Genomic DNA, 288358 nt, shown 5'->3' on the forward strand with positions numbered 1-288358 from the left:
TTACAATTTTATTGCTGAAAAGAGTGATGTGAATGATAATTTATATAATTGCATAAAGATTAACTTAATATTTTGTCTACAAATAGTTATATATAACGGAACACTCTATATGTTACATTTGCTAAATATTACCTCTTAACCTAAAAAATTTTAAACCTAATCTTATTACTCCTCTTGGCCCAAAAGAATGTTATTCTATAAAATATTTTTATTGTAACAAATGATTGTGAACCACTATGAATAGACAAAATTCTTACATAATTTGCTTACTGTTTTTCCTTTTCCCTTCGACGTGATAAATTGGTTAGAATGAACGAGTATAATCTTTTTTTAGTGTCAACTTCTAAAAAAAAAGAATTTATTTAATCCGCCATTATACCTAAGACAATGTAATCGTATTGAAAAGTTATAACTATTACATTCAGAGTTATATCAAGACTAGTCAAAACTATAAGTATGTTTGTTTATTGACTGACCGTTAGTGAAGCTTATCCCTCGATGGATTGAAAATATTTTATTTATGTCTGTGTGTCTATTTGTCACCTAAATTTCTATTGTCCTCTAAACTGAGTAATTGAACTTAATTACATGTAATTTTAAATATATAGTAAGTTATACACTTAAATTTTAATTACGGTATACGAGTACACTTTACTGGTTTATTTGTAATATATATTACTTTTATGTGTTATATTTGCATGTTTCTAATAACGTTATAGCCCAAATCTGTATTTTCTGGCAAAGAAACAGTAATCCTCTACTAGGGTAGAGACAGACCACACAAAACACCGCTTTCTGACAATAAAACTGAGCTACGGAATGTCATATTACATCAGAACATTTCTGCGTCGAGAATGAATGTCACATGGAGAGAGTATTACTCAGAATTTGTCGTAGTTGCTCCTGAACAGGTTTGAAGTATTGGACATTTTACATGTACACATGTTTCTACTCTTACCCAAACCTATTATTTTTTATGTCAACATACCAGCTATTTAGTTCTTATTCAAAATTAGGCAAAACTAATGGTACTATTTAATTATAAAACAATGGAACCAAAGTATGCCTTCAACCACATTGAATTTTGTCCTACCTAATTCTGTAAAACGGGATTAAAATTAGTTACATTGTTTTTGTCATAAACCACTAATGTGAGTTACCGAAATAACATTTTTCGTATTTTCTCAAATATTTTAACATTATTAATTGGCTGAGCGTTTAGCGAAGCCTCTCAATCGAGAACGTAGGTTACAGATCTATAAACTTGAAAATGTGCATGAAGCAGGTATGAAGCAATGGGGCTCGTTACTCCATGGGATTTGGCTAAGCGTTAGCGAAGATTTTTACATTGGTCACATTTATGTAAAATAAGAAAATTGCAAACAGAACATTTTACAAACAAACTGACTACGATGATATGACATTTCAACATCTGACTTAGTAACAAATGTAGCTTAATAAAATATTTGAAACTTTGCAAGCAACCTCAGTGAAGTCTTACGCGACAATTGGCGTTACGTGTTCCTACCACGTTTTAACGTTGTCATACCTGCACTGTATCAGAAAAATACTATATAAATCAAAGTCGCCGGACCTGTTCTCACTCCCGTCAATTCTGATACTAGTTATTTGAGTATCATTCGAGACAAGAAATACTATACTCGGTTGACCTTTCACATTCTGGTTTTGTTTTTACAAAAGTGGTGGAATAAAACTTCTGAAGACCTAAACATGAGTGAATATGACCGTAAATATTATATAAAAATGAAAAAACATCTCCATAATAGTGTAAATATTGACGCAAAATTAATTTAGAATTGCAATACTGATTGATGTCATTTAATTGTAACTTAGGTTTAAAAACAGATTATACTACGTTATGTATATAACTGTGCAAACTAGAGATTATAATTAATAAATTAAAATAAATTCAGTAATTTGTTATATGACATACGAAACACTTGGTTGTTAAAGTTGTATGTCCTTACAAGAAATATTTTTAAGAATGTAAACACCTGACATATTTATTTACTCACAATTTAATTAATTTGGTTGATATATACCAATGCACAACCTGAAACTTCTCACCCCACGAGTAATGTTATGGTATCGATTACAAGTACTGATTACAAGTACTAATGAAGCAATACGAACATAAGCTCACAGATACATAACCCTTCAATAAGCTGATAATTATTTAGTGTGAAACACAGCCTCCATTATTAAGGTCTATTCCCCATCAGGCGTCCCTTGTTTCGCCTCAACCAGTGCTTATCTTTGTAATTCAAGTGAAATGTAGAATAAATCTCATGCTCTAATTATTAAAGTTTAGTTCAGTAAACTATTAATAGATAAATAAGTATGCCAATTATATAACCCATGTGTAACATTCAAAACCAGGTATCTACTACTATTTAACCAATAAACAATACTTTTCTTTTAACGTAACCTATAGTTTTGTTACTACCTCAAAGTCTCGTTTCCGATTCACCCCCTTCCCGAGAAGGTACAAACTTAAATTTTACCCAGGGTTTTTTACTTGGTATAAATAGAAAATATTGAAGCAATTTTATTTTAAAACAATCATCATTGTATGTTATTGTAATAACACCTGTAATGTTTCCACTGGGTTAAGAAATCTTTATAAATATCTCAAAGCCAAAAAACGGCATTACATTTTGTACGCATATAATTAACGGTCTGTAATTTGCAGAGAAAAATAAATATTTCCAAAGTTTGTATTTAGTTGTTTAGGAGAAGACCAATTTCGAATCTAGATACCGCCACCATCTTAAGACTCTAATAGACTTTCTCCTCTCAAGAATGGATTTTCATTCTACGATTTCCGAGAGTAAATATGTTGGAGTCCTTTTACAGGAAAGGCAAAACCCTCAGTCGTCATTTTTATAATTCTCGCATTTTTTTATAATTTAGATGGTTGTATTTATGCATGCAGGTAACTTTTATTTTGTATAGGAAAAAATATAATTTACGATTTCTGTACATTTTTTTACTTAAAGGATGATTTTTAAGGAACCTACTTAGAATCTTGCATAATTATTTATTGGGTAAATAAGTATAAACAATTTTAAGACTAAATGTTTTATTTTACATGAAACTTCATATCAAGGTACAAACATGTATGGAAAATTCCTGTCCTGTTATCAGACTCAAAACATAGTATGGAATTGATATGGATACTTATTAATAATATATACGCAATTTTACATAGATGTTTGGATGTTTCATACTTAGAGTATACAACAAGATTTGGCATGTACGAGTATACACATAAAAGATAAATTTGATAGATAGATATACATCTTTTATTGCGAAGTAATACTTTTAAGTTATCTGAAAATTAGCTCTTGAAACAGTTCCTGAACTGGAAACAAGGTTGAAATATTTTATATTTATTTATCCGAACTATTCAAATGTTGGCAGCACAGAAATTATAAAAATACAGAAGTCTCACTAGAAAACTACTCAAAGTGCATTCCGATGGATAGACCTAGAAACTACCATTTACTTGATGCATTGTACCACTAGCGCATGCTGCTGACTGGTCTTAATACTACATCGGACACTACGACATAACTGAAATGAACCACTCGTTCTGTTACATGAAACAATGACAAGCGGAGAGAGCACACAACTATTCCAAATGGAATCAAAATCCAATGTACTAAACATAAAGTGTAATTTTTCAGGTCCAAGAAAACCATCGAGGGTGTGTGTAATGGTTTGGTTTTGCAATGATGGGTATACGATACTAATGATGTAAATTAAGGTTTTTACAATTCTTAGATCCACTAAGCCAATGTAATGATAAATAGTGAATACAGTTTGTAAAGTAAAGACACACACAGTATTGTAATTCTATCGGGATTACAGACAATCATACTTTCCAATAAGGAATGCCAATGGTACAAACAGTCAACGAATCGTATGGCCTACGAGCACTATACGAGTAATATGCTGTTTGCACAAATGAAATTGATCGTCAGTACTATAATTTGACATTTTGAATCATTGTGTTTCTATCTCGTAAAATCTAGTAAGTACCGTTATGTGAAATTTTGTATGAAATCTGAAATAATTATAGCCTACCTCAATATGTCTATTTTTGACCTGTATCTTACGCGTGATCTATATTTACGGTTTTACTTATATAAGAGTACAATGTAAAAATAATGAGATTACATCCCCCACGCTTTGCACGCAATTTCCAGCTCAATAACAGTGCCATTATTGACACATCCATTATAAGTGAAATATAGACCACTCCTGAGATACAGGCCAAAAATACGCAAATCTGGACAATCAAGACTTAGAGCTGTGTATTCTACGTTGACAAATAATCTTCCCGCATAAATTAAAATTGTGATTTTTAACTCTTAATTTAGTTAACTTGCTTATTAGCCTCCATGTAAACCATCAACAAGTAGAATTAATGACTGTTTCTTTCTGTACTTAATTATTCCCGCCACAGAGTTTAGATTAATGGGATTGCTAATTAATGACTCCGCCGTTCGTTGGTTTGAGTCAAAGTTAAAGCTATCAAAGAGTTCTCTTCGCAGAGTGGATGATTTCGTCTTCTTGGGTACTTAGCACGTTGTGCTTATTATGTTCTTTAATTAAGAATAACTTCTATAATTTGTAAAGAGCGTTGGGAATCAATCCTGGTTGACCCTTTTAATCGGGCGTTTTAACTAAATATAGAGCCACGACATGGGCAAGTTATGGATCTTCCAGCTTAATATAAAACAAATGACAAATCCGAATCTATTTAAGTTCAAAAAATAGTTAAGTAAGTATCTTATTAGTAGCATAAGCAGGATAAGTAATCTATAGGGCGGGGGCGGATTTGCATGGTATAGTCTAAGAACATAAATTAATTTTTTCATGAAATCCATATAGAAATGTTTCTTTAGAGAGAAATCGATCGCCAGCCGCGCTAGTTTGTTCAGTAGTGGAAAGGTGAAAATATTGAAAGGGATTAAAGTTTAAATGATAACATTATTTTCAAATTTTACGAGCAGAATTGTTTTAGATCATATATTTTTTAGCATTGTATATTTAAAAACCAAATATCTCTCAGGTTTCTCGATAAAAACAAAAGCAAAGTTGAAGTATTTTACGACATTATTACAAAAATAACTATTGAATTTAATGCATTTAGTTTTATTAATAATAAATTAACACTAACGATTGTTTTTTTTTTAATAAACAATATTAGGCCAGGATGTCAAAGAGTATTAGAGTGGAGATAAAAATAAAAAGTTACAGAATTTCAAATATCAGGCTCTGGGCATTTCCCAGCTTTATTGGCTATCAATGATTTGTATAGAAATTAAAATATTTACGTTTATAAATACTGATGACCACCAATTTTTATTTAATTGCTAGGATAACAAAATAGGATGCTTGTTTTTTTTTTAATATTATATAGCCCTCCTGACCAAACATTTTGTTCAAGAATATTTTTTTTATTTTTTGGAAATTTGGATGTACTATTTAAAGGTTAAACCCCTTTTTTCTCTCTTCGTTTTTCTTTCTTTTCTATTTTATTTCATGAATTAATTACATCCTCTCCAGCAAAGAGGAAAGATTTTGTAATATACAGAGCGTCCCGTAACTCCCTGGAAAAAGGTATACCACGTTATTACATAGGTAAAAACAAACATATTTCACCATATGAACATGGGTCTACGATGCTTAGTTTCCCATCTGTCTCCCTGAATGAATTTTTTATAAAAAAATGTATACCTTAAAAAGTAATAAATTAAATTATACCCAATTTGGCTTAAATGTTTATATTAAAAAGGCCAATTGCTGAAAAAAATATAATTAAATTATCTTTATTATTTTCAAAATTGGTGCCATTAAACTTCAAAACTTTGAATATCTCAAAAACTACCATTTTTTATATTGTAAGAATAATAGTTTTACAGGATTTTATCACGAATCTAATGATACCAAAATTATTTAAATTGAATAATAAATATCTGATTTAGAGCATAGTTGCTGTGACAAGACATCGCATTGCCCACATTGTGAACTGCCGTTTATTCAGTGTTTGTAATGTTGACTATTCGCTGAGACCTCAATGTGGGTCAGGTCTTGTCACAGTAAATCTGCTCGAGAAGCAGCTAGTTTATAATTAATTAAAAGTATACATGCCTCAATTTTTGTATGTTTAAGTTCCAGTTTTTGGTACTGTGTTACTTAAATCATCACTTTTACAAGAGAGTAAAATAAAGAGATTTTGACAAAGAAAAAGTCTAATTGTTAACGAAACATCCTGAGGATTTTCTTTGGACAAAGCAACAGGTGGAAACATGGTGCAAACTTGACTTGCTTCCAACAAGCTAGAGTTAACCAAGCATTCAGATAACTGAAAGCTACACACAAAAAAGCTGCTAGCTTATAAAAGCTTCAAGTATGTTTTGAGTGTGCAAAATTACTTAATATTTTATGGTATATTTTATCGTATCAAGTTAAATTGGAATGGTCTCATACAAGAAATTTTCAAAACGTATTTCAAAATGTTTATATCTGTTATTTTAAATAAGGAAAATTCTTCATAAAGAATATTTACTAATTTGCGAGAGACATTCAGTGCAGTTACTGTCTCCTAATAACCAATAAGAAGTAAAAAGTAACATGGTAAAACCAATCATTGGTATTCCTACTGGGCTTCGGTCAGGTAAAACAAAATCTAACAAACGCTATGTTTTCATGGTTTTTGATGTTTTTTTTATTCTTATAAGAACTAGTTTTAAGATTGGGTGTCATAAGTTCTCAAAATAACGAATGAGTGAATGATTTAATCTGCCTTGGAATAGCTTTAAATATAACTTAAAATGTGTGGGTTGAAGAACGTAGTCAGGAAAACATTTTGAGGGGTGGGGTCAAGACCAGTGGTTAATTTCAGTGGGAACGCAAGGGAACGGCGTTCCCTTACCTCCCAAGAGTGCCGGAACGCAAGGGAACGCTTTTAAAACTACGAGTACAAGTTTTAGTTAAAAAAAATTGTAGGTAGGATCAATATTATGCTATGCTTTGTTTGCGAGTGACTCGTAAGCAGATAGTAAGCGCCCGTACAAGCAGTTGTGAGCTGTGCTGTGATGAGTCTTGCACGGAATCAGGCAGGAGGAAGGTGACGGGCGAGTCATCCTAGTTCGCGCATGCGCGGCTGCGCCTCTCAATAACAAAGCAATACCCACCCCACCCCCTTCCTTTCCCCCTCCATTCCTTCACCGCGCCACCGCCCCAGTGATCACAAGTGTGTTGACTAGTTGACTTGACCTTGGTGTGTTTCGCGTTTAAGTTACAAGTTGCATCGCATCCCACCACGCTTAAGTTCGTTTTTGAGGTGCAGGTCGTTGATTGTGTTCGTGTTTATGCTTATTAGTGCTGGTGCAGCTAAATAGTTTCCTAATTGTCTATGACTACCAGAAAAATTGTTGATTTCTTTAAACCTAACCCTAAGAAACAAAAAGGTTATGCGAATAATGAGAACTGCAGTTCGGAAGCATTGACTACAACTTCAATTGTTGATCAAGATAAAAAAGAAGACGCAATCGGGATCAATGAGGATAATTGCGATTACCATTCCCCTTCGACTTCCTCGTCGGTCAAAATAGTATCCAGGTTGGTGGGTTTGGGATCTGATGCAGACGAAGCTAAGGTTAGTAATGAAAATAATGATTTTGTTAATAGGGGTGAACAGCCAGTTTGTTGGTCTGAAGAACAAATTGTTGAATTTAAAGCTAAAAATCCATGGTTAATTGTGAACAGAGAACTAGGTTGCAACGTTTGCCGTAGTGTGAGTACTCTAGGTGCAGAGAAAACGAAGGGCCTAAAGATTAGCGAAGAGTGGGTTTTAGGAACTGTTACCGCTTATGGAAACAATAAAAAAAGACCAGCAATCCTCTCTTAGGAAAAAGATATTTTTACACCGTGGGTCTCGAGCTCATTCTTTAGCTGAAAAAATACTCATTGAAGCTAAGAAAGATACAATGAAAAAAGCTGTTGCTTCTATGCATAAAGAGCAGCAGATTGTAACTGAGCGCATTTTCCGCACGGCTTATAAGCAAGCTAAACTAAATAGGCCATTTTTTGAGTTTGAAACTGAAATTTATCTTCAAATAATGAATGGCTTAGATATGGGGCGAATCCTACATTCAAATGTTGCTTGCTCCAATATAATTCATCATATTTCTGATGAAATGAAATCAGACTTGATAAATGGCCTAATCAAGTCAGACTCTAAATTTTCCCTGCTTTTGGATGAAGCCACTTCAGTTTCAAACAAAAATGCTTTTGTGGTTTATATCAGAACTGTTCTAAAGGGAATGCAAAACCCTATGACAGTGTTCTTAACACTTTTTGAGCTAAATAGCACAACATCAGCTGGTATATTACAAGAACTTTTAAATCAGTTACAAGCATTAGGTCTAAGCTTTGAATTCATGAAAGACCATATGATTGCTCTAACTTGTGATGGTGCTTCAGTGCTACTAGGCAAGAAATCTGGCCTTGCTATACAGCTTACTGAAACGTTCCCCAACTTGTTCATTTGGCACTGTTTGAACCATCGTTTAGAGCTTGCCGTGCACGATTCCATAGAAGAAGTAGCTGGAATCAATCATTTTAAGATATTCATGGATAAAATTAGAAACATGTTTAGTTGTTCACCGAAAAACAGCAGGGAGTTGGTAGAAGTTGCTAAAGGACTAGAGGAGCAAATGTTGAAAATCGGCCGTGTTTTAGATACTCGTTGGGTAGCCTCCAGCTTAATGGCGGTGAAAGCAGTTTGGACAGATTTTAAAGCTTTGTACAATCATTTCATTGAAGCATCTGAAGACAAACAAAGGGACTCGAAGCAACGTTCAACTTACAAAGGGCTTTGTAGTACATTATCTTCTACAACTTTTGTACACAACCTGGCATTGATGTTCGATGCTCTAGAAGAGTTATCGGATTTGTCCTTACAGCTTCAAAAATCAAGCCTCAACCTTATCCAAGCCCACAGTGATGTAACACTGTTAATCAAAGTGTTTGAAAACCGAGTTGAAAACATGGGTAGACGTTCAGTGGAAGCTAAAATTGCTATTGACGATTTGATGTTTCAAGATGTTAAACTTTGTGTAAGATCCAAGATACCCAGTATTCCAGAAAAACAGTTCTATCGGAGCCTCGCTAACAACTTGACTTCAAGGTTGCTATCATCATCTTCAAATGCGGCTGAACACTACACCAAAATCATGAATGACATCAAAGTGATCTACCCCATGTATTGGCCAAAAGACTTATCCATCACCTACGGAGAATGTGAGATCCAGCGAATCTGCGATAGATTTAAGATTAGCAGCTCTCAGGATATAATTAGAGACTTCAGACACTTCAAGCAGGGACTGAAGCCTATGTTAAGTGGAGAGAAACCTACTATTCTAGAGCAACCGCCGTCGTTTAAGAAACTGATTTCCATCATAAATAGTATTGCAGTGTCTAGTGCTGAATGTGAACGTGGGTTTTCTGCAATGAATCTAATTATGTCTCCTCTTAGATCTTCACTCTACATTAGCACTGTTTGCGATTTATTGCGGATCAGGCTCCTAGGACCTCCTGTGGCTAGATACAATCCCGAGCGACAAGTCAAAACCTGGCTGGCGAAGGGACACCATTCTGCACTTGACACCAAGTCAAAACAACGAGGGCAGAAAACTTACCATGAAGACAGCATTGCATTGTGGGAACTTTTTTCCTAAATCTGTTTTTTAAATATCTTTTAGAATTTCAGAACATTAAGTTTTCATTAAAATAACTAGCCTATGCCTAACTTATAGTTGTGTTCTGAACTCAAGTTTCTGAGTTCTTTTTTGTACTTACAGTTAGTTTTGTGTATTGTTGTTTTGTTTCTTTTGTAGTTTTCACTTTAAAATATTAACAAACAACTAAAACTAAGTTTACCAGCAGTCTTGGCATTGCCTTACAATATTATACTACAAATTCGTACATATTTGTTATAATAACTAATAAGCAAATAAAATAATCAACCTTAACTTTTTAAAACTACACTAAATTTTAAAAAATGAAACCGTGTTACTCCACTCTGTGTGTCATTTATTTTGTGTGTAATTAAACGCTTCCTTTTCCTTTCCAAGAAGTTGGTTTATTTTGAATGTATTAATATTGTTTTGTACCCATAAGGTATGCAATTTTTTTGTAAAATATGCAAACTTGTAAAAAAGCTGTTATATTAACAAACATCCATTTACATATTAATATGTATTATTATTACTACCTGTACTGTGAATGTGTATAAATAAAACTGTGAATAAGGCTCAATTTGTTTTTATTTTACCATTCATTAAAAAATTAATATTGGCGAGCTTCATTGATTCAAACAAAATGGTCAATGAAATCAAACCAAATATTTCTGGGAAATTTAAAGTAGGCAACAAGGTGTTAATGGAGTAGAGTAGAGTAGAGAGTAAACTCAATAATTTAAATTCATGTTTTTATTTTCTTACATCCTAATCAAGCACCATAAAGAAAATAAACAGCATTAAAATATCACTTGGTATTTTATAAAAATGAATGTATTATTATGTCTGGGTGGCCTAAAAACAAAGGTTTACAGTTATAATTTTCAAAAGTTTTCCTGGGTGAGGGCCCCCCTCCTTCCTGGGGTGTATTCCATACCCACCGGTCTGAGCTTCCCGCTTTAAGAGTTCCCACACCTAAAATTTTAGAAATTAAGCACTGGTCAAGACAACTGATATTTTCTCGAAGTGGATGGAAAATAAGGCCCCATTTTGTTCCTTAAACATTTCTTGGCCCATATTTGTGTTAAAAATTATCTTTCAGCAGTACATGTCAGTAATACTGAATTATTTGAATAATAATAATCATTTACCAAAAATATTGAAACAGTTGATAATTTTGGGGGTCCGGACTCCTTGGACCTCTCAATGGCTATGTCCTTGAGTGGGTTTTATAAAAATATTTTAACCCTTCGCGCGCTGTTGACAAATATAACCGCCAATATTTACTTTGCTCAAAACGCTGTTGACAAATATATTCGCTTTTAAACATTGAGGTTATTATTCGGAGTAAGTAGTTCCCAGTTTTGCCGGTGGAGTGCAGCAACTGCTGGAGCATATATCTCTCAATAGAAAAGCACAGTTATAGTTGTCCCCGCCTCCCGGTTTTTCTCCAAGCTGCAAAATGGCGGCGCACTACCCATGCCACTGCCTGTTTTCCCAGACACAAGCGCTACTGACGAACTAACTCGCCGGTTTAGTTCGTTCGCGGACTGCGAGTGGAACTGTTGTGTTTACGTTGTCAAATTGGTTTTTGACATATTGGGAAGATGTGTTGTGTGTACACGCAACGGTGTACGCAAGGAGACCATTTACGTGTGCGAGACATGCACCGCCCGGCCGAACCTGCACCCGGATACGTGTTTCAAGACGTACCACACGTTGACGTTATCTTGAACACCGTGATGGCTAATTTTAGATCTTTTTATACCCATTAATGTTTTATTTTAATTGTATAATATACATACTATACATATAATATACTATAATATAATATTATACACGATAGCAAAATTTCGTTCAACATTTCGTTAAATTTGGTGTATTTATATTGTTTTATAATTTAGATAAACGTATTAAAAATTATACTTTTTTCGTTCCCAAAAGTCTTTTTATATGGTAACAATCTCAAATACAACATTAGCGTTGACTTTATGGAGAAAAAAAAATTTTGAGGTATATGTAGCGTTTAGGTATGGTGCGTCCCAAATTGCCGAAGCGCGGGAAGGGTTAATTTTAATTAGCCACTAAATTTGATAGAGTAAAATTAGAGACCTCTATTTTGTGTCATCCTTCTTTTTATAAAATCTTTAAGATGAGGTATTACTTGCTAGGAGTTCTTATTTTAAAATGTTTATTTTGGCTGTCAAAAATTTCATATATAAAAACTCCTCAATTGGTCATATAAACATCCCCTAAAGTAAATCACTTTATCTCTATAAATAAGAAAGTTAATTGGTGGGGGGAGAGGGGTTACTTTTAAGACACCCGGTATACAACTTTTTCATCTTTCGAATTAACCACCTGTAACTGAAAGAAAATCGATTAGTAATTGTTTCTTGGATGAATTACTGTAAACCTAATTGTTTACAAAGAACTATAATGCATCTGTTGGTGTTTATTATGTATACAATAATTTTAATATTCGTTTGGACATTACTGCTCCTAATTAACCAAAATTGAAGACGTGTCTTAAAGAATAATTTATTTATGTGTATCTGTAGCATTTCAAAAGAACCTACAAGTTAAAGTGTAAAATGTTTTTAAATTGTCTACTTTTTTATAACATTTACATGATAGTTAAAAAATAATGTTAACTGGTGAAATATTTTATCTTAAGATTGATCATTGACTTAAGAAATAAACATAGTTATGTATTTTAATTTGAAAACTTGTTTAGTTTAACCAAACACTCTTTTTTAGCACTCCAGTTACATAACATGTGTTATTTTCAAAATATGTAGAGGTCCTCACCGCTATTTCTTACTCTCGTCAGTGATTGAGTTCCAAATTCTTATTTGGGTCTCTATAACTTTTGGTTTTCACCAAAAGACAATTGAACGTCTACCAAATTGATTACAGATTTAATTAGAGAGTTTAATAACAAAAAGTTATACATTGGTACAGTACATTGGTACATTGGTTAAGTATTGTTGGTACATTGTAAAAAAAGTTATAATTTAACATAAAACAGAATTATTTGCTGATTTAGGTTTCCAAATGGGCAATGAAGGATTAAAATTTGTACAATTTAAAAGGTGTACCGATATCTGTGTTCGAATATTGATTGCCACTTTAAATTTTCAGTTACCCCTCACCTATATTTTTAGAAATAAGGCATAATAAAAACTATTAAATTTATATAATTATCATGTTATATCGTATTGGTCTCTGTTTAGAACGTTGCGATCTCTGATCACTTCATAAAGTCATTTATTCATCATTCAACAATTTACAAAATTGTAATATATTTTGTCAGAACAGTACATACAGTTATCACTCAGGCCTATTTAACTTATGTTAAAATTACATGAAAGGTACTCATTTAAATTATAAAATGGGTTTTTGAGTAACAAGCGTCTTAAATTGGTAACAAATTTTGCAAATGGCATTCCCCTTCATGACACAGGTAACTTATTAAAAATTGTAATGCCAAGTTCGCGCAGGAGCTTGTGGTCTCTGGAAAATAAAAGTGAGTGATTGGTGGAACAACAGGTAATGTTGGTACCTAGATGTTTAAATGGTTAAAACTTTTTCAAAGTGTAAAATACAATCAAGACCTCTTACCAAATTCAAGATTGAGTCACTGTTAAAGTTTTGAATAATCAATATTTGTTTTTTAAGACAAATAATTTTGGTTTATCTCTTGTTTCAAATGTTAACCAAAAACTAACCTATCACTCATAATTTCTAATAAAATATTTTAAACAAATACTGGTTTTTACCACTTTTATAAGAACTCTATAGCAAGAACATTTTCAAAGTTGTTATCACAGCTGATTTTGACATAATCATTCTTATCAATTAGAGTAAAATAACACCAGTGAGAACAAGTAATACTGCAAGACAAAAACAGTGACTGATATGAAGTGTAGCTCAATACTGGCCTTTAGCTCCTCTTATCAGTTCAAAAGATAGCTCAGTGGTATAGCAGTGTACTTTAAATCTCAAGTGTCCAGGATCAAATCCAACACAGGGTATAACTTTTTGCTTTCTTGACTATTCATAAAATAAATTAAACAAGCGATTGTTGTGTGAAATTGGTTTGTTTATTGTTTAATGTATTTTTTTTTTCTTTTCTCTCTCTCTCTCTTTATGTGATTAAAAATGACTGGACATTCTAAATTATTATGTATTTAGTTTTTTCACAACTAACAAGAAACAGTGTTTGTTAAAGTAAAAAGTACGCTTAAGAAATATATATATATATATATGTATAAACAACTCTACATTAATATGCTTATGATTATGACCAAAACAACTTCAAAAAAAATAAAAATAATAAATAACTAAAAACTACCTGATAAATTGAGAATTTCTAGAAAGTTACTTATCACTAAAAATGGACACTGAAAAATTGACAGTAAAATACCTAAAGACTGGATAAGAGAAGAGATAGGCAGGAAAAATGGTGTAAATATTTAAATAAATACATATACATATATATATATATATATATATATATATATATATATATAAGTTGTAGATAGACTGGATTGTATACAATATTATTAATGATGGAACCCCAAGTCTTAACAAAATCAAAGAAAACATATTAAACGAGGCTGATCTAATACAAAAACGCTCTATCATGGCTTATATAATAAAAAACAATGTCATAATTGAAAACAGGACACTTTGGTCAATTATTTTTAAAGTTTATGAACATGTGAAACCATCAGTACCTCCTACTGCTCATCCCAGTTCACACAAAGCATTAATACATTCAACACAGGAGAAACTGAATCAACAGACTGAAGGTAGTGTTTTAAATAACAACGAGTGGACTCAAGTTAAACATAGTAAAACCACGCCTAGAAGTAAACATATCTATGATAAATACACTATTCAGAGAGAGGTTGGCACGTCAAACAAATATCATATTTTGGGTCAAAGTAATAACATTCCAAAATATTTTAAGGATGAAAATAAAACTGCAAGCAAGATCAATAATGGAAAAGATAACAAATTAAATAACAAAACATCAAGAAATAGGAATATTTATACTAATAAAAGTGAATAAACTCAAGAACAGAATAAATGCAGAATTATACTCAGATAGTCAAAGAAGAGGTATAATCAAAATAATTAATATTTCTAGTAAAGGAAAAATAAACTTGGATGGATTAGTTACTCCAGGAGCCACTATCAAAACTGTTCTGAATAATGCTGCAAAATCTTATTGTAAGCCACTTATAATAATAGCAGGATCCAATGACATGTTGCAGAAATCTACTACAACATTCTACAACAAACTAGAAAATGAACTATGCATTCTTAGTAAGATGAGAGCCGTCTACATCACAACGATCCCTCAGTGCTACGATGCACACAAGAATAACCCTATACATGATGACATAGCCTTGGTAAACAATTATATAAGAGAAATAACAATACGAATGAAGAATGTACACCTTACTGATTTGGACGTGTTGAGACAATGTCATTTCACATCGCATGGACTGCATTTAAATTATCGAGGGAAGAAAAAGCTGTCCTATATGATTATTGATGCACTCGAGAATATTAATGAGAGCACTTGTCACTTGGAATCCGATGATACAACTACTCAACCTATTTCAAAACCTGCTGATCACCTTCCCAACTACACTTCAGTTCAATCTCAGACAGCTAACTCTTCGGAGGGAAATATACAAATTATCGAAGACAATTTTAAAAATGTGGTACCACAGTTCTTGTATAATGAGCAGGCTGCTTTTGCTCACTGCATTTCAGCGGATCTTGACAGTAAGAAGAATATGAGTGCAGGTGTGGCAACGATTTTTAAGGAACAGTTTGGAAAGCCTATGTGCTGCCTTTCCCATCACTTATCACGTCAACAGTTACAAAATGGTGCTACAGTATATGGACTGATCACTAAACCTAAGTATTACAATAAATCTACTATAGAAGACTATAGTTCAGCATTTCAACATCTGACAGAAGACTTCATCAGAAGAGGATTGAAATACTTTATATGCCCACCTATGGGTTGTACTAGAGACAAAATTTCACCAAGTGTTTTTGCTACAAACACAATAAAATTTCAACAACTTACTGGAGCTTCTATTCAAATAATCACATTTAATGAACATTCTAAACAAGAACTATGAAACGGACTTCCATACCTTGACTTTGTGAAGACTCTGAATAATTTCATTCCTCACAACTTACAGAGTAAGACACCTGCCGGCATTGTTGACCAGCCAGCCAACTTCTCATCCATAATGGAGTTTCCACCCTTACTTCCCTTGAAGGAAATGTCTACCAGCTACAACTATATAGAGTGTGGAATCAAGTTTCAGTGAGAGTGTCAATGTGAGTGAGGTGGTTAATCAGAGCCAGAGTGAAGTTGTGCCTCATTTTTTATTCCAAACCCCTCCGCAAAGGAATTATGTATAGACTTAACAACAACCCAAGAATTGTTTCCAGAGAGCATTTTGCACAATGCTACTTGTTGTAATAACCTAAACAATGTTACTGTTACTGAGATCAGTGTTAAGAGTACTCCTATTGCCTTAAAATTATTCCACCAAAACATAAATTGTTTATCCGCAAAAATTGACCCGTTGGAAGTTACTCTAGATGATATAAAACCCGACATACTAATCATTACAGAACATAAAATGAAAAAAGATGAAATTACCAGGATTAATATTCTAAATAATAACACTCACTCCTACTATGGTGCAGTATGAATGGTGGAGGTGTAATTATTTTGGCCAAAAACACCATTAAAATTAAAGAAATAATGTAACCTGCAATAAAAAATTTATTATGTGATCAAATTTTTGAGCTGTTTGGTTGAGGTTTATTGGGGTAATTTAAAAATATTATTAGGCGGTATCTACAGGTCTCCAATCAATGTCAATGTGAATATATTCCTGGAAAATCTGAATTCGGTTTTTATCATTCTAACTAATAGGTACAGGTATATAGTGATATGTGGAGATATTAACATCAACACCTTGACAAATAATTCTTATGTGAAAAATCTAAAGCACCTATTAAAACAATACAATACGAAATACTTAATAGACTTCCCCACTAGGTCAACCAGCACTACTCAGTCAGCAATAGACAATATTATAACCAATCTCAAACAATCACAGATTCAAGTTGAGTGTGTGAATGCAATGTTGTCAGATCATGATGGCCAGTTAGTTACAATACTCGATTATGTATCTAACTCAGTGCAACAACAAAATTATTCATTCAAGTATTCCAGGGTATTTTCTGATGAAAATATTAGAGATTTAAATCTAGCATTAAGTTTAGAAACATGGACACAGCTTTATAAAGCTCCAGATCATTTAAAAAATTACACCTTCAGCCATATCTTTTTATATTACTTTAATACTTATTTTCCAATCAGAAATTACTTAGATAAAAAAACCTTGGGTTAACGAAGATCTAAAAATAGAAAAAAGAAACTAATTACTGAAAGTAATGCTGCCTTAAGAACAAAATCGCAAAGAGACATTGACAACGTAAAACTTAAATATAATACTTTTAAAAATAAAATTATTCAAGAAAATTAAAACTACTATACTAATTTTTATTAGTATAGTTATTAGTATCTGTTAATTTTTTAACAGATCTAAAAATTGTCAAAGAGACACTTGGAAAATCACTAACTATGAAACAGGTATTACTAAACCAAATACGAAAAATATACATCAGGCACAATAATAAAATAGTATCAGATCCTAGTAAAGTTAGTGACATTTTTAATAATTACTATATAATTTCAATTAAGGACAAAGCAAAATTTAACACATTTCATAAAATCTTAGTTTTAATGCTTTTCAAAATTTTTTAGATATTAATTTTTAATGCAAACTAATTGATTGAGATGATATTATTAGAATCATCAGAAGTCTAAAAAGTAGTTATAGCACTGGATATGATGACATACTAGTGCCAATATTAAAATATGCTATGGAATTTTTAACTGACCCACTGCTTCATATAGTTAATTCATTATTTCTCTCTGGGCTATTCCCTGAAAAACTAAAAATTACAAAAATAAAACCTCTATTTAAAAAAAATATCCAAAATCTATGAATATATATATCCAAAATCTATATCCAAATATCTCAGTTATATCCAAAATATATGAACGTGCAATGTCTAACCAGCTGGTTGATTATTTAGAAAGAAACAAATTACTTTATTGTTTTCCACTGATTTCATTGAGTCAGTGATTGATACTGTGGATAGAGGGAAAAAGGTAATAGGAGTATTTATGGATCTCCACAAAGCATTTGACAGTGTTAGTCATGCTAAGTTAGGTACTAACTATAATCTGAATAACATGAATAATTTAACTAGTAAATATAATTCTATTTTAAAACAAACTTCTTATGGGGTTCCTCAAGGATCCATTTTGGGGCCACTTCTATTCCTCTGCTACCTAAAAGGAATTCCAGAGCTAGATAAACTATGCTTATACGCTGATGATGCCACTCTAAGAATTAGTGCTTCATCTAAAGAGGAAATAGAGGAGTTTGCTTTTCTCAGTGTATCAAAAATAAATAAGTTTTTCAAAGAAAACTACTTAATTTTAAATCCAACAAAAACAAGCTGTATGGAATTTTGTACTAACCAAAGCAGAAATAAAATGAATCCTCATATAGAAATAGATGAATTGGCTATAGTTAAGGAAGAAGAAGTAAAGTTTTTGGGTTTAACGTTAGACAGTTCGCTGACATGGAATAAACATTCAGAAAAAATAGTTTCAAAAATTAACTCTGGTTTATATGCTCTTCGCAGAATGTCAAATTATGCTCACAAGAAACTCTAAAAATGATTTATTTTTCACATATCCACTCACATATTATATTTGGTACCTCATTATATGGATCCACATCAATAAAAAATTTAAATTCAATTTTAGTGATACAAAAAAAGCAATTTTATTCGTGTCATTTTAAAACTTAAATGGAATGAAAGTCTGAAGGATCACTTTCCTCAACTGGGTATCATGACGGTTTACAGTGCATATATATATATATGAAACTATATTGTCAGTGATGACTCGTGCTCATAGCTTAGGCAAAAGTGGTGAGAACCATTGTTATAATACAAGAAATAGAAATAATATGGCAGTAGCTCAACATAACTTACGTTTTTTCTGTAAAAAACCAATATACATAGGAGCTAAATTTTTTAATTTGCTGCCAAGCAATATAAAATTAATAGAAAATGATAAATTATTTAAAAATAAACTGAAAAGCTACCTGACTGACCTGCCGTTGTACTCCTTTTCTGATTTTGATACAATTCACAATAGTTTTTACAATCATTAAAAGTACATTGTATTATATTTCGTTAGATACTAATGTAAAGCATATTTAGTAAACTTAACCATTTACTTTCTTAATCATGTGACGTCATTCATGTACACCATGTGTAACAATCGAATAAAGATTTTTCTGATTCTAATATTCCCTCGAAAACGAAAAAGGCACATTCAGCATTAAGAGAGACGTCCGACCCCAAAATGTTAAACTTTTAAAAAAAAAGTCTCCAGAAGAAATCCTGGAATTTTTAAAATAATTTTGACTGTCCGGATAATACGAGCACAACATTCGATAAATGTTTAAATTTTCATTTGAATATGTTTTGCCCATTGAAAAAAATCAAAACAATTGGGAAACATGACAAAAAACCCTGGATCACAAAAGGCATTATTGTGTCAAGGGATAAACCTAAATTGTTTCACTCCATTGTTATTACGTCAGAAAAAGAGAATTTTAAAACTTTTTATCAGAAATTTTACTTTTTAAGAAAATTTACAGAGTCATACGAGTGGCCAAATCCTATGAAATTAATAAATAAATGTTTGCAAAACTCTGATAACGTATCAAAAGCAGCTTGGGAAATTATAAATGGCTACTCTAAATCTATTAAATAATTAGCTCTAAAAACATTTAAATAGAAATTAATCAAACAATCCTTGAAAATCCTTCTGAAATAGCAAATAAATTCAATACTTTTTTCCCAAACGTGGCCGTTTTTGATCCAGCTTTACCAGTGCCTCATCTTCGTGCTCACAACCTGCAGGGACCGATGTCATCCTTTGACTCCTGTGATGGAGGGGGAAGTGGTTCGTGTCATTCAGAGACTGAATTCCAAAAAGTCCTGCGACATCAACTGAGTTTCAATGTGGATGTTAAAGCATTGCTTCAGGCATTTACTAACACCACTAACAAAATTAATCAACTGTTCATTTCAAACCGGAATCTTTCCTTCAAAATTGAAAACTGCAAAAGTCATTCCGATTTTCAAAAAAGATGATCCTTTACAAACCAACAACTACCGTCCAATTTCTATTCTGCCCGTGCTGAGCAAAATTGTTGAGAAACTTTTCCTGGAACAACTCAACAGTTTCCTCGAAAGTTTTGATATTCTCAGTATGAGCCAATTAGGATTCAGAGAAAAAAGGAGTACAGTAGACACTATAACTAACCTCATGGAACATGTTGCCGATGGACTGGAGAGGCGTGAACATGTGTTCAGCGTATTTCTTGACCTCTCCAAAGCATTTCACTGTGTGCATCATGAAACACTTTTGCACAAGTTAGAAAGGAGTAGTATACGGGTTCTGCCTCTAAAATGGCTTGGTTCATATCTTAGTGACCGAGAGCAGTGTGTGCTGATCTCGGGTACCTTATCCTCAAAAGTAAAGATCACCTATGGAGTCCCACAGGGATCTATCCTTGGGCCAGTTCTTTTTCTTCTTTACGTATATTTATCTTCTTTTCTATCTTTACTTCTTTACGATCTGAACCCATCGATCCAGAAGGAAAGGTGGTTCAGTATGTTGACGACACGACTCTCTGTGTTAAAGCCAAAACTCTTCAAAATTTGGAAATAATTCCTTTTTTTGAGTTTACTTCCTGCATTCAATTCTTTTCTGAAATCAACCTGAAAACAAATCAAAATAAAATTTCATGAAATTTTCACTAAGCAAACGAGAATCTGAAACAAAACCTTCAGTGTTTGTGGATGATCTCCCGCTCGATGAAACGGAATTTACAAAATTCCTAGGAATGTTCCTAGATCGAGGACTAACCTGGGACGTTCACGTTGATCATGTCTGTGCCAAGGTTGTATCGGGCATCTTTGCCCTTCGCAAATTGGCCAAGCATTGCCCAATTACGGTATTGAAAATAGCCTATTACGGCTTAATTTATCCCCACTTGGGATATGGAATCAGACTTTGGGGCAGTTGTGCACAGCACAAGCTGGAGCGAGTCTTCAGGCCCCAAAAAAAAGCCGTAAGGGTAATTCTGAATTTAAAAACTAGAGTCGTGTAGAAACGCGTTCAGGGAGCTGGGATTTCTGACTCTGCCCTATCTCTATATTCTAGAGGTAATCCTCTACTCCGTGTTGAGGTGTGCTTTGGTTCGGGGAGGGGATGTTCAACAACACGGGACGAGAGGCAGGGACAACTTTCGTGTCCAACAGCACAGGACAAATGCATTCAGAAACTTACCATCCCAAGTTGGTGTCAGATTGATCAATAGTCTCCCTGAACACATCAAACAACAAAATGGAAATCAATTCAAAATTCAGTTGAAAACCCTTCTGATTTCGAAAGCATTTTACTCAGTCGGCGAGTTTATGATGGATCGCTGGGATGATTAAAACCAAACATTCGCAAAGACCATCAACATAACTAAATTTGCCGGGCCTCTAAATTGTGTGAAAGAGGTGTGAGTGATATAATGTGTGTCTGAATGGTCTATTGTCGGAACGAATGATTACAATGTGTGCATTGTCTGTTCGCATTAAAGTTTATTATTATTATTATTATATAAATGACATTCATGGTTATTTCATTTCACACAGTGTAATCTTCAAACAAGATTGCCAAGTACTTTGTTGGACATAATGTGATATAATGTAGAATATTTATTTGTCATCCACCATAAAAATTATAAAAATAAGTTATCTTTCAGGTTGCTTTGTTGCCATTATAATATGAAATTTTATGTAGGCATTAATATTATTATTTATGTTTCTAAAATTAAATTTAGGTAAGAATTATTACTGGAATTGTTTAACCGAGAAAAATACATTTCTTCTTAATCATAATATAATGAAATAATGTAAAATACACTGGATGGATTAGGAGAGGAAAAAACAGCACACATATTTAGGAAGAAATAGTTTGTAGCTTTATTATCTCAATTATTAAATAGTACTAGAATAATAGTGCATAAAGATGAAATATCTATACAGCAGAAAGCACTTTGTTACCCTCCCTGACCTACCCTACATTTTGGAAAGTAATTAGAAATAAAATACCAGTTTGAGCATACTAAAGGACTTATAAAATCGACACAGGGTACACCGATTCCAAAATTGTATTTTCGTTGTATCTCATAAAATTAACAGAAAAGGACAAACAATTGTGTTTAGCAAGAAAACATAGACAAAGAGCCAAGATGCTACAAAATTGCTAGACTAAACCATTCTACATTGTCGCACTGATATGTCTTAGAACCCACATATATTCAAAGCGCACTTTGTTTTGAATACTGCAAAACTCAACTTAAAATTCTAAAACACTTTGCTGAAAGTAAGAGAACAAGCGAGCAGAGCGACTCTTGGCATTCCCTCATAAAAGTCAGGAGATGATGTCACATAAAGCAACAATAACAAAGCAATGAAATAAAAGGTCCTCATTTGAAAATATACTGTAGCTCTGTTAAATCATGTTACTTTTTCTGATACAGCACACTTGCGTGCATAACAAATATAAGACTTCTGTTTCAGCCCACCAATTGTATGGATTGTTAGTAACACCAAACCTACTTTACTTTTTGAGTTCTAAGAAGAATTAAGTTGTTTGTCAATAGTTTTTTTTTGTTATTTAAACATATCTACTACGTTAATACACCTCTAAAGTGTGTGTGTGTACTGTAAGAGCATTTTATCCATACAATTCAAATCTAGTCAGTATGGCCTTTTGTGTTTGATAACCATTTTGATTGGAATAATAAAATAACATCATGTGAAAGAATGTTAGTGATTGTCTTACTAGTTAGGACTTTTTGTTAGTAAGCCCCTAAAAATGGGCATTTTATCTTGAATTTTTCAACCCAATTAAACAAACGCCTTCGGTAACAACTTATGAGATTTCAACATATAGCCTGATATAACAAAAGTTATCCTTGAAATGAATGGATTACACACCATTTACTGCACTTTTAATACAATATCCATTTTTTTGAAGTCATTATTTCAATATTGAACAGAAGATGTGGTCCAATTCAAAAATTTACAGATAGTATACTCTTAGGGTGTAATTGATTTTGATACAGTCAATCAATCCTAAGATAAATTAGAAAAATGTACCATCCCATTAATTATTCAATGTTTATGTATGTAACTGAGTGGAGAGCAAGAAGGAAACTTAATTATCTGCAAGGATCAGAGATAAAATTGAGGGATCCTAATACAATCTTGTTAGGACTGTGTTGGGAGTCATTAACCACTTGCATTCAGTGTTTATTGCGAACGTATCTGCTTGTATTTCTTTCGTATCTGCTTGTATTTCTTTCGCAGTCATATTGTTTATTCGCATTTGTCACTTAGATGAATCACTTTATGAAAATAATCTGATTCAATCAGGCTTTTTTAAAATATCTGTTTATCTGCTTCTTAGGTGAAAAATTAATTACTTCTCATCTGGATTTTAATTCAGTTTTGGATTTTGTAATCATTAAATTTCATGAATCCAAACAATACAGTACACAGAATTACTGAAAAAAATTGAAATGTGTAACAGCAGCATGTAAATCAGCTGAAACATACCAAACAGATCAAATATGTAAATTTTAAATCAATCGGATGAATAACCCAACAGAGTCCTTTCTCAGTAAAACTATTTTTTTTTCTAACTATCACGTGTATGCTATTGACATTAAACCCAACACATCCTAGTGAAAGCCCTATAGGTTAAGCTTGTTTGTTTGAAATTTTTCAAACGGTTAATTAATTTTTATTGTTAAAATGAAAGGGAGGGGGTCAACACAACTTTATTAAACTCAAAATTGATTTTTCACAAAGTTAGCTTAAATATTACTTTTATTTATCTTTGAAACTCTGTAAAGCCGCTCCGAAGCAAATATTTTTAAGCCCTGGTAAAAATGTATTACTTTAAATTCATCTATATTTAATCATATTAAATTTATTTTGAAACATATGTGTATCATTTAGTTAAAAACACCCTTATTAAAATGCTGAAATGATAAAATTCTAAATGTACTAGCAACAGTAGACTATTAATTTTTAACCAATAGTTCTTGGAGCAAGCGTGAGTGCATGTTTTACCTGAATGTTAACACTCATGCACAAGACAATATTTCATTCCGAAAAATGGATAATCCCAACAACCTATGGACATGAATTGGCCTGTTCAACGGCTTTTGCCAAATGCTGACATAAGTTCAAAAGAAAAATAACAACCCACAATCGCTGGAATATTTTAATTTTTTAGATGCCTAAGCAGTTTTACATAAAATGCCATATTTATTTTTAAATATTTTTTGTGAAAATAACATTTTATATGTAACTGAACACGGACTTTAAATACATGGTGTAATCTTTCATCCAGACCTTTTAGAGATTTTGCAGTATTCATTGTAATTGAAAGCTATATTTACTCTCTATAATTCCTAATTACTAATAATACGAAATGGAAACCTAAATACGAATTTATTACTATACTGACAAGTGATATAAAAATCTAGAAAACATCAGAGTACTATTCACATAAGTACTAAGCTATGACTGGCTAACTTTTAATGTACATCGTACACAAATATGTAAACTTTTACTTAAATAATAAAAATTGAAAAATTTACAAACAATGCTTTAGTTTTTTGTTACTACAGAAAGGAATTTTGAAACTGATATGACAAATAAACCATTTTACATTATGTAAACTGCACTGTAAAATTAAAGATCTAACAAACTCAAACACAGAAATGATATGCAGAACTCAAAAAGAAATATTGCTAACATCAAATGAAAGATTACTATTTTTATGTTTTAAACTATTTTGTAATTTATTAATTCCTGATTACAATTTTATTACTAATTCACACTCATGTGTATAATTGTAACTACATTAATAACTAGAAAAATTAGAATGATCATACTGTTAAACTTATATCCTTTTAAATTCAGAAAGGAGTAAATATTTGATTGTTGAGAAAATTGGTGTTTTTACATTTAGCATTAAAGTTTATATGGAAGAATAGTTGTAAGTCTGCCTTATTGTTCTTGCCATAGAAAGACTTCAACAATAACCTTTACAATTTCCATTAGCTATTATATTACTAATGAAATATTTGAAATCAATGTACTCTGTCTCTTAACAAACAAAGAAGTTTCAATACATAAGCACGTACTCATGTCTAGCACAACTAGTTAAACATATAAATGTAAAATCATTATTTTAATCCTTCTTAAACATATAACTAATATATTCTAGATGTTAAGAATGTAAAATTTCTAATATGCACAGTTTATTCAGATCCGAATCCGCAAAATTATAACGTTCGTTAGACTACTGACTATAAAACACTTACAAAGAAATTCGAATTTCCAATATTTATAGATATTTACAGAACGAGTAAAAACGAAACTGCTATTATAAAAACTCTTTCCTACAAAATAAGTACCAATATGTCTAATAACAATAACGTAACATACAAGACCACCGGTAACAATCAGTGGCATCCTCTTATAGCAACACCTCACAGTGTACAATAGCTTAATCTCTACGCCAAACTTGCATGTGCTGTCAATACTTAATTAGAATTAACTTTATTTACACTTATCAACCATTTAACTAATCATATTATGAGCATCACATCAATGTGCATTTTAGGTACCCTGTTTATTAAATCATATTAAATCATCCATGAGTCCATGGATGAACCAACAATATATTATAAAATCTGCTCAGTAATGCTTTTTTTATCATGAAAAATACTCTTGAAATCACAAAAAAATTTGTTCTGGATTAAAATTTGTATACAATTTAAATATGAACCCAAATGAGAAAATATTAAAAGCGTTTTAAGAACTATTTGGGTTTAAAGAGGTTACAAAATTTATTAATGATTGGAAGAATTCACAAATCTTCATTTAAGTAAATAAATTTGTAATCATACCTTTAAAAATAAATAATATAATATTTTTAACCACAATTTAGTTCTTTTTGAACTAAATATGAATGCAAGTTTTCCACCCTTTTCTCTTAATATTTAAAGAAGTAAAAATTGGGAGAAATATATAAAAATTAACTATTTAAAATGACAATTTCATATCGTGGTATAAATTTTCATTTTATTACATCTGATAAACATGTTTAAGTTGATTTTTTTACTGGTTTTTTACTTTAATGGTTTATAATAGAATAGGTATTTCTGTATAAAGAAATATCAAAAGGAAGGTTATACGAATCAAGTTCTTTCATGGAAACAAGGCTGTTCACCTTTTTAGACTTATCTATAATCACATGGACTATAGCGATTACATTGATCTTGATGAACAGAATCGTACAGTGCAATGTGGAAAATACTTATAAAATGTGCTACGGTCAAGGCAGAAATAGCAACATTCTACTTAAAACAATAAAAGAAAATGAAAGACGTTGAGAAAATCAACGTTCAAATAGAAAATGCACATTAGAAATTACTAAAATGTTGGTAACTTAACTAGCACAGTCTAAGACAGCACATGGTAACTACCTATCCACACGCTTTCTTCTCAATCACTCTAACTTACAACTATATTGCTATCAAGGATATCCTTAAATACAAGTTTCAAGAGCTACCATAAGTTTGTACAAGTTTGACAGGACAATAATGAACAAGCTAGAAGCGAATTAAGTCACAATATGTGAATTGCTCCCGTAGTTCCAAACTGACCCAAATGTGATACAACTTCACTTGAGCGTCTCAGGACGAAGTATCTTTTCCCTATCTTGTAGCCAACACATAAAACCAACATTAAAATATGTGTTCAAAATAACTATTAATTTTCATGTGTTCAATTATCATTTATAGGGCTGAGTATCATTTTGCCAATTCTTAAGATTATAAAATAGAGTTATTGATATTTTTAAATTCTTTTTTTTCATGATTTTGTTTTACACAGTAAACTGTTTGTGCTCCTACATAACCATCATTGTTTGCACAATCGTTTAGATTAAATTATATTATGAAGTATCACTATCCCCGACCTTCCCAGATATAACAAAAATTTAGGAATTTACATGATCGTTATTACAACTAACTACTAGTGATTGTGTAGTTAAAGCACAACCCACTCAAATATTAACATGAATACCAACCAAAATAAGCAATAGTACTGAGGGAATACATCCCTAAAAATTTTTAAAATCCTGATTTGACTTATCTATATCTATAATCTAGATTACAAAAAATATATAAACTAGATGACTTTTAAATGTGTCTCCTTTCTTTATTTTTATAATTAGAGGAAATTAATTTTTACAGTAATGAATTATCCATAATAACTTTTGACATGAATTTCATTATAAGTTTTCATGCTGAATTAATTAGTACACAAATTATTAAAATCTGCTCTTGTTTGAAAATTACAGTTGATTTAGGAGATGTAAAGTGATTTTGAATAAATCGCTCAAATTCAAATTCCATTATATTTTACAAATAAGTAAACCATTGTAATGGGACCAGGATTATTGCAGTTATATAAGTTTTCATAAGTATACGTCATAAACTTGGTATTTTTTATTTTCATCAGTCTTATACTGATTTGAAAAAACTATTTCTGAAACTATCATTTTAAATTTTATTTTTCTTAAACAAATTGTAAAATTGAAACCACAATCACTAACAAAATTACTAAATTATTTGTTGCTGCATGATAAAAAGACCTACTTTGCCAAATATACTGAACAATTTCCAAATATCACGCATTGTTTTATATATATACACCAGTTACTGAGTCCAGTTACAACTGAATCACGACCAATCATTGTTAGTTGGTAAATACTCTACTTTAACACAGTTGATATTTTTGGAACTGATCTGTTGGAACTAACATTTTTAATGTAAGTATGGTATGGAGACATGATTCTGGGCTACTTTTTATATTGAACACATTTGCCACAAACCATTTTTGTTTACCTTTCTTTTCTCAAATACTTGAAAAACAATTACATATACCACCTTGGGTGTTTATTTTGTCATCTATGTGCACTGGAAGAAATTTTCACTCCTATAAACATTCTAACACCAGACCCATATGCTCAAGACCTCTGCAGAGGCACTTTACCAGGATGGTGAGATCTCTTCAGAACAAGAGTGGTGAGGATGATGGTGATCTCTGAGAGATGATGTGACCTCCATATGACATCCCACCTCTCTGCACCAGATATAAGGTTCATGGCTACAACAATGACACAATAGCTACATTCTCCCTAATATATCTTCAAGGATTAATGTCCTTTTACAACAGAAATTTTCACCTTCAGGCTTAATCCACCCTCCCTGGTCCAATGAAAATATTGGTTGTGTTTAATGTGAAACATGAAGTCTAGATAGAGGAGGTGACAGTCTACCCCTCTTATGGCTCAATCTATGTAGACTGCTCCACAGTCTAAGCGTCACAGAATAATACAACCCACTTCACTAGAAGAATACACTATGTTTGGTATGGACTGTACTACGTGCTCCCATATGAAGTGGAGAGGGTGGGGTGGCTTGTGCACATGCTAACCACAGTTCAAGCTAGGTGGATCGGTCCATAGCACAAGTTAATTTATTGGCACCAAAACCCAAATTGCCTAATATAGCTTTAATTTCTCACTCTCAGCATCTATGTCCATGCTGTTGTTGAGGGTGATTAAAAGAGAAATGTTTATAGCGTGAGTGCTGCGTGTAATGATAAGTGGAGTGTGGATTACTTTGTAATTGATAACAACACCACCACTTTCTCTTTGATTTGTAATGAAAAAATGATTTGAGTTGAAATAGTGTTATACTCATGGACATGAAACAAAATGTTTTAAAGGCAAATATACTTAGTCTACATTAACGTCAATCTGAAGCAGAAAATGTAATCTTTTAAAAATGTATGCAATCCAAATGTAACATGTTTACAAACAGTAAACACCAGTACAAAGTCTGCTTTTCGAGCAAGTTTCTAAATAAGTTACACCTGGAAGCATTTTTCTGAAGGTTTTATATAAAAAGAAAAAAATCTTGTCTCTATTGCAACCATGTCAATCAAAAACATTTTTATCTTTATTTTCTATTGAGTAAGAACTACAACTGAAATTCCAAACAATTTCAGTATAACTGCATCTCACAACTCTATTGCAAACTCTTAGAATGTAAAAATTTATTGCGTGGTTGTTGATAATTTATTACTTGTACATAGTGTATTAACAATTCTTTTCTTATTTTCATGTTTCATAAAACAAGTTTTGAGCTAAATAAAGAATACATGGACTTTATGTACTAAATAAAATAATAAAATATAAATATATCAAACTAATCGCTGCTGTTTATTCCAGCCCGTATACAAATTTCTAACACATGGTTTTTATGTTTATGCATTGTTATAATTATTACTCTTATTTGTGACAAATTAAAAAAAATATTTTATTGAAGAAGTATAGGTTTATAATACTAACACAAATGCTATTAAAATAACCATTATTTTTCAAACAAGAGCAGGTATTTAAAATCAAATTTTTAATCTGAATTCATCTTTAAATAAGTATATAAATACTGCACTAAAGGTTGAGGTTTACATATAAAAAATGGAGTGAAATAGCAGTGGTCAGAATTAATCATTATATTGATTTAGTTTCAAAAACAGTTGGAAGTATGTGTAAAAATTTAAATTCCTCAAAAGAAAGAAGAAAATACAGGCAAGAGAGAGAATTTCAAAACATACCTATCATATTCAGAAACTGGCTGAAAGGACACAATCTAAAATTGACTGTTGAGGCCAAACTAAAATCATTTAGAACTCATTAAACTAAACTCCTAAAAATTTGTTATTCAATTTGGTTTTTTGTGGACAGCAAGATCACAGAAATTTTAGGTTACGTGACAGACACATCAAGAATCAGTTACAGGACAGTCTTATTTAACAAGCAAAGTGTAATATATTACAAATTCTCATCACTTAGTCATAATCTGATATTACTCATATGGAACAAGTTTTCATAATTCACTTAAAATAATATTGCTTTTTAATACTCATATTAATTTATTGTCTGAAAGAATAAATCAAATTATTTGTTTTAGTGTTTTGTTGTATACTAACATTGAATTTTGTTACTTTCTTATATTTCATTCATGTTTTAATTCTTCTAATCCTATTATTCCAGGCATCTCTGAAACTTAAGATAAATAAGTACTTCAGTTTTATTGCCAAATCTACAAAAGCAATAAAGTAAAAACATGAAATGAGATCGTTAAATCACAGATAAATAGATCACGTGAACATAAACTAGTTAAACTAGAAGTATAACATATTTAGGTAACAAAAACTTATCATTAAAATTAACAGTTAAATATATGAGGTAACAAACATTTTGCTTAGCAAACAATTAGTAATTCTAAAATTAATTACAAACGTGTTAAACTTATAACAAAACATGTTTTATATTAAAACTGTGATCAAGCTTTATCTAATTTGGTTTTGTAAGTATAATGATATTAAACATGATTTCCAATTACGATAAATATTTTCATGTACATTTCCCTGGCTTAGGATTAATAACAGATACTATAACAAGGGCTGCAACTAATTTATTAGTATATGTGTTTTGATTTTACCTTACAAACAGAAATAAAAAATTACACGAATCATACAGCATAATATGAACAAACAACACTGCCAGATATATTATTTTATCAGCAAAAAATAAATAAACACAAATTGTAATACTACAAACTATGAAACAAATACTGTTATAATATTTACTGGGAAAAACTTGTGTTGGTTGTGACCCAGGGTAGTTAGTGCTTTCTTTTCTCCTTTAGTAAAGAAGTTTTAGACTCTCATGACCTTGAGTCTGTAATATCCTAATATGGTAAGACACTATTTTGGGTTGATCAAGTAATTTCCAATGTGTTTAACAATACTTGGGGTAGATTACTGATTTACTTATTATTATTAACCACAGAGCTTTAAAAAATAAACCCATTAGAAGCCTGCGACTTATCGTTAAGAGATCTTTGACTTTATTTTACTTTCCAAAAGTTGCCATTCTGATTGTTTTCACAGCCATCATTTAGTTATCAACATAGTTTTTCCACAAAAAGTGTTAAAAAGTGTTCCAAAAAAGTGGTAAAGAAAATAATTTGTACTCTGTGAGATTTATTTTGTCTCAATAACATGTGTATACTTTGTTTAAATATTGTTTTAACTTATAAAACATTTTTATAGATTTTTAAATACCAGTACAACATTTTTGTGTTCATAACACAATCAGGTTATTTTGGATCTACTGTAAACCTAACACTTCAATAACATATAGATATGTTCTATTTTACTGCATATGACAGACGTCACATTTTAATTTGATATTCTGTATCAGGAGCACAATATAAAGATTTTGACAAAAATTTAAAACCAATTAAGAGATTGAATACTCTGTCCTTAATTAAAATTACCAAATCAATGAATGATTCTTGAACCAACAGGGAACAAAATTCAACAGTACATATAATCTTTTTTGTCACAATCATTACTGTTACATGAACATCGATTGCTATTAGTGGTTCCTACTTCCGTTGAAATCCTGTGTGAAGATTATGGTTCCTTTGAATTTATGAATTAATTTAATTACATTTTTATTTTTAAATTTAATAGAGTCTGATGGTACTCCCCAAAAAGAATGCAAATGAAAGCCAATATTTGAAAATCCAGCACTGAGCTGGATGATCCACAACTACTAAGTAACTTGACGTTTTTCTATTAAACGAAAGGAATCTGAGAACCACCTGTGGCTTTTCCTGTTAAGGCTGGAATGTGGACAGTATCAGCTGTTTGATACTGACGAAAAACAATGTAAGCCCAATATGGTCTGTAAAACAGATTACCTATTTCTATGAATACTCAAGTGTTAAATGGGGTGCCTTGTTGAAAAGTTTATATACTGCAAGCTCCTGAGGTAGGCAAATATCGGGACACTTAGAGCTCTGTCTCAAAAATATAATGTTACAGAGATTGGAGTTCTTTTAATGTCAAGAGTTATTAAATCTTGGCTACTTAGAAAAATCATATCCATGGTTATCTGAAGCAGTAACATGAACTTTACTAAGGGAACCTGTGTGACCACCAGAACTATGAGGGTTGTTAGGACGCGTCAGATTGTGGTTTTTAGATGAATTAAAAGAAGATTAATTAATTCTATGTGGGTACAACATTTTTGACAACATTCATTTACCCTCCTATTTATATCCTTTCACACTTTTTCCCCATATTTGTGTTACAGTCAATGGGTATCAAAATAAAGTATGACAGTTACCTGACCTTGTATTGAATAATATTGAAAACCTTGTGATAGGCTACCATAGGGAAATTCCTTTCCAGTCTTTGAAAAAAATCATCAAAGGTGGCTCCACTTTGAACCTTTCTTTCTTTGGAATGGTAAATAAAGACAATTTTCTCTCTTAATACCCAACAATATATCTGACTGTATCAAATAGTTGTTTATTACCAAAATTTCTGGGGTTGTTTGATCTTCTGCAAGTCCAATGATAGTGCCAGAGGGCACAACCAACACAACTCCATACATTAATAACTGGTTTTCTGGATTTGATAACTCCTTGAGATAAAAGAACTGAAATTCTTTCTATTAATCATACATAACAAGAGGGTTAACTGCCTGTTTCATATATTTAATATCATCCATTTATGAGATAAATCATTGAACCAGTGAACTATTGATAATGGAGAAGCATGGATCATTCTCATACTTTTGAATCTGTTTAACTCCCAAAACTCCACCCACTTACTTTATAACAGTTCAAATCTTTTTTCTTTCAATTATCTCATATGAATATAAGTATTTGCAATTTACTAATATAGGCCTGTAGGGCTGGCTTAGCTAAAATATGTTGGAAACACACAGGTGGCCAAACTACTTTTGAATACCTACAAGAATATTATAATGATAACTTTTTATCAATGTATAATTTTAACACAAAACACCACCTGTTTCTATAACTTTTCTTTCACAGTTATTTCAAAGGAAGATGACAGAAAATAACCTTAATTTCCACTGTGAATAGAGGCACAACAGTATAATGAAACAAGCCACCCAACACTAGACACGGTACTGCTGAGCCAGCCTTACAGGCAAATCAAGAAGTACTTGAAACAAAAAATGATCAACAGTTAAAGTGAGTTATAATGCTTAAAAACTGTATCATTTACATTGCTGTGGCCTTCATTTCATGACATTCCACCTCCTAACTCCAACGTAACAGTCTAATCCAGGCTAGCATGCATGCACCATTTCAGTATGTGGTATATTGCCCTTATAATAATTTATTCTAGTTATGGTACACTCTATAGTTAACCCTAAAGTAAAAAATTGACTCAATAATTCATTTTTCTATGTCTTAAGCAATTGCTGAAGTCCAAATTCCAAAATAAATTTATCAGACATAAAAGCATAAAAGCTACAATAAAAACACCATGTGGTCATTTCAGCTAAGATAACTGAAATATTAATAAAACAAAATGTATAAATTTAACAACCTTGTTATAACCGGACGGCCTTCCTTTTAAGGTTGGTGAAGAATTGAAATGTTGTATTTTATTATAGTATAATAAGCAACTTTTAAATTCATATTGTATCCTCCCCTATCACACTCAAAACTCCTTTTATCCTGCCCTCTTTGTACTGTATTTCTAACAAAACATCAAATAACATTTAGTAGTTATCTTTATACAAAATTATGTACAATACATAACAAAAGTTATAAACTTTAAAACAGCACAGTAAACTTGTAAGTTTTTATTACAATATCTAGATTAGGAAAGCAATGAGGTTTTTTATTAACATTGTATTATTCGTACAGGATTTGTTTAATGATTCTCTGATAGCATAATCCCTTACCAATCATGAATTGTTAACAATTTATCTAACAGTTTTTGGATTTATGTTCATATATAGCGTTCTAAAACTATTTTCAGATATGAATTTATATTGTTTTTCTTAAGTATGATTTGGGACATGCATTAATTGACCACATAAGATTTTAGAAGTTATTAACATCATCTGATGAATGAACTACATGATATAGTATATATCTAGAAAACATTAAAAAACCACACTAAAACCGCTGAATGATATAATTGCTTTTTGGCCTTCCACAGTGACTGGGTTTAACTCTAGATTTTTATCTTACAATTTATTATCTTTGATATCTGGGGAAAGTCACATTAGTGTTCTGAATACTATTCAATAATGACCTAAACCAATTTCTGATCATTATTTCATAAAAAGTTGGGTCCAAATAAGATAATATCCCACTAATACAGTTAAAACTCATTAGTTCTGGAACTGTCTCAAAATTTAAAAGAAAGTGGTTTCATTGACAGAGACCTAACATAACTCAAACAAACCAAGGCCACCAATGCATTACAGTTTATAGAGAAAAATACTTAAAAAAATAACAACAAATCACTTTTTTGTCAACACTAATTTATTCACTTTATATTTAATCTTTTATAGACCTAATTGGATTTTACAGCTGAATTGACGTATTTTTTTTTATTTTTAACAAAGTCAGATTGACATCTGAAATAGGTAATGACTCCGAAAACAGCTAGTTAGATATTATTTAATGTTTTCATGCTGTTTATCTAGGCTTATATAAGGACATACCAACCATTTATTTAAAGCCTCTTGATAGTTGGCAGCTTACAAACCATCATAAATAAATTTTTAATAAAGATAAATATGCCCACTTACACATTTTACATAATCTTCATTTAAAGTGACTTAGAGTAACATTTCCAAATGATGTTAATAAGAATTATATAAGAAAAACTTAAGCAAATATTACAACATATAGGTTTACCTGTATTTATGTACTGCAAAGCGTAAATTAAAAAATTAAATGCACATGGTGTTTTCGTTACCATTGAAATTAAAAACAGCAATAAATAACATTATTTAAAGTAACTTAGAGCTAATGCTATAGAAATTCTCTGGGTCTTCTCGGATAAGGCCTCTTAACAGTGTCTTCATCAATTCTACCGGGGGCAGAATGGGAGGTGGGGGGTGGTTGAGGTGGAGGTGATGAGGGGGCAGGCTCCGGTTCAGGATCAGAAGTCCTAGTCACAGGGGCAGCAGGGGCTGCTGCTTTTGTCCTTGATTTTGATCGTCTTTTCCTCAAAATAACACTACCGGTTTCACCCGAACTTTGTGGACGGGATGACTTAGCACCTCCTTCAGGACCCGACTCAGGACCTTGTGACGCCGATGATGGACTCGTGGATCCCAGCCGTGAAAGGACTTCAGTCAACATCTCCTCCATCCGAGTGATTTTTTGATTCAGTCGCTGGACTTCAAGTTTAACGTCCACTTTGAAGTCCATAATGTTCGAAATAATTTCTTTGTACTCTGCAGGAGTACCAGCTGGTGGGGGCTGAAAATTTTCATTCAGTTTCTGATTACTACTTCTAATAATACCACTGTCATACGAATCAAACTTACGGAGATTCGTTGATCTATTCTGTCTGTCCTCAAGCTCCACTATTTCTTCTATAGTGTCCTGTCGCACCACTTGAGGAGGAGCAAGGCCACCGGCAGCCGTTACCTTTTGTAACTTCGGGAACACTTTATTGCCAGACCCTCCAGACGAACCGTTTCCGTTTCCGGAACCCGATGACTTCGCAGGAGAGTCCCGACCAGAAGCAGGTCGGGAACTGACAGCTGTTGTTTCACTTCCAGAATCTAAGCTAGATCCAAGCAGCCGTCCCCACTTGCTGGCTCGAATGGTCGTTGGTCTCGCAGTCTTCTGTACAGGCACCAAGGCTGAGGAGCTGCTTCCACTGTCAGCTTCTGCCACGCTTGTCAGCTTTGCTCCGCAGATGGAATGTCTTTTCTCTAGAAGCCCTCCATCACTTGCAGTGTCGCTCTTCTCTCCTTTCTCTACGTCCTGGCCAACGGGACTCTGGGACTGTGACGCTTGTGCTTGCAAAGCTCGGTCTCTTCTAAACTTTGAAAATATTTTACGTACCAGATGATCTTGGTTTTGATCTAGTTGTGGCTCATTCTTTCGTCTCTCAGCTAATTCTTTTTCTCGTCTTACATCAGCTACTTTTCTGAATATCAGCTAGAACAAAAATTAAACATAATCAAATACTATTATAGTAAAAGTAGACAAACTACAACTAAAATTCAAGATAATTACAGAGTAATGGCTTTAAAATAAATCAAAGTATTATAGTCAAAATATTGACGATATAATGCAGTAGGATCGTGATAACATTAATTTCAAGGAATTTAGCTTAGTGATACATACATTTATGTTATAGAAGTACACATTAACACAGTATAGTGGGGACTGTATCAGCTATTGAATTGAACTGAAATATCTTTATTCATGTTAATGCATAAAAAGTACATGAATGTTGTCAATCATTTACAATAAAATAACAATGATATATATTATAAGGATTATACTATAATTGTGTATTGATTAATATGTTCTTACCCTAAACAATGCATCAAAAATAATCCAATAAAACCCTATTTTACAATAATTAACCCTTTGAGTGCCAACGTCCGATTTTACCGGACGACAAAAGTTGGCCGAAAAGTGCCAACATCCGATTTTACCAGACGACAAAAGTTGGCCAAAAAGTGCCGACGTCCGATTTTACCGGACGTTCGGGAAAAAGTCACTAAAAATTGTAACCTTTAATATTTTTGAATAATATCATATTGAAATGTTTGTGAAGAATCGTTCTTTTCAAAATAAATTGTTATAGTACACTTCCAATCAAACTTTAAATTATGAAACTCACATATAAACATTTTTGGTTGCCATAGCTACCAGAAACAATGTGACAATAGTTTCTTAAAAGTTGTATAACTTACTCATTATTGAAGATAATAATATAAATTTTTCAAGATTTACAGACAATTGCATACACTTTCCAGTGATATGGACTAAGAAAAGGATATGAATTTTTTTGGTCATAATAATTTGGTTGAAAAATGAAATTAAAAAATATTTTTTAATTTTGTTTAGGTAAGTCCATTTTTGGTATTCCTAAATTTAGTGTTATGGTAACTTTGTTATTTTATGTTAATTAAACAGAGTTTTCAGAGAAAAATAAAAAAGAATCATGTTGATAGCTTATTAAATAATCGAACTGTGAATTTTTTACTAAAACCTTGCAAAATGCCCGAAAAAGGGCTGGCACTTTTAGGTACACCCACTAGAAAAATACCTGGCACTTTTCAGTATACCCACTCAAAAAATACTTGGCACTCAAAGGGTTAAAATCTCATAAACAATGCACAGCTATACTTCGAACTCTTCAAAATAATATAAAGTTTGGTTAATAAAGTAATCTTTTAGATAATATTTGAATTTTTTAAACACTTTTCATTTTTTACATATGTTGGAAGATTGGTTTAATTAAATATATTGCAGCAATGTAAGTTGTTTTCTTTATAAAAAGTTCCAATTTATGGGATTCAATTGCTATATTGCCCTTTTATCTAGTATTATAACAGTGATTTCTTCCTAATAAAGGTAGTTTGTTAGCTTTCATTGATTAGTGTAGAGAATAGCTTGGTACTGATGGAGAGATTTCATACGGGCCCTGGCCTTGCGATGCGCAGTGGTCTACTTGTCATTTAGAAGAGTGGGGGTAACGCTTCCTCAGTCTGTATTGCGGAGCTGTGTAGTGCGGACCTCGCGCTTGCTTGTTCAACACTCTTCTTACCTCTGTGTTATAACGTTTAAATTCAGATAGAAATATTTTAATTGTTACTATTGGAAGTATGTTAACTATACTGCCAATGTTAAATTTGTCTAACATGTGTTTAAATAATCGTACGCAGCACGCAGAGCCAGCTCACTGACAATAGTGACAGTGGCAAGCTTTGTGGCGCGGCGGCAGTCAGCCCCTCCCCTCTTTTGACGGCTTCTCCCACTCCGTACCACACCACTCCCCCCCTGTAGCGCTTCTCAGGGCCCGTATGGAATCTCTCGATGTATACATGTAATGACTGTCATGATACCCAACTAGAACATTTATTTTTGACTGTATCATTCCAGTCAAGGTCCGAAATAATATGAATACATCTTTGATGTAGTCTTAGTATCCTATTTAAATTAAATTTTGATGTAGCTCCATAAATGCATAAGTCAAATGCAATTGCAAAGAATACATAAGCAAAATAAAGGAGTCTTAAAGTATCAATTGAGCAAATTTTTGAAATTTTATAAATTACAAATAAACTGGAGGTAGTTTTTTAACAACTTAACTAATATGCAAATCCTAATTTACATGTTGATCAAGAACTAAACCCAAACATTTTGTTGACTTTAATTCATTTAACAATGTGTCTTTAAATGGTATTATTGTCTTACTAATTAATTTAGTGTATTTAGAGGAGAGTACAGTAAAATTAGTTTTACTTTCATCAATCAATAGTTCATGATCATTTAGAGCAGAATTTACATTATCAAGTACTGCAAAAGATGTTAATTCCAGGCTAGAAAATGTTTTTCAATATCAATAGAGTTTAGTTTATGTAATAGTGAATTATGACTTACAATATCAAAATCACTGCTAAGATCTAAAAAGATCCATAAAACCTCCTGTACTCTATCCACAGAATTAATTATAGATTCTATAAAATCAATTCTTGCCATGAAAACTGATCTACCTTTTCTGAAAATTGAATCTTTGTAGATATAACTATCCATACGGTACTTGCATGTATTTATGGAAGGAGTTTGGCTGTATACTATGTATTTCAATTGTTCATTTAAATGACTTGTGCATTAAAGCTCACTAGCTAAGTATTTAGGTATAGCAAGGCTTGACTGTAAAACTTTTTACTTGTATTAAGGTTTGTCAACAAAGTCTACTTGGTCTTACCTTAACCTTAGCACGGCGTAGACGGAATAATCCGCGATGTTATTAGGTCTTATAACGCCAAAGACAAAATAATCCGCCGATCGATAAAAATATATTTTATTACTGTTTTTTAAGTTTATAAGCTCAATATATAAGCCACAATACTAAGTAATGTACTGGTTTGACCAAATAATTCAGTTGCAGCTGTCAGCTGGCCGCAGTAGGTAAACAATAAATTATTTTGTTCCTAGCAGCTGTTCTCCCACTCCCGTTTGTACGCCGATGACGATACTATCCGCCATTACCGACTATCATTGGAGCACGCATTGTGCCTTTGGGAAGTGTTCTTGCGTTATCATTCCTTATACAAACAGTTGTAAAAAGTTATTGTTACCATGTTTTAGGTGTTATAATCAAGTTTTCATTGTTTCTTTTCTGTTGTGTAATTATGGCTGCAAGTCATGTCTCGAGACCCCATGGCTTCATCCCGATTTGTGTTTTGAAGTTTACCATAAAACTGCCTATATCTATTATCAGAACTTATAAACTAATCAAGATCAGCATATTACACTTTGTTTTCTTATCCTTGTACATAGTTTTCATATTTTTCATCACATGTATTTGATTACTCTGTAACCTGAATTTGATTTTGATTGAAATATTCCATTATTATGAAAAAATTTGATTATTTTAATGCAATTATTACATTGTTGTAAAATTTTTTTGTGGCTATTAGTCATTAGGAATGAATAAAAAATAGCTTTAAGGAATTTTCATTTTTATTTTTTCATCTTAAATGAGCGTATTCTAAAAAAATACTAAATTTATATCGGCGTTCAAAGGGTTAATTGTACTATATCAGTACTCAATCATCAAGCGATATATTCACGTTGATATTCATTAAATTTATTTTTTTAAGTCATTATAAGACGTGAAACAATATATAATTGTATTATAAACTTGTATCTACATAGCAATAAATATATAACTGAGGATTGGAAAAATATTACAATACAAGGTGTTGATGATATTACACTTGTTTGTACAATTGCTTTTTTCTGGATTAGTATTTCATAATACCTTCCTATTTCTAGTATTTTATGTAAATAATTTTCCATATGCCTGATATACATAATTGTTGTCAAAAATTTTAATGCAGTAGCAGTAGTTATCCCATTTTATTAATGTCTGTTTTTATCAAAGTTTTTGAAAAATTCGTAAAAAATTCATTATATATACTTTTTAACAAACATAACATCTAAAATGGAAACTTTCAGAAAGGTATTATATCAACAGAGTTTATTCTATTTACATCTAGGGAAAGTACTTTTAAACTGACTAATAATGAAGTAAAATGTTCTGCTCTTTTCATTGATTTCTGTAATACATTTAATGAGGTTTATTATCATTTACTGCTATACAAATTGTGGACAGCAGATATAAAAGGGCTCCTAGAAAAATGGAATTTTAGCTATCTCTTGGGAAGGAAAAACAATTTAACCCATTGGGTTGTACACATGCTGGTTACACTAAACTGATTGCTTAGTTCACTGTCTTTCCACTAGATACTGTTGGGATTTTCCTTACAAATATTTTATATGCAACAACTAACCAATTATATTATTTTCATGAGTATGGCTAGCCTGTTTTTGTAGATGTTTATTTTTTTTCATTTATCATCAGTTGGCAGTTCAACTGTACACTTTATTGGCTGACAGCTTATCTATATTACGTAAAAATTTATTTTTACAACAATATTATTATTATTATTATTATTATTATTATTATTATTGTTTATTTTGTAAACAATTTATTTTTATGTGGATCATAAAAATTGGCATGGTTCTGCAGTCGATAGTGTTATGTAAAGTAACTGTAAATATAATTCAAGTGACGGTAATGGATTTTATTTGAACAATTCTGCACTGTTTGTTGTTGAAAATTGTTTATACTCTATGCTTTGGTAAATTACTGGATAAAGAACCATGACTAGCACTATTGTGTTGAGAAGTATGAATCTTGCCAGAGAACAAAACAGTAACTTACTTTTCCATGTGTATTTAAAGTGATTTTGTTTTGTTCTCGGTTAGTATTATTAGTTACTGTATGTATTTAATTACTTTTCTCTAAGTATTATCGACATACTTAAAATTTCCTATTTAAAAAATTTTTTAAGTACACAACACTAATTGATTATTGAAATTTTGAAGGACAATATATAAATATTATTTTAAATAATGTTCCAAATATCATGACTCCACAGTAAAAAAACAAAAACTTTCTTTCACTAAAGCAAAACTTTTACATTTTCACCAAAATGAATTGGTGCACCAGGTCTGGAGAAGCTTAAATAACTATTACCTCTATGGGTTAATGACTGCAAACACTGGTAATGACACTGGAATTAATTTTAAAAGCTTAATTTTTAAAATGTGGCTTCCTAAAATATTAAAAAATATATGGCATAAAGTTTTAGTTATTACATTATAGTTAAAAAATTGAATAGAGAGATTTCATTTGATTTACATTTTCAATTTTGAATGAAGAGAGGTGATGCATTTTTTTAAACCAAATACAAAACAATATCCACTGTTATTATGTGACAGCACTAATTTGTGAGCCATAACAATCAGCTGTTTTAATTTTAGTTGTGTAATGAGCTGATTATAACCTTATATTGTTGAGCTGTAACCATAATTTCCTTTACCTTTTGTAGGATTTAGGCTTTATTTTATTAAAACATAAGAATTTTTTTTTATAATACAATTCTAATGAATAGAACTTTTAGTGAATTTGCAAAGGTTTTTATATTACGACAGAGCACAACATAACTTTTAATTAAAAGAGCAATTTCTGCTACTGGCTGAACAGTTTCAGTCCAATACTCAACAAATGTTGTTCAATATTTCTACTTAAATCAAGGACTGACCCAAACAATAAACAAAACAGAGTAAGAGTGACAACATGTTTTGCTTTGCATATGAATTGTACAATGATTTCAATGTTAAGGGTAGTTAAAACAGAATAAACAGGTTACACTTACCCTATGCCTCAGGTTGTAGGTAAGGATCAGATTTCTTGCAAAGCTATTGGCAAATGCCTGGTAGAAGTCAAGAACTTCCAGAAGTTTATCTCGCTTGATTGTGTGCAAGTCGCAGTATGTCAGAGCACGGACATTGGCTGCTGACTGACCAACCGCCGAGTCTTTCCAGAATGAGTCACCAAAAACATCACCCTTTCCTGGAAAAATTAAAGCACACTGGTTAAGTTTCAACCAACTATAAAGTTAGAATAAATTGTTTAAACTAGCAATCCCCATTCCAGATGACTGTATGGCATGTATATAGAGAATCGCCACGCTCATATACTAAAATCAAGATCATTATACCAGGTCATAAATTAAGGAAGGAAGGAAACAAATATGAAGCAATATGAAATATTACTTCAAATGTATAGAAGAACTTGAAGAGAACATATAGTTATAGAAGATCGCTTTACTAATTTCTATACCAGTGCTCCGGCAAGAGCATTGAATAATAATAACCAACTAAATAGCACTGACCAAAATAGTTATATCCAAAGAAATTAGTGAGAAATAAAATAGTGATTAGGTGTCTTGCAGGACTGAACTATCAGTATAGTTGTTTAGAACATTAAACAAAATTAAAAATACTAACTGTAGTGGCACTAAACATAAAAAAGTCGTCTTGCTTGTTGTTAGGACTAACCAAGACAGAGGGATGTTACAACAGCATAACGATAGAAACACAACCAATTTTGTAATGCCAACTTATCATTCAAGTTTTTATGAAAAAAAAAACTAACTATAAATGAGCTATGTTTTATAACACTATGCCTCACCACATCAAGAACTAAAATGGACAGCTATAAAATAAAAAACTGACAACATGGCTGGAAGACAGACATACATGGAGAAAGAATTCTTGGAGAGAGCCCTTGAGTAAACAAGACATGAAGTATAGTATACAAACACAATTACACTTTTCCTGTAACAAACACATAATTTGACATTTTTCTTTTCTCCATGAATGTGTAAAATAAAAAATCTTAATGCAAATCTGAAATTTCCGTAACCTTAGCTGATTTATAGTTATGACAGTGGTATATGGATATGAAGTGTGGTTTTATAAAATCTGAGCTTGCTAAAAAAAACTCCTCTTTTCAAGTAGTTCATACATTTGGCTGCCACAGTGTTAAATTGGGCTCTTGATCCTAAACTTCAAACACTTTTACAGCCTTATTTTTATACATAGAATTATGGCTGTCTCGTTTTAAAGATATAAAATGTTAAAATTTTTTATTAATTAACCTATTACAAGTTGGGATATAGCTAAAAAATATTTAGACTTGTATTAAATGTATTATTTTTCAAATGAGACACCTCCCTTAATTCTACGACCGTAAAGGAAGATGTGAAAGTGAAGTTTAGCATTGATTTTGTATTTTGAGGCTAATATCAAGACAACCAATCAACAATGGAATTTCACACACAACTGCCTCATCAGCTGAATAGAAAAAAATTCTTTTCATGAATATTAATCAACCACACTTAAAAGTTGGAATGGGTTTGCAATGCTTAGAAGGATTACATTTTAGTTTTTCCAACTTCCCATTGTCCTGCAACAATGGAATTTGACACACACTTGCCTCATGACTTATATATATATTAGGAAGTAATTAGGTCTAAACTGACACATTGTAAAGATGAAAATTAAAATACATTTCATAAATATCAAAAGTCCACAGAGGTCAAATTGGGGTTGCAACTCCTAGGAGTGCTATATATTTTTGTTTTACAACTTTCTAATGTCCTACAATGATTTAATTTTACACATGTCTATTTTGCAGATGTGTTATGAAGATCAGCCACCCATAGGGGTTCAAAGCAAAAATATAGTATTGTAGGGGTTCAAATGGAGATTTTTCAACTTCCCAACATCCTATAAAAATTAAATTTGACACATATGTGCCTCTAGACAATGAAAATCAAAGAAAATTTCATAAAAATCAAACATACACAAGGATTGGTGGTACCCATTGGGTACCAAGAACTATATTTTTTGTTTTTACAGCTACCCAATGACTTAGAAATATGAAATTTGACACATGTGTATTATGCCCTCAATGGACTATTTACACCAGAAATAACTTAAACCTCCAAGTAGCGGTACTTTTTTCTCCAAGTGGCGGGACATTTTTACTGATTTTGTATGTTCACAAAACAAAATTTATATAAAATTCTGTAAATTATATAAGTATATTATATAACATATTAAATTAAACTACATAACACAGAACATACATTGGAAATAATATAAAACACTTACCTTGGATAAGTATGAAAAATTAATGGGTCGAATTCCAAAAATAAAGTTTCAAATTTTTTTTGTTTTTATGTTAGCCTCAGTAAATGTTACTGAATTTTATTTTTTAACGCAAATCCAAAATAGCTATTTTTTAACATTTAATTCTGAACAAAAATATATATAGTTTATATGTATTATTCCTAAAAATAACACACTAATTGCTGATCGAATCTTTTATGTACAAATGTTTTTTACTGCATTTTAGTCAGCATCAGACCCAACCTCATTCTTCCTCTTTCTTCCTGGTTTGAGAGGCCTCCAGTAATGTTCCAAGTAAGGTAAAATACTCCCTATGAACCCCACAATTACAAGCTGGGTACCAGAAGTGACTTTTGCCCCTTTTTTGGTGTGTCGACACACTACACAAAGTCTTTCACTACGGCCTAGTAAATGAGCAATCCGGTGAGGAAGATCTCCACTTGGTCCAGGAGGTGATACAGTAAGTGGATGAACATGTTGTAAGAGTTCCACTAGTGCCAGTATATGTAAATACTATATCAAATTAAAGTTTGGAATCTGGTCTTTCTAAGCATACCTAATATATAGAGTTTTAGTCTGTGCATAACATCGGAAATACCGGAACAAAAGAGGCTTGTGTTAATAAGCGCTAGAGTGCCTATGCCACTGGTGAACGAGATTAAATAGACGCTGCAGCGTCTTTCACCACTCAGAGTAACAAAATAATTAAAACATCATATGTATTTTTTTCTGTACTTGGGACTTAGATCATGTTTTCTACCTGTTCGAAAAAAGAATTAAAATATTACTCACTATTTTCAAAATTACTCTGTATTCAATTTTTTGTCTTAGGACAAGAAGCAGAGAAACCTCTCATTGCTCTTAGTCCTAAAAGGACCTTCGCACCAGAGTGACAGGATATTCAGGATGGATAAGGTTGAGGGTAGGGGCCTCCTCTAGAAGAGATCCATGAGAAAGGATTTGGGCACTAATCTCAGTCGTTTTAACTTGGAAGAAGAGGAGGCCAGCTCTGTACTAGACTTTCCAGTCGGGCTGGAGTAGCACACCCTTATAGCTAGGCTAGTAACTGCCTTTAACATTTAGGGATACTTGCACCCCAATATCTCAACATTTGCGGTTAGTGATGTGCTGCTTCTGGACATCTATAGGGTTACGCCAAATTTAAGTGTCACATTGGTTTTGCTGTAGCCAGTGCAGGTTCAACTGGAAGGTATGAACCAGCCTGAAGTAACCTCTATTGGGAGGGGGGTAGACTCATACATGAATAAAATTTTATGAGTTTAAAGTTTTCTATATTTTAAGTGTTTGGAGTTGTATTGGTTTTGTTGAGAATAAAGATTACCATATGAGATTATTCATGAACAGCCAAACAGCTAATTGTAAATTTTTCTAATTCAAAACTGGAATGGAATTAACGCTTTTGATATTAAGTACCTGAACAATAAACACAGTGCATTTTAATCAAATATTTGTTGATAAAATTATTTATATTTACTTCCAAGGAAAAACTGTATTATCATGTATTCCTAAAATATTCCTATCCAACTTAATTCAAACTTCAAATTCAAAGCTGTAGAACTGATGGAAAAAACAGCATAACCCAGATGAAAATTTTGTTAATTTGTATGGCTTTCATGTGGAGAAAAGTATATAACTTATATAATATACAATAATATACCTTATAACACTTTTGATAGATTTTATTATTGTACAATGTACATTTCAAATTCAATGAATTTATCATCAGGTACTTGTGCTACATCTCTGGTATGTAACTTAACATACTCAACACTAAATAACTCACTTTTCCTAAATTCCATTTAAATAAAGGTACTTGTAATTGTTTTCCAATTTTTATTGTTTGACACACTCCAGAAACTGTTATTTAATGTATCTGTCTCACTATTATGAAGCAACATCTGATTTTCAAACAAAACCATAGACATTAATAATGAAAGTATAGGCTTACCCAATATTGCAACAACTTCATCATCTTGTATAACCTCAAGGCTGCCTGTCACAATGAAGCAAAGCGAGTCTATACTCTCGCCTGTATGGTATAGCAGATCCCCGGGTGCAGAATGGCTCATGGTGAAGTGCATAGCAAGTGCTCGCAAGCAGCCGTCACTTGCTAGACGGAATGCTGGATGTTCATTGAAAACCTTACGGTTTAGATGAACACAGATATCCGCTTTCATGTCTTTTGGACAGTAGTTGAGCACCTACAACCACATGCACGTCAGAAGCAAACTTATCTTAGAAACATTGGACAATTAATACAAACCGAAATTTTTTAAATCAAATTGTTTTTATTAACCAAACATAGCAATTAGTCTAGTTTTCACTTAGATCTTGAGCAGTTTATTTGCATATGTATTATACAATATGATTGCTGCTAGGTTTTTCACACACCTCTCTTGTAGACTGCATGGCCAAAACATTAAAGGAGAGCCTGTATTAAAATAAAATAAAAGCTAGAAGCTAAGATAGAAAAAGTACTTTTTCTGAAAAAGATTGAAAAGTTTTTTTTAAGTAGAACTGCAAAAGCTAGTGTTTTATTTCGGAGCTACAGGATTAACGTAAATGTTGTGCTTACTTTGACTAAACAAATTATTTAAACATTACTAAATTTGGTATCTTTGAATCATTTTAGGTGGGAATCTAAATAAAAATTATGGACACAACCTTTCTCTTTCAATGATTCAGTTGAAGCATTGTTGTCTGGTCTTGCAGTACACACCGTTTAACACACTTAATAGATAATATGATTGGCGAAAGAATACAATAAAAAATACGAATCAAGGTAGAAACCAAATAAAAATACGATTTATTATTCACAATATGTGTTGAATTACTTTCTTAAAGGAGTCATTTTAATCATTGATTGTTATTACAAAACTACAAAGTTACCATTATTTTGATTTGTTGTTTGTATATCTTTCATGCAATATATGTTTTTACATTTTATCCTTATTTTAACTGATCTCTTCATGGGGAGTGAACATTCTGTGTAGAATTTAACAAACAGCTTAAAACCCAAATTCAAGATATTTATTGTAATAATGATTTTCTAAATAATTTTTTAAAAGGCATTCTTGATACTAATAATATTGAACATTCTCTTTCCAAGATTTCAGATCACAGCACAATTAATTATAGCTCAATAAATACTATCTTCGTCTGATATATTGAAACTTATTTAGAAAAATGTGTAAGAAAATAATGTATTCATTTGTAACAAAAAATACTATTAATCTTAGTTCCTTTATTCTTAGATCTAATTTTAGTTGCTACAAAACGTAATTCAATTACGATTATTTTTTTCTTAGTTGTTTAATACAGTGAATCTGGTGCAGTTGTTTACTTTGACACACTGGGAAACCTAATCAATACTCACACTAAATTATAAGCAAAACTGTAAAATTTAACCTTAAACCCTAATATCTATGCTATTAGATTAAGTAGTTGTAGTTAAGATTACATAAATCCCAAAGTAACGAGGACATAGATCATTATAACATCATTATGACAAAGGTTTACTGACAATTACAAAATATTAAAATGGGCAATTTTTGATATTCCAGTCATACAAAGGTTATGCCACTACAATTCCCATATTCAAATTAGAAATCCAGATATAGCTGACTTTCTTATTAGGCAAGCCATTTTGAAACAAATAAAAACTTCATTCACTTATCTGCTAAGTATTTACACATAGCCATTATTTATGAGAGCAGCCTTTTACCTCACAGTTATTGATTTTCATATATTTCACTCATACTTTCTGACTCCATGCATAACTTTATAAAAAAATTTAAAATGTAAAAAACAAAACATATCTACTATATTAAAAGAATTTCTAGCCAATTTAATTTTACCAACTGAGTAGACATTGTGATTTCCTTTAAATCAATCAATCTTGTACTTTTTTGAACAATAATAAATGAAGAACTAAATAATGATTAAACATAGTCTTCAATTTAGTATTTCTTTTTAATAACTTTGTAACGGAATACTAGGTACAAGCATGAGTGTATTCACATAGTTCATCATTTATTCATCATGAAGTGAAACATGTCAGCTAATCAATTTCTATTCAATATAGAATATCAGTAAACATGATTTTTAGTATTAAATTTAAGTCTACAACTAATTATGTTTCTATCTTTTGTCTTTTCATATCTTTTATTACAAGACTACTCCTCTATGAGGTGGTGCGTTATTATTGTTAAATTAAAGTTATCTGTATTTCAATATATTGCACTTTCAGTTTCACAATTAATCGAGCCAAAACTTCCATTATTCTTCATACCATATTTAAAAGAGTTGTAAATCTGTAATGGTAAATCATTAATTCTAATTGCCCCTGTAATAATCTAAGATTCCATAAGATATCTTCGTATTTATGAATGTAACAATTGGTCTGAGTAACAAAATCCCAAATGCAAAATGTTAAATTCTAACCACTCATATTATTGAAATAATAAAATTTTAGACTGCCAACTCAGACATAAAATATTCATATATCTTACTTTAAAAGTTAATGAGGAAAGATTAAATAAAAAAAACACACTAAATTAATGCAATACAAACGTATTTACATTACACAGTGCTTAGAATAAATAGTTATCTAAATACAAACACTAAATGTGCAAGAAGTACATGCTACTATTCTCTATGTACAAGTGGATGGCTGGTTATCAGGCTAATTATTTTAATTCTCAATAATTGAAAACTACTGGTTCTAAGGTTAAATCTAGACTGGCATTGATTAGTTATGGGAATTATTTTGCATTTTCCAATCTTTCTTACAACTTTAAAAACTTAATTGAATATAATAGTTATCAGATCATTTTAGAGTTTATATTTTTAAACATTACATAAGTAGAATTTTGTTTTGTTTTGATTATTATGAAAATTTTGTTGTTTTAAGATTTGTAGAACAACTGAATTACCTAATTAACTACTAATTTGTTTTCATTGTTATAGTTCTAAATATTTAATAGGTGATGTCTAGACATCAAAACACACCTAAACATTTACTCATTTTCAAAAACCAATCATTACTTTCTCTAAAGTCAGTGAAATCTGTCCAAGAATTTTAAAAAATTGGAAGGGAATGGAAAGGGCAGTGATGAGCCTATTGTCACAGAATGGGAAAAAATTTGTGCAAGTGCCATTAGCATGCTTCTGAGAATTATTTTGAACATCACCACACCACAGTTTCCATGATAATTAATTTATCGGTCTCATATACATGAAAATTATGAACGCTTCAAATCTTATTTCTAATATATTTGACTATAATCACTGGATGAATTCACTGTAGTTTAGAAAGTTTGAATTTTACAAACCTTCCTGTTAACAAACATGTTTCTTAAGTAGATTTTTATAATATACCCAGGTCCATCCAATAGTAACCAACTTGAGGCTCCTATTAAACTTTGATCTAATTAGACACTTTAAGAAATTAACCTTTCATGAAACTTATGAACTAGTTAGCTACAGAGGATGATCTATACTATTAAACATAATTTTGGAAGTGCCAATTGATTGTTTATTTAGTGAAAAACTAATTAAACCTAATATTTGCTTAAGTGATTTATTGTACAAAATTTACCAAAAACTCGAATTAGATATGTGATCAGAACTTATAGATAATTCAAAATATTGAAAAAGTATGATTCAGATGTCATAACTATTGCTTATAACATTTGAAATGTAGACCTGAGATTTTACATTAGTATCATCTTTTCTACATAAACCGTCCTTTACAGTGAAAACAAACTTAGATATTCTTGTTCAAATATGAACTACCCTGCAAACATTTTTTTTTTTTTTTCGCTTTATCACCTGGTGGCTATGTACTTACTTAACATATCCTTACATGCACCATTAGATAAATGACACTATGACAGATGTTTATTAATTTTATTTGTTTGGGGAAAGTAGGGGTTGACTTATATGGATCTAAGTTACATTCATCCCCTACCTCTACTACCTTGTTTTGGGTTAAACCAATCTGCAGCGGTCTTCAGCCTGGTACTGAACGATCATTAAGTTAATTTGGTAACATTTCGCTAACAGGGAATTTGATGACGGACTGCTGTTTTGACTGATTTGAGCAATTTGTTGACAGGTGAATATTTCCCTAATCATTTTTTACTTGCAATTCTGTTTGTTCATCAATATCTTTAATTAGTATATGTGTTATGGTGGTAGAAAAATGTCATCAGCAAATTTATGACAGTAAGTGTACTCATGGTACAGCACAAAATGTTTCCATTTGCAATGTTGAAGGAGATTATATATATATATTCAATGTAGAAAAATTAATTCCCTGTACAAACTCATATGTGCTAAAGATAATGAACTAATAGAGAAATTTACTCACATTTTTGAAGATTTAATTTATTATTGCTGTTTGTTTATTTATGCAGGTTGTGTGTAAATGACATCAAGGAGAGTACTTCTGCACAATTAGTGGATTGTGTAGTGACAGATAATGAAAGAAGCAGGTAGATCATGTGGGCATTCACTCACTTTGGATATCTACATACTGTAAATGATATTTGGAATCTGATTCACAAGTGAACAGATTGTAAACAGTTAGAATAAAAAGATGTGTGAAAGTTATCAGACAGTTTTGATTTATTACTGGTAGATTGCACAAACACGTTGAATATGACATGAGCGATATAATAGAATGAGTGAGGTGCTTAAAGTAATGTTGTTAGTATGTAAGGTCAGTTGATTCTTAGAATAGGTCACAAGATCCGGGTGATAAGAGAAATTACAAGTCCTGCAGTTTAACATAGGCTACTAACCACAAATTGACAGAAAAACTAAATTATAAAGTTGAATGAATTTACCCCAAATGAAAAAGCTTCAAACAGGTGGTTGGATTTACCAGTTACTTAAATAAAAGAAAAGTTGAAATATGCCACATTTATCATGTAGTTCATTAAGGTTAAATTTGAACTTTGAAGAGTATAACTGAGTTCTTTCTTGAGATGTATCATAAACGAACAGACAATCATTCAGAAAAAAATGTTCACATCCTCCCGGCAGACAAGAATGGAATTTTGTCAACCTCCAGAGTGAGGCTTCAATGACACCCATTTAAATTCTACGGATGGACATGCACCATAATAGAACTCATCCTTGTCTATGTGAAAATGATGTTTTGTATAATATTTAAAGTTTTCAGCTGAAACCTTTCTCGAGATATCTTATGGATAGTGAAGGAAACAGGATTTTTCCAGACATTTGTCATTATTTAGTGAAACTAAATAACATAAATAAATGATTCTGTTGTATTACTTAACGATGGCAGATGTATAGAAAAATCTTATTTCCTTTACATTTTTTTCATTGTCAAAAACAAACTTCTTACGGATAGTTATGCTAAATGTGAGTTACTATGTCACAAGTTAATGTCATATGATTGTACGTAGTTTGTTTGAAAATTTATTTACCCTGCAAGTTTTATTTCTCATTGCCATCATGATGAACCATAAGACTAATGTAATTATTTTTTATAACATTCAGCCAAACTCCATGCACCATCGTAAAAATTGATGTTGGCTATATACAGTATAAATGAAGCAAATTTTCAAGTCTATAGGCCAGTTTGTTCTCAATATATCATGCGGATGAATAAAATGAAATTCAATTTTCCAGCACTTCAAGTGATAGGCTTTGCTAATGCTCAACCAATAAGTATAATAGGTCTATATAGGTAACTCCCATTATATTAGCGAGTCTGGTGGAGTGTTTATATGGATGTTTAAAATCGTAGGGATGATAATGATTTTGTTCCAGGAAAGTGGTAGTCAATACATATATAAACCTTTTGAAATCATAAAAATTTTACTACAAAGCAGATATGTGTGTTATTGCTAAGTAAACTATGCTTCGGATGTGAACAATTAAATATTATGTTGAAAATAATAATAAAATGAATTAAATAGGCACTCCACAAAGATGAGATCATTTTGCTATGATTATGAAAAGAGTGGTGAGAGAATGGAAAATAGTGATAAGACCAAATAGTTCAATGATCATGCGAGGTACAAAATGGGGTGAGGTTGCAAGAATAAATACAAAACAGTGGTCAGTAAAAAGTAAAACCAGCTGTAAGCAAAAATCACTATTTTTATGTTTTTTAATCTCTCTCAATATTAAAATCATAGCAAAGATTTGAAATTGTCAGTGATATTTGATCACCACCAGTATGTTGTAACACTGCTATTATATGTTATATTATGTTGAATCCATGTTTTTAAATAACCAATATGTCTATTGTAACAGTTTGAAGAATAATTTTTTTATTATTACCATAATATATGAATCTGGATTAAAATTCAAATATGGTTCATATATTCAGAAATTCTTCATCAACATGAAAATGTGTTTAATATTCCTCATTTTGTCTTATTAGGTTCTCTATTAACTTTGAAGCCTGATAAGAGGTTTCATTTTCCTTGCAAAGAAGATTCAAAAGATTTTGCCAAAGAGAATTTTGAAACATGTACTTTAGTATCTTAACTTATTGAGACAGGTTTATGTTTAAAAAGTTACTGAAATTCCAAACCAAACTATGTTGCTCACAACATCTTCTTGATTTTGTCACTGCCTCACTTACTATTATACATAAGAATTAGAAATAAATCTTGTGAAAAAAATTTTCCTTCAGGATTTTAACAAATTTAGCAGAAACCATTGTAATGAGACCACTCATCAGTTAACCCTCTTGGGCTAAAAAAAACCCTTTACGATTTTATAAGTCTTCTTGTCTCCTACACGCGTTAAAGGTAAATGTACACACAAACTGTTGATCAGTCTCCCTATTAACCCATGCTTAAAATAAGTCTTAACTGAATTGTTAGATATAGGTTAGTTTCCTTAATACCTTAGGCCTAGCATGATAAAAAGTGTAGCCAATATTTCTATATAAGCGGCAGGGTTTATTAAGCAGTTTTATTGACAGTACGTTTGGATATTATCATAACATTAAAACATTAATTTTACTTTACTGCAACATGTTTAAAATGTTAGTGCTTTTAATTTTATTCATAACAATAAATATTAATTAATAATTTATTTTTAATAGTCAATAAAAATTGTATCTACTAATATTAATTTATATTAACTAGTTTAAAAAGTACATTGGTTTTTTTTGTTACACTGATCTGTATATTGTTAGACCAACAGTATTTTGTGCAGATTTGTGATATATTTTATTCCAACATCTAAACTATTTACAGGTCTCCCAAAATCTACAAAATTAAAGTAATACGCTTTCGCTATTTACAGAATTATTTTCACATCCATGTTTGCCGGTTTGAGATAACGATCTAGAGTCCACAAGGGTGTTCTCGGAATTGTCGTCACTGTGGTTGCTTGAAGACTGTGCCGGATCCACATCATTGGTATCTTTCTGGTAGCTGGTCTGTTGGTTGGCAAACCAAATTTTGACCATAAATAACAAATTTGAACTTGTTGCTCCCTTTTTTTGGAAAAGGGTAAAACTGGAGAAAATACACTAGATCAACACCGACTTAGCAACAATGTACTTAAACTTGTCATAATCATGATACTGACATTCCATTCAACTTTTCCTTCTATTTCAAGGAAAGGGGAGTATTTATAAATGGGCACTACCTGGGACAGAAATGTTACTTGGCTCAAAAATTTAACAAAATTTGACTGTATGGTACAATTGAATGAAGATTTTGAAGAGGTGAGTCTTCTCATATTAATGGTTCTGCTGATACTGCTGAAAGATAAATAATTCTAAATATATTTCAAGTAAGTTCGCTAATTGTTACCAAATGTTAAGCTAAACAAAGCTTAAACTATACAGATAGAATAACTTCCTACATAAAGCTTAAAGATATTCGTATTCAAACAATAATCCATTTATACAATATGAATTTTACAATATTCACCTGACAAAAACACTGCTAGTGCAATATCATGATATATTTCAACCTCACTGTGGAGACCTATTTTCATTTGATTAGTAACAACACCAATGTTCAGTTAACATCTTTTGATTGAAGATGACTTTCCATAGCAAAGCTAAAGTATCTTAAGATTTTATTGTGTTAGCAATATATAGATAAAATGTAAACCAAAAAAATTGGAAATAGTAATGATACCAGCTGTCTAAGAACTGAGAAAAATATATTAATAATTTAATTTGTCTAGTAAATTAAGTCCTCAAAAAGAACTATTTTTCAATCCATTTGTCTGGAAAATACCACTTCATGTTTGAAAAAAGATGATATTTGAAAATGCTGTTACAAACAGCCCTCTGTAAGTTTGAAATAGTAAGTATTTATATATATTGATTGAATATTTTAAAATGCTAGATATTTCCTTTAGCGAAAATGACATGAATTATATGTAGATTGAATGTGGAGCCCTGTGTAGTTATTTTAGTGTAAGAACCAAGTCCCCATTTATAGTTAACCACTTTCAGCTAGTTCCCTACTATATCACCATAATGGTTCATCTCTTTGCTATTGTTGGTTGAAGTGTTAATCAATAATCCAGCTGATTGTGAGGTTAAATCTGTTATTTGAATGTTAAAAAAGTTCCTCCTACTGAAGTTTGCAAACAAAAATGTTGCATTCTAGGCTACAGAAATAAATATATATCAATTAAACAAGATCATTCAAACTCTCTGATGAACAATTAAAATTCAAGAAAGAAACTACTACATTGAAAATAATGTACATAGTTTTTAGACCAAAAAGACATTCTTCTGGTAGACTATCTGCCAGGAGGAAAGACAATGTATTCTGAGAGGTATTGTGACACCAAATAGCTCTGACAGCACTATCAGACTTATGGTATCTTGAAGGAAACTTTTCAAGATCCTGAGAAATTTTTTAGAAAGTGATTGAAAAGTGATAACATAATGTAAGAAACTCTTACTTGTGTAACTGACAGGTGGCAGAGGTTTTGATGATAGGATCAAAAATCAGGGCTACAGTGTAACAAATTAATTGGTATTAATACTATGTTGAAAAATAAGACAAATATTCATATATGTCGAATTAATCCCTAAACCAACACAGGACAGTCAAAAAAACAAATTTTCTGTAGTTTTGTTTTGCTTATAGCATATCATACAGAGTAAACTATGAATCCACTCTGTGGAGATGTCTCTTCAAATATTCACTCCTTGTGATTACACCCATTAACTGAGAAGATTAGATCTGCCCAAAGAGATAAGATCAAACCACCCTGTGGAAAAATGAATTATGAATAAGCTTACTCATCCTTAAGCTCACCAAAATTCTTTATCTTCCTAAACCAATGAATACACTATATGTACATCTTTCTTACTGCAGAGTCCATTACTTTTCTGAACACCTCCTACTGATGATATAATTGAGGCAAAAAGTGACAGGTCTGATGTGATCAAGCGAAAGTTAATTATAAGAATCATTCTGATTATACATACTTGAGGCACTTTGATAGTGATAACATTCCTAATACAAGTGTATTATTATAACTACTCAAAAATCATTATACAGTGTAACCTCATTAATCTGAAATGAAATCGGCTATGAAGATTATAAGAGTTAATATAAAGTTAATGTATTACTTTGTTTAAAAAAAGATTAACTATAGGGAAAATAAAATAACAAATAAAAAGAAATATTATTACTATTTTGTTGAATATTCAGTTATTAGATTAAATTTTGCAGACTGGTTCCAGAGGGTACAATAACATACACATTTAAAGACCATCATTTCCACAGACAAAGCTTCAGACATTCAAAATAACCATCAGCCACTTTAGGTGCTCCATGGCATGAGAATGAGTCATAATATCTATCATCTTCTAGTTTTTCTTTATTGAACTTTTTCACTTTTCTCTGTTACTGTTGAAGAAAAAAATGCAAATACAATTTCTAACATCAGTCATCATACCAATCCTACATTAGGTCTGATGCCAATCATTTACACCTTACAAACTCCATTTATCCTCTCTTAGGCCTAACATTGTTCATCTGTTATATTGTAAGCACTATTCTGAACTGTAAACATATTTTAAGAAAAAACCTTTTATGTAACTCAACAAGTGATTATTCTTAAAGAAAAGTACTTTCTTAACTCTGTTCAACTGAGCTGAATAACCTATAGATCTGGATAAATGAGGTATGGATAATCAAGGTAGTAATTGTTTCAAAATAACTACTATATTTACAAAAGCAGTGATTATAAAACCTGCTTAAGCATTGTAATTCCAATATTTTCATGAAATTATTTGATTTGTGGTGGTTAGTTTTTTCTTCTTTCACACTGATTAAAGTCATAATAATTATTGTACTTTTTTAATGTGGCAGATTATATTATTTACATGGATTATTTTCGACTTACAAACGTAAAGTATTTTTACTGCTGTTTGAAGTACAAAAAGACTGTGCTTTAGTTCTGTTTTAAAGAATTTGGCAGAAAATTACATGATTTAAAGACTAGATTCTTTCCCACATACAAAAATTTAGCATGTTCAGAAAATAAATATTTTACTCATAGTTGTTTCTTTAATGTAACAAGCAACATTTGTTTTGGAATAAAGTAATTAAAATGTAATTCTCAGGTTCAGATATGGCCTGGCCACACAAGAGATAGCTGTTTGCAAAGAGTTGGTGGAGGCAAAAATTAGGAATAATTGTAAGGCCATTTATTGTTACAAACATTTAAACAAGTTAACATTATCTTGGTAATTGTGATTTTCTTCAAATCTATTACAACACATAATGATCATTAAGGATTTTTTTTTGACCAAAACAGTATATAAAGAAAATAACTTTATGAAAATGTACCTGGAGACAATTGTGTTAAAACATGTATTACAAAGCATTGATTGATGTGCTTAGCAATAAATTATCTGATCCTCACATGCAAATGTCAATAATGTCATGATCAATGCTTATATTGACAACACTTCTCTACCATTACATGGATTTGACCACTTATTGCACAGACGGACAGATATATAAGAAAGAAGGACTGCCCTTTGACCTCAAAATCAATAGGGTTCTTTGGACCAAGGAAAACCTGTGTTAAAAGTTTCAACTGTCAAGAACCACTCCATTGAGAGTAATCACACAGACATTGATATGAACAATCAAACAGGCAGACAGACTGTAATCAAGAGTTATCACACAGATGGACAGACAGTGACACAATTTCATTTCATGAAGTCCCTGTCCAGTCCTTAATAATTTCAGAGGGGTTTTTTTTATTTAACAAAGCTCAGTTCTATAGTCTTGTATTTGTGAGTTGTATATATGTTTTCAGATATTTGTACGGATAACCAGTAAGTGCTGAAGAGACTGTTTGAAGCAAACTATGTACAGATAATAGGCATAATTATTATTTATTAGTTATATTAGGATAGAAATTTGTCAAGATTTTTAAAAAAGGCAGAAAGAAAGTAATAATTTTGAAACTAAAGATAAAAATGGACCTGTAAAGAAACTTTATTGCCTTAACTGTCCCAAGTAGCTCCCATTTGCAAAAAACTAATGGTCAAAATCTTTATACATGTTTTCCTGCAGTTATATTTTTAGATACATATGAGGAATAAAAGAAAATGTGTGAGAACATATTATTACGTTTTATCAATGTAATAATAGGTTGACAATACAATGCAGTAAAATTGTACTGTACTGGATTTAAAGCCAGTATACTAAATGGATATGTAGTAAAAATTTCAAAATATACAGGGATGATGAAACGTATTGCAACAGATGAATAACTTTTTTTATTAGCTTTGCCTGGTAAAAATTTAAATCTGCACATTAATTTGGTATCTAAAACCAATTTCTTATTCCATTTATAACTCTTTTCTTCCTCAATGGGGCAGAATAGATGAACATTCTTAAACTTAAACATGGTAATAATTAAACAAAATGAAATAATGAAACAAAAATAACTACTTATACATGCAAAAATATGTAATTTGAACCACGTTGTAAAAAATTGTGAGCACAAAGTCTTAGTATAAAGGATACTAAATATACCATATAATATTTTTTATTTGTGGTGTTTAACAAAAACATAAAAAATTATTAAAGTAATGAAATAAGGGACCAATTATTGAAAATACAGAAGTAAATATAAGTTGTTCCAAGTAGATAAGAGTCAAAAAGTTCCTGTTACAGTAATCTATATTCAGTTAGCAGGTTGATGAAAGAATCATTTTTCTTCCTACTGTTGGCAACACTCCTGATGAAAGCAATACGTTCTATTTGCATTTTTTAATTACAATTATAAAACATGCAGCTTGTTTCTCACAAAAGGGCTTTGGTATTTGTCAGATTTAAAGCTATTTTAGAACATTGTGACTGACATTTTATTTCTCAGTGCCATAAAGAAAGCACATCATGTTCTCTGTTCATTTACATCAAACAACAAGGTGGAGAAATCTCTGATTACACTTAGTCCTAAAAATCACTTGTGTTTCTTCCATAATGATAGGATATTCAGTATAAATGGAGTTGGGACTTCCTATTGAGATCCTGTGTTACATTCACCATAAGGAGGAATAGCGGGATACATCTATATGTCACTCATGCCATCTTGAAAGAAAGGGAGGAAGCTACGTTCCAGCCTCTTTCAGTCAAAAGGAGAAGGAGATGGTACTCCCTCATGTTTAGGCTTGCAAATACTACCTCTAAGGGAGCCTCCCTTCTCCAATAGTCATTCTACATAGTAAAATAAATGTATCGCTCAACCCTTTTACTCCACCTTTTACTCCAATATCTGAACATTTGGAGGTATTCATGTGCTATTCCTGGACATTCATGGGTTTGCCTGTAAGTAAATATTTGCTTGATGTGAATAGTACATTGATTTTTGTTGCACTCAAATTAGGTTCAACTAAACAACCAGATATGAATCCTGCTGGGAAACACCATATTTCACCTCACATCATAATTTTCGTATGTTTATCATACTCGTGTTTTTTACTCACATCTGTTTTCCTCAAAGTATAACACGTTCAAAAGAATTCTATAAAACTACATAGTAATTAAAAACGCTGTACTGTACATAATCCATAGTGAAATAGTATTAATAATTATTTAATTGACAATACATACATTCCTAGAATGGGATCAAAATTGTTATCAGCAGTTGGAAATGGAGGGTATTATTTTCATTCAAGTTCGATACTCAAATGATTTCGTGAAAATTACCACAAAAATCCTTGAGTTATTTGTGCATTGCCATTTTTTTTCACACCCTCTACACATGCTCTTTTCATCATTCCAAAAACTTCTGGTGGTGATTCCTAAAGTATAACACAGAATTTGATGTTGACACTCTGCTCTTGAGATGACATTTTAAAATCCAATAAATAACTTCAATCTCTTGTTAGTAATGACCTGAAGCTTCTGATGATATTAGTGAAAAATTATAAGAGGCATGGCACCGTCACCATTAGTGTTGCCAACTGTAAAAAGAGAAATTTCCTCTTCATAAAACCACTGATTGGATATAAGTAACAATTAAGGAAAATGTTTAACGCATAATATTTTAGGTGAACAAAAGAAATATACAGTAGTAGGCCTAAATAGTTTTAATACCCAACAAAATCAATATAGTACTGTAAACCTCTCACCTTAAGTAAATCTTTTCACTCCTGAAAAAATTACTTCCACACAATAATTCATTCATAATAGCTAACAACCTTGTATTATCAAGGTCAGTGCTAGGATATGCCAATACAGAACACTAAAAATTCTTTACAGACAGTTTGGTTTACATTTCTTAGGCACTACCTCCATCCACTAGACTGACTACAGTAAAAACAAAAAACTAAACTGTTACTAAAAGTATTAGTTTTTTTACACATAAAAAATCACCCTAATAACAGAAATGTTTTCTATAAACATTAAAATCATAGCATTTTTAAAGGGGTTTTTAAAACGTTCTATGGGACAGGAGTGTGCGAGTACCCATTTAATATGTTTCAGTTAATTTTAATAATTTAGAATCTACTTGGTTTATTAAAAATCAATAATTAAATTACAAACTTTGACTATATTGACTCTGAAAAAATTGTATTAAATGTGTCTAAATAGGACATGTTTAAAAATTAAGGAATTAACTAATAGTGAATTTGAAACCAAAATATTCTTGCAACTCAAAAATGCAAACAATATCAAAGTTATAATGTTTGCTAAAACAAAATCACAACCCAGGAATTTTTGATAGGATTTGAAGAAACAGATAATTTGTTATTGAATCTACTACAAAAGAATAGGATCTGATGTATATCTAATAAATGAAACGTATTGAGTATTAAGTATAATAAATGTCCCAAAAGTACCACATCCTCAACAAGAAATGGTTTATGAGTACAAAATTTTCCTGTTGGTACATAATAATTTCATCTGACAATTTTTTGTGGATTTCAAAATTACCTTCTATTTAATCGAGGTGGAGCAAAATTAATATTCAATTTGCCATCGAGTGATATGAAAAGTTAGGTTTTCATGAGACATCTAACCAAGCAAGAAAACTAATTTTTAACACTCTCTCATAATAGGTATGTTTGAGCAAAGGTAAACTCTTAATTCAATTTGACACTATGTAGAATCAAGTTTACTTGGAATTTCTAATTTTCACCATTTTTCTTCTTAAAATAAGGTGACCTTCCATCATCCATTTTTGGGAGAAGAGAAAACTTCTTCACAGGATATTATTTACTTAACTCTAATGGGGACTTGAAATTTATCAAACACTCAAAGTTAACATGGGTGGAGGGGACTTTTGAATATTCTTCATTAAGGACCCGACAGGACCTTATTGAAATCATATTGTTGTTCGTCTGTCTATCAGTCTATCCATCCATCTGTGTGATACCTTTCCATAAAAGGTCCCAGAGATATGAAGCATGTTTCTCTGGTCCCAGGAAGATTGCTATGAAATTTTGGATCAAAAGGCTGAAAGACAGTTTGTCTGTATGTCTGTTTCTCCATTTGTTTATCTATAAGATATGTCTTGCTGAAATGTTATAGACTTGAAATTTGGAACATAGATTCCTCTTGATCCAAGGAAGAACCCTATTCATTATTTAGTCAAAAGGTCAATGGACAGTCCATTCATCTGTCTCTCTTTTAGTCTGTCCGTTTGTGCGATAACTCTTGATAGAAAAGTCATAAAGTCTTTAAAATTGGTATATAGTTTTCTCTTAGTGCAAGGAATAACTATTGGTTTTGGAGTAGAAAGTTCAAATAGAAGTCCTACCATTTGTCTGTACTACAGATAACTCATTTGTTCTGTTCATTACATTCTGTCGGGTCCTTGGGTACTATACATTGGTTTCATCAAGGTCATGATTTTTCATACCATTCTGTATTTAAATTATAGTACTCTGAAACACATTTTTATATTTAATTTTGTGTCATATTGCTTATTTTCTTTCTATTATTTCATACTACACTATATGCATATACTATCTAAGGTTGTTTCTCTATATATTATGTAGTTAACAATAAGTCATTACATTACTAACACACATCAACTAATTAAACGGTGAAAAGTGCTGTATTTTAAAATTGGCCAGTCGCTTAAGAAAATATCGATTGTAAGCATTGTCTTTCTGAATTCACTTTTTAATGCAAATCTTTATTTCAAAATGTTTATTGATTCTTTCAGAACGTTAAAGACAGGGACATTTGAAGTGGTTGGTACTACTCACATAATATTTCTATAGCAAAGTTTTAGAGTACTTGCACACTCTTTACACTATGTTGTGAACTGAATAAATTGTTAAAGGCATGCAATCTCTCACACATTGTTAGGTGCGTAATCCGTAAAAACAAACCAAAACTATGTTGTAACGGTTTTCAAACTTTATACCACTGTCTCATGCATTTTAGAATAAAAACTCAATGTAATTATTGTGATAAACAAGATTGTAAAAGTTGGTGAACTTAAGTGTGGTTTATGTGTATAACTCATTCATTACAGTTAGTTGGGTGAGGCAAACTACTTATAAAGTTAAAAGATAAGAAAAGGTAATAGCGTGAAAGCACTCAAGTGCACACTGACCCGCGTCTGCTCCTGCATGGAAACATTCAAACACATTTCACTATTTGTCGGCAATCAATCAAAATAAACACTACATCTACCTACAGCCTATTGTTATTACGGTCAACCTAAACTGGTAAAACATTGTACATTTTATTGGTGTATTACTAAACAGCTTGCTAATACAGTAATAATTAATTGTACACTTTCAGTTATAATTATGCATTAACCTTGATCCCAGATTTAAAACAATTAATTACAATTGTTAACTTTCAGGTCTCTATTTTGAAAAGAAATTTTAATCTCATAAATTATTAATTTTTAAATTTATATATTATTTTATTGCACAAGCAACATTTTATTTGATACAACATTTTAACTATACTGACGATTCTTTTCAAATAACTATTATAACCTGTACCACATATATTAGGCTGATTATAAAAGCTATGCTTTGAAAATCATACAAGGTGTGACATGTAAATTGAGTACAGAATGTACTGTTGAGATATACTATACAAGACATATACAAAATTACAAGATATGTTTGAAAAGTGTTATATTTTTTATGTTTATTAATAGCTTATTTAAAAAATGAACATTTAAAAAAAATAGATATCCCTCTTAACCAGTCAACTAAAAACTAGCAGTAATATTTTTTTTATTCAAAATAGTGGCTAGGGGCTAAATGAGTCATTTCTTGACCTATGTTTGTACAACATTTTTTGTAATGATCCATACTAGCACCCACCATTTTAAAATGATCTAAAGTCCTAAAGGTTTGTGTCTAGTTATTTATGAAACAGTTGAAATTTAGATGGAATGTATTATTTTCATTATTATATACATTTATTAAATGTAAAAAACTATAATTTTCATTTTAGTTTTGTATTGAAACGATATTTTTTTGTATCCTTTTAGTTGATGTTTGACACAAGGTGAAATATGATATTTGAAGATATTAAGTTACCCCTAACATTCAATTTTGTAAAAAGAGTAAATAAAAAAATATTAAAAATTAATATCATTTTAATCTCATAAATTGTTATTTTTTATTTATATATTTAATATGTATATATTTTTTAATTTTAGATTTCATACAAATTACAAAAATGTATTATGGTGTCACAATACAAATATTGCAAATAGATACCTAATTGTAATTCGTCATTATCTATTTTACATATAAAGTAAGCAGTAACCATTATGAAAATAAATCTATTCACAGGATATCAGTGAACTTAGATGTAAGTTGATTCCAAAATGTATAATACTGTAATATATACAATTTGGGAAAAGGTATTTGTCTGACATTTTGTGTAGGAATCAGGTAAAAGTTATTTCTTTAAACATCACTAAATTTGTTCTTTGTATTCACTTGTATTTCACTGTTTCACATAAAGGAAGGTTTAAGTTTGAAGATTTGGAAATGTTCAGCATCCTCCCTCCATGGAAAAATGGTCAAAGATAAAAAATATGTTTCAACCGATTCCCTTACAATTTTGATTTTAATTTCACTATTTGGTTGTGAACTGTGTTTATTAACTATCATGTCCCACTGCTGTTATTCCTTACTTCATTAGCCAGGACACTTCCTTGATTTCTCTTGTCAACCAAACAAATATTTTTCATCATGAAATGAAATATTTTAGGTAAATTTAACTGTACAAGATATGTTTTTGAGTAAATACTCTTTTGTTATGTAAACTTTCTGTAACATTTTTATATCCATACTGAAGCAACACGCTTATCTACTTTTTTACATTGTTACAACCAATATTAAAGCACTTGCCATATTGAAAACCAGCCTTTTTAATATCATCATTCTAGAAATTTGCCCCTGATTTAATAATGCCTGCAGTAACAGTGTTTTACTAGCATTCTCTTAATTGTGGCATTGACCTTGAAAGTGATTTTTAAATTGCAAAAATATATGGTAGTCATTAGGTATTAAATTGTGGCTATATGAAAGATTATTGGATCGTTCCAAACCAAATATTGTGATGAGTTCCCAAAAGTAGTGTCAGTTGAATCATGCCATATCACGCTTCACCTCTAATTTATATCATATTAATTTGTGGCTGAATTCTGAGCAATTTCTTCTGTAGCAGCATCATGTCTAATAGTGACTTTAATCCATCCCAGATCACATGTTCCCTGACACATTGTGTTCTGAAGTATCACAACCTTCCTCGTGTTAAGCCTAGGCCTCTATTGTTTTATAGAGAGATTCTATAACACGGGTTCTTACTAGTAATATAGTTGTTTTTTATTAAATTTCAACAATACAATCTTGACATTGATACTTTGATATAAATTTTAATGAAACCTAATTGATTCTACTAAGAGGTGTAGCGAACGATTCACAGAATTCTAATTATGAGTGTAAACAACTCTTTTGAGTTCTGTAGCTAGAGTAGTAAAAGAGAAAACGTTCCTTTACATTACATTAAATATGAAACTATTTCCTTTGTTAATTGAACAGCATGACTATTTTGAAATCGCTGTTTAAATTCCCTACAGTTCATATATAAGCCCGTATTGTCAGAAGACGGCTTATGTAACCTAATTTTTATCACTATTTTTAGACTAAATATAAAATCTAAATAAAGGTTTTAATTAGTTTTTTATGTTATCTAATGTCTTAAACTTTTTAGGATTGAGTATAAACTGTGAATAATAAGTACTAGTATCATACAATATTTGTTTTAGAAGGGACCCAAACTAATGAGACCATAATTTTGGTGTAAATAATATTGTTTTTGTATTATTGTTAAAATATTGTCAATAGCACTCTCTGTAAAGTATATTAATTAGTCTGTAGCCTACTGGCATGTCTACCTTGTTCGCTCATCTGTTTGCTGTCAGAATGTAACCCTTAATTGCAGTAGTAACTGTTTGTTTTATGGTAAATTTACTACTTAGTTTTCTATAAAAAGCGTACAAAAAAAAAAATTGAAAGACATCATACAAGTGATCAACCGATAGTGTATGGATTCATCTTTGTTTCAAGGATTCCACAACAAAGAAAAGTAATGAAATATAAACTTGTGAAAACAATAATACAGCTGAATGATTATAAAGAAAACAAGAAATCCTAAAGCCTTGTGAAGGAGCCAGAGGGAGAAATTCCTTATGCAAGTATCGTGATGACTGCCTACTTTCCAGACAGTACAAACAAATCCACCGATAAGATCAAAAGGTTCTTAAAAGCACAAAATATTTGAAGAATGGAACGTTTTGTGTAGAAATGATGAGGGTTAGTTAGTGCTGCTTACTTGAGAAGGAGGGTCCATGGATCAGCTACAAGCTTTGGAAAATTCAGCTAAGGCAGAAAATAAAACATCAGGAGAACACTGAGGACTCCAAAAAGGTGGGGGAAACCTCAGGAAAGTCTGAGACCATCACCATTGTAAAGAACACCGCTGAAGAGATGAAAGTGGAAGAGAGGCGACAAAGGATTCAGAGGAACCTGCAAATACCTTAACAAAGAGATTTGAGGACAGTGCAGCAGTGCAAAAAGAAACACCAATTTGCTCCCTCTTCTGGAAGAAGGAACCCACTCTGAAAGGATCATCGGTTTCGGCCAGAGGGAGAAACACCACTCACCAGTGGAAATATAAAGGCTACTGCAGTACTGCAGAGAAAGAGGTGTAGCCCTCATCCTTGGCTGTGACAGGAACGCATACCACATCTACTTGGGCAGCACCAATATTAACCCAAGAGGTGAGGAGCTTCTGCAATTTATATTTAGTAATGATCTTGTTCTAGAAAATAGGGGATCTAGTCCCACTTTTATAACTAGAGTAAGAAAATAAGTTCTGGATTTAACCTTACCTAAAGGACTCAAAAACATTAACATAGTCGCACATTTCACAGGAGGCTTCACTTTTGGACCACTTCCCCATTAGGTTCAACATAGAGGCCGGAGTTGAGTTGAATGTAAACCACAGGATTCTATAATCCACGAACTGGACTGAGTATAAAGTGACCTTACCAAAGGGCTGGAGGAAATAGAACCCCATCAGAAAAATGAATTTTAACTAGAAAGGCCAGCTCAATTAGTAGAGCAAGACAATATAAAGGCCTATGAGAATAACTTCTGCCTCAGACAAAACAGGTTAAAGAAAGATGTGCCTTGGTGGGCTAGGAGGTTAGAAACACTCTAAAACAAGACTCGAAAACTACCAAATAGAACAAAACGGACAGATGACTGGATCTCTTGCCAATAAGCCCTAAATTAATATAAGAAAGAAATGAGAAAAAAAATCAAATATATTTGATGTAATTTAACTTTTCATGTTTTACAAATTCTAATTCATTTATTCAGTTAAAAGTATTTTCCTAATATACTTAAATAATATATTGTTTTTGAATATCTTTAAAACTAATGGGAAATTTTAATGTAATGATCCTAAATGTTCTACATTCTTAGACTATATTATAAAATTTCTCCATGGAAGGAAGACCCATATCCCTTGTTTATTTGGGGGGTAGACCCTACTCCTTTCAAAATATCTGCTATAAAACTGTTCCCACAGTAAAGTTTACCACTACACCACAGGTGCTAATACATTAAACAGAAATTATGATAAAAACTAAAATTATTTGTGTACAATATGAATAACTTTAAGTCCACTCAATTCAACAGATGGAAATACAAGGGAAGCACATCCCTTCTAAAAATATTGGATATGAGTAGATTTTCATTGTTATGGAAAACAAAAAATAGTAAATAAGTGCTATCAGGCTTTTTTATTTAAAAAAAAAAAATTCTTTTATACATGTTACGAGTTGTGAATCAATAATAATGCAAAACAAACATAACTTTTGAAAATTTCAATACACCAGGACTCAATGTTGGTTTTAAACTGACATTATCTTTTATTTTATTATAACTATGGATGTAATTATATTTTGTGTAATGAAATGAATGAATGACTTTCAAATGATAATCAGATTTTAGTTTGGGAAAGAACAGCAGTGAATAAGACGTTCAATGAATTGCTTCCTGAACGACTAAAATAATACCCTAATTAATTGACAGGATATTTGTGCACTGCACATACTATAGGTCACTGAAGAAAACAGAAAACATATAGACATCAACAAGTTCGATTGGTAAAAATAAAACTGAATATTTCTGAAAGTATAGTATAAATATGTTATTAGGAAGATAGTAATTCATTTGAGTAACCTGTTACTGTGACATCAGTTTGTATTTATTATTATATCATTCTCTCAATAGATTAAGAAGAAAACCTCTAGTGACAGAGCCTCTCTATTTATTGTGCAAACCAGGCAACATACCAGTGTCCACTCATGATCTATATGAAAAACTCACTACAATAAAAACATTAAAGGTATGGTGAATATTTTCGCCACGCTATAGACGTGTTTTGCTCTACCACAACACTGATCATTCCCTAGACAGTGTTTACCTGATATATCTCAATCAGAACCATAACAGCGGTGGGTAAGGCAGGAAGAGAATGGCAGAAGGCGAATAAAGAGAGGAGAGAAAAGAAGGGGAGGTAGGATGACTTGCCTGACCTGATTTACCTTATCAGTATCGAGCCCCTTTGTCATAGCCCAGGTGGACACCACGTAGTCCATAACTCGCTCGGACAAGGCTTTGGGTACCTCATGGAGCTTCATGAACTCCCGCACGTTGTTGAGCATGTCATGGTACTTGGCTGTGGCAGATGTCATCTGCTGGATGATTGTTGTCACATGACCAAAGATGGTGGCGTATAACAGTGCTAAAACCAATAGTTTAGTCAGGTATTTGCATATCATAATAGTAATTAGTAGGGCTATGATAATAATTAACTAATTTAAATTATTAAGTGGAATATGCCTAAGCATTTAGACTTAGAGGTAATCTTAACAATGTATTAAAAACTTTGTCTTAAAACAATACTATAGAAGTTTATCGGGGAGGGGGGGCAGCAAGCAATAGAGAGGGAATGCATAAGAGGAGGGGATAACAGGGATGTCAATATTATTTATTCTTGTCCAGCAGTGCACATCTTCATTGCAGATATTGTTATTGAAATATTTCTTCCTATTTCCTGATTTATTGTGTTCGGCAGTGTTATTAATTTCAAAAGGAAGATGCTGTGGTTTGTGGATATTGTGTCTTGTTGCTTTACATTTCTACAATAGTGATGGTTTGCTAGCTGAAACTTCAGACAATTTGTGATCATAGATATAGAATTTATGTATTTTACTGATTGGTACTATCTCAAAGGATATATTTTGTTTTAGCCGTCAAGCACAAGTGCAGGGCAACTGCTGCAACCTGTGTCGATGTCCGGAGGCATTACTGTCACCCCATTCAACTATTAGTATATATTTTGGGTTTTCCAAAACTTAATATTGTTTGTGATTTTTTTATTTTCTTTTTAAAACATTAAATTCCTTTTGAAAAAGTAACATTATTGCAAAGTTGCTATCAAGATAGCAGCAATTACTATCAAAACTGTTTGGCTGGGTTGTCATGGTTGCTAATTGTTCAATTAGCATTAACCCGTTTAATCTTCAGAAAAGGAAATTGGCAAATTTGTCACAGAAACATATGATTGGATAATGTAAAATTGTATGTGACAAAATAGTTTTTGAAGATAATGTTCAGTCTTCAAGTCTTATGGCCTTCTCCTAAGATGCTATGCTAACAGTGTCAGGCAGTTTATAGAAAACTATAACAGTCTATAATAAACTATGAAACACTTTTTCATACTTTTTTGACTTTATAACGGTCAAGTTTACATCAAATGTTTTTTTAAACATTTTTGTGTTATAACATTTGAAAGTTCATAAGAGTTTATATGGTAACAAAGCCACCCATTAAAACTATTTTATGGTTTCAAGAACAAAAAATACATGGTAAAATACTATCTATCGACAATAAAATTTAAATACAAAATGCAGAAGGTTGAAAACAAGGGCTCCAGTATACAGTACCGCTCAAATTAATTGGAACACACACGGAATTTCACTCTTTTTATCATGCGACAGTTGGCATCACTGCTACATCACTTGTATTGAACAAACTAACAACCTAACCTCAAAAGCAGTTAGTGCACATGTGATTCTTTGTGTTGAACACATTTTCAGTGAAGTATTGTGTGAATTGTGTTATTGTTGCGCGTTTTTCTGTTTGTTTAACAAACTATTATAGTTTTTCAATAACTCAACTGATGGATACCACATCTAGAAAACGTAGCAAGATTATTACACTACATCAGTATGGAAATATATCTCAGAGGATGATAGCTGAAGAATGTAAAGTATGCCTAGCTACTGTTAACCGAATTGTTAAGCAATTTAATGAGACTGGCTCCTTTTCTGTTAACAGAATAGGATATTGTGGTCGTAAAAGGAAAACCACACCACAAACTGACCGCCAATTAATTAGGACTAGTAAGATCAACCCCAGGTTGTCGGCTGTAGATTTGGCACGAGAAATTAACAAAAATGGGGTTAATATTCATGTTAGTAGGTACTGTTAAAAGAAGGCTGTCTGAAGTTTGGCGAAAAGCTTACCGACCTAAGAAAAAGCAGCTTCTTACTGTAGCAATGAAGAAGAAATGCTTGCAGTGGGCTAAAACCTACAAACAGTTCACTGTTGAACAGTGGAAAAATGTCCTTTTCTCTGATGAAACACATTTTTTGGTTCAGGGACATAAAGTTAACTTTGTCCGCAGAAGTGCGAATGAAGCTGAGACATCAGCTCACATCCTTCAACAACCAAAACATCCACCCAAAAAATGTTTTGGGGCTGTATGTCCTATAATGGTCCAGGTCCATTAGTTCCCATAGAAGGTATGATGAACTCAGACAAATATATTGCTTTATTAGAAAGAAGAGTCGTTCCACTCCTTTTGCAAATGTTTCCAGAAAGCAATGGAATTTTTCAACAAGACTCGGCTCCATGCCATACATCTAAAAAATGCAAGAATTTTTTTTCTGAGAACAAAATAACGGTTTTGAAATGGCCTGGCAATTTACCCGATTTAAACCCAATCGAAAATCTATGGGCTATTACTAAAAAAAGGATTGCCAAAGAAGATTGTACTACAAAAACATCCATGATTAATGCTGTTATCAAAATAAGGTTCCACGATGAAGAAACAAAAAATATATGCAAAAAACTCATAGAATCAATGCCAAAACGCTGTGAAGAGGTTATAAAACACAAAGGAGGAGATATTAATTATTAGGGAGCTGTTTGTAATTTTTTTGATCAATAAATTGTCTTTCATTTAAGAATCGTAGTCGTTTACCTGGTGTTCCAATTAATTTGAGCGCTACTGTAATAAGCGGCCACCACGACAATCGAAGTTCATGATTATGGAATCGATATTCATTATTATTGAGTCGATATTCATGAGTAACGAACTCTCCATACAACTACAGAAATCAAATTACATTATAGGTATTAAAAGTTACTGAATAGCTTGGCTGTTTTGATATCTTAAACGTGACTGGCTTGTTTATCTTGTTAATTTATTTTGTTAGAAATCTCCATTTTTACAGTTTGATCAAAGCAATTAGAAAAATAGATAAATATAGAAAATAGATTATGATACAGTGTAACACGCAAAAGAAATCTAACCATTAATTAACAATGCATATATTAAAATTTAAATATTGAATAATTGATATAAATAAATGATAAAAAATAAAACAAACAAAGAAATCAATAAATACAAAGAAATAAGAATAGATTGAGATTGAGCAGATAACAGAAATAACACATGTACATGTAGTTGTACTGTACTTGCAGCCGGCAATAAAGTATTATTCAAATACCTTGCTCATGATTTTATTTTCTTTGAATTAATTTGGAACAATAATGTGGAAACAAATTATGCTATACAATATGTTTATTCCGTAAAATAAAAACAGCTGGCAATTATTGGTTATAAATAACTATAGGTTAAATGTGTTTATATTCGAAAGTTTAAATATTTCTAATTGATAGTTGATTCAACTGTCGTGTTGGCTTCATAGAAACTTCATTGTTTATACCTCCATGATGAAGATTATTTACCTTTTTCCTCAGCTATTTCAGTCCTGTTTACTATAGTGCATCTTCTTTGGGCATATTGATGTGGGTTTTCCTGATTAGTTAGATTTGGTTATATGTGACAAGTGCTATCCCGCACTGATGGCCAGAGGCATTACTATCAACCAGTGGCTCAGTTACTAGTTCTTTTAACGTTTCTTTTTTATTTATGCATATCCTCAATTTAATTCTTTCTTGTTGCTTTTAATTTACTTTATAAGCATTTTCTTTTTGAAAAAAAAAAACAACAAATATTGTGAAGTGACTAATGTAAATATTCATAAAGGCCTATTTGTTATTTGTCATATATAATTTGTATGATATAAGAGTTACAATAAATTGCTAAACATTTTACTACAAAAAATTATAATTACATTTTTTAATAAATTCCAATTTTAGTCATACACAACCATTTCAGGTTTCTTCATTTCTCAAATGACTATATTTTAATCCTTGTTTACTCAAAACTTCATCAAGACATCAAACAGTGTCAAACAAAGCTGAAAAAAAAATACCCTCATTTGACCATTGGATATATATCCAATTTATATTTACCTACCTACTGGGCATCTACCCCACCAACAACAGTACAGCCTGGTCTTGTTTTTTTTCCAATACTTATCTGTAGCTTAATATATTAATCCTTATACAAATCGTGAAAAATAACATTTACACATTATAAAAAATAGTGTTTATACAAACCTTTGTATAAACACTGTATGTACCTTGGTATAAACCTTTGTATGTACACATTGCAACTGCTTAACTAAAATCTAACACATTTTTACATAAAAAGAATTATTGCAGTGTTACTGTACAACAAATTGTATAACAATAGAGTATAGTAATAAACTTCCTTGCTTTTGTTTCACAAAAACTCACAATTACAATCAAACTTTAATATAAACTTCAGTAAATTCATCACAAAGCCAGCTGCAGGAAGTAAATATAGTCTCAAGTACAAATTACAACAATGCAAATATAGCTATGAAAGAAAAACGTAAGCCAATCAGTTCAGTAGTTCAACTCACGTCCAATGCTAGCTGCTACACTTAGACAGCTGATGCAAATTGTTACTATATTAAATGTTATCATTTGTCCTCCTCCGTAGACTAATGGTTATAGTCTCGGCTCTCTAACTGAGAGATCACGGGTTCAAATCCCGGGGAGGGCCAATCATGTATAGACACGAAACAGTGTGTACTTTGAAAAATAATAATAAAACCTGTTAGAGAGAGAAAAAAAAATGTTATCAAAATACAGAGAGAACCATATACTTTGTGGAAGCTGGTTGTCTATAGAATTTAGCGTTAGTAACTATACGTAGTATCTATGATTATACTAGTTACACAACTAATATAGTACAATAAAAAATGCAAACAAAATTAGAATTCAAAAATTTGGATTTTCTTAATTTATATTATTATTTTCCGGTTATGCTTTGGTTGGTGTTATGATTTGGTTCATTGCATTATATGTTGATTATTTGTTTAGTTTTTACTATGTATCTATAATTGTAGCAATAATGATAAGCAATAAATACAAAGCGATTCCTTGGTTATAGGATATAAAATAACTGTATGGTACATTTACTTACTTACTTAAATTGCGTTTATGCAAGCTGTTATGCTTGTCAAGTATTATTTAATACTCATAATTTATCTTTGGTCATTAATGTTTGAACAAGGATCAGCCCAAAACTTTTGGTACCTATAGAGTTTACTCGCTTCACCGAAGGTCAGTTAATACTCGACAGTGTAACGGTTCATCAGTTTACCTGCCTCGACTCCTGTGTGTGTTTACGACGTGTCGTGAACACACAAAGTTCAATCGGCAAGTCATGGATTTATGAAGAGAGCATTTTAGGGACATAGTTCTCTACAATTTTAAATGTAGTGCACTCAAAAAAGGCGTAGACGTCTTATTCTTGTTTTAGTGATAAAGTAACATTGCATACAACTGTTTTTTGGGGGTATTCTAAGTTATGGAAAGGTCATAGTTCATCTCAGGATGATGAATGTTCAGGTGAGTTGCATTTTACATTTACTCAGGAAAATTAAGTTATATAATTTAATCTAATTATTTTATCAACTTTGTAATTGAAGAGGACAGAAAATGCGTTCACGCTATGTTTAAAGTTACGGATTGTATAAGCAGTATTACAAAGAATCTTGCATGGGTTTTACCAGTCAGAAATCTAGTTTCTTATTTTGTACCCATCATTTTAACAAACAAACAGTTGGCTATGTACAAATTTCCCTACAAACTCAGCAGTTGCTTGATGCTGGTGGGTAGTAAATATTCTAAAATTGTCGCACAAGATATACATGCTGTTTTATGATATTCCATGTATTATAACTTATTGATGTTTAAAGATGACCTCTCCCAACAATAAAGAAAATATTAATTAAGAAAGTGATATAAGAATTTGATACAATCTTTAGGAATACTTGATTGATGAAGGTTATATTTGAGTAGGAGGACTAAGGATTGTCACAGCAAGTTGGTACACTCCGTGATGTATGCCAGAAACCTTGGGAACTTTGAACAATTAATACAAATTTACAAAGTGGTCTAATGCTCCACCATTACAATGTCTCATATCTCATACTGCTACACCAACTTTGGAGTTTTTGAGAAAAAGTTGCGTAAAAACAATAGAATTATCGATTTTATTTGCCTTTACATGTGATTTTTTTTAACTCTTAAACATTTTAAATTTTTCTTAAGAACTGTTATTGATGCACAATAACCGAGTAATATCATTTGATTCTAAAATCCAGGTAGCTATGTTATTTAACCATATTGGAATCTGACACAAAGGAAATCTACTATATGGACACTGGAGGAGATAACTTTGATCATGTATTATGTTTCATAATTTTAACATAACAATTATTCTCGTATATCATAACTTCCAGGGTCATCCATATAAAAACATACAATACTGATGAAATATAGGACTCAACTGTAAGTTTTTATAACTATTACTAAAAACTGCTATGCTTGAGTCTGTGTTTTGATACATTTTGTTATTGTTAACTACCCCACCAATTTGACTAAACTTACTAAATTTTAACCATTTTTATTGCGTATCATATAGAAACGTTTATTAAATTTTTCAATGTTCATCATAAAACTAATTATATATCTGTTTTTTTTTTTTATTATTATTAATATTAAAGCGCATACTAAAAGAAGCAAAATTCTTAATCCGCTAATTGCCATTAATAGTCTACTTAAACTAAATTTTTCTAACACAATAATGAGTTCGTCTTTGACTCAACTTTTTTAAACTTCTCAAATCCTAAAACATTCGAGAGTGCAACACTATTATACTTGTTTGTGATTAAACTGTGAGTCCAATATTTTTGTTTCACAAAATAAATTAACAAAAATTTATTTTTAGTCAACAATTCTTTTGTTCGGTTTTGACTGTACTGACCTGCAATGATCATCATGCAGATTGTGAAGATCTTTTCATTATCAGTCTCCGCAGCCACGTTACCAAAACCGACACTGGTCATGCAGGTCATGGTGAAGTAGAGGGCTGTGACGTACATGGTGCGACGGGAGGGTCCGTTGATCAGCTCCGGAGTGGGCTGGATGGAGTCGTTGTTCCAGATGTACGAGTACGGTGCTTGTGTCACGTTAGCCAGCTTCCAGAGCCACGAGTACTGCACGCCGTTGTCCGCGTCAGATCGGCCTGCAGTTGTGCCAGAATGTCTAGTATTATCGCACATGACAGGGTAGGTGCAGAGTGGGGGACACACACAAGTGATACAACAACGATCAAACGAGTGTGATAATTACTGGAGTACACACGTGAAACTTAGTGAAGGCTCGGAAATCAATACAAAATTAAAATCGTAACTATATAGTTGTTAGGTGTTTTTAAATGGTAGAGACGTGCATTATCAAGGAGGTAAAGGGGACATTACTTTTAAACTCAACTTTAAACAAATTACACCCGGCCTAAATTTCGATTACGATTGACAAATCTACTTTGTATACACTAAAATCTTTTTAATCAACACAAAAAGGTAAGACCGGACTAAGTTTAGAATAAAGTTAAGACTTACCAATTGAGTACCATATACAGGCCAGCCAGTGAGCCACCAACATGTAGAAACACAGCAGCAGAATCAACATAGCAGCTCCATACTCCAGGTACCTGTCCAGTTTCCGGACAACTCGACCAAGCCGCAACAGTCGGACTACCTTCAGTGCACTGAATAGACTGCCGATGCCCTGGAAATATGCTATTCTTGTAGTCTCTTCCTTTTTATTATAAAATAGTTAATACATATAACATTATGACAGCTACAGTACTGATTTAAGAACGTTAATGTTAAACTTTGAACCATTTTAGATTCAGTTAATCTAAAGTAATAATACTTTTCAAATTTAATTAACTTTTTCCAAAAACTACTGAAACTATGGTGGTTGATAATCCATCTGTACTGCAATAATTTTTATATAAACATCTATGGAATATAGTAAGGAAATATTTTAAGTCGTAAAGAAATTTTTAAATATCTACTGATACAATTAGATGCTATCTTTAGGTTTAACATACATACATTCAAAAATGTTTACCATACTTATGGATAGCAAAATAGCATTTTAGAGACTGTTGCAAGTTTGTTTTTAATGCTTATGTCATAAATATAATAATAAGTTAAATTTTGTAAAATAGAAAACTAATTAATTAGTTAATAATAAATAGTTATAATCATCTAATATAGAAAACAAAACTGTGAGAATTAATAAAGAATAACAAATGTCCTACATTTGCTTATAGTTTGTTACGTTATAGAACCTCGCTAATCTATCACTTGTGGGAATGTAGAAGGTGATAGGCTTGTAGTTGGGGCATTTTCTCTACAAAAAGGCCACATTTTTTACTTTAGTTGAAATGACACGCAAACACACATCATTTTAACAAATAATAAATGAACCATGGGTATATATAACATAATATAGTAGAATAACTTGCCATTACATTCTTTACAACATTACAATTTCACAAGAAACGAACAGTAAATATTACTACGATGTAGTATTTAGATGTGGTTATGGTCCAACTCTATTACCTTCACCAGTAAAATGTACCACTAAGCGTTACAACTTTCATATAAACACACGCACTATACGTGTGCCAAACCATTTCACTCACAAAGTCATTGCAAACAAGTCCATGGCAGGATCAGTTCCATTTAACTAGGAATTAAACAGAATCCTAATTTTTTAGTGTATCGTTGCGAATCTCAGAAGTTACTGTCACGCAACAAGTGAGATAAATAGGGAAATATTCTTTGCCATTCTCTTTGTTACATACTTGCCACTATCACGGTTGTGTTAATGTTTCAGTTATCTCTCCATTACATTAGAACGGAATGCATCGGATGTCAGTACAAATCGCGACAGTTGCGAGTGGCTGCCTCCTAACCATTGCAGTTGAACTTCCGAGCTGTAACATCGCCCCACTTAATGCGACCCACTTTTAGCTAACACCGGTTCCAATGACAAAATTATGTATGTATTACCAAGTAGGATACGCCACACCACGGGTAACACGCTTCGCTGAGGTTTCATGCAAAACTTCAAGTTTATAGCTAATTTTACTCTCAAGATGTCCTTCCTGCAGATAGTTAGACAGACAGGCATCGTACTACGAGACATTTTTACATCCCCCCCACCCCACCCCGGTAGAAAGAGAAATTCTGTCAGCCTACTGAGTGATAGGCTTCAATGACCCAAAGAAAAGGACATGCACCATCACAGTACTCATTCTTGTTTATGTAGAAATGAATGCAAAAACAAAATATACAGATGAAATGTTTCTAAAGGTATCTTGGAACGTTTTTGTTAATTGACATTCACAATTTTGTTAATTAAATTAGATTTCATGACAGTGCATAAATAATCATACTTTTGGTGTGGTGTGAGGGTATTATAACGTAAGGTTGCGCTGAAATCAAATCTTGCCACCGAATTTTTAGATTGGCTTTCCACTCTATAATTTTTTTTAATGTATGAATAAGCTACATTTTGTTAATACCGGTACATCACATGTAAAAATTTCATATGATTTACTCAGCTTGTTTATAAATGAATTTATTCTGTTATTTTCTTGTTGCCATTATAGTTACCCTTACTAGCAGTGCAACATTTCTAATTACCGCTGAGCCAAATTCCATGGCGTAGCATGCACCTAAATCAGTGTTATATCTATAGAAATGAAGCTTAATGCATAACTTCAAATCTATAGAGCAGTTTGCTTTAGAGATATCGTACGGATAAACAGACAGATATGAAGACAGAAATGAAAATTCTCCAGCCCCTGAAGTGATATGATATAGTTAAAAAGTATAATCGAAGTTTAATGTACTCTCAGTATGTTAAACATCGATATGTGTAATAGGTATAGCAGTAGTGGTCCGTTTGTGTAGACCTATATTCAAATTAGTTATTTCGGTTTTTGTAGTAAGTTTTTAAGAACATGTCAGATTATCTTGAAAGTGTTATAGAGGCTTTCCATTAGCTTATTTTTAGGTTTTAAATGTAGTTTACTAAAACACCACTTGTGTACCAGGTATCTTTTACTACATCTTTACTAGTGTTTCTTGATCCTGACAGTAATACGTGACATACCAAACGTTTTACCCGGAAGTACGTGGTAAACAGCTGTAATGTGGAAATTAGGATACACCAAAGTTCATCATTGACTGATGATTACCTGCAAGAGCGTGTATCATAACGATAACCACTACATCTTGTCAAGTTCTGAATATTGAACCCAGTGGTGTGAAAACACCCACACATAACTTTGAGCCATATCTCAGACCCAAATATCACACTAGTGCAAAATAAGCTTTTGTTACCATTATTTGAACCTCAATAACCTTATTTAGTAACTGCACATTGACCAACTAAGTTAAAGCGCTTCACTACATGATATTAGGTTGGTATAATAGTGTATACTTATACCTATATATTAGACCCTGCAGGGAAAGATATTTAGTCCAGACGAATACCTCCTAGATAACAAGTTCTGGTAGCTTTTACGTAGTTTTCATTTGAGGTACGCACAATACTTCATAATTCTTCACAAACTTTTTTTTATAAGTGTTTTTATTATTTATATGTTAACAGTTAACAATATATGTCTAATTAGAGAGTAAATTACATAATGTTTTATTTTGCCAGGCGAAGTTAGGGCTAAGAAGCCCTCTCTAACACAACCTGGGGACCAACTGAGCGACTGAGGTGGCTAAGAGAGTCTGAGTCAGATCGGGTGGACTCACATACGGTGACTGGCACCATGATTTATCACCTTCTTGGCGCTAGTTGGGTACCACTCCAAAAGAGGCGCTAGTCGTGGTACCCCGTTTCTCATTTGCTGAGGGTTTACACTGTAATATTAATATCAAAATCTTTGTTTGGCACGTTATTTCACTTTTATGTTTACATCATAGACAACTTTTGGTCGTAATAAATAATAATAAAAAAACAAATTCTGAAACATAGGACAGTTGTTTTCATGTATTTATTTTCAATTAGCAGGTTAGTCAACACAGTAAGCCGAAATGATATACATATACAGAATAATGGTATCGATAAGAAGTGAAGAAACAGGTGTAGTATGTATAAGCAAAACTTTATCACTAAAAATTCTGCTTCAGGTACTACTTCACTATTTTATTTCATAAAGTCTTATATTTCATAGAAAGATTAAATTCCATAGTATCATATTAAAGAAAAATTATATATCGACAAAAACTATTTTTTTTTGCTTTTTGGACTACCCTTAAGATATTAAATAGTGTGTACATCTAAATATTTTTATACTATTTTTATACTATATAAATCATCTTATACTATCGTAAATTTAAATGTAGCCTACGATACAATAAACAAACAAAGAGTAAAGATTAGCGAGGTTCTACACATTTAGATAAAACGTATCACTGATAGTACTAAATTTAAAAAAACATAAATTTGTCTGTGACAATTTTAGAACTCAAGTGACTCAGCTGCTGTGTAGGCCTAGTGCATTTGTTTGTAAACTGTGGCAAGAAGCAGTGACATCGATGTTTTCTCTTCAATTCAAGGTCAAATGTTTAACTACCCTCTCTATCTCTTAATTATTACTTCTTCGTGTGTCTTGCATTGTTCTGTAGTCAGAATATTCTTGAACAAACGTGTTGCGATGAACCGATCACCTAGGTGCAGATTAAAAGTGTACAATTATTATGAATGAGTGTTGTATTATGAATTAATATAAATTAGTAAAATATGTGAGTGACATAACCTAGTGTTCAAGACAAATAGTGACAAAATGCATAGCAAGTGTTGGGACTGAAATAAGATAATGTCTATTAATATATTTAATAACTCATTCATCATCCGTTTGTTATGTTTAAACGCCATTTAGTTTGTTTTGAAATGGTAACTTCATAATTATATCATTCCTTTTGTAGATACAGAACTATTTTGACTTACTAATAAACATCTGCTACACTTACACTTATTATTTGTCATGGCCTTAATGGGTGTTTTTTTTCTTTCAAAGAAATTGTCATGAAACAGCCAGTAAGTTGAAAATAAATAATTATTAATACATTTAAAATTATATAAACTCTAAACGGCTCACTACTCTAAAGCCATGACCGATAATAATTTTATTGAATCTTAACTGGCATCAACGAAAGTTGGGTCAAATTTATAAGATTCAGTTATATTTATCTGATCCTTGAAATCAAGTATAAACATCATGAAGAGAATTTTCTCGTCTTAAATGTACAATGATAGGTCATGAAGAAGAGATGTATGAAAGTGAAAAATGCCAGTTTTTAGCTGGCTACAAAGACTGGCTTAGGAAGGTTAACAATTATTATATTGTAGTGTGTTTGATAAGATACAACCGCTCCAACAAAAATAAAAGTTTAGTTAGATAACGTTTTTCTGATACTCAATATACAGTAACTTATTTAATAACTGTGTTAGTCGTTTGGGTAAACCTTCGATAAGGAATTAGGTGAATAAATACTAAATTAAAATTTTAAAATGTTTCATCACGTTTAGTATTTTGTTATTGGAACTCAACAATACATTTCAAACAAGTCTACTTATTGTGTCATTATCATAAATCTTTACATATGGAAATCGAATTATGTGATTAATAGTGTTATTCTTTGGGAATACAAGTACAATACATACTTAGTCTTTGCTGAAACAGCATATATTTGAATATGAGAAACATTTTCCTTCTTATACTATTCAATTTTCAATATAAAAATGTTAATTTATAACAGATTACATGATTGATTTATCACTTGCTTTAATTCAATGTAATACTGAAAATTGTTAAACACCTACGATAAATTAGACTACCCTTTACTGCAGCCCCTAGAAATTTAGAACTATTTCTTTTAAACTAAGTTTGCCATTACAACAATCAATTTGCAACTGTATATGTTTCATTGGGTAGATATACATTTTACGTCCATTTAGATACACACGTGGAGTTCATTTTTATTTGATAATAAAATAAAACCATTCAGAATAGTTTTTGTTTAAATTCAGTAAACTATACCAATGTCACTTTGAAGCCAAGTGCAGAAAAGCAAAAGTGAAGAACTTCTAAGTGCTAGAAGCTCACACAAACATCCTCTGATTATGAGAGATGTGGCAACTAGGTTGGACAATATAAGGACTCTAAAGTCTTCTAGGCAAACCATTTGATCTATTTAAGCAGACCTCTCTAAGTATACTAATGCTACTTCATCTGCTAGTTCCTAAAATGCTTAAATGCAGGAAAGATGGAAAGGACATGCCTAGTTTCATTTTGAGTCATAACAAACAATAAGTAGCTGTAATCGATACATTTTCTTTTAAAATGTACCTTTAGTGTTCAACTGTCGTGTTGTGAAAATAAAATAGAGTATGGTTAAATAGTCATATATTTTCATGCAAGCATTGAGAGCCTCATTGTTAAAAGAAGTGGTTAAAAAATGATAACCATGTGAAGAAAATGCAAGGCAACGTTAATTTCTAAGTGACAATTTCAAAGTCTTACTTTTAAAATTAGATGCAGTATAAATAATACTAGTAAAAATGTTCTTAAAATTAAAACATTTTTGGATTGACTTATTGATTCATTAGATTGTGTAGTCTATTGTTAGAAATATTTACAATAGTTGGAATGAAATATAGTGAAAGTAAGAGAATGAAAATTTAAAGAATGATTGCAAAAGACCGGTTGTGTTAGAAACTAATATTATTGTCAAGTAAAATTCCCACTGGTCGGCTGGGAATCTCTATGTCATACCGTAATTTGGAGAGAGACAGAGATAGAGAGAGGTCTAAGCAAGCCATCGATGTCACTCAACTTACATTTCCATCAAACAGGTCAGAATCCTCATCAGAGTTGTCGCAGTCAGGAGAGAGGAGGCCATTACTTACGTCTTCGTCGTGGTCGAAGGCGTTGAACACATCATACGGCAGGCAGGAGAGTAGGTCAATCACAAACCACGACTTGAGGTAGTTCATCCTGATAACTTTGGGATCGGAAACAACCTCACCGCCCGGGCCAACAAATGTGGTGTGGAAGTTGAGAACGATGTCGATGAAAAAGATTACATCCACGATGGAATCTACTACCAGCAACGATACATCCTCGGAGGTCTTGTTCTTGAAGGCCACATTGTACGGCACCATGATTGCGGTGTAGAAGGTGAGACAGAGGATGACCCAGTCCCAGATGGCCTTGAAGGCGCAATAGTGCAGCAGGATGTGAGGGGGTGTCTTGGGTGCTTCTTGTCGATACTGCGGCATCACGTCTGCACTCAAGCTCATCATCTGAGGAGTGAGAAGCAAACAGATAGACATTTACAAGCATATATGCTTAACTATACTGAACTGCCGTGTGTTCATAAAATTTTCAATAACATCAATAGTAGTTTCATTCTATGATAGGTGTATAAATTAATCTTTGCGTAAAAAAACATTGTTGTGGTTTAAATAGGTACAGCTTTTGCACATTAACTGGTGCTGTAGAGGAAGGGGCAAAAAAGTTTGTTGTAGTTAGTAAATAGGTGCAGGACACCCAGACAAATATCAGGAACCAAGTTACACACGATCCTGTATTGGTGACTTCTACACATAGCCGGTTCCTAGGTCTGCATAAAATTGCAATATCATAACTCTGTAGACCAGGAATTGATTACCTAGCATATGATATGAATTCATCAAAAGATAATCTCTAAGAATGTTGGCAGAGAACTTCCAACCTATATCTCAGAACAATTCCATTTATTTAATGTGCAATAGATTGAAAAATAGTCATATTATATGGCTTTAATAGAAAAATCTATCCTAATAGTAGATACTGAAACCTGTGACCAAAATCATGCTACTCCATAAGAAAATAATTATTCTCTGTACAAGATTTTGATGATTCACTAATAAATGTTTCTTTGAAAGAACATGTTACCTAAATATGTTTGCATGTATCTAAATATGCCAAGTAATTTCTCCACTTCTTATGTACACTCCCACATATTCTGTACCTGGCCAATTTTTGAACTGACCATTGGTACTCAACTAGTAAAATAAATCAAAATAATCGAAAAGAATAGGGTTCTTGAGAGTCCACCAACTATCACTTGTATAAACAATCTTAAAACAAACACTGCATAGTATAATTGCTTTTATACTATTGCCCCCATTTGTTTAAAAATGGGATGGATTGGATTCTTGTTATTGAGCCAGGTTACTTCCATAACTAAATAATATAAGAAACAAGTATTTTTAATGTATATCTAGATGATACTCTCTGTATCTCTATTTTCAACAATGGAAGATATTAAAAATAAAACCTAGAAACATTTCTGAATCAATGAGGTCTACCTCTTTGAAAATTTAAAAGTTTGGTGGAAAGTTTGAACACCTTTGGAAAGGCTAGAGAAACTAAAGAATCTTTCTCAAACTAGGGGTTATTATCTTTATTTGTTTCGTAAATATTTATTGTTAAAATCGTTCACATTTTGTAAAAATAAATAATAACTTAAGAATAAATGGTCGTAGATGCATTTTAAGATAGAAGGATTGTAAAAATGATCAGTAAAAACTGTTAACGCTAAGAGAGATATGAAAATCAAATTTGATATTTATGTTACAAATTTAATCTTCTACTGATTTCTTAAATCATAGTTTTTTATTATTATTCAAATAACTATGAATTAATTCCGACAGTACTTTCGATATTGAAATCTAAAAAGAAACAAGACAAGAACAAAAAGTTCTGATCAGTGAAAAGAATTCGATATTTTATTATCTTTCCGTTTATCACAGAAAAAGTTATGATTTTGCAGAAGGTGCTGCTCCGTATGGGAAGCATCTCCTGAAAACCTTGATCTTGGCAAACAGTAGATTCCATTGATCAGGACTATTTCAAATTTTGTTTTATTTATAACCTTTCATGGAGAGTTTTTTTACCCTCTATACTACACTAACTGGTAATAAAAATAAGAGTTCTACGGTTTGTGCAGATAAGCTATTTATACCTGACTTAATGCCTCTCTTTCTTCCAAAATATATTTTTGATGATCAGTTAATTTTACATAGTGGTATTTTAATTCAAAATTTGTCATAATTACTGACTGACATGGGCATGTATTCGAAACATGGTAATCATGCGTACTGTGCCTTGATTGAGTGGAAAGCCAAAATAGTTTCGTAGGTATTATATTATTAAGGCGTAAGAGTGGAATATTTAAATTAACTCATACTTTAGACTTGGTGTAGTTTCTATTTAGGTTAATCATGTAGTTTACTACTCATTAATATTTACTTATACAATTTATTCTTCAAACTGAATATAAGAAATAGGCTATATTTATAAACATAAATTTTCTCAAATCGAAACTTCATGTTTAATTTTTATCCTAAAAAGAAAATTTATTAGCACATGGTAAATCACATTAAAATAAATTAATAATAATTCTGCATTAGGATGCTTTGTCCAAAAATAAGCTCTGTAAAAAACTAAATATACTCTGGTGTTTTGAAATATATTCTTTTAAATAATAAAATTTCAATACCATATTAACTAAAAAATTAGTCATATTCGTTTTAAACAATGAACATTATTACAACTCACTCAGAGAATGAAACTTAAATGGAACCCAAATATAAAAACTTATTTATTATTTTTTATTCACACAAAATATTACTTTTGATGAGAATACGATCAAGTTACACATATAAGAATTTATAGTGTTATCAATAAATGATTATTTTATGATACCTCTAAAGGTTTTACAGAAAGAACTCAAATTTAACTTTATAACTATTAATAACCTTTTAACTTAAAGTACAGCGATGATAAACTTTGATCAAGAGAAACTTTGGCAATATCCCAAACAAGGCACAGTGTTGGAATGCTGGGGTACATTTAACATCCAATTACATGCCCTTAACAGTAACATTTGTCACAGAATTTGGATCATATGAACAGCCCGGGATACACTCAACTAGTCAATTAATGCTGCAATTACAAAACACTTTATGATATTATTATATTTAATGTAAAATATAACCATTAAAAGACTGACAGGTTTGACATTTTACTTAGATAATTAAAAAGAGTTATATGATTTCAAAAGGTTTTATACATAGAAGACTATGTGCTACTGGTATTTTAATTAAATGTAACAAGCAATAAATAGATAAATTATTGACTTTCAAAAGCTCTAAGACTACTCAGTATTCACGGTTTAACTTCTTCACATAAAAATAAACATAAACCTCAGAAATCTTTACATATTTCCTTCGGAATGGAATCATCGGCCAACAAGATGAAAGAACGGACTAACTCGTAATATTCAGCCAAATGTTTATTTTTTAATCTAATTAGTTGGCGCTGGTATTTAGATTTTGTTTAATAAATAATAGCCTACCTGTGAAAAAATTGATCATTATTTGGTATTTTAAAATATACTTGTGAAGCCCTCCAAACCCTCCAATTTGACACTCCACCAGATCTTGTGCTGATGTAGATGAATTATTTCTCAAGGAAAGCTCCTTTATAAATTTCAGTTAAAGATAGTTTGTGTACGTACACAAACACAATATGAGCACTATAAGATTGTCATTTATTTACAGGGGGTCATTATAATTACAATAATAGCATGTAAAATTATTACAAGTAGCTACTACGTAGTGTATTATTGTAGTTCACAGCTACAAGTCGTTTGGGAATGTCGTCTTCATTTTAAGATTATTTTTGAAAAAATTCAAATAGGTTATTACGAGTTTTGTACATATGGCACCATTAAACATTTATTTAAATAACCATTGTATTGATTACTTATCACTAATCACATAAGTAAAAATCATAAAATTAATGTTAAAATTTATTACACGTTTTAATAACAATTACTTACAATAAACTATTTATAGACGTTGTTATTGTAGTGGAAATTTTTGATAGCAAATAGCTGTAATAAATGTTGACAATAGTCTAATCCTTCTTCAATAATCGGATTTGTTAAAAAAAAAACGCTTAAAATTAGAAAAACCATTTGGGTAAAAGTTACTAAGTTTAAATTATATTGTTATAATGATGCAGTATTTAAGTTGATCCAAAGAATTTTCCACTAATAAAACTCGTATCTAAATAAAAAATCTTAAGCATATAAAAGTTTACTGGTTTTAAATACGTACACTAAAAATAAGTTAAACATAAGCTAGGTATTGCTTTCGTTGGTTTCAAGCTATGTATACGAACAGAACTAAAATAGTTAACAGATTATTACAAGATAAAAATAACAAGAATACAAATTTGTCAAATGTGTAGAATATACTCGTATATTTCTTCAGATGCTCTGCATTTGGAATTGAATAACAATAAAAAAGATTAAGATTAGTGACCTCTTCCATAGCCTTCGGATAGACTTCTGGCGTGTAATCGAAAGTTCTCAAGCTTTATTTCCAGGAAGGTCATTAAAATGTAATGGATTTGGAACGTTTTCTCTTAATTGGGTTTAGTTAATCAAATGACTCTCGCATTGGTAGAAACTGACAAATTTGTGACGTGGTAAATTTATTAAAATTTGACAAGTAGTAACTATTTATTTTGTATTAACAATCGTAGTGTACAGAGTGTCATAACTTTGCTAAAGAATGATTAATATGTTAAGGCATAACTGTTTTGTTTTGTAATTGCAGCACTAAAACCACTACTCTTTACAACAGCAAATGAGATAAAGTAGGGCTGCCCTCTCAGACTTGGGGAAGACGAGGAGGCATGCTCATGCGCCACGGTATAAATCAAGTGAGACTCACTGGCGCTAGGTCTAGGGTTGACCTTACATGCGCTAGGTGAGACTGTTTGGTCGTGTCCTTGAGGTTGGGCAGATGGGAGGAGAACTGGGACACCAGCACACTGCGACTCCTCGTCACTGAGCGAGCCAGCTTGGCGAACTTGCTCAAGCCTGCCAACATATCGACTGTCTCAACAGTTAGTAGGATTGGTGGACACTATACAAAATTACCAGCTCAGACCTCAATTAATTAGTGTTCACAGTTAATTACATTAACATGTACAAAAAATATATATAGTGTAGAAAAGTATGGACATAGCTTAACACCTTCACTGCGGCTATATGCTGAGTGAAACGAGACTTACATTACGTTAAATTTTTATTAAGGTAAGCGTCTCTACAGGAAATAATTAAAAGACTTTATTATCTTGTTGTCAGACTTTATAAATTCGGAGAACAGTCCTTGAAGATTCAGTACAGAGTATTAAGTATACTCCTTCAAAGTTGAAATGACATATAATATTCAAGGACTAAATTAAGGCTAAATAAAACAGTCAGCTGTGATTTGATTAGTAAACATAAAATGAATTAGGTACTTAATTTGTATGCAGGATATACTGTATACAAATGCCACTAAAAAATTATATAAAATTTTTAGAGCTAAAAATTAAGAGACACGAGTGGCATTTCCTTTACTTCGCCTTAAATTGAAAAGCTATATTTTCATGCTATAAGGGCAAAACGTCCTTTATAAATAAAAATCCTATTTATGATACATAGTTGTTTTAACTCATTCTGTCTCTAAATGGTTTTAGTCAGATATTACGCACGCGGAATGTATAAATTGATATGAATTATTTTAGATTTAATACTCAAAAGCTTAAAACAAATTAGATTTCTTATATTTGTATGCTTATTTTTAGAGCAGTAGATAAAGTATCACTTATAGAAAAAAGTAGGATTTCCAGTCTTAAGCTACTGTTTAGTTAAGTTATTTGAATATGGAGTTATATGAGTTATGGGTTAATTGTTATTATGCCATGTTCACACATTCCTAAATCATATTATAAACAATGTTTACCCCTTAAAATAATTGCGTGTTAAAACATTGACTGTCCTAAAAGTAATATTATTCCTTGAACTTTGCAGGTAACTAATACTTTCATCATTAACATTATAAGGGTACTTGAGGGATGTATAGAAAATTAGTTGATAATAAACGTAAAATTTTTAAAACCCTAAAACTTTTATAATTTCAGCATTTTAGTGGCTATATAAACACTAAATTTATATAAAATTAAGTTTTGGATAAAGCTTTTAGGTACGGGGGGATTTTCAAAATAATATGAAGTCTCATATTACAGGATACAGGACAGGTGGGAGGGGAGTCCAGTCTTGAAGTGCGTGCATTCCTTCTCGCATGTCTTTTATCTACACTTTCCCCGACACACTTCATATCAGACGGGCTGGGAGTATTATGCTTCACTTCGGTAAATCGAGAAAAACAATAATATTATCAGTAATGTTTTGTTATACATTCAACCGTAAAACACCATATAATTTAGTAAAACAATATTATTCCTGAGAATTTACCCTAAAAAATCGAAAACATTATGAATTCTATTGTTATAATATTTGTACAAAGAAATTAAAACTTGTTTTACAATATAATGCTTACTAAGAGTATTTATTTTTTTCTAATTAATAGTGGTAATGAATACACATTTCAGTGCATTTTGTCTAAAGTGGCATGACGGCAGAAGATGAGGACAATCCTAGTGTATTATTTTTTATCGTTAAATAATATTGAATTGCTAATATCTTTCCCAACAAATCTGCATTACCATAAATGACTGATATAATGAAAGTATTGATTTCACACAAAGTACATGGAAATATATAATTTACTGTCGTCTTACTCAGCCAAGATGGTAAGAAAGCCATCAACTGAAGCATACCCTTAATAATTCTATCCTATCAATAAGCCTATCCTTCCATGGAAGCTTTTCACTTGTATTCTATTACTTCTGGTGGGGTTTCATCCATCTGATTTCATAGTGGAAGTCTCAGTACTTATCTATGAACACTGGGAACTGTATTACTGAAATAGAATTTAGAGGCTAAACTAGAAAGATTTCTAAATATTTAGATTAAATGAGAAAATATATTAACATCTTATTAATTCAATACCACATGTCTCACATATGCAACTATTTTTTCTTTCAAAACTGAATGAAAAGTGTCAAATACAAATGGTTATACATGCTGATCAGATTTTACATTTTGATAAAATAGTAATCAATTTGTATTTGATAATAATCCACGTATAAAACGCTGATTAAGCTTGGTTTAAAGTTCTTCATCTTTAAACAAAGCGTAGGGACGATTTATATTATTGTGTTAAAAGTAAATTGTGCACAATATTACAAAATGGTAACATAAAAGTTCAAAAATCTTAAACAAAAGATGCTAATATAATACTGTAACTTATGGTTTATATTTTCATACCAGACTATAAACTCTTGAGCAAAAACTTGGACTACGTGTAGCAAATCATAACATTTAGAATTGCTTGATGATTAATAATGGAAAGTATATAAATAGTTGAATTCTTTATATTAATATTCGAATTGGTGGATTTAATTGAGATAAGCACACTCATTTGCAGAACATTACTTTCATAAGTATGTGTTATCAACTTACAAAAAGACAACTGTACGAGTTGTAATTAATTGTTATTTCTAAGGGAAACTAACTGGAGGATATTTGTCACACATTCACACTCTTGTAATTGAATGTCAATAAACTCCGGCTCATCGCTCAATCTTTGCTGTCAATCACATCCCTCCGTCTCTGGTGAATGCTCTCACTGTCAATACCACTCTTGGGCTTACACTCTAAAGAGGAATAAACTTCCACACATTCACACTCTTGTAACTGTCAATAAAATCCGGCTCATCGCTCAATCTCTGCTGTCAATCACATCCCTCCGTCTCTGGTGAATGCTCTCACTGTCAATACCACTCTTGGGCTTACACTCTAAAGAGGAATAAACTTCCACACATTCACGACTCTTGTAACTGTCAATAAAATTCCGGCTCATACGCTCAATCTCTGCTGTCAATCACATCCCCTCCGTCTCTGGTGTATGCTCTCTAACTGCCAATAACCACTCTTGGGCTTACACACTCTAAAGCGGAATATACTTCCACACATTCACACTCTTTGTAACTAAGCCGTCAATAAACTCCGGCTCATCGCTCAATTCTCTGCTGTCAATCACATCCCTCCGTCTCTGGCCGAATGCTCTCTCACTGCCAATACCTCTCTTTGGGCTTACACACTTTAAAAGCCGGAATATAAAACTTCCACACCATTTCTCTCTCTTGTAACTGGGGGGAGTGTCAATAAGCTCCGGCCTTCATCGCTCAATCTCGTGCTGGTCAATCACATCCCTTGCCGGTCTCTGGCGATAATGCTCTCACTGCCAATGGACCACTACATTGGGCTTACCCACACTCTCATGAAGCGGGAATAATACTGTTCCACTACATTCACGACTTCTCTTTGTAACTAAAGCGTCTATAAAAAAAAAAATCGATTAAACTCCGGCTCATTCGCTCAATCTCTGCGGTCAATCACATCCTCTCACGTCCTCTGGCGAATGCTCTCACTGCCAATAAACCACTCCTTGGGCTTACAACACTTTAAAGCGGAATAAACTTCCCAACACATTCACACTCTGTAACTGAGTGTTCAATAAGCTCCGGCCTCATCGGCTTCAATCTCTGTGCTGTCAATCACATCCCTCGCCGTCCGTTCTGGCGAATGCTCTCACTGCCAATTACCACTCTTTGGGTCTTACACCAGCTTTACAAGCGGAATATAACTTCCAGCACATTCACAATCTCGTGTAACTAAGCGTCAATAAAACTCCGGCTCATCGGCTTCAATCTCTGCTGCTCAATCACATCCCTCCGTCTCTGGCGAATGGCTCTCAACTGCCAATACCACTCTTGGGACTTACAAACATACTTTTAATGCGGAATAAACTTCCATCACAATTCCACACCTCTTGTAAACTGAGTGTCACTAAAGCTCCGTGCTCATCGCTCAATCTCTGCTGTCAATCACATCCCTCCGTGCTCTGGGTGAATGCTCTCACTGCACGCCAATACCGACTCTTGGGCTTACACACTTTAAAGCGGGGAATTAAACTTCCACACATTCACACTTCTTGTAACTGAGTGTCAATTAAGCTCCGGCTCATTCGCTCTTAATATCTCTGCTGTCAATCACATCCCTCCGTCTCGGGCGAATGCTCTCACTGCCAATACCACTCTTGGGCTACACACTTCCATCTAATAAGCGGGAAATAAACTGTCACAACATTCAACTCTCTTGTAACTAAGCGTCAATTAAAACTCCGGCACATTCGACTCAATCTCTGCTGTCAATCACATCCCTGCCGTTCCTCTGGCGAATGCTCTATCACTGCCAATACCAACTCTTGGGCTTACACACTTTAAAGCGGAATTAAACTTCCCACACATTTCTCACCCTGCTTGTAAACTGAGTGTCAATAAGCTCCGGCTCATCGCTCAAATCTCTGCTGGTCAATCGACACCCTCCGTCTCTGGCGAATGGCCCTCTCACTGCCAATTACCAACTCTTTGGGCTTACACACTTAAAGTTAAAGCGGAATTAAACTTCACACAATTCACACTTCTCTTGTAACTGAGGTGTTCCATAAGCTCACCGGCTACATCCGCTCCAATTCTTTTGCCGTGTTCAAATCACATCACCCTCCGTCTCTTGGTGGAATGCTCTCACGTGCCCATATACCGAACTTTGGGGCTTACAATCTTAAAGAGGAAATAAACTTCCACACATTCACACTTCTTGAAACTGTCAATAAAATCCGGCTCATCGCTCAATCTCTGCTGTTCCAATCACAACCTCCGCTCTATGGTGTATGCTCTCACGCTCTCACTGCAATACCATCTTGGGCTCACAGACACACTCACAGGAAAGCGGAATAAACTATCCACACATTCACACTCTTTAAACTAAGAAGCTCAATAACCTCCGGCTCATCGCTCAATCTCGCTGTCAATCACATCCCTTCCGTCCCTGGCGAATGCTCCTCAACTGCCAATACCTCTCTTGGGCTTACACACTTTAAAAAGAGCGGAATAAACTTTCCACACATTCACCACTGCTTGTAACTGAGTGTCAATAAGCTCTCGGCTCATCCGCTCAATCTCCTGCTGTTCAATTACATCCCACCGTCTCTGGCGAAATGCTCTCACTGCCATTACCACTCTTGGTGCTTACACACTCTAAAGCGTAATAAACTTCCAACACATTCACACTCTTTAACTAAGCGTCAATAAACTGCTCGGCTCATCGCTCAATCTCTGCTGTCAATTCACATCCCTCACGTCTCTGCGAATGCTCTCACTGCCAATTACCACTCTTGGGCTTACATCACTCTAAAGCGGAATAAACTTCCACACATTCACACTCTTGTAACTGAGTGTCAATAAGCTCCGGCTCATCGCTCAATCTCTGCTGTCAATCACATCCCTCCGTCTCTGGTGAATGCTCTCACTGTCAATACCTCTCTTGGGCTTACACAATCTAAAGAGGAGTAAACTTCCACACATCCACATTCTTGTGATCGACATTTATAACAAACCTAAGGTTATGTGGAAGGCTGGGAGAGAAAATACCATTAAAACAGCACTAACTAATTTACTTAGTCAGAATAAAATGATAAATTTACTTCAAGATAGTCGCACTATTTACTATTCTTAGGTTACAGTACAGTAGTGTGAATGAAGTAGTCTTTACTCATAACAACTTTTCCACCTTTTTGAAATATAACATAATTTTTTAAACTCGGTGGAATGAAAACATTATAGATTTAATACAGTGAAACATATATGTATTTACGGAAATTGGTAGAATGCTCATCAATTGCAACACAATTAATAAATCTACCCATACATTTATTTGAGAAGAAATATTTTAATAAACTGAGAAACCATGAATTTTAAACACTAATTACAATATATTTGTGTGTAATAAGTGGGTATAGAACAGCTAGGTTTTGAGAACTCTGTATCAAACCATTAATATTAAAGGAAATTTCATTCTGGAACTATGCTATAAAAATATATGAAATGACTAATAAATAAATTAGACATTATTTTGTTATGTGATTATTGTAAAATACATGAAAATAACTACATTAATTTTATACGGAACAAAGTTAACCTGTCTTAATTTGGTTATGAGTGATCGGTGTAAGGAATTTATTGGAAAGTGTTATTATCATAACTATTTTACATTGTTTGAAAATTTGACTGTGTTCAGTATATAAGAAAATACTGTCTTACAAGTTAGACATCAGAGTTACAACATTCCACTAGGATCGTACTTAGTTTTTATTTTTTCCAATTGTTTAAATGACATAGGTGCATAAATACACAGGACAAAAATCAGTCGTTACAGATGGTAGAATGATCGAATAGATGCACAGTACTAAATTCCGAAAAACAAAACTTCTAAGGGCAGATCAAAACTTGTAATGACTTAATACAGTGTTTGTGTCTGAGCTTCGGTGGCTTCAAAACTTTGTATAAATATAAAACTGACCTGGAGATAATAATGATAATACTACGGTTATGAAATAATTTTCATACATTTCTACACTCTCTACGGCCGGCTGTCCTAGACAATATGCAAAATAACGTAACATAAGATATAGAGTGGGATAGCTAGACGTATGCATATGATTTTGCTATATTCTAGAAATGGACCTGTTTAAATCATTAATTGATAGGAAAACTCGATACTCACCTCCTTTGGTGTCCTCGGTTTCGATGGGTTGCTTGAGGGCGGTGATGTCGCGGAAGGTCAGCAGGAACAGCACCACCAGGTCCCGCTCGTTCTTGATCGGGGCAATCTGCAGTAGCAGCCATAGTGGCGTCTCTGTCAACAGTTTTATTACATTCTGAGATTTCTCCCATCTTCCCTTTATAAATATTGCGAAGTCAGTCTACTTCGGACAAGACATAAACGACATATTTATCTTGATGTGTGGAACATATCAATTTGAATATTTATGATAAACCAAATCTTTTAGTAGCTTAAAACATTATAAACAAATTTAAAAAGTACAAATATAGCAATAAGTACAAAACAAGTGAATTTATTGGTTACTCGGTTAATATGTAATTTTTTGTTATAATAAGGAATATAAAATCTAATCCGTAGGTGCAAAAACTATCAATTGATAGTTCTAATATCAATTGACACGAATGGAATAAAAAAAGAAACAATCTAAAAGTGTCAAGGCCATATTCTAAACCACATACAATTCGTGTAACGTCCATAATACACATATTTATTAAACAGGGTTATCAGTAATACACTTTCCGTCTCCCAGATGGCGTGAGTATATTTCAAGTATCCGTACAACATATTGTTGCAGGCAGCTTCATCTAAAAACATAATCAACAAATACAAACAAATCAACAGAAACAAATCTGAAACATAATAAATAACCTGATATAATGCTTCGAATAAAAGAGTACAGGAATCCAAAAGTAATTTGTAATGGGGATGAAATTATCTTAAAGAGATCTGACTATTTTTGTTACAAGGATTATCATTGAAGCAAATTGTTTCTAAAATAGTAGACAGATTGTAAGTACTATTTTATGTATCCTAAATATTTCAGAAACAGCAAAACTTATCACACAATCTCTCTACCCTCAAGTGCGTAACTTTCGTTTTTCTTCTATCAGTTCACCTGAAGAACAAGAGGACAAGTGTAACAATGAAGACATGGACAGAAGAACACTGCAAATATAGCAGCAGTGTTGTTTAATAATTCAGTCACACCGCGTTGCCGGCAGCTGCTCTACTCTGAATATTTAATAACTCCTCACGAGACAAAATTTGACATGTTAAATTGAGAAATTTAGTTCTTAAATCTAAACAGAATTCAAGTGAACCAGTCAATAGAGTTGAATTTAAGAAGAACTTGATATTAAAATTGAAAATAAAATGCAAAAATATATAATTAGTACATGAACTGTAAGAATTGTAATTTAAAACTCATAGCCATTAGACTAACACGTGTTACTTACTGTACCATTAAGATCTAAAAAATCAATTCCAACATCTCTTCTAAATCCTTTGGTCTACTTGTATTATTATAATTCCAAATACCTCTATCTTAAAAGACTGAGATAATTCATAGTTTGAAAAAATATTGCAGACAAAATATAATACACCCTATTATATGATACTTTGCATTTTACAAAATATGAATAAAGCTGCTTTTTAGAACAAATATGGTTTGAACAGTTGTAACTAAGCACTACGTTAAACCCAGGTTCAATACGTTAAACACACGATTAACATATATTATTTCATAGGTCATAATTTGAAATGTTACTCACAGATTAAATATAATATCATAGCAGCACTACTATATGTGCATGCACATATTCATAATGCCAGCAATCCTCAGTAAGCCATTTTAAAAAAATATAAAATTAAGTACAAATTTTCTAATACATCGTTATTAATTCCAGTTTAGGCGAATTGGAAAGACAGTAAATTTTTACGTCTTACACCGGGACGTACCGAGTCCTATGCCTTACAATAATTATACAAAGTACGTTATTTTAACGTTTTCCCAAGCAGTGGATACCTACAGTTATCAGAAATATTACGGATTTTGATATGAATGCAGGGATTGTCTAAACGAAAAGTGAAATTGGTAACACTTAATTCGTACACTCTTAACAAACTGACATTATAATATCAATGGTAAGAATACATGTACTGTGTGCTCTGATATTGTACAAGTACAATATATTTGTAAATTGGTTGAAGAACCTTGATTTAATCACTGATTCCAATGCAGAGGTCATGTTATACGACTATAGTTGTGATTATATTGGCTTACTATTAGTCAAAGGTAAATTTATCGATGAATGTAACGTAAACGTTCTCTGTTGCGTTATACATAATTAAATACCACATAATGTATTACGATTAATACGAACACCCAAGCCTTGCTAACACAAAGGACATTAACATGCTTTTTTGCTTTCCAGGGATACACTGGACCATATACAATCAGCTTACTGTACTAATTGTATTACTCTTTGGCTTTACTAAATGTTTTGGTCTAACCAAAAAGGTGTGAAGAGTGTATATTATTTAAGTACATTTAGAACACGTATAAACAAGTTTAGATTTAAAATTCGCGGTTTGATTACGAGGTAATTGAAAGAAATTACTGAGTAATAAAAAGCCATCCTTTTTGATGTTTGATAATTACATATTTAACCTCCAATATGACAATCGCCTGATATCCGGCGGTAAAGACCAGTTTTATGAATGACCGTTATAAGATATTAGGCTATATTTATCCTATTACATTTCAAAACATTTGAAAGACGCATTTAAAAATATAAAGAACAATTATAAACTTCTCATTAATAGTAAGTTTTCAAGGTTTTATTTAATTAGGTATTAGTTTCCTCCATGAATTTTATATCAACTGTTGGGTACATCAACTGTCACGGACGTAGTCGTGTTTATTTCAAAACGGTGTTGTGTTGTTGGAAATTAATATTCAGGGATTTATTGCATTAAATTATTGGTTGTATATTATTAATTTAATGACAATTTATGAAATTTATTTAAAACTAACAATAATTATATGAAATGATCAAAACTTGAAAAACAGCATGGCAAATCGTATTTTTGCATAGTGTTGTATAATATTTTGTAATCATATATTAAACCTTTACAAACTCAATGTTTTATAATAAAAATCCACCATATTGGATTTGCTTTTATGTATTTGAGGTTAAAAATAAAACAAATTGTTAAAATGAATTACTTTTTGCTCGTATATGTCGTAGATTCAAAAAACTATAACTTTTAATAGCTGTAAAAAAAATAATATGATCGCATTTTATGTGAACAGTTAATTCTATAAGATCTTACATTTAGGGCATTGTTTGAGGCGAAAATTAGCTTCATATAAAAGACCGAAACGAATGTATAAAATGAATGTACCACAACAAATAAATTTATGCCTGCTCGAAGGTGATTCTGTTCAGATTTTTATTATTTATTATATCTAGCATGACTAAGAAACCATTAAGATGACGTTGTGACATTTATAACTTTACTTCGGTAACCTTGATAACGCTGATGTAATAAATACACGACACTTAGTTTTCTGTATATTCAGAAAACTGTCTACAATTGTATAAAGTGCTAAATATCTCAGAGCAAATTTTTATTTACTACGCAATAAAATAGTTCTTAATGAAATTAATACAATGCAAACTGATATGATCCTAACGTAATATCTCAAGAATACTAGAATGACACAATCTATGCTGATATAGAATATTTGTTTTACAGAATGTAAAGTTTAGACCCTTACACGCTTGTTTTTACTTAGTGTAATAATTTCTTTTTGGACGAGAAATGTCTCGTTTGGTTTATTACGTGACTAATTGAAATATGTTGTTGAAAACAAATATGAATATGAGTCATTTTAATGGTTCTGGTTATAAGCCACAATCCAGTAATTATTAGTATATCAAATCAATAAAGCTTATGAGAATAATAGCATTGTTTGTATTTGTAAACACACATCCTTAAACTTCCACGACTGGCACGAACATTGAACACAACATTTAACATCTAAACATGCCCATGTAACACTGTCTGTTGCACTAACATGTAGGTTATCTGTGAGTGTTGACCGTGACGTCACCTTTGTGTTACTACTAACCCCTAGGTGAAGCAGCCGTGTATAACTAACACTATTAACGTGACTCATATCAGCTGTCCTAAAAATGCATCTGTTGTAAAGCTAATCTTTACAGATCTTAATTTTCTCTTGTCTAGTTACTAACACAACTAAGCATTCCGGTGCTTATATATTAAAATGTATGGTGACATAATTATCCATAATATATATATATATATAAATTAAATAAATATGTATGTATATTAAAAATATAGTTAATGTGACCTCATAAACTGAAAATCCAGATAAACATTTTAAATTGTTTATATTTTTGAACTTGCGAAAACTATTAACTTCAACGCATTTACTTAGCTAACTGAAATGTGATTTAATCAGTAAAATTTTGATACTGTAGTAAAATTAGTAGATATGAATTAATTAATATAAAGACCCGATCAATTATTTATAAATGGATCGCAAAAAACAAATTTATTTCTAGAGGCACAATAAAATTGTGTGGCATCTTAAAACACTTCCTTAGTTACAGTTACACATTTGTTATAAGAAACATTCATTTTTGTTTGAAATTCATTATTTGCGATGGACAAATGAAAAGAATAAAAGGAATTAAAACATTTGCCATTATTTTATTAACAAAAATTGAAACAATACCTTTCTTTAATTGGAATTTATGCTCTTCTTCAGGTTTCAAAAGATAAGGTAAGAGCACATATTAGTTTGAAATCAACAAAGACTTGGCTAAGTCATACATGATAATAATAGAACATTTGTAAGTCAAATATTGTATAATAAGTCGTAGTTTACATCTTTTTGTCGCCAAGTTAGATTTTGGCATGTTCACTGCTATTAATTAATGATTTTTTAAATCTATGCGCTTGCTCAACCTTGCATCTAAAGAAGAGTATATATAAATTGATATTTCAAGTTTTAATAAGAAGGAAAATGTCCGAAATCCTGTCGTACTTTTGGACCAAACACGACATAATTAGCTGTGAAACATCATTATATCAATATGTAGCTCGAGTATGAACAATTCATAACTGTGTGATTTGAATCAATGACTGCTCTCGGCGGAAATCAGTGCAATCAGTGCATGGTTTTCGCACGCACTCTCACCACACACTCTTAACTCATGCGAAATGACTTTTTACAATTTATAGTAACACTAAGCTGTAAGTAACACTAGTTATTTTAGTAATTAAATCCGTAACAAAGTTACATAGAAGTGTACAGTTTTAGTTCATTAAGTACTTCTAGTAAAATAAAAGAAATTTTAAACTAAAAAATACATTTTTCCTACAGAAAGTAATAATAAAAATGTTTTGGAAATACACAAAATCCAAGTAATAAAACATACTTAATACTATTAACTTAACTTCATTCTCTGTAGTAACTTAATTACATTTGGAATATACTCACAGTAACCTCGGAAATGAAATTCATCAATGTACCTATCATTTAAACATTTTAAGTTCAATAGTTACACATCTTAAGTTTGCTATGAGAATTCCTCTCCTTAGTATAATTTTAACTGTTTTTGAATTCATTTAGCGCATAACACGTTATTGATAGATTCAGTACAGCAGAAAATACGTTTGTTTGTTGTAATACATTGGATATTATGACAAAATCAAGTTAATATGCAAAAATAATTACATTTGTGGCCAATCCTCTTCTCGCCAGAACGCTTTTAAACCATAATAATCAAGTGCGTCGATAGAGAGTGGATTATATATATTACAAATTTAAATTAACTCTTTGTTTGACTGTACATGTGAATATTAGTTCAATCTTTATATAATTGTCGTTATTGGCTGATAATTAATCGAATCCTTCAACAAAATTCAAATCCACAACAGTACTATGTATTTGGGTTACGTAATTTTCAGTTCATATACTTCTAGTTTTAATATTATATCCTCCCTAAGAACTTATTCCTTTGCTTGGTGTTGATATTGTTTGGAGATATCGCTCATTGAACAAGGTTATTGTGCCTTGCTCTAGACTAAAGTCTGCAGTAATATAGATATAGAATAGATTTTGACAAAGTTACAAAGAAATCTACTTAAGACAATTAATCATAAGTGCATATTGTTGTAATAACGTTACGTTTTAAGTGAATCTGCACCAAAATATATATTTGGCTCTGCTAAATCATATATTTATTTTTGTATACTATTTATATATAAATCTATTATATATAGTTTGTGTATGTACTATTGTATTGAATAAAATCTAAATCTGGATTAAATATAATTCAATTGAATTATCATTCAAATAAAACAAGGTTTGTTTTAGTGTTACACGTAATGACATAATATTTAAAACACTATAACAGCGTCTTTATATTTTTGAAGATTAGTCACACATTGAAACATGACAATACGTTAAATTTTATTCATCTCCTCTCAAGTGATGATGGAATCGTGTTTACTAGCCAATAACCTAAACGAACTTTGTAGTGTCGACGTTTGAAAAACGACCAAGAAACAGAGCCGTTGTTGATGTCCCTTAGTCATTAATATGGAGATCATAGAATAATTTTTAAAAGAAGGATAAAATTGTGTGTTAATCTTAATATGTTTTCATTATTACGTTGTTCTAGGACGTTCGCTTTGCTTAGTGGAGTTCTAGAACACAGAACGTGAAACTTTGACGAGACCCTTGAAATTATAGAATGGTGAACTATATGAAGTCTCTTCTTTATGCAGTAAAGTTTTGTAGTTTAGAGAAATATAACTTGTATTGATTTGTTTAATAAAACAATGATAAAAAATGAAACAAATAATACCTAATATGGAAAATAATCATTATTATAAATCGTATTACCATCCCATACCATTTATAATTTGAAATAAGGAAGGAGAATTGTAAGGAATTCACAAACTGGTAAAAAGAATAATTACTGCTCTGTCTCTGATTTCTCTGTGAAGGCGTAAAGTTTGCGAGAAAAATTTACATATAAATTATACTCCAATAAACACCGATGTAAAGTAATAAAAATAAATAGATGTACAATCCTTACTGATTTTTTTATGTGGTTAATAGTTATTTTGTCTTACTTTAAAACATCATAATACAGGGGGTAAAATTATACATGTGTACTTTCCACTTGCTGTCAAGGTGAATATAATTTTATATTTACTTTTGGCATTACATTCAGAATACAAAGAAATGTATTTGTTCTCTTGAGTATGTTCAGATGATATAAAAACAAGCTTACCCTAAGATTACTAATTGAAGTCTTAGGGTACGTAAAGAAGGGTTAGAATGCAGACTGGTAATTCAGGGATTGATAAACGTATAATATTTTAAATCTGGGTATATGGAAACATTTAAGTATTACTAATTCACAAATTCTTATATTTGGTCCTAAAATAAATAAGGTACAGAATCTTTGTCCCTTTTGAAAGTTGTTAAAATCTCTGTAAACATTTTCTTTTTATAATGATTTCAAGAAATTTTAAACACAATCATTTATGTTTTGTAAAAATTGGACATACTTTCTTTATTTTGAATCCCAATTAGACCAAACAAAGTAGTTTATAGTATAAACACTGTACATTAAAACGTTAGAACATTTTCATTTGTTTTTTAATGAGATACTTGCTGAGATGGACGAAACGAAACCTACGAGCCATAGAAACTTGTTTACATTTTGTACACAATACACTATTCTCAGCTCAAGGAACATTTCTTCATAATGTGCAAGAAGAATTCTTTGACACCAAAAAATAAATCGGCATTCGTTCAAAATGTTCCAGCCAACCAATCTTTCATACCTACCGAAAGGCCAGAACTTTTCCGATTTAAAATTCAATCCGCAATATATATATATATATATATATATATATATATATATATATATATATATATATATATATTCGTTATTACAACTTTTTAATGATTTTTCATCCTTGACTTCACGTTATTATAAAACTCGTATATTCATAATCATCTTAAATCCATAATTGCCTTTATACACAGTAACAGCCCTCCAAAGATTACATTGTTTGTAAAAGTAGTAAAAATCTATATATACCACGTAAAAATTAATATTCAGTTATTCCTTAAAAATATCCCTGCTATAATTGTAAAGGAAGACAAATTACATCTTGAGAAAAAGTTGTTTTATTATTACGTATATAGTTAAGTAAGATGAAGAGTATACGAGACTATTTAGAAAAAGTGTTAGTATATGTAACAGCTACTATAGAAGAGTGTATACATTAATTATGCTATTGTTGTTGAATCAGTTTTAGAGATAAGTATTTAGATGTGTATTTAAGACGAATATGAATTAATGTCGTTGTGGCAAGTGTTGATATATATAATGCAGTTACAAGCTAATTTCACCCGATTCTTGGTAAGTTGGATTATTTGACTGCCTAATGAGCAATGACGAACATGGGTTCTATTAGTTTCATGCCGAATTCGTACAAAAAGGCTACCAATCTAGGAAATAACGAAAATATAACAACCTGTTATAGTATTATATAATATTTGGATGATTCCAGTGGTGAGTAAAATTAACTAACTATCAGAAAGGTTATCTGAAAGCATTCATAAAGCTCTATTTCACTAAGTTGCAGAATAATTACATATGATCTTAGTTATGATAAAAAATTACTTCAACGATGATGTCAGCATTATATTATCATAAAGCTGGACTTGTGATTAAAATAGCATCATATTGTTTTTAATTCAATTATGATGGACCTCTCCCCTATCCATTCATTTTATGAGTGGATATGTATTAGTGGCTTTGGCAATTTTTGTTTGACCAGCTTTTAACTGAATCTGGTTCTATACAGTGAGGTCAAAATACTTGAAAATCGTATTTTTTGCATATTTTAAAGTTGAGTAACTGACGAACCCTTAAGTGATTTTATAATCTATTTATTTACATATTATTGCTCTTTAAAGTGTTTCGAGCAACCAGAGCCAAGGTTGCATAAAATAATCTTACCAGCAGCCCACTCCTACTACTCCCACTCCAGCTACTCCTTGGTTGGTGAAATCCAAAAGTTATTACACATCTTCTTTCCTTCTTTTTTGAATTAAAACCTTTTAAGTCTGAGTTTTCAAATAACTACTTACACTGTACACTTGATTTACCAAGTTATAATCTGTTATGCCTTTCACTGAGTATTAATAAAAGTAACCAAAAAGTGAAGAACTCGTGAAGACTAAGATTGCCCTAAAGGCTCTAAAACTTACTATATGATTAACTGCTAAACTATATAACATACCTCGTGGTGTGCCTGCGCAGGATGAGCAAAAAAACAGAACAAATGATGATTTAGTTTGATGGTATGAGATCATTTGATTTTATTTCGGGATTATATTAATTTAAATTGTTTAAAAAGTCACAAGTATATTTTACATTATACACAAACATGTGTATTTTAACATACTTTATAAATGTGCTTTACGTGCATGCTTTATTTTAAGTGGTTAATCGCATTAATAAGTTTCTTTATCCAAATGATTTAATGAAATTTGCATCCTAAATCTAATCAATCCAATTCTAATTAAAATTTTGATTCTATCTAATCAATAAAAATTATTATGATAAAAGCTTAAACATATTTTGTAAAAGAAGCGTCTTAAATTTTTGTTTTGTTTACTACCACAAAAAGTTAATATTTTTAATAAAATGCTACAGTAAACGTTACATAAACATGACTAAAATCCAAAATTGTGTACCGGTAAAATACTGATAAGACTTGAAGCGTGATATAAGATATTTTATATTAAAATACAGATACTAAAGTAAGAATTGAGACAATTTATGTAACTCATGCAAAAAAGTAAAAAATGTGCTGTATGTTTATACATTTTAAAGATAATCTTATTTAGGAAACTTTTGAAAGCAAAGAAAAGTAAGCATTCTAAAGGTTGAAATGTAGAATTATATGAATGAAATAAGAATGAAAACATGCAGAGGAAAAGTTATTTAATAATTACTATCTATTGAAACTGTATACACAACTATGAAGATACGGGATTATATAAATACTCTACAGTTAAACTTCATCTTACTAATACAATTACGAGCCCAACATTACAACTACTAGTGTACTTATTCTCAAATATAAAAATGTACATTATGGAATAATATCTACTGTAAATGTAATCTTGAAGTACAATGTATTTTCTTAACCGATATACAAAATTGAGAACAATATTGAGACAGACTATGCTTATCATTTAAACACCTGGTAATTGCAAGGCTATAAAATATTATCTTACATTTAATTAAGTGAATAATATAGTACCCTACATTAATATAACCTTCCCTTCTTGGAAATAAAAACAAAATTTATTAGTACCTGCTAATTGTACAATTTAATTGATCAGGGAATCCATTAAACAAATATAGCAGGTAATAATGATTTAAGTTAGAATTAATTATGCTAGTTATAATTATCAGTCAGAATTACTACTATATTAAGGTGGATATAAATATACGTTTTCCTACCTGTTTATAGATTCAGTTACAGAATGGAAAGGCGATCATCTGATAACGTTAACCTCCAATATCGAATGGAGTTTACCTATCTTTGGTGAATGGAAAATAACGGGTTCTGCACTAATATAAGTTCTTTTTTGAAGTTTGTTTTTAACGATTATGAAGGAAATAAGATTTTTCTGTCATTGTACATAGTTCAGTAATACAAAACACCACCACGATTCAGCAATGAAAACACCAGTGATTTTTGTGTCACTGAGCGGTGGCATATTTCCGGAAAATCCCGTTTCTTTACACAAGAACCAATAAACTATATACATTTTAACTCTGAAAGTTTTAAATTGGATATTTAAATTCACGGGTTATGAATTTGTAAGGAAAGGGATAAAACTGTGTTATGTAGTGATCCTGGAACTTGGATATGATACATAAGGATCCGAGCCTTGCGGCAGGATATGAATATTCAGGCTCTGATCAAGTGATGAATGGTCTCCTAGGGATCACTAGTTTTGCATTAACCCAACATGTGGTGGGTAAGTTAACGTTGCGCTGTATGAGACAACTAAATATTGTTGAAAGATTATTTCATATGGTGACACAGCTACTTGTTTATTTAAACATCTTAACCAATTAATTTCCTTGTGTAGTTAAATAGTATGAGGATAAGATAGCAGTTTTCAGTACATTCAATATTGCGTCTTCGCTTTAGTTAATACATGTGACACGGATATGGTACTAGAAATGACGATTAAGAATAAAATTTAAAATCTTTATTTTGTAACAAATTTAATTAAGTCTACAGTCCAAAATGAGGTACTTATATTTATAACTTAAGTTCAACATTTTATTAGTTAAATATCTCATGTTATTTGACGTATGAGACGAATTGTATGAATATACAAACATATAATTTACATTTGTCCAGACTTGGCCGATGGTTTTCATACACAACAATTTAGTTTTTAATATATGAAGATTCCACAAAATATTACAATTTCTTGGAAGTTCTCAACTTTGTTTCAATGTCAAAGTGTTTTTGTATTTTATAAATTTATGACATAGCTCCGAGAGAAATTAATGTTAATAATTTATTATCCTTCATAGACACAAACTTAGTTTAGACCTTTAATTTCAAAAGCAAATAAATAAATCTTTTGACGTAAAATAAAATCAATGTTTAAATAAAATCGTGTTTAGGGATTTTATAAAATTTTGGTTTTTAATCAAACCAAGTTGACGGAAGTCAGATAATAGTAACTAATTTTAATCCAACGGTGCAAGAAATCATAGATTTCTTCTAAAAGATAATTATTTAAACTGAAATGTAGTGATTACTATGAATACACATGAGCCGATTTTTTCAAACAATTTATTTTTATTGGAAACCATAATCCAAATCTACTGTGTAAAATTGAAAAAAACTTTATTTTAAAATGTAAAAGTTTCCTTTCTAAAAGATGCTTTTAATGATCAACGTTAGATAACAATTGTTAGTAAGTAGTATACTTTATTACCTGTACTTTTATTAATTGTACAGTTTTTGTGGTAATAATTTAATATAAACAATGATCGGCACATAGTACAGAATAGCGAAATGTCTTTGATTAACCACAAATTATGGACTGTATCTGATATTTTGTCATCGTGTAGTTATCAGTGTACATAAAGGTTTGTATACGCGCAAGTTCAAAATTTATTTTTATTCATACAACAATTCAATATAATACGGTAGTTCGTGATTAATACATTTGTATTATTACACACCAGCGAGTTGCGAGGTTCTGTATACGCATACAAAACAAACACTTCATGAAGCTGGAAGATCTTTTGGCTATTAAAATTAATATAGACTGATGAAGTTGAAATGGGCATTTGAAAACATAACTATTTAAATGTGCATTCTATACAGTCCAGATTCCAGAGCCAGTTTGTATATTATACGCTCAAAACATAGTGTTTCTTCAAATTAATAAAGGAATTTATCTTAACTACATAGAGACCGAATATTTCACTGAAAGTGGCGATATCAAGATATATGTACCTATCTTATTGAGCTATTAGCTATTATCTTTGAGTATTACAGTTATTTTTGTGTCAAGCTAAGAAATTTATGGTCTGAAAAATGTAGTTTTGTGTTTTAACCCTTTTGGTACCAACCCACTTTGAACTTAATGCGACTGACGATCGATTTCTGTTTCAGGAGAAATTCCTCCATCGGTTTCAAGAAAAACCGAGTTATATACTTATACAATCAAATTAGTTCTCAGCTGAACTATTTGAGGAAACTCAACCTTTTAGTATATATTTAACCCCTTTGAATATATTTATTTGGGATTCGTATGCAACATCTAAAGTGAAATTATGCACAATTATAATTACGCTGATATAATGGAATTACTCAGCATGAACAGTGGGTGTGTCATTAATTACAGGTTTGATTCATTTATCGAAGGATCTTTTATCATTTTGAATCTATGGCTTAAGAAGAGAATAGGAACGATGACGAGGCTGCACATTATAAGTCATCAGTCCATCCATTAGCATAAGAGTAATGGTCTCCCGAGCCTCATACGGGTCTGACGTCGCCACTATATTGCGTTGACCTGGAAATTATTACAAGGATGCAGTCTATAAGTCACTTATATTTTGTCTGTTCCTTCTAACGTGCACTTTGGTATATTCAATCTTTTCGATAAAAAAAAAATGATGAACATTTACCAAACTGGCGTTACAAAACTGCTTTCATGAACAAGTGGTATTAGTAATATATATTTTTTTTAACTTTCAAGTCATCGGCAAGTCATCGAAATTAAGTCTTTGGTGACATATCCAACATCTATTTAATATAAGCTTCATTGGTGGTTTACATTGCGATTGAACCCAATATTGTGAAATAAAAAAAGTTGTACGCTTCCGTTTATTCCTCCTGTTACAACCCACCTGATGCTAGGTCACAACAGTTATTATATTAGATGAATAGGTTGATTTGAGTATAATTTTTTAATCAAATAAACTTGATTGGTTATTCTAGTTTATTTGATTAGTAAAGCATGGGCAAGAGAATGACAACTTTAACCTTACAAAAACGTTTTAGCCATAGATTCTTAACAGTGAATTCAGTAATATATATGAGTAAAAGTTGTTCTGTGGTAGGAAATATAGTAAAAAAATTAAATCCCAATAATAAATGTTAGGATTTAAAATGAGCAATTTGCATCGACACATTAATTTAATATTAGATTTAATTTGTTCATTATTAAGTTTATGATGAAAATATTTTAAGCACATATTGAAAACTTATTATATAGAGAGTTTTATAAGTTTAAATAAATTTCAGGCATGTATAGAAAGGATTATAAATTTTATGTAATACGAAGAATGTGTAACCCTAAATCATCTGACTGAATAAGATTTTTTGTTCCTTGATGAGATGTTTCATTTCAAATAAGTGACTTACACGTGGACTTGGATATTGCTTTATTAATAAATATACTTTTCGATGGAAACATAAATTTGTTTGTCGAATGACTAATACAGGTATTTAAAATATTAGTGGAATGGATATAAACAATGCCTTTTTAATTAAAGGTAAAAAACAAAAGGTGTTGTTATAAATTAAAAGGGGTGTAATATTAGAAAATCTTATAATGATGATCTTACGTGGGACAATACGGTATATTAATATGGTTGTCATCACAACCTATCTTTCATTTAATGATGCCTCTTTGAGCTAATCATATGAAAGTATGTATTTAATTCGTTAGGTATATCTTGAAGAAATGTAACTTGTTTTATGTCAATTTACAGTATTAACATTTTTACTGCTACACGAGTCATGTACCGGCTTTAGGACAGTGGGGAGGGTATAAATGTGCTTCCACCGCAGTCAGTGTGTTAACATATTAAAATTCAATTTATTTTAAACGAGGCCTGTGAACTCACTGACGAGATTTATTTACTTACCAATGTTTTATAAATAAACCTGACCAGTGAGTGAAAATACCTTATTTAAATCAACTAAATATTCTATGAATAAATGTGTGGAAGATAACACTTCACATGTAAATGGTTATTGGGCTGGAAAATAATTGTTTTATACATTTAATGAAGCACGTCTTAATCACGGTAATAGAAAGTTACAAAACAAGTTAATCTAATTTAAAAATATAAAACATTTTATTTAAAGATTGTTGAGTTTTATAAAATGTAAAATCGTTGTATTCACTAAATAAGGGAATATGGGATATTATACTATTATTCAAATATATCACTTGCAAATTAAATATCTTCATTTTGTAAGTGTCAATATGGATATGTATACAATCCTAATTTACAATGTAGTAATATTTACATATGAATTAATTTGATGTTATTGCGTTTATAAGCATGCAGTTTTATAAATGTTGCGTATCTTTTTTACGAAGTAAAAAATTAGATGCTTCAAACGCCTTGACGTTTTCTCCACGTCACATCAGGTTGGCGTCACCTTCATTATGCCACTTTTAGGTGTCTACAACTCAATTTAACTTTGTAACAAGCTCCAAACCTCATAGAATAGACATTCTCGGTGGATCGTTACAACAGAAATAGCAGCGTACTAAAGCATTGAAGTAATGCTATGAAGATCAAAATGTCTTTTAAGAAACGATTCGCTTTCAGCATGTTACTTTTTTCATTGAATATTAGAGGTGGGTTAATAGATATTTAGTTATCCTAGTATTTTATAGAAACAAAGAAATTATAAGAATTTAATATTCTATAGCAAATGTATAATTGAAAGAGTAGTTGAATATAATGCAAAGTTATTTCCGAGGACGAAAGCATTTCCAAAACTAAAACACTACATCGATGGTTTTAAGTACTTTTGCAAAAATTTATGGATGTTTCAATTAAACAATACTAAAGAAGACAATACTCACTTGATACCTTATTCACAAGAAATATTTTGTAACTAAAAAAAGGCTAGCATAAAATTTTAAAAATGTGTTATGTAATATTTCCTTCTGAATTTTGACGGATAAAATATGATACATGCCTATTTGTTTTCAGCAGAGCACACTAAAATTTATTTGAGCTGAAATATTCAAACATAATACTAAAGAAAGTCTTCACCGAAAGTATCCTGCTAGTAAATTGTGGTACTATAGCATCTTAAAACAGTGGCTGAAGAGATAAAATCGAAAATGTGGGTTTAAAATTTTAATAAATTATGTGCAACTCTTGTAAGATAAGAAATCCCCTAATATTAGTTTTTAGAACGTTTATGGTGGTCCTCGATATCGTTCCTCCGGATTTCGTCCACGGAGCCTGAAGGAAGACAGCGTTTGGCGATGGTTCCAAATTCAATGTCATCTGTTCTTTTGATTAACCAATCCTGACCTTCCCTCACTTCTACGAGGAAAACAAATTATGTTTAATATACTAAGTGTGTACGTTGAAATTGTATACATGACGGAATATTCTTTTGCAGGAAGCGGATTAAAATTGCAGCTATTAATTTTTTTTAAATGGTCACTAAGTATACGGTCTGAGGGTCAAAGACAAAAAGCTCTGTTAACCAATAAAAAATTATGAATATGACATAATATTCAAATATACGAATGACTATTGAAAAAAATGTAACAGCAATTATAAAACAACGTGTGTTTGATAATTTGTTATGATTTCAGAATATGAATGATTTCTGAGGTTGTGAGTTAGTGTAGTTAACGGTTAGTGTCACTGTTGTGACAATTGAATTTACTGTAAAATTTGACTTCCAATGTGACATCACATAATGGAATACTATAATGTATGTGTAAATAAGAAATTATGCCACAGTAAAATACTATTTTAATATGGTTTTTATATTAAATTAACATCTTATGGAGTAAAAAATTATGCTGTAAGAATTTATGACAGCCAAGATTGGTTTAAGCCACAATGGTGTATACAATAAAATGCAAGACGTAGATCCAAATAAGTTTGTTCTGATACCTATTGAATGTATTTTTAGAAGAGCAGTAAATACATTAATCACAATTGTTACACGTCTTTGATGGATGTCTAAGAAGGTTCACTCGTTATCTAATCCTAATTAATCTAAAACCACGTATCTTATTTATAGCAAACAATGCAGTGTATTTACACTACTCCAATCTGTTACCTGCATAATAAATAAGATAAACTATCTATCCAGAATATCAAGACAGATACTAGATAAGATATACAGAGTGCAGAGTGTATGTGAGAGATAAAGATAGAGCAAGCCACTAAAGAAACAGTGATGGTGACAGGAGGATGCAGAGAGTACAATACATTCCAACAAACAATTCAAACTACTACAGTCCAAAACAAACAATTCAACATTAGAATATATCAACACCGTAAATGTGTTAAAGGTATACTCTAGTTTCTGATGTAGGTTTACATAATAACATAGTGAGGACGAAAGTTCATGTTTAGTATTTTAAACAGGTATTTCTCATAATTTATTGAATTCTGCACCGTGCAATAGTAGTACATTTAGACTTCTTAAAGATAATTATTTTTATATGTAAACTTATCACTAACACTAAATTCTTCACACTGAACATATATCATGCATCGTATAATTAACGTTTTATATATATATATATATATATATATATATATATATATAAGATAAAAAAACATAATGAGACACAAAATATGATATACGGGTAGTTTTGAATGGCCAAAGACCGTCATATGATCATAAAACTTGTACTTTTTCTCTTACTTATCGTTACTTATAATCTACAACATTAAAGCGTTTTTTACAATTGCTCTTTTTTTGGAATACATTTTTAAATTTTCAAGAGTAGCCATTTAATAATTAACTTTCCTGAAGATAAAAAACAAGATATATTTTTATTCCTCTACAAGAAAATAAGGTTTAATGTGGGAAATTTAAAAACTTGGTAACCATCCCCAAATCCACAAAGGCTAAAGACGAAAGTGTTGTTTTATATAGTATCTATCGAGAAAATATGTACATGAGGTATAGCTTCAAATACTTATAAGAATTTTAGTGATTTACGAGTTATGTAGACGTTTCCTTAATGAAATATAATGCAAATATCGGAATGCTAAGCAAAAGAAATCCGTAAGGAAACTAATTTTTTATTAACGAAAAACTTGCAATTCCTTCAGTTAACGCTTATCTACATACTATAACATCCTTATGGTCAACTGTTTTTTTTATGCTTGACTATAACACGGCATAAAATCTCCTTCAAATTGGATTGATAAAATGTTTTCTCCTTATATTCATAAAGGATACTAAAGGGATGTAACCAACAATGTGTTTTACAATAAAAAAACCCAATCCCAACAAAAACTGTTGCAAAATATTAATAATTATATTCTCTTACACTTACCGAGGTGGATTTCTTTACTTTCTAAGCATGTGTTCAGTAGTGAACATGGACTTCCTTACAAGATTTATTAAACCCCTTTTGATGAATTATTAATTTATTTTATTAAATTATTGTTGAAAGAGCTTATAAATAAGGCTTTTATTAGTAACATTCAAGAAAAAGGTTAGTTGCGTTGTCATATAAAAGACTTTGACCTGTTACCTACCTATACAATCTCAAAAGTATTCTTAATAATAAATTGTATACATAATAATGGCAATAGTAATTATATATATATATATAAGATAAAAAAACATAATGAGACACAAAATATGATATACGGGTAGTTTTGAATGGCCAAAGACCGTCATATGATCATAAAACTTGTACTTTTTCTCTTACTTATCGTTACTTATAATCTACAACATTAAAGCGTTTTTTACAATTGCTCTTTTTTTGGAATACATTTTTAAATTTTCAAGAGTAGCCATTTAATAATTAACTTTCCTGAAGATAAAAAACAAGATATATTTTTATTCCTCTACAAGAAAATAAGGTTTAATGTGGGAAATTTAAAAACTTGGTAACCATCCCCAAATCCACAAAGGCTAAAGACGAAAGTGTTGTTTTATATAGTATCTATCGAGAAAATATGTACATGAGGTATAGCTTCAAATACTTATAAGAATTTTAGTGATTTACGAGTTATGTAGACGTTTCCTTAATGAAATATAATGCAAATATCGGAATGCTAAGCAAAAGAAATCCGTAAGGAAACTAATTTTTTATTAACGAAAAACTTGCAATTCCTTCCAGTTAACGCTTATCTACATACTATAACATCCTTATGGTCAACTGTTTTTTTTATGCTTGACTATAACACGGCATAAAATCTCCTTCAAATTGGATTGATAAAATGTTTTCTCCTTATATTCATAAAGGATACTAAAGGGATGTAACCAACAATGTGTTTTACAATAAAAAAACCCAATCCCAACAAAAACTGTTGCAAAATATTAATAATTATATTCTCTTACACTTACCGAGGTGGATTTCTTTACTTTCTAAGCATATGTTCAGTACTGAACATGGACTTCCTTACAAGATTTGTTAAACCCCTTTTGATGAATTATTAATTTATTTTATTAAATTATTGTTGAAAGAGCTTATAAATAAAGCTTTTATTAGTAACATTCAAGAAAAAGGTTAGTTGCGTTGTCATATAAAAGACTTTGACCTGTTACCTACCTATACAATCTCAAAAGTATTCTTAATAATAATTATTGTATACATAATAATGGCAATAGTAATTATTTTATATATATATATATATATATATATATATATATATATATATATATTTATTGGGAGACATTTAATGAAAACTATCACATTTTTAACACAACGGTTTCTATGTGTTACAAATGTAACGGTAACATTTGTGTTTGTTTTTTATGTGAATGTTATATAAGTTAAAACGTTGAAACCTTAGTTTTGTGTCTCAAACATATCTAATGTTTTGTACTCCAACACAGGTGTTAACAGTTCATTGACAACAGTGAGACATTGTGAACATAGGTCGATTTAAACATTCTGCACACTGTAACATTTATTTTGATCTTAACGTAATCCAATTTTGACTATGAAAAATTTAAAATCTTGTCCGTTCTTCATACAATTTTCGGTGTTAGTCTACACATAACATTTCTTTAATTGTGAAAAAAGATTTTCTGTTGTATGTGGTATCTCGATTCATATTAGAAATTGCTATGATGCTACCACTGGTAATGTACTGGTGTTACAAGAAGTATAAAGATGTTTTTAATGATATAATACAAATATTTATATTATCCTTCATATAAGTGACAGAAATCCAATGTAATATAATTGAGATCATAAGTTTTTACAACTTAGCATATCATTCCATATACTCGCCAAATAAACATTCATTGTATTCCAAATAATATAGGCTGTAAAACCTTTAGTTTCCTTAGTTGATATCTTAGGATGTAGGAGTTAGTGGGTTAAACGCTTCGTATTTTTAACCAGTATGCTATTAATTTGGTTGTTAACTGTCTACAATTTTCATAACTGTAGTTGAAGATTTAAGTATCTTCTATGAACACAATTACTGTGTTTGATGGCAAGACATCACATGGTCAATACTGTGAGCTGGTTGAAATTTCAACTATAAAAATTGAAATAATAAATTTTATACGATACGTAAATTTAGCCTGTATTTGGTGCTATCTAAGTAATTTTTATAACTGGCATAAAAACCCATTGTAAAGACGATAAAGAATATTTTGTAATTATATCAAATAGGAAATTGAATTTAATACAAATTAGGCATGGAACTAAACTGACAGTTAAACAATCTCGTCTTACATTTCAGTAACAAATAATAATTCTTATTTCGCAGACTAATTTTTATCGTAATTTAGTTGTCACTGAACTGTTGCTGCCAGAGATTACTTACTGTTTTTCTTGTACAAAAGTATCTCGAACTGGTCGTGCAGTTGATTCTCCAGTATCTCGTCTATCCTAGAGATGGTCTCCTTGTCCGTCAGCTCCCCATACATGAACGTGCATCGACAAGACTTCTGCATCACCTTCAAACCCAGAACCGACATCATCACACATGCTGTATATAGGACCATAGGAGCATGCATATATACAGGGTGGCTGAAAATGAAAACAGTTAAGATTAGATTAGCATAGATTGCAAGACGGTTGAAGGCGGAGTAAATCAATTGATATGCTCACAATTGCACCATAAACAGCAGACCTAGTCAGATCGACTGAGAAAGACCGATTTCCACCCTGGTAATTCAATTTCCTATAGGGTATTTTCAGCGTCTAGAAGTCTATTAATGTATATGTTGTGTTTAACTCAATTTTACTATTCACTTTTCGTAGCGTATGAAATCTGACATTGTCGCAGACTCTATCCCTAGAGTTTGGAGTTAACGGTCGTCAGAAGATTTTCCAGAACTTAGTCTTTGCCATGATTTCAGTATCCTTGAACGCATCAAAGTTACCAGGGTGCATGGGATATGAGGCCAACCTTATACAGCTAACCTACCCAGTCGGCAATAAAGACATTCAAAACGTACTCTTGGCAAAATAAAGAGTTCTTAGCTGTTTTCCAGATTCCAAGAGTCAAGTCTGGGACAGTGCCAGATTTCAAACACTGCCCAAAGCGGAAGGTTAAACGGAGTTAGACCTAACATTTACTTTAATTTTAATTATATTGCAATAAATATTCGTGTAATGTATAAAAACCTAGACGTCTTTAGAAACTAGTATTGACTAGAGATTCTATATTTTCTCTGTATTGTTCCTTAACGGGTTCTTGTACTGTTCCAGTCGTGTATGCCAGGCAGTTTTAAACTTGCTACGCACATTGATGATAGTAATTCACAATGACATGATAAACCGCTGGAAGTAAGTGTGCGAATCAGTTTACCTCAAAGCTGTTCAACTTTCCGCTCTTCATTGTAATGTATAAAAGCCTAGGGCTCCTTGGAATCTAGTATTAACTAGAGGTGAAATCAGCAGATTCTGTATATTGGCTCTGTTGTTCCTTGACGTGCTCTAATATTGTTCCAATGATGCATGCCAGGCAGTTTTAAACTTGCTACGCACATTGATGATAGTAATTCACAATGACATGATAAACCGCTGGAAGTAAGTGTGCGAATCAGTTTACCTCAAAGCTGTTCAACTCTCTGCCCTTCATTGTAATGTATAAAAGCCTAGGGCTCCTTGGAATCTAGTATTACCTAGAGGTGAAATCAACAGATTCTGTATTTTGGCTCTGTTGTTCCTTGACGTGTTCTAGTATTGTTCCAATGATGGATGCCAGGCAGTTTTAAACTTGCTACTACGCACATTGATGATAGTAATTCACAATGACATGATAAACCGCTGGAAGTAAGTGTGCGAATCAGTTTACCTCAAAGCTGTTCAACTGCCCTTCATTGTAATGTATAAAAGCCTAGGGCTCCTTGGAATATAGTATTACCTAGAGGTGAAATAAACAGATTCTGTATTTTGGCTCTGTTGTTCCTTGACGTGTTCTAGTATTGTTCCAATGATGGATGCCAGGCAGTTTTAAACTTGCTACTCACATTGATGATAGTAATTCACAATGACATAACAAACCACTGGAAGTAAGTGTGCGAATCAGTTTATCCCAAAGCTGTTCAACTCTATGCTCCTCAGTGTGTGGTAACACCATTGACAGATGTTTGACTCCAAACGGAATAAAGGTTACCCGCAGATACGTCAAACAAGTTAGTTGGGTTACTTACTATTAATTTCCTTGCTGATAAGTTAGGAATAAGATAGATAAGTTGGTAAAGATAGTTATTTCTTCATCACGCCAAATAGTTCTGGCCTAGCGTCAATCGATGTAATGGATTATCAATATCTTTATAATATATTCTTTGTCATCACTCAAATTTGCTACTGAATTCTTCCATTGATATTAAACAAATATAATAACACACAAAACACACAACCAAATACAAACAGGAGAAGAAAGGCAGGGGTTCTCGAGGTTTCAGATCTTCGACTGCGTATGTACGTTAAAATGCTCCTGAAAGTTTTGATCAAGTGCCCTCGCTTTCGGGAGACAACCCGGTAAACGTAAGTTTTCACAGAGATCTATTACACATTAAGGCCATTTCACACAGGCGCGGAATAGCATAACTTAATATACATCTTTTGAATGTCGCTGTTGACGTAATACGATCTACTTGTACATTCAAACCAGCGTCATAGCGTAGAATAGCCCGCGAAACTACATAATACGTTCTCTTGCTGCGTCTTTATTCATACCATAACGCTTTATCTTGGCTCGTGCATGAGCTTTGGTCTGATAAAGTGAGCCAGGGCTCATCAAGTGAGCAAATAATATAACATTTATAGATGAGATTGAAAGGTGTTGTTTTTTGTCTTTACTATATTACTTTACTTTGTATGTGGCGTATTAATACTCGGATAAGTGCTAAGCCGTTTTCAAATTGGTTACTTAGTTACGTTAAGTCGCACTTTTGATCTTTAGATTACATAAAGAGATAAGTCCGAAACGTCTTCAAAAAAATTTCGTTTTATCTACGCCAAGTCGATGTGAAGTGGCCTTTTGTTTGTTTTACAATTACTGAATTACCCTATGATGTTCCCACAACCTTTATATGTTTTACCGATTATATATTATATAATCCTATAATATACAATACGATCCTGTAGCATATTATATACACTAAGATTGCTTAAGTAGTTGTACACAAAAAAAATATCCTGTGCAATATAGTGTATAAATGTTAAATCTCATAAAACAAGTATAATAGCGTCCGTTAATTTTTTATTAGATTTTATCTAAACATCTGTCTAAAACACAAAATGGCAATTTTACTGCACATCGGCACAAAAGGACCTATTGTGCTTGAAAGCAGATGGAGCTTTCGCCTCTTTTGTTGAGGTTTCATCATAGTGGAAGGTAAACAAGTATTGAATGCACAAAGACAGTAATGGATAAAATGGACTATCCAAGTCTACATAATCGCTTTCATTTTGCCGCAGTTAAAGTGTTCTATTTCGTGAATCATAAGTATTAAATAATGTTCTTAACTTTACACGTAAGTATAATAATCACTGATATTTACTATAATTTATTAAAAATTAACATTAAAATAAAATATGTAAATGATGTTTCAGGTAATAAAACAATACCCTATCTGACAATACCAAAGATTTACAAAGAAATAGCACCTACTAAAAATGTTGCAAAAATTTTAGTTTTTTTCGATTTTTTATGTTTCTCGTTGAATACTTTTTATAGTTCAGTAAAATAAAATAAATGTAGACGCATGGAGAATTATAAACTCGTTGAATAAATTAGTAACAAGAATCCCTTTACTTATTACTGAAAAGTTGCTCGTATTATTATTTTTTGAACTTAAAAACTTCTAATCTAATGTTGCAGTGAACAATTTTCCAGAGATGTGCAATATTGCAATGTATATAGAGAACTGTTAATAAGACTTATCGTTGCTACAATATCAGTTTTGCGAAAAAAAATTCTGTATGATATTACTAATAGTTTCTGTCTAAATAGTTTCACTAAATGTTTCTGTCACATTATCTATCTTTTCACCATGAGCTCATCTCTCAATCAATTAGGATTTAAAATTTATATTTATAAAAAAATTCGGTGTGACACATACCTCTGCCCTATTGTATCCAGAGATCTTGCAGAAAGACTCGTTGCAGTACACGATGGGAAAGTCGACGATCTGTGCGTTTGCCAAGAGGAAGCTGCTATCTGCTGAAAGCAAACGCAATGTATTAGCAAACGCCCATTTAATTTCATGGATACTTTATTTGTAGAAACGTCATATAAATAAATCATCAAGATTTGACACTCCAGACTTGTTCAAAAAGTGCCTCCACGTAAGAACTCAAAATGTGACTGAGTTCTTTATAAATCAGTTTGTGATAAATAAAAAAAATGTTATAAGAAGTTAATCTTATGACACAATTATTTTTGTATACAGCTGGAATAAAGGTTCTATAATACGTTGTCCTCAAAACAGCATTACATTTATCCTGAGATAACGGTTATGAGGGTGTGGTAGGCAAAAAAAGCTGTATAAAAACAATAATATTTATTTTGATTAGCACGTTCAGAAGTTCTTTGAATGCACGAAACTCATGAATAAGCATGGTTTGCGTCCCACGAAAATGCTAACTCTGTGGTAACATTTTCCGAATCTACAATATTGGCAGTCCCATTTGTCTAAACCGAAGGACCACGTGGCGCTGAAAAAGAAAGAAAATTAATTTCATAAACAAGTCCAAGCAGGTGCATGTATATATTAGAATTGGTGGTTTGGGTCTCGCACTTTACTGACGGCCGGACACAAACCAATAATTGCCCAGGTCCCCACAGACACGTCGACATGACAAACACCAATCATGTCACCACACATTTTAAACCTGTCACTTCATTGTATCCCTTGATCTAATTATGAACATAACAGTGAAATTATCATTGTAAAACTAAATACATGTGAGTATTGCAAAGGGACAATAACAATGCAATCGGTTAGTTCAGTATTTGACCACTCATTTGTACCTCACATTAGAGTATAGAAATTGTATTACATTAGTAACCCAAGCTTGGAATGCCTAACCAGTACTATTATTTAATCAATTTGGTTTCTCACGGTTTTAACTTATGTGCCTTTAGGACACCTCTTGTTGAAAAAATATCGTTTGTGTGACGATCTTAAAACTAAAGTTTCTTGCAAAAGGTGCAGATGGTATTAAACTTGTTCTTCATGAGTATTAATAATATTTTAATTTTGACAATTTAATATATGTAAGGATAATAGATACTTCAGCCGTCTTAGTTTTAGAATAGTTCTGTAGGTAAGTGATTAAATGTTGCTGGATGACAGCTGGTGTTTCGGAGGAATATTTACTAAAGTTCCAGTTTCTTCAGTTTATTCTGATATAATAAAATATGTCTCTACAAAATGCATCAAAGAATGTAATTACGAATTAGTCAAGCCCTGCAGTGTACTTCTATAATATAAGATTGATGAGTATAACAAGTCTCATCTAAAAGTCAAATTGCTGCCATTTGTCAAAACACCAGATATATTCCAATAAACCACATGAATGTCCAATCCTGTAACAATTCACTGGGAAATCAACAAGACCTGAACCACGGATCTCTCCTTACACTGCAGTACTCTGTCAGAGTGAACAAATGAACAATGATCACAGCATTTGTGAATTCCAACTAAGTCCGCTTTCGTACTAAATCGGTAAACTGTTGGTTGATCGATAGGGTAGTTAATTAAGTGATAGGCCTGACAGAACAGCCTCTATAGTGATTAGGTCCTGTATAATTAACGTAATATAAACAGTACCTGCGGTTGGCTAAGCGCCAAACAATTAGCAAATCAGTTAATGGCGTTAATTTAGTATGGATAAAAGTAAACCATAGTCGTATAGCATATCGGATGTAAGCAACTGCTAAAAACTGACCATCTCATTGCACGCAGGTTTTATATAGTTCAGATCTCTGCTCTGTTGCTCAGAGAAATCAAATTAACTTTTAAATGAGTACTGAAAGGTTGAAAACGTAAATTCACCAGTCAGTGTTTAGCTTCTAAGATTTGTAAATATTAACCACTTAATCAAAGCTTTGTTTTTATGATCATTTCTTGGTTTTTGGACTTCTTCTGACAATCCCAATTTATTTCGAATATAATGGAATTAACACTGATTCCTCCTCATTCTTATTCTTTAATTTAGGTGATTTGTTATTATTTCATATATCTGTATTGTAATCAATAATCGCAGGTTTAAGGTATTTGTTTAGTCAAAAATTTCAATTTTATTATTTATTGGACCTAATTCTAGATTAGGTAATTTTTATTCAATTCTTAAATTTTTTGCTGTTGTTTCTGGGCACAAACTCTTGCCTCGTATAAAACCAATATGCAATTCTCCCTCCTTTGATTTAATTGAAAAGCTAGAAAATGTTATTTCTTTTTACTATGAACAGGGTTTTTAAAGCAAATTCATTATACTAATGGTATTCTCAATTTAGCTTTTCTTTAGTTATGCCTTTACTGCAAAACTGTCGCTTTAACTTTTTCAATGCATTTCGCTCATCAGAAATCACTTCCCTTATATATTGTATTTTATTTCAATACTTGTGAATACTTCCAGGTGAATGTTTGAGCCCTTAAAATCCTTATTCTCTCCTAAAATGTCCTTTACATTTTCACACGTGGGACATTCCCTTTATTACAGAAATCTAGACCAGTTCCTTTTATTTCCTTTTCTTTTGAAGGATTTTGAAACAAATTATTTGTGAAATTCGTAATGATGCTTAAAACGCAGCAGTGGTGCATTTTTGACTATTTTCAGGAGCAATGTAGGCTAATATTCAGGAACAAGGCATATTTGTGTAACAAAATGCTTTCAAACACACTAAACACCACTAATGATTTAATTTCGTAGGCAGATAGTTGTGTCTACTCATCTGAGTATCTAACGATATGTAAGAAAATATCTAATAATTTAGAGAAATTACACTACGAATAATAATAATAACCGATATAATGGAGTATCGAAGAACAAATAGAAATAAGTTATCTTATAGACGGTAATATAGATCACGGACCTCTATTTCATTTTTAACTCCTAAATCTATAGTTTTTTCATGGACTAATGTTCCAGGTTTCACGTCTTTAGAAACTGTGCATCAAGAATTGTCGCACATACGGCTTGACTTACACGAACGGACAACGACACGTTTCCATTGAAAGAAAGAATGGATCTTTCTTTCTTATTTTTAGCAAGGAACGACGAGACCTAACACAATTTTCGAGGACAAAGACCAATGCGGTACTAAAGAGCTAAAATAAAGGAATAGGGCATTACCTACAAAGCAAAAAGGCAGTAAAATTATAAAATGTGAAGCGTTAAATTACAAAATTTATCAACATCATTATGCTACTTTCAGGTCTCTATTAAAAAAATAAAAGAATAATATGTTTAAATGTTGGCCATTGTGAAATGGTAAGAGGATAAACGAGATTTACCCATTGGTTTCAATCAAAGGTGTAAATTATGTTTATTTTGTAAATAAACACGTGCTGTGTTATGTATGATAATCAGCTGAATTAATTCAAAGTCGCTGAATTGACCTTGTTCCTGCAGTTCTATTTGTGTTTTACTCTAGTTTCCCCCACTATGAATTCTTTAGTTTCGTTATCTGTTATGTACTTAGTGGAGGAGGATTACCGATTTATTCACAAGTGACTATAGTATCATTTCAGGAACCAAAAGTTTATTTTGAATTAACACACTATTTATTTCAATGCTATATAGTATTTTAACGGAAATAAAATAGGAAAATTGTGTACTTTTCCACAAAATAATTACGTTTAAAGAAATATTTGATTTTGATAACAGTTTCCTTATTAGTTAGAGTTTAGAGAATTGTAGGAAGAAACGAATAGTATAATCGTCGAGGATGAAGACCAAGGCGGTACACAATAGCTAAAACATGGGAATTGTCCATAAACTACAAAGAATAAAGTAAGTAAAATTAGAAAATTTTATAGTATTAAATTTAAAAAATTATTAGCTGTTATTAATGCTATTCTTTTAGGACAATTGCAGGTCTGTGAAAACTTAAAAAGTCTAGTTATAGATTGAGTTTTATACAAGTAAGTAGTAACTATCACAAGGTACATAATTATGTCACCCAAATATACGCTAAGGTTGAGCAAGGATATCCTATTGTGATATTTACTTCGTGAACGCGAGGCACTCTCGAGGTTTGTTTGTTGTATAACATTAAGGAGAAAATGGTTGACACTCACTCACAGTCAGGAATGGGACCACCTGAATTGTGAGAACAATGAAGAAATCTTCGTAGTTCAAGAAAATATATTGAAAAAGATCTGTTATAAGAACTTGTTAGCTTTGTTGCCGTCACTTTTTTACGGCGATGTTTCATTCCAAATGGCCGTAATAATTTACTTTTAAAGTTCCTCACCGTTTAATATAATGCAGTGGCTAAAGATAGAAGTGAGAAAAACAATCTAGGTAATTGTTATTGTAAACTTACATCCTTAAAATTATAAATTTAACGTCAAATAATCCTCATCAATAGTCAAATGAAATCAAATCAACCCAGGTGGAAAATACATATATTTATCTATACATATATATTTATATATATACACATATATATATATGTATATATATATATATTTGATCTTTTTATTTCAATAGAAATTTGTCTTAATGAGTTCGAATAACAAATACATTTTAATTTGTTTGGATACTATCAATGTAGTTTCAACTCAAATATTTAAATTGTGATTAAATAATTAGAAGACTTTTACAATCATGAAATATGCTTAGTCATAAAATGGATGCGATTTAATAATAATAAAGTCTACACAAAAAGTTTTCGTGTGTTTTAAAATAAAGACTAATAAAGAAACACTCCTAAAATCCATATTAATTTCTTATTCAAACAATTAATTAAGTTCATACAAGTTATTTCACATGTAGCAGTGATCAATATCGGCGCCTCTCTCACAGGAAAGGACCACAATGCTGTAATATTGTCTTCAGAAATAACATACTTTCAAGTAATTTGCGTGTAATAACAGGAACTATTACATTACATGCATGAAAACATATAGAACGTAGGTTCAATTATTTTGCGTTATCCTACCTAATGTGGTTTTTATGTTTGCTCCGTCTTATAAAAGTGTCTTTATTATCAAGGGAATTTCCAAAAAAAGTTTCATAGAAAATGGCTATGTATTATAATAGCAACATACCATTTTAATAGATTTTTAATTTGGTTAAACTCTAGAATTTCCATTTCTTTTGAAGTTTATCACTTCATATAGGATATCTAATGCGAGTTTCTACTAATGTTTAATAAGATACGTTTAAAGTATATTGTATATACGTGTACATGACCGAAAATATAAATTCAATTTTTCTGCAGACGTGACTGCAAGAGATGAATGGCTTTAAAAATTCTGCCATAAAATCCACTGCTCAGCTCTTATCACATAAAATGTAATTAATATCAAGATTATTGACCGTTAGATTTGATGGCTGACAGAAACTGATCAAAGTAGCCTATAATATAGCAAACACCTGCTATAAAATGTGTGAACAAATTTTAATTTAATTGTTAAATTTCAAGTCTTTACTTCATTTCGTCCTCTAAATGTCTGGCGCAATAAATACACATATAAATACAAACAGAAAATAAGTTTGATCATAAGTTTATCTTCGTATTAAAGAACGATGTGGATAAAACGATGACTTTAAAAGAATCGTTGCATAAACTACACATACTATCTAAGTATACCTAGACAAGTTCTACTATATATAGAAACATTTGAGAAAAGATACAAAACATTCAATACTGCAACTATTTATCACTTGGAGATTGATTAAAACATAATTTTGTCTAAAATCGTCACCTTCACCAGCGTTTTAACTAATTGATTCGAAGAAATTATGTATGGAACATACTCCGTTGTTAGTACTTTGAGATTAAATTAAAAAAATCAAGTAAATATTTTTATCAAATGAACCCATTTTATCCATGGACATATTTGTTAGATTACGTTCCAGTTTTCAAAACAATGGGTTTATTCGCATATAATTATACTGCCTTTTAATTTACTTCAAGAGTCTATATTTTATTGAATAAGATACACTTAATATATTGAATATGTACCTTTTATTAAGAGTTTGAGAATTTAAGACAGCATTTTTTTAAAGATTTTTAGGGATCTCTTTAAGAAAAAAACTAGGAAAGTGTAAGATAATTGCAACAATTATATGACTTCCAAATAATTTTTACCATTCAATGTTCTTTTTACCAAAAAAGCACCTAGAAAAGTCTATTCTTGTATCGCCCTCTTAAACATTTTTAGAATTTTTTATGGTTTAATTTTATATACTGCTATGAGTAATTGCTTAATACTGCTGAGGAGGTTTATTACGAGAGCATTAGGGCATACAGATTTTCTGGATTTCTTTTCTTCTTCTAGTACAAACGGGTAGTTGAGAATGCTGTTTGCGTATAGCTTCTTTGTGAACCTGCCAAAAGGAAGGTGACTGTGCCCTATTATCTAAATTTTCCAGCTGGTTAGGGAACAAAAAGCTCAAACACTCTTAGAAGCCCTATCAAGTATGTAGAGGAACGAATTTCTCTGCAGGAGATATAAATAACAGCCAAACGATTGCAATTAAATATCATTTACTAAAATATAAGTAAATTATTCTAAGCCTTCTTGTAATGTTACACACAGATTTGGCTGTTACCAACACCGATGTAACGTTGATTTACAAACATTACGATCCATTCATCGATTCAAGCTCCTCTCCAATCCAATCAGTCCAATGAGTTGTCTTATAAACTGAAGTATTTTACATTGCTAGAAAACGATAATGCACGTAATTATTTAGACTAAAGTAAAGTACAACGTACAGTTTAAATTTGTAACTTGATATTAATTTTAGTTTATTTTTACAGATTATTGATTTAATTTATTATTGAACTACTAGTAAAAGTCACATTAGCTAAGAACATTTTTAACTTCATTGACTATTTTAATAATTCCATGTACTATAGACAAAAGACATTAAAAATATAATTTGTTCTTGTGAATTAGATCAATCTATCTGCCACTTAACAAGACAACCTCGATCGAAAATCCACTTCTTGTCACAGTTTCTAGAGCACGGTGTTCAGTTTAACACGTGTTTTCAACAGTCAAAAGTTGGCAAGCCTGGCCCTCCATGTAATTAGCTGTAATCAGGAACTATTGCCAACACAAAAGCGCTAAACTACATTCTTATGGACCACTGCCAAAACTCACCTCCTCTTTGATTCATGTGATTAAAAATAGGAATCTAAGTTAACTGTATGTAGGAGAGCTCTCTTTAGATGTTTTGAACATAACCTGATTCTTTTCCTGGAGATAGAGATATAGAGTTTATTATCTCTCCATGTCCAGTGGCAATGCCCCATGTCTTAGGAGTTATGCAGACTAATAATGTCTTACCATTAAAGGATTTGCCTGAAATGTAATTATGTCGTATGAAAGGTGAGGTTAATCTTCATCCGCTTGGCGTTAGCCAACCCTATCACTTGAAAAAGGGCAGGAAAATTTTCGTTTCAGCCTGTATTTCTACGCGTTCGATACATCGAGATCAAACTGATGTATAGACACGAATTGTTAGTTTTATAATTTGTAAAACATTTTTTTTATTTGCAGACCTGATCTGAGGAAAAATTGTACGGATTCTACAATAACAACGATAATTGCCAAATTGTGTTGGCCTGCGTATTTCATATTCAGAGATGATGATGACGTCAGCCCAGAAAGACAAGCCGGGGGCCACCCATCTCTTGCTGTTTCCATCGCATCATAATTAAACGTCTGAGCCACTCGCTTTACTTGGAACTCCAGAAGATAGCATTTCTAATTGTAGAAAAAATAAGGTAAACTATAATAATAATAATAAGGTAAAACTGTCCGATGTTTTTGATTACTTCTTGATAAGAATATGCTTACGAGTTCGATTTTACTACTTAAGTTAACTAATCAAGTGAGTTCTTGGAAAATATATTTAACAAAGCTGATTTGATTAATTTTTTTCTTTGATTCTCATAGATTACATCATAATGAGGTATTAAATGTGTCCATACAATGTCTCTGTGACGTAGGGAACGTTCCTTCCAATTTTGGTTAAAATATATTCTACCGCATATATTCTACTATAATATAATGCGTATATTCTACTCGAGCCTTCTCCTCCTTGGTTCCAAAGACAAAGATTATGACCTGTCATTGGTAATTATTCATCCCATAGAACATAATTGTCAACTTTGGCAAAATTCCATCCTTCTACAAGGCGTCTAGCCTAATTGTTCATAGAATGGTTTTAACTCTAAAGATTCGCCCCTTGTCTCTAAAAGAGCACTAAAACCCGTTATTTGGATAAAGTTTATTATATAGTTTGAAAACTAAAATGTTGGCTCAAATTCATCCAAGCCCTAGGTGTAATGTAGTTGTGGTTAAATAGGTTTTGATCCTGAAGCAACGCCCACTTCGGTCTAATTAGCCCAAAAAAACCTGACCTAGCCATTCACTTGTAGTATTTATAACAGGTTTTGTAAATATACATTTAATCGTAATCTCTACATATAAAAGACAAATCTTTCAATCACTCACTGATCAATAATTCTCCAATTTCCGATATCTTAGTAAGCTGAAAATTGGTATATGTATAATTTCATTTCATTTTATGATTTATGTATTTGTTTATATTTTTTAAACAGGTCAACAATGGAAACGCTGCTAATGCACCGGAATTACCTTATATCGGAAATAGATTAAAATAGCCGTGAGTGGTTTCTTTTATTTACTAAAGTACATATTTCTGGACAACTATGTATATAATTCAATGCTTCTCCTCATGATAAACCTGAAGTAACAGCGAGCGCCAATTTTGATTTATTGTTTAACCTTTTAACAATGAACATTAAAATAATATACAACTTAAACATGCTTACTTTTGATTCTAAATAATTTGAGTACTCTTCCGTATCAGATCATAAACTTTCTCACAAAGTTTACTATGGATTACTGAAATCGCTGAAGCTATTCTATAATCTTGTAGAGAACAGTTTTTATTTCATTGGTACTCTTAAAAACTGTTTACTGTCTAAATTCATGACCCAGAAGCATCGCTCTTTAAACTTAAAGACGAATTATTCTGAAATTGATCAGCAAATTGGAATATCTTCCAGTAAGCATTACTTATATGAGAGTAGGAGTATTTATTTTGATATTTAATTATGATGTGTCTATCCTATTTACATTATTACAGTGCCCTAAAACAATTGAACTGTTACTGAATTTGTTATAGCTTTTCACGTATATACGTTGTAGAGAAATTTATGGTTATTTGATACTAATAAAAAGTATTTTACTTTCCGGCCTAAGGGCCTCAAATAATTAGTCTTTATACTATTAAGTTTAAGTTTCTGATTCATACTCAGTCGCTTGAAATAGATCAAGTACAATATATGCAATCGTTCGAGCTGTTCAAAAAATTGTGGAATTTTGTGCTACTTATAAAAATTATTTGACTCATCGACTTTAGGGTTCCAAAACATTGCTATCCAAAACTTAAAATCCAATTATTCCGAAATGGATCAAGATATTGAAATATATTCTAATGTCAATCAATTATTTCTATTTCTATTGTTTTTTGCATTATTTAAAAAGGAAATAACATTTTAAAAATTTTTCAGTACATAAAAAGTAAACATTGCTGAGTTTATTTTATGCTCATGTACTGAATTTGTTCTTTAATATAGAGAATTTCCTACATTCAGACTACTGTGTATACTAAGACCGTTGTCGAGTGTTTCATTATATTGCTCGTATTCCGTTGTGGCGACGAACAGTGTCCTCTATATTATCCTCCGAGTTTACTGGATACTAATCGCTTATAGTTTATATTCAGGTATTGAGTTTATTATGGAAATTATACACCATTAGAGTTAAAAATAATTACACGTTAAAAGATTCAGTGGCATTGATACACTATTACCAAGCGTTTAACAAACAATAGTGAAACAATATATTTGAGACGAATATCAGTTTATAACACTGTTTTATGTTATATTTTATCTATAACAAAATGGCAATTTTTTTATGGAGTTTCAGAACCGCGGCAGGGAGGACGTACGTATTCTTTTATACTTTTAACACATTAAACTCTTTCCAACGTCATCCAAGACGTCTTACGTAAGATGCTTTATTGTTATATACATTTGAAATAACTGGAATTTCTGAAATTGAAACGTATTACTAATTGTAATCAAATATCCATCGTTCGCATATCATGGAATATTTTATATTTCCAGACAACTAAATATGGTAAAGCTGAAAACTATATATACCTTATTAACTTTATCATCCACTTAATAAAAGCTTAATAATATTTTTCGTACTCAAAGGGATGAAAGGTACGTGCCGTGTAGCAGGCTTCGTTTGAGATAACATTGAGGATATTCTCTTCGGAAGCAAACTCAATTTCTTTCTCAAAATATGCTGGAGGAAGACACACAATGTGCCAGTCCCCTAACCGACAGACTTCACTGTCTTACACGAAAAATTACAAAAATAACGGACTAATTAACCATTTTCAAGTTACAGTTCGTAATATTTTACATAGATCTGATGCAACTATGAAAAATTAATATGAAGAAAGAATTATATTTCAAATGTATTATTTGTAAGACATGGAATTAAAAATAAAACAAGTGAATTTACTTTCCCATATTCCATATTGTAGACGATTATTGTTTTATTATAATTAGTTAATGTCGTGCAATTACTAAGTTAAATCAATAGCAAATATTCAATTGCAATTTAATTGTCATAGTGGAGTTATTTCCCAATGGAATACGCCTACATGAGATAGTATCTACTAATAGTTAATTACAATTAACTGCGATGAGTTTAAGAGTTCTAGAAGAGACAAGATTTTACTCCAATCCCTTTAAAACATTTGGGAAATTAGCAAATGCATACAGATCACTTTTTTATTAGTGATAAACTAATTACGACGTATTTTATAATATTTAGTAATACCTCGAACGTTCATTATCAAATTGGTTTACAATTATTAATTATAAATATAACAAAAATCTCATATGCAAACATCCCTTTTAGTTATTGCACTTATAAACAATATTTTGAGGTCTTTGTATAGTGTTTTACATGTACGTAAGTTTGTGTATACAATAGTAATAATAATACTTGGTATCGCAAAAGCATTCATTTTCCTTTACTCACTTATCTACTGTATGTTGCTTTAAACACTGTGACATAAATCTTGATGAGTACTCACGTAGAAAATATATACAAGAGGAATGATCTATTAAGCATAGGAAGTAATGTGACCTACTTGCTTGGTAAACAAACCAGTAAAATAGTAGCCTATTCCTTAATTAGAAAACAAAAATTGTAATACATTTACTTAACACAACCCTTTAATGGCTCTCTTTTCATTGTGTATTATTAGAATTATTTGGTGCTTTCATTTATTGTAAGGATTTCAAATGTTATAATAAGTAATGGATCAGTAGAAGTTTATGATCTCTGGTATGCGTGTTGTGTTTGGTGTGTTTTTCAAAGATATATTTTAAGGCACAAAATGTTTGCCAAGGACTGTTATGGGGAAATTCTAGATTTTGTAACAGAAACAATATATAATTCTCCTTCATGTTCTCATGAACTATAAGGAATAACTAAAGTGCGTAATACTTTCTAGAACTATACGGGTAAAAGTCTATAGGACACTTACTTTTTTCAATATTTCGCATATGTCGTAGCAATTTGAGAGTAATACAAGTTGCTAAAAGTTTTGAAAAATGTTCAGGTATTTCATATAAAAACGGAGAAGTGACAATAACATAAGATAAAAGCGTGATATTATCAAGTGTATGAATCTATTTCTGCCCTTAGTATTTTTTACGAGATCTTTCTATAAAGTTTCTTTAATTCAATACTTTAAGACGAAAATGTTTTAAAAAGTATTAAAAGTATTGTATTAAAAGTATACGAAAAGTATTAAAAATTTAACACACGTTTCATTTTATAAAGCAGTAAACAAAGTAAACAAAATAAGTAAATTTTAAATATAAAATTAATTTTTATTAACTTAATGTGAGGAAGTAATAGGTTGAAATACAGTCCGCTGAATTGAAAAACCATTACGTCAAATTATTTACCAGTTGAATAAGTCAGTTATAGGAAGAGAATGAAATTTTGTATCTCTCGTTGTCCTTGTTTATCTAATCTAAGGTGTAGTCTGTAACGTTGTTATAATATATCAGAGGATACATATCCCAGAAGTTACATTTTAGGCCGGCATTTGTGGTGTGATAATACAAGTTAAAGATAAGCTGTATTTTAGGCTAACTGTTCTTTGATGCACCGAGTTTGTAATTATTATTCAAATATATATGTTGTTTAATTAACGATGAATATAAAATATATGGTAATTAAATATAAAAGGTACATGAATTTCAATTAATCGTGGCTTCTTAAACATTTTATAGACCATCCTCATCTCCTCAGTCGGATCGATTTCTACATCCCTACTGGAATTCGCTCTAGAGACATCTTTGGTCGTAGGTAACATGATATAAACTTTGAGTACTTAGCTCCTCGGCTTCAACTCCAGCGCCTTAGAAATTAACTTTCCCCTAAATTGGACTTTTTTGAAAAAATAAGTGTCATAACTTTTAAAAGGAGGGTTCTTTAGTTTAGAATATACGTAAATGAAGACTCCTCCTTAGTTTATACTAAATCTTTTATTGTTAAGATTGTTTTAATTTCTGCCACTTGAGCTTATTGTGTTTCACGTTATTCATGTTGATTGTTTGTTATACATTGTTTCAAAATGGTTGTACCATTACTAAATCAAACCAATAGTATCAATATTGAAGATTGTTACTAGACATGGAAATATCGGAAATGTGTTACTTATCGTTTGAAGAATCATGGTTTGAACTATCCATCATGCTTTCCCACTGAACTTCACGTCACCGACCGCGTTATCAAATTTCTTATCTTGCTGTCTAGTCATACCCGGTCCAGTTACTTTGTGATCTTTTATTTCTTGTTTTATACTATTATGTTGTTTACCAGAATCTTATTAAGACATATTAAAAAATTCTTTTGAGGTTACATGCAAAATTTCAAGTCTATTATCCAGCTCATTTCATTACGTTACACGTGTTACTATGTCACATTTTAAAATGGTATAAATGATTGTACTCAGTTTCTTTGCAAATTTATTAATTGACATTCTGTTGTTGCCATGATCGTTGCACATAGGTTCAATTTTAAAGTGTTCGCTAACGCTCAGCCACATACCATGACGCCATATGTACCATCCTCTAACTCGATGTTGTTTATAAACAAATGAAGCTTCCTTTAAAATTTCAAGTCTATAGACGAGATTGATCTCGAGATATGAAACGGACAGGCAAACAGACTGAAATGAAATGAGCCCTCGTGTGAGTATGCTTCGCTAACATTCAGCCGTTAATGAAATTAAGAAACCTCTTCTGTGCCATTATCTATTTCCCACGTGTATTTATCAACTTGTCAGTAGCAATGTTTGGGATTATTGAGAGTAATGTTGGACTCTTTGGTATAAAGCTTAATTGGCAACATAGTAATATTTCAACTACTTTGAGTAGTCAGCAGGTAACTTAACCAGTTATACATATCCGAGTTTGGATATATTTCTCAATATGAACCCCAGCCACTGCTCGACACTGACCCGTAATTGTTCGGGACCCCAGAGACGGACGACAAACACCAATCGTGTCACCGCAACCCTCGCGGCCTCAGTATAGAGCAGCAGTTTTCATTGTACACAGGAAATTGGATTTGTGGCTTCAACAGTCAGCTGAGTTAGTGAGAAAGTATGGGTTTTCTATAAACTGACCAATTGTGTCAGTGTTGTGCTGATATTTTAATACAATATTTATATTGTCCGCCTCTACTATTCAATAGAAAATTAGATTTTATATTACATAGGCAAGTAAATGGAGTATAATAGTTTATACAGTTTGGTTTATTAAAAATTTAAAAAAGTGTATCATTCTCGATAACGTAAAAGTAGATTACAACATATCATTGGAGATCCCTAATCCTGAAGGCCAGAGCATGTGCTGTTTTCAAAAACCTTTCTTATCTTCTGTTTCTGGATTTGAGGGTCTCTTAGTTTTAGAGGCACTAGATATTGGTCTACAGTATTTGATAAAAATTTGATTGCGAGATGATTGAAATATGTTCAACATGAGTACGAGCAAATATACAAATGGCTGAGCGTTAGCGAAGAATATCATTCGAGGGACTGGAAACATTTAATTTCTGTTTGTCTTTCTGTCTGTCTGCAAGATATCTCGAATACGAACTGACTTAGAGCATGAAGCTTCATTATATATAGGTAACACAGAGTTTGATGATGATGCATGCCACTTCATAGGATGTAGCTGAGCGTTGGCGATTGGTTTATTTGCATTGGTCTTACGGGTAACCATGACGGTGACGAGAAAGTAGTGGAAGAAAATTTGTTTGTAAAAAGCAGACCACAATCATATGAGATTTCGAACTTGTAACTTTTTATTCGTAAAATACAAAATTAAACAATAGAGTTAAAATTAAATGTTAAAATTCCTTGATTTTAGCGAACTATTGCAGTCCTTTGCTCACAGGAAAACTTATTATTTGAACATTGCTATGAAACCTAACTTAATGAGCTAAAATGTGACTGTATCATGTGGAAACATGTCTTTAGAAAGATTTCAGCTGTAGAATAATTTTTGCATCACACTTAGTACATCTAAAACCATGGAATGTGGCTGAGCATCATTGAAGCCTATCACTTAGTAGGCTGACATAATTTTCTTTTGTTGGTTGGGAGATGAAAAACATTTTTTTCTTTACGATTGTCTGTACGTCCGCAGGACATCATAAGAATGAAATTACAAGGCTTGAAATGTTACGTGCAAACTTAGGGAAAAATGTCATGCGAAACGTGGTAAGGGTAATTCTACCTTGTGAATAATAAACATAGACTTATAAAGGCATATAGAAAAGAAACTGTTTAGTGTATTATAAAATATTTTATTAACAATACATAATATTTAACAAAAATAATTTTCAGAGTAAACCTTTTACTGCTTGATATTTCGCTTGAAACTTATTTTTCATATTTAAGTTTTATCCAGTTCACACCGTATCAAAACGTTACTTGTACGACCCAGACTCTTTATAACACGGTCAACAAATTAGCTAAGTAAGCCTGATAACTGAGGTTAAAATGAATTTCCCTTTCTATAATTTGGTTTAAATATTGTCAAATTTATTTTTACAAATTAACGATCCAAGTTTACTGCTTGATTATGTGCTGTGGTTCTGTAAAACTGGAAGCCTCGTGAGTCATACAACGCGTCAGTAGCTTACTCACTGCTGTCCAAGGACTGTGTCCACATCTTGGTGAAAAAGTGGCCTAAATTAAGAAATTAATATGGTGTGGAACTCTGCATTTTATGAGGTTCAAAAATACTATCAATTAGAAAAACTTGAATACCTACAGTTTTGTATGATATAAATGCAATTTAGATAATTACGAGTGCTACGCGGTTTTAGTTAATCTGTCTAGTCATTCTAGAGTATTTAAAGTTACAAGTAAAGCATTACTGGATGCATTACATTTTAATGAACTTCCACATTGTTGAACACCTGTAAACAGGTGGTTCTTGTTATTCATCCCCATGAAAGATAAAACCACCTTATCGTATTAACTTTCTCACATTAGAATTTACGTTTAACTTTCTATTTTTACTTTTATTACTAAAGTTATTAAAATTAAATTATTACGGCTCTAAATATACACTCCAATAAACTTTATTAATTTATTCAGTTATAAGTAACCTTCGCAATAATAATTATGACTACAAAACGCTATATAATATTCAGTTATGAATTATGAATGTAACTGTTTTTTTTTTTTTTTAAGTTTAAGTACTGGTACTGCTCTGGTTTATGTTTCTGAGTATACCTTACATAAAATAAAATCACACAATACATTTTTTACCATTGTTACGTGTTGTGTCTGAAAATTCTTGCCAAACTTGTTAAAGAAACATAAAAATATTCGATTTTGCGACTTGAGACTAAAACAGGTATCAAAGGCATTCAATACTTAGCTAATAATTACATTAGGCACTAGTAGTAAAAATTTAGTTTATGAAGAGTTTGAATTCGGTTTATGTTATTTTGTCAAGCTACAGTATTATTAAAGGTTGAAAGAGTGCACAATTGTTTTATTACATAAGTTAACACAAACGCTCCAATAATCAATGCATTTTATTTCTGTAAGGCCTTTTGTTTTCAGAGAAAACATCGTCAGATCCACATAACTGAAATAAAAGTGGTTGAGGTAGTAATACAAAGTAGATACAATTTTGAAGACCAGAACGATTGCCTAATATATATGTTAAAATTAAGAAAACTATTTTGATAAAAAGAACCAAAATTATTTAGTAAATGATGAACATGGGCCTTTCAAAAACTCCCCATTATTGTCTTTAATCTAATTAAAAGTTAATTTTTGCATATACGTTATAAAAACTCCCTGGCCTTTGAAATTTTACCTCCTGTATTTTTAATGACACGTATTTTTTAGTATTAAATTGTTATTATTATTACTTTAACCACTTTTATTTCATTTGTGTGGGTCTGACGATATTTCGTCGAAACGGCGTCACAGAAATAAAATTCAAGGATTATTGCAATGTTTATTTTTAAATTAAATAATCTATTCAAATTAGAAGAAGCCTGGTGTAATGTATTTATTTATTAATTAAAGAAGTTGTATATACATTGTAAAGCCTTTTTACTTGTATTAATTGACAGATTATACATCTAAAAACCCATTTCAATTATAAGATTTCTTCTCAATAAATAATTTTTACTCCAAATAATAACTTTGGATTTAAAACGGGAATCGACACATTTCTATAGACATCCATATTGACAACTGTTGGATTGAAAAGACCTTAATGCTTTGAAAGTTGCTCGGAGCTAGGTAGTCGGTTCACGTCACGTGTCAAAGATGGGTTGATAAAAGGGGAAATTGGTGTTCCCACTCAGTTCCTCTCCTACTCCTACACTATATCCTCTTTTAATTTGCGTTCTTCCTGCTGGCAAAAGGAACATGGTTAGCATACTTTCCCAACTAATCCCCTCCTTTTCTCACTTGCTGAAAGCCCTGACGACACAAAATCTCAATATTTAAGACGAAACAATTTAATTCGGATACGCACCCATGCAAGTAGCCGGGGAATTTTGTCATCAAAGTTCATCTAAAATGTCCTTGTTTCCGTGTCTTAGAATATAGTACTAAGCGACAAGTAGCTATCATTAAAAAATATATTTTTAACAACTGAAGTGCAGAAAAATGAAATAGGACAGGATATGAGTAATGGAAGCCTGCAGGGACCAACAACCACAACGCAGTCCCAGTACACAACTTCACGTTCTTGTCTTGGTCTGGTAACAGTTACACTCACGTCGTTACCAGCTGAGTAACCCGTATCTACAAACTTTATTCCGAGCTGGTAGTCTTTGACTTGTATCGGTTACTTAAAAACTCAATGAGGAAGGAAATTTTAGCCGTCCTAAGGCATTTAAATGGGGAAAAATAATAGTAATATCAGCTGAAATACTGTGCATTTCTATTACAATTTCCTTGAGAAAGTTATGTTACTAGATTCAGTATAATTTAGATTCAGCTCCACTTCAGAATTTAAAGTTGAGCGCTTTTATGGTACACACGTACTGTACATATTTATTTATTTACACCAAAACAGTGTAATAGGTAAAATTAGAAGTACTTTTAGTTTAAAGTTGTATTAAAACAAACAGTAAGATGGGCTTTTTTTCTATTTTGTAATTAAAAATGTGGAATGAAGATTCTTGGAGCACTGGTAATATTTTAATTTTATACTACTAGAGAATAACTACACATTTTCAAACATTTTTTTTATTTTTGTAAGGCCTTTCAAATAAAAATTAATCATCAGGCAACTTCAGCTCAGAAGTGAATAATCAGTCAATGTAAAAGATCTGGTGATAGGAAGGGTAGCTTAGATTATTAATTAGCGTCATTAGGGAAAAATGGAAAAATGAATAGGCCCAAATTTTATAACTATCATAAAAATTGAAAAATACAGCATAGATACGTTAAATTCAACAGTATGTGAAGTAGTCTGAGTATTGGAGAACAATTTTGTTACTAATTTATTTTCCAATCTAACATATCATTACATTACCATAAATAATTTTAGAACCGTTAGCAACACCTATTAATAGAGGGCTGGCAAAATTTTATCTGTGTCCGTTTATCTATATGAACGAACTAACCAACTTAGGATTTAGTTAATTCTTAGGATTTAGCTGAGCATTATCAAACATATTCTCATCTCATGGGTCTTATGGGTATTCATGATTGCAACTAGAAAATCGCAGAATTATTAAACTAGTAAACAAACTGAGTATATTGCCATATGACATAGTAACACATGTAGCCTGCTATCAACCAGATATCTAGAAGGTTTTGAAAGGGATTTTACCTGTAGACTTAAATTTAGCAAGAAAATCCATTTTTTCATAGACATGAATAAGTTATAGTGATATCCTAGGATTGTTCTCTATCATAAATATCTAAATGAATGACAAGCATGCAAGCAGTGTGTTTTTGTCAACAAATCCCTACACTAAAAGTATATTAACCTTAATTGTTTTAATAGCCAATAATGTTATTATTTTGAACTACTTATGTAGGATATAAGAATAACACGATTATTTTAATAAATAAAACTGACGTTTTCAAGTTCTAGAAGCAAATTAGATTGTCAACGTAACTGTACATAAATGTGATATTTTCAAAATCATTTACAATGAAATATGCACAAACAGTACAAGAAACATAATATAATAAGGTTCTTTACAATTTATGTTGTGCAATGTCTCAAGCCTGCGATTAATTCTTAACTTCTCGTGTCCTCTGACTTGGCAAACACTGAATCTATACTATACTTTACATCAACTTTAGCATGTTCTCAATAGCAATTTTAAGCACTATATTTAGTTTTATTTTATTACTAACAAAGCATAAGTATACATTACTAACTTTATGACGAAGAAGATGTTATTTTGTTCAGTGTTTCAAAAAGCAACATTATAACCTAACTCACATAGATATCTTTGTAATTCTTTACAAATAATATATTTATATTTATCCTATATTATAAAAACTTTTCGATATATATTTTTAACCATTTAAGAAATATTTTGTTTGTATTATTTGTTATTTAAATTTATTATAAGTAAAATTTTTTTATCAAATAAAATATTTAAAAATATGGTTTTACAATATTTTTTTATGAATTAGGATCCGCAAACATAAGGCAGGGTCGATTCAATGGGGATCTTGGGTTAACCTCCAAGTCACCTTCAGCTAAATGCAGCGTCTGATATCTGACGCTGTCACACAATTGACTCCTGTAATCTTGGGTCAACCTCCGTCTCAACAGATCCAAAGACTTGGCGACAAAGAAGCTCTAACCTAACCCTTTCTATAATTCCAACATCAGACACACCTAGACTAAAAAATGAAATCTACAAAGTGTCATCTAGATGAAAAGGTATTCTCATTGTCTCATCAAGTGCAGAATTTAGTGCACTACAATGTTATAGAAAAGATCCCGAACCGCGATGGAGAAACCGAGTTTTCTATACATAACGTAGCTTTGGTGGATAGCATCGATTCAATACGATCATGTTCCCGACAGTGCAACGTCTGATATCAGATTTCAGAAGCTCCACTACATGGAAGATTGGCGCATTCGATTCAAAGCTCAATGCGGTAGATCACGAAGTGAAAATTGCTGCCAATCGCTGTTTCTCATTTCGCATTATACAGAGGACACGCGTCATTTAAGTATATCTCGGCCGCGACCAATTTCTACCCCCAAACGTGGTGCAGGCTGATCCGTTTTCAAACAGTTTATGTCTGGTCCCAGTACATGAAGAAAATTGGAGCTGGATTAAATCTCCCGAAAGCGAGTGTGGAGTGCTTTTGCAGAGCGTTGATCATGTTCTTAAAGAATTGATATTTTCAAAGAATGCCCCCTATGTACATCCATCTCCGATTTCAGAGACTTCAATTTTTTAAAACAGTGACATGACAGATTGGCTGTCTTGTTTTTTCTATCTAAAAGAAATTCTCCAAACTATGTACTCGTATCAGTGCCACGCCATACGATACGAATAAACGAGTATATAAGCTTTACGTAAATCGCTTTTCAGTCGGTATTAAATATCGTGTAAGATTAGTCGGCAACAGTTTTTTTTAAGTGGTTCAAATGTATACATCTTTATTACGCCAATGTATTGTACTTCTCGATAGAAAATAAATGATGGTTACAATGTATCTAATTCAATAAACATATATAATTGTTAATATAAAATTATGTAGACAAAAAGAAGAAGAAATAAAAGTAATATAATACAGTTTTGAATTTTGTAAAATTTGCTAAATTCTTTTAAGAATTCAATTTGAAAAAGATTTTACGGATTTTAAGTGCACGTGTTTGTTTATATTTGAATTATATGTGTCGAAGTGAAAATTCATAGTCTTCACATTCAATTCCTGAATTGAAATAGTTTCAAGAGCTGTTTTCTCAAGGTTTAATTATGATTACAGTTCGTTGCCATCCTAAAAACCCTTTTTATGGTGTAAGGCTACTGTTTTTTTTTCTTTTTGTCATTGATAAAAAACTGTGACTGGTTTCTTACCCGCAGTGAACTTGAGATTTTCCCAACGTAGTCCTTAGGACAAATCATACAGGTTAGTTAGTAAATTGTATTGGTGGATGCGCAGTCTCATTTACTAACTAATCTACAAGTTTTAAACGACACTACTTTTGAAGTGATCAGTCTTATATATAAATCTGCAAATACCTCAACGTGGTTTATTACATGGTTTACAGCCAAAAGACAATTTGGGGCAAAATATATGTTAAAAAATACTAGGTAACAATAAAATTCTCATATGTTACATAATACGAGATTAATAAGCAACTGAAGAAATACAATCAGTAACCAGGATTCGACCAAGGAAGGAATAGCGTGTAGGCAATTTATTTCATACTTATTAGTATAGTTTACTGTTAATTTTATTATTTATTGTCTGTCAATCATATTATTTTAACATAGATTACTTAATTAATGTTTAAAATCAAAATTATTTATTTGTGTATTCTGGAATAAAATTTATTTTCTATATAAAGTCCAATAGTGTGTGAAGCTAAATGTGGACGGCAGTACGACGTAATATCACATAGTGCGATGGTAACGTAGTAAATGGGAATGCATCATCTGATCTGCCCCCAACTACGACCACAAGGCTCGCTTTATTGCACTGCGGTCTTGAAAGTGGTTAAATGCTGCATAAAGGTCGTATACTGCTAATGCGTTCACCATATGTTGGTAAATGGTGTATATAAAGTGTTGGAACATCAGCTTCATCTAAACAAAATAGAGGCTCGTTCTTTCTACGAAAATTGGTTTGTCAATTAATTCTTAGACTTACGGAGTCAGTGTAATTAATTTCAAAGTTGTCTGGTTTATAATGTTTATATAGTTTTCTGATGTTTCGGCACAGATATATTGGCGGACAACCAACTTCAGTCAAGATACGAATTGAACGCAGTGGAAAATTGAGGGTCTTCCGATTCAGCATCTGTTGTTCCTCAGTAGTAAATTAACGTGGAATATATAGATTATTTAACTAGATTAGCTTAACTGCCAAATTTTACTATGTTCGTACAAGGTTAGGTTAGGTCGTATCCCACACCGCGTATTCAGTAACAGGTAATTGCAGGAGATTTCATGCAAAGATTAATTTCTGTAGCTCATTTCATGTATTAATATGTCAGATGTTAAAACTTCAAACGACAGTACTCGGTTTGTTTACAATTTTGTTGCCAATGCGGTTTTGTACTACGACTTTCTCGCTCCCACCATAATTACCAATAAGATCGATGGGGAAATGTTTGCTATCGCTCAGCCAAATATCTTGGAGTTACATGCACATCTTTGAACGCGATGTTATCCGTTTAAAATCAAAGCTTCATGCAAAATTTTTAATCTATTAAAAGTAATAGATTTAAATATTGTTCTTGAGATATCGTGTGGAGAGGCAGGCTGACAGAAATTAAATTTTTCCAACCCTCGAATGACAGGCTTCGCTGACACTCAGCCAATAAAATGTAGATTTCATTTTCTAGTAATTTTCTCTCAAGAATTAAATGTGTAATGTATATCATTTTGTTTAGCTTCCTCTAATCTCTTCAGAGTAACATACTTGTGTAAGTACTTATACTTATTTATTCTCCAACTCTTCGTAGTTTGTACCCTTGAAGTAGTGCTTGAAGTTAACGTAGCTGTCCTATGATAATATGACCGTTCCTATGAACCAAACTATAATTCTAATGTCGTATTCAGATATAAACATATGAAAAATATCTATGTAAAAAGTGCTTGACCAGCTTAATTATAATTTAATAAAATTAATGCATATCAATAAAGGACCGATCCTTACTTGATTGTTCCAAATCTTCAACTTGTCTGGGGGTTGACACTAAGTGAGTTATATTGTTTACAAATAACATATTATCTAAATAAAACAGTAATGAAAATGACGTTTATTCGTCACGATAACTTCAAAAACAACAGTTACAAAGTAACAGGATAAAAAATATCCCTTCCGGCTCAGCCGGAACAAAGGTAGATTTCACATGTGGCTGTCATTTCTAAATGTAAAATTAAACATGCGGTATTTTTGCACAATACTGATGGAAGAATATCTCTCAACTTTTGCATGTTAATATAATCGTAACACTTTCAAACATTTATAAACTGATAATCTTTAAACCTTTCGGTACAAAAATTTATATATTCATGAACATTATTTTGTAATATCGTAATATTTTAATGAATCCAAAAATATGTATGTAAAACATATTCACTTATAACGATTAAATTTAAAGCTTCCATAACTTGGAGTTTCGTTCTTGTAACGTAAATAGTTATCAAAAAGCAAGAAAGAATATATTTTGCTTAAAATTGTTTTATAGTTTTAAGAAAAGTGTAAATTATTATATAAGTTGTGAAATACCCGAGAAGAAAATTTTGCCCTAATGCAAATGAACGCCATCTTGAAACGTTTTACTGATTTCATTTATTTCATTTCATTTATTTATTTCCACGGCAATCGCCACTTTTACAATACCATTACATAGTAAAATAACATAACAATATAGAATAAGAGTGCAACAAGCGAATACAACAACTGATACAATTGGATAACAATAACTTGATAACGACTAAATCAATAGATAACAATAATTCAATAACAACAACAGGTAACCATTTGACAATATAACAAGAAAAGTTTGGAGATTTAAGATGCACAAAGAGTCAAGCAAAACAGGGTTGATTAAACAAGATCAACAAGAACAGGTACATGAAATAATCAATAAACTATAAATACAACAACAATATCGAACAATTTAAATGCAAAGACTATAATATATATAACAAAGTACTACTAAAAAGGCGAGTAAAAACAGAAAAAAAGGTATAGTTGAAACAGAATTATAGAGTGCCATATACTAATTTGATGATTTCTTCTCGAAATCTAGCAGGGCTGGTGGCGAAGAAGTGAACAAGATGTCCCATCTCATTTCCGCTGCGTAGAAGTCGAGGTATCGTACTCTGTTGTTGGTAGGTCGTTGAATAGTACAGTCTTGCAAAGGTGTCTCGCAGTCTCGTATGCCCAGGAACATGGAAGTAGATTTTGTTGAGTAGTTGCGGGCAATCAATGCTTCCGATGATGTGGAGAAAGATAAGATCATGTATCTTTCTACGAGCCTCAAGAGGAGCAAGGCCATGCTGTAGTTGATAACCAGCAATTGGAACATTCATGTAGTGGTGGCCATCTCTGAACCCAGCTGTTCTGACAAGACGATGCTGAACTCTTTCAAGTTGTGTTTTGAGTCCTTCTTGGGAAGGTGACCAGATGGAAGAGTTGTATTCCAGGAGAGGACGAACAAGTGCTTTGTAGAGGATCAGCAGGGCGTCTACTGAAAGATTACGAGTAGAGCGGAAGATAAATCCAAGAGTTGAGTTTGCTCTATTACAGCTATGATTGAGACTGGCTATGATTGACGAAACAATACAAACTATCTAAGTATAGGCTGAATTTATTAATAACTGCGGTATTTATGATGTTAACACTTAATCTCGGAATGGTGAATTTAAAATAGTATTTAAATCTTTGTAGTGCAAATTATCCGAGAATTCCAATAATCCTTTCTGTATGACGGTACAATGCATAATAAATTATATATAACCATTAATTACCAAACTTAGAGTGTCCGCCATTTTGAAATTTAAAGAGATATTGAAAACATTGAAGGGTTTTTAATTGTTTATAATTATTTAATTTATTTTAAAATGTATAGTGTTTGTCTATATCAGGAATTAGTTCATTTAAACATTTTGAACAAACGCAAACGGCCGCCATCTTAAAATTAGTTAATTTCTAGAATTTTGTTTTGTTAAGACTGGCTAAAAGCTAGTCCAAGGTTTTTGTGAAGTACTGTCTTTGTACCAAGTTTACTCTATATATATATGTTAAAAATGAAAACAATTATCATGTTCACAAGCTTGCGTTATTTTGCATTAGCCCATACATTCATACATATAGATAAATTTTCGGATTATGGTATTTTCAGATTATGGTACTTTTCGATCATGAGTGGAGAAAATGCAAAGATATTTAGTTAATTCTATCATGAGAGCGACTTTAATAGGGGGAATACTACGGAGTCTACCTTCATTACCCATTCTTAGACCAATTCAAATATTAACTTAAGGTTAAACATACAAAATTGTAAAAGTTCACTAATTGTGATAAAGACACCAATGTTAAACTTCACCAAGACCTGAAGAATATTGAAAATACCAGGCCTCGAAAATTTTCTGGTTTGTCACGTAACGATGACACATGTCCGTAATTATTTGGTCTCGTTAAATCATTCATTCTCCATAACGAACTTTTGAACAAAGAGTTACAATAAGTAATAAAATGTAGTCCGTGTTTACAATGTATTTTTATCATACGAATGAAAAGTTTAGTTATATTATCAAGAAAGAACGTGTATAAATAACTTGTATTTACAAGCTGTTCTACTTTATAGATAGTTTAAGCTATTAACTACTAATATCCGAGATTATCATTCGATTATGACCTATATTTACATTCTGAATTCAAAGGCAAAATCCCAAAGTGACTCAGATGGTTTAAAAAATCATTAAAGTAACCAGTTTAATAAGTGTAATTGGTGAATGTAATGAGTAACTCACCGCAACTCGCGCATGGCTACTTTAAACTACACAGCAACATTTTGATTGGCTACATTGTGGAAAGTGTGGAGATACCGTCACTCCTCTTTGGGTTTACGGGAAGCTTGCCCTCATATAGAGAAATTATTCAGATCATTTACATCCTATAACATTTTCTTTCTTTAACATAAATAGTTTAGATGACGAATAGAAGTCAACTACATCAATTTAAGGTATAAATATAGTTATAGAAATATAATAACTATACAAAACACAATAGAATTTTAATGTAGGTCATCTCTAAACTGCGCATTATATCTCCCGCTCGACAGCTAGATTAAACTGTTGACTTATAACACAAATTTTCAAAATACGGAACCAAATATCTTTGAATTTGACGACAGTTAATGTTATCTCATACTGGTTACTCAAAACATCACTGAATAATTTTAGCGCTCCACTCCTGTGGCGTGTAACGTAAGGAACTGTTGAAATCTAACAAATTCGTGAAATAATAAACATGTTAGGAGTACGCCAGATCACATGTCGCATAACAGGCATAGCCGACGTTACATACATTTAAAGGCTATAGCTCAGCTCTTATGGTCTAGCGGAAAAGAAACATACAGAGACAGATTGACAGCTATACAGTAAGAGGAATTTTCCGAACAATTAAGCGAAATATACTGAGTGCCAGTTTATAGTTCAATTAATTCCCTCGATATCATCCTGAGGTATAGGGTTTCATATAGCTCTGCCAATTCCTATGAAGGTAAGTGTACTATCATCGAACTCTATCTTTTCCACATACTCTTACAAATAAAAATATACAACAGAGTATTGAAAGACCTGGCAAACGTAAGAAAATGTCTTACCAACCAGTCCAAATAAATAACCTTATTACACGTGTTACTACAGTATATCTTGTCAAAATGTCAATGAAATGTACTCTACTATTTTACTAATTCGTTTCTGCGATTTTTATGTTGCCATAATGGTTACCCATAAGACCAAAGTAACGATTTTCGCTAACGCTCAGCCAAATCAAATCGAGTTATAGGAATTAAATCCATTTATACTGAACTCATTGTTCCACACATAAATTAAGCTTTATTCAAAATTTCATGTCTGTAAGTCAATTCGTTCTCGAGATATCGTGCGGACAAACATAGAGTGTCCTAGCCTCTTCGCTAATGCTCAGCCATAACGCAACATTTTGCATAGATGTTCATGGTACCTCGGAAATGTGCAATGAGGAACTGTTAAAGTAAAACACTTTATGTTCCTATTCGCTACCTGTACTCCAGGTCTTTTGAAATACAAGTATTGAAATCACAAGATCTACTAAAAAAATTCTATGACATTTTGAATAAACTTTTATTGTGTCTAAGGTATTATAGTATGCTATTCCTCTTTGATCCATTTTTGTTTTAAAATTAAATGATCTGAATAATACGGGGATGGCGGTATTTTTTAATGTATAATGTAATTTTGAGGCAATAAATAGCGTGAAAAAATATCACAATATAGAATAATAAAATGGTAACATTTAGCGTTATTGCATAAATACAGCAAAGGATAGATAACGCGCCTTTCTAAATTACGAATATAATCCAGGATAATAGATAGAAAATTTATTGTTCAATAACAATTATATACTACAATATACAGTTGTGCAAGTTTCTAAAGTGTAAAAATGTAATGTATTTTTTTGGAAAATGTTATTAATCCTCCAGTTAAATCCAAAAATTTACCTTTCTTGATTTTGTGTGGATAACCTTCTTATGATAAAAACACAAATGTTCGTTACATGAACTGATTACCGTACTATATTTCAAATCGCATGATGTTTTATTCAAATATAGGTAAAATATTTTTACTACACTTAAACTTCACTCACGGTCAGCTTAAACATTATAAAATACAATTTTAGAAAGTTTAAAATCAAACTAAAACATTTGCTGTTTGATTGAAGCTTCAAAAGTCAATACGATTGGTTATCGGAAATCAGGATTTAGACTATTTTTATGATATAATGTATATAGAAAATTAGCTACAATGTTATTTAAAAAATACCTTAAATAAACGTCTGTAAAACAGTAACACTATTAAATCCTTTTGTCCAGTTGAGTAACAAACACAAAATTAATAATTGTTTTTCATACCATATGTTATGGGTATAAAATAAAGAAAGACCAACTGAGAGGAGTCGAGCCCATCGTAACTGTGGCCTAGATCTGAGAGAGGACATTTGGCACCAACACGGGTTTAGATGAAGAATCGACCGTACCCGCCGGGTCTACATTACACTACAGTTCATCGATCTACCGACGAGTCTTGTAGTCTGGGTTGTGCAAAACACAAGGGTCAAAGGTTTGTTTAATTCAGCATAGTATTATTTTCAGCAATGCGCTTACACCATCGAGCCTGTTGAGGGTTCGATAAAGTGGTTGTTGTCAGTGGCCTCTCCAGTCGAGTGCTTTCGACACCTCCGCTGCTTTGGCCACCAGGAGAGTCATTATTAAAAGCCACATCACATTCTCTGCATCTATTTATAGGATTGCTCCAAAATTGTATTAAAAGTTATGATTGTCATATAAATATTATAAATAGCACATATTTTAACATTTCACAACAAGATTTATTATTATTACTTTTTAAACAAAACCTAGTACTCTCCAAGAGAACATTGAATTCAAGGATGCAATGATAACAATTTGACACACACCCTGTCTCTCTTCCCCTTTCCCCAATTTCCGTTTTATCTCACCGCTATCTTAATATATATTAACCTTCCATTACATCAATATCGAATTAGCAAAGGCACACGGTCTAGGCCTAGTACGATTAAACGTTGCTTAATATTTTCAGAAGTTACTGTCTAAAAATGTGTATTTTTACAGAGTTCTAAAAGCCACATATCAATTTCTAACCACTTACAGATTTTTATATAGCAACTAAAAGGCGTATCTTAAAAGTTTTAATCTTGTACTTTTAGACCTGTATTTTTCATCCCACAGAACTATATGGAAAGTACTACAATTCTACTTCAGCTCCACAAAGATTTTCAAACTATTTAAAACATTTCTCCATAAATATTTCACATATTAAAGGGAATATTCGATAGATTCCTTCCAAATAAGCAGAATAATCTCAGGAAAGGATAACCTTTAAAGCCAGCTTTACAATTTTAACTTGATAATATACTAACTTATTACACTGAATTACGTTCATTATTATGTAAAAAGTAACATTTTAACTTTTCACTGTAATACTTAGAATTTCTGGTTTAAATAGTAAAACATAATTGAAAATTTAGAGTTTAATTTAATATAAAAGTATATATACTTGAATGTGCCTTAGAAATACAAATACACCATTGACCTCATTATTATGTAATATAGTATTAATAATAATACTTGAAGGGGTTATAAAGAGGGAAACATTTCAACATTATACATAATATTGTTCATGATTATAATAATAATAGTTGTCAATATTCGGAATAAAAACAGTTAAAACGAAACACAGTTTTGTTCGTATTAAATATTTTGTTGTAAATTGCAACTTTATTACATTCATGACAATGAAACACTAAAAAAAAGTTATGGTTGCCTGTAAAGTCGGTTTTACGGGCGAAGATTTTACGTGACAACGTCTTTTTCTCGGTAGAATATTTTGTTATTTTAAATGTTTGACTACCAATACGCGCTGTTTCTTCTCAATCGACTGAATTACGATTGATTGCAGAGTGATTTAAACTAATAATTTACTTAACACTATCAACATTTGTCAATAGTATGACATAACCTATAAACTCAGTTTCTCAACTTTTGTGTCAATCTAACAATTAATCAATCAATCACAGTTTACGATAATGAAATATCAGTGTACAATTATTTACCTTTATTGTTGTAGTTGTTGTAAATGACGAATCTAAGCACTCCACATTTTCACGAATAAACATAGTTATCTGCTTTATCCCGTGCGGCGGTCGGACCCACTGGACGGGCATCGTAACGTTACCGGGCGTTACACTTTTTCATGAGTGACTCCGAGCCGCAACCTAATTTAAGACGTTGTCACGTCAAAAATATATCAAAATAAGAAAAACCAGTTCCTAATTATTTAAAAGGTAATTAATTTTTAAAACTCTTAACAAATTTGGCTATTTAAAATTGAGAATTTACTTAAAAACATCTAAATTAAAACTGGAATTTCAGCCATCATTCAGTTATATAAGAAAGCAGGCATTTAGTATATGTTTTGTACATAACTATACTATTTTATATCAATAGTTAATAATTTATACACAATAAATTTCCTATAAAATGTATATTAAAATGGATGAGATATCAAGTATATCTTTCAGTACGCATAATTTATTGATATACGGTACAAACTTTCACGCATATGAAATCTTAAGATAAAATAAGACATATGCTCCATTACTTACTGATAGGGTGTTATAAACCGTTATTTAAGGGTACATATATAAGGGCCTTAACTGTAACCGTAGAATTGGTTCAGAGTCGGTTATAACTTATACTTCTACCGCTGGGAAATATGTACATAATGTTTGGAGAGCCTCAATGATAAAAGGAAACGGTCTGAAATACACTGCCCGATTTACGTGCACCACACGATTGTTATTCAAGTTGTTATATTGAGATACACTAAAGAATAACAAGTATAAGGTGATTGTTTATCATTATGTGCTGAAAAACATCTGACATGTGACATTTAAGAACAGGTATCCATACAATAACTATATATATAACTTTGGGAAGGGTAGACTCCATATAAATGTTGACTTTATGCTCCAGTTCACGTCTGTCTTAGTGCTGCGTCTGGAATCTGACACTGTCGCAGACTTGGCTCCGGAAATCTGCAGTCATGTTTGTCTGATGAAATTAAAAATAAGTCGGCGATGAAGAATTTCAAACTCGTTGCATCATATTCACATCAGAGATACCTAGGCAACAAAATATACTGTAAACTAGAAGAAAAGATATAATCATTGTCTCATCATGTGCACAATTCAGTGTTCACATCAGAGATACCTAGGCAACAAAATATACTGTAAACTAGAAGAAAATGTATTATCATTGTCTCATCATGTGCACAATTCAGTGTTAACATCGTGTTCATATCAGAGATACCTAGGCAACAAAATATACTGTAAACTAGAAGAAAATATATAATCATTGTCTCATCATGTGCACAATTCAGTGTTCACATCAGAGATACCTAGGCAACAAAATATACTGTAAACTAGAAGAAAATATATAATCATTGTCTCATCATGTGCACAATTCAGTGCACTACGATGTTTCAGATACGATCTCTGAGAACGGTGGAGCAACTAAGTGTTCTACACATAACGAAGCTACGGTGGGAGCGATTAACCCATTTAACACAATTAACATTTTAATAAACTTTTCACTCTAGTACTGAGAATTCTCGTTTGAACAGAAAAAATAATTTAAAATTTAGAGTTTTAATTTAATATCACAGCATACGACTTGAATGTGCCTTTCAAATACAAAAACACTATTGGCCTCATTATTATATAATATTGTATTATAATACTTGAACTTTGTACAAGGGGTTATAAAGAGGAATGCTATATATAAGAAACTTATATATATATATATATATATATATATATATATCTGATAAAAACAAATTATAAGAAACTGGGAGATTCTTTAAAAATTAAAATTTAGAACTGTTAAGCTATGGTTTCATTAGTTTGTGTATAACTATTTATTTTGTACTAGCGTATTATTTCAGCCATTACTATCTGTACTCAGATAATAGAAAGTGATTAAAAATATGTACTTTATATTTAGTTTTTTAATTGCAAATTTGTATTTATTTCAATGAGAGATCCATGTTAAGCTGTATATTCTCTTAACGGAAGGAAGTCACAGCAGTGAAAGGTCCTAAAAGAAAGCCCATCCCTTTCCCGGCTGTTAAAGTTGATTTATATTCTGCACAAAGCCTCGTGGATAAAACATAGTAGACTCGCAGTGGGCACCCTTGAACTGCGGTCTTTTGGTCAAGGGAATTTTATAAATATATTTAAATATTTATTACCAGATTAAACAATCAGGAAATATTGATAAAAACTGAAAATCACCAATTTCAGTGTAGTTCGTTTGATGCCGCAGATTTTAATATCTGCTAGTTCATTTTAACATATAATCCATTATGTGTATAAAAACTAATCATTTGGATTTTCACTCCTTTCCTGCCCTCCATATCAATCCCACCAAAAACTTTTGTTTGGGATTTTTCATTTATATTGAATGACGATCATATTTATTTGTCATTTCTTTTCGTGTTTATAATAATACTTTTTAATTTGTTAGCAATTTCAAACTCTGCCCTGTTGTTCGGAAACAACATGTAAGAACAACTTAAAGAAGATTTATTAATACCATTGTTATGTTTGGAACTGACTTTCACAGTTTCAAATAAACGTGAAAACCAAACGTTACAACTGTAAATTTCACAGCGATCAGTCTAATTGTTTTTACTCATACAGATGCAAAAATATGAGACAAAAAGCAATATTTAATTGAGTAAATGTGTTCGTGAAGGCTTGATCTTGGGAATCAGGTTAAAGCAGATTTTTATGGAAATGAAAATATCTATTGACTGAGCGTTAGCAAAGAGGCTGGAAAGGATTCATGCCTGTCTGCTACTCCGTCTGCACGACTTCTCGAGAACGAACTAACCTACAAACTTATAGTAAATAACCAAGTAATGTTATTTTGTGAGCTTCTCAGCACATTCAGAGAATTGTGAGAGCAATACAACAATAATAAAGTAGTATAACATAAGTGTAATTGTTTAACAGTGTTTTGTCAGTTTGTTAATAAAGTTCTTTAAAAATTAAACTAATACTAAATTAGTTTTATAGTTTTGAAAGTGTATATTTAATCTGAAAAGATTTGTGTTTTATAAAGTTTGTTGGTGAAGAATTTACTTTCTCTCTCTCCAAAATTTAGTGATGGGTTAGGGCAAATATATTGGAAGTTTATTAGTTAAAAGGGAAAAGATTCAAGTCTTCGCGTACATAACTCCTTGGATCCATTTACTTTCACCGATTCCCCCCGTCTAAATGCGATTAAACGAAACTGAAGTACTCCAATTTCAAAGCGTTTCTGCACAAAAAAACCAGAATATGAATAAACCTGCAACCATAAGCTCTGAGTGCTGCAATGTGTGAGCCAGATTTACGGTACTAATACTGAGCTGTTTGTAAATGTGACCTCGATTGTTTGCAGTTATGGTAGTGCTCGTAAAATCAATTAAAAAATTTTAATGTACTCATAGTTAGGGCCCATATAAAGAATACGATGTAAAAGTTTCTCATAATTTTTTATGCTTTTGAGACATAAAAAGCTAATATTTAGCAATATGAACGAAAACATATAGTTTTAAATATTTTACTGTTTGAAGTTTTTTTAGTGATATCTTTTACTTTTGTTGAAGTTTATTACTGTAACTGAGGATAGACTTCATTCTTATGCCATGTAACTATATCAAGAAATTATAATTCAACAAGAATAATAAAGTTTAATTTTGCTGATAAAAACTGCGGATATTTCATATTTTTTATATGTAACAGTATACATAATAAATAAATCAAGTATAAACTTAACATAATTATTAACTAGTGGATTAATTATTAATTAGTACCTTAGACACAAAAACTCAATAATATCCTTTTTAAGATAATAAATACGCATGCAAACGCTTAAAAAAACCTTTTCACTGTTTGAATATATAAGAAAGTTTGAGATTTTCTTCTGAATAATGAAACAGATGTAGAAAAACTAAAATTTATTTGGATTCAAAATTCATTATATCTCTTAGAAATGGGACATGTTACTTATTTCTACGAGTAATTATAATGTCGTAAAAGTGTTTTTAGTTTAACACTGTTTTTATGGGGCTAAAATTATGATGGGAACATGTATAGCTGCCTCTAAAGTGTTATGTATTTTAATGGAAACAACACGAAGGAATACAAGAACTGAAGAACGGTCTGTATAAAACCAAATATTTTTGAAGTAACTGCAAATAGTATAATTTCCTGTAAATCCTGTATTTCATAAAATACTTTCCAATAGTGACATCCAGCTAGATGATGTATTTATTTCTTATAGTGTGACAGAACATGTTGGGATGGTGACTAGCATGTCGGTAGCTTGGCGACCTCAATCTCTCGCTGTTTGTCTCCTCAGTCACGATTCGACATAAATCCAAGACACATGTGTTTACACAAAAACGTTCCTGGTTTATAGAAGTAAGTCAGCAGGTTTGTATGCTGTTACCTCAGTTGTGTCTCACTGTTGCTTTACGCCCGCAAAGTCTCCGCTTCTAACACGGAATATATTAGTCGGATACCTATAGATAAACTACGCGATGCAAATTAGATTAGTGGGAACACAAATAAAACCAAAATCATTATATTTTAACATTTAATTTTGTTATTTTTAGAATTGTCATAAAATCCATTTTTATTCTTTGCGTAAAGAAAAATGTTTACATTGAGTGTATATTTATGTTTCACAAACACATTTTGTAAATAATTCTTTAATGAGGTAAAATTACATTTTCTTACATGGAATAAGCACTAAAAGTCATTTTACGTGTTCGATTGGTTATTTGTTAATTTAGTTATACAAAAGCGCTTTTTAGTTTTTCTATGTTTAAAGTTTCATTATTTAAATTTTGGAGTTTTCAAAAAAGGTTTGGATTTTTCTATTTTGACAATTATATCATAAAAATTAATAGCACTCGGATGCATTTTGATTATTTATTTAATACTCAAAGTTTTATGAAACAATATAATTAAAGTAAACATACAAACGTATTTGAGGTTTAATATTTTTGTTAAATATTTAAAATCAAGATTGCCAACAGTAACACTGGCTCTTAAAGTAGTCAATTTTTTTAATGGCACAATATTTTTAAGTCCTTTAAATGCCCTTCATGGAAAAAATACTGTTTTATCACTCCACGAATTTTTTAAGTAATATTAAATAGGGGATTGTGCTAATATTTAACCTGGAACAAATAAAGCCGGCTAAACTTTTACAGTATATAGACGAGTTATAGCTCCACGGGTTGATACATTTTGTATTAAATATGATTGAAAGAAATCATTTATTGCAAAATATAACGTGAAAATAACATGTTATTATATAAAAATATTCTTTAAGAAATTTTATTAAAGTTTTGATCAATAAAACCATTCCTTTTATTCATATTCCATATACATTACTGTAAACATCACACATTCTTACCTTAAAATTATGTTTTCTTTGTGTTTGATTACATCTGTAAGACCCCCCTGCATTGTGCTTCAAGTGCTACAGCTTATTTTGAAATTATCAAAATAGTTTCAAATTTTTCTTTCTTCCTTTTTAAGACTAAATTTCTTTCAGACTATCTACAACCAAACTTTTGTTAAAACTAAAATGAAACTACAACAGAAAACTGATTCCATCTCAATAACTTGTCATGTAAAATCTAAGGCATTATCAGATCAGATTACTAATGCTATAGCAACGGTTAATTTTCGGTTCATTGATTCAAACAAAAAATGAGCCCGATTCCCACATAATATTGTAGAGATAGATTGTTCTACCCAATCTTTTTTGTTTAACCACACTGAAAATAAGTATATTGGTTGTCCATCGTCGTGAGGAATATATAAGAATCAAATTTTAAATAATTTTATAATATTAAACATTTTTGATTAAAACCAGTTACTTTTGAAGTAATTAAAAGTTTATTCATTGTGGTTGATATGCAGTTTTAGGGGTTTTAAGTTCTATTAACTTTTAGGTGACAGTAGATATTCTCTCTTTTCTTCAGGATGAAATTTAAAACAGTTAGAAATATAGTGGTCAAAAATATTTGGCAGGATCAAAATTTTAAGAGAAAGTGTTTTTGAAATTAGTTTAAAAGTAACAGTAAATTTATACTTTATGGGAGGATAAGAAAACGAGGTTAAAAACTTTTATTACACAGAAAGCAAGAAATATGTGCTTTAACAATGGAGTTATAAGCCATAAGCTTTTGGATATGCCAACTTACATAATTTGTTCAAAGAATCACGCCTGCTTGCATTTTCTTCCAATAACATAATCCTTGAAAAGCTAGGCTAGCAATGCTCTGCTGTAACGTAACTTACAGAGCGTACTGTCGATAAATTCTGCACCGCCGCACATGTGAGTTACACGCGGCACGAAACCAATTTCTCGCTCGCGAGGTTGAATGTTTACCCTATTTCCTGCCCCAACCAGAACTGTACTGGATGCATCTATTGTTTAAGCGTTTTGTGGGACATTTTTATGAGTATAACTTTTGACAAATAACTTTATGAATTTCAAAATAATTGGTATGGTACTACATACGTTTGAATTAGTATTATTAAAAACTTTTGAATAAAATGTTATCTGTGTGATTCAAGATTTTACAAGATTTTCCATTTTTGGGGACAGTAAAAATTGATCTGGTACGTCAGACGCACTGACTTGACAGGAGTCAATCTATTACCAAACAACCGTAATTTCCGATCAAACCAGATTGGCTCCTAGGTATGGTTGGATAGTTGTACAGAGATATTTGTTCCTAAAATACAAAACTTTAACATGGTTAAGTCCATAGAGTAAAGAGCGAAAAATATAGACTGAGAAGGTTTAGATGAAATTGTTGCAAACATTTGATTACAACATCTCTAGTGGTAGAATACTCACCGAAATCGGACAGCCCTAACTCCGGTAATTTCTGTTATATGCTCTAAAGAGTCATTTCCAAATTCATAATGTTGTATTTTTGTTCTTATAAAAACTTATTAAAAAATTCCTCAAAATAAACAAAAGGTTTGTATTACACTTCCATTCAATGATATACGATATAAATAACAACAGTAAGATTATACAACTGTGGTGAACATTATTTGTGTGATATGAACACGTGTTTTATAATATATTGACAAAAATACAAATACAAAATGTAGAGTGTGTATATCTACAGCATGTCTTACACAATCAGAGTTTAAAAACTAGAACGGTATACATTAATGGATTTGAGGTCGACTGCTTCTTGGAGAGTAGAAATTCCTCGTGGTGGAAATAGGTGATTTTATATATGGAAATTGCATTTCAACACAAAATTAAATGCATTATTAATCATTCGATTAAAATATGAATTTATTGGTCATATTGTAATAATATCCAGAACTAATGGACTTCCATTCATGTATTCTTAAATTATACTGAAGCAGTCAAGAAAGGTTTAACAGCCACTTTTTAAAAGTTACCAGATTTACGAGTAATTTTGAACTATAAAGAGGTCTTAAGTATATACATAAATTATAATAAACCAGCCCAAAAAACTGTAACAGCCAAGCTTTTAGAAGTTACACGTCATGGTGACTGAGAAAAGAATTTCCTTATATATTATAGACAATGATAGGTTTTTTTTTATAATAAGTGATTAAAATTGGTTTTGTATAACGATTGCAGGCAAAAGTTTTTATAATACAAATAGGTAAACTGTACATAAATTATTTTTAATCGCATTTAAACAATATATCTATAAATAATGAAGAAAAATTAAGCAATAAACGCAAGATTTTCAATTGTTTTAGAAAATTCTGAACATACAACTTATACCAATATCTGTCAAAAACAGTACTTTTTATATTGACAGTTATAAAAAATAATAAATCTTAAAGGAAAGGCAGTCTCCATAGCAATGTTTGTGCTGTGCATGTTCATGTTACCCATCTAACTCAATACAAGGGGCTTCTTAATACCGGGACTAATTGGATCATAGAGGAACTACACCCACTACTAGGCCTCAAGCTAGAGTTTCTGTTATCCCACCATTATTATGACAAAACTACTGCTGGATTTTTTTATAGGAAGGGACTGTCTGAATTATCAACTTGGCATCATTATCTTCTATCCCGTACAAGCAGAGCATATGTATATATATATATATATATATATATATATATATATATATATATATATACATATATATATATATGCATACATAGGATATATTTACATAAACATATAAATAAATAAATGAATATATATATATATATAATATATATATATATATATATATATATATATATATTTATAATATTATAAGCTAAATACTTTATAAATAATGATAAATTAATTAACCATTAATTCGCCCAATAGTATCGGTTGCATCGTTGGTTTTTTGTGTGTTCAAACTTATTTGGGATTCTCATCAAGTCGTTTATCCCTTGTCAAAATAAAGGTGACTGTTTTTCATGAAGGGGTCTTTGGGGATGTCCAAAATGTCAAGGCCTCATTCGTTGACGATGCCAGGCCTAAGGCTGTCTCTAAGTGGGTTTATACTCAAGATGAGACAAAGCGGAGACAGCATCCGGGTCTGAGAATGAGTAGGTTGATTCCGCAGTCACCTTCTCCAAGGGTAACGATCGATCTTCTCTCCTTAGGTAGATCGATGTTTTCTCTTATGGTGGGTCGAATTACCGGTTATGGGTACCTGGGGATAGGTGTTTACTTCGCAGAGCCGGCATTTTCCGTGAGTATCTGCTCTCTAGATTACGCTTAAGGTCCTTGAGGCTTAACTGCAAGGCAATAGACACCCCTTAGAAGAAGAAGAAAATTGGCGGAGAATATAATCGAGATATTGTATACGCTACCTCAAGATTCAAAATACATTATTATCGAACGGAAGATTTAATGTTTCTGCTTCAAATACGTTAGTTGTTGTGGGACAAACAGAGATGCTACAGTGTGATGGTGCTTTTGAAGGAAACCAGTAGTTTCCCGATTTGGTTCCGATAGACATATGGTGTGCATGAATGATTATGTCTTCCTAAACAGGGTATCATGGCATGTTATCACATATCATATTATGTCTTGAAATTTATAGTTGTATATGTAAATTGAACGCAATTATATTTTAATGACACCTCTAGCCTATTTATATACAGAAACTTGATGCCAAAATAAAATGTAAAGATAACATAACTAACAAGTATTCCCTTCTTTATGTATTTCTGAGTTTAAATATCGGAAATATGTATTTAAAAATTACATAGCCCAGTACATAAGAATTTAAATATTATTAAATAATTTTCAATGTTTAATTCAAATACAGGAAATTATAGAGTTAGAATTAAATTGATAATAATTCCTGTTTTTATTAAGTCATAACGTGCAATTTTAAACATATATAAAAAGTGTTAATTTATGGTTTAGTTTTTGAGATAACAAGTCCATCGTTAATAAAAACACAAACATCGAACGTTATTTTAATTTTATAACAACTTCAACACAAATAACTAAAACTTTTTAAATAGTTTTTAAATAATATTATTCTTTTAATACTTACTGGCTGAGTTAGCGAAACCGATAGGCTTCGATAGGCTGAAAACTTTCACATCTGTCTGTCTGCCTTTCTACACGATATCTCGAGAACAAACTAATCTAACAGTCTTAACTGTTTTAACGAAACTTCATTTGTATGGAGGCAAAATAGAAATCAATGATAATCTATGTCACCCCATTGTATTTTTTAGAGCTTTAGCAAATATTTTTACATTGGTCTTGTTGGTAACCATAACGATAACGAAAAATAGCAGAATAAATAAATATATAAACAAACTGAGTGGATTACACGGAACTTTCACGTGTAGAATTGTATCAAATAGACATGGTATTTTGCAAAAAACTCGGAGAAGCCTGTTTAGCGACACTTGATGTGGTGGACGTCTACCTTGTTTGTTTCAGAGTTCTGTATCAGAAATAGTTGCAAACAAGCAATAATAAAAATAATTCTTTTTAATAAATAAGCTCCAAAAATAATGTGAGTTGACCCTGCAGTGAACATCAGTTTTAAATATTACAAGATCTGATAAATATTTACTTATTTGAATCTACTCTACATATTATTGGTCTGACGATTGGGATGAGGTTATATAATACATGGGGAACTTTATTTGTTTAAAGGAAATTTAATCTATATAAATACGGCGGACCAACCGTCAGTTGAAATTAGGCTGCTTTGGTTGCGAAAAAAGAAATAAAAAAAAGAATAAAACAGAATAGCCATTTCTTATACAACAATGCAGAGACAGTATAATTTTACGAAGTAGGCTAGTATGGACCTGGAAAAAAGCCCTATTTTTGTTCACTTACATACCGCCATCTAGCTTCTGCCGTGACGATCGGCATTAATTATTGGCAACAGATAAGTTTCGGTTGGTTGCTCTGAGAAAGAAATAAGATCAGAGATTTTGAAAGGTAATGTTACTGATTTTTCGCTTCACAAAATAATGGCTAAAAATCCATAAACATCTATTACGATTTTTATAATATATTTGTAGTAAATACTTACTCTATCAGGACAAAGCTGTGGGCAACAGAATATTTAGAAAGAAATGAATATGTAAGACATGTTTTCATGAGTTGATAAAATGATTGAAAGCAGTACTGTCATTATGGGAAGATAAAAATTAACTTTTGTTTTGATTATTAAATGTAGACTTATGGAAGATATATGCAGCACTTTCAGTATTAGTAATTTGAAAAGATAAAATCAAATTTCCAAAACTAAAAATTACTAAATAATGTAAGTAATACGAGTTGAATGTAAGTAATGGCTCAGATGAACACTGCACAATTAAATTCCACAATAACTCCCCCAGTACGAGATTGATGCTGGCAATAAATCTGAAACACTTGCGCATTGAAAAACGGGTCTCAATATTTCTGATAAACATTAGCTAAATTTGTCTGCTGCAAATCTCCACAAACTTGTTGCTGACAGTTGCCAACTTGAGTTGACGTTTTTCTTTAGTAGTCTTGTCTCGTCGCTTAACGTTACTCCATTTGAAATACGAGTGGAAGACTTGCATCTTAACAATATCGGTAAATATAATGCTTTCCTCAAGAATGAACTTATTCGGAATGGCTCATCGATAGAGCAATCGATTTTGCGTTTGAAATTTTTATGTTAAATTTATAGCTCTTGCTATGACTTACCTACAGAAAAATTATATTTATATTCGTGTAGTATTTTTATCACTACACCATAAATAATAAGAATAAATATTAGGATATTTATATAACTAAAAGAAAAGCAGCTAAAGAAAATGTGAAATTTTTACACTATGTATATGACTTATGGATTCAGGAAGTGACATATTTTTAAACAAAATTTTTTTGTTGAAAATATAATTTCATTAGGTCGTGAATGGATAAGTACAACATATAACTCCTTAAAATTAAACTTGACTCACTTTAATTTTCACCCGTTTTTATTTGGGCCTGATTACAAAATTATCTAAATGTCCTACTATTTATTATTATGAGTTCTTGTTCAGTGATAAAAATCTACATCTTCTGTTGTCATATAGGGGAGTTATATTAATAGAAATGAATTTAACGTACACATTTAAGTGTATAGTGTCGTTTAGAGGTCGGGATGTGGAGAGACTAAGGGCTGACATGTTCAGGGAAGTACTAAAGACCGGGGTCTGCCAGAGGTCTGGAACTACCAATGGCGGGGAGCTACCGGGGGCCGCTACCAGGGAGTCTGCTAAAACCCGGGGCCTGTTAGAGGCCGGAGCCTGCTGGAGGGCAGGTCTGTTAGAGTGCGGAGTTTGCTAGAGTGCGGGGGCTACTAGAGCCCGGAGCCTGCTGGTGGGCAGGGCTGCAAGAGTTCGAGGACTGTTATATTGCGGGGGCTGCTAGAGTGGGGGGGGGCTGCTAGAGACCGGGGTCTGCTAAAGGCTGAAAGCTCTCGGAGCCAAAGAAGTCCCAACAGTTGAGACATTATAGAGGCTAGAAGGTTTCAGAAGACGAGAGCTTAGATTGTTTCAGAGCTACTTATACATTTTTGGAGCTTAACGGAACCATGCGTATCAGTTGCGAAAGTTTCAATGTACCAGGCTTGCGAATAGCAGCTTAAATCTATTTAAATATTGTGGCCGTTATGCGAAACGATTTTAGTGTAGACTATCGTTCAATTTAGTGTGTTTCTCCGATACTTTGTTGTATCGGTTTATTTTAGAGAAAACTTTTTGATTGCTCATTACATTGTTTTGCTTGATGGAATAAAATACAATTTATAGTAAAACAGTACTTATCATGAAATTATATTGAATGATTCAATGTATGAGTTAGCTAATTTACCCTTGCGTTCTTAGAAATGTATGTAACTTATGTTTACAGCAGAGATTGAAGGCAAATAAGGTATTATGGACAAGTTGTTTAGTATGAATTAAATTAATTCGACTGTTATCGTTCATGGTAATTTATTTTTGGAAATATCATAAAATTTTACTACTGAATGAAACAAGTAGCCATATCATTCTTGAATATTGTTATACACGTATATTATTATGTTTATCGATGATTGTAATGATTAGAGCTAATGAAGGCATCTTAGTAAATTAACTGATACTTTTACTGATACTAACTGATACTATTTGATTATATTTGATTTAATTATACTGATAACTGATACTATTTCTGAGATTGAAATAAGAAATACGTATTTAAATTCTGTTTTTAATAAGACACAATTGAAACGAAATTAGATGAAAAATTCCTTTATTAAAGAATCGGAGTTAGGGCTATCAAGCCCTCTCTACCACTCAACCTCATATTGTATACAGTAAATTTACAATAGTTTTATACAATTGCAGTAAATTTCGAACAGTTACTAAACTAAGGTTAGTTATTTTGTTAGCATTTATTTTTTTGCAATAGTAAGTGAAAATAAAAGTTCATAAAAACATGTACGTTCAGCAAGAAAAAAAGTGTAACCGATTTTGTCTATTCTTCGTACGTTATTTATTTAATTAAAAATGGATTTTATTAACGTTTACGTACAACTTTTACTGGCTTATTTTACATAATTATCTTAAGAAATTAATTCTTTACAAGTTTTGTTAAAGAATTTTACGTGTTTGTTACACATTTAACAAAGTTAATCTACTTGAAACCTAAATGAAACTTGTTTTTGGACACCGAATTTAGCGTATTTCTTCAGGTATCTTAAAAATTACTGCAGCTAGAGGTCTGGTACCAATTTAATTAAATTTTTCAGTCCAATTTGAATAATATACATTAAATTGTACGTCCTGGGTAACGCCCAAAATAATTTAATAGGGCTCCCTTTTAACGGTGGCACTGAAATCTGGGCACTGAAATCTGTATACATACATATATATATATATATATAAAAGTATATATAAAAAGTTTATTAAGATTTATATATATATATATATATATATTGTGTGTGTGTGTGTGTGTGTGTGTGTGTGTGTGTGTGTGTGTGTGTGTGTGTGTGTGTGTGTGTGTGTGTGTGTGTGTGTGTGTGTGCGCGCGTGTGTGTGTGTGTGTGTGTGTGTGGGTGTGTGTGTGTGATATAATTATAAATACAAGAAAAATTAAAAATGAAGTGCAAGGAGCAAAGACGTTTAATCACTCTAACACACCGATTGACCACATGACCGCAACAAGCAGCACCACCCATCACTCCTATAGGTTCCAAGTAACAAGCCCCTAACCGCCACCCCGAAGCGTGCACGGTCCTCAATAGACCTAATATCATCAGGGAGAGCGTTCCAATGGCGACAAGCCTGAACAGTACAGGAATAATTTGTTTAACGATGAATTGGTATGATAGAAACCATTGCAACTATGTATGAATGTTATTTAGACACCCGTTTATAAATCTGGTTTGTCCTTGGTTTTAAACTCAAGTAACTCTGAAGTAACTATTTCTTCTATAAAGCTCGGTCTTCTATATTTTTATAGAGTTCTATTTCGGATGATGGGTGTTATACTCCAGTAAAATAGTACAACAATTTTGATTTGTAAGGATTGAAGTGCCATATTTATGATCACGTCTCTGACGATTATGATAATTTAAATAAAATCTGACAAAATCTCTCTTCTTGAAAGCTTCAAATACTATATTTATGTAAAACTGGTTCCTCTTTTGGACGATGTTTAATATTAAATTTCATTCTGACAAAAAATCTCTAATTTGCCACTTAAAATGCTATATATTCATCGTTACCTGGTTCCTATTTTCAAACAAAACGCGGTGGTTGTTGTATATTTGTAAATGGTTGCTGATATAAGATCCTTTCTGTTTAATATCGACTGGTAAATTTACTTGAATGGGGTTGCTCTTCGAACGATAGATAAATACTCAAGGGTTTTAGATTAAAAATATCTCTGTACATATTGTAGTAGTACATCAATGTAAATCCAGGTCATATTTTATGTAGGCACAAGTGGTCACGGGCACAAGGTATCGTCTGCAGAATATCGAGATAAGTCTGAATAGATCTGATTCAAAATTATAGTCAAATACCGAGATAGTGTTGAATATAAGAGCTGTATGTTAATTCGACAGCTTCATCAATGTATCAATGTAAATCTGGTTCCTGTTTCAGACGACGGCGTTATACACAAGTGGATTCGGATAAAGACCTCTTCTGTAGAATATCAATAGCTACATATGTGTAAACCTGGTCCCTCTTTCAAAAGATAGTTAATACTTAAGTACATATTCGAGTGCTATATCAATATAAATCTATTGTCTATTTCAGACAACCATTGTTCGAAACAATTCTGTAATTGCTCGGATTACAGACCAACAAAGCACATTAAGGAAAATTCTGCAGTTTAAAACACTTGCGATCTTTGCTTCAAGATTAACATAAACAAATTATAATGAACTTTATATGAGCAAAGTCCATTTATTCATAGAAAGCATTACTTATAAAAGATGAATGTATTCAGAAATATGCATATTGATTTTAATTGCAAAACTAATTAAAGTAAGTGAAAAACTAAAACTATTTATTCAAGCAGGAAAATGTTATTTGCAAATAAATAAATTTCCCATAAACAATGTATAAATCTGTCCAACTTGTAACTTTATCTTTATTATAAGTAAATAGTCTTCAAATTTTCTAAAAATCGTCAGTAGCATATATGCTTGTGTTTAATTTCAGAACTTTCCTATTACAAGGTGTATATTTAGTTTTTTTTAACCTTACTGAAATCTAAGTAACGTAATGTTAATACGAGCTTCAACATGTGCTATATCGTTCATGTGTTGACCTAGTGCACCCTGACAGAAAGGGTGAACCAGCACGTGTATTTGTCGAGTGACGTAGTTGTGACGTCATGACAACCCCTCCCACAACCCAGTAACCCCCGCGTGGCCATTGACCCACCTGGGACTTTTAATGTTCTATAAGAGGGTAGTGAACCGCCTCAAGTTGTTTATGGATATCACATTTTAGGGAATAACAATCAGGGACCGATGAATGCTAACAATACAATCCTGCAAATCAAAATAAAATATATTATTGGAACGTAATGTACAGTAGTTCTAGTATTTAAGGTAGCGTGATCAGTATAAAGTTGTGTACAAAGTACAAAAATTCTTAAAGTTTTAGAGCCGCACTATAGAATCAATAGAACAAATCTAAATCAATGCAGTGGCAATGTGATACATTTTTAAAGTATAGAATGTTGTAAGCAGAGTTAAATAATAGCGGCTGAAATACAAAAAAAAACTAAACGTTTATATGAGTTATAATTTGAATTGAGTAACATATTTTTTAATTATTTATCCTTTAAGAACTGTAAAAAGTAATATAATTTTTGAAAATTACAAGATTTTCAACAAAAAATTGTCTTAAGAAAAATAAAATTCTTAGACATAGAAGGTTACCAGTAACCTTTCGTGTACACGCTTAAAAAGAATCATATTATTATCTTCAAAAAATTTCTTTGGAGTTGATTATTAGATGGCCCTAAGTTCTTCCTTGCTTACATATCGTTGTTGAATTACTCAAGGTTTCATTTAATTTTTTTCTCTTCAGTCTGTACACAAATTTACTTAAAATGTTAAAAAATTATTCCAGGCAAAAATAGATTTTATCGCATGCGCCATAATAAGAACATAATATACATTGAGTCATATTTAAAACAATTAATACGACATTGAACATGTTAAGTGGATTTAAACGTATTCGCTATAGTTTGAAATTTTTCTTTCGTGACGCTTTTTCATCAAGGTCTATCCGTGTATTATTTTAATGGTTAAAAACGGAAAGGCAAAAGTTTTGGGATAGGTGTAAAATTTCTACCACCTTTACCAGAACTGTACAATATTTATTGCGATTAAAATTAATTGGACGTATTTACTCACATATACTGTACTCGCTCTAAGTTCATCATCTACGGCAATAATACAGAATAATGTTGTTGTTAGGAAAATTGTTATAGTACCATACTAGTAGAAGGAAAATTTTATCTATCACTTTATAGCTGTTTTACTCCTTATCTGACTGTACAAGAGTAATGTAGTAAGAGTTATAGTAGAATAACTCACCCTAAATTCTCAGTTAATGTATGTCGTTCCGCGGTATGTTGTAAGGGTTAACACCATACGATATTCGAGTACATAATGTGATGATGCTAAATAACTGTATTCCACGTCCAGTATTATGTACACGGTACAACATACTGCCCTCACAAACTTACCTTTCAGTGTAGGAGTTAACGCATAACGGCCGTGAATGTTTTTAAATGTATTTAAAAAATGTCTATCTAAAAAAGACTACAACATGGTTTTGTAGTCAGTTTTATATGAATGTCCATGACAAACGTATTTCAGATATAATCTGAAACTTTGTTTCTACTAACTGAATAGTAGTTTTGATGGTTTGAATGCTGCGTAATCTTAGAGTAAGATGTAATTTCAAGACATCGATGAAACACGGATTATGGGAAGGTATCAGAAATAACGTTTACTAGGTACTACAATTACGGTGTTTCAATGTACATTATATAGTTCTATTCCTCCGTCAATTTCTGTCATCTAGAATCTTATAATACAAGATCTGTGTATATCATTACTTCAGGAGAACTTTCTTAACTCACAGGAATTTTCTATTCAACGATCTCACGTGGATTCTAGATAAACATATACTGACTCAACTAAAGATAACGGCCACTGAAAAATTAAGCAAAACGTTTAAACTTAAGACGAAAGAATAAAATAAAATGTTTTATCTCTACTGCGTTACATACGGTTTATCTACAGTAGGCTACATTTCGTGAATAAATGTTTTTGTTTGTGTTAGTACCACAACTCAACAAATTATAAATCACGTATTTTTTGGTAATGTACATCTTAACAAGTATCTTAACAGAATATGCTGTGGATACGTGGTAAAAACTATGTAAGTAATGCTAAAATATGAGCCTATTAAGGTACATTTAAAATATTTTGTAGCCTTTCAATTTTCCTATGATATGATTAAAACTGATGAAAATAATATGATTAAGCTAAGTGTCTGATTAAATTCAAATTTAATGCCTTTTTTCCGATGTAGTTAGTTATTATTCATAAATGTTTAGACATAGGATAATATTCCAAATACTGAACATTGCAGGAATTTTGGTTGGAATGTTCTTTATATATATCCCAGATTTGATTTCAAAAGAGTTATTTTTACTAATGATTAATTGTACACATATAAATTTTACACTTTCAACTAATGACGGATAAGCTGTAAGAATTATCGATTAATGAATCCATAAAAAAATATTTCTTATAGCCCACAAGTTTTTATTCCTATGCAAATATAGGAATGTATTGAATTTTAAATATACTAAAACTAAAAATGTAAAGGTACATAGTTATAAATAAAACTTAAATGCCGATATATTCAAATAAAAGCTCCAGTTAAGAATTGTAGAAAAAGAATAATGATGTGGATTGCAAATAGGAGTAACTCCTCAAGTATATAATTGATTAAAATTAGTACAACATTCCTCTTAGGAGTGTTTGTTTTCATCTGAAATAAGTTAGTGTTAAAAATTATTAAATGAAAATTAATTAAATGAAATTAGTTATTAAACATCCATTCTATACATCGCAAAATATTATTGTATCCAATAATCAGCATTAAAAATTGCCATTGTAATTTTAACTAGTTGAATTAAAGTCTGTATTTTTTTGCCAATAAGAAGAACTAATACTTTTCCTACAGACGAATTCTTTTAGAAAACAACAAAAATAAAAAATATTATTCAATTCCAAAAATTTCTGTGAATTCATACTAATTTTAAATGCAATAAACAAAAACCAAGCAATCTCTCAATATGAATGTAGTAAATACGAGATCACTTGGTGAGAAAGTGAATTACGGAGGCGATTGACAGGCGCCAAGAAAAAATGGAGCACATCAGGAGCTGTAGACGCCGGGAACATTAGAGCAGTAGCTTCTGTTCACACCACTTCGAGACTGCGATGCTGCTAGCTGGGTTCGTAGTGAACTCAAGATCACTTGGTGAGAATGTGAATTACGGAGTCGATTGACAGGCGCCAAGACAAAATGGAGCACATCAGGAGCTGTAGACGCCGGGAACATTAGAGCAGTAGCTTCTGTTTCCACCATCCCGAGCCTTTGCGATTTTGCTAGCTGGGTTCGTAGTAAACTGAAGATCACTTGGTGAGAAAGTGAATTACGGAGTCGTTAGGCAGGCGCCGAGACAAAGTGGAGCACAGCAGGAGCTACAGACGCCGGGAACATTAGAGCAGTTTGCTTCTGTTCACACCACTTCGACCCTGTCCACTGCTGTTTGCTGGGGTTGTAGTAAACTGGATATCGGTTGGTGCAGAAGTGAATTACGGAGTAGTTTGGCAGGCGCCGAGACAAAGTGGAGCACAGCAGGAGCTACAGACGCCGGGAACATTAGAGCAGTTTGCTTCTGTTCACACCACTTCGACCCTGTCCACTGCTGTTTGCTGGGATTGTAGTAAACTGGATATCGGTTGGTGAAGAAGTGAATTACGGAGTCGTTTGGCAGGCGCCGAGACAAAGTGGAGCACAGCAGGAGCTACAGACGCCGGGAACATTAGAGCAGTTGCTTCTGTTCACACCACTCCGACCCTGTCCACTGCTGTTAGCTTCGCTGTTAATAAATTATCGGCATTGTGTCATAAGTTAAAACATACCGACAAGAAACATTGGTCTGTTTTACACTAGGATAATAATGGTGATAAGAGATATTAATAATTCATTAAGAAAATGGAAATGTTGAAATGCTGATGAGTTAATTTTTGTTTATTTGTCTGTCCTAACAAATGACATGTAGATTAACGTGCCAAATTAATGTCTTGTCCTTTTACAAGTAATTTTAAGCACTTAAATTAATTTAGAGACATTTAAAATCAGGTTTACAAAAAACTGGTGAATATTTATGTTTCAGTATGCATATGAAAATTGAATAATGTAAATTAGAGATTTAAGTTTTTAATGAATATTTTATAGGAAACTTCCACTTCATTTAAATGGATTGTTGTTAAGTCATATATCGTCACTAAACTGCTTGCAGTTATTGACTCTTGAAATTATTGGTTTATATATATATATATATATATATATATATATATATAATGAAAAATTCATATTCATACCTTCAGCATTTTTTTAGGGTTGGTTAAAAAACTGCCCATAATTACTACTTAGATATCATACTCTGACGATTATGTTTTACTGATTTGCATGATCTTAAAACTAAAGAAATAATAGAATTTGGGTTATTATACCTTCACTAGTAAAAAATAAAAATTGTGAAGATATTAATTTATTATAATGGTAGATTTATATTATTCTTGCATTTTGCTCTGTCAGAGATTTGCAAATACAAAAGGATCATAGTTTCTAAGTAAAACATCCTCCTTGCTCTGAATTTCTTTCTTTGCGATTAACTTGCTCTTCGGTTTTAGTATGAATTCGAAAACAAAAATTAAAAGTGTACGATAGTTTCTTATTACAGAGACTAAATAAAAGACACTAAATTTTCGAAGTCCACCGAGGAAAAGTCATTCCATTTTCACAATAATTTTTCTCAACATTATGCCTCGTCGTCCCACATGTAGTATATATTTCTTATTTAAACAAATGGGAATATATTGCATATGCTATGAAAATTTCAAGTTAGTCAGTCGTACTGCTATTATATATTTGCTCATGAAAATCCACAACTTATGCAGACATTCCAGAGCTATTTCGATAAACATATTGAGTACAATGTCTCAATATTATTGATTCACAATTTGTGCCTAACTAATTTTTTTACTTGCGCCAAATTTATTTTTTAGTCTGGATCTAAAATTCAGATTTACAATCTTTAATTTTTTTTTTAAGGACAACGGCAGTGGGAAATGTGCTTACGGGTGAGCAGGATAAAGAAAGGAGCCGACGTGAGAAGTTAGTCTGACACAACTGCAGATATAGAGGTAAACTAAGAGTGTAGAGGAAAGCTAACAACTTGGGTAGCTAACAACGACTCTCTACCAGGGTTGCGTTCGTTACTTCAACAAGTCGCAGGATGTCGCCGCGTCGTTGTGCGTACCAGTCCTCTCTCCCTTCCCCACCTTCACAACATCTCCTCATCTTCTCATGTTACGTCACTCCTACTCGTCAAATCAAGTAATGAAGGGTTGCCTACTTTATACACTCCTGAATACATAACTGTATCACAAGTCAACTTTTACTGGTGCAGTTTTCTTGGTACTGGATGTGGGAAATTGTAAGCAGTTATAATTAATATTATGTACAAGTTTACGTAATACGATGTAGAATAATAAGCTTTAGTGTGTTAAGGAACCCAACAGAATGTTACAGTCGATCATTATATCTCAGGTACTTCAGGGGAGAGGTTATTTCAAATGTAGCTTATTGCTGCGAGTATGATACGTTTTTTCCCGATCAGCCGCACACTGGGTGTTTAAATTAAGTACATTACTATAGCAATAGTAACACATTGGCTAACAATCCACGATGATTATTAATATAGCAGTTTTCAATTCTTTTTACAGTTTAAGTTGGTTTGCTAACTAAGCGCGTAAAAAAAGCAAAATAAAAATATTGAACTATAAAGGATACAGAGGTGTAGTTGTAGCTTTGTCGCCCAGCAAGAGAGTGATTCGGATTAAAATACCGTTTTAACAGATATTTTTCGTAATCAGTCTTTATTTAAAATAGAAAATATATGTTTTGCAACTTATTACTCATGGATTTCTTTTATTCTATTTACTTGCAGCGCAATGGCTATCATATTCTCTGAGTTAAGTGTACAGATCTGCTTCACTGCTCTCTTAACGTACTCGATATAGTTAAACTAATTTCCCCCCAAAACTAGACTATCATCAAATATTGAAATATCCATCTAAAAAACAATGTAATGTTAATATGTGTTGAGATAATTTACAAAATAAAAAACGGTAAGTAAATATGCCTTCATTAGTAAAGTAGTGTTAATTATTGTTAATCGGCAGTTCACAGTTAACTAAACCCATTATTACAATTAAATTATTAAAATGTCTCCATTCCAAACACTATAGATTTTTTCTTCCATAGTTTACTGGTCAATATAAATTATTAATAAAAATAAATAATTAAACACGATATGTAATGCGAACAATGCTTTTATAAATATTGACATTGCAATCCTTTCTGTTTACATTTGAATGTTCTCTAAAAATATGCCTTTCCTTTAATTTTACTGATTGGATAGTGATTACTTTGCTTAAAAGCGACATTTATGTAAATTTTACAGAAAGCGTCATTCATGGCTAACGGTGAAACATTCTTTGTATAATTTTAGCCAATAAAATAAATGTATAACTAAAGTTTACATTTATATATTTATTATTATGAGTAACCTAAAAGGACAAAACTTGTGGAAATGTGAAAGAATGCTTTTATTCCTCTTTGACTTTCAGCAAATGTTAAAACTGTACAAAGGGTGGAAACGGTAGAAACCTTGCCTGAGGGCCTGAGTGTTTTGTTTCCATTCTGTAACGTTTACTGTAATGATGTCATCGCCGACACACGTTTCCTCCTCCAGACTCATCGCACCACGTCACAACAATTGACAGCTATGTATAGAACTGCATCACGTTATTTCGGTTTGGAAAAAGCGCGTTCCTTTGGATATCATTCTAACCTTTAATGTTTTATAACTGAAATCCCTGAGAAATACTGCGTACCTTATTATGAACGTTACATGTACTGGTTGTAACCTATGTGTATTTGTAGGAAACTCCTATTTTTAAACATGAAATAATGGCCTTAGCAATTAGCATTGTGGACATACTTTTTTATCAGCGTTATAAATAATATATTACTTGCTTCACTTATGAGCACATTAGTAAAAGGCATAATTTTCACATTATTTATTTGATTTATTCTTAATATAAGAAATGTATGGAACACTAAAACAAAAAACAAAAACCTGAAAAGTAATAATGAGCTGAGCTTTAAAAATTGCATTTTTCAAGGACCAAATTACCTTAAAGGATCGTGAAAAGTTGTCAAATACCATAAATCGTATGATTTGAACTGCAGAAATACCTAAGGGATATATTATAATAAATTGGAAGCGAAATATTTTAAACATATTCTTCTGGTGCGATTTACATTCTTTTATCACAGATGATATAACTTTTTAAATTGAAGTTTTAAATCATTTCATTTGGAAATAGAGAATAGAAATCCTATGATACACCACATAGACTCTAGTATCAAGCTAATGAGTGGTGTCTATGGACCCAAATGAGATAGCATGAAATCCTAAAACAACTTTTTTACATAACGATACAGCCTCGTTTTCCGTGAAACTGATAGAAATAAATCTTTACTAAGAATGAAATCTATTTTCAGCCACGCTAGTTTCAGTGGGTATCAACATATAGTGCTATGAAATGGAATAACATAAAAATTATAAATTTGTTCATGTCATATATTTTTTGCTTCACGTAACCAACATAATCGTCAGACAAGTAAATAATAGTTAACGCCGTGTCAGCCAACACAATTAAGACGGACTGGATCGAAATGGTGACTTTGAGTATCTTGATACAAATTAATTTTCAGTTTAGTAGCTACTATCTACTGATAACATTATATTGAAATCATGCAAACCTTCCCTTAAACCTGTAAAAAGTTATCTTTAAAATCGGACTTCCAGTTAGTTGCGCTTGTTAAGACATTTCCCTCACCCCTTCCAAGCTAATGCAATCCTTCACCTTGGTTTTAATTTAGGAAGAATTTACAGAATTATTTAAATAAGTATATCTATAGAATACCTACTTATTTGTACTAATATTAAATTAGGATATTACATTATATGCCATATATATATATATATATATATATATATATATATAATATATATATATATATATAACTTACACAAAACGTGGGAACAACAATGCGTTATTCTAATTACCTGAAATAAAAATAACGATACACACGGTGTATCGCCTCTTTTGGATAAATAAAACATCTACTTTATAATGTAACAGGGTGCATGATACAACAATATTGATCAGAGGTTGACTTTAGCCGCAGTAACATTGTTGACAAATAAAAACACCACTTTATCACTAAAATCATCATTGGCAAATGATAATTCTAACTAGCTTTTTATTTATTGTCAAATTTGTAATAGCTTCAACCTATGATTTTCAAACGTTTTATTAAATTATTCCTTTCAGGTGTTGAAATCCGTCTTAGAGTGAGTATTTTGTTTAGATTTTATAGAAACCTACCGGTTGCACGTTATCGCCCTCATGATGGAACTTTAAATTGTTTTGTATTTTTGCATTTACTCCAATCACTACCGTCAGAATCTAGTAGGCAGTACTTCTAAATATAGCTTGGATTAGTTAGCAGTGAGACGGTGGTCATTAAAATAGCAGCAAAATAACTGGACTAATCCGCAACATTGACCCAAACAATACACTTTTTAAGAATTATAAACAACTTATATTCCATCACATTTAGCGATATATGTTAATATTTTAATATTGGGGCCATTCAAAGTTTGGAAAAGAAACAGTTATATACACGATGTCTAGTACCTATCTGGATAAAGGTATCATTATTGCTCAGATCAACACACACATTCCACCATCTTAACATGGGTCTCCGGTGCTTAGTTTAACACCTGACTAAGTGTGTGTGTTTTTTACTAAAATTAACATCTTAAACACTAATTTAAGTTCCTATCAAATTGGGATCAAACATCTATAGTAACATGGGCAGTTGCTACAAAAATAAAATAATATGACCTTCAATATTTAGAAAACAGCGACCAATAAAACTGTTTAGATTTGAATATATTGAAAACCATTAATAAGGAATTATAAAAACAACATTGTTTAGTAGATATACTCATGAACCTAATGACCTCAAGGGTATTTAAATCGAATAACAATTAAGTATTTAGAACAGATTTTCTGTGACAAGACACGGTTCACACTAAGGTTTTCAGGGAATAGCTAACAATATAAAACCAAATAAACTGCGGCTTCAGAATATCATATTATCTTATTTATATCTTGTATTCTTTCTGTGTTTTGATGAAACTCACTGAACCCAATTAGAACATAAGTAAAGAAATTTGAAAAGAAAAGAAATAACAAGTTGCCTCACGTTTCCGTTTATAATAGTGTGGCATTCGTTGAATCCAAACCATTATTTGAAATTTAAAATTATATTAAAATATAAAATACTGATAACTAGCCCTTCCTCCATACCTAAATAACAGGTAAAAATATTAAATTTTATCAATCCTTAACAATAATAGCCAATATGTCCTTTAAACAGCTTTTTAAATTTAACAATAATTTTAAATTTAATGCTTGTATTCATAATTTAACTGTTGCACTTTTGACTAAAAATGTTATTGTATACATAATATTTAGATAAAATTTTATCAAGCCATAGTTTTTACAGGACGCCAAGTTCAATAAAGCCATCTACATACAGATAAAAAAGAAGCGCAACATAAAAAACCCGTTAAAATAATTTTTGAACCAGGAAAAATATCAGAAACTACCTAGTAAGGGAAACTGTACCCAACACTGTATAAGGATCTTTTCATTTTACGTGAACTCAAATAGATAATGAAAGAGGAAACGACATATTCAGCTTTTTTATTATCTACTCAGATTAGTAGCTCGTTACATTTCATTTTTATATTAAACTATCAGTGTGAAATTAGTTCTTAGTCTAAAACAATAACACGAAAAAATATGGATATTACTAAAAACGTTAATTTTATATTATGTAAAAGAATTTAATGTAACCCTTGTAAGAAACATGCATAATTACAACGATTCTGTTATCATATAAGTGTCGTATAAGTGTGTGTGTTGAATGTGTTAGCTTCAACACATTCAAAACGAGCTTAGATGAATAAGAAACTTAAAATTGGATGAAGTTTGCAAAGTTTATTTCTTTCCTGCCAGAAGTTTCTCAGGCACTCAGTCAACCTGTTTTCAAGTTTCGCTCACTTAGCCCGAGTATTCGTTACTGGTTGAAGAAAAGGCAACAGTTATTTATTTATACAACTCATCTGTCACCATACAAATGTTACACGAAACTGGCCTAGGAGAAACATAATTACAGGCAAGGGAACAGGAAAAGTGAGTACGTTTGTTAATGTTATAGAGAAAATATAAAAATAACAATGCCACTCCATGAGTATATATACACCACTAAAAACTGTGTTATTTCAGTCAAAAGAACATAAATGTAAGTTTCTATTCTTCAAAATCAATATGACCATTATAAATATTTCCAAAATAGTTCAAACAATTTAATAATGTATAGTACATTAATTCTTAACAGAAATATGTTTTCTTACACTTGATCAATGTTTGTTAATATTTTTATATAATTCGTTTCTCAAAGGTAGTATCGTATCTGACGTAAAACAACTAACCAGGAACTACTGGAGATGTATAAAACGAGCCGAATTAGATTGATTTGGTGTTATTAGTTTCACAATTTATTATATTCACAATAACAAAATCTCATTTCATTGATTATTGAGTATTGAAGACCACGTAGTAAGGAATGATCAAAACAGTAATAAAATATCTACAGGTACCAGGAGAAAAATTAAAAATTGCATCATATGGGATACAACTTTAAAGAATAATCCATAATGTTACGAATTAGATTTTATGCGGCCAAGTATTTTAGTTGATAAAGTAAGAGAATGTCTAAAACAAAATCCAAATGCATAAGTAACTAAGCCGGACAAACATTAAAATAGATATATTACAAACTTTTTGAAAGCCAAAGTATGTATGACACATTTTTCCATGAGTTAATTGTTTATTCAAGTAGTTTTCATATGTAACCCTATTATAAATAAAGTTTAACAATGAAAACCGCATCGTAAATTACTTACATGATTTTAATCATTTAAAGAAATCATTCTTTAAATATTTTGGCATCAGGTAAGTTCCGAGCTTTATGATGATCAGGTGAAGGTCAACCAACCAACGATGAATACGGCCGACAGTGATAAGCTTGGCTCCTTTATGAGCGGTTGGCAGCTTTTCAACAATTTGAAGCTGTCTTCTGCAATGAAGTTACCTTGAAGGTATCTTGGTTCTTGATCATAAAACTTTGTAATAAAAATCAACCCAGTCAAAAATGGTAAACAGAATTAAGGGTTCAATCATCTAAAACCAAAGCTTGCAAATCAAGTCAGTTAAATACAGAATATAAATAAAATAAATTTGACATTAAAAGTACATTTACTCGTACATGTGATGTAACATATAGTAGTTTATATTAATTATACACTATATTTATCTTTTCTTGATAGAGACAGAATACCTTCTAAGTATTCCGATAAATATATGTTTCTTGAACTTCATCTCATATATGGACATTCAGAAACATGAGTTTGTTCATATGATTGAAAAAAATCAGTGTTTTGTGGCAAAGTTTATGGATTAGTTGGTTTATTTGAATAAGAGTGTGCTGCGAATGATCATGATCCAGTTGATGTCTATTTATCCCATCCATCATAGACATCCTGTCTACATGTTTGATGTTTTGATCTTTTGGTGATATAATCACTTGTTTGATATATTACAAAAACAGCTCATTCTTGTCGTCTTTCTAGAATACAGCGACATTATCTCCTCTCCTAGCTATTTCAGTGAAATATAATAATTGTTATAATTTTAAATTAAATTGTTACAAATTTTATGCTTACCTTTTTATTTTTATTTTTAAATCTAGAAATTAAAATCATAGACTAAATCCCATCGAATTTCCACGCATCTCAATCGTTTCTATAGAGGTAGTTGAAAAAATCTTCGCTTAATATTTAGATATCGACTTCTTATCGAGTGAGACACTCACTAACTCAAGGATGAATAAGTTGAGCATGGAGTTGTTGCTACCTGTGGATTCAAAAACTCCGGATAATATGTCAGCTATATAATTTTGCCTGTAAAAAATATCGTATTAATAGCACGCAAGTTCTAGGTGCTATTTAAATATTTATCATTTTAAATTTTATTACTTGTTTTTCTTAGTTAGTGTTGTTAAACATGAATGAAACACATTTTTGGTTCGTGATGAGTCGGAAGTGACAATCAATCAGAAACATATCCACTTTTTCAAAACCTTGACGATGATGTAAGCTTCTTTTTCGTCTGTATAGTGTCATAGTCTACTTGATTTCAAGGATGTCGAGAAAAATGCTACTGAACGTCCATTTAGTAAAACACTAGCAGCAATGAAATGTTGAGATGAATATTCTTCAACGGCAAAAACATATTTTCGTCTATAGCAGAAATGGTTGATGATATTATTTCTCATGCATAAACAAAATCTAAGGATAACTGGGATGAAAATGGAAACGTCTTAGATTGTAATAAACTTTGAACTTAGTCTAAATAATGTGGAACCCACTTAGAATAATGTGAGATCAAGCTGTGACAAAATGACGCTATCTAGAAAACGGTAGTAAGTTTCTATTTATTTGAAACTCTTAACCCATTTAACAAGTAACCACAAGCAATAAACATAACCTCAAAAGATTACTGCTCTCAAATGAAGTAAGAACACAACAATTCTCATTTAAAAAACAAAACAAAACAACTGATACTAATAATAAGTAACCACATATAGCAATCATTTTTCTTCATAGTGAAGCTGGATCTATAGGTAATGATAGATTATTTAGTGGTTTAAGTCTGTCCTGGTCAGGTTAATCAATTTTGTAACTTTTTCCGTATTCTGACAGTTTCATTAATTGGGGATAATGATTTTTGCTTTTCTGATCATGCATAGTAAATCCAAAGTTCTTTGTTACTCCGAAGGAGTTATTTGGGTTGACATAATTTTCATGTTGATATTTGCCACACATTGAAATTTCATTCAGATAGGCAAAGATTCCGTTCAGGTTTTCAGATTGCATCAATCACATCTGGAAACAAGGGCATTCGTTGCTCCAAATGGAATTATGGTGAATTGATAAAGCCTACCCTCAGTCTCAAAAGCAGTGTATTTCTTTTGAGGAATGGGTTATTGATGATTAGAATATGACAAATAGTGCTAAAACCAAAGTATTTTGATACTTGAGAGACAACAAGCAGCTCAATGGTAGGTAGAGAGCATCTAGGAGAGTAAAGTGGTTGGTTGTATGAGTATTATCACTATTCGCCTTTTGTGATTTTCATTACTAGTAACAAGAGGGTGAGCTCACCAAGGTGATTGTCTTTCTTCAATTACTCCATCTACCAACAATTTTAAAACTTCATTCGTAATGAATATATGATTTAATGATTATCTATGAGATTTAGTAGCAATCGGTCGTACATTTTTAGACAGGTTATTGAGGTAGAGGTTTAACTCGAGCAAGAGATAGAGAACATGGAGTTAGTGAAGATTTGTTTTCACCAAAGTTCAATTGAGTGTGTTAATGGCATTCCTAAAACATGGCCTACTACAAAATCAGTAAAAGGATATTTTTAATATAAGTTTTGCTCTTACTACGGTTAAAATTGGTAAACAGAATATAATCATCCCAAAACAAACCAAAAAATTTAACACAGTAAAATACAAAATGTAAATAAAACAAATTTGAAATTATGATCAATATTTATGTATGGTGGTTTATACATATACGAATCATTTATACATATTGCAGTTTATATTACATATTTTGTTCTCCTTCAACCCACGTTCAAAATGGTTGTACAATGAGTCCATCTGTATTAAAATCACAATTAAATAATAAATATATATGCTATAAAGTGAAAGGGACATTAACAACTTAGAAATTATAAAATATAGGATAAAACGCAATAGATCTGTCATCCGGACCGTAAGATACTTAGGATCTCACTACAACAAAATGTTCAACTAATTTTTATAAAGTTCACTTAGAATTACTTCTGGTGCTTAGTGAATACTTTTGAGTGAACAGTATCTGACGAAATTTTTTACTTAGTTTTGTAAATTAACAACGGTGGTTGTTCATTTTGATATCCCATTTATTACTAATCAATCCTTGACAGTATTCTGTGGAACATATTCACGTTGGTCAATAAACCAGATTTTAAAGTCAATTTTGCTAATAATAACCTTTTTATTTCCACAATCCTATCAGAATTTTGTTATTATATTGTTTAATTACATAAAAAAATAAAAAAGCAATAATATTTCATAGAAGATGTGCTATTTTGTAAAATGGTAGTTGTGATGTTTATCCGATATTCGATTAATAGCACATAACGCTCTACATTGTTACTGGGCCACAAGTCGAATAGTTATGTTTGTATATAAATTGCTATTTGTATCCGAGTCATTTTAGAATAACGTTTTTCAATTCTGTTAAATGTTGGTTTGTTTGACATTATGTCTATAGAATATTATTGAACTTGGATTAGGCTAGACAGTAAAGAAACAGTTATTGATTGATCTTGTAGTAAGTTTATTACATTCATTATATCACAGAGAATATAATTCATTAGATGAAGGTATATACTTATATAAAAAATAATGTAATAAACTATGACTATAGCTAAATGTTCTCGTACGTATCCTGGTTTATTCGTGTATCCAATATTCCATGTCATTGGTTATTAATTGGTAACACAGATATTCCAGGAATTAAATCAGCTAGCTCACAGGCGTGATATTGTTTTTGCGAAATCAGTACAAAAACCACAGTTGCGTATTTTAGGCAAAAACAGTTATAATTTTATAGTCACTACTAATAGTATTTGTACCAGCAGAAAATGGATAAATGAAGCTAGACAACCCACTCACAAATACTCGTTTCCAAGATGTATTAGTCACTATCATTGAAGATTGTAGCTATATTTGCCTAGAATACGTAATTATGGGTTTTGTGACAGTATCGCAAAAACAAGATCACGCCTGTGATCCACAAAATAAATAAGGTTGGAAAGACGAGATTAAGTGCAGGATAGTCGCGCAGATAGCTCAATTTATGTGTATGGTGGTAAACTCTGCTATCAATCACACACATAAAAATCCTTTCTTCATACAAAATCTTCAAACAATCAAGTTTTATTCCTCTTACCAATGTATGGTCCATTCGTCAATTCTATTTACCAATAAATAACGCCTTATATTCCAGGAACCGTCTTACTATTTCCATTGTATAGTTAAAAACCTACATTTTGTTGAAATCGAAACAGAAATTGTCTCTATGAAAACATTTACCGTCATCCATTAGATTTAAATATATGGCATTTGCTTGTTCTAATGTAATCCTCATTCCTCTTTATTCACAATCTGTTTGCAGAATATATGAAAAGTCGAAAAAATTCATATTAAACATATTAGTATGTAGTATATTAAAATAGTATGTCTGTAAAATTGGCAATAGAGCAATACGAAATCATATTCAACTGTTAATAATAATACAGTGGAACTATTTAAGGTAAGATTCCATAGGGCAAAATTAAATTCAGTTAGGCTGACCCTGGATTGAAACACTCGCGTGCGTTTAACCTCGTAAATTTTCATAAATGTGTGTTTGGATAACTACAGAAATAAATACTAGATACGTTTTGAAGTAAACATGACACGCCACATATTTATTTAATTAGTTAAACTGATAAAGAGCGTGTTCAGCTCACGCTTCATGATGTGTCATGTAGGAGCTTCATAATAGAAGTAATGAGTAACTTGGTTGAGCTCCACTGCCAGTTGGAGAAGAATCATAACTTTCTAGGGAATATTTTTGGGGACTGTTTAGAACTGATCAGTATCTTTTATTTTATTATTTAGGAAAAGAATTATATTCATAATTTATGTGTTTATATGTGAATTCCTTACAAATAACTAACGCAAAACATATAACTGTGACTAATGAGTTTCTACATAGAAAATACAATTTAGCTGTAACTTAGACAGATACCCAAAGCTAAGTAGATATAACGTGTATTGATTCAAGTCTACACACTTTAATGCCTTCAAACTTTACTGGCTAAGTAAGCGTAAGCTAAGCCCCTCCTGTATGTGGCTCGTAAAACTTCCCTTGTTTGCTCCCGTGTCCACAAAATAACGCGAACTGTTTGTGCTAACTTGATGTTTTTGCAGGAATCTCACTCTTAACAAAAGATAAACACACAATGAAGGAACCAAAAATCCCGAATATTTTAGGCAAATGCCAAAAAAGTGTTTAATTTAAAAAATGAGCAGAAACTACACAGAATTAAAAAAAATGTTTTGAAGTTACGCATGGCAACTTATGACTTAAATGACTTAATTAATCGTTGAAATAAATATAAAATCCTTTTAAGAACATTTTGAATCATACACATACACACACACACACACACAATCTCTCTCTCTCTCTCTCTCTCTCTCTCTCTCTCTCTCTCTCTCTCTCTCTCTCTCTCGATACTTACTTTATAGTGTGCCTGTATTTACTGCTGCAATTAATTTCCATAAAGTATAACGCACTGAATATTCTATAATAACTTCTACTATCGGTAATTTTAATAAACTTCTCCCAATTATTATGAAATCTTCTTGTTATTTAATGTTTCAATAGTATTATAAGGTAGAAAATATCGCATAAAACAAAGAGAAGAGTGCGCTGATGGCAACTGTAAGAAATGTACTGGCCTGGATGACTTCGATCAGACTTTGGCACTTTTGTAAGTTTGGCATAGGTCCAAGTCTGTCGCCAACTGCTGAGCGCCTGATCCTCGACCTTGTGCTTTGTTACTACAATTAAGGCATTGGATAAGATAAAAAGTTAGATATAATCTAAAGTAGTATTGCAACATGACAATAACATTACTAACATGTGTAATTATAACATATGTGTGTAAGAGTTTATAAATATTGATTTTTTTAATTTTATTCATTTGTACAAAATTATTAACAGAGCACTGCCGTAGAGAATAGTATTAATTATTTATGGTTATAATTTAAAAGGTTGTATTGGATAACTCCTTAACAACTGTAAGATATTTTTTGAACGTAAACAATAAATACTGAGAAAAACATTGTCTATCCCTTATGCATGGTTTACCCGTAAAGCAATAAGAACCGTTCTTTTAAAAAGGGTTTTTTGATTTGACCAGTCTAAAATGTTCAGTCTACAAAAATAATATCCCTGGGCTATCAAATTGTCAATACACCGCTGTCAACAATTCCGATACGCTCTATAAATGCCTTTTATGAAGTTGCTGTTATAGCCACTTTTTAGGCGCCTCCTCCCCTTAAGAAACAGGAAACCTTCTGCAGGGCTTGTCTCGGCTCTTCGGTGATTTTACACCCTATTCGGATGAGTTAAGAGATCACAACGAAGGCCATGTAGGTTGGGGAGGGTTGTTTCGGTGGTGCTTCCGGTGATTAGCAGGTTCCCGTCGTTACCGTTAGAAGATTCTCTGTCCAATTCTATGCAGAATACATCGTGACGATTAGTTTCGGAATAGAAATACTTTGTAGAGGAATCGACTCTTGTTATAATTATTCTTTGTATGAAGTTTGTTTTTGATGATGGAAAGATTGTGAGAGAAAATCATGTTTTATTTATGACGTGTATGCTTTTTACCTGAGAATTTGACGATCTCATTTACTTGGGACTTGAAAGTTGACACTAACTCATCTAACGTACCGAAGGAAATATCAGCTTGTTTTTTTATGTTCACTCCAACTTTTGACATCAAAATTTCCCACAAACTTTCCACATGTTCAAAATGTATACTTTTGTGTGGTGTTGCACATTTTGACATCACGGCTAATGAATATTACACGAAAACGGATTGTGGCGTTCATTATTTTTTTCATTTAGTCACACTTTTCTCGTAACATCTTTTTGAAAGGTGTCCGTATTGCTAAATGTCTTTTGGAGTTAAGGATCTCCCGTCTGTTTATCAGTTCCATAAACCACCGAATTATCTGAGATCGACAGGGTGTTGTCTATCTAAGCCTCCTCCGGGTGATAAATAAGTTGGGAATAGTCTCTAACAATTTTAGAAGATAATAAGATCTTTTTAACATAACAGATGGCAGTTTTGTAACCAGATCCAAATAAACACGGGTGTTGGTCATATCATGAATATTGTAGCAGGTTACCTGTGAGTTTTCACTTAAATGAGCGTAAATGTTTCTAATAAAAAATTAGTTAAAGAAATAAAATTAGTAATAGAAGTAATACAACAAAATATAACCAGCTAACTCATTATATACTACTTTATGTGTAGGCTAAAAAAACTACTTTTTAAATATAAAACCACGTTATTTATTTGTTACATATACATATATGCGAAACTCTTATAGCCTTATTTCCATTTTCGCGTAGGCCACACTTTAAAATCAATACTAATGACGAATGATCGATCATTGCTTTAATGCTTCGTCTAATTGGAAAATATATCTGAAAGTGAGTAAAAATTTTGAAATATAAACTCTGTCTAAAACATATTGTTTTAAACCAGAGCAAAAGTCTCAAAAACTGGTTTCTCTGAAGCAAAATTTAATCACGCAACGCTGCTTGGGCAAACGTTCCATTTAACGTTTCCTGCCGCGACAAAAACTGAAACACAGGTGTTGCACCACGCGTGACCCTCACTGTGAATGTCGAGTATTTTCTCTAGTCTACTTATAATATATTTGAATACCGTAAAATGAGCTTAAATTTTAAGAATTTCGTATCGATAACTATGCATTTAAAAAAGTACAATAAAAGATAATACAATTAATACAAGCAACTAGAATAAGTATTTGAACACTATCGAAGTTTTCCGAATTAAACCAGAAAAATTAAATCACCAGTATTGCCGCCTCGCTGTGGAGAGTCATCTTCAGGCAACAGATTAAAAAACTGAAACTGACAGTAATACCTACATTCACGATACACGCAACTTCAGGGGAATTAAGCTGCATCGTAATTGGTAGAAGCTTAATCTACCAGAACATTATGACCAGTCATATATCAGCGATCCGTTTGTATCAATAGCTGATTATTTTTACTGCTCCAATCTTCTTCTCTAATATTATCGATTTATGTAATCTTTTTAATTCTTGGATAACATTACGAGACTTTTATTCAAGTGTAAAAGTAATTTTGATTCATGGAATTCCTCTACGTTTGGTTTTGGTACTATTTTAATATAGAAGGCCGGTTTTTTTCATTTCATAATGTTTTGAGTCTAATTTGTTAACAAGCTATTGTAAATATTAAACATATTGTTCCCCAAATATAAACTATGCCAGAATTATATCAGAGTTTGAAGAAACACGGCCAGTCGTCAATGAAACGCGACTATTACGAAATCAACGAGCAATATATTCGATTACTTTAAATACGGAAGCGTTTTTTATCGATTGTGAATATAAAAGAAGAAAAGCTCCAAATTTAGCCATCCCTAACCAAATAAATAACCATATTTCCCGGTAAACAAAATCCAAAGAACTTTTTTCATATAGGTGCCTCTTCTAGACCTCAAAGTCAAATATATGAAAAATCACTTTGAAGAAGTATTGGCAGAATATGTTTATTGGCTGTGCGTTAGTGACGGTCATTACTTAAAGCTGGAGAAATGTACTTTCTGTCTGTCTGTCCACACAATATCTTAAGAAACAACTGACATTAAGACTGGAAATTTTGCGCGAAGCTTTACTTATATATAGGCGACACTATGTTCGCTGAAGGTGCATGTTACTCATCGCGAAATGGCTTAGAGTTAGTAAATATTTTTGCACTAGTTTTATGGGTATCCATGATGGCAACGAGAAACTATCATAATAAATAAATTTGTAAGCCGTGTACTTCATAGAGAAAAAGAGAACAATAGTAGAGTAGAAATTCAATATTAAAAGTAAGGTAATGTCTTATTTTACCATGCGAAGTAAAACAAGACATGAAAAGTCGATGACAAGATTCGATTTCGGATCATTCTTGCGTTCTATTACCCATTCTAACTCACTAGAACTTTTCTTATTTAAACACTGCTATCAAACATAACTAAATTTTCTTTTTAATTTGTAAATGTATTCCTGTATGATTATCTGTATGTACAACTATCCACAGCACATCTTGATCATGAAATCAGATATAGACTTCAAACTTTGCATTCAATCCCAGCGAAGTCTGTTACGAGACACGGTTTGGCGTACTCCTACTTTGTAAAAAAAAAAAAAAAATACTTATTTGAAACCAATGCATAACTTCATGCTCGGATTATAGAGAAGAGGGAAAACCCGTAACACAAGCTATAATGTTCCATCTCCATACGAAATCAACAGCTCGAACAAATAAAAATGAACATATGATGAATTAATCACTGAAAAATTTCATATAACTAACCTTAGGCTACAGTATATTAAGTTTGTTTACTGAATAACTTGTGTATTTTGTGTTTTTCTAGTGGCGATCATGGTTATACGTATGACCAATAAATAAGTGTTGGAATTTTAAAATTTGCTGACCTCTGACTCTTTTATTGCATCAGTTTGTAACTAATATTAAGATCTTTTACAAATGATTTTTAGCAGGTGGTGAACATGGGACAACGTTAACACATACGTCGAGAGGGTGCTTAAGATCAAGAAATCAAAAGGGCAATAACACATACTGTCATAGCTGAACCTTAAGTACAAACAGAATCAACTATGACATTTATTTAGTAGACGCGGTTATAAAGTAATACTAACGGTGGTTCCAGGTGTAAGTTTGTCTGGACCATTGGGTTTTTATATTAGCAACCCTACACACAAGGATTGAAATGTATGAGCCTCGGAAATGCATTAAAAATGTCCCAATAAAAATAGCGGAAATAAAAAAATTGGTATTTTATTAATATGTGTGTGTGTGTGTATATATACCTTTTTCTGTATATATATATATATATATATATATATATATATATATACAGAAAAAGGCTAAATTAATTGCCTTGATTTGTTACGCTAATATGGGGTTCTAAGTTAAATACCAAAGCTACAACGCTGTTATATTTCATGAATTAAACCATTATTCAGTTATGAATGATGTATTATAAACAATGAGAGAATTCCTGATGTGGTTCTCTTTTTTAAATTTTCTTGAAGGGAGGTCGAAAAAAGCATTTGTGTATTTCACATCCCTTTTTTATTTATTCAACTTAATATTTTCTTTGCAAGGATAACTGAACGTTGACAACCTAAAGAAAATATAGTTTAGGCGATGCATGATTCTAAGAGAAATATACAAGGATTTAGAGTTACTGTAAGAAAGCGTATACCACAGTTGAATTGTTGCCAAGTTCTGGAAAACAATGAACACATAAGATGGTGGTAAGAACCAGAGTTGTGTAACTTTGTAGTAAAGATATTTGTAAGATTTATTTCATGCTTTTATTATTCATGATAATTTACAAATCTTTGTCAAAGCTAATATTTATGAAAATAAATTTACGTTATAATACGATACAATATGTAATTCCACTCTAATGTATATTTAAACAGTGAAAATGTATTATAACAATTTACTAAGAATTAAATTACCAAATATTGATTTTTGCTCAAGAATATTCTATTTTGATTAGTATAGCTCATACTTAACAGCATTGGTTTTCACATTCAAAGTGTAATATTATGGCTGAATATAATATACAACCGGATAAAGACTGAACAATACACTTTATACGGAGAAATATTCAACATCATCAAAATTCAATCTTGACTCAATTGCAAGTATATCGCTTAATATGGTCTTTAGATATCACCTTGAGTGAAGATCAGTTTTCTTTACAGTATAAAAAATGTTACAAGTGGATAGCACCATTAGTATTACGTAAAGAACACTGATGTATTAACAATGTATGATTTCTGTAACGCACAGCGAAATTCTATACCTGGAGATTCACGATGATCTAACTCGATCATGACACTAGAAATAAAGTTTTGTATACAATTTCATGGCGATAGTCATCGTCGGTAACGCTAAGCCAAATACCAAGTAAGGATGTGCCTAGCTCGTGTCATGGTAAATCTTTAACTTACGCCATTTTTTTACTACACCAGAGTCTTTATTAACCAAAGCAATATTAGCAAAGTTACGAAGTTAACTGAATTGATTTAAAACAATTTCATTAATAAACATAAATAACGATATTATAATAAAATAGACCATAAAACAAACCTCAATTCTTTACCATATAATTACATGTATCTGGCGTTGGAAATGCACACATTTTCCCTAAATGTAGGTAGGGACATTGCGACATATGTGTGTTATCAGTAGTAAACAATTTTATATTTTATATCCTTACCTCGGTTGCACCAAATTTAGTTTTAAAAGGCTCTAGAATAATTATTTTGCTCCAACCATAAATGATAGTGTGCCAGAAGGATTGTTTTTTTTTTTTTTTTTTTTTTTTTTTTCATAATATCGTTTAAGAACAAGTTGTAAAGGTTAAGGAAACCCCAAATCATACCAATAATTGTTCAGAATCTTTCTTTTAATAACGTAATATATGGTTTTAAATCAATAAATTTCTTAACAGTTAAATATTTTTGAACTGCTTAATAAATCTATTATTATGAAGAAAGTATAAGAATTATGAACAATCATTTGGTTTTACTGGAATCAAGAAAGAGTTGATTAAAAGAAAAATCAAAGTTAATAAGTATAAATTTTCTTTTCTTTATCGTTTATAATTAAAACTTCGCGAGCAAACAATTAAGTTAATGTTAATGGCTATTGAGGGCTTACTGTGGGATAAACACTCCATTGATTATGACGTGTTTGACTAAAATCAGGTCAAACCACTTAGCGAGAATAGTTAACACGAACAATGTTGTTCAGCCCACATCACGCACCTCACATCCATAGGCTTGTCTCCTGGTACGTGTTATCCTCTACTGGGCAATTCACGATAATCGATAACGTCGACCATATATCGATAATAAATTGCCTAAGGTCACCCACAAGCATACCAGGTGGCGTCAGGATTAGCCATCAGGTGACTCTAGAAGCTTGCTGAGCTTTCCTGTGTTTCAAAACTTTTTATTAACTAATCAACATGTTAACAGTTTGGAATTTTGGATACGATTTCGTGTATCAGTATGTCACATATAACTCTTTGAAGTTTTGTTTTATATATAATTATATGTTTATTATATAGTTTTATATATAAAATATTGGTAGTGAAAATACGATTTTGGATTTAATTCTCAGAACTTTTGTTGTTTTCTCTGATCCCTAAAAGTTTTTAAGGATCTTTATTTCAGCGGCCCTTATAAACTCTTAAATAAAGAAAAGTGTCTTTGAAACTGTAAAATTTTGATCGAGAGTTAATTTATCTTGATCATTGAGAACTATTCAGAGATCCTGATGATTAATCTTCCTCTTACTCGAAGCTGTAAGTGTTCAAACACAGCCGCACTCTAGTCATTTTCAAAGCTATTCTTCATCTCATCTCGCATTGGTGAATGTCCTTGTCTAGGTTCAGCTAACATTTCAAACGAAAGTATAAGTTAACATCGAGCATATAGAGGCAGGGTAAAGTCAACACTTCTATAGTTCCAAAGCATCATTCAATGACTTTGTGCAGTTCATTTTGAGCGGTTCGATTTGGCCTAAATATCTTCCTGAGTATGTATTTATAGTAAATAACCCATAATCAACCCCTAAGAAAATTTTGAACTTGGAGCTCATATCAAGCTCCTGTATACATCTATGGAACAAACTTTAGAAAATGCAAGACGTAAGTCCCTAATACAATCTATAGGCAGATGCTGTCGATGTCATCATACCATGTAAGTCCTTTATCAGTGTACAGAGTTCATTAAAAAAATGCCCACAATCAAATGCCGGTTGATATTTTTGTTTTTGTGTTGACAGCATTGATACAACCGCGTTTGATTTTGAACTGATTGTTTTGAAGTTGACTATTGAACAATTATAAATGCATGAGCTCAACTCGATGGATGACGTTCACTACAATATCGTGTATTGTATTTCATCTCATCGTCAGTGAATTGATTGATGTTTTCATTGTGAATGAATAAACCCACCTGTTCACATAAATGGGAAAATAGCCTTATAACATGAAAGCCTTTTTAAAATTTAAGAAGCCTCTTAAAGATTTTGTTTCTTAAGGAATACAGTTTAAAACTTATCACAGGCGCCTTCCTCCTACTTATTTACTTAGGAAATAGCAGTTACCATAGGCAAAACTCTGTTAGGTTTTGCACATGTATGTGCACTTCTGATTCGATTGATTATATTTCCCACGCTAATTTTGAGTTTGCTTTCTTCCCACTATAAAGAAATTATGTTAAAAAGTTTATTATTTATGTTCATTGTAATTAATATCAATGTTAGCATTTTTCCAATGCTGATTTTGATTCTTTCCTGATCAAGAATATATATATATATATATATATATATATATATATATATATATATATATACACACACACACACACACACACACACACACACACACACACACACACACACATATATATATATATATACATAAATAATACACTTTTTAACATACTTTCTTTATCGTAGGAAGAAAGTAAACTCAACATTAGCGTGGGAAATATAATCAATCGAATCAAAAGTGCACATACATACATACATATATATATATATATATATATATATATATATATATATATATGTACACACTTTACTTTACTTTTACTTCCCTTTACTGCACGGAATTTAGTAGGCGTTAAATGTAAGAGCACTGCAAGCTCGAGTAAATTCAATAAGTTGTTATTTATGCCAATTCTGATTTACATTGTTGTATAGCAATATTGTCTTTTAGATCTAATGCGTAATATATGATAGTAATATACAGCTAAAAGTACATTCACAATGACACTACGCGTTTGTTCCTATATCACAAAAAAATATTTTTAATATTTTAGAACATTTAGAACTAGCTGGAATAAGTACATTAGTTCAAAAGCGTAGTTCAGAGAACTTTCATCTAGTATAGGTCTTACCGGTTGCTTTAACGGGAGTCTTAAAGGAATGTTTTTTATGCTATAAAATTACATGTATCAACCACATGTAAATTTAGTACTTAGTGTAAAATTTTATGCTAGATTGCAGTGTAGAAATATATGAAATACATAAATATATTGAAATTGTTTGAATATATTTGTTTGTTTAAATTAGCCTTGATCAGATAAACACTTGATAAGAAGCAACAAACAGAAGTATTAAATCTTTATTGGGAGACAGATGTTTAAAATATTATTTAGATTTTGAGTGCTCTATGAGGGTGTATAATTTTAAACCTGGATTTAATAAAAAGAATAGCATTAGAGAGTCTAGTAATTAGTAATTAGGACGACCTGACCAAATTTACTGGCATTGGTATTTGAAAAAATATTTATAATTTAGCCTGAGATAAATAATAAAGCGCAGATTCAAATTTATCAACTTTTACGAAGTGCTAGTCAAAATTAGTGAAAGTGTGTTTCAAATAAGAAACGGTGCCATTGAATAAAATACAGATACAACTCATAATGTTTGAATACACATTTTATTCATTTGTTAGTCATTTGTAATTAGTTCATGTTAAAACGCGCAAAATAATCTAACAATTGCTATAAACAACTTACTGTTGCTATCTCTTCCTGGCAACAACTCTTCCGATCATCAATCGTGTAATGCACTTGCTCTCTACAAAAGAAAAACCTTACGCCTACGATTCAATAGCAATGAATCTGCGTAATTACGCAAAAGTTACGCATCGCCTTCGAATCAGGTACCGGGAGTGAGTGCACTATAATTAGCCTGTTAAGAGTTTACCTATACATGGTATCTTGTACAACAGTAAGAGTAAAAGACAAATGTTGGTTTGAAAATGAGCACAAAACACAGTATATATAACAAGTCATTCTACGCGCTACAATCTGCAAAAAGAGTAACCAACAAATGTATTCTCTTCAGACAGGTAATCGACCGGCAGAAATCCTTAGACCAATTACAAATATACTAAAATTATCATTATTTTTAACGATAGAATGGTTATCGTCTGCTAGCAAAAAATAGGTTCCTGGAATTTCAAAGTTTTCTTCTCCTTTATCTTTATGAATGCATTTTGATCAATATGTCTCAGAATTATGTAGAAATATAGTAAGTGACAAGCGTAGTGTATGGAAACGTGTCCCTTAGTTTGAATAAATATTTCGTCTTTTAGTGTATAGAAATACTAAAGAGGTAATTTACAGTTAAAATTATCTGTTTTATCATCACTAAAAAACCGCAATCCAAAAATCTGATCCTCAAAATACTACTTTATAACAAATAATATTCTAAAAGATAGATGAGTGAAACACAACAATAGTTGCTTGATAATATTAGAAACCTAAGGTTATAAAACTTGTAATTAATTTTTACAAGATGATATTGCACAGCGTACAAGTAAAATAAAATAATATTCATTAATACATTTTTAGTTTAGTATCTTAAATACTCGTACGTAGTGTCCTGTAATTAAGTTTAAATGTCTTTATTTAAATACATATTCGTGACAAGCAATGCAAGAAATTATTATGTAAATATATTTTTACACTATATATCCAATCAAAAGTTATTGTTTCCTTTGAAAATTGAATATCAAAGTAAACAAATTTTGGTACAGAGCCGAGTGCAACTTATCAATAATGTATTGAGTTGCCGTCGAGATGTTCGTATTGCCTGATCAACAATTTCCTGTGATCTGGTATGAAGCGAGGTATTATGCGTGTTGAACAAACAACTTGAACCTAAATAAGAATATTTTTCTACGGTTGAGTCCACCATTCTATTATAGTGGCCAATACAGTTTTAAGTTTATGGGTTATTATATTGTTATCATATTATTTATCCGTTAACGTTAAAAAGTAGGATTTAAAGAGGAAGTTTCTTTTGGTTTTGTAATAAAAAAATATCATGTAAAAATTGCAAAGTATTCGTTACAATTTATCAGTTTAAATTACAAATCATAGAATTGAATATATTTCAATAATTAGCTGGGCGTTAGCGAAGCCTACAGCTCGAATGGATAGAAAAATTTAATTTCTGCCTGTTTAACAGTGTCATGAAAACTGACACTTCACGAACACTTGTAGACTTGTAATTATGCATTGAGCTTAATTTCCATTGAGTTAAAAACTTAATTAATAACATTGAGTTTGATAATGGTGCTTACCACTTTAATTATCTCAGCCTAAGGGAACACTTTCATATTTATCTTATAGGTAATCATATGATACTTTTACCGGTTGAATTTTAAAATACGTAGTCTGGTGAGTAAATGACTGTATGCCATGAAGCTGTAAACTTAAAATTTTACATTATCCACAGCGAAACCCGTTACACGACGTGGTATACGTGACATACTCCTAACTTGTCATAATATAACTATAATTAAGTTATATCTGGTTATTTTACATAAGCTAATAGGTTTTTTGAATACAACAGCTATTTGTGTTAACATTTTCCAGTTAGTTTGCTATGCAATTTTGAAAAATCGCTTTTACAACATTATTAATAAATCAAAATATTCCAATATAAGTTACACTAAATTTGTACCGGATTTACCGCTAAGAGAATTCCGCTATTTTACTAGTAAACAAAAAGCAATATAAGTTTCACTATCATAATCGACTTTCCTGTTGGATTTGTGATGTAATCTGAGTGGTGATTTGATTCCAAAAATCAGTAACCATTACAAAACAGTTTTTACCCAATAAAGTCTCCCTCGTTTTTTTCAGAGCCCACGTACGTTGAATAGAACCTAGGTTACTAAAGAAGTACAAATGTCAACAAGATCAATTTTTACATAAGGACTAGCTACAATTGGCAAAATATAGGCAAATGATAGTCATTTCTAGCTTCTGCTTACGAGAAACTAGAGCACATAGCAGACTTTGTTAATTTAACAGTAGTAGCCTATATTTATTATAAGACTTTGTTAAGCTAACAGTAGTAGGCTATATTTATTATAAGACTTTGTTAAGCTAACAGTAGTAGGCTATATTTATTCTAACACTTTGTTAAGCTAACAGTAGTAGGCTATATTTATTCTAACACTTTGTTAAGCTAACAGTAGTAGGCTATATTTATTCTAAGACTTTGTTTAACTAACAGTAGTAGGCTATATTTATTCTAACACTTTGTTAAGCTAACAGGAGTAGGCTATATTTATTATAACACTTTGTTAAGCTAACAGTAGTAGGCTATATTTATTCTAACACTTTGTTAAGGTAACAGTAGTAGGCTATATTTATTCTAACACTTTGTTAAGCTAACAGTAGTATGCTATATTTATTCTAAGACTTTGTTAAGCTAACAGTAGTAGGCTATATTTATTCTAACGTGTTATACAATTTTGCAGCGTCTAATATACAAATCAAATCTGTATCCGAGAAATATTTTGTTTCATCATATTACCACATTGATACTGGTGGTATTTACACAATGAACAACTTTTTGGTCTTTGGATCGGTTGAAAAGAACTGTAGAGCATGGACATAAAGATTTGTAGATCTCAACGCCTTTGATCTTCAAAAGCAGCTAATTTACCAAGGTGCCAATGTCCTGATCCCGCTTCAAATAATGAAGGCTTTAATACTGAACTGCTATTAGAATTGGTTGAGCCTTAAGTACGTACATTTTCAAGTACCTACGTCGTATTCCAATTTTAAAACTTTCCTAACAGAATAACCTGAAACATTTACAATCCTTGGCAAATAAATATCCACGCCCTAAAGCACTCTTATTCAAATGAATGCTTTGCAGGACTGCGGATACTGTTGCCAAAACCACTAACTTATCTGTCCATTGCATTAATAGTCACATAAGTTACACGATTTTCGTTATTTTTATCAAGCAAAGTGCTACTCACTGTTTCCAACTCCTGCAATAACGTTACTGTAGGTCTTAGTTGTAGTAAGTCGGCACATCTCTGTGTTATTTATAGCTTATACCCATGAGTGATTACGATACAAAGCATAAGCATATTAAGATTTTAATTGTACTGGTAAACTACATGGGATAAATATGGAAACAGCTTGAGCAGTATGAGTTGTCTAATGGTTTGCTATGAAACAAACCTCACACTTTTTGACTGATGGTTAATAAAAACTGAAGCTGTTTTAATGTAAGCTTTAAACTTAATTGTGATAATAATACACAATTTATAAATATTTTTATTTACTGTAAATAAATTAATGGATTGTTGAATCTCAAAATGTACGCAGAATTTGAACATGTAATGCCTGGATAGAAATCTATTACGTTATTAATAAAATATTTTCAACGGAATGTCTTTTGAAAAATGACATTATTATTTCAAAGAGGTGGAAGCAAAACAAATCTCTCCAAATTTAAAAGTATTCTTAGAACACATCATAACACAATTAGAGTATGCTATAATGGATGCCTTTAACAACTTGATAGAAGAATTTATTATTTAGGGTACAAAATCAGTGTTATTGGTCAAACCGAAAACTAGATTGCAATAAGAAACACCTTAGTGAAGTCCTGAGACTTTTGTACAGCAAAGGCGTTAATAATGTAATATATATTTCCCCCTCTTTTATCTTTCCTGATGAGTTAATCTTTAGATCAGGGATGTTGAAAAGATTCACCTTGGTAATGTTCTTATAAATAAGTTGTGCTTTAGCTGGTGATGAAAAACACTAATGTGGTCATCTAATTTATCTAATTCATTACATAAAACTAACAAACTTTTAACAAGATAGTATATACCGTTATATTGAAAGCGGGTGAGGAGTTAGTGATTTCTTAGTCCACTGATTTAAAATAATGAAAAAAAATCCTTAGCTAGTAAGGTGTTGCAAAATATAAGACCATACTTTTAAGCAAAATTACTTCCACGGTATAGTCAAATGAAGTCAGCATCCATTATTTGTCCACATTTCTACATGATAACAGCCGATTGATCTACATCTTGTGTCGGTAAGAATGGTATTGTATCAGTTTACAGAAATAATGGTCAAGTGATTATGATGACTGTGGCTCCAAGAAAAGAGCCTTTTAGGGGGGGAAATCCTCAAAATTATAAAAGTAAATAATTCTTCAACATAATTATTTTTCTTAGAAGTTTTTAAATTGACGGTCTTCATACCTATAGTTTCATACAACGTGTCCGGAGGAAATGCAATAAAATTAAGAAGTATGGGGTTTTCATAAAAGTGCTATTTATATTATTTTGATGAAACATTACCCAAATAAATGGATGAGTCAGTTAATTTCCCGTGCATTGCAAAAACAAAAATATAAATAAGAGAACGAAACGCAGTGACGTTGTTATAGAAATTATCTATATTACTTCTTATAACTATGCGAACATTAAAATATAATGACAATAATAATGATATGGGCTTGCATGACCAACCCACCTGTATACCAGAATTTCGAGTGTATTGGTGGATAAAACAAATAAAAAGTAGTTAGACGTTTACTTCAAACGGTAACTTACTATACATCGTTTGTTTTATTGTATGATTGCAACATCTATAGTTGTAGGCCTGCATAAGGTCTGGAATGATAGAGATACTTAATTATAAATAATTTCTAAATGGAATACTGAGGACTTGATATTTGAATATAGATTGCATACGGAGCATTACAAATTTAAATAGTAACTATATTTTTTTCTTGAGAATACTAAGAAAAACAACCTTTAAGAAAAGATGGAAATATACCTTTAACAAACGATGATATTCTGAAATTAATTAAATATATATATATATATATATATATATATATATATATATATATATCCATGTAATATATACATTTATATATTTTGTCTGGGAAGGTCATGAAACATATTAAATGAGAAATCAATCCTGAACAAGTAAGTAAACGGATATGGAAACATATGGAGATGTTAGTTAGGCCTTGAAAGATAAAAATGTTTCAATATTATCTAACACAGCTGGAAAGAAGGGAAGAAACAAACTAGAAAATTAATACCAACATTATTTAGAAAGGTTAGCGAAAAAAAAAACTCAATGTAGTCCAATGGTGAGTTATGCCCTCGCTGCCACCGTTAAGCCGTAGTTGAAGACGAGAAAGAACCATAGGCTTAGAAAAGAACTAGTGACGATGGCTATAGAAAATTTCTTTTTTGCGTCCAATGATACGTTGTTGATGAAATTTTTAGTGGAAAGAGTTTTGGAACAGCAATCTTAAAACGATAGTTACGAAATATAAGACAGGAACACAACTGAAAAGTGCGTGAGTAAAGTGAGCACGAACGAAATTCTAGCGATGACCTAAGTCATTCATGCACCTACCTTTTTAGCTAATCCTCTTCAGGTTGTTGTGTAGACATTCTATCAGAATAAAATCCAAATTTACTGAGTAAAGCATGTTAGGCTTTATATGAACGTTTTTTTTTTTTTTAAAAAAGTACAATTTTAGTTAATGATTCCCAAATTAATGCCGTTTTAAACCAATGAAAATTTCCAAAATGTAGATAATCTCAGAAAGAAATTACATTTGCAAAAGCAAGACTAATTTAAATTACAAATTATAAGGTTTTAATAAAAATATAATTTTGCTTGGCGTATAGTGCACAAATTAATTTGAACAACAATGAAAACAGTGGCAATGAACAAATAATGAGCACGAGTGTAGTTTAAATATTACACGTTTGTTAGTTGATTGCCACTGCATACGGCACAACCATCGGTGACAAGTGGGACATTTTAGTATTTTGATGTTTTAATTCATTGGTAAAAGTTTATTTACAGGTAAATAAGTTGAGTTATAATATTGAAATTATAATATAGAGCATTTAATTATTGAATACAATTTTTAAAACACAGATTTTTATATATTAAAGCGTTATCTTCTATTAATTTCTTGACTGAGTTGGTATTTGACTATTTTTAGATAGTCTATTTAAAATTAAATGAAATTCGAATTGATATATTCAGATGGAGCAACACTTAGTTGGTAATGATATCCTTGACATCAAGGACGCCATGAATCAATCTAACTCGACTGAGAGAGACCAAACAACGTTAGTCTTGTACTAGACCGTATGTGGTGCAACTCAGAGCTGAGAGTTGAAGTAAACAGCTCGCCCTGGCGCCAATGGTTGTCTCTTGGTTCTCGGCCAACCTGTTCAGCATTACACCCCACACCGGATAATATACTTCTGAGACCTGTTGTCTTCAAATTTCACTATAAAATGTCAGATTTACAGCTTGAACTTCTTACACCAAATCCTTATTACAGACAAATAATCTTTTGTTTAAGAAACTTATGCACATATAAAATTTTGCTTAGCAAATATTTAAATCGGTTATGGCTACTTGTAAATTTTCCAAAACACAAAACGTAAAAATATAGTTTATTGATTCCAAATAATTAGCTGCCTGATCTGATGGTTTTGTCCTTCTAGTCTCAAATGTGCCAGTTGGGATTGTTAAATATAAAAACTACTCAAATACAACAAAATGTGAGCGTTGACATTCAAAATACCTTGTAGTTACTAAATTCGGTATTATTTATTTCTGTTGATTATTTAGTTTGCCTTTGCAGTTTGAGAAGAGTTAAGATCGTAATGTGTTTCACTGCAGCTGCAACATCATTATACGGTAGTTAATCACCAAATATTGCTTTTTATTGCGTGTGTATAGCGCGACGTACACAGAACTTCAAACTCAAGAACTTCAAAAATGAGATGAACAATAAATTGCAATTCTTAACCATTCAGTAATGTGAATACTTAAAACAAATCTTATCTTTTCCTAACTATACTTCCTCCTTTAAACCAGTATAAACTTTAGAAAAGAAACAATTAAAATATCACGAATTACTGCTGAGTTGTTAAGTTTTTCATAGATGCGAATCATCACAAAACTTTCAATTAGAAACACTACCGTTTTGAAACCTTTACACACTTGCATTAACATACAATTTTGGAAAATATCCTGAAAGTGATTATATTAAAAGAGGTATAGAATGCATTATCTCTGACCTAAAAAACATGTACAAGGTTTAATAGCAATTACCGAAATGTCAGAACGTACAATGTATCCCTTTTCCTTGAAAAGTTTCTCTCAAACTTCAGAGCTTCAAAAATAGCTTTATATATGGTGGATAAAGCTCGGATTTAACAATAAAGCGATATAATGTTCTAACGACAATAGCTCTCTAAGCAATATTTGGAATTCCGTTTAAAAATGGTTGTCCATATCACTCTAACGAAGGTGCAAGTCATTATAATCATAGGGAATTCTTATAGACCTAGCAATATTTACTCTTTCCATTCTGTTTGATAAACACTATTAAACAATAAAAGGTGTCGATAGAATACAAGAATATGATCTGGAAGTCCAACCTACAGAAATCAATTTTATCCTGTTTTATAAAATTAAATAACCAAACTCCATTCTATGTTCGAATTAGGTATAAAATGAGATCATAAACATAATAAACAATCATTTCCATTATCATCCTTAAAGGGAAATTAGAGATTTGTATTTAGGCTTAAATCAGTTTACGTTAACCATATTAATAAATAAATTAAAATAACATTGGGAATCCACGATAAATCTTTCACCAGCTTTACTAATTAACCCACAGTGTTGACAAATAGTAAATTGGTTTGCCGAACCCGCTCTGTATTTTGCGGATGAGAATCGTTTCAATCCTAAAGAGATTTAATTAAAAACGAATCATATATTCAATTGATCATTTGCGAATATTTAACTGACGTGATAATGCACTGTCAACGTCACCCGCTCTCGTTAATATGTCGTTAGATAACGCCAAAGCATTGACTACGATCGTTAGCTCTCGATGTATCACTTTGCGGAAAGATCTGGAAAATGATTGATTCATCTAGACTGTTTAATGTGATTCGATTGATAAGATTATTTACTCATTTCGTTTAAAACTGTTTCCAATATGATGACCCAGCTTTGGTTCAAATTGCTTTATAATTCCTATTGAGGAAAGGAATACATTTTCATTTTTGGAGCTAAACGATAAATATTTGAAAATAAAAACCCATATTAAGAGCGTCAGGCCTCAAAATGGGTTATTTATTTGTTAGGCAAGTGCCTTTTTCTTACTATCCTTGTACTGATAAACTTTTAAATGTAACATTTTCCAGGGCTATTATTTAAAAAATGTAGTCTTTCAAGCTTTGGGCGTACTTAAACTCTTTATTTGCTTTCATGTATATAATTAGCTCAAAGAAAGTTTCATTTATTGAAGTCAAACTTTCAGGAACTTTCATCTAAAGTACGTACAATGAGGGCTCAGTTAAAATTATGTAGACATAAAATATCTAAATGTAATACTAAAATATTTGTACAGTAAGAGTAGTTAACCTGTTAAACGAAGAATGTGCTATTCTATTTGTTTTATGTTAACCCAAAATAATAGTTTTGTTATGTTAAATAAGATTGAAATATTTGTATGTGACTTTCAATCAAGTATAAATAAATAAAACTTCCATTTCACATTTTCCGAATTTCAAATACATCTTCTGTGCTTAATATTTAAGTTATGTAACATTTTCTAAAACTATTTCTTTTGAAACCGTTTTATAATAACCTGAGTACATCCAGAACACAAGAATGATTACAAATTTATTTTTTCCTTTTTATTATAAAAACCTGAAATAAGAAAAACTGAAAAAAGATATTATATTACCAAAAATCCTTCAGGAGGAATTTGAATGCATTTGCAAGGAGGGTGTTATTTGATTCCGGAGTTAAAATATGGAAGATTTTATATCAAGGAGACGCAACATTGTTTGTACTTTTTGTAGGTAATTTTTTAGATTGAAAGAAAATCCTTATCTTGTTAAATGTATAGATATACCTTGGCGACAACGAACTTTACCAGATAGAGTTAGTTATCTGACAAGGGTGACAAATACAGAGTGCTCTAAAATTATGTTTAAAGTAAGACTGGGTACCTGTGTAGCCTATCTGTAATAATATAAAACTCAGTTTCCTTTGGCGAATTTAAAACAGTCCGTTATGATCTGCATGGCTTACTTTCTATTTATCCCTTTCTTATACTTTCGTCTTTCATAAATATTTACAAATTGTTTTGGTAATATTTGTGTACAATGTCTCCAAATTTAGTCAAGGTTAACTTGAATCATGATATAAAACTTTAAAATATTTTCGAAGGGGGTTCAATAACATTTCAATCAGTTGATTCCAAAAATATTTAAGAGAATAAGGTTGAGTATTTTTAATTAAAATTAGTTTTATGAATATAAAAACGGTACTTTGGGATTATACCGACCACACTAGTATGAAGAACACAAAAATAGAAATTTATAGAAACAAACATGATAGAACGAAAAAACAACTCTTCAATTACAAAATTACAAACGTACAAGCATTGCCAGGTATTGTGATCGGTATTGTTGTCGCTGTTATCTTATCTTTCTCGAGAATCCTGATTACGGCAGGCCGCGCGGCATCACGTGATTTGCACGGTACATAATTGCCTTTCCATTACAATTCAATTTATATTTCTGATTAGCCCCTCTAGAATTTGATATTTTACTGATAGGTACTATCTCGAGGGATGTTTTTCTTTCGTCGACATCAGCGCGGGGCAGCACCGAAGGTGCTGCCAAAGCCCGCGCTGATGGCCGGAGGCACTCGCATTTTGGGCGGCGGAATGTGATCAAGAATAAAAACAAGTTTATAGTGTTTTTTTAATAAAGATTTTAGTTTGGTAAATGTTTGTTTTTGTTGAATTTTTGTGTTTGGAGAAATGTAGAGGTAAAACACGGAAGTAAAACAAAGCGATGCACCAGCTGAACGGGCGGCGAGACTCTGCAATCACGTTATCTACTAGACGCTCGACTTTGACCTCTGTCTGAGGATTGGGAGGGGTTTGCGATAAGACAATTCCTGTTTTATATTGACGAAATATTGTTCTACGCTAATCTAGTAATCAGTAGAAACGAAATGTGAAATAACGATTCATGTCTGGGTGTGGTCGGTATAATCCCAAAGTACCATAAAAACTATTTTGTAGTAAGAACATCATAACAGTACATTACTACGTACCGCTGACTACATGGCGCCACCCAAATATTTAAAGACACTTTTATTATACACTACAATATTATGACATAAAGATACTTCACGTCAGAAAGAGTTTAGACTTAAATAAAAGCTTCAGAAGCCGGTACAAGGTCTCGGAAGAGCTAAATAATACATTCAGTGGCTGGAGGGATTTGTTTCATAGTCTCTCAATGGCTGGGATTTGGTAACTTTGTGAATAACAGGCTCAGTTTAATATCGTAGTTACCTTCCGAACGTCGTTATAGTATTTTAGTCCTCGCCTGAAGATTTTATCGTTCGATAACGTTTTATATAAGAGTATTTTGACGATGTTTCTGACGATTTTAGAAGTAATTTTAGTTGAGATTCTGAAATTGTAATACTTTTATGCAAATGAAATAGAAATCTGCCTGGTGCATATACGCTTATAATTCCAATTATCTCTTATCATATCTCCAATCATGAGTAGTCATATGGTTGGAGGTTGCATAAAAGTTAACCATCCTTCATACTTGACAAGTTGTGATTGTCTTACGTTTGTATAAAAACATCGGCGTTCACATCACAACAACTAATGCAATTCTCAACCAATTGCAATAAATCATGAATAGACAGAGGCATAAAAATGAGTTATCTTTTAGTTACATATTGAATGGAATATTAATTTATACCGATTGTTAATAGAAGCTGAATTATGCAAACTGTAATAGGTAAACATACTATAGATTCACGCCACAAAGCTGCTTATTCTTACCTACTTCTTAAGGGGCGGAGAATAATTCAACGGTCACGGCCTGAAACCTACTGCCCGACTTAGGGTTTATTTTGACGCGAGGTTGACAAATATGCTCTCACTACCAAACTTGAACGAGTGTTTGTAGATTCAAACAGAGCTGTGACAAAATAATCGCCTATTCATGAGCACATTATTGCAGGCATATATCATTCGTAAATACTAGTAAAATATATAAAATTACAATAATAGTATTTTCTAATATGGTATCATTATTGGGTTTAAATAATTAAATGACAAACGGTTTGATTTTGTATTTTTAAGCCATGCTTGTGTTTAAGATAGCAAAATATCTTGACCTGGTGTAACTCATTTTCAGAAATTTGTTAGTTATACATATTGGTCATGAATCAACAGTTTGTTGGATTATTTCCACTTGACGCATATGACGTGTATTATACCAACGATGGAACAAAGCGAAAGCAGAATTTTATTTATACTTTACTGAAAATACCAATTAACAATGTATACGTTATTAAGAACAATTTGATGCTCTTGAAAGCAGTAAATACTGATAATGAATACTAACGTATTGCTTTTAAAACTGTTACCCTAGTGTTATTATAAACGTATAGGTAATTGTTTATTATAATAATACTTAATTACTCAGATAGTAATATATTACTGTTTGCAGTTTGTTTAAAAATCTAATTATTATTAATTCGAATTTCAAATTCAAGGAATCGAGCGTTTACGACCCATAAACTTTTTTATTTTGCTTTTTTAAGTACCCTACCTTCTACCCGAACCCGGAACTTTTTATGTTTTCCGTTCGTGATATCGTTGAAACAGATAAATCTTGGCGCTTTAACATAAACGTGGTGATCTAGAATTCTTGACGCATTACTTTTGTATTAAATAATTTTATTACACTATATTCATTGATTGCATTTTATATCCAATTAAAAATAATTGTATTAATTGAAATTAGGAAACAAAATTTAACGTGGTAAAACTTTTATTAAAAAATGATAATTATATTCTTATTATTAGTGTTATTCAATTGTTATCTTTGTTTTATTTTATGTTTGTGGGTTCAATATCAGCTTTAATGTAATATTTCTCACTCGTGAAGACCACTAATTTGAAGATTATTTTAACTGAAGTACGCTTAAGACACGTCTAGGTAAAAACAGTTTATAAATAAAAATTTCCTATTTTTCAATGACAAAGTATGTTAAAAAATGTTTCTGTTTATCTTTTTGAAAAATGAAACATCTAATTGTGGGTGGTATAATGTTTATTTGATAAGTACGGATGCTACATTATTTATTAATTATTATTATTAGTTGTGTTTACCATCTAAATTGAAGTATTTTTTTGCCTTAGCTTTTAATAAGTAATATATAGGCCTACCTATTTAAATCATATTTGTTAGATACAGAAAGATAGATTAAAAACGTGCAGGTGAAAGAATATTCTTACTTATAAGGCGTTTTTTGAATTAAATATATGGCTTTGTTTGTTTATTGTATTTGAGTGGAACGTCAATTTCAAATAAAATTAAAGAGAAATCAGATAAAAAAGGTTTACTATCCTGAACTTTAATAGAAGAATAGACGTCAGTGTGTAGACATTAAATTAAATTAAGCAATTAAGAACCATAAGGAAAGAAATATTAGTATAAGTTAGAATTCGTATAGAAAAATGACTAAAGTACTTTTTAATACCTTTAAAATGTAGACTGGTTGTCGTTATAAAAAAGGTAACAACATAAGGCGTTTAAATTAACAAAGTAAAGAATATATTAAATATAAACACAATATATTTGTATGAAAGGGAAAAATATGTTAAAATATATACTAAAATATATACTTATTTTAAAATTCGTTCCTCTCAAGAAAGTTTATAAATCATAAATATACAAATTATGTTAAAATTAAAAAGTTTTAACATGGCTAAATACAAAATATTTAGGGCTATAAATTCAAAGTTGTTTTATAAAGCAGATAAACAAATACATAAAGTCTCACAGAGAAAACTATCTATTTATTAAACATAGCAATATTGTTAATACTAACATCAAAGTCTGCTATGTGGAGTAAATAATATTATTGTGTTAATGGGGAATAACTGTGTATATTCTCCAGATTTGAGTGACGTGGGTTCGTATCGTACTTTGCCAACTAACTTTAGCATTGCTGATTAGTCCTCAGGGCAGTTTTGTTTACCCAATGCAGTTGTCGAACTCCAAACTTTGCCAAGTTCTGATGCTTTTGGCTAAGCAATGTTGGAATACAATCTGCACCACACATGTTAGAGTTCAGCGGTAAGTAAAGATCTATTCCTACTCTTAGTTGTACTATAAATTGTAATGTAAGCAATATACTTGCAAATGAATTAGAAATAGTGATCTTACTAGTGTCAATATATACGCTATATATATGTTAAAACCCTAATTCTTGTACTCCGTGGTAAAGAAAATCGTTGTTTTACTTAACAGAGACTTGACACATTTTCTGCAGTTTACATGCTAATTTGTACAATTTTAAAATCTGAGTGGGTTTGTAATGGCAATATATAATTTTAAAATGGTAAATAGTTAAATTAGCCATCCCTGGTTTTATTGTGATTAGAATCTCTCTCTAGGGATCCGGATTTGAATTAATCTCAAAAAGTTGTTGAACTTGTTTGGAATAATTAAGAAAAGATTGATGAACAAGAGTATGTTGACTTATTATATGTTGTCAGGAATCATCCAAGCGATGATAGCCTAATGTCCCATAGAATTTCCTAAAGAACCATACTTGAAAAAACGTTGGGGATAAGCAGTGATTTTGATTAAATATACTCAAAAATAAAACTGTCGATTAAAACTCCATCTGTTAATATAACACATAAACATTAGAATTGAAATACATTGAATCAAACAATTTACAGCTGTATCTGAATAATATACTGTTCAATTGAGTAAAATATAAACGACACCGTTGAATTACATGCGGAGGATGTTCTAGCCCGAGTCCAGAGACAATATAGCGTCAGCTCAGCAGGCCGCTCTAAGGTGTGACTCCTTGCATAATTTAAAACGTGGCTCCCTCCCCCCGTTATCCCGACACTTGTGCTTGTGCCTCTGGAGTGAGGCATAGATATATATGCTTATATATATATATATATATATATATATATATATATATATATATATATATATATATAATATATATATATATATATATATACATACATAAGCTTTTGTGTGTGTGTTTTTTTTTCTGGTGGGAGGGACAACTTCTCGTTAATTAATTGAAAGTTTTTGTTAAACTTACTTTTTATCTAGGCAACATTTACTTCGAAGATGGTGACTACATGGGATTTGGTTGAATGTGGCAAATATTGGTACATTGGCCTTATCGCTAAAAATGGTGGCAATGGGAAAATAGCAGAGTAAATACATTTATAAACAAGCTAAGTACAATCAAATGAGATTTTAGCATGTAACATTATCTTATTCATATAATAAAGTGAAAAAATTTGAGTACAAAATACAAATTTTAAAAGTCGGTAACAACATGATTTAATTGCGCCCTTGCGTCGTAGTGCCCTCCAAACCTCTCTGTAACTTTTATTATTTAAACACTGCTATGAAACATGACTCAGTTAATAAATACTTTGATGTATTAAAGGGATCTGATAACCTTTATCGAGCGTGATTCCATCTGCAGTATTCAAATATCGCATGAAACTGAATGATTTCTATGCGGTGGATGTCCAACCATCGAAATTTTTGAGGGTCATTGAAGCCTATCACGCACCAGGCTGACACAATTGATCTTTTCACCTGCCGGAGGGACGGAATGTAAAATTCCTTTTTTATGATATCGATCTGTGCACAAAATATCTAGAGGACGAAATAAGCTATAGATTTTAAATTTTCATTCAATAATACTGAAGCATGTTATGCGACACGTGTTAAACCACACCTACATGTATGTATTCCGTCTTGTAATATCAAGCAGAGAGGAAGATAATTACGATATACTACGATTAAAACTTGTTGGACTGTTGGTGGAACTCATCTGTGAGGTGGATCGAGGGCACCATGTACCCGCCACATTCATCCGTCTCGCTCTGCGTAAACTTCAGAAAATAAGAGTCTCAAGAACATTTAACTACGATGGCCACATTATATTTATAAAGAAAAGACCAAATACACTTTATTGAAATTGACATTTTTTACTCAGAAAACTTTGAAATTGAAGTGATTTGAATTTGTACTGTCGATAAGCACAATTCGCTAAAAGTTTTAATGTTATTTTAATAATTTCAACCAATCAGACAGTAGGTTGAACAACAATGAAGCTCTTAAGAAAACATAAGTAGTGCGACAGTTTCTCTCAACGAGGACTGTGTTACTGCTGAGTATTATATTAATTGGTTATTCAGAAAAAAACATCTACACATGAGACCCACGTTGTTTACAAAATGCCTGAGATTTTTTCATATTTGACCAGAGTGTTGATTGAAGCAGCCTAGTATGTTGTGCCAACGTTAGGCTATTATAAAAAGCTGACCACCCAGTTTTACTCAAGCCTGTGAATGAACGAACTCATTTCAGCGAAACGCATCTATTCTACCATCACACAGTTGGTTTTTTGTGGCCTCCATAAAGATCATAAACCATATACCCGTTATTGTGATAAAACCACAACAATGAGCAATGCTGACTTGTTTTGTTTTAATTAAAACCAATTAGAATAGACGAATTCCGAGACCCTAGTTATGCGCGCCAGATGACTTGTCGCGTTATAAATTTGCTAAGGATAGAATGGCAGAAATCCTATGGAAGAACATAAAATATTACAAAAGTAAATCTTGCATTTGCAGAAATGAGGTGTCATTCAACGTTTTAAGTCAATATGTCAATTAGGTCTCCAAGAATACTCCTAAGCTATATGAATCACTAACCTTCAACCCAGTCCCATGGAAGGATATACAGCATTTTCAACATTGATTTTTCAATTACAGAAATGAAGTTTAATGCTCAAAATATTAAGCATGAAGCTCAATACATTATCGAGATGTCCTGTTGTAATACAGACAAACAGAGATAAGAGCAATATTAGCAACCCCCTAAATTATAGGCTTCGCCTTATATATCAAAGAGTCTTATTTAGTATGTGGATTAAGATTAACACGAGAGTTCCAGGAATTCAAGAGCAAGCCATGGCGTTAGATGAGGGTTGCTTACTGGACTTTTGCTTACTTTGACATTTTTAGCACACAGAGATTCTTTTATAAATCTCTTAATCATTCCTTTTACATTATTTTCTTACCCGACCATTCAATTGACATAGTTCAAATTTATGTCTCAGTTCTCATTTATTGCTTACATTAGTCTCGTTACATTGAAAATCGGATGATACTTCACGCTATTCTAATCCCTCCTCCTGAACACTATCAGGTTGGAAGAGAAGAAATAGATTAGTTTCCAATCAATATTTGAAGTCTTTTAATCCAATTAGACTTGGTAGTTATGCCTACCACAGAGAGATGAAGTGTTACAAACTATGTGACTACCTCGTCAGAACGATTAATCATGGAATGTTTTTCACACAAAATAGTACCGTCTGAACTCTACAGTGCTCGAGCATTCTGGTATTTCCATTTATGGTTATTTGGACTAATTAAAAACATAAAATTCTAAGATTGACATAAATTAATGTACCATGAGATATCTCAGATTAAAGTCGTAGGTGGTCACCGTATTTTTTATGTTTATCAGCAAAATATGGTTCAATTTCTAAAATATGCTTCAACATTTATAAAAACCAGCCAGTTTGACATCTATCGTTTATGCTATTCCTTCTCCATTAGAAAGGGACCAGAACAGAAGGAGGGGAAACATTAAAAGTAGTACATTAAATTTGTTTACTTTCTAGATGACTACAGTTACAAAAAAGAGTTATTTAAGTACACTTAAAATACATTAAATAAATAATTTACAACAAAATTCGTCATTAGGAAAGAAATTACAAAGCACTATAACACAAAAATCATCAGTAATTACTAATTTGACGAAATTGTAAACATAATTAAATTCTAAATCATAATTAGATATGTAGGCTGGATTACTAAGCTTCTCAGGATTTACAATAATCGGGTTAACTATTTCCAGCGATATAGATTGGGTTTTGCATCATATTGGGTTGCCCATATACTTCCCTAAGCATTAGATTTAGCAAATTTACAGCGTATGTGAAATAAGACACTTTACTACTATAATGATTGTCCATTCTGACGTGTCTCCAGGAGGAGGGATGTAAGATTTGGAGCAATTTTAATTTCTTATTTACATTTTTGGAAAACTTAATCCTTTTCATGAAGCCAAATCCGTATTCTATCAATGAAAATAAGGGGTTTTCGGCACCTTTTTCTGATCGTTATAGCAATTATTCATACTTACTTGACATTCTGTTATGTTATTGAGACCTTTTAAAATCCACGATTCTTACCTGTAAATAAATCTTTAAACAGTTGTATTTCTTAATTTTTAACGACCGGGTCTAAATACATATATATTACACTTTACACAACTGGCCTATCTGGTCGTGTGATGGTGATATGATTTATAACCTTATAACATTTTTATGCTCAGTGCAGACTTCAGGAAAACTATTCAAGATAGGTAGGATTGTTAAACAATTTTTCTTGTTGTTGAAAGTTTAGAGTAAACATACATTACACAGTAAATAAATTACCATAGAGCATTCTGAATAAAGCAGCGTCGATTGTTACATATTTTATCATTAAATATTGCACGATGTTAATCATTTATCTGTCCCTAAAATTCTAAAAGATTAAATCAGATTTGTACTTGAATTACCCCCTATTTGAATTTAGAACAAAATAGCAGCCCCTGCTCCATTTAAATACCATAGCTTGAATGTCATCAAAAGAGTGCCGCAATGCGTAAAACTATTGGAAAGTTTCTGTAGTGTTAAAGGGGGTGAGATTTGCCGCTGACGTCATATTTGCGTGATGTTCCCGCCGCACCACAGTGTTTTACTCGGCGGCTTTTGTTGTAAAACACAAATACTTGCAACCCGTTTCCAAATATATTATTCATGCTGCCTATCTTTTAACGTTCTTTTTAAATACAGTGGAATAAATTATTATAATACGTTGTATCTTAAATCAAGTTGAAACAAATTAAAAGTTTAGTAGACAGTTCAATTTACAATTACACTTTCCACTTTTAGGGTAAAAAAGTTTTAGTTAAATAATTTATATAAAACAAACTCTTGCTTTAAACAAATACTATCAAAATTTACCAACATATCTTTCTTTTTAGGTTATGGAAACCATAATATGTCAGGAAGAATAATATAAAAGAGCTTGTACATAGTTTTGCTGTGTTAAGAGTAAAAAGTTTGGTGAGTTTAATCCTTCGCAAGTAACACAGAATAATACGTTTATTAATTTTCTACACGCATTCAAATTTCTAGAGCTTCGGAATCTCTGATCGTTACTTTCTAAATGAATTCACACACGTGTGAATGTAAACTCGTGCGATATAAGCCTTTTATATTACATATTACGGCCTCACTTGCCTCTATAGATATCCTAATTGCTGGATATTACTATCTGAAAAAGAAGTATTCTGAGAATTTTAAATGCAATGACTCTAACACGCGTGAGTACAAGGTTAATTCCACTATCCATAAAATGTACCAGTTCAACACTGTGAATTTCAAAATCTCCTTCCTTTTGTCGAGTGTATTTCAGTCAAAAGGGATTTTATTCAAAGATCAAATATTGATAATCCAATTTCTAAATTGCTCAGCCAATCTATATATGACCTAATTTTAAGACCAACTAATTGTCCCGCTATTATTTTGAACATAACTGTGTTCCATCGTCACGGGTTCAGAGCTCAATATATTCCATATTCAAACGTGGCACCACCTTAACAAATGGAGACAACTAAATGCATCAAATGCATGCAGCATACAAGGCAGCATTGATAAACCCGTAAAAAGAACATTCAGTCCATAGTCACCACTGTTATCTTGGGAAATCTTCGCAGTCATAGCTATTTCCATACCGAAGTAAGTACGAATTAATGAAATGATCTCATTTTTCCAATGTTTTATTTTCGAGCAAGCAACAATTATATAGACATTAATTCTGTCCTCACTAGGGTAGAAATCTTGAAAACAAACGCACTTTCTCTGAAGATACGCATAACTATGGGAAACTATAACTATCGTTTTATTCATAATTTTTTTGGCCGATAAAAGTAAAAAAAAACTCTGGAATTTATCAATAATGGCAAGATTATATCCTCTTGCCAACTGAACAGTCCGTTCTACGTGTGACATATTGGTAGTTGCACAATCCACTTCTGCTCTACAAATAAAAGAAGGCTGTTGGCAAAAGCAATACATTAGAGTCTCTGTATGTGACCCACAAAACAAAATGAAAAAATGTAATCAAATCGAATAAAAATGTCCATTATTCAAGTTTACAGGGAAGCCACCAGGGCGAAGAATGGAGTTTAATAAAATATAAAGTACTTTAAAGTTACTTTATTTTAGCCAACATATTTTAAAATTTACTTATTAGCAGTTATCCGTGGCTTAACACGCAAGTTCGTAGTGTAATAAATTATGAGTCAGAGTGAATTATATTCTAACGCCAAAGTTGAGTTAGCCTTGTTGTCAAGATCAAGAAAATATGTCAAACAGTCTAAAAGTATGGCCCTTGCACTTTACTCCGTTATTAGTATTTGTTTTTCTATAGTTTATTTTCCCTTGTTTCCTGAACAAGAAAATGTGTATACATACATAGGTATGAGAAGCCTACTTCTGTCAAAAGGCAACCAACATGGGTCTTATAAATGCATTACAGTACTGATCAAGCACTGTGTACTTATTATTTCCTAAAATGAACACTACAAACTATATTTTTACTGCCACTTTAAATGCTATTATCTGAATATTTTCTTACTCTGTCCTCAATATCAGTTGGAGCAAAGGTTGAAATAAGAAGTGTTGTTACTAACAAGCTTACTGTATGCTTTCAGACTAAACATTTAAACAAATTGATATTGTGGTTATTGATATGTGAAATAGTGATTAAACTAATGAAATATACGGTTTTTCTGCCATAAAACTATGGTTACACAGAATAATTGATTACATTTAACAGACTCAATTAGTAATATTTTTTTGCTGTAATGCGACTTTAGAGACCAGTGGGGCATAAACTGGAGGAATTTTCTAAATACGTATATGTTAGTAAGGATTCCTTAGAATGTCCATGTACAATTTCAGTACAATTGGTTAATAGTTTTCGATTGGAATTGTAACACGAAAACAAACTCACTTTCGCAATTATTATATCGGTTAAAGTAAACTGTTTTGCTCAGTCCCTCATTTCTTCAGTTAACTTATTCTCGTAATATAATCTGCCAATAAAATAAAATAAAATAAGAAATGAAAATTATTTGTATTTAGTTAATTCAGATGATTCATTTAAATATTCAATTATTGTTTAATACGTTCGTTAGTTTGTAAGTAAATATTATTTTTATTGTTTACATTAGATTTGATATCTCAAAGTATAGGGCAAGAGGAGGCTAAAACATAGATTGAGCTTTATGTTCATATTTGACACACGTGCAGGTACATTGTTTTATATTATTTATTAAGAAATTACCTCATTAAGTAATTGTGTTTCCGGGTCTGTGTGATATATAAGAATATACCAATTATAATCGATATAACAAAAATAACTATTTACATGAGTAGGTTAATAGTTTTATAAAAATATATTAGTTACAGAGATATTGCTAATTATGATTCATATAAGCAAACGTCTTAGAAACACATTTCCACAACAATATTAAAGTAAAATCAATGTATTTTCAAATTTATTTATCTTTATAAAGGAATAGGTGATAAATTTAGATGAATTGTACTGAGCATTTGCTTACTGTCTGTTGCACACGTAAACATGTTAGGAATATTTCTTTGCGTATGGTATAACTCTTTCCACCCAATAAAGCTGCATTCGATTATTTAAATTACTAGTAAAAAATGAAACTATAAAATCAAGGTACCTATGTATGTACGTTATCAAAGTTTGGAACTGTTGGTCACAACAGCTATGTGAGACGTTAAGAACCATTTTTCAAGGAGATACAGCTTGATGGAAGACCTAAGGGTCGCTAAGACACTTGCTGACGTATTACCCAGCTCTTGGTTTGTCTTCAGGGAATACGTTTGTCAAGAAAAACAGCTTAAACTCTATCGAAGTAACCATTATATAAATATATTTCTTACAAATCACACACTACACACATGTGTGTACCTTTCCCTTTGTATACATCGTGAAATTTACGTATATTAGTGCAGCGAGTGTAACTGATGAACGGCATACAGTCTTGTTATATTTATAAAGGTGGACTGTTTGACAACATGGCTCAATAATATTATATCGTAAAATGTGATGTGTGCGCAACAAACAAAGGCCTCTACTTTTACAGTGTCAGTTACTGGGTAGTGCTGAGTAGGCTTAACAAAATCAACTAAAATAGCAAAAATCTACCTGTTTCCCATTCTAAGAGACTTGTGATTATTTACTTATCACCACGTTAACGAGGTGCTTAACGGGGACTTCAGATGTTACAGCGAGTTTGAAATTAACACACCATAACCACCATCATAAACTTAGCAGCGTCCCCATAGCAGATATTCGATCTCCATTATCACTGTGGGGGTTGGTCTCCGGTCACTAGAAAAGTTCTCAAAGTTCTTAAATAACGTTATTACGACATTTAGATCCTCTGACATGAAGTAAAGCAGTTAGACCTCTTTCACTCAGGGCTGGTTACCCGCACAACATTTCTTCAGTTACGATCGGTCGTAAGGGTGTGATGGTGAGGGTGGAGAGAAGAACAAAATCAATGCCAATCCGAAAATAACAGATCCGTTTCAGAAACACCCGCTTTCCTCTCCACAGTTATTTCACAACCCTGTCTGTCCTCTGGATGTTAGTTTTGTCTTGCGTAGAAATAAGTTTTCAAGCATTATTTGCTTAGCTACTCTTTCTAACTTGTATTCTTTATTTTTATAAATAATAGTCTAGTTTTACTAGGGTTTGTTACTTATAATACATAAGTATTATTTGGATTATACGGGTATGCCTTGCAGGTTATGTACTCGTACTAAGATAATTATTTTTAGTCTGAGTGTAATTATGGGACTGTACTGAATACGTGCCATTGCAAACGTTTCATCACTTACACTCACAAAAAATTAATTTGATTTGAGTACCAAAATTCATTTACTTGACTAAAACCAAAATATAATCCTGTAACAGTCCTATGCGATTGTAATATATAACGTTGTCAGTTGACATTGTGATAGCAAATGATCAGGCATGTAAATCACTTCGTGACTGCTGAAAGTTATCAACTAGCTATTATTGACTGCCATAACCGCAGAAATGTTGTGCGTCGTATCTTTCACAGGTATGGCCTTTCTTATCAGTCGTGTTTTGGCTATCAGCTCGACACCCAACTTAACGAACTTAACCAGTTGTATTTAGAACAAAATATTTGTACAGGAGCAGAACTGATTATGGAGATTATTTTCTTGGTTATCAATAAAACAATCACCCCACTGATATATCTCAGCACATTTGTACTTGTGGTCGAAGGAAAGTATTTTGTTACTGTTCTAGTGCACTATGGCATTATTTAGCGTTTTTTATATAGTAAATCAATACTCACTTGTACAATACATGAAATGTTGTCACTTACCTAAAACAAAGTTTTTTTTTTAAGTATTATTAATATTAGATGAAATGTAACAAATAATTGAATAAGCCTAACAGTTACACCTTAAGAATAGGCTTAAACTAGTTTGATAACAATATAAATTAAACGTGGATAAGAGTGTTTAAATTGTTGTAATCAAAGCTCTACTGTGACATGAATCACATGAAGTGCTCGTCTAAAGAGGTCTAGGACAGTTCGTCACGTCACGAAGCTATTGGTTTTTGGTGTTGGAACTGTTTGCTCCAGCACGTTGTTTGCTCACTAACCGTTGTTTGCTCGCAGTATTGGAGTTCAGCTCTGCCTTTGGCTGGTTGGTACCTGATTGTCAACAAATTCTTGTTTGGATAAATATTTAATTAATAAGTAAAGGATGCCTTGTTTTCATGTTTACTTTGTCCTGAATAAATATTTTAAAGTTGGTTTGTCATTTCAAGATTGGTATTTTGGTGTTTATTATAAATATTTACGCGCATCTGTGTACGTGATAATGCTTTGGGTGTTTGGCTATGCTCCTCAGGAATAATTCTCCATGAATTCCTTTCAAAAATTACATCATTAAGCGTATGATATAATGCGATTAAGGGATATATTCTAGATAATCTAAGTTAAGAATTATTTATAGCATAGTTAGTATTGCTTCATAAATTAGCCAATTCGGTAAAGGGATGGTTAGAAAAAAAACTCTGAAGAAACATTTAAAATGAGGTAACATGTATAAATAATTGTTTGCAGTCTTCTACACATTTAGTTGTATTAACGCAACTTTTTGATTAGTTAAATTCCATTATCAAAATAAAATGCAAAATATATTCCTGTTAATTTTTACCAAGTCAATTGTTAATGTCTCATTGTTTTTCTGAGTTTGGTAGACGAATTATAATCAAACTTCATCAAACTGACAATCACAAACAACGAAGTCTATTTTAATAATAACTCTGGATCTAATTTATATTTTGCAATGTACAAATGTGCGTCATTCTATAATAACAAATAATGTATGAGTAGTTTATCTAAGAATTATTTCAGGGCTGTTTATTCAAGCTGCACTATCCTCTCCTGTCTAAAAACCATTTATATATTACTTTTCATAATAATTATTTAGAATTTTAGGAAGTTCTGTTGTATTTCATCAATATTTAATACCGTCTAACTTTGGATTCTTTGGCTTAATAGAAAATCTGAAAATTATTTTGAATTAAAATCACCTTGTCCCTAACATCTTGTCTCTAGTTGTAGTAAAACATGTCTATTAATCTTAAAGTAAGTAATATATATTGAAATATCCAAGGCGAGGATAAACAAACTCGTGATCTATTTTTTATAGTGCTCAGTTGTCAATCAATCCGTGTAAAGAGTTTAACTATTAATTCACCATGTTAATGGTCTACCTACCATTCATTTACATTATTTAGTAATTGTATTGTTGACTGTTGCCAATTTAACAATGAATAGAACTATTATGAAAAGAAGAAATATGGAGATTTATATTTACCTGGGCCTTATAACCAGGTTTAAGAGGAGACAAGCAGCACAGCCCATTGATGGTAGAGGAATCAGAGGACTACAGCGGACGATTTAGAGCCGACCACACGGAATCAACATCCGGCAAAAAGCAATTTCCCACCGTGGGAACTGACAGCTGGGGTTATTTCAGCCTGGCATGACGTTTCGGATTTACGGCATAAAGAGTCCTGAGATAAAATTGTGAACCATATTGCGTACTTAAATAAGCCAAAGGGTTTTTATGGAAGCATTCCTTTAAACAAAATTACTGAATTAAATTTTGAAAAACCTGTTATTATAATGCTGCATCCACTTAGTTTCCAGTAGGCCTATATATTTATTCAGGTGAAAACAACGAGATTGAAACTTCATAACGAGCCAGGACCATCCTAGTTTTTCTAAATCATTCTTTCTCTGCATGAAATAAATTGAACAACGTACTCGTATACTATTGCGAAGGCGACTGAGCATAAGCGTCTTAGCACAACAATTACATTAATCATACTTATTCCACCTTTAGATTTCAGCGCAATTTAAATTTTTATTTGGATTTAGATTATAAACAATAACACATTAAAATTTAGGGGGAATTAAATTCTTCATTAACTAGGCGTAATAGCATTGTCCACATACAGGACCTAAAGTATTCTAGTCTGAAGATTCAGGAACAACCCAACACAGTTATCTAATCAATGGAAGAGGAACACGGTTTTATACCATACTGTGATGTGTATAAAGTACCATGCGTGTATTAATAGACTGAAGTGAATGAATAAGCGAGCATAGTAGCACGAGTGAGATTGCAGGACGTGGCAGGGGTGGTTTCTAGTTTCATGAATGCCAGGAATAGGTAAGGGCTACAAATATTAACAGGAGGTAAGTCACGAAATGAAAGCTCGATAAAACCGATTCGGAGAGCCGCACGGCTCCGAGAGTGCAGGAAGTATTGAAATATTGAAAAGCCGTAATTATCGTTGCAGAACAGTATCGACTGAAAGCGGCGCGCGGCGGCGGGAGCGGCGTGTAGTAGCGCCCCACATGCAGTAGCGTATACCTGGCGTGTGTGACGCGACAGTAGCGTGCCGCCTGCCTGCCTACTCATTGTGGCCCAGTTTCAGCAACCGGGAGTTATGGCACCATTGATCCTGAGATTCTGTGCGTCGAGGTCAAGGCCAAAGAGGCAATTATCCTTGCCTTTGAAAGAGGTTAAATTATATCAAACCCTTCCCAATAATATTGTCGTTGGCCATCATGACCAATCCATTAGACGAGGAGTAGTTATCAAGAATTCTAATACTAGTATGATACACCAAAGTAAAAAAAGAATCCCGATCCTTGGAGTAAATATGTTATATTATTGAGACATGTACTGTATGTCATTCATATTTTCAAAACTGATTCTTATTTATTGATGAATTATATTAGAAATGGCTAAGATATATTTAGTTCCTCAGCTAGGCAAAACATTCCTATATTTCATTTGGTTAGTAAAACCGTGATTTGAACCCGAGCACTTATGATATCTACGACTACGGTTTCGTAATCGTAAGAACTGGAAAGAAAATACTTTCGTATGTATGAAATTCCCACTCCCACATTTAATTTGTAGGATAGTTACTGATATCTCGATAGGAAACATTTCAAAACAGATATTGCATAAAGGCCCAACATATGTTTTTCTCTACACAAGTTGTTCCCTACTGTCAACTGCTTATCTATCTATTCTTTGAAATATTCCAATCCCAGGCCATAAGAAGTTTTCACTATCTAGGACCAATGATCTAGAATGTAAGCAAACTCTAGAAACTGCGACTTCTATATAAGTTCTATGAACTTATCAAACTTCAACGTGTACATTAGGTTACGCAATAGTTCTAGGAGCTTAAAAAGTTTGAAACAAATTTACTTTTTTGAAATCTTCACTTTTTTATTCACCTTGGATTTAGCAGTACAAGGTCGTGTTAGGCCACTGAAAATGTAAAGCACTATTCACTGTAACTCACTATTCTTTTAAAATGTTTGATTACCCTCGGTATCTTTGTACCACCACCTTCCTCTGAAGCTAGTAAGCCTGTTGAAGTCTGGCTTCTAAATACAACAGTGCCACTAAAAGACTTCCGCACTTTTGGATAGTATCACTTCTTCGGATTTCTTTGTCTGAGAAACAATTTATAGGACTACCGTCTGCTGGTAACTTCTGTGTTATTGAGCTCCTGATTTCTGGACATAAACAAATGTTGCTCCCCTTCTGGAGTATCAGGATATTAACGAGGGATAGGGGGTATAACAGCCTCCTTCCTAGATCCCATGGAACAGCCAACCTGTAGATATCTTTGGGTAATGCTGGCCTCCACTATTGTAGTCTTTCAAGAATGCGAGGCTCACATTGTTAAGGCCACTCCTGTATCTTAAGCTTATGTCTCGTAGTTAATTTATATCATTCTTGCTTTTTAAATGTGTCTTAAGGTTCGAAATTGCGGCTGTCAAAAGTTTAGAAAAGGAGCGGTTATGTATACAAGTTATTATGAATTGAAGAGCGAGACAAAAAAGCGTTTTAGAGTTCCGAGGTAATTTTAAATAATGATTGTTCTTACGTAAATATAAAAATCTTGCATGGTTTGTATATGGCGTGAACTAGGTCATACAACGTAAGATCAAATAGCAAGCATAACATTTTTAGTAGTAATTACAGCATTGTGGAAATAATGGCAAATTCTATAAGTACTGTAATTGTTTTGCTGATTCTAACTGAACCTGGTAGGGAGTTATTACAAGTTAAGTTAGTCTCAAAATAAAAATAGGGCAGACATTCTCATTGGTGAAAGAGATTTAATCTCGGATATTCCTTTACTATCTTAACGATAACTCTAAAGGCTTCAAAATGGTGGCCGTTTACATCTTAATATAAGTTGGAATAAACTGTAACTAAATTAAGTTCACGTTTCAGACAAATGTATATGGTTATCATGACTTTCGTTTGAAGAGGTATGAAGATGATGTATTTTCTAAATATTTGAAAGTGTTGCAATATATTAACATGTCAACTTTGAAAGTTATCTTACCAGTAGTGTTGTGAAAATTTGTCTAAACTATTAATGTATCTTCAGTTAACGTTTTAAGATAACAGCCACATGTGAAATCAAAATTCCTCTGACTAAACAGGAAGAGCATGGTATACAAAATGAAGTGTTGTCAACTAATAAAAAAGATTCTACTATTATACTGTAATCAGCTGCATTTTCAACTAATATTTCTACAACGAAACGATTTGTGCGTTTATTGAAATCGGAAACATGAGATAATAGCCCAACGTAGGTCCCAAAATACATTTACAATCTCAACCGATTGTGCCTAACTTAAGAGACTTACTCGGTATGAATGAAATTTTAATTCGCTTTCCCGTCCACAAACTTTTAATCGACAAAGTTTCGTTTGGCATTGTCCACATTGATTTCATATTGACCTGGGCCAACAGTTTCACTGCCGTATGGCTGACACGAGAACGCTGTGTTCACCACTTATCGACTTGGATATACCAGATACATTATTACTGACTTGCCGGATTGTAATATAGTAAAAGATTTTCAATTAGAGCTCAGGCTGAACTTTAATTTATTCTAATTAAGTTTCGAGACTATATTGATAATTTATTAATATGTATAGAACATTTAAATTTCACAAAAGCCTTTGACAAGATATTTTCGTTCATATATATGTATATATAGACTATAAATGTTTCCATTTTTACATAACATACGTAAATTAAGCATTTGTACTTCTTATTGAGTTTCAGTAGGCTATAACAAAACATACAATTACAAACAAGGAACTAAATTTAACATTATATTTTATTTAATAAATGTGTTCAGAGCTTCATAATTAGTGTTCTTTATGCTATATTCAAGTTTGGTAATATATAAATAAGTAAATAATAGGTACATTAATCAGAAAATTAAAATTTATATCATGTATATTAATACAATGTTTGTATTAATAAAATATAATGAATACATGAACTAATAATAAGAAAACGAAACTTAAAATATCTAAATGTATCATAGTACGTGACCCATGATATTAAATTTCGTAAAACTGTAAAAGAATATCTCCTTATAAAGAAATGTATTGCCAATCACGTTAACTTTGATAACAGTCGAAGCAGAGAAGTGTCAAAAGGGTGAAATATATCAAATGGTAATTTTATTGGTGGTGAAATATTTTAGTTTCACAATCTTATAACCAACAGCGTTGTCAAACGAGATTAAGGGGATGAAAGTTTCAACTTTTAACAAAATGAAGGTCGCTTTGGATGCCGATAGTTTTTAAGTGATATAAATTGCTTCCCATATTTTTTATTACTAGGAAAGAAAATCTCAACAACTTCAAATTCCAAAAACACACAACTCCAATTAAAAATTCAAGTTGTATCATATAAACTCAATAACTGTATTTTTTACCGGAAATTAAATATTGAGACATAAATGAAGAGTGTTTATAAAGGTAAACTGCAAAAACTAAAATAAATTCCCACCTTATGGTTAAACTAAATTTTAGATAAAAGTGTATCATGTGTGACTATCAATTTATTATTCTAGTAAATCGAACCTCTCCGAAAACGTATTGTCTGTACCTGTATGTACATGTGTATGTGAATAAGTTCAAGGGTTTTCCGCACATTATCTCGCTACCGATTTAACATACAAGTTTAGCTCTAAGCTTGATCTATAAAATAGTAACTAACAACCGGATGTTGGAATTTTTCAATCTACCACTAAGAGGTAAATTGCAATGGCCGGAAGTAGGCTTCTCAAGTGTACACATGTGTTCGTAGATAATATTCTGGATCGGGGCAACAAGGCGAACTAAACTATGACACCGTATAAATTATTCATTCGAACCAGCAGTGCTGCAACACGCACTAAACCAGGAATAATTCATAAACTTTACAGGGGTAGGACCGTTTATCCTGTTGTTGCGTGAATACAGGTTATACTTTTTTATTAGTCAATAATGTAAGTCATGGAAATACTTACGTACGTATTAAAAGGAAAATATGCATGCCTGATGAGTATAATGAGTTGTAAATAAAGTTTAGTTTGTTAATTCGAATGGTTTTTACCGATTGTATTATTGAACAGTACACTCGCTGCTGATTTATGTAGAATTCAAATCACTAAGTTGCGGCTATATAGGGTATGCAACTGAAGTCCACCTTCCAGTGTCAAATTCAAAGCCTTCACTAATCCTAAATTTATTTTCATACCTTTGCAAGACTCTAGTTCGTCTAGAGAGTTAGTGAGGGCGTGAAGTGAGACGGAAAACATAGCTACAAACCATTCCAAAAATTCATCTTCTAAACGGTGGATTGCAAGACTACGCCCTTACATGATGTAATGATGTCATCGTCTAAATTATAACTATCACAAGGAGATGCTTTTACGATTCTACACAGCTGAAATTAAAACCGGAGCAGAGAGGGACGAGCTTACTGCTTTACAAGATTAGTGATAAGCTCAGGTTTTAGTGAAATTACAAGTCACTGAAAACATAAATCAGGGTTGAAAGGGTTGGACGGAATCTGACCCAGTTAAACAGAGAGCACGCGACAGGACCATTAAAACTTTAACATCATAAGTAGGCGGTAGCAGTTCCTATAAAGTCATTATTTAGTTTTGGAAACATTATACGAAAGAATGGTTTTACTAGTGGTAAGCTAGTACGGTAGTGTTATTTACATTGTATCTAATTACTTAAACTCATTTCTTCATACTCAAAGGTCTTTCGAGAAACTTTCGTAATAATTAACTGCAGATTGCCCTTACTAATAGTTGTCACACTTGTAGTTGTATGATCCAAATTAATAGAAAATGTTATTTGAAATCTCAAAGCAATAAAATTAAAACGGTTTTTTTATAAACCGTTAAAATAGTTTTATTGCTTTTGGTATATATAAATTTCTTATTTGACTTCAAATTAATAATATTGATTACTCTATTTCAAACAAATATCTACGCAGTTTCTTATGTGAGTCTCTTATTTTACTGCGATTGATTTGTATAGTTTTATTACTTGACTGATATGAAACTCAATGGGCAAAAATGTGAAAATATCATGTGGTAAGTTAAATCGAGGTATATTTCTGTATTAGATTTGTGAAACATGCTCAAAAGTGAGTTCTATGATGTCGTTGCCCCACCATATAATTTTTTATCTCGGTGGGTATTTAACAATTTTAGCCAGACAAAAGCTAATCTTTTAAATGTTGCGAAGGTGAAATATAACTTTGGCTGTTAATGACAGATGATCAAATATTTGTGCTGCAACCTTTTTACTGTACTAACATTGCCCATTAGGTATCCCGCCACTGGAAATCCTACTCGTAATAATCCAGTTAAGGGTGGTTCACTGACGAAACACTTGCATGCGTTGAGGCCACTGTTTTCAGAGCAGTTCAATTTAATCATAAAACCTCAATGAATCGTGTTTCTCTAGGCATTGAAAATAACGTTGTTAGTATATGAAGCCATAATTATTAATTTTCAAATTATATAGCTTCACGAAAGTAGAGTGTTTTTAAAGGTTTAATTATCTCAAAAGTATAAACAAAATTAGTTTTGTTGTACTTCCCGACGATTCCCAGCAATCCCTTTAGGTTCGTATTCATACAAAGGGGCCAACACTGTTATTATAGACTTTTTCGTTGCATATTTTTGCGGATGGCCTAACACATGGCCTATAAAGAGACCATCTGCACAGAAAATGGTGATCTGTTTGGCACGAAATATTCTTGTACTCGGCATGTATTTGATGTACGACAAAAATATAGTCATCTCTTGCATAATTTTCATTTAAGTTTGATTTTTAATTTGATAATTACTTTTCAAAATCTGTGTTTATTGAATCAAACAAATGAATCATGGAAATGAAAGTTTTTTACAATTACCACTTATTAAAACAGCACCATTTTTCAGTACCGCTTCTCACGGTAAATTAATTCCTACAATTTGCAGTACAGGACTATATTTTCGTTCCCAAATTTAAAAAACTCATCCATTAACACACCTGGGACATCTCCATTGACTTTACAAAAAATACGTCGGAATGGTAACGATACTCACTCAAATTTCTCGAAGCTACAATCATAAGTATTATTACGTGTAAACTGCTCTTTTTTAGTGATGATAAACTATTCTTCGATGGGTAGGACGATAAAGAAGTATGATATAAAATCAAGATCTGAGATTGTAACATGCAATTTTATTGTAAGACTATAAAGATATTTTATGTTTAAAGGTCATTTATGGATATACGAGTATTATTATGACATTCATAACGTTATTATTTTATTTTATTTGTGATCAATATTATCTTTACAAACTTCAGTTCTATATAAAGATATATAAGGTATATAAGATAGCAGTTCTTATGTAAAAACATAAACGTCATAACCTAAAAAGCTGGGTTTTGGTTTGTAATTTTGTGATTATTTCACTGCCGTTTTATTAATTATTAACCATCCATTCCTATGTCATTATGAAATAGACTTATGTAAAATAAATCGCATTGTATTTTAACGTGAATTATTATGTGTTTTAATTAAGGTTATAATAAACATTAACATTTGGAATCTAATAAAAATATAATACAAGTATATATATATATATATATATATATATATATATATATATATATATATAAACTAAATTTATATATGACAACGGCTTTAAGAAACAACTAATTTTTTCTACCACTATCGGTGATAAGTAGTAAATGTTAATATAATATATAATGTTATGTTTAGTGTTATATTACGTTTGTTTGGTGTTCATATTGGGGTTTTCATGTTAAATGTTCTTAACAATTCCTTTTATAATGTTTAACTCTCTTTTTCACCGTGGAACGTACATCTTAAAAAGCTTCTATGACTATAGGACTTCAAAGAATCATGATTATTGTAACATGAGTTATTAATCTAATCGTTCCCATCATTATAGGGAAAACTAACATTATGGGGCTAGTGCATATTACAACAAAATATCTTTAAACCAAGCCTTATGAAATGTTTGGTGACCGAGATAATTATTGAACTATTTTAACAAATGAAACAATTTTGCACGATTAATTCGGGCAAATATCCTCGTGGGGTTGTAGAAGTCTATTACTCAGTAGGCCATCACAATTTCTCGTGTTTTGCCGAGGGAGGTACAGTTATCTATGCCGTATGATTGTCTGTCGTTCTATATGTCAATAATGGAAAGAGCCACTTTTCATTGAACCTCAGCAAAACCACGCCACGTGAAGTAGCGTACTTACATAACCCCTAGCAGCAGGCTACATTATTCTTAGTACTTACACACTAATCTCTATTTTTAACGTATAAAAATTAATAAAAGATTTTTATCTTCTATGTTTTAAATATAAGAGCATATAGCAATCTTGAAATGTTGTTATTCCGTTAACTATTACGCAAAGCGTTACTAAGTAATGTCTCAACTACTATTATACTCCTTAATTACTAGTAACGTAAATCCAAACAATATCACTATCAGTGTCATTTAAAATCGATTAAAACATTTTGTATTATTAAGACTAACCATCCGAGCACTGAAATCATTAAATTCATTAATCTGTGGTAAATATTAATATGGGCATAGATATTTTAAAATTTTATGTAATAAGATCGAAGGTCAGTTTTAACCGTCTAATATCTTCGTATCTATTCTTTTAAGGATTGAAAGATCCAGCACAAAGCAGTTATGAAATTGTTTTATGCACATCACAGATGATAGCGTGTGAAAGTGCATTACCTGAAAAGGTATTCGAACCCGGATCCCTGAGAGTACACACTGCGATACTAACCACTCTCTCCGGGCGAAAATTCACTTCAGGTGTGTCGTCAAGAACATAAGAAATATTAATTACAATTATTATTTCAATTATTTTTCCCATTGTTGATATTACATACAATAGTTATGAAATCTATACAAAAGGAACACCAACAACACAAGTAAACCGTAAAATACGATGTTACGTCTCTAGAAACGTGATAACTAAATCACTAACGTAACATGTGTTGGGTAGAATTGCCATGAGGTAAAGTAGCTATTAAAGTCGAGTAACGGCTGGGCGAGCGTGCCACGGGTACAATCGAACTCGATAGATGAGATCAATGATGATTTATGGCACTCGTATAGCAAAGAGGTCAAGGGTGAGGCCTCGTCAATACTGCCTACGTACATCACAGCTTACAGTATGTTAATAAGTTACTGAGTGATTTCATTCGGTTATAGAACCGATATGAATAGTTCGGAATTTGCTTACTATAACTCATTGGTTAATTTTAGCGAAATACATGTTATTTAAAAATATTTACCTTTAAGGTAATTATGCAAAAAGAATCCCACTTCTTTTTGAATAGTATTCATGGAACACCAGTGAGGCTTTCATTCACAAACCGGAATTCTTTAGCAGGTTTGAGAGTTTAAAAACGTTTCCCTCTTACAAGAACTTGCACTTTACTGGAAAGAAGGTGCTTTGAAAAAACTCCACTAATTGCGGACCTTGACTTTTGACGTTGATGACTCACAAAGACTTGACTGCGCGTATGGTTACATGCGTATTCAGATTAATACCACATTGTGGTCCCACCTTTAGGAGATTTACTGAAATTAAACGAATTCTGGATTCCTTATCGTATAATAGTGATTTATATTCGTATCGACTCATAGCAGAAACATTATTCTTGTGTGTAAACATCACAAAATATATTGTAGGATTAATTTGCATAGTCTGAATAATATTTTAATATCTATTGCATATCATATTTAAGAAATTACAACATTTTTACGGGTACAAATATTTTATGGTAATTTTTTAATCTTAGAAATATAGCTTTGGAAATTTTCATAATTTCAACTAATATGATTACTACTTTTATGAATTAAAATAAATCTTTACTAATAAACCAATTTTACTACAAGTATATTAATAAGTACTACATCTAACATTACGTGAAAAATACTACATATAATACATTTTTCAGAACCATACCAAAATACTAATAACACTTTAGTTTTTTTATTAGACATTTTGATAACATAACATAAGTATCATATTTTAATAAAGTTTCTGGTTTTATTAATATAACCAAGTTTAATAGCTAAAAAGTGTTTGTGTAACTTTTGTTGTGAACTTCTCGACATATTATGAGCAAAACACTATTGGCGATGTACCAGTATATAAGCCGCCGCTAAATTAAAATGGATTGGTCTACTACAATATTAAATATAATATAATTGTTTTGGCCTCTTTTTCATCAGTCAAAACAGTGCCGCATTTTTCAAATTTTACAGTAATACATAGAATACATTTTAATTTTTTGTGCTTGTTTAACCCTATCTCTTTTATTCCTTTAAAACTAAAGAAGAATTTAGATTTCAGTCCTAGAAATGTGGTGTTCTATTTTTAGAATATCTCTTAATTTCCCTATCCTTTAGAATCCTAAACAAAAATAACTATAAAATTTGTTTCGAATTTAAGATTTTAAAATAATAACACTATTCTTATTCACTGTAATTAGTTACACTATCGGAATTTATTTAAATACAACTACAAAATTATAGTAAAACGCACTTGTTTTTTTAAGTAGTATATATATGTATGTATGTAAAACATGTCCATTAGTGTAACTTATCAGGGTTGAAATAATAAAAGTTTGGGTGAGCTATGGGGAGTAATACAACGTAATAGAGCGCTGAAATCAAATCGTGTCACTAATTTGTAACATTGCCTTTCTATTCTATTATTTCCTTATACCACTATGAAAAATGTCATATGTATGAGGTTTCATCACATGTTTGTACTCAGTTTATTTACTCACTTATTCTGTCGTTTTCCCGTTGCCATCTTTGCTATCCATAAGGTCAATATAAAAATATTAGTTCATGCTCAGCGAAATCCCACGGGGTGCCATGCACCATCGTCGAACTCAGTGTCGTTCATATAAAAATGAAGCTTCTTGCAAACTTGTAGGTTTTTAGGTGAATTCGTTTTTGAGATGTCATGCGGACATACAGACAGACAGAAATTTAATTTTCGAAGCTTCTCGAGTGAAAGGCTTCGCTATCCCTCAGACAATTACACTACCACTGAAATGTAATATCAAGAAACATTGTAATTCGATTTTCTGAATGTCATGGAAATGTGATCTTGTAATTTCTTAAAGGAGTACGACTCAGTAATATAATAACATGCTGTAAATGGAATCCAATGAAATTGAAAGCATTTTGTTTCAAGAGAATCCCTTCCGGCACAGTTAGAGTAAGATGGTTTCACACGAGGATGACATTTTCAAAGGTAGCCTACAATAATGTTAGTAATTACATATTTTTAGCTTACAGTGAAGTGTATCACTTCAGGGGCTGCAAAATTCATTTCTGTCTGTATGTCTTTCCGTACAATATCTCGAATACGAACTGACTTATAGATTCGACATTTTGCACGAAGCTTTATTTCTATGTAGGCAACACTGAGTTCAATGATGGTGTATTTGAATCCATGGTATTTGGCTGTGCATCATTGAAGCTTAAAACTCAGTAGGCGGACGTGGTATCTCTTATGTCTGCCGGAAGGACGTAAAATGTCTTTCTGTATGATGTCTACCTGTCTCTTCGCAGAACATCTCAAGAATGAAATAAGCAATGCAACTTGAAATTCGGGAAGCAATCTCAGTAAAGCTTTTTACGTAATACATGGTATGATGTCCTCCTTTTTAGTATTTACATTGATAATATTTAAAAGGTTAACAAAAAGTCATACGTTAGGAAGTGTTTTACAAATATATTTTCTCTAGAATACCTTTTTATTTTAGTGAGTTTTATGTTACTTTCATAGTTACTCTATGACAATAAAATACATATTGAGAACGTTAAGCATTACAGTACATATTTAATGAAACCGTTTTTCTATATGTATGATTTCAGACGTTGTAGTTTGAATCTTTTGAAAAAAACTAGTGTAAAAAGTGTTTCTTTTGTTTTATTTGTATAAAGTGTCGAAGATATTAAAAGTCCAAGTCGTCATAAGTTGAGCCTGTAAATTTAGAGTTAAGTTGAGAACCTCTGCTCGCGTGACTGATTTGTCAGCCGAACCCGCCGTGACCTTGGTTTCTTCCGGTCTCTGTTGATTGAGATAGCTGATTGCGAGACTCGCTGCACGAAGCTTGGGGTGAGCCACCCTTCCATTCAGTCAGAATATTCTGTCATTCCTTGTTTTTACATTTTCAACGGGGTTAATTTTATTGTTTGTGCCAATCATAGTCGAAGTAAAATAGAATTAACTTAGCATTGCCCAAAACGGAAACTAAGTTAACAAGCATAACGATATACATTAGTAGACATTACGATATTGAACATTTCACATTCGTTCAGCTTTAAAACATATCGGATCTGTGAATAAACATTTTCAAAGAGAAGTTGGTATTTAATAAGGCAAAAAAAATTTAAATATCAAAATTTTACCAAAGTTACAAAACACATTTACACTCTTAACTATCCGTATTTTTAATCTTTCTCAAAATTCACAGTACATTTTATTTACAAGATATGAGTAACCACAATACGTGCGACGGGAAAGGCCTCTCTGAGGTTGCATGCAAACTTCAAGTTTACAGGTTATTGCATTACGCAACATGTGTGACTATAACATGTTTTAAAGTGACACGTGACTGCACGCAGTTGGTTTAAAAATTTATTTGTTATGCTATTCTCTCGTTAACATCACAGTTATTGATAAGAACAATGTAAAAGTTATCGCTAACACTTAGCCAAATTCAATGACGCAACATGCACCATCATTGAAGTCAATGTAGGTTTTATAGGAATAATGCTTTTGAAAAATGTAAGACTATAGGTCAGCTCGTAGTCGAAATATCGTGTAAACAGGCAGAAATCCAACTTTAAATCCCCTCGATTGATAGGCTTCACAAACGCTGAGCAATGAAACATTGGTAGAAAATTTATGATCTAATAAATATTTTCCAATGAATCCACATGTGTACAATGAACACATAACTATGGAGCCACACTATGCATAGATAAATGCAGAGCAAGAGCATACCTTGATGTAAGTATAAGCGTGCGATTAGGCTTATTCTCTTCAAATTGGTTAAAACAATTGAGTAGATATCCCACCTTGAGAAAATGATTATTTTTTAAGGAAAATAAAATATATTAAAAAAGGTTACGTCGTTTTGGTAACAATCATTTGTACATACAATGGATTTACAAAAGAATAAAGGTTCTTATAACATTAATAAAGTTAGTAAATAACTCCCCCAACCCACAAATAAATCAGTAAGGTCAACGCTATATTTAATCAAAAATTATACGCAGTTTAAAATCAACAAGTTCGTATTGCAAGAAAAACAATCTTTAAATGAGCCTGAAAAGAGTCCAAGTTCAAGCTTATGAGGTGCTTGAAAGACAAGCTATTCTTCCCCTGCGCAACCAAGCGGCTGTTACGGCAACTACGTGGACTGGAGCCACTACTGTGCCGCGCCCGGCGGAGTAATGTTACAGTAAATTAGTTCCATAACCGTCAGCACGTGAGTCCAGTCCATCTGTACCTCCATTTTTTCACCAGAGCCTTTTCATCCTCCTCACTGCACTGTTGCCAATAGCTACAGGTATTTCAATCCTCAGCGGTAATCACACAACCACAGAGTGTAACTTCAAGTGAAGTGGTATCGTTTGGGTACAAGCACAAAGACTGTCATTGGAGTAATGAAATTCATACGTCTTAGATAAGTTATAGCCGTTTCAAATATTTTAGAGGGTTATAAACGTCTCCTTTTCTTTTACGGAGCACAGTAATTTTTTTAACCTAGTCGATCGATCTAGTACGGGAATAATGTAGCCTTTGTTTATATTCGACTTTAAACCCGATCAAAGAAATTTTTATATTTTCTAAATATTATATAATAATTTAACCCTTTTATTGAAAAATTTTAAGGCCTCTGACCTTTTGACCCTAGAGTTAGTAGAGTTCCTCATTTGAGCCAAGTTTCAAGACTCTAGGATCTTTATATCAAGATTTATCACACAGGGAGACTTATTTATCAGAAGATTATAAGAAGGACTTAAAGGATTGATATATATATATATATATATATATATATATATATATATATATATATTACCCACAACAACTATAATTATAATACAAAATAGTCTTGATATATTGTTTAGCTAAAAAAATAATGTAGATAATTTTACAGTTAGCGAAACAAATCTAGTTACACGGAACTTGCAACATTCTTTGCAGACAGCACAAACACTCCTGTTTTTCGTTATCAAGCAATACTGCAGCGCAGTGACTTCATCCCTTCATTAAGGACACGTGTTTGGCCAACCTTGTGAAATTTTAAATTCAATTTTGAGCAGGTCTGGCCCGAGCACATTTACGCGTCACTTTACTAGCTCTAAGCCGGAGAAGGAAAAACTCACTGCACAGCGGCTCTCTCTTATTTACACTTTTCCATTAGTCTTCCCTATTTCCTTTCGTTTCATTCAAGCTATGCCGTCAACTATTAAGGGATTTCTTTATAAATCTAAGTAATCTGTAACGGACTGTTTAAAAATCTAAATACATCGGTACCTAAAAATCGTAAAATTGTAAAAATCTCTAAATCGGTAAAAAAGATACGATCCTATTAACGGCTGTTGAAGATTAACGTCTAACTTTACATTAGATTAAATTATGTAACATGCATAAACAAAATACACATACCAAACAAATTATACACCACCCTAAGTTTGCGATTTTAAAATGAAAATATAATTATGTGATAGAATTACAAACCCCAGCATATATTTTACATGAAGAGCTTCCTACACCGAAATCGACGGTTCAAATGTATAGCCACGATAAAAGTTTCCGATTGCACCTCATTTGGAGTTCCCCTAGCTTCCGTAACTCGCATAGCAAAGCGGGGTGAATTGTAGAGAGAGGAATCTTCCCTAACTTTTGCAACCAACTCCTTTAAAAATTATTATTATTATATTTGTACTGCTACTCTACATTCGAGCAATGAATGTACACAGCAGTGACACTCTTGAAGAATTAAAGAAAGTTTAATGGGTATAACTACCACTTCTCGTTGTTTGCAATGTATCTCTTTGACTCGGTTAGGACTGGTTGACCGGCAGTCGCGTAAACAACCCGCGGTCCTGTACCCGGTCAGGGGTCCGCTCCCGTTCAAACACGAGGACCAATATTGATCTGCAGTCTGACCTAGCTGCCAATATCCCGTTAACACGCTGTCTGCTATACACACAATGACACCAACAACACGTCTTTGTAAATATTAAGTAAATCTATTATTTGAAGTTTCATTTTCTCCAATGCAAAAATCAAAATGCAGTCACTGGAATATGAATACACTACATTGACTGTATTATTTCAATTATTTTAACTATATATTTTTACAAGTCTAAGGTACACAAAATTATTTTTGTAAATTTTAATTTCGTTGTACACTTTAAATCCAAAACCCAATGTAATCAATCATTTTTTTGTCACATAACGTTTACGATTTTTAGGTTTGAATGAATTACCATTAATTCCCAAAGGTTTATCGCAATAATACGCTTGTTTACTTGATATAATACAACAGAACGTAGTCTCTGAAAAGTTAAAATAGCATCATCTGTATATTTTACTTATGGCTTGATTTGGATAACCACTCCTGTTTGAACTTTGACTTTACTTTGACGGTTTTTCAATCAATAATTTAAATTAACAATAATAAACAAAAATCTTAAGACTAGCAGTCAACAGAATTACTGTAACTGCTAAGTATTAATATAATAATATTTATATGATGTTCAGAGGAGAACCCAAAACAATTATGGAATTAAAAATCCTAACTAATATACTCTTTGGGTAGTATAAAAGTACATTATCTCTGATCAATAATAATAGTTTTTTGTGAAACTGATTGAGCAAAAATGGCTTGAGTATAATTTATGTGAAACCTTGTGATCAAAAATGGTGAACAGAAGAATGACCACGAAACATTATAACTGTAATGAAAAAAGAGCTCGTAATTGAATTATGTTCGGTTAAAACAAAGGTTTCACTAGTAAACTTATTGATACAGCGAGACACAGTGTATGCCATTTTGTGCTAGTTACTGTTTCTTATTTTTGTATGAAGCTCTCTCATCAACAGTGTAATTTTATTGCGGTTTAGTTACAAAGAGTTAACTAATAACAAATTTTACTGATCTCCTTAAAAATCAAACCTTTCACTTCAGAATATTGGTCTTACCTTAGGGTTATACAGGCTGTACCAGCCTACCCGTCAACTATTTATGCAAGAACAGTATGAACTAAAACCACCAACTATCTTTCTTCCCACAGAATAAGTTAGCAGCTATGTGATAAAATTGGTTTTAACTTATTAAATTTATTTTATGGTTCTAGATTACATCGTTCTCCTTATGTAAATAATGAACTGGTAATATGAGATACACTACAAGTTAGATAGATTTATTTCATTGTGAATAAATAATGTTGTAGTTTAAGGACCCACTGTTATGAAATTATGTTTTATGAAATGTTCTGTATAATTTCGAACTATTGTATGTTTTTATACGGTCTTAAAATAGATCAATTGGTATCATGATATTATTTTAATAACATATGCGCAGCATTTAATATGCGCACCATTTAATATGCGCAGCAATTAAGATGCGCAGCATTTAATATGCGCTTTAAATATCATCAATTTGATGCGGTTTTATTTACTATAAACTTGATGTTATTATTTACAAAACATGAATAGGAATTCGACGAATGGATGTTTAAAAAAAGTATTTAAACTGTTTTAAAAATAAAAGTTTTATTTCTTGCTTTAACTGCTTTTTTCATACAAAATTTAAAATGTCTAAGTTCTATTTGCTATTATACCTTAAAAACAAGTAATCAATATGAAGGGTGACGTAACAAATAAAAACTTAAGTGTCCTCTTATCTAGATGGTAATATTGTTTCAACAATCATGGCCTTGGACAACAACTTCCTCTAAGTCAGGTCAAGAAGTACCACGCCCTAAACAAAGGAACCAAACTTGATTGGCAGCCAAGAAATATAGACTGAACGTTGTATTTATAACTAATGCATTACTTGCTTTATGGGTATAAATTCAACAAATAAGATAAAATGAATAATTATAAAAACATTTTAAATCACAATACATGCTTTATCTTTCTAAGCATATTTTATTTTTTGCTTCCAAATGAGAGGGTTAGTTACGTAAATAAAATCTCCAGAAATACCAAAGAGATTAAAAAGAATATATGTTTAAAGAATCTCATACCTTAAAATTTGCGTGTAAGATTTTCGAAATTAATCTTTATAAGCATATATTTTGAAGATGAGTGTTCCTTTCTGAGTATTCTGCTTTGAATAGTGAAATTTCTCCGACACTGTTTTGTATTTGTATGGCTATTTATTTCAATAAGGAAAATGAGATACTGAAAACCCGAGTAGCAGAGAAATGTGTTTAAATCTTTGCTTTTAGAACGCTTTTTGAGCTTTTTCACACTTTTATATTTGGTTTTCACTCTTCAATCTACATTTCTAACCAACTTTATTTAAAGTTGAGACACACCTTTTTACCCGAATTAATGGATTTTATTGGACTATTTCATTTATTTTTCTAATGTGATTAATTCTCGTCTAAGAACAACTTTTGAAGTTTTGATCAACAACTATTATTTAATATCAGTTAAAAATAAATTATTCTTGATACAGAAATGTAGCGTACTTTCATTGCTGTTATATTTAATATTTACGTATTTATAACTAAATATCGCGTGAGTGTTTAATTCATTAGGTATTATTAAGTGCTGAAACTCTAATTTATGCAATCGAACATCAATTAATTTTCAGGCATACATCTCAGTGATGTAAAATTAGAAATGCATATCCTTCCAATTTCAGTTATTACGCTTTTTGGACGTTTAAATTTAAAAGTGTTTTAAAAAACATTCAAAGACATAATACGCACTAGGAATTACTAATTTCTTTAAAGGCTCCTTACCACTACAACGAAACTTTAAAAGTTGCTTGTACTCGATGATTGATAAATTAAGCTCTTTATTATGGTTACCAATAGGAACTTCGATAACACATGATGACTATATACACACTTAACCTGTGTGTATATATTCATCATGTGTTATCGAAGTTCCTCGTTAAGTAACTGCTTATTGCTTCAGACCCCGACATGAATTGATTCGGAAAAGGTTCCAGGGGTGTTGTTAACTATACTTATGATTTTATGACTATCACTAATCCTAGAAAAACTTGAAATTCAGAAATAGGTTTCCAATAATGCCATACTTATACGTGGGACGTGGGAAATTTAGTACTGTTATCCTCAACACACTCGTTCTAGGCTATCCAATTTTCTTTTAATTGGCTGACCGAACAAAGCAACTCAATCCAGCTCTTCCATTGTCTTGTGTTCTTAGAACTTCCACACAAAAGTACCGAAAAACAAACTCACCTTTTTATGCGGGCAATATTAAAGCTATGTTAAAAATTCTGTATGCATGTAGAATAGCAGAATAATCATAGACTAACCTATTATAAAAAGTTGGTAGTTTTATTTATTTCATTAATTTTTGTTTTTAAGAATCACTGATCTTTAGTACCCAGATAATCGGTTCTTATAATACAATACAAATTTATATTATATTGCTTTTCTCATGTCAAAAAGGTTGAAATACAAATCAGTGTAACAGATAAACATTAAGGCATGAAAGGGGAGACTTTGAATTGGAGGGCTGGATTAATTTTTTTGTGTTTATTGTGAAAAGTTATGATTTTGCCCAACTAATATTTGTCCCATAAGTATCACTTCAGTTAATATATGGCACCATCACTTCTGTAGTCAGGCATGTACGAGGGTTTAGTAACATTTAGAGGCTGACCCCTTCGATTCGCAGCAAGGTCTTTTAGACCATGGGAGAGTTGAGAACTTGGAAACGTGGTTGTAATCGGATCAGTCACGTATTATTTCACTAGAAGTTGCTGATTCCTTAGAAGGTATTATTTAAATACTCTGAAATGTTTTCAAAGTTATAATTCCCACATGGATATTAATAGTACGTGAGAAGCCTCTAAGAAGATTTAGAGGTGTTAAGTGACAGACGAGAGGTTGAGCTCTCTTCTGGGGACCATTGTTAAGGCAAAGCGATCGTTAGAGGTCTGTGAACTCCTGACTTCATACTCTTGAACTATTTTTTAAATTAGTTCACTTTACATTCACAATTCGATCACTAGTGGGTGATAACGAATTACCTGTGATCTTCGTGAATGCGAAGTAGAATTTCAAGTTAAATAGTATTCGAAGTGTAAAATATTCGTAACAGTAACGTGTAAATAACATGACCACTTTCAAATGCTTCAAGATCGGAGATTGAAACAAGAAGCGCACATCTGTGTTGAGCATGTATTTAAGTAGATGAATAAAAATATGCAGTCGATAGGTGTTAAAGAAAAACTTTACCTTCAACTCGCACGAGTAATGCGCCATTAAAATCAATAAACGAGGTAGAAACTGTATCTTGCGTGATTGGTTTACAATTAACCAACTATCAAGCAATATGACAAATCAGAAAGCAACCTGGCTTCTTTCACAGACTAATATATTCTGTCAATCTAATACTGCCTTCTTTCATTAATAATATTTCGTTTATACTAGTGAAGTTGAATACTAACTTGAAGTCTTGTACGTAATTTTGTTTTCTCAAACTCTAAAGTACTTTTGTCTTTGGTTCATTTTTGTGCATTCTGTTTTAGTTTATTTGTCCACACCCTGATGTTTCGCACGCATAATGGACTCGCTAACTGATGTAGATACTCTCAGTACTGCAATCCCAACGCAGCCTGAGCCACAACTACATGGACTATCGTAGAATACTGGAGAACGACCTGGAGTAGTATCCATTCCAGACCTCAGTTTTCTACACATAACACAGCTATGGTGGAAAGTTTCGGTTCGATGTGAATGTTGAAATTAGCTCCATCTCACCTTCCGCTTAGTGCAACTGTTGATACTGTCCTAAAGTTGATTTCTGGAATCTGAAGTACACGACGGTATTTCCATGTACACTGGATAGCTGCTTTATAAATCAGGCAGAGTTCCTTTGTAGCATACGTGTCTCTGCTGTCGAATCGATGCAATACAAAACAATTAAGAACTAATTGTGTTGTCGAGTGTGCTTTTTTAACGTTCTACCGAATGACAAAGTTGGTCGTCAAAAATGGTATTGCCAAATTAGTCCACTGATTCGTTCTTTCTGTAAATTTTCAGTAACCGCAGTATGCGTAAGGTGAAATTGAGCTAACTCATCTCAAATATTTATTTCGTTTATTATTGAATTTAAATATATTTTGATATTATTTTTTACATCATACATATTTTATCAGTCATTTTAGATGTAAATAATATGGGGAAGTTTTAGATGTTCCCTATTTTTGTTTGGCTATAATAGGAACATTCTAATATGCAACGCTCATAACTTACTCTACATAACCTTTATTCATCTTTATTTTAGTTTAGCCATCTTTTATAATGCCTTATTCTCTGCATCCCAGGTATTCTTGTTTGACATGCTGGCTTCATGAATGATCATCATACTCAAATATTGATCTACCAAGTTCAATAACCCGAACTTTTGGCCTTGTTTAAATTGCTGGAAGATAGTAATAAATTTGTATGGTTTCATATATGGTCAATTCATTCCTGTATATCAGTTTATATAACTGATAGAATTTTGACCATATTGGTATTCACTACTTGAAGAAAGTGACATACTTAGAATTCATGAACAATCTTCTACTCAAGCACAGGTCAAGCAAGATACATATTGTTTTAGGATATTGAAAAATAATTAATGATAGAAATTTCGAATGAAAAAAACAGTTGGATTTTAACTTCCTTCTCCTTCAACCAAAGAGTTCAAACAAATACTTGGGGCGACCAATTATGTGAGATTTACAGGTTTTAATACAAATTGTCCTAAATAACATTTTTGTGTTAGTTTTTTTAAGAACTCATGCGTAGTGATTTTGGTCTGTTTAATATTCAATTTTCAAATACTTTTTTGGACGCCCACTAATTTTCAAAATTATTATATTAAATTTTCTAAAGATTTTTATTCTTGTTTTAGCAGGATTTTGTACGACAATATGCAACTTGACTTACATTAAGAGTTATTTATCAATCTTTCTTCAGAAATTTTCTTAAGCATGTGAAAAATACGTATTCTACAAACAAGAAGATGTTATGTTCAATTACAATGAAGGGTTTAATAAATTGTCATAGCTTAATCGAATTAACACTTATAATACAATTACTGTAATGTCAGCGCCCATTTATTTTCCTTCTTTCTGAGGGTAAAAGTCAATGCAGTTGGAGATAGAGAGAGAGAAGCCTGATTAAGTACACATTGATTATGTACAGGAACTGATTATAGTCACCTGCGTCACAGAAACCCGCCACAGGCATCGTATCCAGCTTATATCTGGAACTGCTGCTGCCACATTAACTCACAGCTCTAATATAAAAGTATACTAATGTATTGTGAATCTAGCGTCACTCTATATGTTCACTCTATACATTTAGATATGATTTTCAAGGATTGCAAAACATTTTAATTGAAACATAAAATAAAAATTAAAGTGACAGAAACTCAAGATGAAATAATCTCATTAAATGTTCGTCAACTAAGTTAATTAATGTGCTATACACAAACAACATAAATCTCTACAAATCGAATAAAAAAAGTTTTGTGAAACATTTCGATTTTGTTTGTATGTATCTTGTAATAAAATAAAAGAAATAAATTTGGTTTGACTTTTTTATTACACAAGATGTTATATAATGTATCCTAAAATCAAACAATACTATCTAAAACATATTTCATAATTGTTTGGTTAAGCAACAGCTGGATGAAATAAGGCGAAAGCAAGCTTATGAAAGCGATGTTATTTATACGTATTTAATCCTTACTGAAAACTTATAAACAAAATATTTCCTAAAGTTAAGAAATGGCTTTGGTACATAATTCCTACAGAGAACCTTACTTATTATTGTTGTAAATCATCATGTTTATTAAGCGAAAGTTGTACTTATAGCTAAAAATTTAAAAACTAAAAAGGTTATATAAAATTAAAAAAGTTAATATTAAGTTATAAGCTACAGAACTCCCGTTACTAATTAATCTCAGTTACTTTAAACAAGGTTATCTGAAAAATAAAACATGGATACCTGTTTAATGCTAACAAAACTAATGTTAAAAGCATTTTCTAGTTAGGTTCGTATTCAAGCCTAATAGAACCTCCTTAGAATTTGCAGCGGTTCAAGCAAAGCTAGTCGTTATACTGATCAACAATCTAAGATATAGCTCTAAGTCATGCACTTATTCACACGAGCAGTAAAAGGTGAAAGGTTACTGTTCCGTCTTTTTGTTACATGTTTCCTGATGCTATTCAATACTATCATTGGCCGTTATTCCAAAAAAATACTATAAAAATAATTCAAGACAGGTTTACATCTATTTATTTCATGCTGATTTCGGACACTTGCCATCGTTATATGCTTTAAAATGTACAACACATCGCTGAGAGGATTGAAACATATCTTTCTCATTAAGTAATAAGTTAGTATATACAAATTAGAATATGCACCAATGGAGTGCTACTAAATATATTACTGATCTTCTGACGTAGAGGATAAATTTCAATCCTCGAAACGTTGCGTTATATATTTTATAACATATAACGATTGCAAATGTCTGAAATAGTATTATTTTTCATACCTTCCATTATAAATAACAAACTTTTAGTGATTTATCCAGTTGGATATATCACAAAGAGACAACATTTCCAGGTTTTCTAAGAGTTGTGAACGAAAATTAATGCGCGAATAAATTAAGTTTATTCATGTTTAGATGGTGTATGAAGAAATAGACAGTGGCAGCTTTCATAGAAAATGCAATATAATGTAACCTTCTTAATGTTTCCTGGCTTTAGGTTTCAATGTCGGGTAAATTTAAATGTTAAGTTTAGCTCCATATCACCCTCAGCTTAGTTCTACGTTTTGAATCTGACCATGACACAAACCAGACTTTTTGAATCTGGATTCCACGCCCATCTAAAGTGATCCAAAAAATCACTGATAAAGACGCTCAAAACGAACTGAAACATGGGTGATAGGGGTAAATGTAAAACTTTAAACAGGATCATTTCTTGAGTGACACTTAAAATTAATATTTTTACGTGACAAATCCAACGAGAACAAGAAATCCATCCCTAGAAACAGTTTAAAATGGGTTATAACAACAAACAAATTTAAGTACCCACCACATTAAATTCATAGCTTCAAATGCACTCTATGTTGAATGAACTTAACGTATATACCTGTAATGTCAATATTTTTTTATTTTTACGACCTTTACAATGAGGTGCCTCTCGATCAGTTACACCTACACATCCTAATTTTTGGATAGAGAATTTTTTATAATATCCCCATCCTGGGACATCTCATTTTAATCCTTTTGTTAAAAGAAAAATACTCAATGAACAAAAATTAATGGTCTCTACGTTTACTTCCTCCAATATGACCAGTTTACTTAAATTTTTTCTTTTATTCAAACTCTACCCATTTTAAAGAGGCTGGTTAGAAATTGCTCTTTTCCTCCATTTATTTTGTCTCGACTCATAATTTGAGGTTATTACGTAATAGTGATATTTTAAGATTATTGAAAAACCCTAAATTTTTCACCCCATTAAATCTATCAAGAACGTATTTATAATATTACGTGATACCCCCAAAATAAAAATAGTTTAAAATTCAAGATGCGGACATAGGGATTTTGGGACTCTCGGTATTGTTACAAATTTGAAAAAAATGGATTCTTCTTATGCAGAAACAGAGCGTTAGAAATTAATTTCCATTTAGAAGTCTCTCTATTTAATAAAAAGAAGAGATATAGGGCAATGTAGTCTGTGTGAAGGATTTGAGTTGTGGTCGCGTGGGGTTAAGATAACTAAGTAAGCCCTCCTCTACCCCAGTCTGCTTATTGGCTGATGTGTCTGTCAAGCGACGTCACTACCCTTCGTCATGGTTCATTCTTCCATCATCGCCAACTCAATTATACATCCTTTATTATTGTTTATGTTATGAAAACTATATTTACCAGGATGCTACCCATTGCCTTTCTTTATATTGATTACATCTTACATCACTTTCTGTGTAAACCAAACGAAGAGATCTACGTCTTTCTTGATTATATATTTGAAGAGTATTTTGTATAATGGAATTTATATATTTTTACATAACTTATATTTTGCACAAACTATACTTTTCCATACTTCTATCCACTGTTGAAGTATTAAATCAGTTCTTGGCCCTCTTACTTTCATAAATAAATAATGGAAATTGCATTTTCGGTATTTCCTCTATTATTATCAAAGCTTTCGACACCGTACATAACTGCTTTCTTCTCGATAAACCTAAAATTGTTTGTGTCCACAATGTTGCTTTGCCATGTTTACTGCAGTAATCTCAGCACTTTATTCTGACTCGGTACGAATAGTCATATTCGTAGATCATAAATACATATGAGAGGCCTACACTAAATATCTACATTCTTCAAGGGTCTATTCTAGGAATTTTCTTTTCCTTGTGTACGTTAATGGGTTGCATTCACTACTACTGATAGTAAAGCATTAAACAGTACTAATGAAACTATTGTGGTCATCAGGAAAAACTTCCCCTGTGCTCTAGAAGTATCAATTTTAAACAATTCACAATTTTGTTTGTCTACCGTGTTTTACAATAAAAGTAACTACTGATTGTTTGGTATAAATTTTTACCTTAAAGTATCTGGAAATAGTGCTATTGCAATTTATTCAAAGTTCGTTTGCATATTTGCATTTCGAAATTTCTCATGATTTTTTATTATAGAGTAAATTAAAAATAGTATTTAGGACACGGAGATCTTTTCTTCAAATGATACAGACTACAGAAGAGATATATTCAGTTTGGTATTAAAATAAACAGAAAACTAAAAGGAGATTTTTCACGAAATAGGAAGATCTGTTAACATTCCCAAATTTCTTTATTTTCTTTTTCAACTGTTACAATTAAAATCATGAACTCTACTACTTTCAGCTTTAGCAATATTACTTAAGGCAGGAGAACTTGACTATCAAACAAACTCATTCATTAAACAATATCCTCTTTTCTTTCCAATAAATTCCGTTTGTGAGAAGCCACATGTAAGTAGACTGATTAAATATCTCACCAACACGTTATGTTGTAGCGTGAGGATTTAAAAACTGTATATGCATGTTTTCATATGTATATGGTACTGACTTACATGGTACTAATTTTCTACCAGTAAAGTTCAGACTTCCTTCCGTGTACATCAAGTATTTAAAAGATTAATATTTTTAAATTTACTCTTACGTTTGTATTTATTTACCTGTAAATTAAAGAATTGCATTTTTGCATAGTGTTACTCTTATTCTCTTTATAAAATGGAAATCAAACAAAAAGATATATATTTTAAATTATACATTTCTTAAAAAAAGTAAGTACCAAAATCAATTTATAGGTAACATTTTAGCATAGGATTTTTAAGTGGTTGTATAACTCGTACATAGTTATATGAGTAGTAGATGGTTATTTTTAAATCTTTTGTTTGTATTACTCACACAAATACAAATTTCCCCTCAAACCGATCACTCCACGTTCAAACCGGCTAAATAATAAAACCATTATTCTTCAAATTTTGTTCTACAGGTCTTTTTGATTATTTTGATACACAACTTGTTAAGAAAATATACACTAAAATCAACTTTATATAATAATACTTAAACATCAACGTATTATTTAGGTTATTTATGCAACTTTTACCATATTTTTTGGTGATTCAAACAGCAATAACGAACAATCATTACTCTACCTCTACAAAGGCAGATGTCAAATTTTATTTATTGGAAGAGTAGATGTGAAGCTAGAATATATAGATGCCCATAAATACAAAGAACTATAAATATTTTAAGTTTTTTTAACTAATAAATTTAGAAACCAAAGTTGAAAAGATCATATATATATATATATATATATATATATATATATATATATTATATATTATAATATATATATATATATATATATATATATATATATATATATATATATATATATATATATATATATATATATATATATATATATATGTTTTATTTGTAATTTATATACGGCATATAATATTTATTCTGCAATTAAAATCAGTCAGGTCTCTATTTACGATAGTAACTAATTTCCACAAAGGTGGCTTTCTCATAAGCCTCGTAATAGGAGGCTTATAAGACAATATTTATTTTTTATATTTTATTCCACCTGGCAAAATGCTAATTTTAAAAAGCAATAAAAATATTTTCCTTTTTGGATTTCCCAACAAAACATAATTTGCAGTTTTTAAGTTAACAATAAAAATACAATAATTCGTTCACAAATAAAATAACGATAGAATGTCCTTCCATTTGATATTAGCAGAGCCGCAGCAACTTAAAGAGAAACAAGGGACAATCAAGTTTAAGTGAAAGATTTGAGTAGCGGTCACGTGGGGTTAAGCTAATTAAGTGCACCCTCCTCTGTGGCAACCTCCTTGTTAGCTGATGTGTCTGTCAAGTGACGTCACCGTCCTTTGTCAAGGGTCATTCTTCTACCATCACCAACTTAATTATACATTCTTTGTTATTGTTTCATGAACTAATTTATCTTCTGTTTTTATATTCCTCGTTTTAAGTAGTACTAAATTCCTCTGAGTTATAGGTTGTGCAGATTGAGAACCAGTTTTTCCTGGCTGGCTTCACCGCAAATGTCACGAAATGTAATTATATTGCGGGCATCTGGATGCCAAATACGGAGCCGAGGTGAGGGACGACCTAACCAATCCACTAGCAACAAGAAAGTATAAGATACTCAAGATCGAACCTGTTCTGAAGTTTAGCGCATCTCAGGATTCACCGTCTAGAATACGAAGAGATGGGGGACCGGAAACCTACACAGTTCCTGGGACATATAAGCACTATCGCTGGAGCGGTGGTTTCTGGCGGTGTTTTGAAGCCACTGTGGTTGACTATACTGCCAACATCGATTACCTAAAGTGGCGCAGGCCACTGTCGCAAACAATGCATGGCGGCCATGATAGAGATGGCCTTGATGACGGCAAAGAAAAATAAAATTGTTAACACACTGAGGCAAGAAATTGCTGACCTCAATGGAGATCGCATTGAATACCCTGCTCGCCGCTTCGACTCGCGATCGATTACTTATCTACGCTTGAACTCACGCTCAAGCAGCCGAAATCAAAATGGCGATGTCTGTATCACAGGAAGTTCGGAGACTAGGCTATCAAATGCACCAAAACCTGTCAGTACGCTGCCAAAGCCTCGTAAAACGACCCGGACGATCACTAAAGGTAGCTAGCTATCCTGTACTAACGCCATTCCGCCGTCTCTTTATCACGGAGGAAGTGAAGAAACAGCCATCTCTTGTGGACACTGGAGCAGATGTATGTAACAATCCGAAATCTCAGTTATTGAGAAGAAGGTGTAGGACAGGCAGAGTCACGGACCTTCCCAGAGCCGGAAGACCTAATTCAGCTTCTAGCTATTAAATACCCAATGAGGTTTTTGCAATGTATTGTAGAGAATCCCTCAACTCGTTATATGACAAAAACTTTAAATATTTTACAAATATCAGTAAGTAAAGTTTTTTGCAATGCAAATCTTACCACATCCATTTAGTTTATTTATTTTCTGAGATCGAATGTGATCGCCGATTCCAGTTTTTTTTTTTCTTTTAGTTAATGATGAGGAATACCGATAATAACACACGAGCATTCAATAACATTGTATTAATAGACAAAGCGTCATTTATGCTAAACAGCAATGCAAACCGGCACACCTGTCGATATTGGTCTGATGTTAATACTCACTTGATGAGGAGCAGCATTCGCAGTACTCAGAAAAATAAACTTTGGTTGGACATTGCAGTAGATCAGTTTGTTAGCCCATATTTTCAATGTACCGGTAACGTTGCACAGCGTTATAGCAGTATTACGACTGTTCGGATAGTAAATAATTTCGCTGTAGTAAAATTAATATGGGACATTTTCGCACTACGGTCGGGATGTCCGCACGTATTTAGAAAACTCCTGTCCTAATCGCTGGATAATCAGAAAAGCAGCTACCAAATGGCCTGCGAGGTCACCTTATATATCACCTTTATATTCATTTGTGTAGGGTCTCTTTAAAGGCAATGTGTATAACATAATCCACAGGGCATAGACGTATTGAGAAACCGAATTGTGCGAAAAATTCAAGAGTTCCGCAGGAATCCATTTAATTTGGTAATTCAGTATTTTACAACAGTTTAGCACATTGCCAGACTCTCGAGAAGGAGCAGTTATATGTTATAATAATATTAAGGTTATTAAGCCATATGAACTTTGATTTTATAAAATTTGCATTTATAAAAGGAGCTTGCTTCCCTTTCATGATAAAAAAAACATAAAACTCAGTTGAATGTCATAGCTTTCACAATTTTAGTCATTAGAGATAGCGACCTCTACGTTTCACTGTTAAGTTTCTTCCTTAAAAACCTTTAAAACAACGTGTATGTTTAAATGTAAATGGGGTATATATTTAAACATTTTAAGTTTCAGGGAAAATCTTTAACTATATCTGCTAAAGGTCATATTATAATTCTGGCCTACTATAGAACAAGAATATTCTTACCACATATATAGGCATATTCAGAATATCTGTCAGAAAATGGGCCTATACAATGTACTTGCACTAAGGCTGCGTGAGATGATGCGATTCATTAAAGTCAAACTTTGCGGAGCCATAAATATTTCAAGTTTGGAAACTTCGAATGGGATCGTTGTACCTATGTCATTAACCTTGTCACCATAAATCGAGCGAGCACAATACAACGATTTTGCGATCACTAATGGTTACTTTACTTGTATTATCTTTATTCATATTTATTTTCCGACATATTTACTAAATCATTAGCATATCGATGCATACATTTTGAATAAAATTAGCGTAAAGTTTGCTGAACATTACATTGCGTTTGCATACACATTGTATAGAGATTGCGTGCCTTTATTTGGTTCTATATACAGATTGCATAAGGTTTGCACAGACTATATTCAACAAATTCATTGGCAAATGGCACCATCCATATAGAAATTGCAGCAGCCGGGACCAAAGTGGCCCGATGACGGCTAGTACATCTGAATCCCCTCTACATCCCGTAACAATGACTTTAGCCAGTTTTACACTGGATGAAAAATTAATGATCCGCCTGAACTTCATTTTCAATAAACAAACATCATCAATTAATACTGAAAACAAATATATGTGTTTTTTATTTCATTGATCTGTTTTGCAGACATTATTTAAGTAAAGCAGTCAGTAACGACGTCATAGTGGGGGCAGCAGGTGGGCTAAGCGATATAGCAACTTTCCCTGAAGCCTCATAGGACTATTTGCCTACAGGTTGCAATAGTAAAATGTCACGAGAATATATTTGAAGGTAACTTACGTTGTGAACTGGATCTGCGAATTATATTCTCTAGGAAGGTGTTCTGCGGAGCCACCAGCCCTCTCCTACCCCCAGGCATCCTGTCCTGTGCGGGTCTACTATCTATCCATGACTACCGGTTCCTATCCACAGTCCAGGTGGTGTCTTCTCCTGGCCAGCATTCTCGGGCTTCATCCGTCCAAAGGGTGCGTCTCCATCGTACTCATCCTGCAACAAATACCTCTGTCACTTATTGATCATACATATAATACTTCATATTTATATGTAGGTTCATAATTAGATGCATTGCTAGCATTGAGCCTATAATCTTTCCTTGCTAGCAGCTCAGTTTGTCAGCGAAATTTATCCATAAGTAACTTTATATATAATTATAAAATAATTGAGTCATAAAAATTAAGGGCTCTGTGGTGTATTGGTAGCATATTCACCCGGAAAGTGAGAGATCTGAGTTCGAGTCCCGGCTGAGCAAGTACTTTTTGTGGTTCAGTGTTTATTCAAATTAACTGTATATATAGTGAAATCTCATTAAAAATTGTATTATCACTGGTTTTTTAATTTATTTAAAGGTATTTTGTTTCGACGGGTTTCTTTAACCACTGTGAACTCATGATTTTCCTTTTAAACTACTTTTTAATTCGTCTACAAAATTATATATTTATTAAAAGTATATGGTACTACGCTTGGAATAAATAAAAATATTTACGAAGTCTCTCAAATTATTCAGTGCAAGAAGTTTAGTTCCATATGACTAAGAAATAACACAGCTATTTCGTGTTTTAAACGCTGCATAATTTTAATATGTCAAAAGCTAATTTGTTAGTTTGTAATACAATTAATAATAATTAATTACTTCATAGACATAAAAATACGATATAACAAAATTTTAATATTTTTGAAAACATCTGTAAAATGACTATGAAGTTTATATTCATTGGAAACACATCAACTACACTTGTAGCTGTGTGTGTCGTTGGTTGAAATGTAACATTGCGAAATACCAACATCACTGGCAACCCTCTGTTTCACCTGCTATACAATGACATTTTGAATATCTGCAAACGTCAATACCTTTCCTCCTCTAACCAACTGCAAGAGGGCATTGGAGGTACATTTGTTCTCTACAGTTTAATTTACTATTTGTGACTAGTCTTTTTAAATATAATTTGTACAATAAACCATTTACCATTTTAAAATAAAATAAACATGTTTTAAAAGTTTAGGATTACGAAAACACATATATGAATATACAGTTGCCACTGATTCGACATTTTTGTAGAAATAATGTTTGCTTGTGACCAATCGAGAATACAATTCCGTATAACCATTTATATATTACCCTTAATTTTCTACCTATCCGGCCATATTAGTTTTACTACACCATTCATAAGCAATGGTAAGTTATGCCTTGTAAATTTATATATGTCACTTAACAAGAACCTTAACCATGAGGAAAAGTTTATTTATTATGTGCTTCGTAATAGTTTGTAGATTTAAAATTTAAAATTCAAATTTTATTAAAAACCCAACATAATATCAAAACCTACCTCCAAAATATACAGTACTAGAATTTAATAATTGAATATTTTTTCAACCAGTAATATCATAAACCTTTTTTTCTTACCTAGAGAAAATATTGTTAGTAACTTTATGTGTTAAATAAGTTTTCATGTAAATAGTTGAGAATGATCGCCTTTTTAACTAGTCCTAAAACACAATAATCTATTTTTATTTGTTTATTTCATGGGTTTGAAGGTGATAAAACGGGAAATTATTTAATTTAACACTGAGCTGTAAAATAACATTCTTTAAGACCAGTGGCAATTTTGTATTTCTTTGGATGTAAGGCACAATTTTATTTAATACCTACAAAGCATTAAGTACTAATTTTTGAAGCACTTGACGTTTAAATTTTAAAAATTTTTACGTATTGAAAAACTGTCGTACCAACTTCACATTATAACTAACAATTAAGTTCCTAGCTCAGTATCAGATTCACGTTAACTATTGCTACATGTGAGTAGTAAGTACAAGTCTTTACGTTCATAAAAATCTGAATTCAGCATAATTGTAATTTAATATTGGATCTGTATAGTAGTGTAGCAATGGATTATAATAGGACAACCACAGACGATAATAGTACACTGTTTATTTTCATATGGCTATAAGAAGAACCGAACTTAATATTCACACCGACTAACTTGTTCATATCATTCCATAAAAAAACAGCAGATCGTCAAATAACTTATTCTGAATACAGGGCACATATTTTTACATCAGTAATGTCGCCTGAAGTAGCCATATGGTATAACTATGGCTGTTCAATAACTACCAACATGGACATATGGTTCATGTATAACCATGGTAGCTGTACACCATATTTTATGTTTTTTCACTTATATGTTACGACTGGAGTTCAGCTAAAGGAGACAGAAAACGTTTTGAATATGTGAGAACTATAACTTTTAACATTGCTTTTATCCTTTACCACACCTTTTGTTAAAAAAGGTTAATTAAACAAATTTATTAAACAGAATAACAGGGCTAAGAATGTTTACAAAACATAATAGAATGTTTCAAGAATTGAGCTTAGAAAAAGCACAAGGACGATACACGCACCTCAGTACGGAAATAGTTTGAACAGGAATTTACATAGCAGCAAGGAGGGGCGCGGCGACCCCTATAAACAAACATAACACAATATTGCGCGACAGAGAAGGTGAAGTGGGAAGTCGGTGTTACTTTTTCTCGCTGGCTTAATCCTGTTAATCCCTTGTTGGTGATCCCAGGGTTTTTGCTTGTGTCTGAAGCTTGTTGGTGATCCCAGGGCTATTGTTGTGTCTGATAGTTACAGAACGAAAAATATTTTATTTTTTAAGGATCCTTAGATACAGGAATGCCATTTTCAACATAAGGCTGTTACAGTGGTTGCAAGAAACGTCAACCCATCACATAATTACATTGTGCAGATGAGACATGTCTTAGCACCAGCCATCTTAGAACACCTTGTTAGATCTATGAGGAACATGGACCACTAGTCATCATTGTAGTTTTTACAATCTGGGAAATATTTCATTGTTACTGGTCAAATTTTCAAGTACATATATCACACCTTCACTAATTAGGTACATTATTTGGTATAGTACTTTAATTGAAACTCTTATTTCATAGGCTCTTAAGAAAGGTTTACAAGACATGACCTAGAGAATTTCTGCTAGGTTCTATAAGAAGGCTGCGTGGAAAGCATAGATACCTAATACAGCTATGGTGGCAGGGGTTGAGTCAGTGCAAATGTTAAGTTTTACCCCCTTACCTTCAACTCAGTATATCGTTCTCACCTTTCTTCGGATTTCACCAGACGGATGTACACTCTAGATTCAAGGAGTCAAGTCTGTGACAGTATCAGAATTCAGATGCTGTATGAAAGGTTTAATTGAACTTAACATTCGCAGAGATACCTGCTACAAAAAACTGACATCAAGCCGAGGGTTCTTTTGTGACACTATTGTATGGCATAGGTGGACGAGAGGTGTGCGTCACGTGTAGGAGATGGTTGCATTGGCGATGGTGTCCTCATGTTTGATGATCTGCTACATCATTCGTTGTAGTTACTGGTGCTGGGTTTATGTCCACCAGAAGCATTATTCTGATAATTTATACAGAAATTGTAGATGATACCAATATGCCGCTCATAGTGGCTTCAGACTCCGTTCTGTGAACAACTTTGCTCTTCTTTGCCACTTTGTTACACATATGTGATTCCTGCAACTAGAGCTGTCTCGTCGTGACACTCCGTAACTAGAACGGTCATGGAACCGTGACAACAAAAGGATAAAAGGTTTTAACAAATGCCTGCCGTTGTAACGGATTCTGGGGCAGATCGCTTCAACATTATTCCCAAATTGTTTCGCACTAACTTTATTTGTTATCGATTGAGTCTTTATTTTTATTGGAACTTTTAACATCCGTATAAATGTTTTTTAGAGTTTTCCTTTATCACCATTTGTTAAACAAATATTTTAATATTTTGGGTTTTTGTTAATACGAATAATAGTAATATAATAACAATTAATTTCGATCTTAATCAAACTAATATTAATATTTATTGTTTATACCGGGATATTTGTCAATTAGTTTGTATTTTAGAACCAAAATAGTGTATAAAATATTATTGTAATACAGATGTTTTATTTTCACGTTGCTGTAAAAAATTATTATGTCAACCACTTATTATGGGATTGGTACCTATATTAACTTATCCAAGCTGCAATTAAACAAACCTGGTTTGCAGAATTTGACGAGATATAACGAAATAGACATGGCATTTCCTTGCAACGGAACTATTAGTCGGAGGTACTAAAGGAAACTCTTTGCGGTCTCATATCTGCGTAGAATAAATTTGCGTTTACTTCAAAAGGATATGCTTCTTGGAACTAAACTTTATTGTAAAATCTCTGTGGTAGTTCGTAAACTCAAACGCATTATGAATTCTAACTGCATCGATAAGCGCGCTCGCTTCGGGGTGGAGGTCAGGGCCTTGATTGTAGGGTCTCAGAGGGTATAGCGGTTGGCGGCCTTGGCTGGGATGTGGTAATTGGGGAAATGGAATGCAAGTGGAAGAATTCGAGTGTCCCTTGTAATAGTAATGTAAATATGTTTAAAGTTACATTAATTATTGGTGGTTTTTAAAGATAAGTTCCATAGTACACGTAACGTTAAATAAACTGATTTATGATTAGTTGTAAATGTAAACACGTTAGCTTAATTTTCATGAGATTAAGTGGTAGAGAGGTCCTTATAGTAAGGTTTATATAAAGATTTTTCATATCTCTTCAATTTATTTTTAAATGAAAAATTGTGAAGAAAAACAATTTTGAGATAAGCAGTCGGTAGAGGCCTTATCCTTTGAAGTATCCTGCACCTAAATATCCTACTAATAACGATAATAATATCCTCCACGAACTGAATTTTCCATGTAGAAACATATAAAGATGAGCATGATCCAAATCCTGAACCGTTTGTTGCTTCGTCTTATGAAACTTGTGACCAATATGAGTAACCAATAGTTGTGAACGCAATATTGAACTCAATGCGTCTGTTCTGATATATTATTTGTAAAATGTTTCCTATAACTGTTTGTATTCTCACCACTGATATAATTAATTATTGTGTAATATATTCCAAATAACCTTTTGCACATAGAAACATACTTAAATATTTGTTTACCATTATTTTCTAGCTAATGATGTATTTTCTGTTTGCTTGCCATAGGTTCATAAAAGTTATAATCGATTTTTAAACATTATTATTACGAATTAGTGCATAGAGCCATTTAAAAAGCTATAAAATGGTTTAGAACTTAGTGCTGCACTTAGCTCGCCTTGCTTTGTAAGGGTAACTGTAGTAAATACCTTCATGATCTAATCAGCTCTATAAAGCAAATTGTTGAGATGATCCCTCTCCCCATCCGGATGAGGTTGTTACATCTACATCATGAGGCACTCCAGACTAGTGCTGTATAATAAAGTAATGCATTAATCAACCGGGGCATGACATGAATATGCATCACCCCAGATCTGCATAAGGAAATGGCAAGAGATATTTTCCATCACAGTTTCCTCACCTTGAAAACTATTTTATCAATCTTGTTAATATTAGTTAAAATATAATTTTATCTGACAACACACAATGTACATTTCAAAATCACTTAAATTCTGAACGTAATATATGACGTGTATGTATAGTTCAGTAAACTATATACGGTTATTTTACGGTTACGGATTTTTATTTGATTTAATGCGTTTAGTATTGACATTAAAAATTCAATATTGAGTTTTAGTTATGAATGTTCTAAAATGAAAAATATAGTTTTTTAGGAGTCAATAGTCAATAGAGCATACCTTATCCATAACAACTTCAAGTGTCTAAAAACGGTAAAAGGGCATTATTACTAACATTAATAATATTTTTCGATACTTCACCAAATAATTTGTGTCACAAATAGATGAGAAGTTTAAAATTGGTCGCGTTACGACAGTTTATGTTCTTAATAAAAAGCTTTAATACTATTTAAACTAATGTTTTCAAAAGTAATAGAATAAACTAGTCAATCTTACCTACGATTTTTATAACCAAACCAACTACAATAAGTTTGGAACGTAGGCAAAATAATTAAAATTAATAAATTTATTGGATCTTGTGTTATAGAACTTACATCTGGTAAACGTCTATAGGAAAATGATATTCGGCTCTAATTTACTTTCGCTTACTTGGCTTCGCCGAATCGAGGGTGCAGGCAGAAAAACCGTACAAGTTTCAAATTATTGCACAAATTGTATTATAAAAATATGATATAAGGAATTGGGTCTTACTAAATAATATTGAAAGGAAATATAGTAAATATAGAAAATATAATAAAAAGTGGTAAAAAATAAAAATTTAGTGGAAATTAGTTTTAAAATATAACCTATCTACAACAACTAAAAGCCATTTCTAGATAAAATATAAAAAATACCAGTGTATTTAAAGTGTTTCAGAAGAGAAGTAACAAGAAAATATATTGATACTTCGGTAAAAACAACCACCAGAGGGAATTCAATTCATGGCTTCCATTAGTACCACTGCTGCAATGCTACAGAAAAAAATAATAGCGGTTCGCTGAATGAGAAAAGTTTGTTGAGCGCGGTGTAGGTGCGGCCCCACACGGCCACTTCAAACCTGGGTTAATTGCAACGGGCATTGGGGGGATTCCCTCCTCATTAATCAACTATAGAGCCAATAGGCGGTACCTCGCGAGCTATTAAGCTTACCAATGTCGATAAGGAATCATGATGTGAAGTGTTGGATTTTTTGTCAAGTTATAACATATGAATAATCTATTACACGTGTTATTGAGTGCTTTGGTCCTACATTTTTCATTTTTGAGTATTATCGAATAAAATTAAATTTCGAGTAAAAAAGATCTTTGTAATTAAGAATAGCGTAGGTTAAATGATACATATTTGAATAAAAAACTTTGTACGGAAAAATTTTAAGAAAAATATTACAAAGTCCTTTTTAAATAAGTTGTTGTGAAGATGCAGGATTTAGTTGACAAAAGGGAAAACTTATATTATTACGTTTCAAGAACTTCAATCTGATCTCTTCATAGGATGGATAAATAATTCACCCTTAAGTTTCACGACACAGTGTGTCATCTCCGCACACATTGTATTTGAAAGGTAAGTTTAAACTATTTTTCCTCCTCCAAAGACTAGTGTTGTGGACCTCGTATCTCATATGGAGAGATCACGGGTTCAAATCTCGAGGAGGACTTATCATGAATAAAACATGATACACAGTGTACGTTGAAGATGGCATAACTGAGCATTGAGACTTAAGAGAAAGAAAGAAACTAAACAACGTAATATAATCGTAGCTGTTCGCCTCAATAAAAAATCATAGATAACTGAAAAATATCAGATAATAAATGTTGGTCGACATGGCAGAAACAAGAGAGAATAAGGAATCCTTCATGGTCAAAGACATATTTAAAAAGAAAAAGCTTTAGGTATTTATATGATATAAATTTGTTTAAAGATTTTAGGTTAATCTTGAGTAAGTAACAGCTAGTGCCTGCAATACTGAGATACCTTAAGTATCATATATGTGCTTGATGTTGCCAGTAAGTTCTTTTCTTCTAGGTCACAAACAATAGGCCTAATGTAAACTGAATATATGCAGGGTAAAATGCTTATACAAAGCCTTTTACTTTTACAAGGTAGTAGTAGGCCACACCACATGTGGTGTAACAGGCTTCGCTTAGGTTTCAAACAAAATTTAAAATCTACAGTTTATTTTATTCTCGAAAAATCAATGTGTCAGCCAACAGCGTCAGCCATTTGTGTCATAGCCCTCAATGCTGCTCAGCCAAATTACATGGTTGGACATGCACCATCATAGAGTCATTCTTGTCTATGTAGAAATGAATTACACGCCAAATTTAAAGTCAGTAGATAAAATCTTTCTCGAGATATCTTATCACACAATGCATTCCCATAATTTCATGAAATTACTTTTATAGAATTGATGATATAAATAATAAATCTTTTGGTTATCTAGAAAGAGTTCTATAATGCAAAAGTGTGCTGAATATAAATATTGTCACAGAGTTTAAGAATCGCTTTCCAATTTCTCTTTACTCTATACAAAAAATCCACAAGTTAAAGTCCTAAATAATAGGATGTAGTTTGTTTAAAAATGTATTCATCCCGCTATTTTTGTTGCCATCATAAGACTGTCCATAAGACTAATATAAAAATAATCTTAACGCTCAGCCGAATCTCATGGCGTGTCATGAACTATCGTCGAAATTAAAGTTGCTAAAGCTTCATGGAAAAACTTCAAGTGTATAGGTTTGTTCAATTTCGAGACAGACATAAATTATATTTTTCCTGCCCCACGTTTGATCTGGCTTTGCTAAAACTCAGCCAATAATTTACTTCTCTCCAGAACAAATGTTTTTTATATGAATATCTATCCAAGTGACGCCCTTTCAAAGATATTTTGTGAACCAAAATTTATAATATTTATATATTGTATAAACTATAATACTGTGTCTATAATTTGTTTGGGCTGTCGGCTGATAGTGAAATAAAGTTTAACACGTTGACTAAGACACGCGCTCCATTGCGTGCTGAGTGGTTAGGGGTACTCATTTCACTCAGTATAGAGCTGCAGTGCAGATGTTAAAAGCCTTCTTAAATTCGTAAAATTTAGAATAATTTTATAATATTAAAATTCAGTGTAGATACGCTAAATGTTTGAATGTGAACATTGCTGTATATTTGGAATTTATAGGGGAAATATTTAGGTAAATTCGATAATATAATTTAAAATAATTATAATGCAGTTTATAATGTATAAATATGTACAGTGCAACTAAAGTATGTGAAATGTAGCTAGTAATCTAACTCTCTGAGTGATATACTGTATAATGGTCTGATGCTCGTAGGCCTAATAATAACTGTTCTGATTTTGTAATGCTCTAGATGGCTCTGATTGGATTTATCAGCATATACCTTGCAGATGATTAATTATATGCATGACCAAGCATGTACTTCACAGCATAACTATAAAATATCATTATACATTTATAATATCAGCCTTATTTTACCACATACAGCCGATATAATAGCTTATAATATGACTGTACAAACCATAGATGTAAAAATAATAAGCAGATAATTTTTTTAATTGTTCATTTTTTGGTTTCCTTAAAATTCACTTTATTGTTGGTCTGTAATTTTTAAAGAAGCTATTGTATTAATCTCGTCTAGCATATATCCACAACTTTGCACGAAATGTTCTGCTCAATCTATGGTATGATTTACTCTATATTTGTTCGTGCAACTTATTAAACTGTGGGATACTAAGTTGCACGCTGCGTGACTCAAACAGCTGCCAAAGGTTTTGCGTGTCTTCTCAGCGAAGTAACTTTCTTTAATTTATTTTTACGAGTTTTAGTTATAGTATTTCAAAATAAAATATCCTTATGTTTTATTTTTAGATTTTATTAAATTCCATAAATCCGTTCAGTATCTTCACATTTAGACATTAACATCCTAATTAACATTTAGAAACTGATGCATTAGTAATATTAGAAGGATATGAGTTTCAAACAGAGTTTTATCGGTGCAGAAATTTAGCAATTTACAACCTCATATTTCTTATCCCTACTTTATTTGTTTAAAATGTATTTACAATCTTAATTCAACATTAAAACATTACTTAATAATAATGAGTAAACCTTCATGAATTATAAATTTTCTTTATTCGCACAGTTGCGTGTAAATTTTCATATAATATCAGTGAAATCATATGTATTTCCATTATGTATATATATTATATATCAAACATTTACATTTCAGTATTGAGTATAGTTGATATACATTTTTAAAATAACATAGGTTTTGCGTATACAGGTTGAGGTAGACCACCCGTGCGGAATGTATATCTGTAGCACAAACTAACTGCAACATACCTTATGTAACTGTAATACTCCCCTAATTAAACCTCACATGTTTCAATAAAATTAATTTTAATTTTACAAAATTCCCTCAAAGGGCCATATTTTGGGTGTGGTTGGGGTTCTTTTTTTAAGAATATTGAAATGTAAATTAATGTGTCTATCTCACAACCCACGTTTATATCTAAAAACTCAGCAATCAGGCCTTTTTCCAAAATTATATATTACATTTTTAAATATTACAAAATTGAAAACAATTTTATTTGTTGTCATTTGTTATACGTAATGCACGTGTGGTCTGCATCACTCAGTGTAAAAATTATACGTTAAAATTTAAAATATCTAACTTTAAATAGCTTGTGTATAAATTTATACAATATAAAACTGGCGTTTATTATCTTAAGCGTGTATTCTCAGTTTTGTAATGAAGTTATGTAAAAGTTTCATTATATATATATATATATATATATTATTTTATGAAAAAATTAAGTTTAAGGTAGCAGAAACAATGTAATAGAGTTCTATACAAAAGACGAAATCATTTTTCACTATGTGAACAAAAGCTATTTGAATTGATTCTTTATTAATGACGATTACTTTCAGAATTACAAATTGGTCGTCAATTTATTTTGATTTAAATGATTAATTAAACATGTAATAAAATTTACTTGATTTACTTAAACACGTCTACGACAATCCATGCCTTGACAACTCAGTCAAGCAAGTTAAACCATTAATGTATTACAAGAACAAAGAAGGTTTAGGTTTTATAGTCGTATGGAAGTAAATCTCAATATAATAATACTCAATAGCAATAGAGATGAGATCAGACCAATACTATTTGAGAAGCCTCTTAGACGACACGTACCAGACTAGGGCAGGGGCGGTATTGATTCAGTAAGTAGGTTATGCGGGGTACACAACGTTGTGGTGAACGGCACGGTAGGTCCTTCCTTTATAAGACAGTAAGGTTACCCCCTGTGTGAGATTGTAAGTGAAAGACAGTATATATCTATACTGTACATCGTGCACAAAAAGTTCATAATTTGGTAATTTTTAACAGTTTAATATGTACAGAACTATGCACGTATATTGTGAAGAAATAATAATAAATACAATATTGAAAGGAGGGAACAATTTAAAATAAACAACGCGGACACGAAAGCAAAAGTGAAACAGTTTGTTCACAATACTACAAAGAAAGTTATAACTTTTAGACACGTAGTAAATCTAGTATGTTGATGCCCTCTCTCATTACATACCACGAAAAATTTTAATGTAAATGGTGGAAGAGGGTGGGAAATGTACATAACAAAACTTTTCCGTTACTTTCCTAGCTGAAAATTTCTTGTTTTAACAACAATACTGTTATGAATAAATGTTAAATACGACCAGTATTGTTTACTCCTCAATTTACAAGGGTTGGAGAAGGGTGGATTTCATAACAATTTACTAAAGGATTTTAAAAGTAGGCCTGATAGGCAAAATCTTAGTCTATCCTAGTCTCGACTAATATTAATTTAAAGACTAATTTTACCGCCATAGCGGTAGTAGCGGCAATTTTCTTTTTCGAAGTTTAACGTATGGTGGCTCTATAAAAATAAAGTTTTCCATATAATATTTAAGAGTTTGATGTAAGATTTATAGTTTCCAAGATCACATTGATGGCCAAATTAAAGAAGTAAAGGTGGCAACCATTTGATTTTAGAATGTATGATATTTTTACGTCATATAGCTTTTGTCTATTGTTAAATTGTGTATGGGTTTATTTGTATGAATAAGCGTACATTTAGTAATTGTACGAAAATACAAATTCTAATTTTATTTAATTATTTAAACCCTTTTGTACGGAATTTTATGAAATGTTCATACTCCTGTAATGCAAAATTAGTGTGTATTACTTTCTAAAGTGAAATAAAAATACTAGATTAATCGCATTCTTGGATAACTAAGCAAATTGTTTTCTACATCCCATAGAATTCAAATATAAAAAAGTAAAGTTATTTTCCGTTTACAAAACGTTTGGTATCAACTGCATGTTTGACAGTTCGTTCACATACAAACATTTATTGTAACACGGACTAATACGTTGGGTCATGTAATATTACAGAGTTCTGCTGATTGTGGTATTATATGTCAAATACATCAGTGATTGTAGGATCAACTAAAATACAGTTCTGCATGAATACTGAGCTCTGATAGCAATGTTATACGATTGTGGAATTGAACTTCAATCACGGAATAGAAAGTTGGTAGCACTGTATCGCCCATTGTACTTCTACTCTACTTCCACTTCATCTATTCTTTCCTTTCCTCCTTTGTTCCTTGTGACAGCTATGGTTGTCTGGACCAACATGTATTGAGTTTATATAAACTAGAAAATTTATATAAAACATATATTTACCTTAATTTTAACCTTATTGTCCTTATTATATATAAACCTAATTCAGTAAATTATGTAAATGGTAAAAATTTTAATAGCAGTGATAACCGTAACTAGCTAATTTTAACAGGCTATTTTTCAGTTTAATTCATGAAACAGATTTCAATTTCGCGAATAGTGATTTTGTGCTAACTTATAAAAATTATGTAAGACAATCGTAAATATTTTTTATAAAATACTAGACAATTTTCTCAATGGACTGCCAAATGCTATTAATGTAAATTTACTGAAACAGAGTTTACAAGAAATTAAGTTTTCGTTTTACTTAATTGAAAACACTTAATGTAGAGAATTAAAACTATGCGTTCTGTTCTATTAGGTGGAATTAAAGTACTCCTTTTCTCTTGTATTAATTAGGGTATAAATATTTCGATAACGCTGGTGAATAATGCAGTAAGCAATGACAATGTTTTTAAAATGCCATGTCTACACTAAGCGATCAAGACATTTGTATATGTCTTTTGAATTAAACTGACAAATAATTCTGTATTATTAGTTCCATTAAACCCAAAAACAACCAATAAAATAGTACTACTATTTGTATGCTTTGAAGATAATACTAAATCATCACTTACTAAATAAAATTGAATTTGAAGACATTTTGCAAGCCAACAATAAGTGAACTTGCTTACTATCCAAGTAATTATTGGTTTTTTAATGTTTTCGTTAATTGTTTAGTTGATTTCTTTCACGGCTTTGCTTATCTGAATAACAACGAAACTCGTAAAATTATGTGCATGACCCAATATTAAGCTCTACGTTCTTAGGATATGATGATTTGAAGTTATGATAACAATAATCAAACTTCAAACACTGTTACGCTCTTATTTTTGGTTGTAAAGTCATGGAAGGTGTCTCATTTCTAATATAATGTCCATACGCCTTCAAACATATTTTAGATGTTTTCGTGCAGTTTCTATTTTATAATATTTATACTGCAAAGTAAAAGAATGGTGAAGATTTTTAAATAGTGAATAACTGAAAAGGTTTTTGGAGTTTTTTTTATTATATCTTGAAAATAGGACATCTCCTATAATTCCATGATCAAAAATAAAACCATAAGAATTACTGAGGCTTAATATTGTACATATGGGGTTAGAATTAAGATGATTCTATTATTACCTGATGTTTCACATTTCTATGTTTTGTTCTACTAAACTTAAAATTTATTTTTTACATCTAATTGTTATACTGCGACGATATTCTAACTCTCTTATGAAGAATAATGCCATTTATAGTCCCAAAGTTCGATAGTGCTTCTCAGGTAAAAGGCAATTCGTCAACCATATAATTTACAAAACTTGCTTACACTCAGCTGAAAATAGTATTTTAATAAGAACTATTTAAAAACTCATTCAGAATCGATTTTGTAAAACTCGATGTACCTTCTATTGTTTTATTTTAGAATATAAATCTGCACCTTTTCCACATGAAAACAATCAAATGTTTTACTGCCAATCAATCACGGATGTAATGGAGCTGTCATCGCCACTCCTACACAACCGACAATTATGGTCTATAATTTATATTTATGTTTAACTGTAAGCTGTAACCGTGGTTATCATGTGACATCACATGAGTGCTTAATTAAATAAAGATAATATTTCAAATTAAGTTTTATAAAGCTAAACATTATAATTTCTATAATGAGATGTGATTTGTGAATTTCAGTTTGTTTTAATTTCTAGTCGCAATCTTTCTAGGTGGTTTGTGGCTATTCAGACAGGTGACAAGCTCTTGGTACAGTATAAATATAAAATCCGTGTTACAAACTTTGTGTTTAGATACCTAAAGTAACTAACTAACTACAAGACGGTAGGAACGCAACCTGCATTCTCATACTTAGTTCCTTGCCAAATATTTTTGGGCAATCACATACACAGTAGAGCTTGCCTTATTGTTTTGGAGGATAAAAATTACCCTCGATTTGGAAAATCAGTCAGTCTCTTACATTACTGATCCGCTTGGATATGGCGAGCGACATGTCGTGTTATTTACAAAATAACATCTAAACCATTTCTGATGGATCTTCATTCAAACAGGGTTGTTAGGGCGAGCACCAGGGGTGTATGTTTCCATCTACCTCAAGTGGTAACTATTGTCACTTTTTCCAGTTGAGAATTTACTTTACTATCTGGTGATTGTAAAATTCCTGGATTGGATACGTGTTTATTGGAATATTTTGGACTGCTATTCCTCCTCATTTTAGCATTAATAATTTGGTTTTGGTTCCGCTAGATATAGACTATCTTAGATAGTTGGTTTTTTGTATTATATTGTAGATCACTGGATCCCTAAGTGTGCACCGAGGCGCCCTGAGATGCATAGAATTTCGGCCTGGGGCGCCGCGGTTGAACTGCAGTAATTATAAAAATATAATATATCGTAAAAATTATATATAAAATATATATATAGTGTGCCTTCACGCTAGACTAGATTCATAAAATCATTGTTAATTGATTATTTAATTATAATTAATAATATAACAAGATAATACCATGTTTTTTGCGCATAAAATTACATGTAAATTAAAACATTCCCCTCCATCGGATAATTGGTAGATTTTGGAGTCATTTAGTTTAAGAATTTATTTTAATTCATACAACAGGCATGTATAATTACTTTTTTTACTTATATTTTAAAATGATTAAATATTCGTTTGCTTAGACACCTATCGTCTATAAGTCTTAGAACTATTCGTACATTACACAGGTTCTGAAGAACAAGTGTAATTCATTTGCCTCGATGTTTCATGGCTTATGTGTAGTTAGAAAGGTTGCGTTTAACTTCTTAAAGATTTCACGGTATTCAGAAGAATGTACTGTTAAAAAAATTCCAAAAACTGAAAGTCAAATCTTAACAAATATAAAAATATTTTTAAAGAACGTGAAATTGATTAAGCATAAACCTTTTATGAGGCCGAGTCTTCAACGTAATGTTAGAAAAATAACGTCAACTCAACTGAATTATTCTGAGATAACGTTGGAAATCAAAGTTTAGTACAAGTAAGTTGAAATAAAATTTAAAATTATTTTGTTGTTTATGATAAAATTGAGCCCGTATTGGTTGTCATTTCTAAATTTTTAGTACAAACCTATTTAATTTAGATAACTAATTATACTAAATCCATGATAATATAATTTATATCGATGCAGATATTAACGTTTTGTAACTTCACTCCACCAATATCTAAAACAATAATACATGTTTTCGAAAATTTAAATAACCAAACCAAGCTTAGTCTAATAAATAAACTGATTTTGGCTATCTTACTCATAAACACTACAACATACATTTTATATTCACCATAACAAAACAGGTATTTAACTTTTCAATATTTATATAACTATATCATAATATGGATTTACCTTTTTTACATGGTAACAGGTATTTTCAAGATGACGTATAGTATTTTTTTAGTAATGGTAAATGTAATGTGTATTTGAAACTGAATATTCATTAATTTAATAACTGAATTGTAAATAAAATGCATGTTTTGATCGTTTGGAAATATTATTCCATGAATCAGAGAAACTATAAGAGCAGTTTGCCACAAAAGTCACTAAATTACGGAACCCAATCTGACTGCTTCAGGATTACTGGTCAGATTGAGTTTGGAACGTGATAGGAGAATCAACGACTTGGTCAAACTTCTACCTTTTGAGTGGGCCGTTTACGATCACTTCACTTCCATCGAGTGAGTGAAAAGTGAGGGAGGAACTTGAAGTTAGTATGCTTCATAGTTCAATTAAACTTTTATCGTTCCTCAAGTGTGTTGGGTATGATTTCCAATGATTAAAAGTAATTGACTTTCCTCTTTGCAATTTTATAGTGAATCCTGTAAGCCCTCTCCGCCCTCGGAGGGGGTTGTTATAACGTGCTAGAGGCTGGTAATGGCTTGTTTTACTGCTCCTAATGCGATCTAATGCTTGCTCCTGCTTTTGACGGGTAATGAGACAGGAGTCCAGCTTTATCCCGTCTTTCTACAAGTCAGTTGTAGTGCCTTCATTAAAAAATACCTTACCAAGATTTTAATGTCATTAAACTAATACTTTGATATTTTTACTATACACATTCATTATGTTACAAGGATTGTAGTTTTAGACTTACCAGTTATCCTTCAATAAGGAGAGTTATAAATTAGTATTAAATAATAATTGCATATCTAAAATATACTTTTTCCGAGGGAAAAATTATTTATATATTGATACTGGTTATATTTAAAAATACGTTGTTCGTAAAAGGTGTAAAAAAGCCAGATAAGAAAATTATAAGTTTCAGAATACATACTAATAAATGTACATTTTTAAAGTATTTAGTATTATGTATTTATCCTTGTTTTTATCGGTATAGCACAAAAGTCTAAAATCTAAGTAATTATTAATTGCTATAAACATAAACTGTTTTGCACTGTATTTTGATCGTAGCAACAATTCAAATTCAACATTGGCGTTGGAAATATAATCACTCGAACTAGAACTGGTCATACACTTAGAAATTCTACGAATTTTACAGATTACAAGCTGCAACTAGTACGTTTTAAACTGTCATACTTTTAATTATATCAAACATAAAACATAAAACAATCAGTGCAGTTCAACTACACAAAACCATTCAATTTCTAATTGTGTAAACAACAAGAGAACGTTCAGTTGCATAAGTCTAAATACAACTGGCGTGTCTCGGTATTAACTAGGACAAGCTTTAGTAAGCCAGCTGAGAGGCTTCCTCAGAGAGTTATAGACATCGAAACATCGAGAAATATAATTACTTTTATTTCACACTGGAATCCTGTTTGCTAGTCGCCATTAAAATCTTGGCTTTCCCTGAGTAGTCTGGGTGTATAATTCTGGGAAACTAACTATATGTCTGTTCATGTTTTACCGGTGTGTGGGTGTTTTTATATTGCATACAAGATCTCATTGCTGTTAGAACATTTATGTCACAGCTGAGGAAATTGTGAAATAGGTGGTATCATGGACTTAAGGAAGTTGGACGATTTTGTATCCTTCTGCCAAACCTTAGACGACAAGGAACCTGCCTTGAGGAAAGTAAGTGGGTGTCTAGAACCCCTAACGAAGGAGAGACTGTCTGAAACATGGAAAAACGAAGTAACCCATCGCTTGATGAGCTGCATTCTTTCAAATAGGCTGTCAAGGCTTCATAATCGACAACTACAGTAATACAATCGGTAAAAGATGGCCAAATCGGTCATCACTCTGATGATGAAGAATGTGCAAGAACTTCCCATTATTTTCCTTTTATTTTTAAGTTTCCGTGAAAGCACATTAAGCATTATGCCGAATTTTCCCACGAATCACATCCACAGTTTTCTTTATCTTCATAAAAAGATGTTTAAAAATATAGTATTGAAGTAGTTTTCCCTTTATTCTTATGTTGAAATCATACTAAGTAACTAATATATGACAAAGTATGCGAAATGATTCCTATGCTCATGAATGATGCAATCTATGGTTTTTTTATACTTCAGAGAGGAAAAGATGTATCTGTTCTCTAAGTGGGTTGATTTAACTTGATTTTAAAACGTAAAAAATATCCAAAATAATGTTATCCCTTAAGTTTTCTATCTGACATAGGGAGCATTAAGCAAAGAGTAATTGTAATGTTTCAACATTATTTACAGTATTAATCTGTAAATAATCTGTAAATCTACAATGTATTTCTTTATTTATGTAGGATTGGTCAAAATTACTAGATGAGTAATATATTATTACTCACTTTAGTTACACACGCCAGTGTGTTGATAGGTTATTGTCATTAAAAATTATTTTACCATGAAAAGTGAAAATTTTTTAATCATTTGCGATCAGAAATTGAGAATGAAGACTGGCATTCATCATCTCTGTAATTGGAACAAATCCGGAGACTTCTTTGAATTGCACCCATCCCCCCAGCAACGTTAAGCCTAAAATGTTCAAGTGACTTTTGTTGCAGGAGTTCAACCTTACTTGTGACTAGCGTTAATTCTAACTTAGATCCTTTTTTTTACAAGTTTCGCCTTATAGCGTTGTATATTAATTTCTTATATTTGTTATTTTTTAAACTCAGGAATACGTCAAACCGAACTAGATAGGTAATATTAAAAATTATTTTTCCGCAAAGCAATTGCATTTATTGTATTATGAACATGTCTGAAAATCTTTTTATTAAATTAAACAGTTTCACTTTTGATAAATAAAGTGTGTACTCTCAGTATTGTACTATATATTTATTGACAACAATAAGAAAGTAAATCATCTGAATTTGCAACTATAAATGATTGTTTGCTCAGATTACATCCTCAACTTTAATTTTAAAAGGATAACCCTTACAAAAATGGGAATAGTTTCAAAAAAAGTGGTACCTACTTTAGATATTATCTGTTACAATTACATTACGGCAAAACACATTGCTGTTATTAAGATAAAAATGTTTAGTAAGATACTTATAATGGATTTGCAGGGGTAAAATTTTGAAGGATTTGCTCTTCTTATTGGGATAACTATTTTAGTAAAAAAATTTTTTTTTAATCGTCCCATAATTTTAAAATTTTTACAAAACCTGTTAATCATGTCTTGATGTCAAACAAGATTCTATCATCAAGCGTGAATCTGAAAATTCTCTCATAATATGTTTTCACAATACCAGAGTAGGCTAATAATATTTATGATAAACTTCAAAAATGTTTATACTTGTTGATTAATGATATTTATAGCTAAGAAACTAAAGTGATAGGTAAAGATTCTCTAGTGACGTAAAATTATTTTTTTTTATAAGAAGGATCCATTGTTTTGGAGTGTTCCTTCTTTAAGCTCCTTGTAGATGAACATGTAATCTCTCTTTTGGGTATTCCACTGATAAGAGTTTACTATCAGTGTTAATACTGTAGTGAACAGGTAATGATTTAAAATACAAAGAAATATAATTTATTGTTTCATTATAAAATGGCATGAGTTGCTCGTAAACGAATGACGTCATTAACGATACGTGGTTATTGCGACTATATCATTTCATGTCGTTAAGTGCTTTACTTGTTTCGTAAAACTCTCCATCCAAAGCTTTATCGGCTGTTATTCAAATAAACTCTCTTCAAGACAATTTTATAATTCTCTAATACATTACTTACCACAAATAATTAGCCTTTTAGAATAAATAAATTCACTCACATTACTTTGGAAATTTGACCAATCACTGATTTTGGCACAGTGATATTTTGAGAAAAAAACATGCAGCCACTTACTCAGAAAATATATGCATAAAATTATGTTACTTAGAGATGGCATATTAAATACGATAAATGTAAGTAACTAATCTAAAAGTTTGCATAGTACATTTCAAGTCTTCAACTTTACCAGTTCAGAAGATACAAAGGTAGTGAGTGCAATGATTTTCCATCGCGCTATACAATGTACAAACCTTCTGAGTAAATTTTCTACCTCCGGATCAGATATGGTGTAACGGAGATATATCTATATCCTTGAAAATTACGTCAATTTAACTTTTTTGAATTGTCTTACAGGAGATAAATTTATCTTTAGGTTTATTTCATACTTTGTTTCTTATGGTGAACAAATTTAAAGTATACAAACCATTTATGGGAAGGTTCATGTGCGTTATATTACCTTCTTCTCAATCAAACGATCTTTTGACTAACGGTATCAACGCACCAGTGCAAGAAGAATCTACATAGCAGACCTATTGTAGACCTAAACTCTTTATATATTAATAATTAATTAGTATATTTATTAGTACTATTAATACAGGCGTATGTCTTAAAATAGTATGCACACAAGTTTGTTATGATTTCTGTATTATGCATGTCAACACGTTCTAGCATGATTTGCGTATTGTAATCTAGATTGTAGATCTGTGTTAGATTAGTTATTCACCTGAAGAACAAACCACGTTGCAGATCTCGAAAGGTAGTGTCACTAAATTCTTTCATCACTGAACGATGTAAAATTTCCGAAAACTTCCTATAGTATTTTTATGTTTCGTTCGTACTATGAGAGATATTTTTGCTTTTCCACGTTTTGTAATAATTATATTCATATTCCTATCAGTAAAATCTCGGCTTGTGGTTTAATTTTTCTTTCATAAAAATATTCGGTGGTTGCGGTCTGTATACCCAAGCAGTGTCCTTCAGAGCTATAAAAGTTGACCACAAAAGTCCGCTAAGTGTACGCTGTGCTTAAGCCGCTACTATGCTGCATTTTGATGTTTGGTGTGTTAAACGACAATTGATAAATCGTAAAATAAAGTTTACAAAATTCAAGTTTCATTTATAATACACATAATCACTGCCTCCTGAATAGTAAAACACCAAAAACATTTAAAATATTAACACACTACACAACACTTCACCAATATACTCCGGTCATAAGTAGGTCAATTTCCTTTTTTTAAGTTATGAACTTAATAATGCAGTAAGGATACGATAAACTTAAATCATAATAGATATGTAAAGTGTGCACTGTGCTCAGACCGTTGCTAGGCTACATTTTGATGTAAAACAGGTTTATGTACCTGGTACTAAGTCACCAGTAATAGCTTTACATACGACGACCCAAGATTACATGCTCTCTAATGTGCTATTGTGATGTAGAGTCAACCTTATACACGCTATCTGAGACCGTTTTTGTTTAATTCTGCTTCTAATTGATTTAAGTTTCAGTTTGTTCATCATCATTAAAGAACATTTGAGTGCATTATTCAGGTTTCACTACACTTTATGTAGATGCTTTATATATGTATTTCATTTGCAGTAAAGTCCGAAGTATATTTTTAGGTATTTGTGATAGGATTACCATGTCAAGGACAAGTGGTTTTGTAAAATATTAAAATACACTCTTTTACTTGGGCTGAAAAAATAAGTGTTGCCATAAACCCACATTCTTAACAACTAATCTAAATTTAAAAATATTTTTAGGCTTGAAGGCATCGTATGTGCATATGCCATGTATGTACCTTTTCATAATGCGATAAAGCAGGAACTTATTAAGTCCAACTTATTTGACACTGCTAGCAACGTAATTAAAACATGATAAACAGTGCAAAGCTAAAAGACAAGGTAGTGATAAGAATAGTCGTAAGGTGTGATTTCTATGTGGACGAATGTAATACTTAAAATGAAAATGGCATCGAGTAAATCATCTGTTTTGCATTAAATGTAGTTAAATTAATGACTTGTTAAATTTTGTGTTTATATTCATATAACAATTCATGTTTATACCTGTTAGGAATAATTAAAATCTTGTTTTGGTAAATATGAGGTACGTAATAGGTTGTTCTACAAACTGAATTTACATGAATACATATTAATTAATCACCGTAAACAGATCCAGGGACGAGTATTAAGTGATTAATTGTATTGGAACTTTCTAATTACTAAATAATCTGACAGAATTGGTCAAACTACATGATATTTACCTTGTAAATTACTCTATTTACACAAATGTATACTGACCAGCCTTTACAGCCTTTATTATTGGTTGTTGAAGTTTGGTAAAATTTAAACCTCTGTTTTTTTTAATAATTAATATTGAATATCGTCAACAATTTTGAAATGGGGAAGACTACTTTCAAAATCAGTTATATTGGATGAAAATAAGTGAGCTTTCGTAGCTTAGGATTTCTGTACAGTTATATCTGGCAAGTTAAAGTTCTAAAACAATGTTACAGATTTCACTAAAATAATAACTGTTACAGAATAGTATTAAAAAGTGTTAAATAGCAAATGGTTTGAATTAGTTTATGGCCAGATTACTTTAAAAACCTACACAAGGGTAGAATAGAGTTGATGAGTTTTTTCAATCCGACATAGAAAAGAAATCCAAAAGATAGTTTATTGTCACAATAGATCTATAAGATATAACTAATATGAATTATGGATGTGAAGATCTTGATTGCATAATATACCTTGCAGACTGATTAACTGGGACATTGAAGCTAGGTGAAGTGGATGAGGAAAGCCTAACATCTCCAGCGTCTAGAAACATTCTTTGTTGGAAAATCAAAAAGTATCTCACGCTGAATGGAATTCAAGCTTATATCTAGGTATCCACATTTCGGATTTATGGTAAGCGAAAGTTATTGCAGGTTTATCGGAAAACCTTGTTTATTCACTAACCCACTTATGGAAGAAACAGAGTGTTTTGAAATTGTGGACCAATTTCTTTCATTGAAGCTCATTGAATTCGTAAGTTTTTAATACTGCCTTTTAACCCAATAGTAAATTAAGGACAATAACTACAATTCGTAGTACATTAATTCATTTACTAAGTTTAAATTAGTAGGAATACTTATTATTATTTATAGTGATCTGTGTTATATTACGTTACAATTATCGTAATAAACTCTAAATCATTTATAGAGTGTTTATTTTAACACTGCTACGAAAATTAACATAATGAACAAAGGAGGAATGTATTATGCATAATGCAAGACATCTCGAAAATATTTTACTGTGTACTTTGAAACTTGCACATGAAAAAAATGAATTCTATGATTGTGCATGCCCTACAATGAAATTTGGCTGAGCGTCATTGAAGTCTATCATACAGTAGGCTGAGTGATTGAATTTCTATTTCGTGTATCATGGGGTATTAAAAATGTCTTATTTTTTCAATTGTCTGTCTGACTCTGTACTCATGACATCTCGAGAATGAAATGAGCTATAGATTTTAATTATTCAAAACAATCTTAGTGAAGCCTGTTATGCGACACGTGTGTTATAAGTAACACTTTGCAACATGTTGAAACATGTTTCTGTGTTACTTCCTTGTTATATGGACTGCAGTTACAATGACACCATATCTAACCAACATAAAGCTAAAATGTAGTCAACTGTTACTTGGTGAATAATCCGAATAATCCCTAGAAAGTATCAGCAAGAGTTATTAAAGTGATATTAAATACTAGCAGTTACCCGCGATTTCACATGCAATTTTGTGTTGTTAGACATGAGCATATTATTGTTTTGGGACGCTATAGTAGCAGAGTGAAACAGGTTATATTTGTAACATTGAAATAATTGGAATTGTTCTCCAACACTCCATGATGGTTTATGGAATAGCTCCAGCGGTTTCGGTAATAACTGAACTATTACATGCCAGTGAATATGAATCCTACAATCTAAATCCTTAGCATTTCAATTAACGCACTTACGATGATAATGGCTATAGCCATTTAAAAGAATTTAATGAATTTAAATAAAAGTCATTTAACAGGTATTTGGTCTTCCGATCATATGTTAGTTTAGTTATTTAAAAGCATATGTGATAGAAACGGCCAAGTACAAAATAACCGAATCGTAATAAGTAAGGGCTCTGTAATGTAGTGGTAGAGCACACCCGGCAAGTGAGGGATCCGGGTTCGAGTCTCGGCGGAGCAAGTATTTTTTGTGATTCAATGTCTATTAAATAAATGTATATACAGTTTGTAAATTAGGTCCTTATATGCTTGGATATATTCTAAACGGATTGAGATATCAATTTACAATCTTCAAAATACCTATTAAAATACTTTTATGGACATTTTGGAGGATAACAATATTTCCCTCCTCCCTTTTTCAAAGGGAGGTAGAGGGAGCTCACTTTAAATTTTCGAGTTTCAAGCAATATCTGTTTATGTGTCATTTGAAGCGTAAATTCAAATGAAACACAATGCGATGAACAAAATCGACGTTCCTAGCAAAAGTTGTGGGATACTACCCCTTACATCTAAGGGTGAAAATTAAGTCTTAATACGCCTGGATATATTCCAAACGGATTGATATATCAGTGTACACTCTTCACCATACTCACTACTTTCTTATTTGGGGTTTTTTTTAGGGTAAAACAAATTTCACTCCCCTCTTCAAGAGGAGGGGGCAGAAGAGGATAAATTTAAATTTTTAAATCGTAACCAATATCTTGTGACATTTAATTTTAAAGGTCTATTCAATAGAAACATAATGACACTAAGAAATTAGCTCTACGCCGTTTCTAGCAAAGTTATTGGCAAATAATGCAAAAACATAATAATCTGTAGGGAAAATGCCAATGTGCTCATATGAACACAATGCATGCGTCATATCTTATAGTAAGACTTTGAGGTGCCCAGATTATCCCTTTGCGTAGCGTCTAATGTTTCTGTTGTGCATAGTTTTGGTAAGAGGTGTCTTTTTCTAGGTGGCATTATAATGTAAGGGGCTATTTGCCCATAACTTTGGCTAGGACCGCCGTAGTGATGTTTTGTTTATGTCATTGTGTTTCCATTGAATAGACCTTTAAAATAACGTGTCATCAGATAGGAGTTGCAATACTAAAATTTAAAGCTACTCCCTGTAGAAGGAGAACCCCTTTGAAAAAGGGGAGAGAAATATTTCTATCCTTAAAAAACTCCATAAAAGTACTCTACTATGTATGGTGAACATTGTACAATGGTATTTAAATCCGTCTGTCTGGATCAGGATTTAATTTACACCTTGTATTATATATATATATATATATATATATATATATATATATATACATTATATATACACATATATATTACTTATTTATTTATTTCATGCAGGAGTATCTGTGTAATGAAAATTCAGCTGGATTTAAATCAGTCTTTAAATTTATAGTAAACGTAGATAGTAACTTTGTCTTTGTTATCTGCATTACAGTACTGACCAAACACTGTATATGTAATATTTGCTAAAACGTACAGTATTTTGTTATCTGAATAAACCATGTGCTCAACAGCGTCTCCAGAACAAAATTAAAATACAAATTTTATTACTATCAAGTTTACTCTTTACTTTCTAAACTATAAATGTGAACAATTGTATAACAATAGTGTAATAAATTAAATGTATATGTTGTCATAAAGCAATGTTTACACAGAACAGTTGATTACATTGAACAAGCTCTTTCAATAATTAGTAACATGTGTTTGCTGTAATGCATTTCTTATGGGATTTTTCACAACACATGTACTTTAGTTGATTAAAATTCCATTAAAAACAATCCCAGACACGGAAAACCTTTTGTAGGAAACACGGCATTTATAATTTACAAGTAATGTTGACAGATAAATAATAACATAGCCGATTTAAATGCTTATAAATTATTATACTTAATATTCTTGACTTTTACAGGTAGTTACAAACACATTTATAATCTACTATTTGTACCATGTCCATAAATATAATGAATAATTGAGTGTTATGGGACTTTAAAGACTAAGGAAGCGTAGTCCAGAAGGACTTTTGAAATATGAATAGGCCTGTATGGTAATCAGGGATGCTAAGAGTGGCCATGTAAAATCTCAGTACACAAATACATAAATTATTTGATGAATTTCAGATTTTTATATAGTAGTATAGGTACAATAATTTTGCACAATGTATAAGATGTTATGTTAAATTATTATAATAAATTTACGAACACCGAAACAACAAATAAACTACTCATTTCAATTAGACTTTTAAAAGGAGGTCAACATTGGCTAGGATGCCAATATTTTCACCGTTTATAGGCGTAAAAATAGATCGAACTATTAGAGAAACTGTGTCACGGTAAACCCATGAAGTGCAAGGACACAACACATAAAACTGATGTAACTGTAACGAACTGACGAAGGTTAAGGGATAATACAATCCTCCTAGCTGGCACCACAGAGTCGTAATAAAATAAGGTTTAACAGCCGTAAGGGAAGAAGCATGGAGACATAAAACAGCCACAATTCGTGGGATCCAGACATTCATGAAAGATAATAAGTGAATATTTAATATGTTAGGTCACATTGTAGTGTCACTTAATGTAAACAAATTGTTGTTCTTGTAACTTCACATATTCTGAGACAACCTCTACGTCCCAAAAGTGTAACCATTACTTATTAATACTAGAAATTCAAATGTATTGCAGTTACTAACGTTTTATTACACAGGTGAACTTAAATTAATCGATGTTTACTTCAATTCGGAAAGACGCAGTCGAGATCTTCAAACCCTTTTACTCTTTAAAAAGAGTTTTTAACTATTAGAAATTATTCAAACATTTAGAAGATAAGTGACATTTTTACAATACTAAAGGTTTAAAATCAGATCGTCGGTACCCACAATACAGACCTATACCCATCTCTCACTTGAGAGTCAATCTAAGCCCAAAACCCTCTAGGTTTGCTGGTCACCTATGTCTCTTAGATAAAAATCAAAGGTATCCGGGGAAGCCTTGTGGTGATCTTATCAGATAATGATTTTTATAATGAAGTTATTATTATAATTATAAATAATTAATTAATGTATTACATTCATTGATAAATAAATAAATCTGCTGTGAATAAAAGATACGATAAGACTTTTAAAATGTTCCTACTGAATGTTTCAGGTAGATTTGGCAAAGTTTTACTCTACATAAATTATAGATGTTCATAATTATTGTACAGATAGAAATTTTAGATTTGACCAGTTTGGATTTCCTCCACAATAAAATATATTTTAAAAAGGAAGTCTAGATCTGTGGCACTTAAGTCTGGCGGCTATTAAAAAAGTGAGTAGTTAGGGCTCAAAATCTTTTTAAAAAAGGGAAAGGAAGTAATTTGGGGCAAAGAGTAAACAAAGACCTGTTTATTCAAGAAAAAATAAAATGAAGCAGGAAACCTGAACAGTCTATAGTGAGCAACGTTTATTGTATAGCATTCTGTCTTGCTCATTTCTTGGTGGCTAAGTGTAGCTATCAGAAGCACTGTGCACTAAATGAAGAGATTAAAGAGTGAAAAAATACAATAACAAGATTTTATACCAATTTTACCTATGTTTTAATTTGAGGATAAAGTGATGTAAATATTTATGAGAGTAAACAAAGATACGTAAATATAAATGGGATTAAAAACGTAATAAATTACTGTAACCAGTTGAATTTGACGTAAAAACTTAAAAAGACTTTCAAAAAGGGAGGTCTATATATGTGGCACTTGCGGCTATTGAAAAAGCTAGTATTTAGGGCTCAAAATCTGTTTCAAAAAGAAAAGGAAGTAATTTTGAGCAATGAGTAAACACAAGTCCTGTTAACTCAAGAAGAAAGAAGATGAAGCAGGATGCAAGAAATATGAACAGTCTATAGTTGAGCTAAGTTCATTGCCGTTGAACATTTTGTCTTGCTCATTTCTTGGTGGCTAAATGTAGTTATCAGAAGCACTATAAAATGAAGATATAGTTTAATAGTGATAAATATGATACCATTGATTGGATAACAACTTTACCAATGTTTTAATTTGAGGATAAAGGTATATAAATATTTATAATAATACAAAAGATACATAAATATAAATGGGATTACGACGTAATAAAGTACTGTAACTATTTAAAGTTACCGTAAAGAATAAGTAATTTTATTATTTTTTTAATTACATTAAATACCCTATAAGACAGTTTATTATAAAAGAACTAAAATTTCCTAAAACCTTCACTTATTAGCGTACCGTTTGAACAACCAAATTCCATGCCAAATTTTCGAAAAAAACGAGCAAACTCTGCCATTGTCTCGACATGGCACTGCTGACACAAATCTGGCCGGCCTGAGTTACAGATGATCTCTACCTGACCAATTTATCACCAAGTTCAACCATTCAACACAGACAGGGACTAAGCTTCGCTCCTAATTGTTACAGACACATATATATCGTCGCTTTGAGAGAACCAAATCTCATGCTAAATGGTCGAATACGTTGAGCAAACTGAGTCATTGTCTCAACATTTTACTACTGAGACAAAGCCTGTCGGCCTCAGTGTCTATCTATCTACTAGGCCAATTTTTCAGCACGCATAATCATTCAAACGTTGGACTTAGTCTTGCTCCTGAGTGTCAAAGACACAGATATATCGTCGCTTTGAGACAACCAAATTCCAAGTAATTGAACACGTCGAGCAAATTGAATCTTTGTCTCAACATTGAACTACTGAGAGAAAGCTGCCACCAATGCTTTGTGTTCTCTCCTTGGTCAGTGTATCAGTATTCAAAACCAGTCAACATGGGTACAGACTTGCTACTGAGTGTCAAAGCCAAATCATATCAACACTTTGAGAGAACCATATCCCATGTCAAGTGATCGAACACGTCGAGTAAACTGTGTCATTGTCTCGACATTGCAATACTGAGACAAGGCCTGCCTGAGTGACTGGCGATCTCTACTTGGCCAATTTCTCAGCATGTACAACAGCTATACAATACAGAGACACAGCTTGGCAATTGAGCGTCAAAGACACAATCATATCATCGCTGACACGTTCTATGTTACATACTGTATAATAGCTTTATGCATTACAAATATATATTAGTCAGTCAATTAGTTATTAAATAAGATAATTTAAAATTATAATCTTTTTATGGATTAGATTTTGTTGGAACATTCTAATAATTCATGCTGTAAATATAACATGTATACGTTGATGTCATTTCGCAATAAAAATGGCTATTTATAATTTAAACATCTTTTGACGTATACCAAGAAGACCGAAAATCAGATGATATGATTTGACTTGGAAACAAATCATCATGAACGGTGAAATGTGTGTATCTTGAATGTGACGTACACAATTCAGATGGGACATTTGAACATTTACTGTATGTAGTGGATTTCTGGAGTTTAAAGGTTTTATGAAACTTTTTTTACCACCAATGACTTTTAAAATAGCATCACTGACCACACGTGTGCTTAAAGTTACACTCAGCTAAGAGTACGAGAGTCATGGTATACTACGCCCATTGTAATTGGAGATTACAATGGGTATAGTCTTTAAAATAGGATAGAATACCTAATACAGTTAATTCTTCCAGTGGCCGTCAATTTACTTACGGATATTTAAAACTTCGCAGTGGGTAAAGAATCCCCTACCCCGGTATTGCTTGCAAAGTACCTCCCGCATCTTGTGCAGTCAAACGTAATAGAGAGAAAGAACGGAGTATTTCTACTAAATGTTTAACATTCAGATACCTTTCAGTGCCTGTAACTCCTGAAAACCCCTATATATGGTTAGGCTAGAGGTGTTATTATATAGACACGAATTTTGAAATAAATATTGGTGTCAATCTTAGAAATATTTGAATTTTGGGATTTAGCTACAAATGTATAAATATTGGATTTGTAAGGATACCCTGTCGTAAATACCATGTAAACCTGCATCCTACAAGATTTAGTAAACGTCATTAAAATAGATTGCCCATAATGATATTTTATTGTTAGTTGGGGGAAAAAACTAAAATGTTACTACTAAAAGTAAAAAAGGGAATTAATTGGATCCAAAAATATTAAAGGTTTAATTTTTGTGCACCTATATTACATAAAATTTTTTATTAGTAACATTACTTTGCATAAATTCTCTGTTCAATCATGCAATGAAAATTAATTTCGAAAAGAGATTTAATATTACGAACCTTTAATAACATAGTAATGTAAATATAATATTATATAATAATTAAATACACATTATATAGCAATTGAAGTCACGTACACTATCATGGGCACGGTAAACCGTAGTGATGGAAACTGTTGAAGAAATGAATTGGTTGTAATAATTGGAGTTAAATTATTTTAAACGAATTGTTGGCATAAAAAGTAAATAATCAAAGTTATTAAAAATATGTGCCGCTCAAAGTGTAAAAACTCTAAATTCTACTAATAGTTATCTCGTTTCAGTTTAGAAAGAGTGCAAGAGAAGTCATAACGTAAATGTGTAGCTTCAACCGTAACAAAAAGAGGACTTGATTACGAGTCTGTAAAACAAGGAGCTTAAAGTTGTCTTGATGTAGGTAAAAGGGTGTTTTACTCTGTGAGCTACTTCATCCCCGGCCCCAGTAATAAAGCGGACCGGGCCGGAGCCGGGCATCAGTAAATGAGGTGGTTGCCATAAAACCTTCCTACCGCTCTAATCCCGAGTGCGGGGCCTACATTGAGCATGATAACACTCGTTACCGCGAACATGATATCGTATCATGAGTAGGTAATGGCGTTTAACAGTGGAGGGGGGGAGATCAGCCTCGGCTCTTATCAACTGTCTTTCTTTTCTAAACATTGATCTTCCCTTCTGTGAGTAACCTTTTAGTGTAATACCATTCGAGAATGGTCTGTCAATAAAGACTTTAAATAAACAACGTAATGCCTACACTGTAACCTCGAGGTAGTTCAGTGGTTTTCTAACCGTGAAGTCTCAGGTTCGAGTCCCGGGAGATTAATAAAAGTTTGGAAAATGTTTCGAGAGTCTTCCTTTTACAACGTTTAATGCGACAATTAAAGTCCCATTGTTCCGTTATCCATTGTTACAATGTAACCACCAAAAAACCATTTCTTTACGTTTTTTATAATTTAGCTACGTAATAGAATCATTGATCAAAATGAAAATTTCTACCTAAATTTCTGATTTGTAGAGATTTAAATAAATTAAAACTTGTATAGATTTCCTAAGTAGAAAAAGCACACTTAGAATTCTAGGAATATTTATTAATAGCCTTCATTTTTCCCAATATTTTAGTACAACAGTGCTCAATAACTAATCTTACTGAATCAGTGATTTGGAAATAATACCATAAGGAAAACTGCTGGAAGGATATGCTCCATTGATTTCAGTTTTCTGAGCCTATTAACAGTCTGTTGTGTGAATCTTATTCAGTAGTTCAGTGGTTTTTCTTGTCACTTGTCTCTTATTCTTCATTCATTACTAAGGATAATTTTTTGCTTCCTGTAATTGTAGTCCCATGTGTGATAATTAAACAAATTGAATTAAACACCAAGTCCATCGGATACTATTGTTCTTAACAATGCTCCTAACTACAATTCAAGTTAGTCGTTATAGATTTTATTAGTTCCGGTCCTCATTACATCGCGTTCTGAAATTCAAGCTCAAAGATCTAGATAATAAGATTAGACAGCTTGAGACGGAGGCTTAAAAAGGAATTCTATAGATCAGGACTAGGGTTAGGTATTTATTGGATCGCAGAAGATAAAAAATAACTTATTTTGAAAAGTTTTGTATTTTGAAAGTTACATGGACTCCGGCATAAAAAAATCCCTTGAATGAAAAAGTCTTAAAGAGTTTTAAATTAATATCGTATAAAAATCCTTGATAAAAGTGGATAAGCTGTTAGACATTTCTTCTGGACATCAATTCTTTATTGAAGAATACCAATTCGGACATGTCACCTTTTTCTATAAATCTCCCACGCAGTGGAAGCGGACCTAAACCCCTATTATTTAAGACAAACAGTGTCACTGAGCTGAACAAACGGGTCAAAATATCATGTGGCAAGGTGGACAAGGGGGTGTGAGGGGGAGGCACGGCGGGAAGCCATGGACAGTCGTCTCAGCACTCTGGGTAAGCCTGTTAATGTGGCCCTCTGGGTCGATGCGACAAGCACTCTCACTACATACCCGCATACATTAATCTTCCGGCAGACAGGTCCTAAGCAACTTCCCTTGCCAAACGCTCAGTTCTCCTCGCCACACACAGAGGAGACTAATGGATGAGTAGGTGAGGAGGCTGCGGATACCACGATAGTCTAATGGACTAATCCAACGTACTTTACAGCTTCTTAAGCGTAAGTCGGATCATTTTATGACATATTTAGGAGAATTTTACAGCGATTTCAGACATAATTTAAGTTGGATAACTCAGAGCTCAATGACCAATAACAATTTATACAACTACTATGCAACATATCTGATTATGCAGACCTGGATAATATTTATAAATCAAGAGACCGGGATAAAAGTTAAAACTATGTAATATTTATCAAAATTGTCATGCTTGAATCATTCAAATTTGACAGCATCTTCCAAAATTCTTCGGGAATACAATTACATGCATTAAATGGATTAAAGTATTTTTCAAACTTGCCAAACTTTGCTTAGAATATATGCGTATGTGTGTTTTTTTTACTTAGAAATGCACAGCTTGTAATAGTATTGCTAGGATTTCCAAAAGTGAGATTTCCCGAGAGTTTGTACATATAGAAAATGGAACGACCCCTGCAAAATCCATGAAAGTTTTTTCTTCGTCATATTACTGATTCCTCCTATGATCCCCAAAATAATCCTTCTAGTTCTCACTGGCTACGCTGATGACAGCTCATGAGCTGTTTAAGATTAACTGAATCCTAAACTTCTATAGTTTTGTACATTATTGCAGTACTAAAACAAACTTACAGTTTACCAGTTACAGTACTCAACCAGTGCTAAAGTTCTTGAAAACTGAAACAACATAACATAACCCAAGAAATAAGATATAACATTTTTATAAGAGCTGAACAACACCTATTTTATATATTTTATTAACAGACCTGATGTTGTAGATGCGTTGAAGAAGCCTTGCGTTATCTGCTACTTCAGATGGTCTTACTGTGAAATACTTATTTGCGTTTTAGATCCGCTAGTGTATAAATATAAAATAAATTTGAAATATTAGAGGCCCGCTCATTTGTCATTACTTTGGGTCTGTGACTCGGTAGTCTTATGCGCTATCGTCACATATACTAACGATTTGGGTTAAGAAGTTTCGTCTTATATGGAACATAAAAATGACGTGTGAGGTAACACGTGTCTGTACGAGTCTGAGTTTCAGCATGTCTGAAGTAAGTCTTTATTGTGTTTAGTACTGTATAATATTGATCAAACTTGATTGTTCTAGATATAATCTTGGATGTTATTAGGCAATTATTGTAGTATCGGTGAGGTACAGCTGTTAGGAGTCCTAATTAAGAAGAATCAAGAATCTTTATTTCCAAAGTACATTACAATCATTTGTTAACACAAAAATCCATCACAAAGGTAGATAACAGTACAATGGATAGGCACCTCTGAGCTAATAGCTGAGTTGAGGTTGCCATCACTTACTAATTAAAGGTAGATGGGTATGACATCTTCTCTTTTAGAGTACAATATACACAATTAGAACAATTAATAAACCATGCCAATATTTAAAACAAAGCACACAGAATTAAGTTGGGAGTGCCGATGGCCGAACTGTCTGTCGTTAGACTTTGGGTCTGAGTTATAGATAGCGCAGGTTCAAATCCTGTCTGTGACCGTTGCACTTTTTATCAGTACAATCAACCTCGTACTGTATCGACTCTCCCCTTTATTCTGTTTTAAAAGAGCCTTGCACCGGTCAGTGGCCCATGAGGACGGACAGAATAAGGCTTAAAAGGGGATCGGCCTCTCCTTAAAAAAAGTTGTATTCCATAATGAAATGCAATACATTACATTACCAATGCATTACATCTCCACAATAAATAAATAAAATAATTTAGTTTAAAACAATAATGTTTTAACTTGCAACAAACAGACTCTTAATCCCTATTGCCTAAAATAAAACTTTTCTTTCAGATCCGCTCAACTTACATGTTACATCAAATTTGACTTTAGTACATATCGACATTTAATATCGCTCTTAAATTTTATGTTGAAGATGGACCTTCTATTGGCTACTATTAAATTAATTATATTTAGAACACACAAAACCTATACTACTTAAAAACTTTTGTGACGTGTCTGACGAAGATAACCTTGCTATCGAAATGCCTCACAAAAATAAAAGTTTTTAAGTATTGGTTTTGTGTGTTTTAAATGTAATTAAGTTAAACTAAATGTTATTTTGGATATGTTTTGGAGAGGCTTTACAGAACAAGAGCCTTTGGACTTCAAAACGGAGATGTGAATAATCAGCGTTAGCGTTGTAATCATATCTAACGCTAATTATATGATCATAACTAATAACTTTTTGTGGTTTAAAAATACGTGAGAAAGTGTCTTCAGGAACTTGGGACTACTTACTATCTCTCCCTCTACATTCTCACCGTCTTCATTAAGTACATATTCAAATGCGATAAAACTGTTGGTTGAATAATATTTATTACACAAGGAGCCGAGATAAAAGTTACTGTAGGCTACAAACAGCGAACAGAGTTTTTTAAGAAAATCCCCTCTGAAGTTGGTGCCAGGTTGATAAATGAGCTTAGTGAGGAAATCAAAGGATTGGAAAGGGAAAAATTGTTCAAAGCCCGATACGCAACACCTCTTGGTATAAAATAACTTGTATTCTGTTTATTATAGCCAGCTGCAGCGTTTAAAAATAATTTACTAATTTATTATAATTTAATTGCTTGGTGTGTTTAGTATGAAATATTTGAATGTTATTTGCATGTGCTAGTGAATTAATGGACATAAACGGAGACTTTTATTGTTGTTCTACTATTACTGTAGGGTATAAACTGTATTTGAATGTTAGTTTACACTGTCAATACGCTGTAGCTATGCACTGCATTTTTGTTTATTGTACGAAAGTAAATAATTCACTTAAAATAGTAATTCTGAGTGTTTGTGAAACAGTTTAAACCGAATTTAGTTTAAATAATCCATACTGTTTTTTTGGGTTCCAAAAGTCTTAAATTTACAAAGAGAACGTAATTTTTATTTACCTCGTAATCATAAACAATACCAATGATAGTTGGCGGAACGGCCGCTAGCCACGCGCTAGCGTACCTACGTTACGAACTGCTGGCGTACCATGCTCTGCGTTACGCTTGGATTACGATGGCTCAGGCGATCTACCATTTCCTTATGTAAAACACCTCACGCGAACGCAATATTCACAGCCAACACAATCGCTATCGTGAAGGGAATAAGAATCAAATGAAGTCTTCATATTGGTGAAAGGAAAATTATTGTTTTTATATACGTATAACGAGGGAGTTGGATTATATCTCTATAATTTTATTCTGTAATAATTCTTTACTACTGATGTCATGTTTTATTTGTCTGTCTACTAATCTAACCATAGACTTGAATATTGTGCATGGAGTTTTATTTCTGTACGAGGAAAACTGAGTTCGATGATGATGCATGTCACTGCATAGGATTAGCTGAGGGTTATTGCATATATTAACATTGGTCTTATGGGTAACCATGATGGCAATAATAACATTGCAGAATAAATAAATTTCGTAATAAAATTAACACACCTATACGACATTCAAACATGATATATAATAACACATGTAGCTTGACTATCCCAACACATTCCATGTTGACTTGGGTGTAGACTTTTCACTAGAATGTATCATGTGACAAGATACGTCGAGATAGATTTTATATTTACTCTTTAAATTCAGCACGAAACTTTATTTCTGCAAAAACGAGTTCTATGATACGTTATTTTTGTAAGAACTGTTTGTATGATTGTCTGTCTGTCCACATGACATATCTAAAATGAAATGAGCTTAAGATTAGACATTTTGGATGTAAACTTAGCGAAGTCTGTTAAGACACGAGTGTGGCGTACTTCTATCTTGTATATATTGTATATAAATAAGTAAAAGTATATATTTTTATAATAATATGTATTTTATATATGTGTGTGTTTTATTTTGTATATTTACATAACATTACATATTGGGACAAACGATGACCTAACGGTTTAAAACAGTTAACTTTGGATATGGATTAGATATACGAGTAGAGTAAGTAGAGTAGAGTAAGTTAAAAAATAATTAAACTCGTAGAGTAAGTTTAATTCATGTCTGTGACTTTATTAGGATACGTTTTATCAGAACCATCGACCTTTGTTCTGTAATGACTCTATCCCTTATTCTCTTTGACAACAACTGTGATCTTAGACACAGACCAGTAGCCCAATAGGACGGGCAGAATAAGGCTTAAAAGGGGAATGGCCTCTCCTTGAAAAACCGTGTGATTATTTTTTATCTTTTATTTTATTTAGGTTTTATATGGACATGATTCTATGTATTGAATTATAAAGCATTGCACTCACTCAACAATTTTACGTAGATACTGAAAGATAATTTCTTGTATCACAGACATTTTAAAAATATATTTTCATAAAACTACGTATATTCATATGTATATTTTTAAATTTTAGTAAAACAACTTCGCCCTTTTAATTCAAGCGTTACTTGCATAAATTGCATTATCTACTGAGTGTCAGCGAATTCTGTTATTTGAGAGACTTGAAAACTTTAATTCAAGTCCATCTTTTCGCACGGTATGTCGAAAACCAAGTGACCTAAGACTGATATTTTACATGAAGCTTCATTTCTATATAAGGAACATCGAGTTCGATGATAGTGCATATCACTTCACAGAATTTGGCTGAGCATTACTGAACAGAATTGGTGTTATAGGTAGCCATGATAACAACGAGAAAATCGGGGAATAAATATGTTTGTAAATAAACTGAGTACAAGTCATATGACTTTCAGCATGTGACATGGTAATACTGTTAGTTATAGAATTTTGGATGCAGTCTTAGAGGAGCCTGTTACGTGACTCATGGTATGAAGTATCCTGCCTTAACAGGGAATTAAATGTTCCTCAATCTGGAAATAAAAATTTGGATAGGCTGTTAACTACTTTGAGATGTAACATTTTAACCAATAACAAACTTTGCATAACCTGCGAACGTGTGTTGTGCTTGGAAGTGTAGTCGCTGTACGTCCTACAGCATTTACTGTTTCTTAATTGGTAGGATATCTTTATAAAGTCAGAATATGTGGTAACTGCAGGAAAATTCACTATTTAATAAACGGAAATAGCGTTATCGGCTAGTGTTGTAGATGTGGTAAACAGGAAAAGAAACTATTTACTCAACTATGTAATTGATAACAAATGTATTACATCACGGACTTTCTTTCTATAAATATTTTGAATTTTTTGTTTGTTTTTTGTGTTGGATTACAAAAAATCTTATTCCATCTGATCCATCTTATTCCACCATATTACACTAGCAGCCCTGTTAGAACTATATAGCTTGTGATACGCTGTGGAAATTGGACAATTCACTTCTGAAATGAAAAATACAATATTCTAACCATCCAAATTTTCGAATTATCAAGACTTAATCATATGTACTGGAATGTCAAGGGGCTGGAAGAAAATTCAATTTATCTAAAATTTAGAGTTAAAATGTTTAAATTATCATATTACGACTGTATCTGGACTATTTATGTTTTCAAAACATAGTAGTTATTTAATATACACAGTTTTATGTGTATATATACAATTTATATCTAATTTTATAAAGATGTAAAAAACTAGTTTTTTAAAGTTTCTCGCAATTAACATGGATTGCCAATTACATCTTAGAAAATATTTAGTGATTCTCTGAAAGGTTGAAGTTCAGTTCGGTTCTAATTATAAAGTTTCTGTTTAGCGTCCAAAAGTAATTTATATTCTTCTTTAATCGTACTCTAGAACTACTTCTAATGTTAATCGATATCAAAGATCATGGGATATTATCGGCTACATGAATTACTAGGATGAAGTAAAGAGCGATATAACACTTTTACAATGCTCATGTTATTTAAAGGGCCTCTACCCTTATATCCTAAATGTATGTAAATGAATGTTTAAGGCAGGGTAAGAAATATTCCGGCAGCGGCGTTACGCACCGTATGTTGGCATATCACGCGAAATACTGTCAGTTCCCGCATCTCGAGTGAGGGGCTGCAAATGTTTATGCAAAGGAATTCATGGATCCCTGCCGTCAGTCTGTAGGAGGTTGTGATACAGTAAATGTAGTTATACCATATATTTTGTGATAAACCCAGCAGAATGGAAATGATGAATGGTGCACTGAACGTATACCCACTCGACGGGCCACGTTTTTCAACCGATTGTCTTCAAATTCAGTACAAACCTTTCTTTCGTTTATCTTGACTGAATTCTTAAACTGGAAAATCTATAAGAGGGAAGTTTTTTGAAATCTTAAAAAATATCAGTTTGTGTAAGATATTTTTGTTATTCACTTAGATTAATCAGAATTGTTCAAACTAATAAGCCACTTCTCGGCTTAAATTGGAATCAAAATTTAATTTCAAATAGTAAAGGGCATTCAAATCAAATCAAATAAAAAGGGGATGGGATTAATCAAAAAGATAAGATAAATATTATCGTTATAACATACATTTTTAAGTAGTATCTATTAGTTTTGTGATTAAAACTAGGAACAATTAAAATAGAAAATAAGAGGTTTTTGTATTACGTTATTTAAAATTACATAAATATATCGTAAGTAAGAATTGAAAAAAGAGAGATTCCACATACGAAACAAGATATTAAAATTTTCTAAATATGTGATACTGGAACATATTCCACACTGTAAAATTACACAGAGAGCGAAAACAATTTGCTGTTGTGAAAGAAAATGTAATTAACATGATTAACCGTTATTAACGATAACCTCAATCATAACTAGGTTACATAGATGAATAAGTTAAACGATTCCTTTTAAATTATTTTCAGCACTTTTATACAAATAATTAAACTCATAGAACTTTATTCATTACAATGTATTGCTAAGTTGCAATGTTAAGTTTTGATACTTATTGGACAGGACACTTGATAAAGTTATACACAACATAACGTTTACTTTGACAATATATGTAGTTTCAAACCAAACATTGGTTCAGAAGTTCAGCTATAGTTACTGGCGATAACTTAGTTACCCGACTGTTTACGTTTATGTCCTCCTGGCCTGAGATGGGATTCTGTCAGTATTTCGTACTTCCAATGGACAATTATTTTTTAAATAATTTGTTACGCAATCCAGAACCACGGACGTACTTGGAACAGTATTTAAAATATAGTTTAATGAGTCGTACTGTATGAAAATTTCGTTTTCCTGTTACAAAAACAAGCGTTTACAATGTACTACAATAATTTCCTATTTTAAGTGCTATTTTTATCTGATGTAATGATAAAATAGAATATTTCTACTATTCCAGTATATCGGGTCAGTTGTAAAAGTGTTCTTCTGTATGTGTGCCTGTATGTGAGCTTATGTTTCTTCGCACGTCAAGTGCAACGAATACACTCCAAAGTTGGCGTATTAAATAATAAGGCAAATCCAGATGTCAAGGTTCTTTATTATATTATTTAGATCTCAAATAGGGTATGTCCCCGTGGGATTGCCCTAGAATTATCTTCAAGTAAATTACAAGGGCTGAAAGTAGACACTCTTTAACCAATGAAAACTTCTTGAAGTTGGGTATTTTTATGATCGAGGCAAGAAAACAAACCTCGGCTAAGGCACTGGATATGTAATTCATTCAAACTAAAGTGTTTCTAATCTTCAAATAAGGGTCGGTGACAACATCGCTTAATTTAGCAAAGCCTGTTACAGAAAGAATGCTAGATCGATACAACTATCCAAACAGGTGGAAACCACTCGGATAATTATTCATCCTTTAGTAACGTTTCCTGATTGGTATTTTAGTCGTTGCTCTACTTTTCATCCTATTTTGACCACTCTTGCTTGAATTCTCCCATCTCTCAGCTCCTTGATGACTAGCTCTTAAGAGTTAGGAGAATTCACCTCCTCCAATCATACTCAACGGCACCAGTCTAAATATTTAAAATTCCAGCACACACAAATTCGGTGTGTAAATTTGGAATACTTTAATCAGCTTTGTTATACTCGTGTTTTGTCAATTAATTCCCCATAATCTAATGATCAACTTCTACCATTCTCCAAGCGCCAGCACACACAAATTCGATGTGTAAATTGGGAATACTTTAATCAACTTTGTTATACTCGTGTTTTGTCAATTAATTCCCCATTATCTAATGATCAACTTCTACCATTCTCCAAGCGCTCCGTCACTATCAACTTTTAATCCTTAATTATTTAATAGTCAAGTATATAATTCCATCCAGGTAAAATTTAAACCACTCAATCCAACCAGTTTAACGTACATAATTCGCTTGTACTATTATATAATTAAATGTCATTTTTCTTAAACGTAAGTTGGAAAGACGCTTAAGTTTAAATAATTTGAATTTCAGTTTCTCTTTTCAAAAAGTATTTGCAAATGGCAATAATTCCAAGAGGTAAGATGTGTACCGACAATTCCTCAAAAATAACTTATTACACTATTACTCCTCTATTACGTACCTCAACCACGGTAATTTACCAAAAAAAGGTGAGTGCCAAATTTGAATAACCATGAAAAAATACAGCTTTCAGAAAACTGACATAAAGAGGTGGGAAACGAAAAAATGTTATATTGAAAAGTATAGATTTGTATACTCTTGCAAAATAGGGCTTGGCACTTATGAACGAAAATTTGAAAATGTGCATAAGTTAGAATAGTAATAATGATTTGCTAAATCATTGTCTCTGCGTATACTAATGTATATGCATAAAGAATTTATTTACTTAATTTATGATGAATGAAGGGGAAAATAACTATTTTAGTAACCCTACAAAAACCAAAAGTTCGATTAAGCATTAATTCAATTTAATGTATAATATACTGATACTCTTGTAAAGAAAAGGTAGAGTACTTTCGCTTTTTACTGAAAAATACGTTTCATTCTCTCTACATTGAATGCAGGCGATTATGAATAGATGGAAACCATAGGACGAATGGTGGTGTCTGTTTATCATTCGAAACATTCTGCTCTTCCATGTTTTATAAAATCTTCAATAAAAGGTTTTTATACAGGTATATGTGTATCATTAAATCGTTTTAAACAACACAATTAATCCTTAATTACTAGAATATCTAGTACGAAAATATAATAGTTTTAAACTGTTTGTAGTTAATTATTAAAAATCTTCTATGTTAAATTCTGTGTAAAATTATAATGTATTTCGAAATTCATAGTTGTTTATTTCTTTTCTTTGAATTAAATTTTGAATTTAAGAAGTAACTCTATGAAGAGATGAAACCATTTTCAATCTATCTATCTTTTTATATATTCGGGGTGTTTTCTAAACTTATTATGTGCTCTTGTTGTTTATTTCTTTTCTTTGAATTAAATTTTGAATTTAAGAAGTAACTCTATGAAGAGATGAAACCAATTTTCAATCTATCTATCTTTTTATATATTCGGGGTGTTTTCTAAACTTATTATGTGCTCTTGGACACATTTGCCCAGACATATTATTGTGGCATAATGCTGAACGAAACCAAATTTTAAAAAGTGATCTATCATTTAGCTAATTATTACCATCTTAGCTACAAAATTAAATAATAAAATATGCGTTAATTACTACAATTTATTCTATGAGAAAAAAAATATTTATTCGTTTGCTAAACATTATTAAAACCACACGGAAACCATGTTTTCATGTAACATAAAGTTTACAGAACAACTAAAATTTCAAATTTAAGTACTGATATAGTTTGTACTAGTATACATTATACACGGTATACAAAATGTCTGAAACACCTTAATATTTTTAAACTATCAGAGACAAAATCTACAAACTTGCACGATGTCATGCGGCTTATCTTAAGTACTTGTTTTGCAATATCCATCACACACCTACATTGGAGGCACAGCCCTTAGGGAGTGTGATGTAAATCTTTAAAGAAAGCCTAGGTCAATATAAATTTTATTTTAAATATCTTTATTATTAGAACATGACTGGATTATGAACCTCACTCCATAAGCTTTATCTATAAGTTATATAAAAATAAATGGTATATGTATTTGTGTTTGTGTATGTTTTACAATCACGGAAGAACTACTGGACCGATTATACCTTTTTATTTAAATTCTTTATGTTCCTGGTTAACATATAGGTCTATTCCTATTGCATAAATCCCTCTGGGTACATTTCCTTATCCATTGTATTTATGGACTTGGTTTAATCAGCAGATAGTAAATTGTTTTTTTTTTATTCATCTGTCAAAGTCAGTTACACTTTACAGTTGTCATGTTAAGTGCATACATAAAAAATGTGTAAAGTGAAAAGCTAAGGACTTCGACTTTAGTCTCCCTTTATACTCTCTTTATTTCTCCAATCCTCCAATCTACCGTACTAAAGTAGTTCAAATGTTACTGAAATCGTTGGAGCTGTTCAATACAAAATCACAGAGTATTAAAGAAGAATTCTATAAATTTCAAAAGTGCCCTCTCTCCGACTTCTGAATCCCATCTTTAAACTTAAAACTAAAATTTACTAAGAGATTAGCATATATTTCAGTAACTATCACTTATATCAGGATTGTTTCAAACGACAGTTATCAAAAATAAGCTTATATTGTCGCTGTTTTTTTTTTTTTTTTTTTTTTTTTTTTTTTTTTTTTTTTTTTTTTTTTTATTATTATTGCTTGCGAAACCGCGGGTAACTGCTAGTTACTCATACAATGGTGGCTGTTGAAATAAGATAAATATTGAACCTTTAAATGGCTTCCATTTGATACACGGTATACGTTTTATAAATCACTTTATCAGTAAATAGTCCACAATGAGTATTTAAAGTGTGGTAAAATATTAAATCTTTTGTTAATAAGAAGAATATTTCGATGTTTCCAGACATTATGCACACCCTGTATTGTGGTATTATGTATTTATCAGATCTCCTTATTGATATAATAATAAAACTCTGTTCCACGTTTTACGCTTTTACTTAAATTGTATGTAAAATTATTGAATATTACATAAATAGAAAGGGAGTAAGAGGTTGAACCAGACCGTTCAGTTATATTGGAATATTAGGAGGGTTGTAAAGGTACGCTGAAATCGTAACAACTAACGGTAGCCATTTACGAAGTATAACGACTCATAATTTCATAAATGTCATTCACAGTGCCTGAACATTACGAGGTGGTAATGAGTTTATTACGGGTAATACGGTGGTTTATTTATCTCTTGTGCATTTGTATCAACTGATTAATTACTGTTTGATAAGTTGTCTAAGTGGCTATTTCGGTAGGATGCGGATTGGTAAGTGTTTTATTTTATTACTTACTTATGAACTAACTCATGTGAAATGTACAATTAACAGACAAATTATTTCTAGATATGTAATTCTTGATGAAAAATAACTTGCCGTAGTGCCGTATAACCTATACTACGAGACTTATCATCGCAAGCTGACAGTTTGGCTTTATTAATAATGTTAGAAAATCGAAATTATTAATTTTAATACTAGTTTGATCGCATAAAATTCATATTCTATAATCATGCGAAGTTTAAACAATATATCTCAGGCCTAAGAACATTAAAACAGGCTTATTATATATCTCATACTATTGCATCTAGTAATTTGAAGAAAATTATTCTCATCTGATAAGTTATGATTTCAGCGAACAGCTGTTAAATAGAAATTACAAACAACAAGTTTTGTTGTTAATCGTGAGTATGTAATATAATAAATTAATTCAAAATGTGACTATTATCGTAAAGCTCTTCTAATATTACTTTCCATATTATATACTATTCAAATATAAGTTTTTGGCACAACTACCTTTACAGCACCAACAGTTTTACTAAACGAAATTCAAAAATGAAAGCTAAGAAAATTTCAACATCTATAACAGTTTTAGTTTTGGTAAATAAATTTACAATCGTACACATTATTTTTGTTGGGATGTGGATTGAGTCCAAACTTAGTTCAGTGAATAAATTCCCACCACAACAAGCATAATAACATAACATTAACAAAACATGTATAACACAAAAAACTAAATAATTAAATCAAAATTCATCATTAGAAATACATTGTCGAAAAATGTAATACTTTTCAAATGTTTATTGTAATAATTTGATAATTTTGAAATCATGGTTACAATAACTAATGTATGGTTTAATAAAAGCCAAATTCTTTAAACTTATATGGGATATTGATTGTGAAGTATGTAGCTACCGAAACACTGGCAGGTCATATTAAAATAAACATCATATTTAACAATATCTTAATTTTACAAAGCAGATTAATTTGAAGGGTTCCCATTAAGTATAGCATTGTTTTAAATTTGATAAGCATTAAGTATATATCATTGAATGAATAAAAGCAAAAATAGAATGACATCCACATGAAATTGTTGGTTCAGTCGGGTATTTAAAATCTATTTCGACCATGAGAAATGTGAATGCAAATAATGCTCTGTTATTTAAATAAACTTATCATTAATTTAAAATGTCAACAAATCTTTAAACTAAATCTTAACCATTTGGAAGCTATCAGTACCTTACATAGAGGGGTACCTTAAATTATTACCTAATTATTATTAAATATGAGGAAGAAAGACAGAATTAATATATCAAGAATTACATAAATTAATACAACGACTTACTAATAGTATTAATATTATACTCGTAATTACCTAACTAAATAATTGCAAAGCAGACAATAAATAAACTGATTTTATAACTTCAAACGGAGTTTTTAATTTAACAAATAGTACTTATATTTGTGTTACAGTTTAGCCGTCCACGTTTAGCTGCTGGTTTAATTCTGTGATGATCGAGTTTGTAGGATTCATCAAGTAAGTACTAATGATCATAACCAATATTCTGTTAAAGTCGAGTTTCCACTCAAAACGCAACAACAGAGAGCTGGTGAAGGGGAGGGTCGGGTAAAGAAACAGCTTCTGCTTTAGTGGGATGGGAGGATGAGAGCTCTCGAACTATCTCGATGTGTCAACATTTGCTGGTTTCTCATCACTTCTCTCCCGGAGCTTCTGCTTAGGCAATAGAGAAATGTTAAGTCTTTAATATCTGTATTTATTGTTAAGGACACATTTTATTTATACACTGTGGCTCACATTGTGTGTGAAATTCGTCAGAAATCAAGTGAAGCTGTTTATAATATATATATATATATATATATATATATATATATATATATATATATATATATATATACATATATATATATATATATATATATATATATATATATATATATATATATTTAATTTAATTCCGTACATAAAAACTTGTATTTTGCAAAGTTATATTTCTATGAAGACATTCAAAATGAAGCTTTATACTTAGAACAGCAAGCAATTCCATGTCCATTAATTGGTAAAATTGGATGAACAACCATACATAATATTATTTTCGCTGATATTGTTGAACTTTTATAGAACTGGAACTACTAGTAATAGAATGTTTTTAACAAATTGGAATCGTTAATGTAACAGTAAATAATGTTGTACCTATTATTTGGTAGAATTTATTAAACAACTATACTTAACACTAATGTTCACTAGTCTTAGGCGAATTGCTCTAATCTACTGAGTATATTTTATTTTTTTAATAAAATGTGTTGTAGGACATTAAATAAATTTGAAGTTTGTTATCATATTTAATCTGTTCTCAAAATGAAGCCTCTAGGGTAACATACCATTTGTGTTTATTAATAGAATTTAATGAAGAAAAATATATAAAACTAATTTATACTGTGAATGTTGAATTTAGCTCCAGTTCAACTCCCACTTAAGTTCAGCGTATTAAATCTGAAATTAGTACAGACCTAACTCCAGGAGTCTGTAGTCATTTTCATGTGAAGAGTTCAAAAAGTAGTTGACGAAGAAGCTTATAATGAACTCTTTATATAATTTAGACACAAGGAACTGGAGCTAAACTAAACATTCACATTGAATCAACTCTTCACACTATAGCTATGTTATGAGTACAAAAATCGGTTTTTCTACCGTTCTTTGGAATCGTGACTAAAACATCGTAGTGCACTC

At 31.6% G+C, this 288358-nt stretch overlaps 1 protein-coding gene across 1 annotated transcript; it reads right to left on the reverse strand.

The window, feature by feature from the left end:
• Positions 1-21998: 21998 nt before the first annotated feature.
• Positions 21999-242639, reverse strand: LOC124357069 (potassium voltage-gated channel protein eag). Its single transcript, XM_046808475.1, has 12 exons — positions 242440-242639; positions 117722-117819; positions 113968-114100; positions 93701-93832; positions 86883-87004; positions 81972-82367; positions 75584-75752; positions 74947-75207; positions 67991-68190; positions 46329-46581; positions 42037-42233; positions 21999-36226 (listed from the first exon to the last, which is right to left on the reverse strand). The coding sequence occupies exons 1-12, from the start codon at positions 242516-242518 to the stop codon at positions 35084-35086; spliced, it is 3183 nt and encodes a 1060-aa protein (XP_046664431.1). The 5' UTR covers positions 242519-242639; the 3' UTR covers positions 21999-35083.
• Between the last annotated feature and the right edge of the window lie 45719 nt (positions 242640-288358).

Source organism: Homalodisca vitripennis, chromosome 3 (assembly GCF_021130785.1).
Source record: "Homalodisca vitripennis isolate AUS2020 chromosome 3, UT_GWSS_2.1, whole genome shotgun sequence".
Lineage (NCBI taxonomy): Eukaryota > Metazoa > Arthropoda > Insecta > Hemiptera > Cicadellidae > Homalodisca > Homalodisca vitripennis.

What these genes read in the sequence shown, in the direction of transcription:
- LOC124357069 (XM_046808475.1), bottom strand. Translation starts at nt 242,518, where the DNA reads ATGCCTGGGGGTAGGAGAGGGCTGGTGGCTCCGCAGAACACCTTCCTA. An exon ending in ACTTTTGTACAAGAAAAACA is followed by an intron (nt 93,833 to 113,967) that starts GTAAGTAATCTC and finishes AACTGTTGACAG; the next exon opens with AGACGCCACTATGGCTGCTA. An exon ending in CTGTATATGGTACTCAATTG is followed by an intron (nt 75,208 to 75,583) that starts GTAAGTCTTAAC and finishes GCACAACTGCAG; the next exon opens with GCCGATCTGACGCGGACAAC.